At 49.5% G+C, this 283,022-nt stretch overlaps 5 protein-coding genes across 14 annotated transcripts; 3 read left to right on the forward strand and 2 right to left on the reverse strand.

The window, feature by feature from the left end:
- Positions 1-15,629: 15,629 nt before the first annotated feature.
- LOC307217468 (MAM and LDL-receptor class A domain-containing protein 1-like) lies at positions 15,630-47,736 on the forward strand (the record flags this gene model as incomplete). The annotated part of the gene is made up of 28 exons (XM_079978634.1): positions 15,630-15,745; positions 19,527-19,763; positions 21,712-21,767; positions 22,910-23,059; positions 24,866-25,128; positions 27,734-27,815; positions 31,171-31,215; positions 32,843-32,893; positions 33,553-33,702; positions 34,857-35,116; positions 35,216-35,300; positions 36,684-36,743; positions 37,131-37,202; positions 37,877-37,942; positions 38,555-38,704; positions 38,949-39,208; positions 39,295-39,379; positions 39,868-39,927; positions 40,315-40,386; positions 40,887-41,036; positions 41,277-41,536; positions 41,623-41,707; positions 42,196-42,255; positions 42,643-42,714; positions 43,207-43,356; positions 43,600-43,859; positions 43,946-44,030; positions 47,645-47,736. The coding sequence occupies exons 2-28, from the start codon at positions 19,696-19,698 to the stop codon at positions 47,734-47,736; spliced, it is 3,249 nt and encodes a 1,082-aa protein (XP_079834760.1). The 5' UTR covers positions 15,630-15,745; positions 19,527-19,695.
- Positions 47,737-49,158: 1,422 nt separating this feature from the next.
- Positions 49,159-55,689, forward strand: LOC307216222 (MAM and LDL-receptor class A domain-containing protein 1-like). The gene is made up of 10 exons (XM_079976204.1): positions 49,159-49,234; positions 49,321-49,405; positions 49,892-49,957; positions 51,211-51,360; positions 52,053-52,312; positions 52,395-52,479; positions 53,312-53,461; positions 54,114-54,373; positions 54,474-54,558; positions 55,238-55,689. The coding sequence occupies exons 1-10, from the start codon at positions 49,211-49,213 to the stop codon at positions 55,285-55,287; spliced, it is 1,215 nt and encodes a 404-aa protein (XP_079832330.1). The 5' UTR covers positions 49,159-49,210; the 3' UTR covers positions 55,288-55,689.
- A 2,129-nt stretch (positions 55,690-57,818) lies between these two features.
- Positions 57,819-112,297, reverse strand: LOC307216893 (putative cation-transporting ATPase 13A5). Of its 3 annotated transcripts, XM_079977637.1 has the most exons (31): positions 111,975-112,294; positions 103,268-103,441; positions 101,974-102,117; positions 100,829-100,899; positions 100,656-100,736; positions 97,158-97,227; positions 95,734-95,868; positions 94,758-94,830; positions 93,366-93,497; positions 91,447-91,617; positions 87,603-87,760; positions 87,098-87,286; positions 85,369-85,430; positions 83,001-83,151; positions 80,929-81,015; positions 77,543-77,635; positions 76,806-76,962; positions 76,127-76,244; positions 74,895-75,019; positions 68,192-68,352; positions 67,926-68,045; positions 66,685-66,764; positions 66,220-66,262; positions 65,904-66,013; positions 64,694-64,790; positions 63,544-63,616; positions 62,863-63,037; positions 61,259-61,446; positions 60,076-60,164; positions 59,766-59,846; positions 57,819-58,371 (listed from the first exon to the last, which is right to left on the reverse strand). In XM_079977637.1, the coding sequence occupies exons 1-31, from the start codon at positions 112,035-112,037 to the stop codon at positions 58,171-58,173; spliced, it is 3,672 nt and encodes a 1,223-aa protein (XP_079833763.1). In that variant the 5' UTR covers positions 112,038-112,294; the 3' UTR covers positions 57,819-58,170. The 3 variants fall into 3 exon arrangements, with proteins under 3 accessions (XP_079833763.1, XP_079833765.1, XP_079833764.1); XM_079977639.1 differs by lacking the exon at positions 60,076-60,164 and having other exon boundaries at positions 61,329-61,446; positions 111,975-112,297; XM_079977638.1 differs by lacking the exon at positions 77,543-77,635 and having other exon boundaries at positions 111,975-112,291.
- A 12,819-nt stretch (positions 112,298-125,116) lies between these two features.
- On the reverse strand, positions 125,117-173,388 carry LOC307216897 (putative cation-transporting ATPase 13A4). Of its 4 annotated transcripts, none has more exons than XM_079977664.1 (30): positions 173,317-173,388; positions 165,258-165,431; positions 163,970-164,107; positions 161,387-161,457; positions 161,223-161,303; positions 159,984-160,053; positions 158,023-158,157; positions 156,982-157,054; positions 152,131-152,262; positions 151,065-151,229; positions 148,965-149,122; positions 147,026-147,214; positions 145,824-145,885; positions 144,479-144,629; positions 142,976-143,053; positions 142,266-142,425; positions 140,766-140,877; positions 139,357-139,481; positions 137,515-137,687; positions 136,663-136,788; positions 136,189-136,268; positions 133,511-133,553; positions 132,215-132,324; positions 131,458-131,554; positions 130,999-131,071; positions 130,717-130,891; positions 130,408-130,601; positions 129,028-129,116; positions 127,675-127,755; positions 125,117-125,870 (listed from the first exon to the last, which is right to left on the reverse strand). In XM_079977664.1, exons 1-30 carry the CDS (start codon positions 173,377-173,379, stop codon positions 125,634-125,636), a joined length of 3,615 nt encoding a protein of 1,204 aa, XP_079833790.1. In that variant the 5' UTR covers positions 173,380-173,388; the 3' UTR covers positions 125,117-125,633. The 4 variants fall into 4 exon arrangements, with proteins under 4 accessions (XP_079833790.1, XP_079833791.1, XP_079833792.1 ...); XM_079977665.1 differs by lacking the exon at positions 173,317-173,388 and adding an exon at positions 172,660-172,685; XM_079977666.1 differs by lacking the exons at positions 144,479-144,629; positions 145,824-145,885.
- A 2,472-nt stretch (positions 173,389-175,860) lies between these two features.
- OPA1 (OPA1 mitochondrial dynamin like GTPase) lies at positions 175,861-237,609 on the forward strand. Of its 5 annotated transcripts, none has more exons than XM_079977702.1 (31): positions 175,861-175,949; positions 178,585-178,903; positions 180,991-181,087; positions 182,157-182,264; positions 182,998-183,051; positions 184,077-184,144; positions 188,872-188,985; positions 193,806-193,859; positions 200,370-200,474; positions 200,871-200,957; positions 201,765-201,878; positions 202,015-202,095; positions 202,711-202,785; positions 202,951-203,022; positions 204,351-204,450; positions 205,755-205,885; positions 207,061-207,133; positions 207,249-207,321; positions 209,104-209,219; positions 210,547-210,611; positions 211,106-211,182; positions 214,562-214,727; positions 215,782-215,934; positions 216,976-217,084; positions 217,326-217,405; positions 218,184-218,324; positions 219,619-219,735; positions 221,729-221,822; positions 223,074-223,184; positions 234,493-234,573; positions 235,671-237,609. In XM_079977702.1, exons 1-30 carry the CDS (start codon positions 175,921-175,923, stop codon positions 234,558-234,560), a joined length of 3,051 nt encoding a protein of 1,016 aa, XP_079833828.1. In that variant the 5' UTR covers positions 175,861-175,920; the 3' UTR covers positions 234,561-234,573; positions 235,671-237,609. The 5 variants fall into 5 exon arrangements, with proteins under 5 accessions (XP_079833828.1, XP_079833827.1, XP_079833830.1 ...); XM_079977701.1 differs by having other exon boundaries at positions 235,674-237,609; XM_079977704.1 differs by lacking the exon at positions 188,872-188,985 and having other exon boundaries at positions 235,674-237,609.
- The last annotated feature ends 45,413 nt before the right edge of the window (positions 237,610-283,022 follow it).

Here is a 283,022-nt window from a genome sequence, read left to right on the forward strand (position 1 = left end):
CTGAATTTCTTTCTTTTCTTTTTAAAAAAACTCTTCACTTCCACACTGTGTCTTGATGAAACTGGAACTGTTACAAGGCTGAAAGAAGGAGATGAGTCCCATTGCTTCAGATTTCTGAAGTGGGAATTGGAATCCCTTTTATGACCCTTCCCCATCTTGCTTCACGTTCCATGTGGCAACCTTTTAGGTATCTGAAGATGGAATACCAGACCCTCCAAGTATCCCTATTTTCCAGGGACAGTCCTGGATTTACAGGAGCCATCCCTGTTTCTGGTTGGATCCTAGAATGTCCCGTTTTTCCTTAGGAAGCTACCAGCATGAGTTTGACCAAACTGCGGGAGGCAGTGGAAGACAGGAGTGCCTGGCATGCTCTGGTCCAGGGGGTCACAAAGAGTCAGACATGACTATACAACTAAACAACAACAACAATATTTTCATTGGAGAAATGTTGGAGGGGAAGGAGTTATGCAATCCCTGAGCCAAGGAGAGAACTAGCTATACAACATTTAGAAGACATCTGAAGGCAGTCCTGTATAGGAAAGTCTTTTTAATGTTTAATATTATGTTAGAAGTCACTCAGAGTGGCTGGGGCAACCCAGACCGATGGGTGAGGTATAAATGTTGTTGTTGTTATTCAATGTTGTTGTTTAGTTGTGTCCGACTCTGCGTGACCCCCTAGACCAGAGCACTGCCTCCCGCAGTTTGGTCAAACTCATGCTGGTAGCTTCGAGAACACTGTCCCACCATCTCCTCCTCTGTCGTCCGCTTCTCCTTGTGCCCTCCATCTTTCCCAACATCAGGGCCTTTTCCAGGGAGTCTTCTCTTCTCCTGAGGTGGCCAAAGTCTTGGAGCCTCAGCTTCACAATCTGTCCTTCCAGTGAGCACTCAGGGCTGATTTCCTTCAGAATGGAGAGGTTGGATTTTCTTGCAGTCCATGGGACTCTCAAGAGTCTCCTTCAGCACCATACGTCAAAAGCATCAATTCTTCAGCAATCAGCCTTCTTTATGGTTATTCAATAGGACGTCCCTATTTTAATCAGAGAAATGTTGGAGGGTATGGAATCCTAGATCAGGCGGCCGGACTCTGCGTCTAATTCATCAAGGTAGTTCCTACCTTCTTGGATGAGCATGCAGCCCACAGGTCCGCCAGGGCTCTCTAATTTTTGTGTTTTTGAGAAACACCTCCTGTGACAGATTTCTGTTTCCTGAGCTTTGGGGGGATCAGTCATCACTTTCTGCGTTAATCGAGCCTCAGCCTATCTCTCAGGCACCAGGGACACCACCAGCTCTGCTGTCTGAAAATCCTCTGGAAAAAAGGAAGCATTTGTGCTGTTGGGCAATGTTTCATAATGAGATCACAATATTCCACACTCTGAGATTTGCTGTTGGTGGCAAAGACCGATATGACAGTCACACAGGCTGAGAAGGGGCATTCATAACCCACACGCCCACTTGGCTGCCTCGACAAGGACCCATCAACTCAGAGCAGGTTTTTTCAGCAGTGACTGGGGATGCAGATTTAAAGTACTATCAAGCCAGGCTAGGCACTTCGATTTGGTAACTACACTGTCGGTGGAGGTTTCAGGGGCATCCTGCTCTGCTGGGCCCTCTCCTACTCCAAGGAGTCCTGCCTGGTGGCAGAAGCCAAACTACACAGGCTGAAAATCACAGGGTTGTAAACCAGCCCTGGACCATAAAGCTGGACCATAAAGAAGGCTGATCGCTGAAGAATGGATGCTTTTGAATTCTGGTGCTGGAGGAGACTCTTGAGAGTCCCATGGACTGCAAGAAGATCAAACCTCTCCATTCGGAAGGAAATCAGCCCTGAGTGCTCACTGGAAGGACAGATCCTGAAGCTGGGGCTCCAAGACTTTGGCCACCTCATGAGAAGAGAAGACTCCCTGGAAAAGACCCAGATGTTGGGAAAGATGGAGGGCACAAGGAGAAGGGGGCGACAGAGGACGAGATGGTGGGACAGTGTTCTTGAAGCTACCAGCATGAGTTTGACCAAGCTGCGGGAGGCAGCGGAAGACAGGAGTGCCTGGGGTGCTCTGGTCCAGGGGGTCACAAAGAGAACAAGAACAACAACAACAACAAACCAGCCCTGGGCAGCTGTGCTTGAGCCATGCTTCATGTTTCCCACAAGTAAGCCAGCAGTGTGATCAGGGGCAGCCCATGACATTTCAGTGTCAGGGTGGCCGAGGGCCTGAGGCTCTGGAAAGGCTTCTTCTCAAGGAAAATCCCTTGCAAAGCCATGCCACCCCACCGGGCCTTTTAAGGAGACCCCAGTTAAGGAAGGCAATTCCGGGGTGAGAGACTACTCAAGAGCCCAGCTTGTTGGGGTGCAAGTCCCCCGCGGGTCCATGCGGTCAGTAAAAGACGGAAGCTCCAGCCAAGTAATCTGGAGCTAAACTGTGGTCAGTAGACCACGATATTTATTTTTGCACAACAGGTCCCCCCAGGAGTGAGAACCCCCAGCATGGGGTGGCGTCCTCTTTTAAAACTTCCCTCTTTCCCCCAGAATACACTTCGAGAGGCATCACTGATACATCATCACTACATCCCTGGCATGTCACAAGTGAGGAGGGGTCTACAAGGATAACACAAGTCCAACACGAGGTCACTTTATCAGACCCCTTTCCCAACACCTCTCAAGTCCCCATCACCAAAAGAACAATAAAACTCTTTCCTATCCTCGCCCTCAGGACTTGTCTGGAGATGGGCTTTCAGAACACCGGACTTGCTCAGCTGCCTCTGGGGATGTCTAGTGTTGCCCCCCTGGTCACTCCCTGGGTGGGGGGCTGTGTCTGTGCTCTCACGCTTGGGGAATTATGGCGGGATGCCCTGTTCCTGCTGCCTGCGTGACTTCCCGCTTCTTGGTTCGTGGAGGGAGGTGGAGCCCAAATTCACCTTTCTGCAAGGATTAAAATGGCACTGGAATGAGGAGAGTCGGCTAAAGTATGGATTTTCTATGAATTTATAAAGCTAGGTATCTTCCCTGAGCTGTCAAGTCGAAAGGATACACAGAGACATATTTGTAACAACTTTAAAGATGTGGACGACACCTCCCCCGTCATTTCCGTAACACACCTGTGCTGGGTTGCTCTGTGGCAGTGATGGGGCAGGGATGAGACCTCTCTCTTGCACTTCTGCCCTCGGAGGAGGCAGCTGCTTCCCGCTGCCTTATGGATGGGCCAGCCTTCGGGGTGATGCCACAGCAAACGTGTCAACAGCGTGACACACCAGCCAGAAAGCCCATGCAATTCCAGGCTGCATTGACGTAAGTCTAGCGTCTCAATCAAGGGAAGTATGAGAACTGCTCTCTTCTGCCTTGGTCAGAGCACACCTGGAATACCGTGTCCAGTTCTGGGCACCTCAGTTTAAGAAGGATGTTGGCAGGCTGGAAGGTGGGCAGAGGAAGGCGACTGTTGTAAACAAAATCTGCCCTTTTTCCCTTATGGGGTATCCAAGAGCCAGTATAGAGTCCTTAAGTGGGTTCCCTATTGGTAGGAGAAAAGACCAGAGGCCAAGCAGAGAATATTGAAAAGCAAAGCAGCTAGTAAGCCTGATCTTTATTAAACTGTTGCAACAGGATCCTCACTCCCCACACACAGGAGAGAGGAGGACTCAGAACCAAGGTGTGCCCGCCCTTATATAGACATTTTATTTTTATTTTTTTAATAATATTTATTACTTTTAAAAGAAGAAAGAACAGAAGCAAAGAAAAAAAAACACAAAAGAAGAAAGAACAGAAAAAAAATATACAATAGAATACAACTTAAAAACAGTACAAAACACAACCTAATCACTATAAACTAAACTAAAAAAACCCACTCCCTAACCCTAACCCTAAATAAAACAAATCAAAAACAATTACCGGTAAAAAAAAAAAAATTACATCCCTCCTTTTCGAAACTCTTTCTTTAATTCCCTTGTTTCCTTGACCTCCTCTCACCTCCCTTTTTGTTTTCCACTTCTACTAGTTGTTTCAGCAAACCCTTTCCATCTTTCTCTATTCTCTATCATATTATACATAACATATTTTTTTTAACCTTATTTTAACGTTAAAACTAAAATACTTAACTCCTTATAACATTTCTGCTAAATCCATAAAATATCAATCCACCAATTTTCTAATCCACCAATTTTTAAATTCCCTGCCCTGGAGCTCAAGACCACCCCTCCACACACCATACATACATCACAGAAGGAGTGTAACCCAAGACCACCCCCCACAAATATCATACCTACATCACGGAAAAGGTGGTCTACAACAGAAATTTGAATGTTGTTGTTTTTCCTGCCTGCCAGGTTTTTTTGATAATGCCTTATCTGATTGCCTTTCCTGGTAGTCTGTCACCCTTTGAAATGGTGATTACTAAATTCCTGTAACAAGGAAGGTTTTTTCACCTCCTCCCTCCTTGCAGAGAAAACATTTGGTCAGTTTGGGAGTCAAAATGGTTTCAGGTCGGTCTTCCTGTGCTGATCTATGTACGTGCTTGGTTGGTACATTTATGGACATTTATTATATATATAGGGACGCAGGTGGCGCTGTGGGTTAAAGCCTCAGCGCCTAGGGCTTGCCGATTGAAAGGTCGGCGGTTCGAATCCCTGCGGCGGGGTGCGCTCCCGCTGCTTGGTCCCAGCGCCTGCCAACCTAGCAGTTCGAAAGCACCTCCGGGTGCAAGTAGATAAATAGGGACCGCTTACCAGCGGGAAGGTAAACGGCGTTTCCGTGTGCGGCTCTGGCTCTGGCTCTGGCCAGAGCAGCGATGTCACGCTGGCCACGTGACCCAGAAATGTCTCCGGACAGCGCTGGCCCCTGACCTCTTAAGTGAGATGGGCGCACAACCCCAGAGTCTGTCAAGACTGGCCCGTACGGGCAGGGGTACCTTTACCTTTATTATATATATAAGACCTTAAATTTTATTATTACAGCCACCAAGGGCCTGGAAACAAGGCCTTGTGAGGAACGGGGAAGGGAGCTGGAGATGTTTAGCTTGCAGCCTTGTGGTGGACAGGATCCAAGCAGCCACTGGGAGAGCCAGGCACGTGTTCAGACGGCACCCTTGCCAAGCCGGCCACCTTATCGTCCATGGTGGCGGCGGGGGGGGGGGGCTGCTTTCTTCTCTGCACACTTGGGCCCATCTGCACGCTTGGCACTGGCAGCGGAGCCCAGGCTGCATCTCCCATTCCAACACATCTAACTCCAAGTCAGTTGCAAGCCGCCTCCTTCAGTCCATTGAAAGGAACTCAGCACAGAAGGCGGGTTTAGGCCTCCCTCGGCTGACCAGGCAGATCTGGCTGGTCAGCGGCTCCTTTGTCCTGTTCTCAATTGGCACAATGAGAACCTGGCTGGGCTCCATTCAGCCTCTTTTCATCCTCGCCCCCTTTCCCCCTGAGCCTCCCCCTCCCCACCCACTTCCCCTCCCTGGCTCATTGATGGAGCAGAGATTTGAATAAGAATGCTCTCTTTCCCAAGGTCATTAATACTGATTTACAGCCCACTACTACACTGCTATATGGAACAACTGACTGGTTCAAAATTGGGAAAGGAGTACGACAAGGCTGCATTTTGTCTCCCTGCTTATTTAACTTATATGCAGAATTCATCATGCGAAAGGCTGGGCTGGATGAATCCCTAGCCGGAATTAAGATTGCCGGAAGAAATATCAACAACCTCAGATATGCAGATGACACAACCTTGATGGCAGAAAGTGAGGAGGAATTAAAGAACCTTTTATTGAGGGTGAAAGAGGAGAGTGCAAAATATGGTCTGAAGCTCAACATCAAAAAAACAAAGATCATGGCTACTGGTCCCATCACCTCCTGGCAAATAGAAGGGGAAGAAATGGAGGCAGTGAGAGATTTTACTTTCTTGGGCTCCATGATCACTGCAGATGGTGACAGCAGCCACGAAATTAAAAGACGCCTGCTTCTTGGGAGAAGGGCAATGACAGGCCTAGACAGCATCTTGAGAAGTAGAGACATCACCTTGCCAACAAAGGTCCGTATAGTTAAAGCTATGGTTTTCCCAGTAGTGATGTATGGAAGTGAGAGCTGGACCATAAAGAAGGCTGATCGCCGAAGAATTGATGCTTTTGAATTCTGGTGCTGGAGGAGACTCTTGAGAGTCCCATGGACTGCAAGAAGATCAAACCTCTCCATTCTGAAGGAAATCAGCCCTGAGTGCTCACTGGAAGGACAGATTGTGAAGCTGAGGCTCCAGTACTTTGGCCACCTCATGAGAAGAGAAGACTCCCTGGAAAAGACCCTGATGTTGGGAAAGATGGAGGGCACAAGGAGAAGGGGGCGACAGAGGACGAGATGGTTGGATAGTGTTTTCGAGGTTACCAGCATGAGTCTGACCAAGCTGCGGGGGGCAGTGGAGGACAGGAGTGCCTGGCGTTCTCTGGTCCATGGGGTCACGAAGAGTCGGACACGACTAAACGACTAAACAACAACACTACACTGCTAACAACAGCAAAACAGTGCATTGCACCAAGATGGAAGAAGAAAGGTCCCCCTACCGTAACTGACTGGCTATGGGGAAACCTGGCCAACTATCTTAATGATAAAACTTATGAGAAATGCCTTACATAATAATAAAAAAAATACATTGAGGGGGGCTTGCTTTTACATTTCTGGAATGACAAAGCAAATGATGATATAGTTAAGAGTCCTTTTTGGAGGTGGGGGTTAGCTGAATGCCTGGGCCCCCTTCTAACTCTTGGAATAGCCAGGACAGCTTCCTGGTGAGGTGATGGGCCATTAAGGGGAACAAAGGAAGGGGCTCTGTGCAAGAAGAAAATGGAGAGGCCCTCCCTCGACTTGTGGGTAGTGTTACGGCTAAAATCTGGGTGCGGGGCTACTCTGCCACCCAGCTCGTCGGACTAAGTGTCCGCGGGTCCGCAGTAGTTAGAAGGGCAGAGGCATTGCTGAGAGCAGAGCATTGAGAGATGTGATCTAGAAGCCAGACAGAAAGACAGACATGTTTGATTTCTTTTTGATTCCAAGGCTGTGGTGACAGGACAAGCAAGACCCTCTGTTGCCATGAACCCCTCCATTGTACGCTCATTATAGTAAAGGTAAAGGGACCCCTGACCATTAGCTCCAGTTGTGACCGACTCTGGGGTTGCAGCGCTCATCTCGCTTTATTGCCGGCGTACAGCTTCCGGGTCATGTGGCCAGCATGACTGAGCCGCTTCTGGCGAACCAGAGTAGCGCACGGAAACGCTGTTTACCTTCCCGCCGGAGTGGTACCTATTTATCTACAGTGGTACCTCGGGTTACAGACGCTTTAGGTTACAGACTCTGCTAACCCAGAAATAGTGCCTTGGATTAAGAACTTTGCTTCAGGATAAGAATAGAAATCATGCAGCGGGAGGCCCCATTAGCTAAAGTGGTGCTTCAGGTTAAGAACAGTTTCAGGTTAAGAACGGACCTCCAGAAGGAATTAAGTTCTTAACCCGAGGTACCACTGTACTTGCGCTTTGACATGCTTTCGAACTGCTAGGTTGGCAGGAGCAGGGACCGAGCGACAGGAGCTCACCCCATCGCGGGGATTCGAACCACCGACCTTATGATCGGCAAGTCCTAGGCTCTGTGGTTTAGACCATGGCGCCACCCACATCCCTTCAGCCTACTTAGCCTATACATAAATTCGGCACTGCCAGGGACACTGTCTTTACCCTTTGCAGAGATGTTCACACCTTGGCTAGAGATGAGCTTTGAAGTCGCCTCTCGAAAGAGGAAGACAGAAACAGAAGAGGACATCTAGCAGAGTTCCCAAAAGCTGTGGGGTGGCGGATTGGGGGGGGGGGGAGAGAAAAGGAGTTTCTGTGCGCTGCTCTGGTTCGCCAGAAGCAGCTTACTCATGCTGGCCACATGACTCAGAAGCTATATGCTGGCTCCCTCAGCCAATAAAGCGAGAGGAGCGCCGCAACCCCAGAGTTGGCCACGACTGGACCTAATGGTCAGGGGTCCCTTTACCTTAAGTAGGATGAAGCCTACGGCCTCTAAATCTAGGGGGCCTCCCCGGTCTGGCTGCCCCCCAGCGGGCAGTCTCCCCTCTCCCCAAATTGCAAACCCAAGGCTTCATGCGAGGGCAGGGCAACTTGAGCCCAGCAACTATGAGACTCAGGGCCAGCCAGTGGGCCCCAATTTGAAACTCTGGGGCCCAACTTGGAAATTTTTTGTGGGGCCCTAGTTCACAGCCAAAATCTGCAGAATCTTAGAGATATAAATCCATGTGCTAGGTCATTTTCACAAGGTCGGCAAAGCTCTTCAGAAATCAGACCTGTTATTGAGTTCTTGTGCAAGTTTGTAAACAAATTTTGATGGGTCTGGGTCCCCAGAGGTTGCTGGACTACAACTCCCATCGTCCCTGAGTTCTGGCCTTGCTAGCTAGGGGTGATGGGAGTTGTAGTCCAACAACATCTGGGGACCCACAGGTTGAGAAAGGCTGGCTAGGGCCCTTCCTTGAATTCATATTCATTCTTTTTCATCCACGTCTCTCATTGTCCACCTGCTCCTCTCTCTCTCTCTCTCTCTCTCTCATTCTCTCCTTGTTTACATTCTCTTCCTACCTCTGGCATTAAAGGATGCAGAGTTTCCTGGCACAGCTTGAGCTCCAGCAACACGGAGAAATGAGTGCCTGATGTCATTCAGCCGTTCACTCCAGGCAGTTAATTCAGCCATGAGTCTACCTCATGCCAAAAGCAAGGAGGATCTGCCCAGAAACGTTGCTGGCAAAACCCACTTTGAAGGCCTCATTCTTCTCAGCCAAAGTGCAGAAACTGGTGCCTGGTGCCTCCCATATGGAGGGTCTTGGAAAAGCCCCAGGAGCAAAACTGCCACTTGCTGCTGGATGAATTATGCATGTCGCTCAGGGACTGAGCTGCTGCTGCCGCCTCCACAGGCCTTCAGCCTGGCTGGAGTCCAGAGGTGGCTTTCTTTCTTTCTTTCATGGGGAAGAGAGAAGGGCAGAGAAGCATGTCGGTCGCAGGATCCCAGCCTTTGAAAAGGCAAGAGCGACCACTATTCAGAGTGGTAAAAACAGAAAGCGACTGTAGAAGGGGCTCCGAAAGGATCCATCCAAACTGCAGAAATCCAGTAGCAAATGTGGCTCACTAGATCAAGGCAAACCATCCTTGCTTGACCATGCACTGCTGAGGTCTCAGCTGGTAGCAACTGAGCAAGGAAGGAATCTGTGGCTATGAGGCACATCAGCTCAAGGAAATCCAGGGTTAGCTGCATCGGTCCATAAGAAAACACACACACTCCTAAAATCCACAGGTGGGCAATACCTTTCTTAAAGGTAAAGGTAAAGGACCCCTGACAGTTAAGTCCAGTCACAGATGACTCTGGGGTTGCGGTGCTCATCTCACTTTACAGTAAGGTTACCAGACATCCCCGTTTCCTGGGGACAGTCCCCGGATTTACAAATCTGTCCCCATACAAAATCCATTGAAGTTGAGAAGTGTCCCCAGACTCATTGAAAAAAATCTGGTAACCTTACTTTACATGCTGAGGGAGCTGGCGTTTGTCCGCAGACAGTTTTTCCAGGTCATGTGGCCAGCAGGACTAAGCTGTTTCTGGCGAACCAGAGCAGTGCACGGAAACGCTGTTTATCTTCCCGCCGGAGCGGTACCTATTTATCTACTTGCACTTTGACGTGCTTTCGAACTGCTAGGTTGGCAGGAGCAGGGACCGAGCAACAGGAGCTCACCCCCTCACGGGGATTCGAACTGCTGACCTTCTGATCAGCAAGCAAAAGAGGCTCAGTGGTTTAGACCACAGCGCCACTTTCTTAGGACTACCTTAAAGGCCACAAAAGTGGGGCAAGCTTTCAAGTTCTGCAGAACTCTTCATCAGATAAGTTGTCACACAAAACCAGGCAGTGAGCAGCCAGGACGAAAATGAGGCTGTTGTAGCCAGGAGGTCAGTTTGTAGACTCAGCTCCAAGACGAATCGACCCCCAGGACCCTTCCTTGGCCACAACCATCTCCCTGTACCCATCACTTGCCCTGATGTGGACCTCCTTGAGTGCTTTTGTGTCCCTGGAGTGTGCCCCCAAATTGTGATAATGTCTCCTGCTTGCCTGGAAGGAGGTAGGTTGTGGGGGCAGAAACCTCTGGCTTTTGTGCAGCTGGAATGCAGTCCTGCTTTACAGAGACAAGAGCTGGCCCACTAAACATCTTCCAAGACAACAGTGCCCACTTACACCACAAAGAACTCATAACCCACCTACTCTCAGCAGCCAGAAACACCATAACCAGACACTGGAGAGACCTGTCAGGAATAAACATGGACCAATGGTACCAAATAGTATGGGAAACAGCCCTGCTAAAAAAATTAACCAATAAACTGAAACTGACACAGGGACAAATAGAAGAAGACTCCTTCACCCTGGTATGGCTCCCCTTTATCACATACTGAAATATATTCGGAGTCGAATGTGGATTTCAGGCTCTTTATTCAGCTCATAGTAGCAAGGAATGAAAGTTCCCCCAAAATATCTGCTTTATATACATTATTTACACAATGGGCCACATGTGATTGGCTAATTCCGGGATTCTCCTATAGGCCAATCAGGTTGCAGATTCACTTCCACCTGGAGCTGGATTGGGTGGCTCCTGTGGACCACATACTGCTGCATTGTTCTAGGACCAATCAGACTGCTGCATTTTGGATCCTATTCAACTCAGTACATAACACATACACAGCCCAACAAGACAACAACAGAAATCCACCAACAGCATACAAATCAGTATGGCTAACCTGATCCAAAACACCCACCCACCCCACTCACACACGAAATCTTCCCTGGTAGATGAAGGGAACGCAGTGGATGTAGCCTACCTTGATTTCAGCAAGGCATTTGACAAGGTGCCCCATGATATTCTTGTAAAGAAGCTGGTAAAATGCGGTCTTGACTATGCTACCACTCAGTGGATTTGTAACTGGCTGACTGACCGAACCCAAAGGGTGCTCATCAATGGTTCCTCTTCATCCTGGAGAAGAGTGACTAGTGGGGTGCCACAGGGTTCTGTCTTGGGCCCGGTCTTATTCAACATCTTTATCAACGACTTGGATGATGGACTCAAGGGCATCCTGATCAAATTTGCAGATGACACCAAACTGGGAGGGGTGGCTAACACCCCAGAGGACAGGATCACACTTCAAAACGACCTTGACAGATTAGAGAACTGGGCCAAAACAAACAAGATGAATTTTAACAGGGAGAAATGTCAAGTATTGCACTTGGGCAAAAAAAAAATGAGAGGCACAAATACAAGATGGGGGACACCTGGCTTGAGAGCAGTACATGTGAAAAGGATCTAGGAGTCTTGGTTGACCACAAACTTGACATGAGCCAACAGTGTGACGCGGCAGCTAAAAAAGCCAATGCAATTCTGGGCTGCATCAATAGGAGTATAGCATCTAGATCAAGGGAAGTAATAGTGCCACTGTATTCTGCTCTGGTCAGACCTCACCTGGAGTACTGTGTCCAGTTCTGGGCACCACAGTTCAAGAAGGACACTGACAAACTGGAACATGTCCAGAGGAGGGCAACCAAAATGGTCAAAGGCCTGGAAACGATGCCTTATGAGGAACGGCTAAGGGAGCTGGGCGTGTTTAGCCTGGAGAAGAGGAGGTTAAGGGGTGATATGATAGCCATGTTCAAATATATAAAAGGATGTCACATAGAGGAGGGAGAAAGGTTGTTTTCTGCTGCTCCAGAGAAGCGGACACGGAGCAATGGCTCCAAACTACAAGAAAAAAGATTCCACCTAAACATTAGGAAGAACTTCCTGACAGTAAGAGCTGTTTGACAGTGGAATTTGCTGCCAAGGAGTGTGGTGGAGTCTCCTTCTTTGGAGGTCTTTAAGCAGAGGCTTGACAACCATATGTCAGGAGTGCTCTGATGGTGTTTCCTGCTTGGCAGGGGGTTGGACTCGATGGCCCTTGTGGTCTCTTCCAACTCTATGATTCTATGAAAACAAAGACCACCACGGCAAACCACAAATGAACAGCCACACCCTAGGCCAACCCCAACCTCTCTCACCAACAAAGGAACACATGTGAACAGCAAAGAACCTGCACAAACAACGCTAATACCAAACCCCACATATATTAAGTAAAATAGAAACATCTCCACCCGACCCCAACCCCACTCATCTTTTCCCCCTCCACCTCTTTCCCCCCTTTTCTTCCTAATGTCTCAACAAATGAAACCGATTTGTAAAAAAAAAAAAATTGTTACGTGGGGGAAAAAATACGAGAGAGAGACATTGCACACACCTTTGTAAAGCAAGAAAATCTTTAATAAAAATACATTATATATAAAAAAAATGCAAGAGTTGCGTCCATTGCTCCGCCCACTCTTGTCTCTGGCCCCTCCCACCACAGGAATGTGGCCCTCAGAAGGTTGCTCACGAGGGAATGTGGCCCTTGAGTAGTTTGCCCATCTATAATCTTTAAAAACATATAAATCAAACTTTAAAAACAGAAGTTTACAATTTCTGTTCTCTCTCCGTGTATCCGAAGAACCATCGGAAAAGATAGGACCCTTAGACTGATTAATCTGTATTTCTGTTCTCTGCCAAAAAAAATCTCACATTTCAGCCCGTTACTGTATCATTGAACGGAGGTGTATTGCAGTTCCTGATCAGAAAACCACCATTTTCCCCCTTCGTTATCTTGTGAGCCTCTCCAGTGGTCTCACGTCTCATGGAAAAGTAGCTGAGGTTTTCAAACGTTGCAAGAGGCTTTTGTTTTCCTCCCCATCATTTAGAAACTCCAACTGTTTCCTATGTGCTCAGAGCCCATGTTTACTGCGCAATTGAGCATGGGCCATTTCTCATTCCAATCCACCTGCCGTTGCGGGACCATTAGAGTCCACACCAGAGACCCACGCCACTCCAGACAGAACAAAGTTTGTCTCTTATCTCAGAATCCTCCTTTTTTGTGCCAGCCCTAATGGGAACAGGGAGGCGGGCAGATGCATCATGGAACATGCTTTCTTGTCCATGGAAGGTTAACATAATGAGGAACAAGTCCTTTTCAAAGCTTTTAATCTCAAGGACACATCGATGAACATCAGAGATCACACACATTTCCGGAGGTGAGAGCCATGGTTCTTGCCTAGCAAAACCTGGCAGCTGGAGATGGAAGTTCACAAGAACCTCCTCCCTGGTCCTACACAATGCAATCTCACTCACAGCAAAGGAGCTCAAATCCTTAAGGCTGCACGCCTAACCATCCTTATTTATATAATATCAGTGGAAACAGATGGTCTTGGCGAGTATTAACCGCTTTCAATTTTAACCTGAAGATTGCCACTTGTCCAGTTTTAATTTTAATTGTTTGAATTAATTGTGGGATATGTATTAATTGATTGATGGTGTGTATTATGCATATTGTCTTATTTATATGATGTTAGCAGCTCTGAGCCCGGCTTTGGTTGGGGAGGGCGGGATACAAATAAAATTTATTCTTAAATTATTTATGTATTTGCTTTCAAAATGTTTTCGTTTTTTTCAAGACCACTTTTCATCAACAGTCCCAGTGCAGCTTTCAGAAGTAAGAAAATGCAAATGAAAAACAAAACACAATTTAAAAGCGTGTTCCAGACTCCCTGGGGACATGGTGGGCTCCCCTTCCTTGGAGATTTTAAAGCAGAGGCTGGATGGCCATCTGCCAGGGATGCTTTCGTTGAGATCCCTGCATTGCCGTGGGTTGGGCTAGAGGGCATTTGTCAAGGAATGGTTTGTATTGACAGTAATAGATGGATTTTGTGCTGGGCCCGGGGGTAACCCGTGAAACGTGGTCCAGGACCGGACCAGAATACAAAGGTTCTGCTAGGAGTCAGTCCGACAGGGCCAAGGCAGGACACGAGGCAGGAAACCAGGCAAGGACAGGTGCAGGATCTAGCATACAGCAATGTTGCTCCCGCAACCTGGGGCGGGGTCCGACAGCCTTTTATCTTTGTCGGGGTAATGGCCGGTCCTGATCCCCCAGCGACTCACCTCCCTGTTTTGCCTGAAGACGAGCACTCCTCCTGCGAGTACTCAGCTCTCTCCTTCTCTCAGACCTTCGTCTCTGCTGCTCGGGAGACGTCGGTGGGTGGCTAGACCCAGAGGCCGCCTCAGCCTCCCCTGACCCAACCGGTAGTGGAGCAGCTGTAAGTGATGGCTCAGCTGGAGGCAACGAGGTCATCCCCGCATCTGGAGCCAGGGCAGGATCAGGCCCCTGACGCGGCCCAGCTGGTGTTTGCTGCAGGGGAACCTGTGCAGACTGGGACTCTTCAGGATCAGGCCCCAGACTTGGTTCAGATGATGCCTGAGGCAAAGGATCTGGTGCAGACCGAGACTCCTCTGGTTCCGAGTCCGAGCCCGAGATTTGATGGTGATGCATCTCATCAGCAATTACAAAAACATAGTTGTTTCTGGCTTGTTTTGTTGTTGTTTTAAAAACCACTATTATGGTTCTAGACCTGGACCTTTGCTGCATGTCTGCTGCAAGGGAAGCAGATAAGAAAACTGTCTCCAGGTTGAAAATGTCCTGTTTATTTACCACTGGCCAGAGGGAGAAGTTCATGCCTGCTTCTACTCTTCTGTGTTACTCTTACCGTCCCGGTGTGTCCCCTGTGCTGCTCTCATTCTGCTGCTGGCTTCCTAAGGCGATGGACCCACATTGTGTTCCAGGGCTTGGCAAACCCTTTCCATTGATCTGTGAACCCTGGGAACCCTGGGGTGTCTTCAACGTGACATGATGTTGTGGCTGAAACCTAAGAGTAAGCAACTTCTCCAGCTCAACTTGCCGATGTGCAAGTGTCCTCAGAGCATTTCTTGGGTTGTCTCAATGTTTTATTGTTGTTGTTTAGTCATTTAGTGGTGTCCGACTCTTTGTGACCCCCTGGACCAGAGCACGCCAGGCCCTCCTGTCTTCCACTGCCTCCCACAGTTTGGTCAAACTCATGTTTGTGGCTTCGAGAACACTGTCCCACCATCTCGTCCTCTGTCGTCTCCTTCTCCTTGTGCCCTCCATCTTTCCCAACATCAGGGTCTATTCCAGGGAGTCTTCTCTTCTCCTGAGGTGGCCAAAGTCTTGGAGCCTCAGCTTCAGGATCTGTCCTTCCAGTGAGCACTCAGGGCTGATTTCCTTCAGAATGGAGAGGTTTGATCTTCTGGCAGTCCATGGGACTCTCAAGAGTCTCCTCCAGCACCAGAATTCAAAAGCATCCATTCTTCGGCGATCAGCTTTCTTTATGGTCCAGCTCTCACTTCCATACATCACTACTGGGAAAACCATAGCTTTAACTATATGGACCACTATATAGAAGGGTCTGGAAACTTCTGTTTCAGTGTATCTGAAGAAGTGTGCATGCACACGAAAGCTCATACCAAGAACTAACTTAGTTGGTCTTTAAGGTGCTACTGGAAGGAATTTTTTTTGTTTTGACTATGGCAGACCAACACGGCTACCTATCTGTAACTGGATATATGGACCTCTAGGAGTCTTTTTTGTTGTTGTTGTTCAAATGAGGAGGTTCTGCTGTTTTCGAGCCAGCAGGTGGCAGCACAGAACTGGCCTTTTGCTTTCCATTCCTTTTTGGACGCTACCTTGTCAGTCTCAAGCGCGCTTTGAGCAGCAGAGATTGTGGTGGAGCAATAGATGGGAAATTGCACGACATGAAAAACTTACCTGGTACACCCGGTTTTCGAAAGGAAAAGTAAAGGTAAAATCTTTTGTCCCAGTTTGGTGGGGTTTTATTGAATGCATAAAAAGAGAGGTCACATTTGTCTCTTTCACAAGTCTCTCAATTAATTTGGGATTGTTGGCATCTGTCTGTCTTGGGAGACAACAGAGGAGTGCACTTTTGGGGATGAGGTCAAACTGTTTGAAGGTTCTAGTTACAGGTAGGTAGCCGTGTTGGTCTGCCATAGTCGAAACAACAACAACAACAAAATTCCTTCCAGTAGCACCTTAAAAAGTAGAGACATCACCTTGCCAACAAAGGTCCGTATAGTAAAACCTGTGGTTTTCCCATTCGTGATGTATGGAAGTGAGAGCTGGGCCATAAAGAAGGCTGATTGCCGAAAAATGGATGCTTTTGAATTCTGGTGCTGGAGGAGACGCTTGAGAGTCCCATGGACTGCAAGAAGAACAAACCTCTCCATTCTGAAGGAAACCAGCCCTGAGTGCTCACTGGAAGGACAGATTGTGAACCTGAGGCTCCAAGACTTTGGCCACCTCATGAGAAGAGAAGACTCCCTGGAGAAGACCCTGATGTTGGGAAAGATGGTGGGCACAAGGAGAAGGGGACGACAGAGGACGAGATGGGGGGACAGTGTTCTCGAAGCTACCAGCATGAGTTTGACCAAACTGCGGGAGGCAGTGGAAGACAGGAGTGCCTGGCGTGCTCTGGTCCAGGGGGTCACGAAGAGGTGGACACAACTAAACGACTAAACAACAACAAAGCACCTTAGAGACCAACTAAGTTTGTTATTGTTATTGGTTATTGGCTTTTGTGTGCATGCACACTGACATGCACATGGTATCTGAAGAAGTGTGCAAGCACACGAAAGCTCATACCAATAACAAACTTAGTCGGTCTCTAAGGTGCTACTGGAAGGATTTTTTAAAATTTTTATTTTAAGGTTGCAGCATCTGCTGTGACTGCAGAGAACGATATGGGAGAGACATGTTTTGTTGCATCTGGGGCAGATGAAGGTGTCCGGTTGTGCTGCTGCAGATGCCTCATGATGTTTCTTCTCTCTATGCTCCTCCCAGCGGTCATTCCTCCTCCTGTCACTGCCATGGATGCACAACCTGACTGCCTCTTTCCAAGCACTGTGGTTGTCTGATTCCCACATGGTGGGAATTGCTGTTGCCAGCCTTCTGTCACATTTGCAGACATATTCAGATGTTATTCATCCTGGTATTTATAATGCAAAGTTGGCCACACCTGCTGTTCTCTCATTTCTCATGATGGTACTTTCCTCTTACCTGTCTGTATCCTATTGAAGAGATCTAGATAATTAGAGTCATCATTTTTTCTGAAGGCAGCCCTGTTCAGGGAAGCTTCTAATGTTTGATGCATTACTGTATTTTAATACTTTGTTGGAAGCTGCCCAGAGTGGCTGGGGAAGCCCAGCCAGATGGTTGGGGTATAAATATTATTATTATTATTATTATTATTATTATTATTATTATTATTAAATGTAATATGTAACTTCTCATGCCAGCCTTGGTTCGGTTCAGTTTGTATGTGTTTCTCTCATAAAGTTCTGTTTTGTTATTTGTGCTCTATGAATAGAATTTAATTTAAAAAACACTTTAAAGAGAGAGAGCAGAGATTGCAAACAAAATCAAAGTGAGCCATGCTGTAGGATGGTCCCAGTGGGTTCTGGCAAGGGCTGATGGGTGTTTTGGTGATACCTGGAGGGCAGCCGGTTGGCAGAGGCTTCCGTGTGCCGTAGTTCAAAAGAGAAAACTCTGGGAGGTGAGGAGGCAGAGCCCCAGCAGCGAGCGAGGCTGATCTGTCTCTTCCTCCACCACCTGATGAAACGAAAAGCACCTGAGCTGCAGGAAAGGGCTGTGCAGTCACTGAGCACAAAGCGTACTCCCCCAGCCCCATCTCCTGTTCCTTTATTTGACAGGTAGTCCCACTGGAAAAATTTGAAGATGTCTCCAACAGAATTGAGGAGAAGAAGATGCTTCTCTCCATCTTACATAACCAAGAGGAACAGCAGACACCCAGCTTACATTGTTGTTGTTTAGTCATGTCCGCCTCTTCGTGACCCCCTGGACCAGAGCACGCCAGGCACTCCTGTCTTCCACTGCCTCCTGCAGTTTGGTCAAACTCATGCTGGTCTCTTAGAGAACACTGTCCCACCATCTCGTCCTTCGTCGTCCCCTTCTCCTTGTGCCCTTCATCTTTCCCAACATCAGGGTCTTTTCCAGGGAATCTTCTCTTCTCATGAGGTGACCAAAGTCTTGGAGCCTCAGCTTCAGGATCTGTTCTTCCAGTGACCACTCAGGGCTGATTTCCTTCAGAATGGAGAGGTTTGATCTTCTTGCAGTCCATGGGGCTCTCAAGAGTCTCCTCCCGCACCACAATTCAGAAGCATCAATTCTTCGGCGATCAGCCTTCTTTATGGTCCAGCTCTCACTTCCATACATCACCACTGGGAAAACCAGAGCTTTTACTATAGGGACCTTTGTTGGCAAGGGGATGTCTCTACTTTTTAAGATGCTTATCCAGCTTACTAGTCGGGCATTATTTTTATTTCATGAGGTGAATAAACGACTGACGGGAAGACATGCAAATATACCTCTGGAAGCAATTCAGGATGGAGGGGCCCAGTGTCCCACATCCCTAGGGCTAGCAAAGCAGCTCTGGATCAAAGAGATTCCTGCTTATTTCTGCCTGAAGGCACCTTGCATGTTCTGGAAACTTGTGACCCAGCTAGCCGTTGGCCTGAGGCACCTCTCCCCAACCTGGTGCCCTCCAGATATTTTGGCTGCCCAGGGCTGACGGAAGTCATAGTCCAATACAACTGGAGGGCCCCCAGTTGGGCAACGTTGGCCTGAGAGAGACCATCTCCCCCTTTTGAGATCCTGTCTGGAGGGATGCTGCCGTTCAGGGGAAACAGTGAGCCTTTCAACGCCATTGATGGCAGGGTCAGACCACACGACCATTCTCTCTGTTGGAACCCGTGTAAATGAGCTCGTGTGTGTGTGTGATTTGGCTGTGTGTCAAAAAAATCTATTGAATTCTTTTTTTTATAGAATATTTATTAAAGTTTTCAAGAAATAATACAATGTAAAATAAGAAAAGAAAAGAAAGAAAGAAAGAAAGAAAGAAAGAAAGAAAGAAAGATAACAAAAATACAAAAATACAAAGATACAAAAGTAATTAAAAACACATAAAATTCCCATTACTTATTTTCTTTTAACTTATTTTCCAGACCTCCTCATACCTCCCTTTCTTGTATTCCAATTCAAATTGTTAGTTCAACAAATCCTCACCATTAGTTTTTACTTATTTCTAAGCCTTATTTTTCATATCTCTTAAGCATTACAGCTGGAAACCACTTAATTTCTGTCCAACATCATGCCAGACCTTAAAAATCTATTGAATTCAGCCCTCTTACACACACACACACACACACACACACACACACACACACACACAAACACACACACACTGTAATTGACCACGTTGTGCTTCTCCAACACCCACGACTTGAAGGATCTGTATGTACTTGAACTTTCATGAGACTCGGTTGAACAGGTGCAAATCCAGTGGGAACAGTAGCTTCCTGGGAGATTTGCACAGGTGGAGTGGGGTTTTGGGTTCTTAGTCATCCTTCTAGATTTGGCCACCAAGCCCAACTTAAAACTTCGCACTGCATTGGGACGCTGGTCCTGAGAGGGTAGGTAGAAAGAAGGGGTCTCCCTGAGCGAAAGCTGACAGCCACCTTTCCCTTTTCCGCTTGCTCACACCTGCCCAGACGGGTTTTTATGGCCACCTCCGCTCAGCCCAGCTCCTCTTACGGACAGGTGACTCTGAGACTGTGGCTGTGACAGGTGACGTTTTCACTCTGCTCCTGGCTTGCAAAGGCGATGGATTAAGATTATGTTGAGGGCACCAGAAAGAGTTTTTTGTTCATCCAATGCAGCATGGGAACCCTGCAGTCTCTCCAGATTATCGGGTTTCTCCTCTGCCTCTCGGTGATGGATATCAAAGGGTAAGTTATTCTGTCTCCCACATCCTGAGTTAACTATCCTCCTGCCAAACATAAAATGCATTTATCCACTGTCCATGTCAAGGAGCGGGAATCATCCTGTTCCAGCGAGGGCTGGTGTGCAAATCTTCTTCTTCTCCCCACTTCTCTGGGGGAAGAAGAGAAGCCAGTGCTGGCTTTTGGCCTGGCTGACAACTGAAGTCCAAGGCGGACCCTGGATGTGCTTTGGAAAGAGGACATTTCCATCCCTTCCACCGAGTCAACAGCCAAGTTGCCCATTATGTCAAATCCTGCTGCCTCTTCTTGCTTGAATAGGCAGCTTTAGACTCCTGGGCACAAAAGAGTTGTGTTTCTTTCTCTCTTTTTTATGGCATTGCATGTTCTGCTTGTGTTGTGCATTGTATCCTTCCTTGGAGTCAAGCAAGTTGGATGGCTATGTCAATATTGTTAATAAATAAATAACCACAGATGCTTTTATACAGATAGCTGGCAATGTACACTTTGCATTCCGCTAGTTAGCAGTCTGCATACAGTTTCAGAGAGCAAATATTCATGGCTAACGGTCCCCACCGTGAAAAAGATTCAGCTCTCCTCACATTTAGCATAGTGTCTTGTGGCATCTTGAAGACAAATGTATGATGTCATAAGGTGTGACAGAGTGGTATGAACAACCCCTTGTTAAATCCTTGGAGGCAAACTGCACAGTCACATAAGGTGGGGTATAAATATAAATAGTTGTTTGCACCTTTTTGTAAAACAGCAGTAAAAAAAAGCTCTTTTGCAGGGGAGGGGCTTTAAAGTAGAGGAAGGGGAGAGGTGCAGTGATTTACCCTTCCCATGCTTACAGTTTCTTTGCCATAAATTGCCCCCTCCCCAAACAATTTTTCTCTGCTAAGGCAGGAGGTTGTGGGGCAGAGCTGCTTCCCTCCACCCACCCACCTTCCCTCCCCTATTGTTTTAAGCACTGTCACCATTAACAGCTTCAGTCCAGGGCAGCTGCACATGGTTTTGCTCCAATGCCGCCAGTGGCAGTTGGCTAGACCTGATGATGGAGAAGAGAGAGATTTGCTGCAGCTGTTTTCAGATCGGAGAAATGTAGCGAAGACAGAGGGAGAGCCCAGACAGGCATTCCTTGGGGGGGGGGGTGCTGTCCATACATCCATTCAACGCCCCTAGTATCAAAGTGCCACGTTTACATTCCCCTGCTTTAATCCAAAATTCCTCCTGCCCTAAATTACCATATTTTTTGCTCTATAAGACGCACCTTTTCCCTCCTAAAATAAGGGGAAATGTGTGTGCGTGTTATGGAGCGAATGCAGGCTGTGCGGCTATCCCAGGCTGCGCAGCGCTTCCTCTTGCTGTTCTAGCTTCTAGCTTAGCCGCGTGAAGCCTCCGCAGGGCAGCGGGGAGCCTTCATCACTGACAGGCTGTCCTTCTCCCACTTTGTAGAAAAGCCCACAAGAGCCGTGCTCCCTTTAAAGAGAGCGCGGCTCTTGGCTGGTTTTTGTGGGAGGTGGGCGAAGGGACAGAGGGCAGCCTCTTCCGGGCAGGGGGAGCCTTCATCCTGCTGCCGTGCGGAGGCTTCGCACGGCTATCCCAGAAGCCAGATCCCTCTTGATGTTCTGGCTTCTGAGATTCAGAATATTTTTTTTCTTGTTTTCCTCCTCCAAAAACTAGGTGCGTCTTATAGTCTGGTGCGACTTATAGAGCGAAAAATACGGTATGCAGCTGAAATGAAGAACTGCTGGGGTTTTGAGTGGAGATGCTGTGAGTTGCTTTCTGTCCTGGTAGTCAAAACAAGCCCCCATTCCTAGCCTGAAGCTTTCTTCATTCTCTTCGTGTGTCTTTTATACCTGACTCGGTTGTCAGATCTCTGGGTTCTGATTAAAAAAGCAACGCGATTCCTGCAAGACTGCCTACGCCTGACCTAATCTGCTTACATCTCTCCTAGCAGGGCAGAAGAAAGAGTTCCAACCCTTACTAGGGATGCCTGGGCTTATGACACAGGTAGGCACCTCTCTTGGCAACTCTCCTTTGTGGAACGGCTCCTGTCGCTCCTGCCCAGCGGCCCATGGAGCCCCATGCCTCCATCTCGTGATGCTTCTGTGCACGGCTGTCTTTAGCAGATACACCACCAGCGTGCAAAGATCCGGCCAGCACCCCCAAATTTAATTTAGTACCCAAATTAACTTTTATTACGCTTATGTCAGACACCATGCTTATGCCTTGTTTATGAAAGAAGGGAGGGAAAAGAAACGAACTTTTTTGTTTGCTCATTTCTTTAGTAAAGGTAAAGGTACCCCTGCCCGTACGGGCCAGTCTTGACAGACTCTGGGGTTGTGCGCTCATCTCACTCTAGAGGCCAGGGGCCAGCGCTGTCCGGAGACACTTCCGGGTCACGTGGCCAGCGTGACATCGCTGCTCTGGCCAGAGCCAGAGCCAGAGCCAGAGCCGCACACGGAAACGCCGTTTACCTTCCCGCTGGTAAGCGGTCCCTATTTATCTACTTGCACCCGGAGGTGCTTTCGAACTGCTAGGTTGGCAGGCGCTGGGACCGAGCAGCGGGAGCGCACCCCGCCGCAGGGATTCGAACCGCCGACCTTTCGATCGGCAAGTCCTAGGCGCTGAGGCTTTAACCCACAGCGCCACCTGCGTCCCTTATTTCTTTACAATACACTTATACTTAAGTATGCAACACCACCACACTTAAACTTATAAGTATTGCTTAGGCACCTACTTAGGAGAAACATCAGTTGTGTCAAAGGTGCCCACGCTGACTCACCGTGCTGCCGCATAGCAGCTCAATACAATACGTAACATAATATTTTGATGTAAGAGTTAGTTTCCCATGCACGGCGCTGTTGAGAATGACAAGCGCCGCCGCTGGCGTGGCGCGCCTTTGGGAAATGTGCACACAAAGTCGAAAGTCCTTTAGTGAAACAGTAGGTATACATTTCGGTAATACCTAGGTATATACGTGTTTTGTTTTTCTAGCTTGATCAAAATTATTTATTATTTCATAACAGGTAGATGGTTAAGAGCTTAGGTGGCTTCAGCTGCGGGCACCTAGTGCCCCCCAGAATTCAGCAGCCGGGTGCCCTGCACCCCTTGCACCCCCGGGTAAAGATGGCCCTGCTTCTGTGTTCCAGGCATCCTAGCCAGCTGTGACTTCAATGACAACCTCAATCCCTTTTGCAACTGGAAACAGTCCTGTAGCAGTAGCTTTGGAAGCTGGATCCAGAGTAGAGGTGGAATGCCGACCCTCGGAACAGGCCCAGAGGGGGATTATCCTGATGGAAGTAGGTGTTGGTTTTGTGGCAACACAGCCAAAGATTCACCAAAGGCGGGTGGGGTGGGATGGGTGAGGGAGAATATATGGGCAGATGACCGGGAGGGAGGAAGGAAGGAAGGAAGGAAGGAAGGAAGGAAGGAAGGAAGGAAGGAAGGACGGGGGTGCTCATTCAATCTGCAGATGACGCCAAACTGGCAGGGGTAGCTAATGCCACAGAAGGCAGAACTGGGATTCAAGATGACCCAAACAGATTGGAGAACTGGGCGCAAGCTAACACAGTGAATTTCAGTAGAGGCACATGTGAGGTTCTGCACTTAGGCAGGAAGAAGCAGTTGCACAAATGTAAGATGGGGGGCACCTGCCAGTCGTACTGGTGAAAATAAGTTTGAACAATAAGTTGTGAGGCCTCTCCTTCCTATACAGCAGTACCTTGGTTTATGAACGTAATCCGTTCCGGAAGTCAGTTCTTAAACCAAAGCATTCTTAATCCAAGTTGTTCATAAACTAAGCTGTTCTTAAACCAAGGTACCAGTGTAATATACTAGGTTTAGTATATATTATATATATTATATAATATATTAGGATTAGGACTTTGTAAGAATGAGTCCTGATTTTGCTGTTATCTTACAGCATTTCTCAGCGTTCTCTCCTTCGCTGGAGGTTTTTAGGCAGAGGCTGGATAGCCACCTGTCAGGGATTCTTTACTTGTGATTCCTTCATCACAAGAGATCCCTTCCACCTCTGTGGTTCAGCATAACTTCCCATTTCTCCTACCATGCTATCATATTTGAGCTCGTTTGCTACAAAGAGCTGACTTTGCATCACTTCCTGCGCAGTCTGAAACCCAGTCCATCCATTCCAAACCCTGTTCAGCACAGTCATGTGACCTAGAGCCCAGTCCCCCAAAACTTCTGCTCATACGCACAGCTCAGCTGGCAGCAGCCCCTCCCAGAGTCTCCTGAATGGAGTTTGGAAAAGGGTAACTTTTGCTGGCAAGGCTTCTGTGTCCAAGGCAGCTGTCTCCCAGCTCCATCTGGTACGCAGGATGAGACCCTCCCTGCCTGCGGACTGTCTCGCCAGAGTGGTGCATGCTCTGGTTATCTCCCACTTGGACTACTGCCATGCACTCTACATGGGGCTTCCTTTGAAGGTGACCCGGAAACTACAACTAATCCAGAACGCGGCAGCTAGACTGGTGACTGGGGGCGGCCGCCGAGACCACATAACACCGGTCCTGAAAGACCTACATTGGCTCTCGGTATGTTTCTGAGCACATTTCAAAGTGTTGGTGCTGACCTTGAAAGCCCTAAACAGCCTCAAAGGCCCAGTAGACCTGAAGGAGTGTCTCCACCCCCATCATTCAGCCCGGACACTGAGGACCAGCTCCAAGGGCCTTCTGGCAGTTCCCTCACCGCAAGAAGCAAAGCAACAGGGAACCAGGCAGAGGGCCTTCTCGGTAGAGGCACCCGCCCGTCAAACGCCCTCCCACCTGATGTCAAAGAGATAAACAACTACCGGACTTTCAGAAGACACCTGAAGGCAGCCCCGTTTAGGGAAGCTTTTAATGTTTGATGCATTACTGCATTTTAATATTTTGTTGGAAGCCACCCAGAGTGGCTGGGGAAGCCCAGCCAGATGGGCGGGGTATTAATAATAAATTATTTATCATTATTATTATTATTTATTCCTGTTGTCAGGACCCCTCTGCCTGTAGCTCTTGCGTTGCGTCCCAAAGCGCTTGCTCTCTGCTTCCAAGCAGAGGCCCCCAAAGGAGAGTTTACAAATTTTCTGTGTGTTTCATTTCTCCTTCCAGAGGGCTATTTCATCTACCAAGAAGCCAGCAACCTCCTTCCATTTGACACCACCACCCTTGAGAGTCAGGAGCTTGTGGTCTCTGGGGAAATATGCATCGATTTCTGGTATCACATGTCCGGCTCAGAGGATTCAAACGAGCTGAAAGTTGTCATCTTGACCGATGAGGACGAATTCATGTTGTGGCATCAAAAGGGGGCTCAGAGCTTGGACTGGCTGCATGGGTCCATATCCGTGCATTTCTTGAGAGAGAGGGACATCAAGGTAAGACATATGAAAGCACTCTGTGCTGTATACATGACTGGGGAGCGTGAAGAGAAGAAAGCAAGCAAAATGACGCTTGCATGTTCATCAACTACATTAATTTAGCATTACCAGATGTCCCCGGTTTCCGAGGACAGTCCCCAGATTTGCAAATCCGTCCCCGGACAATTACCGTCCCCAGAATGTCCCCAGATTTGCAAATCTGTTCCCGGGAAATGTGGCAGCGGCAGCCTCAGCAGCCCGGAGCCAGCCTGGTAGTGCAGTTGGCTTCAGGAGCTGCTCACTGCTGTGGCGCCCGCCATTTTGCCTCACTGGAAGTCCCCGGGTACCACGGCAGCAAGCAGCTCCTGAAGCCAGCCAGAGCCAACTGTGCTACCAGACTGCCTCCAGGCTGCTGACTGCCTCTGCCATCGCCACTGCCAAAGGGGAACTGGGGACGTCCGGCGGTACAGATCTCCTGCCCCCTTCCCCCTTTGTTTTGACTGATCGGGGGAGGCTCGGAGTTGCGGGCGGGCGGGTATTGCCCAGTTTTTTAAAAACTCTGCGCATTTATGTTTCACAGGGTGGGAAAGAAGGGCTTTGCACCTTGCCTGGCAGAGAAACCGTGTGCCTTGCACCCCTCCTGGGCAATGGCTGCCCGCCCACAACTCTTGAGCCTCCCTAATGTGTCAAAACAAAGGGGGAAGGAGATAGGGGAAAGCTCGGGAGTCATGGGTGGGCGGTGCGCCGTTGCCCAGTTTTTAAAAAGCTCTGCATATTTATGTTTCACAAGGTGCAAAAGATGGGCTTTGCACCTTTATACAATATGCATGTGTGCTTGGGCCCAGGGTCTTTTAATAATAATAATAATAATAATAATAATAATAATAATAATAATAATTTTTATTTATATCCCGTCCTCCCCAGCCAAAGCCGGGAGCGGCTAACATCAAATGTATAACACATTAACATAAAATCAGATAATCAATTAAAATACATCCTCAAATCAGATCAGGATCAGAAAAAAATCCAATCAGATGGCAACCCACAGATTAGGCTTGGGGACCTTAAATACTCACCAGGCCCAACTGTTTGTGCTGAACTTATATGGCCTGAGAGAAAAATTGGGAGGCCACTTTTGCCTCAACATCCCCACTACTGACTCCCTGTTGCTACTCAGCTTCCAAAAAAAAAAAAAAAAGTGTCCCCGGATTCATTGAAAAAAATCTGGTAACCATACATTAATTGCCTTTTTCTGTAGTGATATAGAACAGGGTTGAGCAATGTGGGGTTCTCCTAGGCAGAAGAGAATGCTGCACTAGATGAGCACCTTCTGGGCCTGATCCAGGAAGACCCTTCTTGCGTTCCCAAGCTAGATCAGGAGCAACTCATAGATATTTGTGTGGGATTGAGGTAGATTGGCAAGATCCTCTGTCTCCGTATTGCCAGAACAACAGCAACAACAAAATAACCATCTTTCCTTAAATTACATGGCAGAAATTATTTATTTGGACAATTTATATATACCACTTATATTTAAACAAAGTGTAAGTTTTCAATGTATCCCAGATAAACAGCAAATAAAAAACCTCCCAGAGAGTTTCCACATTCTGCAAAGCATCAATTTACACACTGCTAGAAAAATCAGATACAAAGTTGCAAGAACAGTAATCCCCCAAACAAAATAAAAATCAGGAAATAAAATATTGCAATTGAAAATCAGCTAAAAAGAATTCCACATTTTTAAATAGTATGACTGACAATTAGACAAAGAAAATAATAGAATGGTTGAACCATAGTTGGACGGTTCCCTGAGGTCCTCTGGTCTAGTCCAGACCCCAGCAATGCAGAAATCGCAGCTCAAACATCCCTGCCAGGTGACCACCCAATCTCTGCTTAGAAACCTCCATCAAGGAGAGCCCACCACTTTCCGATGGAATTTCTTCCACTGCTGAGCAGCTCTTCCTGTCAGAAAGTTCTTCCTGATGTTTAGTCGAAATCTCCTCTCTCGTAACCTGAAGCCTTGGGTTCGAGTCCTGCCAAGCCACAGCTGACTCTCGGCAGGACCAATATAAAGTAAGTGGCACATAAGCAGCACATGGAACGCTATCAAACCATTCTACGTTCTAAATCTTATATTAATAATCCAAAAATTGAGAGAGCTATGTACAAGATCTACTACAGAAGCCACAAACAGAAAACTCATTCAAATTGTGTCCAAAAGGAAGATTCAGTCTTTAAAGTTCCTTTAACCAGGCTCCTGTAGATATCAGCAAAGGTGAGTTTGATCAAACAAAGTCTCAGCGATGTTGCGCTCAAGGGTTAGATATCAACGAGGGTAAGTTTGATCAAACGAAGTGTCAGTGATGTTACGCACAAGAGTTAGACAGGGTGCCGGCGTTCGTCACCTGTTATGCCCACGAACCTATCTCAGTTTTGGGGATATTAATATAAGATTTAGAACGTAGAATGGTTTGGTAGCGTTCTGTGTGCCGCTTATGTGCTGCTTAATTTATACTGGTCTACTACGAGAATTGGCAGCATAAGTTCATTTCTTCAGACTCTGGGCAAGGCCGCTTTGTCTGACTGGGGACTAGGCTGTGTTGCTTTAATTCTCCTTCACAAGGTGGCCTTTGTGGCGATCCGAGGGTTGACGGAAGACGGCGACACAGCGCTGGACAACGTGGCTGTCAGGAGTGGGCCTTGCGGTAAGCAAACTTTTCCTCCGGGTTTCAATCCTAACTGGAACAGGAATAACTGCATGACGGTGCTCAGCAGTGGGCTTGTGATACCCACAGAAAGGCCAGGGCCCTGTTTTTGCAAAACAGCAGCAGGAGATCAAAGTGCCCTGATTATATCAGGACATTCCTGCAAGTTATCCGCGTGAAAAATAAATCCCTTTCAGGAGAACACAGGGTTCCTGTGTCTACGCCTTTGTGGATCAAGTATAGCAGGATAAAGGGTGATTTGGAGGAAATGAGTAGCCAGTCCTGTGACACCACCAGCACTCAAATTTAGTGGAAGCAAAAGCTCCGTACAGTGATACCTTCATTCTCAAACTTAATCCGTTCCCGAAGTCTGTTCCAAAACCAAAGCGTTCCAAAACCAAGGCGTGCTTTCCCATAGAAAGTCATGCAAAACAGATGAAACTTTTAAAAATAGCCCCTAAAACAGCAATTTAACATGAATTTTACTATCTCATGAGAGCATTGATCCCTAAAATAAAATCAATGTACTGTACTATAAAATAAATAAGACAGTATTGTAGATAATAAAAATAAAAATAATTTTTTTTTCTTACCTGCACTGCATTGTTTGAATGGGGGGGTTGTTATCCATTTCAGCAGTCACACAATCAATCAGTAGCTGAACTGGGTTCCACACTGGGTTCCACACAGTCACGAAAACAAATTAACCGAAAAAGCCTCAAAAACAAAAACGCAACATAAGTAGCAAAAACAAGAGAGCCAAACTTAATCCATTCCGGAAGTCCATTTGACTTCCGAAATGTTTGAAAACCAAGGTGCAGCTTCTGATTAGTGCAGGCGCCCCAGAAACAATAGCCAACAGCCACATCAGACGTTTGGCTTCCGAAAGACGTTGGAAAACCGGAACACTTCCACTCACCTCACAGAGTGTTTGTTGTGGGGGAGGAAGGGAAAGGAGAATGTTAGCCGCTTTGAGACTCCTTAAAGGGAGTGAAAGGCGGGATATCAAATCCAAACTCTTCTTCTTCTTCTTCTTCTTCACTTGCTTCCGGGTTTTCGGCGTTTGAGAACCAAGCTACCACTGTATTCCAAATACATTTGTAAAGGTGTTTGAGGAAACTGAGTTCACTTATTGGTTACAGCAGAGCATGCAGCCAGTTCCTGGGACAGCTGCAGCCACACCTTAATGCAACAAGATATCCCTTGGCCTTTTACAAATTAGCCGCTAGTACAGGCTAATTTAGGGACGCGGGTGACACTGTAGGTTAAACCACAGAGCCTAGGGCTTGCCGATCAGAAGGTCAGCGGTTCGAATCCCCACGACGGGGTGAGCTCCTGTTGCTCGGTCCCTGCTCCTGCCAACCTAGCAGTTCGAAAGCATGTCAAAGTGCAAGTAGATAAATAGGTACTGCTCTGGCAGGAAGGTAAAGGGTGTTTCCATGCGCTGCTCTGGTTCACCAGAAGCGGCTTAGTCATGCTGGCCACATTACCCGGAAACTGTACTCCGGCTCCCTCGGCCAATAAAGCGAGATGAGCGCCGCAACCCCAGAGTCGGTCACGACTGGACCTAATGGTCAGGGGTCCCTTTACCTTTAAAGGGTATTTAGGACACGGGTGGCACTGTGGTCTAAACCACAGAGCCTAGGGCTTGCTGATCAGAAGGTTGGTGGTTCAAATCCTAGCAATGGGGTGAGCTCCCGTTGCTCTGTCCCTGCTCCTGCCAACCTAGTAGTTCGAAAGCATGTCAAAGTGCAAGTAGATAAATAGGTACCACTCCAGCGGGAAGGTAAACGGCGTTTCCGTGTGCTGCTTTGGTTCGCCAGAAGCGGCTTAGTCCTGCTGGCCACATGACCTGGAAGCTGGACGCCGGCTCCCTCGGCCAATAAAGCGAGATGAGCGCCGCAACCCCAGAGTCGGTTACGACTGGACCTAATGGTCAGGGGTCCCTTTACCTTTACTTTGCAGGCTAATTTAAAGCTAATCCACATACAGCTGCTCAAGTCTATCTCAACTAGGGATGTAAGAAGGCAGCAAATTCCATCCCATTCTGGGTTGTGATCGTCACTGTTTCTATCCCACCACAGTTTAGCTTGTTCCTCTCACTCTCCGCTATGGTTGAAACATACGTAATTATTTATATAATCAATTACTTGATTTATGTTATTGATTACATTATTTACATTTCAAGGGAACATCAGAAGCAACATAGAAAATAATGTGATTATTTGCATAATGTTTGCCAACTGAAAAAACAACCATAGCAAATACAGTATCCACTTGGGTGATTTCCGTTCCTGACCTTGGGTGATCATGCAAAGCCCAGAAATTTCTGCTGGCATTTCCATTTCCAAGAGAATTCTCCAAAATCTGCCACCTCAGCTCACCTGTGACTTTGCAACTCTAACAAAATACCCAAATACCCACATCTCTTTTGAACAATTTTCACATGGGCCTTAAGTCAGTTTGTAACTGCTTAAGTTACAAGATTAAGATTTTTTTTGGGGGGGGGGGAATATACGATGAATTAAAAAAGATGATAGGGATAACTTTTACTAAAAAACTGGAGGCATTTCTATTAAGTATTTTAGATAAAGAGATCCCAAAAAATCTAAGAGAGGTATTCTTGTATGCAACCGCAGCGGCTCGTATACTTGTGGCCAAGGGATGGAAATATCATGAGGCTCCAAAAATAACAGATTGGCAAATCAAATTGCAGGAATTGGTGGAGACGGCTCAATTGACTAGCATACTCAGAGAAAACTAAAAGCAAAAATTTGCGGAAAAATGGGATGGTTATAGAAGATACGTTCAAAAATACAATAATAGTTTTGACTCCATGCTAGCATTTGAGTGATAAAGGAACTAAAAGGAGGTGGACAACATTTAAGGATTTATTATGTTTTCAGAATGTATTAGAAAAATTATATAGAAAGGTTTATTGTTTTGTGTACATTCAAATGTAACATAAAATATATGCAAAGGGACTTGACAAGAAGTCAAAGTTGAAGAAAAGATTTTGGAAGATAAAAGGGGGAAAATATTTACTTTCATTATTATCATTTTGTGTGCGTGTGTGGGTGTCTGCACATATGTGTGTCGTTGTATGCAATGTTTGGGAGGAAATAAGATGGTAAATAACAAATAACAAACTAAATATCGATGTATGTATTTTTTATTTCTTAATTATATTTAGTGGTAGTATGGCTGTATTGTTTTTTGTAACATAAAATCATTCAATAAATCAGTTTGTAACTGCTGAGTCATAGCCTGGGACTCTATGAAATAAGATGACGGACGTTATAACTGGTCAGTTTCTTCAACTCTCAGTACATAATAATTTTCTTTATTCCTCCAGATGTCTCCAGTTCTACGACTCTTCCTACAACAATCCCAGAAACAAGTGAGCCAGAAATTTGGGGGGAAATGTACACAATTCAAAGATGGTCAGAGGGAACAGGCTATGATTAGATTAACTAGTTAATGGCCAAGCCTAGTGTCAGTGTGAGTCTGGAAAGACCTGGGTTGGAATATCTACTCAGCTATGAAGCCGATTCGATGGTCTTGTGACCACCACGCTCCACTTTGAACCTAACCAGCCTCAAAGACCTGCTTTGAGGATGGAATGAATGGAGGGTCGAAGAAACCAGGACAAAACAACGGAAATGAAACAAAGATCTGGAGTGCCAGAGACCGAGGAACTGGATGTTAGTACAACAGGGGATGAGTTAAGACAGGGGTCAGCAAACTTTTTCAGCAGGGGGCCGGTCCACTGTCCCTCAGACCCTGTGGGGGGCTGGACTATATTTTGAAGGGGGGGAAATGAACGAATTCCTATGCCCCACAAATAACCCAGAGATGCATTTTAAATCAAAGCACACATTCTACTCATGTAAAAGCACGCTGATTCCCAGACCATCCGCGGGTTGGATTTGGAAAGCGATTGGGCCGGATCCGGCCCCTGGGCCTTAGTTTGCCTACCCATCTCTTTACCCATAGGAACTATTAAAAGAAAACCTTTACAGAAAGTTAAAACTTAGATCAGGGGTCAGCAACCTTTTTCAGCAGGGGGCCGGTCCACTGTCCATCAGACCCTGTGGGGGGCTGGACTATATTTTGGGGGGGGGGATGAACAAATTCCTATGCCCCACAACCCAGAGATGCATTTTAAACCAAAGCACACATTCTACTCATGTAAAAACACGCTGATTCCCGGACCGTCCGCAGGTTGGATTGAGAAGGCGATTGGGCCGGATCTGGCCCCCGGGCCTTAGGTTGCCAACCCATGAGTTAAGAGAACAATGCAACAGCGAGGGGCCTTTTGCTTGCTTCCCAGTTTGTCAGTTCCTTCTGTTCAGTGTGATTCCTCCTGTTACGTTGCTGTGGCCTTTCCATTAACAATAAGTTAAGAGAACTACAGCAGGTAGCGAGCGGGGACTTATCACCTTCTGACCACATACCCATCATCTGTCCCACTTGGGGACATCCCATGTCTTCATGGCAGAGCACGGAAGCCATTTGGGGTGCTGTGCTCTCGTGTGATTTGGGGCTGCATTCTTGCCCCCCCCCAAAGGACTTTTCTGGAGCTGTGGTCTTGTGCAGCGGTTTTGGGGCACCATGCCTTTAAAAAAGCGCTTTCCAGGACTGTGATCTCATGTGGGTCATGTGACTTGGAAGATGGCGTCCCGGTTTTTCCCCTGTGTTGCTTTGGAGTGAACCCATCTTGGGAACAGAGTCCATCTACCCCAGTATTACTGAGTCCATCTACCCCAGTATTGTCTGCACTGACTGACAGCAGCTCTCCAGGATTTCAGGCAGGGGTCTCATCCAACCCTACTTGGAGATGCTGGGGATTGATGCTGAGATCTACTGCACTCAGCGCTCTGCCACTGAGCGACGGCCATTCAGTATCACATCAGTTGAGGTTTTGGAAATGCACCAATTGAAGCGATCAATTAATCAGTAGAAAGGTGGGTGACTGGTGAGCTCAAAGACACATCCCTAAGTTGACCCTGTCCTTCATTCTTCAGCACCTCTCTTCACCACCCCACTGTGGACAACCATGCCAACTCCTGCACCAGGTATGCGGACACGATGGGAACCTAGAGACTGAGCCCATGGCGGGGAGCATTGAGAGGGAAGCAGCTCTCTGCCCTGGTAGAAACCCCACATCTCCCCTACTTGTCTTGCTCAGGGATGGACCACCTGGTCCCTTAGAAGATAGCAAACCTCCCTGCCTGGCTGGCTCTAACAGGGAGCAGCTACTTCCTCCTAGCTGGGTCCATGCAGCCTGGGGTCACAGGGAGGGGGACAAGGGACCATCAGCTGGAGGGGAGAGAGAAGGGGGCAGATGCACAGAATGAAGTGGGCTTCCCTCCAGAGTTTCCATCAGGGAACCCACCAGCAATTCCACTGGGCCTTCCATGGATGCACACGAACCCTTCTCTTTCTTGCTTCACCAGCATGATATAGTGGTTAAGAGCCGTGGACTCGTAATCTGGGGAACCGGGTTCGCTTCCCTGCTCCTCCACATGCAGCTGCTGGGTGACCTTGGGCCAGTCGCACTTCTGTGAAGTCTCTCAGCCCCACTCACCTCACAGAGTGTTAGTTGTGGGGGAGGAAGGGAAAGGAGAATGTTAGCCGCTTTGAGACTCCTTCGGGAAGTGATAAAGCGGGATATCAAATCCAAGCTGCTGCTCTTCTTCTTCTTCTTCTTCTTCTTCTTCTTCTTCTTCTTCAGACCCCTGGGCTCACTGCGATTTCTCTTGCTCCTTTGACGTGGACTTCTGCTCCTGGAGACAGCTGCCCTCAGACGCATTTGACTGGAAGCGGCACAAAGGCCCCACATCCTCAGCAGACACTGGGCCGCCCTATGACCACACTTCAGGAGGTGAGGGGCAGACCGTCGCCACTGCAGGAAGCCTTCCAGAGGGCCACTGTCTCCTGACACTCTAAAAGAAATGTGAGAGGCCCTCAAAGACAGCTGGAGGCAGAATGTTTTCGATGCTTGAAGTTTGCTGTGTTATTATTATGTTGGAAGCCACCCAGAGAGGCTGGGACAACGGAGGCAGATGGGCAGAGTATCAATATTATTATTATTATTATTGTTGTTGCTTAGACTTCTTAGATTGCAGCAGCGGCAGCCCTGGAATCTGGGCACCTTATTCAACATACAGTGCTGGCAAACTGCCAGACGAGGGTGAAATTCCCTGCTGCACTAGAGCAGGAATGTCCAACAGGTTGATCACGATCTACTGGTAGATCCCTGGGAGGTTTTGGTCGATCACGGTCGATCCCTGGGTCCCTTTCCTTAGCGTTTGCAAAATAGAATCTGGCCCTGCCCCCTCGCCCTGCCCGCCATTGTTTCACGATCTGCAGAACAGAAGATGGAGTTCACTCATTGAGGCTGCTTGTTTCCCCAGCAACCTGTTGGTGAGTGGCTGTTCCTCTTCCTCCCCCAAAATCCCCCCCCCAATGGGGCTTTCCTCCTCCCAAAAAGAAGCTCAAAATCTGAAATATACTCGGAGTCCTGCAGTGATTTCATGCTCTCTATTGCAGCTTGTAAAACAGTAATTGAATTTCCCCCAAAACCTCAGGCTCCAGTATATCTGAAGGAGCGTCTCCACCCCCATCGTTCTACCCGGACACTGAGGTCCAGTGCTGAGGGCCTTCTGGCAGCTCAGCAACTTTGCCCTGAACCCATCACTGCCAGTTTTTAATTCCGTAAGTAGATCGTAGTCTCTTGGGAGTTGGCCACCCCTGGCAACCCCTGGACTAGAGCATCATTCCTGCCAGTGGCCCAAAGGTCTTTTAAAACCACGAGCCAGCAATTCTTGACCAAAATTTGCTTCCGTTCCACTCCATAGTTCTCTGAGGCAGTCGCCTTCACCATGCACAGGAATTTTCCCGTTTGAAATTGGAATGGCAAAATCTGGACCTCACCCAATGAGCCAGCAATTCTTGACCAAAATTTGCCCAAAGGTGGCATTGAGGTCGCCAGACAATTCGGGACCTGTCTATTTCACGCGGGGCTCTCTTTTTCAGGGGGCTATTTCATTTACCTGCAAGGAAATGCTGTCAGCCCAGGAGATGCAACCCACCTGGCCAGCCCCACCTGCACTTCCCGCAGCCCTCGCTGTCTCTCCTTCTGGTACCACATGTATGGCGCGGCAGAAGCAATGGCTCTGCGAGTTTATGTGGTGTTTAAAGGTGCGTCACCTCAGCTGATCTGGACCCGAACTGGGAACAAAGGCAACCATTGGCACAGAGCGGAAGTCAGCGTGTCTCCCAGGGAAGAAATACAGGTAACAGAAACCCTCGCAGGTGAGGCATCGGCAGGTGTGGCCAGCAGCACCTGAGCCTTGGCTGGCCATGAACTGACCAGAGATTCCCTTTTTCCCTAGATAGTCCTGGAAGGCAGGCGAGGGGAAGACTTCCGCAGTGATGTGGCTGTGGATGACATCTCCATGGAAGAGGGGTATTGTCCAAGTAAGATCCCACCCCACCCCACAACCAAAGCTTCTCAGTGGGGCTGCTTCTGGATGGGAGTGGGGAGAGCGTCAATGGAACATTCAGTTTTGCTGAAGTGGGTTTTTTTGTTTTTAATGACCCTGCAGTATTTGTGTGTGTGAGAGAGAGAGAAACAAACTTGGCTTTTAAATTTTGGGTGTTTAATGTTTATAAAGAAGTGAGAGCTGGGCCATAAAGAAGGCTGATTGCTGAAGAATTGGTGTTTTTGAATTCTGGTGCTGGAGGAGACTCTTGAGAGTCCCATGGACTGCAAGAAGATCAAACCTCTCCATTCTGAAGGAAATCAGCCCTGAGTGCTCACTGGAAGGACAGATCCTGAAGCTGAGGCTCCAATACTTTGGCCACCTCATGAGAAGAGAAGACTCCCTGGAAAAGACCCTGATGTTGGGGAAGATGGAGGGCACAAGGAGAAGGGGACGACAGAGGATGAGATGGTGGGACAGTGTTCTCGAAGCTACCAGCATGAGTTTGACTAAACTGCGGGAGGCAGTGGAAGACAGGAGGGCCTGGCGTGCTCTGGTCCAGGGGGTCACGAAGAGTCGGACACCACTAAACAACTCAACAACAACAATGTTTATAGAGGGGACATGGGTGGCGCTGTGGTCTAAACCACTGAGCCTCTTGAGCTTGCCAATCAGAAGGTCGGCAGTTCGAATCTCCGCAACAGAGTGAGCTCCCGTTGCTTGGTCCCTGCTCCTGCCAACCTAGCAGTTTGAAAGCACGTCAAAGCGCAGGTAGATAAATAGGTACTGCTCCGGCAGGAAGGTAAATGGCATTTCCGTGTGTTGCTCTGGTTTTACCAGAAGTGGCTTACGACCCGGCCACACAACCCGGATAAAACTGTCTGCGGACAAACTGGCTCCCTCGGCCTATAGAGCGAGATGAGCACCACAACCCCAGAGTCATCTGCGACTGGACTTAACTGTCAGGGGTCCTTTACCTTTACCTTTTTAATGTTTATAGAACAGATTTTTTATATTTGTCAACTGCTTGGGAGGCTATATTGGCAATAAAAAAATACCGATCATAATAAATGCGGCTGCTGATGTCATTTCACCAGAGCCTACCCTGGTCTATCTCCCAAAGTTGCTGCCCTCCCCATCTCCTCCTTGGTCCCTTTAAGGTCCCCAAATGATGAAAGACCCACCAGGCTTTGGTCACTGGCTGCTCCCAGAGGGTCCTACATCCTGAGCCCTTACACATTTGGAAACGAAGTGTTTTGTGTCTGCCTATGTGCAGTGTGTGTCTCTCTTTGGGCACTTTTAGTAAGGACCTTTCCCCCTGAACCCCAGACTAACCTGAGATTTATTCTTAAGGAACAAATGCAATTTCTCATCGTAGGACATACACCAGCAACATCCACCCCGGCCACCACCAGCAGACCAGCCACACTGATCCCAGGTGAGAATAAAGAGGGTTATGGAGATGGGTGATTGATAGGAGATGGGTGATTGATGGGTGATGGAGAGAAACTGCCACCATGATGAGCTTAGTGCCTCCAACCACAGGTGAGTTCTCCAGGGTCAAGAATGTTGCTGACATTTCAGTTTTCTGCTTCCTTTTCTGAGTTTCCATCTGGATATTAGATTGGGAAAACAATCACAGGGGACTGGTGAGCAACAAAAGTGGACCCAAAACACTGAATTCCAGTCTCAGTACCTTGAGCCACTTTGTGTGCACAAAAGCATTCTTTATGTCTGGCTGCTTTCATTCCACACACCTCCTGCCCCAGACAGCATGGGACGCAAGCTAAGATGAAACGATTAGTTCCTGCTCTCGTTATTGCAGAAACATCGGCAGCAACCTCACATCGCAGCTCCTCCGCCATCACCACAATCAGACCAGCTCCTCCTACCACACGTGAGTTTACATGAGTTGAGATGCCCATGGATTTGCTCCGCGAGTGTTGCTGGCATTTTGGTTCTCTGCTTCATTTTCTAACATGGTGGGCCACCTTAAGAACTCCTTCCGTCTCATCTGAGGTTTTGGTAAAGTGCAAACTGTACTGATTAATTGTTGGAAAGGCAGGCAATTAACCAACACAAAGATGTATCACTTAATTGGCTTTTTCTTTCACCCTCTTGGCTCAATGGCTTCCTCACCAAAGTGGGAACAATCTCTGTGGTTTGCAATCTACCACTGATGTTCACGTCAGGAGACCAGTCAGCAGAATCCATGAGGGAACACTTAAGTTTGTGCAATGGGAATGTCCCTCCTGTGCCCACCAGACACCCTGTGTGCCCCCTGATGTTGGCAGGGGTTGTGGTGGTCAGCAGAACCCCTAGAGGACAACATGGGAAAAGGAAAGGGGAGATTCTTTCATCCAGCAAATTGCAGCGCTTTCCCAGGTGGAACGTGCATCGCATCACAGCGCTGAATTCCACCCTAAACTAAGTATCTTAACATTGAGACTTTCTATGGAAACCATTCTGGAAGCCACTCTGTGGCTGCTTTTGGGGCTTCTCTTTTCTGCTCCAGATAGCATGGGAGATATGGTTGCATTAAAGAATCTATTCTGTTTCTCATCATTGCAGAAACATTGTCAACCACCTCATTTCGCACCTCTAACACCACGATCAGAACAGCCCCTCCTACCACAGGTGAGTTTTCGAGAGTCAAGATCACCACAATTTCAGTTCTCTGATACTTTTTCTGAGATTTCCTCTGGATACTAGATTGGATTCAAGTACGGCTTGCTAAGGGGAGCATTAGGAGTGGACTCGGAGCTAGACTTCGGCATTGAATTCTTCGCCTTCTGAACTCTGCATTTTGGCAGGTGTTAACATTAGGAAGAACTTCCTGACAGTGAGAGCTGTTCGACAGTGGAATTTGCTGCCAAGGAGTGTGGTGGAGTCTCCTTCTTTGGAGGTCTTGAAGCAGAGGCTTGACAACCATATGTCAGGAGTGCTCTGATGGTGTTTCCTGCTTGGCAGGGGGTTGGACTCGATGGCCCTTGTGGTCTCTTCCAACTCTTCTATGATTCTATGATTCTACTCTGGAAGCCCAGGACAGCATTAGCACTGGCATACAGTTGGATCGTGTTCCTCAGCTGTGGTCTGGGGGATGGGGACAGGGGGAGAAGGAAACCAATTGTGTATTTCTGGTAATGAACTGCAGCCCCACTGACCATGGAGTCCTCCTGTCCCAAATTGCCATAGTGGACGACGCGCCCCTCCAAACATCCACACCAGCCTTTCTCCTTCCTTTGCCAGAGCCTTCCCTTCACCCTGATTTGTCTTGTTCCTTTGACATGGACTTCTGCTCCTGGAGACAAATGGCCTCCAACGGTTTTAACTGGACGTGGCACAAAGGTCCGACACACACAGCAGATACTGGACCATCCTCCAACCACACCACAGGAGGTGAGGAAGATCAAACTATCGCCATGTCCAGAAGCCTTCCAGGAGACCACTTTGGCCTGGACTGGCACCTGGAGCTCTCAATGAAATGGGGCAGCCAGCCATTCCTCCAAAGGCCTTATATCAAGGGGTCCTGCACTTGGCACCTCCTTTCTACATGCCCTGGTGGAAAACTGCCAATAGAAGGTGCTGCTCCTGCTGCACAGGATCTCCCTTACATGTGTGGTTCTCCCCCCCCCCCCCACAGAGGGCTATTTCATCTACCTGCAAGGCCATCCTGCCAAAGAAGGGGATGCAACACGCCTGGCCAGTCCTTTCTACACCTTCACCAGGCCCCACTGCTTCTCTTTCTGGTACCTCATGCGCGGTGCGGCCCAAAGAAATGCCCTGCGAGTCTATTTGGCCTTTGAGGGCGGATCCCGTGAGCTGATTTGGTCACAGCCTGGGAACAAAGGGGACCAGTGGCACAGAGGCGAAGTCAACATGCCTCAAGGGAAGAGAGCACAGGTAACGGAGACCCTAGCAGGGGATGCCCCTTGCAGCTGTGGCCTTGTCTGGCCATGAAGCTGATGGGAGATGCCTTTTCTCCCTAGATAGTCGTGGAAGGCGAGCCGGGGGAAGACGTCCACAGTGGCGTGGCTGTGGATGACTTCTCCCTGGAAGAGGGAGATTGCCCAGGTAAGATCCATGCTGTGTCTAGATGGAAGAGCAGAGCATCAGCAGAGCTCTAAATATTCCCGGTATAGCTTGTTTTTTTGGCAGTGCTGTGCTCTGTGTGCATGAGAGAGAAACATCCAAGCTGTTACAATACATGTTTCATGTTTATATGCTAATATTTGTCTAATCGGTTTTCCACAGTAGGTTACTTTGACGTTCAACAATAGATACATTAACAAATCCTGCTGGTGATGTTAATTGTCAGTTCTTCAAAGCCCACCTTGGGTTGTGTCACAGGCTCAATCCGCCAAACATGCCTCCTCTTCAGTCCCAGCAAGGGGTCCCTGGTCTCGGAAGATCAGCCAGGCAGAAGGCTGCATGTCTGGAACCCAGAAGGAGGCTTCAGGCACCGGCTTCTCCTGGAGTCTCCTGCATAACTGGCATATCAATCCCTTTGGAAACTAACCATTTTGGTTTGACACATTTTCCATTCCCAATTCTCCACATAGGACTGACACCAGCAACATCCACCCCGGCCACCACCAGCAGACCAGCCACACTGATCCCAGGTGAGAATAAAGAGGGTTATGGAGATGGGTGATTGATAGGAGATGGGTGATTGATGGGTGATGGAGAGAAACTGCCACCATGATCAGCTCAGTGCCTCTAACCACAGGTGAGTTCTCCAGGGTCAAGACTGTTGCTGACATTTCAGTTTTCTGTTTCCTTTTCTGAGTTTCCATCTGGATATTAGATTGGGAAAACAATCACAGGGGACTGGTGAGCAACAAAAGTGGACCCAAAACACTGAATTCCAGTCTCAGTACCTTGAGCCACTTTGTGTGTACAAAAGCATTCTTTATGTCTGGCTGCTTTCGGTCCACACACCTCCTGCCCCAGACAGCATGGGACGCACGCTAAGATGAAACGATTAGTTCCTGCTCTCTTTATTGCAGAAACATCGGCAGTAACCTCACATCGCAGCTCCTCCGCCAGCACCACAATCAGACCAGCCCCTCCTACCACACGTGAGTTTTCATGAGTCGAGATGCCCGTGAATTTGCTCCGCGAGTGTTGCTGGCAGGCAGTGTTTCCTGCTTGGCAGGGGGTTGGACTCGATGGCCCTTGTGGTCTCTTCCAACTCTTCTATGATTCTATGATTCTATGATTCTATGATTCTATGATTCTATGATTCTATGATTCTATCATTCTATCATTCTATCATTCTATGATTCTATCATTCTATCATTCTATCATTCTATCATTCTATCATTCTATCATTCTATCATTCTATCATTCTATGATTCTACTCTGGAAGCCCAGGACAGCATTAGCACTGGCATACAGTTGGATCGTGTTCCTCAGCTGTGGTCTGGGGGATGGGGACAGGGGGAGAAGGAAACCAATTGTGTATTTCTGGTAATGAACTGCAGCCCCACTGACCATGGAGTCCTCCTGTCCCAAATGGCCATAGTGGACGACGCGCCCCTCCAAACATCCACACCAGCCTTTCTCCTTCCTTTGCCAGAGCCTTCCCTTCACCCTGATTTGTCTTGTTCCTTTGACATGGACTTCTGCTCCTGGAGACAAATGGCCTCCAATGGTTTTAACTGGACGTGGCACAAAGGTCCGACACACACAGCAGATACCGGACCGTCCTCCAACCACACCACAGGAGGTGAGGAAGAAACTATCGCCATGTCCAGAAGCCTTCCAGGAGACCACTTTGGCCTGGACTGGCACCTGGAGCTCTCAATGAAATGGGGCAGCCAGCCATTCCTCCAAAGGCCTTATATCAAGGGGTCCTGCACTTGGCACCTCCTTCTACATGCCCTGGTGGCAAACTGCCAATAGAAGGTGCTGCTCCTGCTGCACAGGATCTCCCTTACATGTGTGGTTCTCCCCCCCCCCCCCACAGAGGGCTATTTCATCTACCTGCAAGGCCATCCTGCCAAAGAAGGGGATGCAACACGCCTGGCCAGTCCTTTCTACACCTTCACCAGGCCCCACTGCTTCTCTTTCTGGTACCTCATGCGCGGTGCGGCCCAAAGAAATGCCCTGCGAGTCTATTTGGCCTTTGAGGGCGGATCCCGTGAGCTGATCTGGTCACCGTCTGGGAACAAAGGGGACCAGTGGCACAGAGGCGAAGTCAACATGCCTCAAGGGAAGAGAGCACAGGTAACGGAGACCCTAGCAGGGGATGCCCCTTGCAGCTGTGGCCTTGTCTGGCCATGAAGCTGATGGGAGATGCCTTTTCTCCCTAGATAGTCGTGGAAGGCGAGCCGGGGGAAGACGTCCACAGTGGTGTGGCTGTGGATGACTTCTCCCTGGAAGAGGGAGATTGCCCAGGTAAGATCCATGCTGTGTCTAGATGGAAGAGCAGAGCATCAGCAGAGCTCTAAATATTCCCGGTATAGCTTGTTTTTTTGGCAGTGCTGTGCTCTGTGTGCATGAGAGAGAAACATCCAAGCTGTTACAATACATGTTTCATGTTTATATGCTAATATTTGTCTAATCGGTTTTCCACAGTAGGTTACTTTGACGTTCAACAATAGATACATTAACAAATCCTGCTGGTGATGTTAATTGTCAGTTCTTCAAAGCCCACCTTGGGTTGTGTCACAGGCTCAATCCGCCAAACATGCCTCCTCTTCAGTCCCAGCAAGGGGTCCCTGGTCTCGGAAGATCAGCCAGGCAGAAGGCTGCATGTCTGGAACCCAGAAGGAGGCTTCAGGCACCGGCTTCTCCTGGAGTCTCCTGCATAACTGGCATATCAATCCCTTTGGAAACTAACCATTTTGGTTTGACACATTTTCCATTCCCAATTCTCCACATAGGACTGACACCAGCAACATCCACCCCGGCCACCACCAGCAGACCAGCCACACTGATCCCAGGTGAGAATAAAGAGGGTTATGGAGATGGGTGGTTGATAGGAGATGGGTGATTGATGGGTGATGGAGAGAAACTGCCACCATGATCAGCTCAGTGCCTCTAACCACAGGTGAGTTCTCCAGGGTCAAGACTGTTGCTGACATTTCAGTTTTCTGCTTCCTTTTCTGAGTTTCCATCTGGATATTAGATTGGGAAAACAATCACAGGGGACTGGTGAGCAACAAAAGTGGACCCAAAACACTGAATTCCAGTCTCAGTACCTTGAGCCACTTTGTGTGTACAAAAGCATTCTTTATGTCTGGCTGCTTTCGGTCCACACACCTCCTGCCCCAGACAGCATGGGACGCACGCTATGATGAAACGATTAGTTCCTGCTCTCTTTATTGCAGAAACATCGGCAGTAACCTCACATCGCAGCTCCTCCGCCAGCGCCACAATCAGACCAGCCCCTCCTACCACACGTGAGTTTTCATGAGTCGAGATGCCCGTGAATTTGCTCCGCGAGTGTTGCTGGCAGGCAGTGTTTCCTGCTTGGCAGGGGGTTGGACTCGATGGCCCTTGTGGTCTCTTCCAACTCTTCTATGATTCTATGATTCTATGATTCTATGATTCTATGATTCTATGATTCTATGATTCTATGATTCTATCATTCTATCATTCTATCATTCTATCATTCTATCATTCTATCATTCTATCATTCTATCATTCTATCATTCTATCATTCTATCATTCTACTCTGGAAGCCCAGGACAGCATTAGCACTGGCATACAGTTGGATCGTGTTCCTCAGCTGTGGTCTGGGGGATGGGGACAGGGGGAGAAGGAAACCAATTGTGTATTTCTGGTAATGAACTGCAGCCCCACTGACCATGGAGTCCTCCTGTCCCAAATGGCCATAGTGGACGACGCGCCCCTCCAAACATCCACACCAGCCTTTCTCCTTCCTTTGCCAGAGCCTTCCCTTCACCCTGATTTGTCTTGTTCCTTTGACATGGACTTCTGCTCCTGGAGACAAATGGCCTCCAACGGTTTTAACTGGACGTGGCACAAAGGTCCGACACACACAGCAGATACTGGACCATCCTCCAACCACACCACAGGAGGTGAGGAAGATCAAACTATCGCCATGTCCAGAAGCCTTCCAGGAGACCACTTTGGCCTGGACTGGCACCTGGAGCTCTCAATGAAATGGGGCAGCCAGCCATTCCTCCAAAGGCCTTATATCAAGGGGTCCTGCACTTGGCACCTCCTTCTACATGCCCTGGTGGCAAACTGCCAATAGAAGGTGCTGCTCCTGCTGCACAGGATCTCCCTTACATGTGTGGTTCTTCCCCCCCCCCCCCCAGAGGGCTATTTCATCTACCTGCAAGGCCATCCTGCCAAAGAAGGGGATGCAACACGCCTGGCCAGTCCTTTCTACACCTTCACCAGGCCCCACTGCTTCTCTTTCTGGTACCTCATGCGCGGTGCGGCCCAAAGAAATGCCCTGCGAGTCTATTTGGCCTTTGAGGGCGGATCCCGTGAGCTGATCTGGTCACCGTCTGGGAACAAAGGGGACCAGTGGCACAGAGGCGAAGTCAACATGCCTCAAGGGAAGAGAGCACAGGTAACGGAGACCCTAGCAGGGGATGCCCCTTGCAGCTGTGGCCTTGTCTGGCCATGAAGCTGATGGGAGATGCCTTTTCTCCCTAGATAGTCGTGGAAGGCGAGCCGGGGGAAGACGTCCACAGTGGTGTGGCTGTGGATGACTTCTCCCTGGAAGAGGGAGATTGCCCAGGTAAGATCCATGCTGTGTCTAGATGGAAGAGCAGAGCATCAGCAGAGCTCTGAATATTCCCGGTATAGCTTGTTTTTTTGGCAGTGCTGTGCTCTGTGTGCATGAGAGAGAAACATCCAAGCTGTTACAATACATGTTTCATGTTTATATGCTGATATTTGTCTAATCGGTTTTTCACAGTAGGTTACTTTGAGGTTCAACAATAGATACATTAACAAATCCTGCTGGTGATGTTAATTGTCAGTTCTTCAGAGCCCACCTTGGGTTGTGTCACAGGCTCAATCCGCCAAACATGCCTCCTCTTCATATTTTTTTTTTAATATATATTTATTAAAGTTTTTTGAATACAAATGCATAAATAATAAACAACATTACTTATATCATAACATAATTTCGTCACTTCTTTGGACTCCCTCACGTCTCCCGCTCCCACTTACATCGTTACAAAAAAATTTTCCAAGCAAATTACCCACTTGTTTGCAATCTTATCTCCGCTCATTTAAATAAAATCTAGCAGTTCTCCAAAAAATTTATATTTTCCTTAATCTCACTTATCGTCAAATTCAGATCTAATTCAGTGGTGGGCAATTATTTATGATCTAGCATCCTTCTTAACATTCAACCAAATTACAATATTTTTGTAAATAAATCTTCAATTTCTTCCAGTCTTCTTCAACCCTCTCTTCTCCCAGGTCTCGGATTCTACCAGTCATCTCGGCCAGTTGCATATAGTCCATCAGCTGCATCTGCCACTCTTCCAGTGTGGGTAGATCTTGAGTTTTCCAGCTCTTAGCGATGAGTATCCTTGCTGCCGTTGTTGCATACATAAAAAATGTTCGGTCCTTCTTTAGCACCTTCTGGCCGACAATACCCAGAAGGAAGGCCTCTGGTTTCTTAGTGAAGGTATACTTAAATACCTTTTTCAACTCATTATATATCATTTCCCAGAAGGCCTTCACTTTAGGGCAGGTCCACCAGAGGTGAAAGAATGTTCCTTCATATTCTTTACATTTCCAACATTTATTATCAGACAAATGGTATATTTTGGCAAGTTTAACTGGGGTCATGTACCATCTATATATCATTTTCATTACATTTTCCTTCAGAGCATTACATGCAGTGAAGTTCAGCCCAGTGGTCCACAACCTTTCCCAGTCCTCAAACATAATATTATGCCCAATGTCCTGAGCCCACTTTATCATAACCGATTTAACCATTTCGTCTTGTGTATTCCATTTTAACAGCAGGTTATACATTCTTGATAATACCTTAGTCTTTGGTTCTAACAATTCTGTTTCCAACTTCGATTTCTCCACCTGGAACCCTACCTTTTTATCATTTTTGAAGACTTCTTTAATCTGAGCGTAATGTAACCAGTCTCGCACTTTATCCTTCATTTTCTCCAAACTCTGCAATTTCCAATTGTCTCCATCTTTTTCTAATATTTCCCAATATTTTGGCCATTTGGCCTCCATATTGGGTCTTTTTCGGGCCTTAGCTTCCAGAGGTGAAAGCCACCTCGGAGTTTTGTTTTCCAATAAGTCTTTGTATTTTGTCCAGACATTAAATACTGCTTTCCTGACAATATGGTTCTTAAAGACCTTATTGATCTTAACCTTATCGTACCATAAGTATGCATGCCAACCAAAAGCATTGTTAAAACCTTCCAAGTCCAGTACATCAGTGTCTTCGAGAAGTAGCCAGTCTTTTAGCCAGCAGAAAGCTGCGGCTTCATAGTACAGCTTTAAGTCTGGCAGGGCAAAGCCCCCTCTTTCTTTCGCATCAGTTAGTATCTTAAACTTAATTCTGGGCTTTTTGCCCTGCCAGACAAATTTAGATATATCTCTCTGCCACTTCCGGAAGCACTCCGTCTTGTCCACAATCTGCAATGTTTGGAACAAAAACAACATCTTTGGCAATACATTCATCTTAACAGCAGCAATTCGGCCTAACAAAGAGAGCTTCAATTTTGTCCAACTATCCAAGTCTCTCTTAATTTCAGACCAACATTTTTCATAGTTATCCTTAAATAGACTCAGATTCTTTGCTGTTATATTTACCCCTAGGTACTTTACTTTTTTAACCACAGTTAGTTCTGTTTCTCTCTGAAACCGTTCCGACTCTGTATCTGTCAGATTTTTTCCCAGCACCTTAGTTTTCTGTTTATTTAGTTTGAATCCCGCCACCCGACCAAAATCTTGAATCAATTGTAATACTCTTTTTGTACTAGATTCTGGCTCCTGCAGGGTCAGAACTAGGTCATCTGCGAAAGCTTTAAGTTTATATTGTTTCGCTCCGACCTGAATCCCTTCCACCAACCGGTCCCCTCTAATCATATTCAAGAGCACCTCCAGAACCGATATAAATAGCAAAGGGGAAATCGGGCAGCCTTGTCGTGTTCCTTTTTAAATTTTAAACTTTTCTGTAACCACATTGTTTACTATCAATTTAGCCTTTTGTTCTGAATATATTGCCTCAATCCCATTCTCAAAACCCCGACCCACTCCCATTTCTTTTAAGTTTCCCTTCATAAATTTCCAAGAGATATTATCAAAGGCCTTCTCCGCATCTATGAAGATTGGCGCTGCTTTTGTATTTATGTCTGTTTGCAAAAGTTCCAAGATGTCAATAATGTTCCTTGTATTAGCAAACATGTGTCTACCTGGGAGAAAGCCTGCCTGGTCTTTGTGAATTACTTCATTTAAAACTTTTTTAAGTCTACTTGCCAGAACATCTGCAAATATTTTGTAATCCACATTTAAAAGGGAGATGGGACGGTAGTTCTTGAGTTGTGTCTTTTCAGAATCCGATTTAGGTATCAATGTGATAAATGCTTCCTTCCACGATTCCGGCGCCCTCCTCCCCTCCATAATTTCATTGCTAACCTCCATCAGTGGTTGTATCAAGTAGTCTTTTAATGTCTTATAATACTTGGAGGTTAGCCCATCTGGCCCTGGAGATTTGCCCAATTTCATGTTCTGAATGGCTTTTTCAATCTCTTGGCGTGTTATTTTACTGTTCAGGAGTGATCTATTTTCTTGTGACAGTTTTTTAAGTCCATTTTTCTCCAAAAAATGTTTAATCTCAACCTCGTCCTGCGGCCCTTGAGTATATAATTTTTTGAAGTATTTCTGGAAACACTTTCTGATCTCCGTGGGATTCTGAATGTTTCTTCCTTCAATTTCCAAATTTGTAACTGTATTTAATTTTTGTCTCTTCTTCAACTGCCAATCTAGCAGTTTCCCACATTTATTTGCCGATTCAAAAGTTTTTTGTTTCATTAATTTAATCTTCCACTCTATTTCCTGATTTATCAGTTTGGAATATTGTGCTTGATGGAGTTTGATTTCTCTCAAGATCGGCTGTGACTTCGGGTTTAATCTTAACTTCTTCTCTAGTTCTTTTATTTTCTCCAACAACATGCCTCCTCTTCAGTCCCAGCAAGGGGTCCCTTGTCTCGGAAGATCAGCCAGGCAGAAGGCTGCATGTCTGGAACCCAGAAGGAGGCTTCAGGCACCGGCTTCTCCTGGAGTCTCCTGCATAACTGGCATCAATCCCTTTGGAAACTAACCATTTTGGTTTGACACATTTTCCATTCCCAATTCTCCACGTAGGACTGACACCAGCAACATCCACCCCGGCCACCACCAGCAGACCAGCCACACTGATCCCAGGTGAGAATAAAGAGGGTTATGGAGATGGGTGATTGATAGGAGATGGGTGATTGATGGGTGATGGAGAGAAACTGCCACCATGATCAGCTCAGTGCCTCTAACCACAGGTGAGTTCTCCAGGGTCAAGAATGTTGCTGACATTTCAGTTTTCTGCTTCCTTTTCTGAGTTTCCATCTGGATATTAGATTGGGAAAACAACCACAGGGGACTGGTGAGCAACAAAAGTGGACCCAAAACACTGAATTCCAGTCTCAGTACCTTGAGCCACTTTGTGTGTACAAAAGCATTCTTTATGTCTGGCTGCTTTCGGTCCACACACCTCCTGCCCCAGACAGCATGGGACGCACGCTAAGATGAAATGATTAGTTCCTGCTCTCTTTATTACAGAAACATCGGCAGTAACCTCACATCGCAGCTCCTCCGCCAGCGCCACAATCAGACCAGCCCCTCCTACCACACGTGAGTTTTCATGAGTCGAGATGCCCGTGAATTTGCTCTGCGAGTGTTGCTGGCAGGCAGTGTTTCCTGCTTGGCAGGGGGTTGGACTCGATGGCCCTTGTCGTCTCTTCCAACTCTTCTATGATTCTATGATTCTATGATTCTATGATTCTATGATTCTATCATTCTATGATTCTATGATTCTATGATTCTATGATTCTATGATTCTACTCTGGAAGCCCAGGACAGCATTAGCACTGGCATACAGTTGGATCGTGTTCCTTAGCTGTGGTCTGGGGGATGGGGACAGGGGGAGAAGGAAACCAATTGTGTATTTCTGGTAATGAACTGCAGCCCCACTGACCATGGAGTCTTCCTGTCCCAAATTGCCATAGTGGACGACGCGCCCCTCCAAACATCCACACCAGCCTTTCTCCTTCCTTTGCCAGAGCCTTCCCTTCACCCTGATTTGTCTTGTTCCTTTGACATGGACTTCTGCTCCTGGAGACAAATGGCCTCCAACGGTTTTAACTGGACGTGGCAGAAAGGTCCGACACACACAGCAGATACCGGACCGTCCTCCAGCCACACCACACGAGGTGAGGCAGAAACTATCGCCATGTCCAGAAGCCTTCCAGGAGACCACTCTGGCCTGGACTGGCACCTGGAGCTCTCAATGAAATGGGGCAGCCAGCCATTCCTCCAAAGGCCTTATGTCAAGGGGTCCTGCACTTGGCACCTCCTTCTAAATGCCCTGGTGGCAAACTGCCAATAGAAGGTGCTGCTCCTGCTGCACAGGATCTCCCTTACATGTGTGGTTCTTCCCCCCCAGAGGGCTATTTCATCTACCTGCAAGGCCATCCTGCCAAAGAAGGGGATGCAACACGCCTGGCCAGTCCTTTCTACACCTTCACCAGGCCCCACTGCTTCTCTTTCTGGTACCTCATGCGCAGTGCGGCCCAAAGAAATGCCCTGCGAGTCTATTTGGCCTTTGAGGGCGGATCCCGTGAGCTGATCTGGTCACCGTCTGGGAACAAAGGGGACCAGTGGCACAGAGGCGAAGTCAACATGCCTCAAGGGAAGAGAGCACAGGTAACGGAGACCCTAGCAGGGGATGCCCCTTGCAGCTGTGGCCTTGTCTGGCCATGAAGCTGATGGGAGATGCCTTTTCTCCCTAGATAGTCGTGGAAGGCGAGCCGGGGGAAGACGTCCACAGTGGCGTGGCTGTGGATGACTTCTCCCTGGAAGAGGGAGATTGCCCAGGTAAGATCCATGCTGTGTCTAGATGGAAGAGCAGAGCATCAGCAGAGCTCTGAATATTCCCGGTATAGCTTGTTTTTTTGGCAGTGCTGTGCTCTGTGTGCATGAGAGAGAAACATCCAAGCTGTTACAATACATGTTTCATGTTTATATGCTGATATTTGTCTAATCGGTTTTCCACAGTAGGTTACTTTGAGGTTCAACAATAGATACATTAACAAATCCTGCTGGTGATGTTAATTGTCAGTTCTTCAGAGCCCACCTTGGGTTGTGTCACAGGCTCAATCCGCCAAACATGCCTCCTCTTCAGTCCCAGCAAGGGGTCCCTGGTCTCGGAAGATCAGCCAGGCAGAAGGCTGCATGTCTGGAACCCAGAAGGAGGCTTCAGGCACCGGCTTCTCCTGGAGTCTCCTGCATAACTGGCATCAATCCCTTTGGAAACTAACCATTTTGGTTTGACACATTTTCCATTCCCAATTCTCCACATAGGACTGACACCAGCAGCTCTCACACCTCTCCCCGCCACCACCACCAGCACAGCCCCTCCAGCCACAGGTGAGCTTCCCTGGCATAAAGATCCCCTTGATTTTCCTGTGTGGCTTTTGCTGGCCTTTCCGTTCTCTGCTTCATTTTCCAATGTTTCCTCTGGATACACACCTGGATTCTAGTGTTGCTTGTTAAGGGGAGTGTAGAGCACTGGGGAGCATCAGGAGTGGTTTTGGAGATGGTCTTCCACACTGAAATCTTCTCCTGCTGCATTCTGCATTTTTTGAAGACATTGCCCTGGAAGTCCACAGAAGGAGCGCAGGGTCAACAGTGGTAATCGGCTGCATTGGGGGAAGCGGGGGGCCTCTAGGACAATGGGAGAAGGTACCAAAGCCTACATTTCAGGTTATGAATCTTTCCTCCGCTGACCTTGGATTCGCCCAGTTCCCAAAGTATTAGATATGTTATTTCCTTAACTGTGGGTCTAGAGAACATTGCAATAATCAATGAGAGCTTTTGCTTATACAGTAGTACCTCCGGTTATGAACTTAATTTGTTCTGGACGTCCATTCTTAACCTGAAACTGTTCTTAACCTGAAGCACCACTTTAGCTAATGGGGCCTCCTGCTGCCACTGCGCCACCATCGTGCAATTTCTGTTCTCATCCTGAAGCAAAGTTCTTAAGCCAAGGTACTATTTCTGGGTTAGCGGAGTCTGTAACCTGAAGCATATGTAACCTGAAGTGTATGTAACCCGAGGTACCACTGGAACATGGTTGGTCCATCTTAACACATCCTTTTCAGTATTTCTCTTCACTGAAGATTGGTGAGATGGTGAAACATCTGTTAAGATAAGCCCATCACATGAAAAGCAAAAGCTCTTACTCATCCTTAGACGTTCTTCTCCAAACGCATTGTTGATGATGCAGGGACCAGACTGCCCTTCCCTCCTCGCGTTCTGGGCTTTCCGTGACCCTCTTGTGACAATGGATCTGCAGTGGCCACCCAGTTGCAGGAAGAGCAACACAGAGACTGCATGGGGCCCACTGCGTGCGGCTCTTGTCCCTTGTGGGCCTCTGGAATGGGCCTTCTGCATGTCTACCTTTCCCATTCTCACTCTGATTTCTCTTGCTCCTCTTATGTGTACTTTGGCTGCTGTGGCCCACAACAAACCAAGGGATTGGTAGTGCCCATTCAGTTCCAAGAAGGGTGACTTCTAGTATGGGCATCTGCATACAGAAGCTGGACGCACGCACACTCGGTCCTGCTGGACTGACATTTCCAGGGAGGCCCATCAACCTTTCTCCTCTTGTTTTTTTCCAGAGTTTCCTGTTCAGTGCAAGTTCTCCTGCTCCTTTGATGGGGGCCTCTGCTCCTGGACACAATCAATTTTTGACACCTTTGACTGGGTGCGGCACAAAGGCCCAACAGCCTCACCTGGCACAGGCCCATCTTCTGACCACACCTCTGGAGGTAAGGGAGAGATCAATATCTCCAGGGCAGGGAAGACGGGCAGATAGGAGACACTCACACTCCCCATGAAATCCAGGGGCCACCCAGCCTCAGGCACCCCAGCGCCTTCCACCAAGGATTGCAGATGCAGCAGTGGAAGCTCAAACTTTCTCCTCCAATCGCTGGTGGTAACCTGCCAGTTGAGACACAATTGCCTGGGACACGGGTGGCTCTGTGGTCCAAACCACAGGGCTTGCTGATCAGAAGGTTCGCAGTTCAAATCCACACAATGGAGTGAGCTCCTGTTGCTCTGTCCCAGCTCCTGCCAACCTAGCACTTCGAAAGCACACCAGTGCAAGTAGATAAATAGGTACTGCTGTGGCAGGAAGGTAAACAGCATTTCCATGGGCTCTGGTTTCCGTCACAGTGTCCCGTTATGCCAGAAGTGTTTTAGTCCTGCTGGCCACATGACCCAGAAAGCTGTCTGCGGACAAACACCATCTGCCTCTGCCTGAAAGCGAGATGAGCGCCAAAACCCCATAGTCTCCTTTGACTGGACAACCGTCCAGGGGTCCTTTACCTTTACTATTACCTGTTTTCTGTGGTGATCAAGTGCCACCACTTCAGAAGTCCTAAGGCACTGCAGCTCCCTGCTCACCAGGGATCAGGTAATGTAAGGATTCCTCACATTCCTATGTGCTTCTCTTTCTCAGAGGGCTACTACATCTACCTGGAAGGTAACCAAACCAACTCGCAAGAGGTGGCACACCTGGTCAGCTCAAAGTGCAGCCCCACCAAACCACAATGCCTCTTCTTCTGGTATCACATGTATGGCACATCCCCAAAAATGGCGCTGCGCATTTATGTGGTCTCTGATAGTGGAACACCTAAGTTGATCTGGTCTCAGACTGGGAACAAAGGCGACCAGTGGCACAGAGGTGAAGTCAGTGTACCTCAGGGAAGAGGTTTGCAGGTAATGCAACCACAGGTGTGACCAGCAGCAGCTGAGTCTTGGTCCACTCCTGAAACTGACTAGAGATGCTTCTTCTTCCTAGATACTCCTGGAAGGGGTGTGGGGGGAAAACTCCCAGAGTGTCGTGGCTGTGGATGACCTCTCGATAGAAGCGGAAGATTGCCCAGGTGAGACTCCCCAGTCTGTTCCAGTTTGGCTGTACCTTATTAAATAATGTAAATAAATTAAATAAATAAATTTTTATTTCTACCCCGCCCTTCCCGGTTCAGAAAAACAAATCTGAAACACTTAATTGATGCAACAAAAAACAGCTTAGAATACAGTATAAAACGTGAATAACAATAAATTCAGAATTCTAAAATCAATTTAGGGGGGAAATCCATCCAATAAACACTACATGATCACCAGGGCTAGTTGGCTAAATTAGTCCTATTTGGGCCAGTGCGGAGACCAGGGGAGAATTAGCTGTGGGGTCTCAGAGCGGGGAATCTTCATAAAAAGGAGAGGAGGAGGGAAGGGGAATAAAAGATCAGGCTAAGTTCAGATTGAAAGCCAGGCAGAATAGCTCTGTTTTACAGGCCCTGCGGAAGGAAGTGAAATCCTGCAGGGCCCTGGTCTCCTGGGACCGAGCATTCTACCAGGTCGGAGCCACCACTGAGAAGGCCCTGGCCCTGGCGGAGGATAGTCTGACTTCCTTAGGGCCCGGGACTTCTATGGTGTTGTTATTCATGGACCTTATTATTATTAGACTAGTGTGGGCTATTTTTGTGGCCATGGATGGCAGGAGGAAGGGGAGAGAAACATCCCTGGCTTTTTACGTCAGCACTTTATTAGTATTGTAAATCTCACCCTGGGTTGTGAAGCGTAAGCCTGAGATGATGCAAGACCAGCTGCACACCAGCCTGAGCATGAACGGGGAACGTAAAGAGGTTTAGGGGAGTGTCTTCTACATCAGGCTAAAGATGTACTCATCCACCTTTCTCCTTCTTGCTCTGTCAGCTTCCTCCATTCGATGCAACTTCTCTTGCTCTTTTGATGTGGACTTCTGCTCCTGGAAACAGCTGGCCTCCAACGCCTTTAACTGGACGCGGCACAAAGGCCCAACGCCCTCGTTAAACACTGGACCAACCCAAGACCACACTTCAGGAGGTGAGGAGGAATGAGGGCATCCCCACTGGGGGAGCAGGACAGATAAAAACCCCTTGTGCCCTCATGAGCCCACCAGTCTTAGACATTCCAGAGGCTTCCGCCAGGGATTGCAGATGCAAAAGGGGAAGCTGGAATCGTGCTCTCCTTGTAATAATAGCAACCTACCAGCTGCTGGTGGTGCTGTGGGTTAAACCACAGAGCCTAGGGCTTGCCGATCAGAAGGTCGATGGTTCGAATCCCCGTGATGGGGTGAGCTCCTGTTGCTCAGTCCCTGCTCCTGTCAACCTAGCAGTTCGAAGGCACAGCAAAGTGCAAGTAGATAAATAGGTACCGCTCCGGCGGGGAGGTAAACGGTGTTTCCGTGTGCTGCTCTGGTTCGCCAGAAGCGGCTTAGTCATGCTGGCCACATGACCCGGAAGCTGTACACCGGCTCCCTCGGCAATAAAGCGAGATGAGCGCCGCAACCCCAGAGTCGGCCACGACTGGACCTAATGGTCAGGGGTCCCTTTACCTTTACCTTTAGATGAGGTCACTGTGTGGCCTGTTTTCTGCTGCTCTGTGTAAGACCCACGGGTGGCATAGCAGCTGCCGACCCCCCAGCCATCAGACCATGTAGGTGTCTGTCTCTTTCACATGTGGATTTCTTTTTCAGAGGGCCATTTTATCTACCTGGACGGCAGTGCTACCAACACAGGGGACACCACACAACTGGTCAGCCCCATCTGTGACTCCTCCAGGCCCCACTGCCTCCGCTTCTGGTACCACATGTATGGGGCAGCTCAAACAATGGCACTGCGCATTTTAGTCATCTCTGGTGGCGCCGCGCCTGTGCTGCTCTGGAGTCAAACCGGGAACAAAGGGGACCAGTGGCACAGAGGTGAAGTCAGTGTGGCTCATGGAGAAAACGTGCAGGTAAGGGGGACACGGTCAGGTGATGCATCTGCAGGTGTAACCAGCAGCACGGGAGCCTCACCTGGCTAGGATCCTGACTGAAGATGCTGCTTCTCCCTAGATAATCCTCGAAGGTATGCGGGGCGAAGACGTCCACAGTGACATAGCTGTGGACGACCTTTCCTTAGAAGAGGGATTTTGCCCAGGTAAGCCACCCTCACCACACACCAAGTAAGGTTCCTCAGGGTGGGCCTGGGCTTAGCTATACTAGAATGGCATGGTTGACTGGCAACTGGGGTGGCTAAAGGAACGAAGAAGACCCCTGCCGTTTCATATCAGTGCTTCAGCACTCACCCTCGGTTGTAAAGCACGTCCTTGAGGTCATGCAAGATGACCAGTCCTGTGTGAGACTGAGCATATGCGGCGCCGGAGTACAAAGATCTGCCAGTCGCCCCCCTCTGCCCGGTTGCCCAGTCCCAGGCACGCAGAAGGACAGAGCCGGCCAGCTGCCTCAGCGTCTCGCTGGCTTGGTCGCCCCCGAACTCGTGGCGCAGAGCTGCCCTGTAGCGCTCCGACCGGCGGGCGAGCTCTTCCCCGGACTGCACCCCTAGCACCGCTAGCACCCCTGCACCCCTAGCACCCATGGGTAAGACAGCCCTGGATGAGCATGAAGGGTGCACAAAGAATTTTGGGAATTGGCTTCTCCTGGTGGTCTGCTGCACCTTTAGCCTGGCCGTGTTTGTGTGTTCAACTGGGGCTTGCATATTGAAAGGCTCTGCTTATGTCTCTGTTGCTCCTTTGAGTCGTTCTCCTTTCTTCCCTGAGCCTGCAGATAGCAGGGCATGTAGCCTTGAATTAACGAACCATTGCTATTTCTCACAACAGGAGGAATTGCAGCAGCATCTGCACACAAGAGCACCACCACCAACGATTAAACCACTGTGCTAGCGCTGGTTCCCCTCTCTTCCTATCTAATGAATCTTGTAGCCAGTGAACATCGGCTGATTTTCAAAATGACCAGAATTAATGTATTTCTGATGAATTCATGCTTTTCCACTGATGACTATTGGCAAGGAACCTTCAACGAAGTATGGAAACCACTAATTCAATAACTGATTTACTCTTCAAGATCCAAAAGAAGATTGTGGGGCCAAATTCACAGATAGAGAGCAAACTTTTCTAATTGTATTGTTAAACAACTAATTGTTATAGCTGAATTTGATTTTTTTTTTCTTTTTAAATTTATTTCCTTGGCTACTTCACTTATGAACACTTTAAATCTGGCATGATGAACTTTTCTTATTTTCCTTCTGACATATTTGAAAACTCTTTACATATTTAACAATGGGGACCTTTATATGTCTGGCTCTCCTTTGTCAACTACAAATTGTCGCTTTTTTTGTGTTGAATATATGCTATATGGTAATTGATGGACCTAATAGGTATCTCAAGCCATTTGCACATAACAAAATAGGCACCTACGCAACACAAAACACTGTTGCTGTAAGTAGGTTTTAATTTATTTGTTTTTTATCTTATATTTTGGAAATGTACATCCAGGTTTTTTTTTCCTTTAAATTTTTTGGGGGGCCCCAAGAAAGCGGGGCCCTAAGCTAGAGCTTGTTTAGCTTTACGTATGTACATAAATCCGGCACTGGCTTGGACAGTCTGGCGTTGCAAAATGGATCGGCTTTTGTGCAACAAAATGGATCGACATCTGCCGCTGGAGACGCAGCCAAGTGGAAGAAGCCAAGGAAGGCAATTCAGGTCAACTCTATCAAATCTTGCCACAGCATAATACAAATAATAAAGACAATTATACATTCCAAATTAAAATTTTTGAGGGGACTTCCCATGTTCTGGCTGGTCGGGAGAAATATTTTTTTTACTGGTTCCTACTTGTTCCTCTCTTGTTTTTCCCCAATTTCATATTTCTGACCTTAACCCATTGTCTTATCACCCCAGTCACTGGTATCAACTTTCAATTGTGTTTAACAGAGGCCAAAGAGAGAATATGGATTTGTTATTTTCTCTTACCGATACAGAACCTACATAAGGACTCTATATAGGGTCTTGGGTACCCCGTCAGGGGAAAAGGAGCAGTTTTTTTCTTATAACAGTTGGCTTTGGTATTTTGGCCTGGAGAGTCAGAAATCACATTACACACCAGGTTCCTGTGGCTCAGGCAGGCCAAGGGGTAATATTCCTGAGGATTAAGCAAGTTTCGCCTAGTTCCAGCCACAGTTTACACAAAACATTTGCAATGGGCAAACCACAACCATTAAGGCCAAGGCAGTCCCTCGATCTAGGAGAGGAATCCCTTCAGGAACTTCCCTGGATGGCTTTCTGCCTCCGTGGGGTCTTTCGGAGAGCCAAGATGGCTTTTGGATTGCTCTCCTGCACTGCTCTAGACATGTGGTTTATATACTTATGTATGTGTGTTTGCCTTGTGCAATTATTTATGCAGGTGGCGCTGTGGTGTAAACCACTGAGCCTAGGGCATGCCAATCAGAAGGTCGGCGGTTCGAATCCCGGCGACGGGGTGAGCTCCCGTTGCTCGGTCCCTGCTCCTACCAACCTAGCAGTTTGAAAGCACGTCAAAGTGCAAGTAGATAAATAGGTACCGCTCCAGCGGGAAGGTAAATGGCGTTTCCGTGCACTGCTCTGGTTTGCCAGAAGCGGCTTAGTTCTGCTGGCCACATGACCCGGAATCTGTACGCTGGCTCCCTTGGCCAGTAAAGCAAGATGAGCGCCGCAACCCCAGAGTTGTCCATGACTGGACCTAACGGTCAGGGGTCCCTTTACCTATTCTATATTTGAGACCTTTGGATTCCTATAACAACACAGAGAAGGAGCACGTTAAACACCAACTTTCTGACTGTGTGAGAGAGAATGACTGAATTTAGGACCGAAGCCTTATGAGGAATGGTCGAGGGAGTTGGGTCGGGATAAGCCTGGAGAAAAGGAGACTGAGAGGCTGCATGAGAGGCATCTTCAAACACTTCAAGGACTGCCCCATGGAAGGTTTTCTGCTGCCCCAGAAGACAGGACCCGAACCCAGGGCTTCAAGTTACCAAAAGGGTGATTCCGACTCAACATCAGGATTAGGCGTCTGACAGTGATTGCTGTTTGACAGCGGAGCGAATGACCTTGGGAGATGGAGGACTCTCCATCCTTGGAAGCTTTTAAGCAGAGGTTGGACGGCCACCTCTCAGGGTTTTTGTCTCTGAGATTCCTGCCTTGCAGGGGGTTGGGCTAGATGACCCTTGGGGTCCCTTCCAACCCGACAACTCAATGACGTTCATCTTAATGCCCGTGAAGTCTTCCCTCTCCTCCCCAAACCCCCCAAATCTTGTCCTGCCCTCCATATACACACAGATGCACCAACTCTGCGGCACATTTTTGCAAGCAGCAGAACTCCAAATAAATGGCTGGCAACGATCATAAAAGAAACGCCCCCCCCCCCACTTTATTCTCTTTTGGAAAGCAAAAATACAGAGTTGTCTTTGTTTTCCACACGGCGGATGGTGTTCCCTCGTGTGTCCCTTCCGCTGGAGCAGCCTGGATCCCCGTGGAAGAGGCTGAGATCTCTTGCGTGGGCACAGGGATCAGGCCCTAGATTTCCCCACTCAGGCAGAGCCAACAGCAAAATGCCCCCCTGGCAAACCTCCTTGAGCTGGATGAGCAAAGGCAGGCTCTGTGCGCACCGTCAGAGGGGCTTCCTAGGAGCACGATCTCCCGTGGGTTTCCATCAGTCTCTCTGCACACAAAAAGTCTCTTTTGGCAAGTCCTCCTGGGCCAGCCTGCGGCCTCCCCAGCTAGTTCTCTCCCGCCTCATCATAGACAGGGTTGACATAAGTGCCACTCTTGGGCTCTTCTGCAAAGTCCTTCTGGCTGGTGGGCGGCCACTTTGCGTCCTCCTCCAGCTGCCGCTGCAGCTTCCGGTACTGGCTGGAGGAGCGGAAGCGGAAGAGGGCCTTGATCAGAAGCCAGAGGCGGTGGTTCTGTAGGATGCCGTCCTGCAAAGAACATGGGAGCATGAGAAAGGGGCCCATCCATTCTTAAAAACGCCAGAAGCATTTTTACCTGGTATTATACAGGTGAAACTCGGAAATGAACTTTTATTTCAGTAATTCAGCTTAAAAGGTGAAACTCATATATGAGATAGACTCATGACATGCAAAGCGAGATATGTCAAGGCTTTATTTGTTCTAATTGTGATGATCATGGCTTACAGCTGATGAAAACCCCAAATTAACAATCTCAGAAAATTAGAATATTAATTCTAATGCTGAGTTCATTTTCAAAGCAGGACTTTGGCACCTGCCCACACTGCCAAAAGTACCAAAACCTTGTTCAATGCCCATGGGATTACTGTGCTTGATTGGCCACACCGCATTGAGGCAGTAATTGATGCAAAAGGGGCCCAAACCAAATTCTGAGTACATATGCGTGCTTTTACTTCTCAGAGGTCCAATATTGCTCTATTTGTGGTCCTTGTTTTATGAGGGGAAAGTTGCCTCATTGGGAATTCAGTGGCTAGTTTAATCACCGGGGGCAAGACGGTTTGAGCCTATTGCACCGATCCTGGCCCGGCTGCACCGGCTGCCACTTAGTTTCCGGGCCTCATTCAAAGTGCCGCTTTTGACCTCTAAAGCCTGAAATGGCTCAGGACCACAATATTCCCCACATGAAGCGACCCGGATCCTAAGATCATCTTCTGAGGCCCATTGTCGTGTGCCTGCTCCGCAAGATGGGTGGCCCCATGAGAACAGGGCCTTTTCTGTGGTGGCTCCCCGCTTGTGGAATGCTCTCCCCAGGGAAGTTCACCTGGCACCTCCATTACACATGTTTAGGCACCAGGCGAAAAGGGTCCTCTTCAACCAGGCGTTGGGATGAACAACATGCTATGCCCTTTAAAATGTGTTTGGGGTAGGGGGCTTATTGGGGTTATTATTAGGATTAGGATTTTGTGTCTTCATTTTGTATTTGTTATGTTGTAAACTGCCCTATGATTTTCAGATGAAGGGCAGTATATCAATTTAATTAATCATCACCATCTGTTGGTGAGCAGGAGGAGGATGCTGAGCCCGAGGGATCGCTTTCCCGACCCTCTTTAACCCCCCAAATCCCCTCCACATCCCCTGAACCACCACCAGCAGGTTCCCACAACCCCTGGGAGTAGGGAGCGCTCTGCTGGAAGGGAAAACTCTGAGCCAGTTCCTGGGGAAATGAAAAGCTGTAGCTCAGAGGCTGAGCGTTGGCCTTGCAAGCAGAAGCTCTCAGGTTCAATCCCCGCTGGGACCGAGAGACCCCTGCCTGAAACCGTGGACAGCTGCTGCCAGTCCGTGTAGACAGCGTTGGACTAGATGGGCCAGCAGCCAGACTCCTGAAATCATGCTCGCCTGCTCACCTCCACGAAGAACGAGACGGAGAAGGCCACCAGCAGCATCAGCAGCACATACACCCGCCAGATGGTTGGGGTGCAGAGAAACTGTGAGGAAAGAGGTTGCAAGCTGGTTAGGCTTCTGCAGCGCCTTCAGGTCAGCCTGCCTGGCACGTGCCCCCTCCTTCCGCACCCCACACCCCTGCAGCCCAGCCCAGGGCTCTGTGTTTTGCCCCAAGCGGAGAGCATGGCGCTCCAATCTGGTGCCGGCTGAGGGGAGCTCCAGGTTCACCATCCACTCTCCCTTGGAGTCTCCCACTAGGCACTTCCGACTCACCTCCATTCCTCTGTAGACGGGGTCCAGGTCAGCGAAGAAAAGGAAAAGGGAGACTCCGAGCTGGACGCACAGCAGGCCAGAGAAGATATCTGGGGAATCAAGAAGAGGAAGAGCCCCCAGTGAAGCCCAGGAATCGGGGGGCCTCTAGGGTCAGGAAGAGCAATGAGAGATGGGAGGCAACAACAGTATCTGAAGGAGCGTCTCCACCTCCATCTTTCAGCCCGGACACTGAGGTCCAGCGCTGAGGGCCTTCTGGCAGTTCCCTCCCTGCGAGAAGCATAGCTACAGGGAACCAGGCAGAGGGCCTTCTCGGTGGTGGTGCCCACCCTGTGGAATGCCCTCCCACTAGATGTCAAGGAAAGAAACAACTCTCTGACTTTTAGAAGACATCTGAAGGCAGCCCTGTATAGGGACGCTTTTAATGTTTGATGTATTACTGTATTTTAATATTTGGTTGGAAGCCGCCCAGAGTGGCTGGGGAAGCCCAGCCAAATGGGCGGGGTATAAATAATAAATTATTGTTATTGTTGTTGTTGTTGTTGTTGTTGTTGTTGTTGTTGTTGTTATAACCAAGCAGGTTCCCATGTGCCCCTGGACCTCAGGAAGGGCGACTGGTCACTGGGGCTGCTCCTGCTGCCACCACAATGGGTTCCTTCCTTCCTTCCTACCTTCCTTCCTTTCTTCCATGTTTGCCTGGCCCATATTTTGATCACATCTTGCACTGATTAATTCCCCTGAGTCCAAGAACTGAACCCGTTGAATCATTGGACCTAGTCAGGTGCACAGAAAATCGGAGCAGAAATCTTGCTCCCCTGAGCTTCAATTCAACAGGTAAGATCTGATTTTCACAAGGTCCAGCCATGGAAAAACAAGGAAATAATTGGTACAAAATGCAGTCAAAATATGGGTCAAGTGACAATGATGAGCCCTTCCTTCCTTCCTTCCTTCCTTCCTTCCTTCCTTCCTTCCTTCCTTCCACAGAGTGTGATAAGGAGCAAAGAGACAATGCATGCAAAGCTCTCTGAGCACTGCAGGAAAACGCTACCTGGGCTGTGCCCACAACCCAGACCCCTGGCAAGGCTGGTTCTGGGGTCTCTGCTGTGCTGGGTGGGGCAGAAGTCATCATGAACTGAAAAGGCAGAAAAGGGCGTGAGGGTCCGCTGCCCCCTCCCCGTTAACTCACAGTTGGTGTAGATGGGCTTCCTGAAGGGTTTCCCCTTGGAGAAGACAAAGGCTGCGATGATGCAGTTGACGGTGACCAGTGGCCAGAGGGTGGTGTCCTCATAGCTCAGGACGGAGTGCTCCGGGGCTGTGGCGTTGCTGGCCGTCCCATTGCCCAGGGACACAGGGTGGTCTGCAGTAGGGCACCCCCTGGAAGACACACACACACCCCCCACCCAGCATTACTTCCTCTGCCTCATTGTCCTGGTCAGATGCAGGTCAGAATGAAGAGGCAGAGGCAGATGCTGGCCAAGTTAACTCTTCATTCAAGGAAATGGCAGGCAACTCAGCCTAGTGGTCTCAGCAACCCTTCCCAGCAGGTCTTGGCCCCATGGAGCAGTTGCCAGGCTGAAGGTCCCTGCCTTCCACCTAAGGCTCCTCCTCTCCCAGATGTTTCCCAAGCCGCCTCAAACTGCGCCTGAGCACCTCTGGTCTCTGTTCTGCTTCCCTCCTTATTCTGGGAGAACAGGGGAAGGGGAGCTTGTGGGAATGTTCAGGGTGGCAAGAGAGGATATATTGTTAATTAATATCCTTCCTAACTTGCGCTAGCAAGATCCTTAGTAGAGTTTACATTCCCCTTCTTACACACACAGCAGATAGCTGGTTGCAGGCTCGTGGGAGCCTCTCACTATTATACAATTCAGTCTGTCTCAGATTGAATTGTACGTTCCTGGTAAGTTCCCTTGAATCCCTCTTAAAAGAATAAAGAGGCCACAATCTTATTCAAAGATGATGAAAGAAGTTTAGTCACATCAGTTCACAGTTGGATTCCTGAAGGCAGACCTAGTTACAAATATGTACATGTGGATCTACCCCATATGGGGGAATAATCCCAGGGCCTCTGCCAGCTGAGAGCTAGCAGAGCAGTCCTAGCTAGAAGCTGGTCAAACGAAGATGGGAGTCAAAGGGAGAGAGGTGTGCTTCGTGACTCGTCCTTTTGTTACCTGGACAGGTGAGGCCACGCCCATCTTCGATCCCATGCAAAAGGAAGGATGCTCCAGCCAGGAGGAACAGGAAGTTTCAACTGGCTGGACCAAACATTCCCTCGCATGTCTTCTCTAGCATTAGAAGGAATGTTGTACTTGACTGCCTCTCATGGATCACATATCGCAGCCTCTCTGGATTCTGCAGCAGCCTCTTGAACCCACTCCTCTGCTCCAGCCTCAGAGTCTGAACTGTCCCCTGTCACAGGTTCTTCCTGCTCACTAAACCCTGTTGCCCCTTCAGCACCCAGCACCACCTCCCAATACTTTCTTTTAAGGAGATACTTTGCAGCTCAAAAGGATGAGGCATCTAACCTCCCCACAAACAGATCAGAAGGAAGGCTCCACCGAGAGAGGATCTCGTATGACTTCGCCGTGAGCAAATTGGGGGTATTCTCCATGAGATGTGGCCTGGGTGGGCTCCAAGGGAGATTCCAGCCCCCCCCCCACTGCTGCCTCTGGGAATAAGGGGAGCCTCTACCCTTAGAAACCAGCAAGAGGGAAATGGCAGCCCCTGGCCTCCCAGCCCAGCCCACCTCTAAGCCTCTCCCTGGGAGGTGCGCTCTTTGGATGGGGGCCTCACCTGTGGCTGCGCAGGACAGAGTACCAGGGCTGCTGCTTCACATACAGGAAGGCGAAGACCTGGACGGTGAGGGTGAAGAGGACGTTGAGGATGATGGAGAGCAGGAGCGGCGGGGAGAGGAGCCGCCCGGGGGGTCGGTAGGGGGCCAGCTTGGGGTAGGCGTGGGTCAGGCTCACTGTGGGGAGGAAGAGATGGCATGGAGAAAGCGAAGAGTTTAAAAAAGTTGCCCTTCCCTTTATTGGCCGAGGGAGCCGGCGCACAGCTTCCGGGTCATGTGGCCAGCAGGACTAAGCCGCTTCTGGCAAACCAGAGCAGCGCACGGAAATGCCGTTTACCTTCCTGCCGGAGTGGTACCTATTTATCTACTTGCACTTTGACGTGCTTTCGAACTGCCAGGTGGGCAGGAGCAGGGACCGAGCAACGGGAGTTCACCCCGTCGCGGGGATTTGAACCACCAACCTTCTGATCGGCAAGTCCTAGGCTCAGTGGTTTAACCCACAGCGCCACCCGTGTCCCTTGCTCATTCAGGTTGGGGTAAGTCAAATTCAGGCTCCCTTCAGCTCAAGAGGGAATTGGCGTGTTTCACATCTGACTGTGCACCTTCCTTGTAGCAGCGGCCCCAAATCCCCAAGGGAACTCGCCTGCTAAATACACGACCCCATAACACAGTGATCTGCTTACTTGTTAAGCACACGACTAGGGTGATGCCGACATCTTGAAGGAGGTACTGGATATTCCCAAAGATCTGTATTTGCTAAAAGTGGGGCAGAGAGAGAGAGAGAGAGAGAGAGAGAGAGAGAGAGAATGAGTTCATGGAGGGCTCTCAGTCCTGCCGCTTGTGGACAGATTGTTACCCAGATTGTTACTTCAGATTGTCATGGAATTAACTCAGACCGAGTGGGAGAGTCTAGGGGGCTTTGCAACGGCACCCAAAGATGTTTTGCTGGAACTGGATTCACACACGGGTCCACGCTCCATTGCGGCAAAATCACTTCCCTGCCTTACAGGATCCCAGGCAACAAACCCATTGCTCCTTTAGGTGGAGACTTTTTATAAAGACGAGAACCACTGTGGATCAAGGATCTGGCTGTGACCTGGGCAGAGACCCGGGTGCAAATCCCTCACTCTGAAATGCAGCTCGCTGTGGGTGAGGAGGAGGAGATAGAAACCACCTTGAGCTCCTTGGAGGGAATGTAATTAATAGTATTAGTATATTAATTAATTACAGTAATAAAAATAAAGAAAGAAAGGACTCTCTTCAACTGAAGCCATTGTCTACCTCCAAGTTAGAACTACAGTTTAGGGGCACATGCTGTCAGTCACCCACCATTTGGCCTTTGGACGAAGCTACTGTTAGAATTCCTGCTCCGTGATTGCAGTCATGGGATTGTTGTCTATCACACGACGGTGTATGTTTTGACTCCACAGAGTGGGAAGTGACGGAGACAGGATGTTTGTGTTATTGTGTCCCGTGAAGGGGGACTATTGTCCTTTGTTCTTTCTCTCTTTGCTGTCTGATGCTAGAGAGAGAGGGAACCATGTTGCAGTGCTCCGTGTGTGTTTAGATGTAAATAAAGTCAATTAGCCAAAATGCTGAGTTGCTGAGAGTCTGTCACGCAAGCTGCAATGACTCTGCGGATCCCTAAGTGTGCTGGTGTCTGTTGGCATCAGTTGCTGTGATGTTCGGGCTGAAGAAAGCTTTTGAAGCTCCCGAACGATCGACCAGGAGGGAGGGAACATGCCAGTCAGGCATGTGTCTTTGCCGGGTCCTACTCAAGTGTAGGACGAGCTCCTGACATCTACACCCATCAATGTTTACATATGTACGTACCCAATACAGCAGAGCAGTGCCAATGAACTGGCCCATCCCGTACAGGGTCAGGTATTTAATCACCGAGAAGGAGGCCACGAGGGCCGCACGACCTTCCCTGGGGAAGAGAAAGAGGCAGCTCAAGTGCAGAAGGACAACTTGGGGCCTGAAAGACTCGACAAGCGACTAGGCTTGCCAGGGCAAGTGCCAGGAGTGTGCCAGTCCCAGTGGGTACCTGCTGCAACATGGAGGCCAGGGCAGTGGTGCCAGCGGCAGCAGGGCAGAAGGAAGCGTTATAAGAATTTTAAGGTCTCAAATACAAAATAAAAATTCATAAATGCACACATATCTAAATATATGAACCATGTGTCTGAAATAGTATGGGAGAGCAATCCTTAAGCCATTTGGATTCTTCCAATGACCTCAAATACCGTATTTTAGCTCTATAAGATACACCCGACCATAAGACGCACCTAGTTTTCAGAGGAGGAAAACAAGAAACAAGAAAGCAACGCAAAGCCCCTTGAGCAGAGAAGCAGGAGCGCTCCCACTGCGCTCAAGAGGCCTTGCGTTGCTTTCGCTGAAGCCAGAAAAGCAAGAGGGATTGGTGTGCACCGATCCCTCTTGCTGTTCTGGCTTCTGGGGTAGCTGCGCAGCCTGCATTCGCTCCATAAGAAGCACACACACTTCCCCTTACTTTTTAGGAGGGGAAAAGTGTGTCTTATAGAGCGAAAAATACGGTATTCCTCTGCAGTAAAGGAGGCAAGTGGGGAAAGCCATCCCATTGCCTTTTCGCTTACAAATCCTGTCTTAAGGGCGTATTTGTGTATGAATAGGGTGACCAGGATTCAGGAAACTAAAATATTGACCATCACAACAGAATGGCCAGGGTGCCCAGGTAAAGCAATCAGTGACCATTATCAGGAGTTCTGTGGTAGACCGTTTCCTTCTGTGATGTATGGATGATGTTTTTTTGGGGGGTCTTGGGCTACAGGGTGGGCAATTTCAAAAGTCTATATAAGGGCTTGCGCACAGTTGTTCTGGGTTCCTCCTGCGTGGGGTGAGTGGGGACCGTTTTTTTATTATTATTATTATTATTATTATTATTATTATTATTACAACAGGAGGAAGGAGGCAATGGAGGAAAGCCACACTGGGTCCCACAAGGCGCCTCCGGAGAGTTTTGGCATAGCGGGAACAAAGCCACGGAAACCAAGGAGGCAAAACCCACCTGATCAGTTCCGGCACACACTCGATGTTCGGGATTTGGGAGGTGAAGGGAGACGCGACGGAAGCCTCTTGCTCCGAGAGGGAGATCCCGGCGTGAGCCATCTTCAAGGCCTGAAAGAGCAGAAGCATCAGCCATCGCCCCCATTCAATCTCAGATGGAATCAAGAGAATTGTAGGAACAGGAATCGGCTTTTGGTTTCCACTTAGGACCCACCACATCCGTGGGGAAAGGGATCCGGGTGGGTCACAAGCTTTATTATTATTATTATTATTATTATTATTATTATTATTATTATTTAACAAATCTAATTACCTACCCCACAGTCGTTGGCTCCGTCACCACACATTCCCACGTAGTAGCTAGGAGACAGGAGGGAACATCATTTGAAAGTTCAGGTTTTTGTTTTGTTTTTTTTAAAAAAAGATGTTAAAAATCCCATTCACAAAACGACTAGAAGCCTTCTTATTAGGGATAATGTCAACTGAAATCAAAAAAGAAGTAAGATCTCTCTTTATGTATGCAACATCCGCAGCCAGAATTTTTATTGCAACGTATTGGAAAAATGATATACCTACAAAATCTGAATGGCAAGTTAAACTATGAGAATAACTGCGAATGGCAAAAATGACAGGGAGGGTATGAGGGTATTCGATGCAAAAGGTAAATCAAGAATGAATTATATTCAAGGAATAGCTTAAAAATTACTGTGAGGGCAAAAAGGTCCTTCTCCCTGTCCCCTGAGCTCCGCTCCCAGAATCACGATGGCAAGCAAGGAACCTACTCTAGCTTCTGAAATTCTTCCACAAGGCTGGACTTCTGAGCTGGAGACATCCTGGCAAACACTGTTGCGTTCAGAAGAATCTGTGGATAGAAAAAAAAACCCCCACCAAATAAACACAGAATTATAGAATTGTAGAGTTTGAAGGGACCCTAAGCCTCATCTAGTGGCGTCTCCTTCATTGAATGTTTTTAAACAGAGGTTGGATCTGTGGGATGTGAAACACAAGGGCAGTCAAGTACAACATTCCTAGAGTGAACATGTTTACACATGGGGAGGAATGTTTGTCCAGCCAGCAGGTCAACTTCCTGTTTCCTTCTGGGCTGGGACAGACTTCCTCCGCATGTGACTAGAGGTGGGCGTGGCCTCACCTGTGCAGGTAAGGACAAAAGCACAGGGCAGGGCAGCCATCTCTCTCTCTTTGACTACATGCATTGAAGAAGCAACATCTGCTTAGCCAAAGATGCTCTCTTGGCCTCCAGCCAAGAGAGGACAAAGGGACTGTCTCCTTATGAGATAGTTTCCAGGTGTATGTTACTTTTCTAAGACAAGTCTGCCTTCTGGGATCTGATTTTGAACAGAATGTGAGTGAGTAAACTCTTTTTATACTTTTATAGAAGACTGTGTCGTGTCTTGTCTTATCTTTTATGAGGGAATAAGAGGAAAATACCAGAGCAGTTATTATAGAGGCTTTAGCTGAGTAAACGCATTCGCTGTGAGTTTACAAAGGGGAATGTTACTCTGCTAAATCGTGAACTTGTTAACACAAGTTGGAAATGCTATAATCAAACAATATATCCTCTCCTGCATCTCTGAACATTCCCACAGGATGGCCATCTATCTGGGATTCTTTAGCACTGCAGAGGGCTGGACTAGATGGCGCTTAGGGGATCCCTCCTGTTTGGAATGCTACGATTCTATGAAACAGTGTCCTGGAGGAGTCCAGGGAGGCCGTGCAGAGGAGTCAATGACGCGGGAGAAATCTGGGAGCGCCAAAGAACATTTGGGCCGTGGACAGAAGATCAAGACGGTCTAGTACAAGCCCACCCTGAAAGCGCAGGACGTTTATTGCTTCACAAGACACATACCTGGAGGCCCCTTCCGCCCAAAGAAAGTCCCACATTGCAGGCTGGTTCCAAGAAAGTGCCCTTAAGGATGCGTCCTGGTCTCAATGGGGGGCCCATTCCTCATTCCCTCCCTGCCACCAGCCCTAGGGACCACCCACCGCCTTCCCCTCAGCGTACCTTTGGCAGTAGACTGCCGAAGTGTTTCATGAGGACGTGATAGGTGTCCCCGTTCAAGGCGAAGTGGAAGTCGCTCTCTTTCCCACCAGCGTCAGAGACGTCAATGGAGATGTCGGGAGTCTGGAAGTCAGGAATTACGCCCCGGTGACTTATTTCAGAATTTGCGCAATTGGAAGCATCTCCGCCAAATGGCGTCAGAAGCTTGGGGGCACACCCATTCCACCCAGATTGAAGCTATGCAAAGAGCTCTGGAGCTCCTGCCTTACCATGGTTTCATCTGAATTGAACACCTCCTCTATCAGCTGCCAGGTAACGGATGCCTGGTTGGAGCCCTCTGCCTCCCTGGCTTCTACCAGGATCACTCTGGTGCCAAAGGAGAACATCCCACAGTTCCTGGCGACTGTGATGGCTGTCTGAAGATTGTCGCCTGGAAGCGAGGGGAAGGGAGAAAGTCTGTGGGTGTGATGGCCTGGGATTTGGACTCGGAGGCTGAACCTGAGGGATCCCAGCCTGCACAGGATCCCCCGCCTCCAGAACCAGCTGACCCGGGGCTGGGGCATGAGCCTGAAGGGTCCTCATCTGTGCTGTGTCCTCAGGTGCAGGCATCAGCTGAGTCTGCTCTGGCTCCTGAGGTGATGGAGGACCCATTGCCTGCAGGTGCTCCACTCTCAGCCCCGTCAGGGGAAGCTGAGGTTGCCTCTGGGTCCGGTAACTCTCCTGCCTCTCCTGAGCTGCAGAGGCTCAGGGCAGAGAGGCAGAGGGAACTAAGTTCCTGCAAGAGGAGTGCTCGCCTCCAGGCCAGGAGAGGCAAGTCACCTGCGGACCGGGGCCGCCCTATGCCTCGGGGCAGATAAAAGCCGGCCAGCCCCAGTCCCAGGTTGCAGGAGCAACTTTGTTGGTAGCCTGTTCCTGCCGGCACCCTGTCCTGCTCTTCTGCCAGAGTTCCTGACCTCACCCGACTCCCTGCCTTGGACGCAGCTTCAGCTTTGACGGACAACCTCCATACTGCACCCTCGACCTTGGACTGGACTCGGACCTCGCCACACGGTTAACCCTCGGGACCAGCACACTCTCCCTCCTATTGCCAGTAACTAACTGAAGGTCTCCTATTGAAGGCCCAAAGGCCGCTGGGACTTCTCTCATCCTGATTCTCTGATAGGGTGTTGACACGTCTTGCCATTCATCATCCATTCACCCCACATTTTTCAATGGGTTTCGCGGTCACTTTCCAAACGGGAAGAAAAGTGTGTTTCTTTGTGGCTCTGGGCCAAGAGAGAACTTTCCTGGGCTTGAAATGTGCACACCAGCATCCCACAAAATACTGGCACTCTGCAGGGGGCCGAAAACACTTGAACCTGTTGGGATACTGCCAGGGAGACATCAGCCATCAAGGCCCCACGTCGATTCCGGACGATCCATCCATCTCCCGTAGACACGCAGTATCATTCAATTAGCGACACGAGCTCCAGAAATAGCTTGCCACATTCCAGAGCTGGTGCACGCTCTATCAGCAGAATTCGCACAGCGAAAGATGCACGCAGAAGAGCATTATTTACAACTTTATTCAGCATTGGTCAGAACAAAGAAAACATGACTGCCTGCTTCAATGTCTCAGGCACAGAGAGAAAACGAAAGCATAGACACAACAGAAACATCCTGTGAACAGGAAATATGCAGACTCTGTGACTCACAAAGCCTGCTCCCTTTTAAGGTGGAACGGAAATATCCTAACATCCTCCCCCTTTGCGTGTAACCTGTAGTACCTGTGGTTCAACCCAACTGCAACCTCTGTACATAAACCTTAAGTTGTTCTCTGTTAACAACCTTAGACAACAGATCAGCAGGAATTTCATTTCCTGGCATGTAGGACACCCGAATGAGTCCTTTCTGAATACACTCTCTTGCACGATGTAGCTTAATCTGCAAGTACTTGGTTCTTTGCTTGCAACTCTCTGAGTTCAGCAAAGCCAAACAGAATCTATTGTCTTGATACACTTGTATAGGACATTTCACAGAAACTCTGATGTCCTTAAACAGTTGCATCAACCATTCACAATCCATGAGTGAAAATGACAGAGCATTGAGTTCTGCTTCACAGGAACTTAGGCTTACTGTCGTCTGCTTTTTGCACAGCCAGTCAAACAGACAGTGGTTGTACATGGAGCATACTCCAGAAGTGCTTGTACCATCCGTGGTGTCACTTCCAAAACTAGCATCTGCAAAGATTTCAAGACCTCCAATCTTCTGACTGGTGAACCTCAGCCTGTAGTGCAAAGTCCCTTTCAAATAGCGGGCTATGCGCTTCAGAGCTTTCCAATCCTGAACAGTAGGATTGTTAGCATGTCTGCTAAGCAGGTTAGTGCTTACAGCTATGTCAGGTCTTGAACATCTAGCAATAAAATTCAGCTTGCCTAGAATGCATCTGTACAGCGTAGTGTCAGAAAACACTTCAGCAGTACTGTCCACCTGGTAACCTGTCACCATCGGTGTGTCTCCTGGGTTTGCATCAACCAAATTCAACCTGGTTAATACATCAGCAATTTTCTGTGTTTGGTGTACCAGAAAATTACCTGCTTGGTCCCTCTCCACCTGCAGAGAGAGGTAGTTGGATACCTCACCAAGATCCTTCATGTCAAAGGGCTCCTTCAGCTGAGCTAGGGTGCTTTGGTACAAAGCCTGATTCTTCCAAAACATCAAAAGATCATCAACAAAACATAAACAATACAGTTTGTTTTGCCCCTCCTCCTTGACAAACACACACGGATCAGCTTTGCCCTGGTGAAAACCTAGAGAAAGCAACGTCTCAGTGAGTTTTGTGTTCCAACACCTGGCACTCTGCTTGAGACCATATAAGGATTTCTGCAGTTTACAGACCATTCCCTTCTGTATCTGCATCCCGTCAGGTGGAAGCATAAACAGCTCCTCCCCCAAAATCCCGTACAAAAAAGCTGTATTAATGTCATGATGGGAAACGTGCAGTTTCTCCTCTGCAGCAATCTTGAGCATCAGCCGAATGCTCTCATACTTGACGGTGGGTGAGTAGGTCTCGTGGTAATCCTGTCCTGGTACCTGTGAAAAACCTCTGGCAACCAATCTGGCTTTGTGTCCGACAACCTTGCCATTCTGGTCTGTCTTGGCCTTGAAGACCCATTTGCTTCCAACCAGTCTCATTCCTGGGACTACCGGTACCAGTTCCCAAGTTTGGTTCCTGTTCAAGAAATCAACTTCAGCCTTCATGGCATTTAGCCAAGGCTCAGCATCTTTAGAGGTTAACTCCTGAACCTCTTTGAAGCTTGAAGGTTCCCACACCTTCTCTGAGCGACTAAGAACAGCAGTTGCCATCTTAGCAAACTCATCAGCAAATCTCTTTGGAGGTCTGCCTTTGGTCGCCCTTTCAGATCTGCGTACTAGACACAAGTCTTCTGGACTCATCTCCTCCTTCTTAGGAGAAAAGTGACCAATGGTGAACAGTGGTTCTTCCAGTTCATTGTCAGACGCATCAGATGGTCTGACTGAGGCCTTTGTGCTCTTGTAGACTGTTGTGTCATCACTGTCGCTGACACCAGCAGCAGCGCCGCCCACTGAGCTGGAATCCAAACTTATCATCATCATCATCCTCAGCTTCCTCTTGGTAACTCTGGAAAATTCCCACATTTCCCCCCCACTTAGGATTGTACTCAACACTCTTTGTGAACTTAATGGACTTAGAGTCAGTCATCCATACCCTGTATGAACCTCTTTCGTACCCCATGAACAAACCATGTGCCCCACGCTTCCCAAGCTTGTTGCTCTGTGGGGTGTATACCCACATGTCAGAACCAAAGATTCTCATGTGCTTGACGTAAGGTTTCTTACCAAACATTTTCTCATAGGGAATACAACCAATAGGTGATGACAATCTGCGATTATAAGTGTAAACAAACGTGGACAGAGCCTCCCCCAATACTTCTCAGGGAGATTGGCATCATGCAACAAGGTTTTTAGGCCTTGAAGCAAAGTCTGATTTGCTCGCTTCGCAAGTCCATTCATCCATGGCGATCTAGGCATTGACAAGTCATGCTGGATTCCCTTCTCAGTCAGGAAAGCTTCAAACTGCTGAGAAGTGAACTCCCCGCCCCGATCAGTAAAGAGACAGCCAATACGCTTACTGTGAACATTCTCCAACCAAGCACAGAATGCCTTGAACTTAGTAAACGCTTGCGATTTCTGCTCAAGCATAAACACATGAATGTACCTGGAAAAAGAATCAATTAGAACCATGAAGTACCTTGCTCCACCCAAAGAGGGCGCAAGTGGACCAACCAGGTCTGCATGGACTAGCTGGTAGGGTTTGGAAGCCTGCCTGCTAGACTCCTTGCCTTTTGGAGCAACCTTCACCTTGTTCTCTGCACAAGATACACATTTCATGTGAAACTTACAGGGTTTGATGTTCAAACCCTGAACCAAATCAGGCATCTTGGCCAGCGCCTGCCAAGACATGTGACAAAATCTTCGATGTGCCTCGTGAATGCATCCTGCATGAAGAACTTTGTTAGTTTGTGCAACACAACAAGAATCAACATTAGACACAACAGCACCATTGTCATCATAAGTTATACAGAACAAACCATCTATAAACTTTGCATGCAAAATGTCCTCTTTGCCTTTCCTGATGACACAGATGCTCCTCTTGAAGGAAATCTCAAAGCCACACCCAGTCAGCTGTGGGACACTGAGCAAATTGTCTGCAGCACCTGGAACATAAAGTACATCTTTGATGGTTGTGTGCAGACTTGCCAGTCTCACAGTCCCTTCTCCTGCAATTCGCAACGTCTTTCCATCTGCCTGGTGGATCTCTCCGTCTTGAGGTGTGAAGGAGATAAACAGATGCTTATCTTTTGCCAGATGGCGGGTACATCCAGAATCTACAATAAATCTGGCCTTGGCCTTTGGAGCAGCTTTTCCAGCAAGCAAAACCTTGTTTTCCACCGGAGTGGGCTTTTGCTGCTTGCCCCCCTGCTCCTGGCCATCAACCTTGCCTTCGGCTTTTGGAGAAGCAGTGCCAGCAAACAAAGCCTTGTTTTTCCCTGGCTTGGGCTTTACACCCCCCTTCTGCAGGCATCTGTCTCTGTTTACTTCTGGCCTTCCGGCCTCTGCAAAGATGACCTTGGCTCTCATGGGAAAGAGAGCTCTCAGGTGCCGGCTCCTTGGTCCCCCCTGGAGGCTGGAATGCTGCCTGGGATGACATCACAGTCAGCTCCCCCTGCAGCTTGCAACCGGTGCCCTTGGCATCCCTGCAAACACTCTCATTCTGGGAAACAGCCAGGACCTCCGATGCAGTCAAACTCTGTGCTGGGATGACTGGCAGATGAGCTACTTTCAAAGCATTCCACATCTGACGTGCAGTCGTGTTGCCAGCTAGCGTAGCAATTTCCTCCAGAGAGACGGACAAGACAATTACGTCTATGGCCCTTGAATCTTGGGCCCTCCATCTATCTGCCAGAGGAACTGGAGGGGCTTCACACACAGTATGCCACACTCCAAATTGACGAAGTAGACTCTCACAGCAACTTGCCCAAGTCTCATAATTGTGCCGATTTAACTTTGGGCACTCAGTGCCATCATCTGAGACTTGGAAAAACTCCATTCCAGCTCTTTACTTGAGCCTCGAGTCTTTTTCACTTCAGAGACTCCTTATCTCGGCAGCTCATAAATCTTGAGGCCTGCTTGGCTCGACTCCCAGGCCAATTAAGCCAGCCGGACATCAAAGGCACTCTGCTGCAGCATCAGAAAAACCTCGCTTCTGCCCACATACCTCTCTCACAGTCTTACTCTCCTGTAAGTGCCGTGAATCAGGGCCCATAACCTGTTGTTGGGATACTGCCAGGGAGACATCAGCCATCAAGGCCCCACGTCGATTGCAGACGATCCATCGATCTCCCGTAGACACGTAGTATCATTTAATTAGCGACACGAGCTCCAGTAATAGCTTGCCACATTCCAGAGCTGGTGCACACTCTATCAGCAGAATTCGCACAGCGAAAGATGCACGCAGGAGAGCATTATTTACAACTTTATTCAGCGTTGGTCAGAACAAAGAAAACACGACTGCCTGCTTCAATGTCTCAGGCACAGAGAGAGAAACGAAAGCATAGACACAACAGAAACATCCTGTGAACAGGAAATACGCAGACTCTGTGACTCACAAAGCCTGCTCCCTTTTAAGGTGGAACGGAAATATCCTAACAGAATCAACCTCCCCTTTTGGACCACCATCTTGTTTCTATTCGACACCATCCAGGCGGCTTAATCGGTTGGGAGAATCGGAGTCGAAAGCTCAAACGCTGCATGCATTTAGCCAAAGGTTTGCAAATGCCAGTAAAGGTAAAGGTACCCCTGCCCGTACGGGCCAGTCTTGACAGACTCTGGGGTTGTGCGCCCATCTCACTTAAGAGGCCAGGGGCCAGCGCTGTCCGGAGACACTTCTGGGTCACGTGGCCAGCGTGACATCGCTGCTCTGGCGAGCCAGAGCCGCACACGGAAACGCCGTTTACCTTCCCGCTGGTAAGCGGTCCCTATTTATCTACTTGCACCCGGAGGTGCTTTCGAACTGCTAGGTTGGCAGGCGCTGGGACCGAGCAGCGGGAGCGCACCCCGCCGCAGGGATTCGAACCGCCGACCTTTCGATCGGCAAGTCCTAGGCGCTGAGGCTTTAACCCACAGCGCCACCTGCGTCCCCGGCGCAAATGCCAGTATACGACCACAAAAGAAAAGCTTCGTTTCTTGGGAAATCTGTCAACTACAATGCAGTTCCAGCCTGCCTCCCCCCCCCCGCCTATGTTTTTTAGAGAGACTGAGCCCCACGTATGTTTGCATCAATGAAACCTGATCTCCCCCCCCCCCAGTTAAAGCCTTTGGGAAACCCCAGCGAGGGAGAACCCCTTGCAAGCCCTTCACAAACGCACAAACACACAACCACAACCTACCTACCTGTGACCATGACGCTGCGGATGCGGGCAGAGCTGAGTTCTTCCAGGACAGCCTGGGTCTCCATCTTCAGCCGATTCTCCATGACCAGGAGACCCAAGAAGGTCAGGCCAGACTCCAGCTTGTCTCTGGGAGGCAAGAGGGGAGAGTGAGGGGCGTCTGAAGGGGCCCAGAGGAGCTGCTGGACCCAGAGAGGCCTGGAGGGCTGCTCTGGAGCACGGCCTTGAAGTGGCCAGCCCCACAGAGAGTCCTTTATGATTCCGCCCCCCACTATGCCTCTGGCTGCCAGTGAGGCTCATCCACGTTATTAGAAAAATAGTGCCAACCGCCTCAGCGTCTCGCTGGCTCACTCACTCCCAAACTTGCAGCACAGAGTTGCCCGCAGCAGAAGAGCCCACCGCAGAGCTCCTACCGACGGACGGGCTCTTCCCCAGACCCAACTCTCGGGCCCCGGACTCTCAGCCTGGTGCCCCTGAGATCGCAGCACCTGGGTGCCCCACACCCCTAGCGCCGATGGGTAAGACGGCCCTGCTCAGTTCCTGACTCCAGGTCACAGGCTCACCCTATTCATACACAGATATGCCCTTAAGACAGGATTTGTGAGCAAAGAGGCAGTGGGGAGGTTTTCCCATTTCCTTCCTCCTTGCAGAGAAACATTTGAGGTCCATTTGGGAGAGTCAAAATGGCTTCAGGATTTCTCTCCTGTACTATTTCAGACACGTAGTTTACATACTTATGTATGTGTTTGCCTTGTAAATTTAGGAACATATGATTTATATGTATGAGACCTTAGAAATCCTATAACACTTACCTTTTGGCCCTGCTCTTTCCATGCTTAAAAGTTCTGTGTGTGAGTACTGATGGGGTCCCCCCCCCCCACACAAACACACCCTGGAGTTTTCCCTGCAAAAATTGGCTCTATAAAGCCCAGTCGGTGCAAATGTCAATTTGTGTTTTCTGCAGATTGCCGTTTGCACCAACTGACCTTCAAAATGCAGGTTTTTGTGAGGAAAGCTCCAGAGCAGGAAGCAAGGTGGGTGGGTGGGGGGCGTGAAGACCCTGAGCCTTAAATTGCAGACCCTGCCTGGAAATCACGGCAGAAAGGTAAGTGTGGATGACCCCTGACACGGAAGGGAGATGACTGCGCTCTTGATAATGAACGATATGAATTGAGCCCATGCCTGGTGGAGCCAGGCCAGCATCAGCCCCGGGGCCCCAACCTCAGCCAGCCTTACCTTTCCAAGTTGTCCAGGTTGACGCCCCTGTTCAGGCGGAGCTCCTTGTGAGCCAGCGCAATGACGCGGAAGCCTCGAGACGTGAAGCACTTCAGCTCCCTGTGGAAGTTCTTTGGGACTGCCGGGGAGGAGGGGGAGAGAAGAGAGGCGCCAGTCAAAGAGCAGCGGAGGCAGCTAACCAAGGATGTGCTTGTTTAAAATAATAATGATTTAATAATAATTTATTATTTATACTCCACCCATCTGGCTGGGTTTCCCCAGCCACTCTGGGCGGCTCCGACAAAATGTTAAAAGCACAATAAAACATCAAACCTTAAAAACTTCCCTGAACAGATGTCTTCTAAAAGTCAGCTAGTTGTTTATTTCCTTGGCATCTGATTAGAGGGCGTTCCACAGGGCGGTCGCCACCACCGAGAAGGCCCTTTGCCTGGTTCCCTGCAACCTTGCTTCTCACAGGGAGTGAACTGCCAGAAGGCCCTCGGAGATGGACATTTGAAACGGCTCCCCCTGAAGTCTGACCCAGCTGTTTGTTTGGATACTTATTGTGGACAAATGCCGGCTCTCTTGGCCTGAAAGCGAGATGAGCGCCGCAACCCCACAGTTGCCTTTGACTGGACTTAACCGTCCAGGGGTCCTTTACCTTGTTTACCTTACAGGGACACGGATCTTGGGGCCTTACCGGTGTTGGTTTTGCAAAAGCCGGCCACCGTCTCCGGGGCTCCCTTCATGTAGAGGTCGTAGCCGTCCTTCCCAATCTCTTGCGTGATGACAGACATCCTCAGCAGAGAGGAAGAGAAGGGAAACTGGTGCAGGATCGCGATCCCTTCCAAGGGGACCTGGGAGTGGCGGGAACAGGAGGCTCTTAGTGGGAGGTCTCTCCGCAAGCAGGTGGCTTCTATTCAGCACCACGACAGCCAAGGCGTCTACGTAGGGGCTGAACTAATAGGTGCGATGAGGGCTAGAAACTTGACAAGCTGGGTAGTGTGCAGAGGTGGGTGCCCAGGATGATCAAGCGTGTGGAAACCAAGACTCAGAAGGAACGCTTGAAGGAGCTGGGTATGTTTTGCCTCGAAAACAGGAGACTGCAAGGTGACATGAGAGTTATCTTCCAGTATCTTAAGGGCAGCCCCGTGGAAGAGGGAGGCAGCTTGTTTTCTGCTGGTCCAAACTGTAGGACCCGAACCAATGGATTCACATTGCAAGGAAGGAGAATCGGATTAAACACCAGAAGAACGTTCTGACCATAAACTCCGTTTGACAGTGGAACGGACTCCCTCGGAAGGTAGTGGGCTCTCCTTCACTGGAGCTTTTGAATCTGCTTGAGTTGAGATTCCTGCATTGCAGGGGGCTGGACTAGATGACCCCCCGAGGCCCCTTCCGACTCTACTATCCTACAGCTCTATGATTCTATACTACCTCCAGGATCAGAGGTAGCCTGGATGCCCTGCGCTTGAACGGTCCCGCCGTCACTGTGAAGAACGTGGGCTGCTGCCTTGGCTCTCTAATGACCTGCGTGCAACGAAAGAGGAGGGTCGATGGCTGCAACATGTGGGAGGCTGCATTGTCACACCCTGACATGCGGCAGCAGCAGTGGCAAAGAGCGGACTTCTCCGCCACCCCGAGAGGCCGTCCGGCAGAGCTTTTCCGACCGGTCAACGGGTTTGGGTCGTCTGGCCAAGAGAGCATTGCTCTGACCCCGCCAGAGTCCCTGGTGGTTGTAGAAACTCTGCCAGGCGCTTTAGGGACAAAACTGCTCAGATTTGCACCCAGATGCTTAGAAAGTTGGCATGAGTTTTAATCTGCTTTCCTGTGGCTTTAACTTCAAATTACCGTACTCCTGTACAGTTTTTTTGACAATAATTTCTTTATCTTTTTTATTAACTGCTTTGAGGTTTTTCTACACTGTAATTTTTACTAATGAAACAATAAATCAATAAATATTACTGCATCCCAAAGATGTGGAGAAGCTGCTTCAAGAAGGGTGCCCGAGTGCCAGCCCCCCTTGCCCCTTGCCCCTCATGGCTGGGTGGGTCCAAGGAGGAAGAAGAAGTCTTGCCCGCCTTGAAGGAGATGGTGATGTGCCCCTTCCTTCAGAAGCTCTCCCTGGACACGGAAGTATTAGATAATTCTCACCCATTGGCTACTATCTCCCTTTGGGGGCGAGTTTCAGATGCGCTTGGAGGAGACTGAAGATTTGAAACCAGTTCAGTCTAGAGGCTTTTGGCCCAGCCAGGACACTGAGGCTGCCTTGGTCGCCCTGGCTGAGGGCATTTGTCGGGAGAGAGATGGGTGGGTGCATTTTTATTGATCTTGCAGTGGCTTTCAGTGTTAGAATTCCTGCTCCGTGATTGCAGTCATGGGATTGTTGTCTATCACATGACGGTGTATGTTTTGACTCCACAGAGTTGGAAGTGACAGAGACAGGATGTTTGTGTTCCTGTGTTCCGTGAAGTGGGACTATTGTCCTTTGTTCTTTCTCTCTTTGCTGTCTGATGCTAGAGAGAGAGGGAGCCATGTTGCAGTGCTCCGTGTGTGTTTATATGTAAATAAAGTAGATTGGCCAAAATGCTGAGTTGCTGAGGTCTGTCACGCAAAATGCGCAAACTCTGCAGATCCCTAAGTGTGCCGGTGTCTGTTGGCATCAGTCGCTGTGATGTTTGGGCAGAAGAAAGCTTTTGATGCTCCCGAATGATCAACCAGGAGGAAGGGAACATGACAGTCGGGCATGTGTCTCTGCCAGGGACCTACTCAAGTGTAGGCCGAGCTCCTGACATTCAGCCCCATGGACCACCGCATCCTTCTAGAGCATCTCAGGAGGGTTGGGCAGACTGTACATCAGCAGTTTTGCTTCTGCCTCTAGAGCCCTGTCCATGGCTGGTCCCATGGGAGTTGTCCTGCGGTGCCCTGTAAGGATCCATCTTGCCCCCCGCCCCATTCTCGGTCCCCACTCTTGAACCTCTTTATGGAGCTGCTGGGAGGTTGGGAAGAAGGAGTTGTCGATACGCAGACAACACCCCGCCCTGTCTCTCTGACCTATCTGAATTGGGAGAAGGAGCTGAGATGCCAGCGAGGTGTTTGGAGGCAGCGATGGGCTGGGTTTGGGCCAACAAACTGAAAGTGAATCCTGAAAAGACAGAAGTCTTGTGTGTCCCGAGTTCTCCAGTCCAGGAAGAAGCAGATTAGATTAGGGCAATGTGCCCTAACTAGGGCTGCCTTTGAAGATGGCTTGGAAACATCAACCGACTCAAAATGCAGCGCTCATATTTGCCTTTAGAACTCACACAAGCCCCGTTTTAAAACAGCCGCATACAGTCATACCTTGTTTTGTGACCAGGATCTGTTCCAGAGCCCCGGACGATAGCCGAAACGGACGCAGGGCAAAGCACTTCTGCGCGTATGCGCATGTGCGAGTGGCAAACCCAGAAGTAACCAGTTTTGGTACTTCTGGGTTTGCCACGGACATTCGCCGGAATGGACGCTAGACAAGGCACACATTCACGGAGGTGCAGCGAGCGGTGCCTCTGGATGTGAACGGGATCCGTTCCGGAGCCCCATTCGCATCCAGAAGCGAACGCAACCTGCCTCCGCGCATCTGTGTGTGTGCGGGTCACAATTGGACGCTTCTGCGCATACGCATGACGTCATTTTGACCATCTGTGCATGCGTGAGTGGCGAAGCCCAGAAGTAACACGAGAGACCACCTCCTTCCCTGGAGACCCCCTTGGGTGTGAAGACTGGCAGAGGGGGCCCTCTTGGTTAGTCCTGCCACCCCCAAAGTTTGGGGTGCTGAAAACCTGGATGGGGGCCTTCTCTGCAGCAGCCCCCCAAATGTGGAACTCCCCCCCCCCCCGAGGTGTACCTGACACCTTCTCTGTTTTTTGCCAGGACCCACCCTCTTCCTCTGCCTGTAATTTGTTTTCATACTGAATTTTAAAAGGTTGCAGTCCACTCCTGGGACCCGCCCTCACCATCACCTGCCTCTGAACACCAATAGCTGGGAACACAGTCTTGGGAGAGAGAGATGGTCTCATGTCTGCCCTGCAGGCTTTGGGACAACTGGCTGAGCACTGCGGTGCCAGGATGCGAAGGTGTGTGGCTCTCAGTCTGCCCTAAAAGAGAACAACCGTCAGCAGCTGCTGCCGGTCCACTGTTCCCCCTGCAGTTGTGCTTTTGACTTTTCCTTGTTCAAAACTATCCACAGAAAGTTCTTTCTGGCTTGGTCCTGTCTCTAAACTGCCTCCTTCCATGCCTCCCAGGTCAGAATGGCAGCAGAAGATCCCTGCTGGCTTTTATGTATTTCTTAAGAGCATAGGAAGAGCCAATGGCCCATTGAGCACAGAATCCTGTTCTCACAGTGGTCGACCAGATGCCCCACTGGGAAGCCAGAAATCAGGATTCAAATACAAGAGCAAATCTCCCCTTCTGTGGTTCCCAGCAATGGGGATTCAGAAGCATCACTGATTCCAATTGTGGAGGCACAGCAGAATCGCTAGCCCTCTCCTTCTCCTCCTCCTCCATAAATCGGTCCTATCCTCTGGCAGCCATCACAGCCTCCTGTGGGAGGGAGAGCCATCGTTTAACTATGTGCTACCGACTTCCTTTCGTCTGCCCTGAATCTTCCAGCAAAAACCTTCCCTTTGCATCCCAGGGTAGCAGATGCGCAAATGAAGCTACAAGGCTCCTTTGCCCCAGAAGCTCTTTCACTGAGCGGATGCTGTGATGCCAGCCGCCCCCTGCCTTGCTTGTCCCCCCAGGATGCTCCGCCAGGGCGGGGGCCGCTCAGGGGCAGGTGCGGCACTTACCTGGGCGGCGTTGCTGTCTGGCTTGACAATGGTGCGGCTCACTTGCACGCTGCCTTTGCTCCCGTCCGAGCTGGACTCCTCCATTTTCTGTAAGAAGGAAGGAGGAGAACACACATTGCGACTGGGAGAGTCTCAAGGACCAGATTAGCGGGTGGCAAAGATGGTGAAGGGTCTGGAAGCCAAGTCTTAAGAGGAATCCTTGAGGGGGCTGGAGATGTTTAGCCTGGCCATCTGTCTTGACACACTTTGGCTGAGATTCCTGCCTTGCACGGGGTTAGACTAGAGGACCTTTGGGGGTCCCTTCCAACTCTACAATTCTCTGTGTCTTTGAGAAGAGGTCCGTGTTTGTGGAAGATAATCTTACTCGGCTACGAGTGATCGCCAAAGAAGAAGAAGAAGGGTGACGATTCCTGCTGGATGAGGCCAATGGGGGCCTATCAAGGGCAGTATCCAGTTCTCACCATGGCCAACCAGATGCCTGGAGGAAATCTGCAATCAGGATTCAAACACGAGATCCATGTTCTCCCCTCTTGTGGCTTCCAGAAGCATCGCTGCCTCTCCCCCCCTCCCCAAATCCTGCCGGCCCTTGTGGGGAACAGGGGAAGGCAACTGTCCTCTGCCCACAATCTTGGGCTGCAACTCTTTCCGTGTTGCCCCGCTGGGCGCTCCCTCCAGGGGCGTTTGCCAAGCAGCAGCGGAAGGACGGACACACCAATGGCACGAGATGCAACAGCAGGTTCAGCTGATACTGCAGCAGATTGACAGATTGTGTTGCAAGCAGACAGGAGAAACCACGTCCTGGAGCAATGCCAGAGGGCCAGGGTTTTGCTCTGCCTGTTAGCAGAGGGATGGAGCCGAGGGGAGGGGACCTCTGGGGCAACGTTCCCACGCTCCTCCCTGCTGGAGGTGGCATGAGGACAAGGCCTTCAGCCCCGTGAACGTGCCGAGGAGCGGGTCCCCGGTGCCAGCCGCGTGACCGCAAGGGTCAAGAGCCGGGAAGGGGAGCCTCCAAAATCAAGGCGGAGGGTGACGCAATGTTTACGCCAGATTTCCTCCGACAATGGAGCAGCCGCTGTGTCCCTGTGCATTCAGGCAATGGCAGAGAATCTTTGGCACGCCCCAGACTCCTTTCTGAGGAAGCCCCGGGCTTTGCACTGCAAACCACAAGCGCTCTGCTCAGTGGAGTGTCTTGCAAACCACTTGTGTCCCCAGGGCCTCCCTCCATCGCTCAGTCACACCGTCCCAGGGTCCTGGCAGGCCCCCGGTGAGGGTGGCCTTGAATTTCGCGAGGCATGGAAGCAGGAAGTGGGCCAGGAGGGGCAGCCAAACACAGGGCGACTTTCCCCACACTTTGCTAGGCTGGCAAACAGGAGACCCAGGATGAACAAGGGCTGCAGATTCTTGGATGTTTCCGGTTACTGCAGTCAACTCTTCCTCCTGGAAGCTGTCCCTCCCGGGTGACCATCGGAGGATAAGAGCCAAAGGCCCCCCTGAGCCATCATCCTGTATCACAGTGGCCATTCAGATGCCTCTGAAAGCTTCCTCTTCTTTGGCGATCCCTCGTAGCCAAGCAAGATTGTCTTCCATAAACACGGTCTTAACAGTGAGTCCGTAAGTGACTGTGGAGGCCAATTCTGGATCCGCACGTCCTTCCACAGTGGGGACATAGGTTTCCGGGCAGGAGTTGATCACAGTGTGGATTTGCCAAGCATGCCTTCCTCTTAGCACGTCTCTCCCTTGAGTGCTCACTGGAAGGACAGATCGTGAAGCTGAGGCTCCAAGACTCCACAAGAAGAGAAGACTCCCTGGAAAAGACCCTGATGTTGGGAAAGATGGAGGGCACAAGGAGAAGGGGGCGACGGAGGACGAGATGGCTGGACAGTGTTCTGGAAGCTACCAGCATGAGTTTGACCAAACTGCAGGAGGCAGTGGAAGACAGGAGTGCCTGGCGTGCTCTGGTCCATGGGGTCACGAAGAGTCCGACATGACTAAACAAAAATTATTATTATTATTATGCCCTGCCTTCCCAGCTCTTTCCTCCTCGGCAGCCCTGAGTGCGAAAGTCGACTCACCCAGTTGGTGCCCTCAAACATCTTGACATCCAGGGGGTCCCCTTGGATCTTCCCGTCCAAGACCAGCAGGGAGTGGCAGGTGGCCATGGCTCTGCAGATGGGCCCCCACGGCAGCGGGCAGCCGCTGGAGAAGCTGTGCACAGCCTGGAAGCTGGGAGGGAAAGCCGAGCATGAGCCCCAGGGTCCCTCTTGCCAGAGGGAGAAAGAGTCCGGGGTGCCGATTAGCCACACTAGCCAAAGGCGCCTTCAAAACTCTCTCCCAGGCAAATCAGGTACTCTCTATCACATGTGGTGGCTATGTAAGAAAACCCAGGTATTTGGGGAGAGCATCCATTCAGAATTACAAAAAAGGTTAAAGATCTCTTTTAACAGAAAACCAGAAGCTTATCTGCTGGGAATTATTTATTTGGATATCCCACAAAAAACCGAAGGGTATCTTTTTATATGCTACAGTTGCAGCAACAGTTCTTATTGCTGCAAAACGGAAGTGATAAAATCCGCTCTATTCATGAATGGATTCAAAAATTGACAGAATATGCAGAGTTAGATAGTTTATCAGAAAAATAAAGAATAAACCAAAACAGGAGGTCTTTAAAGTACATTCTGTCGCAGCATTCAAGCAATTTCAGTAGTAGCTTTAAGAAAGACATCAGATTTAAAATAAATTAAGGATTAGTCAAATTTGGATAAAAGTGTGTGTTGGCAACCAGCAATATATAATTGGTGTAAGGAACAGATGGGAGGTCGGGTCTATAGTTCAAAGACCAATTTTTGCTTCATTGTTTTGTAAATAATATTGTGTTCATTTTCATTTTCATTTCTGTTTTTCTTCTTTTCTTTCTTCTCGGTGTATCAATAATAATAATAATAATAATAATAAACTCTTTCCCAAAACACGGCAGGCATTGCTTGGGCTCCAGGATCTGCAGCCCAAGTGGACAAGAGGAGTCTCAAAGGGTTGTCTGGAGCAGCAGGGCTGCCAGGGATGAAAGAAGAAGCCTGTCTTTGGGTCTAAGGCGAAGGGCTGCCCCACAGCAGAGTTGACTGCGCAGCTGCAGATCTTTGAAAGCCTATTTCATTGGCCTTGTCTGCCCTTCCACTGGTCTCCCCCTTGAAAATGCAGGTTGCCCAATCTGGGGATAATCCAATTCATTTGTTAATTGATTTGTTTCATAAAATTTGTACATTGTTTTATTGCAAAAAAACCAAGAACAGCAAACCCTCAGAGTGGTCTATGAAAAGATAAGACTGGAGGTCAGGGGTGAGGAAAAGGGAGCAGTAAAAATCAAGTTTAGTCCACCCACAGGCCAAGGAAGGATGCAAAATGTCTGCTTTCCCCAGTGGAGAGATTTCCTTGAATCAGAGGCTCAGAAATGGTGGTGTGCTTGTTGCTTGTTCTTTCAGCATTTTAACGTTTTGTAATGTTTTGAAGTATTGTAATTTTTTCTTGATTTTCTTGTTTTCATGGGTCATCTAGTCCAACCCAAGAGTCCTTTCCCCTCCTGTGGTTTCCAGCAAGCGCTCCTGCCTCCAGCTGTGCTCCCCGACCAGAAACCTTTCCTTCTCTCTCTTTCTCGCTGGTCTCCCAGGAAGGAGGTTCAAGTTAGGGGGAGGTAAGTCAGGAGGAGGCTCTTGGAGCACCTAAATCCGCCTTCCAGTCACTGCTCACCCCCTCCACACCCGTCTTTACTCCACAAACAATCAGCCCTTGTTGGAAACTGTCAACATAACCTCCTTAATCCTTTCCTTCCAGAGGCCAAACACACAGTGGCTCCTTCAGAACAAGATTTAGGGCTTCCCTTGAACAGGGAGCTGAGCCAAAGGGGAGGAGGAGGAGGAGGAGGAGGAGGAGAGGAAGGAGGAAGAGGAGGAGGAAGGAGGAGGGGGAGGAAGGAAGGAAGGAAGGAAGGAAGGAAGGAAGGAAGGAAGATTATTGTGCTGCTGGACTAGATGGGCCGTTGGCACCTTAACCTTTTGTATTTAAGAAGTGAAAGACTTCTGAAATGAATCTGCGGCCGTCCCCAAAGCAGGCGCTGCCAAGAGGACTAAACCTTCCACTGTTCTCTGTTCCCTGCAAAGGAGCCGGGCTGGCTTGCCAGATTTCCCCGAAGCCTCTCCTTGGCAGCAGGAAGCTGGATAGCAGCAACCCCCCCCCCTCTCCTTCTGGGGCTGGAGCCAAGCCGAGGCCGCACCTTGTGCCTGAGGCTTTGCAGCCCCCTGGGCTGGACAGCGCTTCTTCATTCATTTCTCCGTATTCAGGTTTACTTAAAAGGAATTTTCTGGCCTCCCCGGGGAGTTGGACCAGATGATCGCTGGGATACAACAACCACAACTTCCCTTTGCAACGCTACCATTCTAGGGGGCTTACCTCCTCTTTTCGCAGGGAACGGCGCCCCACAGATCCAGGCCATCCTCTGTCAGCGTGCCAGTCTAGGTGGGGGGGAAACAGACACAGGGCGTCCCTGGTCAGAAGGCGGAGGCCCCGATGCTCAGCTCAAGTGCCGCAGGGCAGCTCAGGCACAGATCTCCTTGTGGGTGGGTGAAGGCGAGGGATGGACCCACAAAGCGGGGAGGGGGGCAGAGAGAGACGGGAAGGCCCCTGGGGGAACCGGGAAGCTCTCCGTGGGGCGCAAGCTTCCTTCTCCCTTGCCCAGTGGAAGCCCAGCCCCTGGGTGCTGCTGAGCCTTGAGGAAAGAACTCCTGAGGACTAGAAATCTCCCAGGGATGAAAGCGCTGGAGGCGTGAAGCATGCTTGGCACCCACAGGCTGCCTCTGGGGGTTTCCAAAGGCTTCAAGGCAGTTACCCCTGAATGGGGCAACTGGGCCCCGGAAGGACCAGGTGCACAGCCTGGGAGTCATTTTGGACTCACAGCTCTCCATGGAGGCGCAGGTCAATTCTGTGTCCAGGGCAGCTGTCTACCAGCTCCATCTGATACGCAGGATGAGACCCTCCCTGCCCGCAGACTGTCTCGCCAGAGTGGCGCATGCTCTGGTTATCTCCCGCTTGGACTACTGCAATGCACTCTACGTGGGGCTACCTTGGAAGGTGACCTGGAAACTGCAATTAATCCAGAATGTGGCAGCTAGACTGGTGACTGGGAGTGGCCACTAGGACCATATAACACCGGTTCTGAAAGACCTACATTGGCTTCCAGGACATTTCCGAGCACAATTCAAAGTGTTGGTGCTGACCTTTAAAGCCCCAAACAGCCTCGGCCCAGTATACCTGAAGGAGCATCTCCACCCCCATCGTTCAGCCCGGACACTGAGGTCCAGCTCCGAGGGCCTTCTAGCGGTTCCCTCATTGCAAGAAGCCAAGTTACAGGGAACCAGGCAGAGGGCCTTCTCGGTGGTGGCGCCTGCCCTGTGGAATGCCCTCCCATCAGATGTCAAAGAGATAAACAACTACCTGACATTCAGAAGACATCTTAAGGCAGCCCTGTTTAGGGTAGTTTTTAATGTGTGACATCTTAGTGTATTTTGGGTCTTTGTGGAAGCCGCCCAGAGTGGCTGGGGAAGAATTTGTTCAATTTCCCCCCCAATATATAGTCCGGCCCACTACAAGATCTGAGGGATGGTGGACCAGCCCACGGCTGAAAAAAGTTGCTGACCGCTGTACTAAGCCATGGTCCCTCCTGGGGCCTGAGGTAGAAATTCTGTAAAACCCATTACCAGCAAGGCCAGAGTCACGAACCCAAGAGTGCAGCCAGACCCCCAAACTGTTAATGCTTGAAGGTTAGGAATGAGAAACAACTCCTGATAAGGAACAAGGAGGGCTCTGCATGTACATTTTTTAAAAAAGGGGTTGAGAAAGTGTTTCCAAGAACTGGTTGGATGAGAGATGATGGGGTGGCAGACAGCGGTTGGGAAGAGGATGAAAGAGCCAAAATGATGTATATTTTTCCTATAAAGTTTGTGTCCTAGGGCAAAGTGTGGTCTCTGGGCTCTACCCTGCAATTCATTGGTGAAAGTTCAGTGCCTGAAACCCAAATTACCGCATTCCCAGAACCAAAGGATTCAAACTACAGGGAAAGAGATTCCAAGTCTCTGGCCGATTTGGACTTTGAAAGCCCAAGGGAATTCCCCAGAGACGGCACCTTGTCAAAGCAGACCAGGTTGATCTGCCCACAGATGTTGATCCTCTGAGGGCTGATGCAGAAGATCTTCTTCTTCTTCAGCCTCCTCTGGGCGTAGACGATGCCGGTGGTCAAGGCGGCCGGAATGGCCGGAGGGACCGCGACCGTCATGAGGAGGAGCGCCATGGTCACCGTGTCCGAGGCGGGTTGCTGGGAGGGCACAAACAGACACCGGACAGATGTGGTCAGCAGGACGGCCATGCACTTCTGCCTTAAGGGGCTTGATCCAAGCCCCCCGCCCAGCCCCATCTATTAATTTATTGCATTCAAACCCACCTTTTCCTCCAGGCTACTCAAGGAGCCCCTCCTGGTCCTCCTCCTCCTCCCCTTTCCATCCCCACAACAGCCCTGTGAGGTAGGAGGGGCAGAGAAAATGTCCCAACCAGTGGGTGTCACGGCCCAATGGGGACTTGGGTCCTAGCCCAGTACTCTAACCACTAGACCGTGCTGTCTCTCCAAGACTCACCTTGCGGCTCACGTACACCCCGATGGTGTAGACCAGCCCCAGGATGCCGATCAGAGCCAGGCCCACGATGAAGCGGAAGGCTTCTCGGTAGAGGCGGAAGTTCAGGGGCTTCGGGTAAAGGATGGACCTCACCAGGTCTCCCTTGGCGGTGTTGAAACCTGCAGCAAAACGTGGCATGGGCGACACTCGAATGCAGGACACAGACTCGGCCCGAGGGGTTTCCCCCATGCCTTGTCCTTTGGCTTCACAGAGAACTTGGCATTCAAGGTAAGAGCCCCACATTCCATCCTTCTTGCGCTCAGATTTAGGCTGCGATCCTCTGCGTGCTTACTCGGGAGGAAGCTCCATGGAGCCCAAATGCAGCTGGCCGTCTGTCGGGGGCTAGGACCAGGCGACCCTCTGCAGCTCAGCGATTCTAATAAACGTGCCTAGGACTGGATTTCTTATGGCTTTGTTGTGTGTAAGATGGCATGCGCCTGCGGTCCCAGAAACAGCCTCATATGAAACTAGCTCTAAGCACAATGACTTGGAAGGAACCCAGAGGGCAGGCACACTTTCCCAGCAATAGAACCATTGAGTGGGGAGGGACCCCGAGGGTCATCCAGTCCAGCCCCCTGCAATGCAGGAATCTTGGCTAAAGCATCCCTGAGAGATGGCCGTCCAAGCTCTGCTTCAAACCCTCCATGGAAGGAGAGGCCGCCACCTTCCGAGGGAGGGCCTTCCACTGTGGAACAGCTCTCACCCTCCAAAGGTTCTTTCTGTGGTTGAGCCGGGACCCCCTTTCTTGCAGCCTAAATCCTTTGGTTCAGCTTCTATTCTCTGGAGCAGCAGAAAGAAGGCTTGCTCCTCCTTCCAGATATTGGTAAGGTAAAGGTAAAGGGGCTCCCTGGAAGGACAGATCGTGAAGCTGAGGCTCCAGTACTTTGGCCACCTCATGAAAAGAGAAGACTCCCTGGAAAAGACCCTGATGTTGGGAAAGATGGAGGGCACAAGGAGAAGGGGATGACAGAGGACGAGATGGTGGGACAGTGTTCTCGAAGCTACCAGCATGAGTTTGACCAAACTGCGGGGGGCAGTGGAAGACAGGAGTGCCTGGCGTGCTCTGGTCCAGGGGGTCACGAAGAGGCGGACATGACTAAACGACTGAACAACAACAAAAGGTAAAGGGACCCCTGACCAATAGGTCCAGTCATGGCTGACTCTGGGGTTTCAGTGCTCATCTCGCTTTATTGGCCAAGGGAGCCGGCGTGCAGCTTCCAGGTCATGTGGCCAGCAGGACTAAGCCGCTTCTGGCAAACCAGAGCAGCGCACGGAAACGCCGTTTACCTTCCCGCCAAAGTGGTACCTATTTATCTACTTGCGTTGGTGTGCTTTTGAACTGCTAGGTGGGCAGGATCAGGGACCGAGCAACAGGAGCTCACCCCATTGCAGGGATTCGAACCGCCGACCTTCTGATCGGCAAGCCCTAGGCTCTGTGGTTTAGACCACAGCACCACCCGCGTCCCTAGAACATTGCTTAGGAAACCTCAAAGAGAAGCAGGACAAGGCAGAGCTAACCCCAGGCTGGGTCAAGAGAAGGAGGCCGGGAGAGAAGTCACTTTGAAAGGCATCTCTCTGCATTTGATAACTGACTTGGTGAGAAGGTGGGTCAGTTTCAGTCCTCCTGGTACACAACGTCTCTGGGCAGGATATGAATCTGAGAAGCACTTTGACGTGCTTTTGAACTGCTAGGTGGGCAGGAGCAGGGACCGAGCAACGGGAGCTCACCCCGTCGCCGGGATTCGAACCGCCGACCTTCTGATCGGCAAGTCCTAGGCTCTGTGGTTTAACCCACAGCTCCACCCGCATCCCTCTCCAGATATTGGAAGAGAGTGCTAATCCTCTTGCGTGATAACCAGCCGCAGGGAGGCAGGTGGGGAGAGCCCACAGAGTGGGCTGTGGGGGGCCAAGCATGCATCTCCTGCCATAATAATAATAATAATAATAATAATAATAATAATAATAAATTTATTTATACCCCGCCCACCTGGCTGGGTTTCCCCAACCACCCTGGGCAACAAACAGCATATCTAAAAACATAATAAAAACAACAAACATTAAAAACTTCCCTAAACAGGGCTGCCTTCAGATGTCTTCTAAAAGTTAGATAGTTGTTTATTTCCTTGACATCTGATGGGAGGGTTAAAACAGTGGGTGCCACCACTGAGAAGGCCCTCTGCCTGGTTCCCTGTAAGCTCACTTCTCGCACTGAAGGAACCGCCAGAAGGCCCTTGGATTCCTTTCTCATTCCCCATCTCTCATTCCCCCTTCCCGCTCCACAGAGCGGATTGAATACTCCTGATGATAAAGGTTTTGCTTATCACTGAGCTGCCCAAGACACAGTTACCCTTTTTGGGGCACCAAAATCAGGCCTGGAGAAGAGGCTCTTTGACACAACCTGCAGGTCTACATTCTCCTGCCTCCCTGGATGCTATTGTTAGTATTCAAAAGCAAAGCGCTTCCTCTTGGCAGCAGGTGAGTCAAGCTCAATTTAGGATTTTGCATGCATTCATCACATGTGCCATCAACTTTCAAGAAAGGAGAGTCACGCTTCACTTCAGGAAGAGTTCCATGGTTTAACTTTCCACCCCCCTCCCACCACACCCCTGTCACCTGCAAAACTGCCTCCCTCCAAATCCCTTCATCTGCATGAGAAAGAAACCGGGGGGGGGGGGGGGGGGAGAGAAGGAGGGCATGAAAGAAGGGAAAAGGGAGGCCATGACCTTCCCAGGGACCAACAGGCAAGAGTCCTAATTGCAAAAATAGCTTCGATTTTTCTCTCCTCTCCCCCCCTCCCCCCCATCTCCCTACCTTAAAGAGGTGTAAATCACAAAGCTGTGTTATAGGAATTCTAAAGTCATACACACATACACACACACACCGTATTTTTCGCTCTATAAGACTCACTTTTTCCCTCCTAAAAAGTAAGTGGAAATGCATGTGCGTCTTATGGAGCAAATGCAGGCTGTGCAGCTATCGCTAAAGCCAGAACAGCAAGAGCGATTGCTGCGCAGCAATCCCTCTTGCTGTTCTGGCTTCAGGGATAGCCGCACAAAGCCTCTTCAACAACATTTGGTTCAGAATATTTTCTTTCTTGTTTTCCTCCTCTAAAAACTAGGTGCGTCTTGTGGTCGGGTGCGTCTTATAGAGCAAAAAAATACAGTATATATAAAAATACATAAATGTACAAGGCAAACACACATGCATAAGTATAGGGCCTGAAACAGTACATATAGTGTTTGCAAGGAGGAAGGAAATGGGAAAAGCTTTCCAATTGTAGGGGCTGCTTACACCTCCCTGTAAATACAGTCTGGCAAGTATCTGTGAAGCTGAGCACACTCTCAATATGCGTAAGAGATTCAGAAACTAAGGATTTACCATCTCCAAGGAATGGCCAGGCTACCCAGAAACGGCAATCAGATAAGGCAGGATCAGGTATCCTGGCAGACAGGAGAGAAGCAACACACTCCAGTTTCTGCTGGGGACCACCTCTTTCTGTGAGGCATGTATGATGTTTTGGGGGGTGGTCTTGGGCTCCAGGGTGGGGAATTTCAAAAGTGTATATAAGGGCTTGCACACCAATGTTCTGGGTTCCTCCTCCCTCCTGTGTGGGGTGAGTGGGGAAACTGTTGCAACAGTTCAATAAAGATCAGGCTTACTAGCTGCTTTGCTTCTCAATATTCTCTGCCTGACCTCTGTTATTTTCTCCATCCAATGGAGAACCTACAAAGGACTCCATGGGGCTCCTGCATACCCCATAAGGGAAAGGGGGCAGTTTTTTTCACACAACAGCTGCTTGACTCACCTGTCTGCAGCACGACGGCCCTGACGGGGCCTTTTCCAGCTCGCTTGGTCTGGATGACCTCTGTGCCGCAGAAGAGAACGTGTCGGCGGTAGTCTTCCACGCTGTGAACTTTCCAGGGCTTGGTGTTGTCCGTCTGGGGCAAGGGGGTCTTCATCACGGGAATGCTTTCGCCTGCAGACGCAGCCCAAATCCCACCCGCTCAGTGGACATCACCACAGAATCATGGCATCGTGGAGGGACACCCAGAGTCATCCAGTCCAACCCCCGGCAAGGCTGAAATTTTGGCTAGAGCATCCCTGACAGATGGCCACTCAACCTCTGCTTAGAAACCTCCAAGGAAGGAGAGTCCACCACCTCCCGAAGGAGACCATTCCGCCATCAAACAGGATCTTGAAGAACCAGAATAGGTTCTTCCTAATGTCTACGCAAAACTGCCTTTCTTGCAGCTTGAATCAGTATGCATGGATTATTACTAATGATGGTGATTACTTTGCACAGAACCATCAACATGCACAGCGCTTCAAAGGAGGCCCTGCCCCAAGGAGCTTACAAACGGCAATGAGATACAAGGGGAAGAAAACCAAGGTGGGGCCAGGCAAGGGAAGAGCGTTGTCTTCATTGCAATGGCACACACTGAGGTGGCACTGCAGAGAGCGGAAGGAGCTGCCAAGGGGATGGTGCCCATGAATGTTGTGTTCCCCTCAGCCAAAAAGGCTGTACCGTATTTTTCGCTCTATAAGACGCACATTTTCCCCTCCAAAAATTAAGGGGGAATGTGTGTGCGTCTTATGGAGCAAATGCAGGCTCCTTGGCTTCAGCGATAGCAACGCAAAGCCTCCGGAGCGCAGAGGGAGCGCTCTCGCAGCGCTCCGGAGGCTTCACGTTGCTTTTGCTGAAGCCTGGAGAGCAAGAGGGGTCCAGGCTTCAAAGATAGTGAAAGGAACCCAAAGGAACTCCTGCTGCGCTCTGGAGGCTTCGGGTTGCCTTCGCTGAAGGAGAAGGCAATGTGGGAGAGGGAGAGCTGCGCAGCGCCCCTTCAGCGAAGCGGGAGGGGGCTCCGTTTCTCCTGCCGCTTCGCTGAAGGGGCGCTGTGCAGAGAGGGGGATAATTTTTTTTCTTGTTCTCCCCCTCTAAAACAAGGTGCGTCCTATGGTCGGGTGCATCCTACAGAGCGAAAAATATGGTACATAAGAAGGTAAGAAGTGTCAGTACGCCATTGAGGAGATGCCCATGACTTGGCTCCATATCTGGATCTGCCCCAACTGGACTAGGCGAACTGGAGGACTTCCAGAGACCTTCCACTCCTGGAAAGCAGGTCTAAGTGCACTGGACCCACAACTGTCTCATCTCTACATAGATAACACAGAGACTCCCACAGAGTCAGGCAGGAGTGGAAGAAGCGAAGAGCAGTTTCCGCCCCCTCCTTTCTGAAAACATCAGGAGATTCTTGCAATGGGAGGGGGTGAAAATATCCCCATCCAGTTCAGCATCCTGTTTCCACAGGGGCCAACCAAATGTTTATTTTTATTTTTTATTTCTACACTCCCTACACCCGAAGGTCTCAAATGCCCCAATGGGAAACGGGCAAGCAGGATCTGAGCACAATCACCCTCTTTCCTCTGGCAACTGAAATCCAGAAGCATCGCTGCCTCTGACTGTGGGGGCAGAGTAGAACCACTGACAGCCCTCCCCCCCGCCATGAGTTTGCGCCATCCTCTTCTAAAGCCATTCCATTTGGCGGCCATATCACTGTCTCCTGCTGGAGAGAGTGCCACAGGTTAATTTACCTGCCCCCCTTTTAAATTCACCTTTCAGGCTGCCTCCCTCCAAATCCCTTCATCTGCGTGACAAAGAAAGCAGAGTGGGCAGAAGGAGGGCGTGGGAGAAGGGTGAAGGGAGGCCAGGACAGTTCTGTGTACCTGTGAGCATCCCCTCGTTGACCACGCAGCTCCCTTCTATCAGGATGGCATCGCAGGGCAGAGAAAACTTCTGGCTTTCCAAGAGAAGGACATCTCCTGGGACCAGCTGGCAGGATTCCACCTTGCAGCTCCCTGCAGGAAAAGGGGCTCTGTCAAAGCGCAGCTTTCCCAGGAAAAGTGCCGGAACAAACAACAACAGCAACCGCTCAGGCGCAGAGCTTTCAAGTGCTGAGCTGGGCCTAAAAGTCTGGATAGAACCTTATGCTTGTCCCTATTGAAATTCATTTCAGGGGAAAAGACAGGGTGTCATTATTATTATTATTATTATTATTATTATTATTATTATTATTTCCTGGTTTGGACCCAGTTTTCCAATCTGTTTTTGGATTTAATAGAACCAAGGGGGGGGGGGTGGCCCCAGGGCTGGATTTAGGTTTGATGAGCTCCTGAGCTCCTGAAGGTAATGGGGCCATTTATATGTCCAGCTGTCCTTTGTCAACAACAAATTGCCACTGTTTTTTTATGTTGAATATGTGCTATATATTAATTTATGGACCTAATAGGTATCTAAAGCCATTTGCACATAATAAATAGGAGCCTACACAACACAAAACACTGTTGCTGTATGTAGGTTTTATTTTACTGTGGTACTTCGGTTTAAGAAAAGTCCTGTTTACGAACAATTCGGTTTACAAACTCAGCAAAACTGGAAGTAGTGTCCTGGTTTGCAAACTTTACCTTGGTTTAAGAACGGAATCTGAATGGTAGAAGGGCACTGGCGGCGGGAGGCCTCATTCGGGAAAGAGTGCCTCGGTTTAAGAACGGTTTCAATTTAAGAACAGACTTCCGGAACAGATGAAGTTCATATACCGAGGGACCACTGTACAGTCATATCTCAATGTTACATTTGCTTCATGTTATGTTCTTACAGGTTACATCCCATGGCAACCCGGAAGTACTGGAAAGGGTTACTTCCAGGTTTCGCCACTCGCGCATGCACACAAGCGCTAAATTGCACCGTGCACCTGCGCAGATACTGCACTTCAGGTTGCACTCTTTTCATGTTGCGAACAGGCCTATGGAACAATACAGGTACCCCTGTATTTGCTTTTTATCTTTTATTTTGGAACTGTACATCCAGTTTTTCCCCGCTTTAAATTTTTTGGGGGGCCCAAGAGAGTGGGGCCCTAAGCTACAGCTTGTTTAGTTTATACGTAAATCCGGCCCCGGGTGGCCCAGAAGAGTTTGGGAGCCCTTCCTTTAAAGGCCTTGAGGCTGCCCCGTGTGGGGAGATGGGGAAGCAGGATAGTGCTGGGAGAGGAAGGGGAGGCCGTGGGGCAGGAGAAGAAGGCAGCTGTCTCAGGACCCCAATACAAACACACACACACACACCTTCATTCTTGGTCCAGGCCAGGACTTCCACCTTGTTGTGCTCCTTCACCAGGTTGTGCAACTTGATTGATTGCTGCGGAAAGAAGAGACTTAGGCGCTGAGCATGTCTGAGCAGGGAAGGCTGGTCGGGGGGGGGGGCCTTCCAGTCGGCTCCTCTCTAGTGAGTAAAATTCAATCACATGCAAAAGGAGAGCCTGCTGGACCAGGCTAAAGGGGGCCCATCTAGTCCAGCATCTTGTTCTCACAGGGGCCAGCCAGGTGACTGTGGGAAACCTTGTGGCAGGGAGTTCCACAGTTTAACCATATGCTGTGTCAAGCAGGATTTTTTATTTTTTATTTTTAGAAACATGTGCTGAATCTTCCAACATTCCTATGTGTTCTAGCGTTAGGAGAGAGGGAGGAAAAGTTTTCTCTTTCCACTTTCTCTCATGCAACTTCCATCAGCCATGGCACAATATGGCTAAGGGGGTCAGCAGGATGGGAAAAGCCAGGCAGAGAAGCTGGTCAAATAAACCAAGGGCTGAGTGGAAGAGGTGCCTCTGAGAGGGTGGTGCCCTGAGGCGTGAGAGAGGGCGGGGTCTTCCGGGAGGCTTAAGGCACTCCCATCCTTTGCTTAGAATTAAAACTCTATACAAATCTGACGGATTAAAGGCAGCAGTGACCTCTTGTCCTGAGTTCCAGGCTTTCAAGTTCTGTGTCTGAGTGCCCCCCCCCTTTTTGCCCCAGAGCTTTCCCTGCGAAAACTCACTCTTTAAAACTGAAGCTCAACAAATGGCCATTGGGGTTTTCCGCAGACTGCTGTTTGCTCCAATTTGGCTTTAAAGAGCAGCTTTTTGCTGGGAAATCTCCAGAGCAAAAAAAAAAACCAAGCACAAAAAGAGCATTTGGACATGGAGCTTTAACAGTGCCAGGAAAGAGTGGAGGAAAGCTACGTTGGGAGAAGCCCTGACCAGGGCAAAAGGAGTTGCAGACTCACCTGTCGGAGGTCGTACACCGTGAGGGCGATAGAGATGACGGACAGGATGATGATGGCAATGGAGTACTCGATGTATCCCTGGACCAGCCAGAGGGTCAGCGTGAAGGTTTGGAAGATGTAAAAAGGGTTCAGGATCTGCAGAAAACATGGTGCAGAGAACATCAGTCTGCCTGTCTCTGACCGACGAGCATCCCAGGACTCCATGCTCAGCCTCTTGCCAACTAGAGAGGCAGTGTGGCGCAGGGGTTAGACTGCTGGACTAGGACCTAGGAGAGACCAGGGTTCGAATCCCTGCGAAACGGCTTCGGCCCAGTATACCTGAAGGAGCATCTCCACCCCCATTGTTCTGCCCGGACACTGAGGTCCAGCTCCGAGGGCCTTGTGGTGGTTCCCTCCCTGCGAAAAGCCAAGTTACAGGGAACCAGGCAGAGGGCCTTCTCGGTGGTGGCACCCGCCCTGTGGAATGCTCTTCCACCAGATGTCAAGGAAATAAACAACTCTCTGACTTTTAGAAGACATCTGAAGGCAGCCCTGTTTAGGGAGGTTTTTAATGCCTGGTGTTTTAATGTAATTTTAATCTTTTGTTGGAAGCCGCCCAGAGTGGCTGGGGAAACCCAGCCAAATGGGCAGGGTAGAAATAATAAATGATGATGCTCCTCACTGGGCGTGACCTTGGGGACCAGTCGCTGCCTTCTCTAAGCCTAGCCTACCTCACGGGGTTGTTGTGGGGGCCCAAGAGCCATGCGCACCAACATGAGCTCCTCAGAGGAAAAGGTGCAACAAATAAATAGGTCTTTCCAGGAGCCTTAGCACAACCTTCCCACCCATCCACCCTGCCATTGCCATGGCTGCTGCCTCTTTCCCTGCAATCTTCGGAGGAAGAGTGGTATGTATTTTTTGCTCTATGGGACACACTTTTCCCCCTCCAAAAATTGATGGGAAATGTGTGTGCCTCCTATGGAGCAAATGCAGGCTCCTTGGCTTCAGCGATAGCAACGCTAAGCCTCCGAAGCGCAGAGGGAGTGCTCCCTCCATGCTCCAAAGGCTTCGTGTTGCTTTTGCTGGAGCCTGGAGAGCGAGAGGCATCGGTGCGCACCAACCCCTCTCTCTCTCCAGGCTTCAGGGATAGCCGCGCACAGCCCCTCTGGCAGGGAGAGGCTGCATGTGGCTATGGCTTCCTCTTTAGCCCCGCACAGCCTCTTCCGGCAGGTAGAGGTTGCGCGGGCATAAAGAGGAAGCCAAAACAGCGAGCGGGATCCATCCCGCTGGCTTTCTTGGCTTGTGCCATAGCCGCGCGCAACCCCTCCGGAAGGGAGAGGTTGTGCACAGCCTGTATGCTGCTCTTTGGGGCTGGTGCGCCCTATGGAGCGAAAAATAAGGTAACTTTAACAAATAACCAAAATAATAAACAAATAACCCGTTACCTCTTTAAAGAGCAATTTCCAGATGGGGCGGACTTCGATTTCAATGGCGTTGGGGCCGCAAACCAACTTCCTGAGAAAGACAGGAGAGATGAGGAGACCCCCCTTAAGACCTGAGGAACAAGCAGCCCAGACCTCCAGGGCCAGGCAGGGATTTGGCAGGGCATGTGTGTCGCTCCTTCTGTCCAATCTCAAGAACATAAGAAGAACTCTGCTGGATCAAGCCAGGGGCCCATCTAGTCCAGCATCCTGTTCTCACAGGGGCTGACCAGATGCACCAAAGGGAAACCAACCAAAGCAGGATTCGAGCACGAGAGCAACTCTCTCCCCTCCTGAGGTTTCCAGCAACTGGGATTCAGGAACCTTGCTGCCTCTATCTGTGGAGGCAGAGCAGAGCCGTCCTGGCTGGGAGCCCATCCATAGTCCTCCCTTCATAAATTTGTCTAATCCTCTTTTACAGCCATCCAAGTTGTTGGTCCCCCACAGAAAATTATCTCCTAAGCTCCTTCCCCGCTGGATAGTGCCAGAGGCGTGGAGACATAACGTATTTTTCGCCCTATAGGACGCACCGTCCCATAAGGCGCACCTTGTTTTTTTTTGGGGGGGGAAATAAAGGGGGAAAAATTATTTTCCCCCCAGGCGCAGGGCTGGGGCAGGGGAAGCCCAAGCTTCCCCAGCCCCCAGCCCCCAGAGCAGGCAACTCTCCGCAAGGCGCGGGAGCCCGGCACAGGCTCCCACAGCTTGCGGAGAGCTACGCGAAGCCTGGAGAGCGAGAAGGGTCGGTGCGCACCGACCCCTCTCGCTCTCCAGGCTTCAGCAAAAGCCTGCATTGGCCCCATAGGATGCACACACATTTCCCCTTCATTTTTGGAGGGGAAAAATATGGTATTTAAGAAGCGATAGAAAGGAAAGGGAAAGGGGAAAGGGGAAAGGGTTGAGGGGAAAGGGAAAGGAAAGGAAAGGAAAGGAAAAGGGGGAAAGGGAAAGGGAATGGTGAAAAGGAAAGAAGAAAGGGAAAGGGAGAGGGGGAAAGGGAAGGGAAAGGAAAGGAAAAGGAAAAGGAACTTCCGGGTTAGCGCGATCCGAGTAATGGCGGATTCCCTCCGAGCTCCGGAGGGAATCGGCTCCATTGCAAACGGGTCTCACCGCGACGGCGACGCAGGGACCCTTAGAAACCGCAGGCGCGGAAGCCTGCGGACCTGGTGACTCGGCGGGCACCTAAAGCGCCCCCCCGACCCACGAAGAGCCTTTTTAAAGGCTGCGGAGAGGGTACGGGGAGTGGCGTGGTGCTGTGAGTAGACCGCTACTGCAGTGGAGCGAAGCCGCGAGCCATGGCCGGAGACCGCTGACTTTCTTCCCTGAAATTCGGACTCTAACTAATCCGTGAGTAGATTGGAATTTGGACTCTAAAAAGTTTATCCTTGAATTCGGCACGATCGGGGGATGTGCTAAAGGGAAGTCCGCACCCCCCCTGCCTACAGAAAATTTAAAGCAAAGATCGGAGAACTAAGGTGGAGAGTTCTTTCCTTGGTGTTCTGTAAAAGATAAGATTTGCATGAATTTGACAGAAGAAGATGTGTGCTGGAGAGTAAGAGTGGTTTTTTAGAAGTTTTTGTTTGAACCCCCCCAGACCCAGGGGTGCCCTTTTATGTGAGCTGGAGAATAAGGAACGAGGAGTTTGACAGCTGTCAAAGGAGCTGTCAAACGGGCAGCGAAAGTTAAAAACTCTATTATTTAACACTTTTTGGACTTAATTTGTTACATTTGAGCTAAAGTGGTTGGAAACAAAGTAGGGAAATAACAAAGTAAAGGACTATTGGAAAAGACTATTAAGTAACTAGAATCCCCCTAGGGGAAACATTGAAACATTGCAATGGCTGCAGATGGAAAACTACAGGCAGAGCTAGAAAGAATGTTTTTTCTTGTGGGAAAATTGGAGGAGCAGACTACGGTCATGAGTAAACAACTCATAACCTTGAACTCTAAAATAAATGACTCTGCTGAAGGTACAATGGATTTGACTGGGGAAAAATCTGCAGCTGAATCAGAAGAGATAGCTTCGGAACAGGGGGAGAGCGAGCAAGGGCTAGTACAGATGGAGACTACCAACCACAAGCCTACATTGTTAGAATACAAAGAAGAAGACCCTTGGATTACAAATCTGCGAAAGATGCGAAAGAGGAGGGAGGAAGCCCCTGGAATATCTGGAATACCTGATTTTAAAAGAAATAAGAAATACGACTGGGGCTTCCTATTTGAGTATGGATTGGTTGATCTTCTGCAGCAGCTGGTGTCAAGTACTTTGGATGGAAGAAATTCTGATGAGACTGAGCTGAAATTTCCCCGAAACCTGAGGACCAATGAGGAGGGTTACCAACAAGATCGGCAAAGAGAGACTGACAAGGACTTAAAGGCCTCAGATGTGAGGAACCCAGGCTAAAAACTGTTGTTATAGATGGGGGGACATTTGGAAGGGACAGAAACCGGGGCTGGGGGGGGGGAGGAGAACTTGTTTTTAAATCTTTATGACTTTTGTGTTTGATTATTATGACCTATTTTTAAGATTAAAGGGAAATTCGTGGAAGGAACTCGAGTCGACCTTAGAAAAGGCTTTAATGTTTTATAAGAAAATTGGATAAGTAAAAACTGGCCAAGTAAATGGTTTTTTTTAAAGAAAAAACATATATATATATATATAGTAATAACATGCAATGGATGAGAGATTTGAATTTGCTGAGTTAATGTAACTGAACTAGGATGTATGAAGGGGGGGTGGGGGGAGGTCAAGAACTGGGGTTAGGAAAGTAAGGTTATGAAATTTTATACGTGTTGTCTTTGTCTTTGTGTGTGTATGTTTGTCTTTATAAAATGTGAAAATTTAATAAAAATATTTAAAAAAAAAAAGGAAAGGAAAAGGAAAAAGGAGAAGGGGAAGGAAAAAAGAAAGGAAAAAGGAAAGGAAAGACAAGATAAGACAAGATACCAATGAAAGAAGAATGACAAGTTAAAATTATGGAATATGCAGAAATGGCGAAACTCACAGGAAGAGTCAGAGACAAAGACAACAGAGATTTTAAAAAAGACTGGGAATCGTTCATGCTGTATTTACAGAAATATTGTAAAGAAATGGACTCACTAGCAGGGTTTAAGAAAGCAAGAGTAAAGGTCAAGAAACAACTATACGGAAATTAATTAAATGTAAGAAGTAACTGGAAGAAAATTAGGTATGAAAATAATAAGAATGTAAGAGCATTCGGCTAAAAGAGGGAAAATAAGGAAAAATTTAAGCAGAAGTTAAAGAACCAGAAGGGGAAGTTGAGGGAAGTCGCAGAGTGGGGAGAGTTTTGTTTTGTTCTGTTTTCTTTCATATGATAAATGTGTTGAATATTAAATTGTAAAATGGAATAAAAATGCATTACAAAAAGAAAGAGGGATTAAATTGATTCCTGCTTTGCAGCAGGTTGGACTAGATGAGGAGCAGCTCTGCCCCGTGGACCACACCTGAGCGCCTTCTCCTTCCTCGTCAGCCCGTCTCCAAACTTGTGATGGATTTCGTAGCAAGTGTTGGAGTCCTCCAGCGACCTGGAAGGAGACGAGGCAGAAAGGTGAGAGGGTATTTTAGCCAGGGCCCCTCCGACCCCACAGAGTCTCCAGCCGTCAAGTTAAAAACTCACCCAATTCTCAGGAACTGCTTTTCTGTGAGGTCCCAGACATAACGGATTTTTTGTACATGGATGTATCTCACCTGTTAGAACAATGCATGGTTACGGTTACGGTTATTTATCTAGAAGCATCTATAAAATGAGTGTATGGGGGGATGGGAACAATGATTAAATTAACTTATTGTGAAATGATACCTATAAATACCTATAAATTAATATGTGCAAATACATATAAATCATATAAATCATCAGATTTCTTAGGAAATTTTGGGTATTTTTCATCATGTTTCGGAATGATAAGTTTCATGATAATGTTCCGCCCTTTGCTGTCTTTATGAATATTTCTTTGGTTTACTTTACTGAATCCAAAATTAAAAATTAAAAAGCTGTAGCTTCAATGCTTGAATTTTTGCCCTCTAATCTGGTCCTTGAGACTCTCCCAGTCTCAATGTGTGTTCTCCTCCTTCCTTCTTACAGAAAATGGAGGAGTCCAGCTCGGACGGGAGCAAAGGCAGCGTGCAAGTGAGCCGCACCATTGTCAAGCCAGACAGCAACGCCGCCCAGGTAAGTGCCGCACCTGCCCCTGAGCGGCCCCCGCCCTGGCGGAGCATCCTGGGGGGGGCAAGCAAGGCAGGGGGCGGCTGGCATCACAGCATCTGCTCAGTGAAAGAGCTTCTGGGGCAAAGGAGCCTTGTAGCTTCCTTTGCACATCTGCTACCCCGGGCTTCTTTGGGACGGAGGCAAAGGGAAGGTTTTTGCTGGAAGATTCAGGGCAGACGAAAGGAAGTCGGTAGCACAGCCTTGACCAAAGGTGTCATGGGCTTTGAAGACACTCGAACTCAGGACGCAAGGGAGAAACGTGCTTAGAGGAAGGCACACTTGGCAAATCCACACCGTGATCAACTCCCACCCGGAAACCAATGTCCCCACTGTAGAAGGACGTGCGGATCCAGAATTGGCGTCCACAGTCACTTACGGACTCACTGTTAAAACTGTGTTTATGGAAGACAATCTTATTGGGCTACGAGGGATCGAATAAGAAGAAGAAGACAATTTCCTCCGATCTAGAAAGGAAGGGGCAGGGAAGGTGGGGATAGAAAGAAGCCTCTTTTTGGTGCCCACCAAACATTTGCCAGCTTGTGCCAAGGAAAACTCACCGTCATTCCAGGCTTCATGATGGCCCTGCTGATGACGGAATCCTGGTCAGCGCCGAAAAGGAGGTGGTCCAGCTTTTCACTGTCTAAGACGCTCTGCAAATCCAGGTGGATCACCTTCTTCCTGGTATATTTCTGAAACTCATCCTAGGGGAGGGAAAACACAGCGTGAATCCCATTGGTAATTCACAATCCGGTTAAAGCATGACAAAAAATGCAGCTATTCATACAAGCCTGAGGGCTCTTCCACACTCAACATCTGCCCTGCTCTTTCCAGGCTGAGGGCCGCACTTTAGCAAAGCTTAAAAATGTAGTATAAACACCAACAATTGGGAAACACTGGCCTGCGATCTATCCAATTGGAGAACAGCCTTTACCAAAGGCGCCATGGGCTTTGAAGACACTCAAACTCAGGACACAAGGGAGAAACACCTTTGTTCTGGGTTCCTCCTCTCTCCTGCATGTGGGGGGAGCACCTTGTTGCAACAGTTTAATAAAGATCAGGCTTACGAACTGCTTTGCTTCTCAATATTCTCTGCTTGGCGTCTGTTATTTTCTCCTACCGATGGAGAACCTACAAAGGACTCTATAAGGGCTCTTGTGTCCCCCATAAGGGAAAAAGGAGCAGGTTTTTCTTATAACACTATTGATAACACATCTAGCACCTCTGTGATGTGGTGGTCTGAGCCCAAGCAAATTCTCGGATTACTCATTTTATACACATCACTTGGGAAGACAGGGGAACTAATATCAGCGTACTGGAAGAAGCAAAGATCACCAGTGTTGAAGAAATGATTCTTCAACATGCGCTCCAACTGGAGAACAGCCTTTACCAAAGGAGTCATGGGCTTTGAAGACACTCGAACTCAGGACGCAAAAGCAAAATGTGCTACGAGGAAGGCACACTTGGCAAATCCACACTGTGATCAACTCCGGCCCAGGAACCAATGTCCCCACTGTGGAAGGATGTGTGGATCCAGAATCGGCCTCCTCAGTCACTTATGGACTCACTGTTAACACCATGTTTATGGAAGACCATCTTACTCGGCTACGAGGGATCACCAAAGAAAGAAAAAAACCTCCCTAAGTTTATCCCATCCTCTTTTAAAGCCCTCTGAATTGGTGGCATCACTGCCTCCTGTGGGAGTGAGTTCCGCAGGTTAACCAATTCCTGGGTTACTGCCCAGTGAGATGTGGGAGACTCAGCCTACAGGAAGCTCTGTGATTCCCTGCCTGGCTGTAACCTCTGGGGATGAGAACTTGGGGAAGCTGCCTGGGAGATGGAAAGGGCACCCACCGTTGTCCGCAAGAGCACGACGTCGGCCTCTTCCAAGTCGCAGGGCAGGCAGTTGGCCCACACGTCCCACTCAGGCTTCCAGTAGAAGAGGAGGAGGAGGACTCCGCAGGACAGGACGTACCCAGCGAGGCACAGGGCCCTCCGGCACCCTTTAGTCTTGTAGCCAAATATATCCTGGGGGGAAGATCGGTGTATATCAGTATCAATGTCCCTGCATCATCAGAGCTGCAGGTGGAGGAAATGGACAGAGAGAAGTGTTCCTCCCTCTCGCGTAATCAGTGCCAGATTTACATATAAGCTAAACAAGGTATAGCTCAGGGCCCCACGCTCTTGGGGGCCCCCAAAAACTCGATGTACATTTCCAAAATAGAAGATAAAAAACAAATAAAATAAAACCTACACACAGCAACCATGTTTTGTGTTGTGTAGGCACCTATGATGTAAGTCAGGCATGTCCAACAGGGAGATTGTGATCTACTGGTAGATCACTGGACGTCTGTGGTAGATCACTGGTAGATCCTTGGCTCCCCCCAAAGAAGCTGAACAACTGTGGCTCCCCTAAAAAAAGCACAACATTTTACCTCCTCCCTGAAAAAACTCAACTACTTTGACCTGAACCCCCCAAAAGGGGGTAGATCACTGCCAGTTTTTAACTCTGTGAGTAGACTGCAGTCTCTTGGGAGTTGGCCACCCCTGATGTAAGTCATGGCCCCCACCTGCTCACCTGCTCCCTCAAATATCCCTGGTTTGCTCCTTTCTATATATAGGGCGCCTACATTCTGCATGGACTGGTTGCATGGAAACATGCGCAAATGGCTTGAGATACCTATGAGGTCCATCAATTACCATATAGCATATATTCAACACAAAAAACAGCGACCATTTGTTGTGGACAAAGGACAGCTGGACATAGAAAGGGCCCAATTAGCTTCAGGATCTGAGGTCCCCATCAAACCTCAATCCGGCCCTGCGCATAATACTAGTCGAGCCCCTTCCGATTTATTGCTAAAGAGTGAGCTTTCTGGGGCAAAGTGGTGGGCCAAAGTCAAAACCGCTCACCGGAAGAAATGATGATGAAATAATGGTATTAGACAGTTTTCGTAATAGGTAAGGGTTTGAATAAAAACTCTGCGGGAAGTCAGTCTGGGAAACAAAGTTGCTATCTAATTTGAAGTTAATCTGAGAAGTTTTGGAAACTTCATAAAAAAAATATGGGGGGGGGGAGGGAACCCGCTCAGACACATGTCTTGAAAGCACAGGACAAGCGGGAAAGTGCTCAGAGCCATGCGCTTTGGCACAAAGGAAGCAGGAGTGAGGAGAAGCCCCGACCACAGAGAAAGGAGAGTAGCACACCTGTTCTCTCTCTCCCAGGACCGCAGCCGGAAGGGCCCTGATCCACCCTTTGCATCTCACAAGCAGGCACACCAGTCCCCTGGCCTCTGCTTTTGTGGCAATGGCGAGACAAAGCCTCTCTCTATTCCGTTCCAATTGCAGAAACGATTTCTAAATGTGCATCTATCGGTGCATGCCAAGGAGCACGTGAAGCTGTTAGGCAAATTGGTTTTTATTCCGCATTTTGTGTTTTCATCCTGTATTTTTATGCTGTGAACTGCCCTGAGATCTACAGATGAAGGGTGACATACAAATTTAATAAATAATAATAATAATAATAAAGGTCCTCTTTCGGAGAATGGTTTTTTGTTTTTTTTTGGTGGGGAGGGAGTTGCTGTGTCACTCCTACTGAAACCAATTCCCTTACACACAATATATATTTATGTATAAATATATATTTATATATTTATACACACACACACCCTGTTTCTACAACAGTTTATGTGGAGAAAGACACTCCTTTACAATCCTTTACAAAGGTTCCCCCCCCCCCCCTCCTTCCTTCCTTCTCCCTTCTGAATTTCTGGGCCCTTTTGGCAACACAAAGGAAAGGCATTATTCACACACAAATTGTAACTGAATCCCAAACCGGGAAAATTTAAAATAAGGCGTCAGTTTTAAGAGGCTTCCTTGAAAATTACATCCATCAAAACAATACACTTGTTCCTATTGTTGTTGTTGTTGTTGTTGTTTCTATCCCGCCCATGTATTTCTACCCCACTCTGGGAAGCTTCCAACAAAAGATTAAAATAAATATTAAAACATCAGTCATTAAAAACCTCCCAATACAGATGTCTTGCAAATGGCCGCTTCTGAGTCTCCCCAACGCAGGATTTATTTATTTGCTAATACAGTATTTCTCTCCCGCTTACACTGACAGAAGTCTCAAAGGGGTGTAAAAATGGGGGGGGGGACTATTAAAACAGAGAAACCGTTGCAGAGACGCCTGCGTTTGTATTCCTGGTGCCCCCCAAACTCAAAACAGAGACAAATAAAACAAGTCAACAATCCACCAGGAGTGGAAATTTGAACTTAAGGACAATAACTGGCACAACAATTAGCTGCAGTCATAGGAAAACCAGTGTAGGATAATCTGTCCTATTCAGATCTGAAGAGGGTTCCACGCATAGGCAAGGAATTCCTTTGTGGTGTCTGACTAGCTGGCGTTTGGCTGATTTTGAATTTGTTTCCAGTTATGCTTTCTATATTTCATGCTGTCTTTGCATTTACAGTGGCACCACTGTAATAATAATAATAATAATAATAATAATAATAATAATAATAATAATACTGTAGTAATAATACTGTAATAATAATAATAATAATAGTAATAATAGTAATAATAGTAATAATATGTTTATAGCCCACCCATCAGGCTGGGTTTCCCCAGCCACTCTGGGCAGCTCCCAACAGAATATTAAACAGAAGAAAACTTCAAACATTAAAAACAGGGAAGGAAGAAAAAGAAATCAGAGAGAGCCCTTTAAAAATGTGTTGGTTTTTTGGGGGGAGGGGTTGTTACTGGAAGGTCATTTTCTATTTTGATGGTGTATTTTGTGGTTTTAGATTTTGATTTTATTCTGCGAACCGCCCTGGGACCTCTGGGTTTAGGGCTGTAGATGAATCCAATTTTAAAAACTGATTTAAAAATAACTGGAGGCGCAAGGCCATGTGCTTCCCGGCCGCGGCACCCCAGTCGGATGGGCAGCATATAAATGACATTAATATTATTATTATTATTATTATTATTGTTAATTCCTGCCTGCCCCATGCTGACACTGCCAAAGGCCCCCCAAGGCCCCCACCTGCTTCCCAGGCCTGTTGGCTCCCCAATCCCAGCCTCTGCCCCCCCCCCCCGTGTCTCCCTGTCCCCTGGGGGGTCCCCCTGCCCACCCCCCGCTGGCACGCACTTGGGGGCATCTGGGCAGCCTCTCGGGGGTGGAGGGGGCCGCTCCGCTGTTGATGAAGCTGATGCTGAGGAGGCGGCCCCGGGAGCAGGCGCTGGCCACCGATGACGACCGTTTGGCCCCCCAGGGCCAGGGCAGCAACCAGCGGAGCCCCCTCGGACTGGGCTCCACGGTGCCGGTGGCCGGGCCCCACGGCCAGCCGGGGAGGGAGCCCCTGACGCCGCCCCACAGCCAGGAGGAGCCGCCGGGGCAGAATCCGCGCCAGGCAGGGAGGCCAAGGGGCCCAGGGAAGGATGCTCAGAGCGAGGACCGGCCCATCCGTCTCCATCGCCCGCATCCCCATCGCCATGACGACTTGGGCTTCTTATATCGGTGCTCTGCCCCTCCCCATCCACAGCACGACAGCGCAGAAAGGGGGGCCGGAAACACACGTGACCCACACCTTGGGAAGGCCGCCGGGGGCTGGATCAGGCCCAGGCCTCCAGAGATGCAGGGAAGGAGCCCAGCGAGCCCCCCTGGGGTTATAAGAAAATAACTGCTCCTTTATCCCTTAAGGCCGGCCCCACAAATAAATAAATAAAAGGACACATTCTACTCATGCAAAAACATGCTGATTCCCAGACCGTCCGCAGGTTGGATTGAGAAGGCGATTGGGCCGGATCTGGCCCACGAGCCTAAGGTTGCCTACCCCTGCCTTATGGGGTATCCAAGAGCCATATAGAGTCCTGAAGTGGGTTCCCTATGGCAGGGGTCAGTAACCTTTTTCAGCTGGGGGCCGGTCCACCTTCCCTCAGACCTTGTGGGGGGCCGGACTATATTTTGGGAAAAAAATATATGAACGAATTCCTATGACCCAGAAATAACCCAGAGATGAAATTAAGGAATGTTAGAAGGATGTTGGAATGAAGTTATGTGGTTTTAGCAGAAATGATATAAAGGTTTAAGTAAAAATGGATTGGTAATTAGTGGAAGAAGAGATTGTAAAATTATAGTATATTAAGATAAATTATTAGGATAAAAACAAAGATGGAAAGGATTTGCTGAAATATATAACTGAACTAGAATACAAAAAAGGGAGGTGTGAGGAGGTCAAGGAAACAAGCGAATGAAAGTTAAGTTATGGGAAGGTTTGATTTGTTTTTTTTTTTAATTGTTTGTATTTTTATGTATTTTTTTTAATTGATTGTACTTTTCTTTTTTTTTCTTTTTTCTTTTTTAAATTTTTTTTCTCTTTTGTAACCTTTAAAACTTTAATAAATATTATTTTTTTTAAAAAAAGCAGAAATAACCCAGAGATGCATTTTAAATAAAAGGACACATTCTACTCATGTAAAAACACGCTGATTCCTGGACCATCTGTGGATTGAGATGGCGATTGGGCCAGATCCAGACCCCGGGCTGCCCACCCCTGCCTTATGGGGTATCCAAGAGCCCATATAGAGTCTTTAAGTGGGTTCCCTGTAGGTAGGAGAAAAGAACAGAGGCCAAGCAGAGAATATTGAGAAGCAAAGCGGCTAGCAAGCCTGATCTTTATTAAACTGTTGCAACAGGGTCCCCACTCACCCCACGCAGGAGGGAGGAGGAACCCAGAACCAAGGTTCCCTACCGATAGGGAACCCACTCCAGGACTCTGTGCGGGCTCTTGGATACCCCATAAGGGAAAAGGAGCAGGTTCTGTTTACATTCCTCTGCCTTCAGATATCAGCAGGTGATTAAATGCTTACCTCGAGCTGCTAAAATAAATTAATCCCTTCCTGGTTCCTGCATGCCAAGCTCCCGTTAAAGGCCAGAAGCAAGCTAGGCTGGTATGGTTGCATTTTGCTGACAGCTTTTGGCTGCCTCTGTGGCAGGATCTTTATCTCTTGCAATAGTCTGCCCTGGCGGTGGAGCACCTGCGGGTTCAGCCCTCTCCACTTCAAAAAACGAAATGGCTATTTTATTCCAGCAAAGACACGTGGTTCAGGGGATAAGGCCTCTCTGCAAAAGCTATGCTTAATGTGCACAAAACCTTGTGCGGAGGTTTGCATTTGCAGAGTGGCTTTGTTTGCAGACAAAATAAATTTAAAAATTTAAAAAAATTGTCCCGTAGCAACTTAGAGGCCAACTAAGAAGGTTCTGGGTCTAAGCTTTTGTGCACACTTCTTCAGATACACTGAAACAGAAGTCACCAGACCTATATACAGTGGACACTTGGGTTGTGAACGTCATCTGTGTGGGATGCACATTCACAACGTGCAGCGTCTGCAACCTGCAGCGGCGCGTCTGCGCACGTGCGAGTTGTGATCCGCCGCTTCTGCGCATACGCAAAGTGGAATTTAGCGCTTCTGCGCAAGCGCAACTGCCGAAACCTAGAAGTAGCTCGTTCTGGTACTTCCGGGTTTCAGCTAGTGCGTAACCCAAAAAAACGCAACCTGAAGCGTCTTTAACTGAAGTATGACTGTATATAGTGGGAGGGTGGGGGTTTTCTCAGGAGGGTAGTAGGAGATGGGTGATTAACTCAATGGGTATGGTAAACCTGTAGAGGACTGCAATTAGTACTACAGGAAAAATCAAGGGATAGTATGCAGATTGGGACGCGGGTGGTGCTGTGGGTTAAACCACAGAGCCTAGGTTTGCCAATCAGAAGGTCAGCGGTTCGAATCCCCAGAACAGGGTGAGCTCCCGTTGCTCGGTCCCTGCTCCTGCCAACCTAGCAGTTCGAAAGCACGTCAAAGTGCAAGTAGATAAATAGGTACCGCTCCGGCGGGAAGGTAAACGACGTTTCCGTGCGCTGCTCTGGTTCTCCAGAAGCGGCTCAGTCATGCTGGCCACATGACCCGGAAGCTGTACGCCAGCTCCCTCGGCCAGTAAACCCCTTAGTTGTTATCTCTGTCCCTCACAGGGAAGATGGAGCAAGCTTGTTTTCTGCTGGTTCAGAATCCACCTGACCCAGTGGATTCAAACTGCAAGAAACGAGATTCCGACTCAGCACTGGCGGTAAGAGCCATCCGACGGCGGATCCGACTCCCTCCGAAAGTGGTCCACTCTCCTCCCTCGGAGGTTTTGAGGCAGAGGTTGGGTGGGCATCTGCCAGGGTCTTTTTTAAGGTATGGTTCATGCATTGCAGGGGGTTGGTCTAGATGGCCCTTGGGACCCCTTCCAATTCTACAATTTCACTACTGTAGTTAAACTTACAGACCGTTTCCCATCTCAACAGGGTGTTACTGAGCTCAGTTTGGGGGACTGGGGGGAACTGCCAAAACGGTGAAGCTGATCACCCCAGAAGCTGTGGAACTGAAGAAAACGTTGGCCAGGAAACTCTGGCTCGTGACAGGAGCAGCTCTGAATCTCTGGAGGGCAGGCGTGTTTTTCCATCCAGACTGTAAGAAGCAGAAATGCGGGCAAGGCCTTTGGCTGCGGGGGTACAATTCTAAGTGAAGTTGCATAAAGTTACTCTAAGAGTTATGATGGATCATCGTCTGCTATTTGCATATCCTGTTCCTTGCTTTTCCCTTCCCCAAGACTCACTCCTGTATAATATGCTGATGTTTTGTCTTGGATGTTATGGTGTTTATATCTCATTCTGTAAGATGCACTGCATTCACTGGTCTTCTGCACCCCAAAAGGCCTCACTCTGGTGGCGAGAATCTCACCACAGAGGCTGGAGGTACCTGAGGAAGACCTTCTCTGGTGCCCTCAACTCACAGTGGTGGACCTGTTGGTGGTCACCTAGTGGACCTGGAGCTCCCTAGAGGATCCCAGGCTCAGGCAGTAATAGCTGGCTTTGATCAGCAGCCACGTCGGGAAGTTAGCCCAGAAAGTGCCAATCCGTGGAGTCCATGAAGAATGAGACCCGCCTGCTCCCAGCTCCTGGCACCAGACAAAAATAGTGCTGGCACCTTCTGGACCAGCTGAAGTTTCCAGAGTGTGTCCAAGGGCAGCCCCACATGATGTGCATTACAGTAGTCTAGTCAAGAAGCAGCCACAGCATGCGCAACCATGGCAAAAGCCTTGGGTGCAGATGGTGTCCTCAACATGCAATCTTGCACGGTTCTGCACCGAGGGAAGCCCCATCTTGTTCAGTGGCCCTTACTCCCAGGTAAGGTAACCATGTAGCCTGAAGCTGAATGCACATCCAACCACAGCTGCCCCCCAAACATCCAAAAATAACAATCACAGGTTCAGGAACTCTCCCCAAATGCAAGCCTGCTCTTTAATTGGGGGCCAGAAGGTGGGCTCTCCTTCACTGGGGAGTTTGAAGCAGACGTTAGATGCCCATCTCTCTGGGATTCTTTAGCTGGCATTTCTGAGTTGCAGGGAGCTGGACTAGGGGGCCACAGCTCTACAATTCTGTGATTCAGTGCAATCCCATCAAAGGCATTCACCCTAAACCCCCAGGAAACATTTGTCCAAAATTAGAGTCGGCCGAACAATCCGCCTAAGGCGTCTGCATCTTCCCTGGATCAAGATTAAATTCATTCTCCCTCATCCAGTCCAGCACTGAGGTTAAGAAGTTGCCCAAGATGGTCTCCTGTCTACCGAGGCAGGAAGAATCGCAGAACTGTAGCGTCGGAAGGGACCCCAGGGGTCATCTAGTCCAACCCCCTGCAGTGCAGGAATCTCAGCTAAAGCATCCCTGACAGGTGTCCGTCTAACCTGAGCTGGATGTCTCATACAGAGCGTGCCCTGTCACCCACACCCAGCACAGTCTCTGTGGTAGCTCTTCAAGAACGGAGTGAGGAAGCCAAGGCAAGACCCGCAGGGCAGAGGAGGCGTCGCCCAGAACCTCCTTCTACGCCCTCCCTGCAAGCTAGGAGTGGGACTGCTGCAATGCTGAGTCTCCCCAAACCCCAAACCCCACTCCATACCCAGAAGGACACTGTGCTGAATGGTACTGAAAGCTACTGAGAGGTCTAGGAAAACCAACACACGCCTCCTGGTACAGATCCCAAGAGGGTGGCCCAGGCAGGGCCCAGATCAAAATGGACCTTACAGTTCTGCATTTCATCCAGAACCCCCTGGAGCCGAGGACCCGCTTCCTGCTCAGCCCACCTGGATAGTCTCCTAAGCAGAAGCACTGCATGCTGCAACCTTTTGCTGCAGCCCCCCTTTTCATTCTCAGCAGGCACCAGCCGACTTGTCTGGCCTGAATCCATCCTTTTTAAAGAGGACACATCCACCTGTGGATTCCTGACAAAGCCTTGAAATGCACAGGGAGAAAAAAGCAAGCCGTCCAATGTCGTCCCGTCCCGTCCCCCCCCAGCCCCAGCCCCTCGGTTGTCGCTCAGGGGTGCTTTCCCAGCGAGCCAGCCTTGGGCCAGGAGGCACAAGCCATCTTCTGGAGCCAAGAGCAGGAAGGAATTCCTGAGATTCCTGGAAATGCAGCTGATTTGGGGAGCCAGAAAGCTCAGTTCTCCGCTGCCTCTTACCAGCTCATCCTCCTTTCCCTGGTTGAGGAGGTGGTGGTGGTCCTTCAGAAGGTCTTCCCCCATCAAACTTGGCGGCTGTCAAGCAGTCCAGGGCGTCCTCTCCCCCAAGGATGGCAGCAGCAACCGAAGCTCCAGCTGATCTGAACTCGGGGCAGAGCAGTCACTGTCTCCATGGTGTTGCCGCCTGCCTTTAAGAGCACACGCCTTCTTTTAGCCAAACCTGCAGCGGGGAAAAACCTGTTCCAGCCTCTGGAGCCTTTCAGCCTTTCTCTCTCTCCCTCTCTCCCTCCGGTGTTATGCAAGACCCTGCAGGAGACACCTGAGGAGGGATGCCCTGTCCAGGTGCCCTTTGACCCTCCACCGGCTCTGCCCCAGACAGAAATTCCAGCCTGGAGTTGCCTGGCATGCAGAAGAGCCCACCTGTTCGCTGGACTCCTGTTGCTCAGCTCTTTGCCAGCCCCTGCCTCACCCTCAGAGCCACATCTGGGAAGGAGAAGAGTGGAGAGATGTGTAGGTATTGTGCATTTGAAGCGCACACACACACACCCAAAGAAAATTCAGGGAACGGTGGTTTACCAGAACTACAACTCCCAATACCCTTAACAAACTACAGTTCACAGGATTCTTGGGGGTAAAGGGATCATTTGAGAGGGAGGGATATAATATTTTAAATATTGCTTTTGATTGACATTTGACAACCTTTTAAATGTGTTGTGGGGGGTTATTGGTTTGTTCTTTTCTTGTTTTTATTATGTATTTTGTGTTTTTAGCTGGTATTTTTATGTTGTGAACGTCCCTGAGATCTATGAGTAAAGAACAGTTTACAAATTTTAATAATAATAATAATATTGTAAATGTTTTTATTAATTTTTTCCAGTATAACAATAAGCACAACCCCTGGGAGAGATATAAATTGAATAAATAAATAAGGGAGAAAATGTGCTCTGAATGTATGGTGTGTGATCGACGGAAGCGTCATGTTTCCAGTTCCATGTTTCCGGGTTAAAGTGTTCTGCTGCTTGCATGAGTTTGCGAAAGAAGGGGAGGTTGTTAAGGACCCTGACAGACCATAATATGTTCCCCAAGAACTCTCCGTGGTTCACAAGTCGTTCCTGCCTGGAAAGCAGGATGTGGTGTGACAGACTGAACTACAGAGACAAGACATCGCAGAAAAGGGTTGGCTGATAACAGACACCCATTTTCTTTGATAAAAGAGCAGGAAAAGATGCTAAACTCTCTGGCCCTGCTCCTTCCTGCCACCTCCTGCCTTTGCAAAGCTCTCATCCAGCTTGGCTAATAGTCACAGAAGTGGTGAAAGGTTGGGAGAAATTCCAGGCTGAGATTCCCTGCCCTCAGCCTTTGGCTCAGGTGACTTGAGGCAGCCTGCCTCAAGGAACTCCCTTGGAGTGGGGGCTCTTCCGGGACTCCATAGGAGAGCCCTGCAGGATCAGGCCAGGGGACCACCTAGTCCAGCCTGCTGCTCTCACAGGGGTCAACCAGATGCTCCAAATAGGGAAGCGTGCAAGCAGGATTCGGGCCCCGGGACCAGCTCCCCACTCCCGTGGTCTCTAGCAACTGGGATTCAGAGCAGAGCCATCATGAATTTGTCTCATCTTCTTTCCAAGCCATCCAAGTCTGTGGCAGTCACTTCCTCCTGCAGCAGGGAGTTCCTTAGTTTAACTACCGTATTTTTCGCTCCATAAGACGCGCTTTTTCCTTCCTAAAAAGTAAGGGGAATTGTCTGTGTGTCTTATGGAGCGAATGCAGGTCCCTGGGGCAAAAAGCAGGTCATGCTTTTCTTTCTTTTTCTTTCTTTTTTTTTTTTTTTTTTTGAAAGAGGGGTGTTGAAACAAAGCCACTAATCGGCAAGCGATCGGGGAGGGAGATAAGGGACGCTAGCAATAAAGGAGGCTGCCTGGGAGGGGGGAGGTAAAGAGAAGCGAACTTGCAAGGAAAGGAGACAGGAAGACTAAAGCAATGAGGAGAGAAATTAGAAGAAAAGGAGGAGCAAAAAACTGCTCCAGCTAAGGAAAAGACACTAAGGCAAACAAGAGGGAAGGGGGTGTTGAAAGGAAGTAGCTGATCGGCAAGTGATTGTCAGCGAGATAAGGGACGCTAGCAGAGGCTGCCTGGGAGGGGGGAGGTAAAAGCCCATGGATCCTCAGGATTTTTGCACTGGGCCACCCCAAATTTACCATCAGATCACATAGCATGTCTATGGCTACAGCCTGCACCAAAAAAATCACGCACCCACTGTTTCCTGGGGCTGCAATGGTGCAAAAACGTGGTTACAAAGCACGGATCCACACGGATCCTCAGGATTTTTTCATTGGGGCTACCCCAAACTCACCATCAAATCACGTCTGTGGCCACAGCATGAACCACAAAAATCATACATCCACTGTTTCGTTCAGAATATTTTTTTTCTTGTTTTCCTCGTCTAAAAACTAGGTGTGTCTTATGGTCAGGTGCGTCTTGTGGAGCGAAAAATACGGTATGTGCTGCATAGAAAAGCCCTTCCTTTTAGCATTTCTGTTGCCCTTTTAGGAAGCTTCTTCCAACTCTGCAGTTTCCTTTTTGAGGCGAGGTGGCCAGGATTGGACACAAACACTTTTCCTGCTTTCTGCCAAATGAGCCAGCACCCAGTTCTGCACGACTCCCTTGCCCTTCCCTGCCAGGGTGCCCATCCCGCCCGCCCACCTCACTCTCTGTCTCCTTGTCTCCTTTTATGATCTGGGTGCTCAAGAAAACGGAGGCCGAGGTGGTGCCAGCCTGAAGGGAGGAGCTGCCCTCCCCGCTGCTAATCCCTTTGAGCCCCTGAGATTTGATCTCCCTGTGAGGATCTGATCTCTCCCGCGAGGATCGGTTTACTTTCAGCGAGGGCCAGCAAAGGTCGTGGGCCAGGAATCATTAAGGGTGCCAAGGCAGGACTGCCAAGCAGGGCCGGGCTGTGGGAGAGAGATGTCGACACCTGGGAATGTTGAGGGTGAGGAATTAGTAGCAAAGTGCAGATTGGGCAATTGGCACTCATCCCCTGTGACTCACCTGGGCCTCACCTGAGCAGGTAGAGAAAACAGGTCTGGTGCCAGCATGAATTGCCCACCATTCACCCTAAATCACTCAGGTCGTAACAATAAAACACAACAACAACAAGAAGGTTGAAACAACTTACAATCACAGAAATCCTCTAGTTGTGGACGGCCCTTCCTTGGGATTTTGCCATCCTGTAATGCTATGAAGTACGACAAGGCTGTATTTTGTCTCCCTGTTTATTTAACTTACATGCAGAATTCATCATGCGAAAGGCTGGGCTGGATGAATCCCAAGCCGGAATTGAGATTGCCGGAAGAAATATCACCAACCTCAGATATGCAGATGACACAACCTTGATGGCAGAAAGTGAGGAGGAATTAAAGAACCTTTTAATGAGGGTGAAAGAGGAGAGCGCAAAATATGGTCTGAAGCTCAACATCAAAAAAAAACGAAGATCATGGCCACTGGGCCCATCACCTCCTGGCAAATAGAAGGGGAAGAAATGGAGGCAGTGAGAGATTTTACTTTCTTGGGCTCCATGATCACTGCAGATGGTGACAGCAGCCACAAAATTAAAAGACACCTGCTTCTTGGGAGAAAGGCGATGACAAACCTAGACAGCATCTTAAAAAGCAGAGACATCACCTTGCCAACAAAGGTCCGTATAGTTAAAGCTATGGTTTTCCCAGTAGTGATGTATGGAAGTGAGAGCTGGACCATGAAGAAGGCTGATCGCCAAAGAATTGATGCTTCTGAATTCTGGTGCTGGAGGAGACTCTTGAGAGTCCCATGGACTGCAAGAAGATCCAACCTCTCCATTCTGAAGGAAATCAGCCCTGAGTGCTCACTGGAAGGACAGATCCTGAAGCTGAGGCTCCAAGACTTTGGCCACCTCATGAGAAGAGAAGACTCCCTGGAAAAGACCCTGATGTTGAGAAAGATTGAGGGCACAAGGAGAAGGGGACGACAGAGGACGAGATGGTTGGACAGTGTTCTTGAAGCTACCAGCATTAGTTTGACCAAACTGCGCGAGGCAGTGGAAGACAGGAGGGCCTGGCGTGCTCTGGTCCAGGGGGTCACAAAGAGGCGGACATGACTAAACGACTAAACAACAACAATGCTATAAAATAAGGTGGGCCCTAGAGACATGTGCCCTCTCCTGGACTTGAGCCTCTGAGGGGCCCCTCCTAGAATCATAGAATCATAGAATCATAGAGTTGGAAGAGACCACAAGGGCCATCGAGTCCAACCCCCTGCCAAGCAGGAAACACCATCAGAGCACTCCTGACATCTGGTTGTCAAGCCTCTGCTTAAAGACCTCCAAAGAAGGGCCCAAGACAGAACCCTGTGGCACCCCACTAGTCACTCTTCTCCAGGAGGAAGAGGAACCATTGATGAGCACCCTTTGGGTTCGGTCAGTCAGCCAGTTACAAATCCACTGAGTGGTAGCATAGTCAAGTCCGCATTTTACCAGCTTCTTTACAAGAATATCATGGGGCACCTTGTCAAATGCCTTGCTGAAATCAAGGTAGGCTACATCCACTGCGTTCCCTTCATCCTGCCCATCTCAGCACCTGAGGCCGCCTTTCCGGTGCTTGGGGGGTCTGAGTACAGTCATACCTCGGGTTGCGAATGCTGCGGGTTGTGTGTTTTCGGGTTGCGGACTGCAGACTTCGCCAAACCTGGAAGTACCAGAATGGGTTACTTCCGGGTTTCGGCGCTCACGCATGAGCAGAAGCACAAAATGACATCATGTGCATGCGCAGAAGCACCTAATTGCATCACACGCATGAGCAGATGTGGTGCTGCAGGTTGTGAACGCTGCCTCCCGCACAGATCACGTTCACAACCCAAGGTATGACTGTAGTTGAAGACCATTAATCAATCAATCAATTACTAAGGCTAGTAAGGGCGTTGCTTTATCAAGCCCAGAGTTGCCTCCTCCATTGCTGAGCTCTGGCAGGTTCAGGACAGGCGAAAGGAAGGCCCTCTTCACTCAGCGCAGAGTTCAGCAGTGGAACTCCCTCCCACCGGAGGCAGAGATGACCACTACCCTAGATGGCCCTCAAAGAAGACTAGACCAATTCCTGGAGGAGGAGGAGGTGGCTCTGGGTAGCTCCTAGCCAGGACGGCTGCGCTCTGCCTCCGTAGCCAAAGGAAGCCATGATCCAAAATGCCAGTGGCTGGAATCCACAGGAGAGCCCCAATCCTGCTTGCGGGGTTTCCCGGGGGCACCCTGTGAGCAAAGGCTCCTGGCCTGGATGGGGCCCCTGGGGCTGGGGCCATCAGCCTCTTCAAATGTTGTTGTGCATTTTGCAGGAGATTTTTTGGTCTGACTCAGCGCAGGGCAGTTGCTTCCCTTCCCAGGAACCGCGCAGTGCTGCTGACACAGACAGACTCCCAAAGCAGCAGCGCAGGCTCTTCCTGAGAAGGAGGCCTTGGGCTGGATCCTGCCCACGCTGTGCCAGAAGCTGTATCTCAAAGCAGCTGTGCAAGGCAGCAATCAGGACCAGGGCAGCCCGTCTTTGAGGCACGGCCAATCCGTCAGCTGCTGTAGCTGCTGTTTCCGCACAGCCGAGGTTTGGGCTAGAGGACCTTTGGGGCTCCCTTCCAGCTGGCTGGTTCTATGAGTCTATGTGGGCCATAGCCTTTTAAATTGTGCATTTCTCCCCCCACCCCATGAAAAAAAAACCATTTTGTTTACTTTGTGGAGTAGATGGGTTTGTGAAGTAGACGGGAACAATATTAAAGAATATAAAACTGTGAAAAAAACGACAGTATAAACACTACAATGAGAATGATTGGAAGACTCATTTTGTCAGAAGTCTTTTTTATTTAAGTGTTTATTTAAGTATTAATTAGGAAGATTAAGGTTTTTTAATGTACATAAATCTGCTTTTTGTCTTTCTTTTTTTCTGTATTTTCTTCTTTTCTCTTCATTCTTTTTTCTTTAATTTTCTTTTTGTAGTATGAGATTGCAAATTCTTTGTATATGTGTGTAATTTAAATTAAGACAGATTATTTAAAAAGGAAAAAAATTGTTTACACAAACATACACTACTAAACAATAATTACATCTCTCTTAAACTTGTGCCACCAAAGTCTGTCTGCCATGCTCCCCACAGGAACTGCTGTGTATAGTTTTGTTTCCGGACAGGTTAGGTGAGTATTCCTGTCGAAAAGGAAGTTCCCCTGAGCTTCGAGGAGCCAAGCGAGTCAAGGCACTTGGGAAATGTGTGACTGGCTGTGTCCTGGCGGCTGAGAGCCACTCCTGGATGTCCCAGTTAGGGATCCACTAGCCGGGAATCTTGCACGGCGGGAGGGAGTGGACTTCATGGCCCCTGGGGTCTCTCCCAACTCCAATTCCATGGTTCCATGTTTATTTATTTTTTATTTTAAAATATTTTTATTAGTTTCCACACACACACACACACACAATCCTTACATTAAAGGAAAAATAAAAACACAAAATAAAACATTTATAACAACTGTATACTCAATCAACATTAACATTGTGGAGTTACTTGAACCCCCCACCTTCCCTCTATTCCTTCCCTTGGTTCCATTGTATTATCTTCATTCATACATGTCTATGGAATCTTTATCTCTAATTCCCTCCAAATTTAAACATTGTCTATCACATTACATGTGGGTTTCCCCCCCCCCAAACCCTGCTAATGTATTAACTTGCATACATTGCTTTTGTAAAGCAAAAAGCATGATTCCGTGATTTAGAAGAAGTGTCAGCGAGCGACGCTAACGTGGGGAATCATTTTGGCCCCCTAAGTTCTCCCAGGTGGTATTCCTCAGGGGGCCATTGGACATTTGCCTGAAATGACAAAGCGAAAAATAGGGGGGGGGGGCAGGGAGAAATAATTCCAACAAAAAAAGGATGGCAAGCTAGATTATTTAGTTATGTTGAATTGGCAAGATCGACAGATGCGATCAGGTTACAGCAAACAAAAATTTCAAAAAGATTGGAAGAAATATAGTGATTACCAGGAAAAGCAAATTACTACTGCTCAGAGCCGTGCTTTCTAGGCACAGTGCAAGCAGAAGTGTGGATGACCCCAGACTTTTGTAGTGCACCTTAAAAGACAACCGATTTGCACCAGAGTCTCTGAGGATGAGCGCCTCCGTTGCCTTCTGATGCATGAAGTGTTACGTTTGTGCATGTTTTCAGCGCTGGAAGCAGGTGGCGGCAGGGCAGGTGGGGCGCAGAGCTTGGGAATCCCCGCTCACATGCTCCCGGGGACATGGGGGGGGGGCAGAAACAGATCTCCTGCGTAAATGGGGATTTCCCTGTGCCTGCTGAATGCTGAAGAAGACTTTCCCTGAGGTGTGGCCCAGTTGTTCATGGAACAATTGTATATCTGAGGAAGCTGGCTCTGGGGGCGGAGTGACTCCCCTGTGAGTGTTGGAAGGGACCCCAGGGTCATCTAGTCCACCCCCTGCTCTGCAAGAAACATACCGCATTTACACTAATTGAATGCACCATTGAATCGAATGTGCACCTCTATTCTCTAAACCTTGAAACCAAGGAAGAATCTGCTGAGGAATGAAAATACACCATCAAATCTAACCTGCACCCTAATGTTTGTGACATAATTTGGCCAAAAATGGTGTATATTACACTCAAGAAAATACTGTAGCTACAGAATCCCTGGCAGGAGACCCGCTTAAAATCTGCTTAAAATCTCAAAGGAAGGGGAGTCCACCACTTCTTGTGGGGGTCTGTTCCACTGTCAAACAGCTCTTAAGTGTCAGAAAGTTCTTCCTGATGTTCAGTTGGAATCTCCTGTCTTGTAACTTGAAGTCACGGGTTCGAGTCCTTCCCTCCAGCATAAGAAAGGGAGTGGCATTTGGGAAGAGTTTGCATGGCATTCCTTCTTCCTCCTGCTGTGAACTCATGGCTTGTGCTGCATCCCGCCATGGAAGGAAGCAGATTCTTATAAATTCAGATCCTCTGAGCCCTACAAGCTCCTGTGTGGCAAGATGGGACCCAAAGGAGAAGCTGGGGCAGCCCCTGTCCCGGTCTCCTCTTTCCTGATCCAGCCCTTTGTCATCGCGCAAGGTCACACCTGCCCCTCCACCAAAAGCCCAGGTGACTCCCAGGCTGGCATGCAACTGCCTGCTTTGCACAGGGGTGTGAATCAGGGACTGGCAACCCTGTTTGCCCTCTGGGTAGCCGTGCGCCTCTTTGCTGCCAGCCGGCAGAGGGAAGTTGGAGTCCAGGGACCACAAACTTTTCATCCCTGGTAGGAATATTCTGCTTGCTGCCCCTAATAGGATTAGGGCCTTGAGAGGATGACCTCCTAACTCCCTCCCTGCCCTGCGGCGCTTGAGTGTAGGAGGGACCATGCCAGACTGGTCAAACTGGTTGGTCTGGTGGAGATTACCTTGAAGGACCTGCCGCCTGGCAAGAGCCCTTTGCGTTCTCTGCCTGGGCTCTCCTGGAAGGAGAGGGGCTTTGGGGGAGAGAAGGGGACCGAGATGCTTCCTCCCTCCTCCAGCTGCAGAATATGCTCAGCCTCTGTCTGTGCAAAATGCAAAACCCGCAGGCCCAGCTGAGACGGGCGCAGGGTCAGGCTGAGAGATGGCGGGTGCAGGGGCTCTCTGCAAGCGTCTTACCGGGCTGGGAGTTCCCTTGGAAGCCCGAGGAGGAACAGGAATATGGAGTTAGCCCAGCAAAGGTGAAGAGGCAGCTTCAGAAAGTAAGAAGACCCCATGCTGGATCAGGTCCGCAGCTACAGGGGGGCTAGCCAAAAATTTTGACCTGGATGAAGCCTCCAGAGGGGTGTCATTGAGGCTCCCAGCATGTTTCTGCATGTGTGCAAATCCCTGCAGGGAGTGCCAAACTGGGTCTTTGGCCCAGGTGAAATAAAGCCTGGTTTCCCCAATAATAATAATAATAATAATAATAATAATAATAATAATAATAATAATTTATTATTTAAACCCCGCCCATCTGGCGGGGTTTCCCCAGCCACTTTGGGCAGTTCCCAACAGAATATTCAAAATAGAATCAAACATTAAAAACTTCCCTAAACAGGGCTGCCTTCAGGTATCTTCTAAAAGTCAGAGAGTTGTTTATTTCCTTGACATCTGATGGGAGGGCCCCACCACTGAGAAGGCCCTCTGCCTGGTTCCTTGTAACTTGGCTTCTTGCAGTGAGGCAAACACCAGAAGGCCCTCGGTGCTGGACCTCAGTGTCCGGGCTGAATGATGGAGGTGGAGACTCTCCTTCAGGTATACCGGGCTGAGGCCGTTTAGGGCTTTAAAGGTCAACACCAACACTTTGAATTGTGCTTGGAAATGTCCTGGGAGCCAATATAGGTCTTTCAGAACCGGTGTTATATGGTCCCAGCAGCCACTCCCAGTCACCAGTCTAGCTGCCACATTCTGGATTAATTGCAGTTTTCAGGTCACTTTCAAAGGTAGCCCCACGTAGAGCGCATTGCAGTAGTCCAGGCAAGAGATAACTAGAGACTGGAGAGACGGTCCGCAGGCAGGTAGGGTCTCAGCCTGCGTACCAGATGGAGCTGGCAGACAGCTGCTCTGGACACAGAACTGACCTGCGCCTCCACGGACAGCGGTGAGTCCAGAATGACTCCCAGGCTGCGCACCTGGTTCTTCAGGGGCAGTTACCCCATTCAGGACCAGGGAGTCCTCCACACCTGCCCTCCCCCTGTCCCCCAATAGGGCCATGCAAGCCAGATTTGAGCCAAAGACCAACATTCTCCAGCAACTAGGATTCAGAAGCATCACTGCCTGCAACTGCGGGACAGAGCAGAGCCCTCTCCTCCTCCTGAACTTGTCCAATTCTCTTGGGAAGTGCACCTGCCTCTCTCTGCACATAAACCACGTGTCCCAAGGCACCAGTAACCCTCCCATGACCTCATGCCAAAGGAAACGGAATCTGCCTTCCTGACGCTCCCCTGGATTCTCGTCAGAGGCAGAGAATTGGGAAATGCAGCACAAACAGCATCCCTGCAACTTTCCGAGTTTTTCCTGGGGACCAAATGCTGGTTTCTGTGTTGCCACACCTTGTGTGCTCATCAGGGAAAGAGTTCTGCTCTTATTTTGCACGTGGCACCAGTGGATTAATAGCAAAAGAACCTTCCTCTCTGCACACATTTATTCTAAACAGTTCTCTGGCAATGATCAGTGTTTCCCCGGCTCTTCAAGGGAAGAAAAGGGCGTCCCATGCCCAGTTGATTTCCTCTATGCAAATCCTGTCTCTTCCTCCACGCTGGCCTGCCAATCAGGATGTGAAATGCACAAGCCAATTAACTGGCCTAATTACCAGGGTTGTGTTTTCCAGCTGCACTTTCCCACAGCTTTGGATCTCAACCTCAAAGCCGGCAGAGAGGAGCTCCTCCTTCTTCCTCACCTTCTTGGGCAACTGAGCAGCAGTGAGACACCTGCACATTTCTCCTCTAGGTTCTCTCCCCCCGCCCACCCCCTCTGCCCCTACCTCTGCTGCAGCCCCTTGTGATTCTAAAAACAGGGAGTCTTCTTCTTCTTCTTCTTCTTCTTCTTCTTCTTCTTCTTCTTCTGCGATCCCTCGTAGCAGAGTAAGATTGTCTTCCATAAACATGGTTTTAACAATGAGTTCGTAAGTGACTGTGGAGGCCAATTCTGGATCCACACATCCTTCCACAGTGGGGACATAGGTTTCCGGGCGGGAGTTGATCCTGGTGAGGCTTTGCCAAGTGCACCTTCCTCTTAGCACGTTTCTCCCTTGCATCCTGAGTTCGAGCGTCTTCAAAGCTCATGACACCTTTGGTCAAGGCTGTTCTCCAACTGGAGCGCTCGCAGGCCAGTGTTTCCCAGTTGTCAGTGTTTATACTACATTTTTAAAGATTTGCCTTGAGATCTTTAAATCTCTTTTGTTGACCACCAACATTACACTTTCCATTTTTAAGTTTGGAATAGAGGAGTTGCTTTGGAAGACGATAGTCAGGAATCCACAAACATGACCAGTCCAACGAAGTTGATGCTGAAGAATCTTTGCTTCAACACTGGTGATCTTTGCTTCTTCCACTACACTGGTATTAGTTCGCCTGTCTTCCCAAGTGATGTGCAAAAATTTTCAGAGAAACCGTTGATAGAATCTTTCGAGGAGCTGGAGATAGTGTTTGTAAGTGGTCCATGTTTCACAAGCATATAGTAAGGTTGGAAGTACAATAGCTTTGTAAACAAGCATTTTGGTTTCTCAAACACTCTGTACTTCAATCGGGAGAAAGCTGCACTCACAGAGCTCAGGCGGTGCTGGATTTTGGCATCAATGTTGGCCCTCGTGGAAAGATAACTGCCCAGGTAGGAGAAGTTTGCTTCTAAAACATGGAGTCATAGAGTGGGAAGAGACCCCTGAGGATCATCGTCCAGCCCCCCTGCAATGAAGGGGTCACAGCTAAAGAAGACCTGGCAGGAACTGAGAGTGGACAGGCTGGCTGGGAGGCTGCAGGTGGGGAGGGCAGTATCTCGACCCTGGGGGGCTGGCAGAGGGGGTGGGACACAAGCAGCATGCAACCTGCTTGTGGCCCCAATTCTGTGCCAAAGACTGCTGGGTTTGCATCTGGGGTCCACATTCTACGCCGTCCAGATTGGGACTGGCATGTATTTCTGAGCCAAACATCAGGGCCACCTGCGTGCTGCTCGGGAAGAATTGGGACCTTTGTTGCACACAGACAGGAACATGCTGCTTTCCTAATTTGAGCTCTCATGTCTCTCAATGTTCTTCCCTAAAAGGAAGAAAGCCTTAGACTTCTGCGGCCGCAGCAGGACAGAGGGAAAGGCTCATAAGCTCAAGGTGGGTGCTGGGGAGGACGTCCTATAGAAGACCGTGAGGCCGGCAGAGGATCAGTTGCATGGCCCAAGCCTTGATCAGTGCTGGGGGGTTTCTGGGGTCCTCTGCATAGGGTTCAAATTGAGCCAGGCCCCCAGGACATGGGGGAACAGCGCCCTCTTCAGGCCTAGGCTATATAGCAGCAGCACAGAGCTAGGAAAATTCCACCTGTTTGGCCTCCAGCAGCCCTCCTGGTTGCTCTCGAGTAGACACAGCACAGAGCAGTCGGGTGTTCCTGGCTCAGGAAGGAAGTTCTTGGAAATGATATGCGGGGGGATTCAGAGAATCCCATTTCATGGATTGATACTGTTTTTATTTACAGTTTTCTTACAGTTGCTGTAGTTGTTACGTTTGTTGTTGCTTGTCTTTTCTTTCTATTATTTTTGTTATATTATATATAATATTATTTTTTGCTTATTATATATAATAAAAGGAAGGCGGTTCTTGCTCAGGCTGAGTGGCTTCCCTGCATTGCTGCAAGAGGCTTTCCTGCCCCCCCTTACTAGCCCCCCCTTCACCTCGTGAGGCCCAAAGGAGAGTGTTATGTACTGAGCTGAATAGGATCCAAAATGCAGCAGTCTGATTGGTCCTAGAACAATAGGGTCCAGAATGCAGCAGTCTGATTGGTCCACAGGAGCCACCCAATCCAGCTCCAGGTGGAAGGGAATCCGCAACCTGATTGGCCTACAGGAGAATCCCGGAATTAGCCAATCACATGGGGCCCATTGTGTAAATAACGTATATAAAGCAGACATTCTGGGGGAACTTCCATTCCTCCTCACCACTATGAGCTGAATAAAGAGCATGAAATCCACACCCGACTCTGAGTATATTTCAGAGAGCTTTGCTGCAGCTGGGCCTGGCCCAAGCAGGGATCCCATCCTGTCCTCGCAGCAACAGGGATTCAGGGATAGGCTGCTCCTGCCACAGAGGTTCTGCTGTCTCCGTCTGTCTCTGTACACAGAGTTCCACTGGATCAGGTCCATGGCTCCGGTGGTCCAGCAACCTCTTTTCCCAGTAGACAAGCAGGTGCCCCAAAGGGACATCACCAGCACATCTCCCCACCTGAGAGTCCCAGGAAGTAGCTTTATTCAGAGACTCGTTCATGAGTCCCTCCCCCCCCCCCCGCTCTCCTTGCCCCTCCCCCCCCCACTGCCACAAACTATGGTCTGATTCCAAGGCTGCTTCCAGACAGTCATGCTGAGAGTGAGATTGAGCTGCAAATGAAGAACTTCAGGCTGTGCCATTAAACTGCATCTGGTGTGCTTCTGCAACAAACTCGCTTTTTTTTATTTTTTAGAAAAATCAAGGTTTGTTAGGGGCGACAGGAGATTGCCCTGGAGCAGGGCAGGGTAACAGCGTGAAGCGACGTAGGGTAAACTCCTCGCATGCAGAACCTGCTTCTCTGCCTGCTTTGCCACCTCCACCATGGGCAGAGAAGCAGCGCTGGCATCAGTGCCCACTTGGGGCAAGATCGTGAGACAACCCACAGGCTCCACAGGATCTCGTGCCATTTCAGACCCGATTCTGGCACTGCTTCTGTGCTGGTGGTGGAGGTGGCAGACTGGCCATCCGGCCATGCACAGGGCTGCCATCTAATGGCATCTAGTGGCAGAGCCAGCTCTGGCCTCCCAAGCTTTGTCCAAACAGCAGCAGCCAAGGCCTGCGCCTCTCCGTCGGCCGAGGAATCCTGTCCTCAGGGCTGCCCCTTGCTGCTGCTAATGGCACCCGCTTTTGACCGGGGAGCAAGGAGCCACAGACGTGGCAACCTCGCTTCAGACACTCGGCCCGCAGATGGGCTCTTCGTGGCTCACAAACGCCGGGTTGCCGTAAGCCGCCCCAAAGCCAGCAACGCGAACCGCGCCAGGGCTTGCGGAGTCCGTTCGGTTGAGGGGCGGCCAAGAGGGGTCCCTATCCAGTGCCCTCCGCAGCTTCTGGTATCGGCTCCTGGACTGGTACCCAGAGGCTCTCTTCAGAAGCGCCCACAGGGCTCTGTTCTCAATGACGGCCTCCTGCAAGAGAGAAGGGGGGATCAGGCCCTTGCATGGGGAAAAGGCAGAGAAAGCAGAACTGAACCCTCAGCAGGATCCATATTAATATAATAATAATAATAATAATAATAATAATAATAATAATAATAATAATTTGTGTGGGGGAATAGAGTGATTGCTTTTGTTTTTGTTATTGAGTCATGTGTTTTGTGTTTTCATCTTGCATTTTTATGCTGTAAACCGCCCTGTGTCCTTCGGACGAATGGCTGTTGGCACAAAGCTGATAGATAGATAGATAGATAAAATTTATCCATAGCCTGCTTTTTCCCCAGCCCAGGAATCAAGGCAGGTTCTGCAGATAAAACAGAAAGTGCCAAAAACTGAGATGATCATGAAAATGTAACTGAACATGAGCAGAATTAAAATACAGTGGTGCCTTGGTACTCGAACGACTTGGCTCCCAAACAAACTGGCTCCTGAGCGCTGCAAACCCGGAAGTGTTCCGGTTTGCAAACGTTTTTCAGAAGCCAAATGTCCAACGCGGCTTCCGTGATTTCTGACTGAGTACAGGAAGCTCCTGCAGCCAATCAGAAGCCAGGCCTTGGTTTCTGAATGGTTTCGTGAGTCGAACAGACTCCCAGAACGGATTAAGTTCTAGAACCAAGGTACCACTGTATGGATTTCAGAGAGATCCGTTCAAAACACAGGCAGCCACGATAACTGCAGGTGGGAAGGAGCCTCCTTGTCATTCTTGGGATGCAGCCGGGACAAGCCCTGTATTGTGGGATGCGAAACACAGAGCAGTCAAGTACAACATTCCTAGCGTAGACGTGCAAGGGGATGCTTGGTTCAGCCAGTAGAAAAACTTCCTCCTGGGCTGGGACAGACTTCCTCTGCATGTGACCAGAGATGGGCATGACCTTACCTGTCCAGGTAACACAAAAGGGCAAGACACAAAGCCCTCTCTCTCTGTCTCCGATCCATTCGTAGAAGAAGCAATATCTCTTAAGCTTCCAGCCAACAGAGCACAAACTATCTCCTTATGGGATAGATTCCACGTAACCTAAGTCTGCCTTCAGGGATTCATCTGTGAACTGACTGAATGTGAGTAAACTTTTTTATACTTTTTACACAAGACTGTGTCGTGTCTATTCCTTTTAAAGAGGAGTAAAGGGGATTACAGGGACGCAGGTGGCGCTGTGGGTTAAACCACAGAGCCTAGGACTTGCCGATCAGAAGGTCGGAGGTTTGAATACCCATGATGGGGTGAGCTCCCGTTGCTCGGTCCCTGCTCCTGCCAACCTAGCAGTTCGAAAGCACGTCAAAATGCAAGTAGACAAATTGGTACCAATCCGGCAGGACGGTAAACGGCATTTCCGTGCGCTGCTCTGGTGTGCCAGAAGCGGCTTAGTCATGCTGGCCACATGACCCGGAAGCTGTACGCCGGCTCCCTCAGCCAGTAAAGCGAGATGAGCGCCCCAACCCCAGAGTCGGCCACGACTGGACCTAGCGGTCAAGGGTTCTTTTACCTTTACCTTAAAGGGGGTTATCAGGAATCTTATACTGAAAGGCTAAAACTAGCCTGCTGCAAGCTAACCGCTGCACATTTTAAAAGGGGAATGTTAGAACTCTGCTAAATTATAGAACCTGCTAGCGCAAGTTAGGAAGGATATTATTCAACAATATATCCTCTCCTGTCTCCCTGAACATTCCCACGCGTATCCCAAGAAGAAGAGGAGAAAAGGCCTGGGTTCTCACACCCCCTGCAGCCCTTCGGTGGGCCTTGAGCAGCCCAGGCGGGGGGAAGCCAATGGATCCAACTCACCTCAACGACCAGGGAGAGGGCAAAGGTGATCAGCAGCAGGCCCAGCAGGGAGAATCTCCAAAAGATGGGAGTGCAGACAAGCTGGGGGGGGGGGGAATGGAGGCAGAAGCAGGTCAGAGACATGAGGGGATGGAGGAGGAGAAGGCACTCCCAGGGCAGCGGGGGCACTGCCAGCCATGTCCCCTGCCAGGCATGCCCAGTCCAAAGACCCCCTTTCCATGCCCATTTTGCAGTCTCCCCCCCCCCACCTCTGGGATGCTCTATTTTACTCCAATGGCCAAGTCCTGGGTGTAGTTGCATCAGTTGCTGTTAACATTTATTTTGATTTAATTTCATGTATTGCACTGATATCCTGCCTTGCATCCCAAGGGCTCAAGGGGGTGGGCATGGTTCCCCCTCTCTAACCCCCCCCCCAACATCCCTGTGAGGGAGGGTCAGGCTGAGAGGCAGGGACTGGCCTACGGTCGCCACCCAGGGAGAGCTTGATGTGTGGACTAATGCACACCAGCTCTTCTGAGCATCAGTGTTACAAAGATGTGATTCTTCATTTTTATGCTTGTTATTAACTAATATTCCTGAATCGCCTTCTCCATGGGTCTTGAGGCAATTTACAAATGCACCGTAAAAACAGTTAAAAATGGGTGTTTTTAAAAACGGTGCAAAACACAACAGTGCATAATTTTGCTTGCTTTAAAATCTAAGGCAGAGAGATCTCTGCAAGGAGCAGAGGGGAAGCTTCTGTTATGAGGCCACCTAGTGGCTGCCTTTGCACACTGCAGGTTGTTGAAATGGCTTGACGGCCACCACCTGCCCTGAATCTGGCCCTCAATCCACTCAGGGGAGGAGCTAGTGATTAATTGTGCTGCTTGAAAACCCCAATTAAACATACATCTGGGATGACAGCAAGGGAAGGAGATGCACAGGGGATCAGATCCTTTTTTTAAAAAAAGTATTTCTTTCTTTCATAAGTTTTATATGCTGCTGGAGTGTAAAAGCGGGGGGGGCTCAAAGTGGTTTATTTAAAAAAGAAAAAATGATCCCGAAAAAATTCACAATGCTTTAAAACGTGTGAAAAGTTAAAATGCTAAACCAGGTTTAAAATTCTAAATAACTTCCTAAGCATTTGGGCAGGAGGAATATTTTAAGAGGGGGTGTTAGGCGGGGCCCCTCTCACAAAGGAACCTTATAAGCCACCTCAAAGAGGGCTCTGCCCCCAGTGGCCCTGCAGGGCTTGAGGGAGGGGTCTCACGCCAGGCCTACCAAGAGACCCCCCCCCAGAGGGGCAGCGGGAGGGGGGGGGGACTAGGGATGGGCTGCAGCACTTGGGGCGAGGGGGGGGGCATTTCTACTCACATCCATCGTGGCATAGAGACCCTCAATGTGGGCAAAGAGGAAGAAGAGGCAGACGCCCAGCTGCGCCCCCAGGACCAGGAGGAAGACATCTGGAAGGAGAAGGCGGTTGGGGGTGAACTGGGGGAGGAAGGCCGTTGGGGAGAGGGGGGCACAGAGCCATGGAACTGGAGAGTCGGGAGGTCCCCAAAGGTCACGGGGAGTTGAGAGCGGGCCTGGGGGCTTCAGCAGCCTGCAGAGCTGGCAGGGAGCAGGCTTGTTTTCTGGCTGGGATCTGAACTGAGGGATGTGAAGACAAGGAAGGAGATTCCAAACAAAGATGAGAACTTTCCAAAAGGAAGAGCCACTGCACAGGGGAAGGGTCTCCTCAGGAGGTGGTGGACGCTTCCTCCGTGGAGGTTTTTAAGCAGAGGCTGGGTGGCCCTCGGTCATGGATGCTTCAGCTGAGATTCCTACGTTGCAGAGGGTTGGACTGGATGACCCCCTGGGGTCCCTTTCAACACTGCAATTCTATGGTTCTGTTATTCACTGGGTCTTTTTAAGCAGAGGCTGGATGGCCATCTGTCCTGCATTGCATCCCTACGGAGTCCCTTTCAACTCTACAATTCCATGATTTATTGTTTTAATAATAATAATAATAATTTTATTTATACCCCACCCTCCCCAGCCAAGACCGGGCTTACCAGATATAAAACAATTAGTTAAGATACAACTTAAAAACAAGATTAAAATACAACATTAAAACGCAGCCTCATTTCAATAGAAACTCAAATCAGAAACTTTTTGGGGATGAAAACGTCAAATCTTCACCAAGGCCAACTATCCAGACTGGTCCTACGTGGGCCAGAAAAAGCCAGGGAAGTCCCCAAATAGGGGTTCCATCACAGAAGGAAAAAGGAAAGAGGGGGAGGGAATCAAATGGGCTCCAAGCGAAAGGCCAGACGGAACAACTCTGTTTTACAGGTCTTGCGGAAAGAAATCAGATCCCGCAGGGCCCTGGTCTCATGAGACAAGCGTTCCACCAGGCCGGAGCCATCACTGAAAAGGCCCTGGCTCTGGTTGAGGCTAATCTGACTTCCTTAGGGCCCGGGACCCCTAGGGTGTTGCTATTTATGGACCTTAAGGTCCTCCACGGGGCATATCGGGAGAGGCGGTCCCATAGGTACGAGGGTCCTAGAGTTCTAACCAAGCACGTCAAAATAAAAACAGACTAAGCATTGTCCAAAGGCCGACCCAAAGTGAGAGGACTTGCGATGCTTCTGGAAGGCGGGGGGGGGGGTCTGGATGCAGCCCACCTCCGATGGGGATCCTGGCTCTTGGGGTCTCTGAGGGGCCACGTCTCTCTCCACCCACAACCCCACCAGCCGTTCTCGTTGCTCTTACAATTTCTGTACACGGGTTGCCTGAAGGGCTTCCCCTTGGAGAAGACCAGAGCCACCAGGAGGCAGTTGAAGGTGGAGAGAAGCCACACGGTGGTGTTTTCGTAGCTCTTGTACCCGTTGTCCACGTCGGCCTCCGTCTGGTTGCTGGGCGAGGCTGGGAACGCGGCATCGCTTTTGTTCCCAGGAGAGCAAGCGCTGAAAAGGACCCCGGGGATGGAGTCAGGGATGCCAGGAGCCAGCCTTCTCTCCCCCACCTTCCCCCCAGGAGGGTCCCCCAGCCCATCACCAGGCAGCAGCCAGGCCTCCCTACCTGAGGAGGTCTCTGGTGGAGTACCAGGGCTGCTTCTGCACCAAGACGAAGCCACAGACCTGCATGGCCAGGCTGAGGAGAAGGTTCAGCACCAGGGAGAGCAGCAGAGGCGGAGAGGTGAGCTGGTCGGGGGGCCTGTGAGGAACCAGCTTGGGGTGGGCATGATTCAGGCTCACTGCAAAGAGAGAGGTGGGTGGTGGGGACGTCCCTGGGGCAGCCAGAAGGCCCCCCAGAGCCCAGAGGGGCCGGCACCCTAACCCGGAGCCGCTAGGAAGAGCTTACTTGTCATGCCAACGAGAGTGCTGATGGCCAGGTCTTGGAACAGAAACTGGTAATTCCCAAAGGAGTTCAGTTGCTGGAAGAGAAGAAGAGCAGGAGGGAGCCAGGTTGAGGGTCCAGGGCCCAGGCACCCCCAACGCCCCACCCACCGCTGCTTCTCACGACCACACACCAAACGGAGCCACGTGGCCCCTTCTGTGCTGGCTGGACAGGGGGCCCGGAGCCAGCCGGATTCCGGCAGCTCCAGAGGGCAGCACCCAAACCAACAGATTCAAGTTGCGAGGAAGGACATTTCGGCTCAACATCAGGAAGAACTTCTGGAGGGTAAAAGCTTCAGAAGGGGGAAGAATCCCTTGGTTTGGAGTGCAGCAGCTCCCTTGCCCTCCGGATCACGCATGGAGGACACCCAACCATCGGAGAGACACCCCCCCCCGTGCCCACCCCCTTCCCCTGGTCCTGTACCCAGTAGAGGAGCAGGACTCCCAGGTATTGGATGGTGCTGTAGAGAGCCATGTATTTGAACATGCAGAAGGAGGTGACGAGGGCACAACGGCCTTGCCTGTGGGGAGAAGGAGGAGAGGGAGAAGGGTTGGCAAGGAGGGCCTGGAGAGGCCTGTCTTGCGGCGGGGGTGGACTGCAGAACCCTTGGGATCCCCTCCAACTTAGAGAACTGGGAACCAGGCAAAGGAGGAAAGTGGGGCCTCTTGGGGGGTTTCTAGCCCTCTGCACGGCCTCCTGCCAACCTGTGCCAGCTCAGGCCCCCCACTCTGCGTGTCAACATGCAGGGGGCTGGGAGGCCAGATGGCAAGCCCCAGCTGTGCCGTCTCCTTCCATCGGCCCATGCTCCGACGTAAATCAGCGCCCCGGGCTTCAAAGTCAGGGCGCGCTATCAGCAGAGAGAACTGCGCACACAGAATAGGCCTGAGGCTTGTGGAAGCATGCTACAACTACGGATTTATTAATCATAAATCAGGACAAAGAAACATGTCGTCTCTCTCTCTTATGTCGTCTCAGAGGGAATGGGAAAAGCAAAAGCTATACACAACGGAAGTTCCCAGCAAGCTGTGCTGGAATGTAAACAGACATGTGACACGTAACAATCCCACACATCTGTTCCTTAAGGCGGAATGGAAATCTCAACACTGCGTCCCCACCCCGGCTTGACTGCTCACCAGGGGGATAGAGGGCCCCACCTTCCCCACCGGATTCTGGGGCTCACCTGATCAGCTCTGGGACGCACTCGATGTTGGGGGTCTTGGAGGTGAAGGGGGAAGCCACCGAGGCCTCCTGCTTGGAGAGAGAGATGCCGACATGGGCCACTTTCAGGGCCTGAAAGGCAACAGCAGCCCAGTCTCAGGACTTGGGGCAAGGAAGGGATGTGCTTGCGGTGCAGGAAGCCCTGGGCGACCGACACACCCTGAGATGCCACCGCCAGCACCCCAGACACACGCCACCTGGCGCTCTGCAGAACCGGCAGGCCAGCAACCCCTCGAAGCAGCTGGCAATACTCTGGGGTGGCCGAGGGGGAAGGAACTGTGCGGCAGGCCTGGGAGTTTATTTTAGTTAGCTCAGTTGGTAAAGCATCCGACTCTTAATCTCAGGGCTGTGGGTTCAAGACCCACGTGGGCTAAAAAGATTCCTGCCTTGCAGGGGGCTGGACTGGATGCCCTCAGGGTCCCTTCCAACTCCACGATTCTAGGATTGTAAAAATGAAAACAGCAACAAAGCAAAAAAAAAAAAAAGGACAAAGCAAGTAAAATGATCAAGAAGATAAATTGACAGCAGCACTCCTTTTTGAAAAACTGAGGGGAAGATCCGAAACCAGGAAGATCAAGTATTTTCTAAAGACTGGAGTAAATTTGTAATTTATTTTAAAGCCCACTGTAAGCAGTTAAAAATCTCTGGCATTACAAGTGTAAAGACACTTGTAATGTGATTTTTTAATGGTAATTATGGTTATATAATAAATAGGTAAGGGTAAAAGATGCAGTAAATTTAATCTTAAAGATGGAACCCGTGAAGGGAGGGAAAGCGGTCGAAGGGTATTTTAATGTTTGAAATGGTTTTGTTTTATATGTATAAAATTTTTCAGAAACTTAATAAAAAAATTATATATATATATATATATATATATATATATATATATATATATGACTTTTGAAAGGTTAAAATAGCAGCAGACTACAACAGATTGAAGCTTGCATTGATTTTCCAAGCACCTGAGCAGGCTTGTCTAAGCAAGAGGGCTTTAAATGGGCACCAAAAAGTGAATTGCAAAAGCGCCTGGCGGCTATCCATCGGCAGGGAGTTCCAAAGCGCAGGCTGCCCAAAAAGAGGAGGGCAGAGCAGCAGGTCCATGGGCATCGCTGGGCATCGCTGAGCTTTGCTCAGGACCAATTGCAGGTGACATTTGCCCGTGGATCTGCTCCGTCCTGCACCTGGCCTGGAAGAGGCCACCCCTCCCTGGAGATGATGGACCCCTTTGGAAGGTTTTGAAATATAGTTCAGTACTGACCCCGCAGTCGTTGGCACCATCTCCACACATGCCCACAAAGTAGCTGGGAAAGGAAATAATAATAATAATAAATTTTTATTTATATCCTGCCCTCCCCAGCTGAAGCCGGGCTCAGGGCGGCTAACAACAATAAAATAATACAACATTCTAAAATCATTTCATTAAAAAAATACTTCAAATCAAATTGATGGCAACCATTGGGCTAGAGTTCTGTGAGGATTGCCAAAGGAGGGGGTCAGTCTGTGCCCTGGCCAAAGGCCTGGTGGAACAGCTCCGTCTTGCAGGCCCTGTGGAAAGATGTCAAGTCCCGCAGGGCCCTAGTCTCTTGGGACAGAGCGTTCCACCAGATCGGGGCCACAGCCGAAAAAGCCCTGGCTCTGGTTGAGGCCAGCCTAACCTCCCTGTGGCCCAGGACCTCCAAGATGTTTTTATTTGCAGACCGTAAGTTCCTCTGTGGGACATACCAGGAGAGGCGGTCCCATAGGTACGAGGGTCCTAGGCCGTATAGGGCTTTAAAGGTTAAAACCAGCACCTTAAACCTGATCCTATACTCCACCGGGAGCCAGTGCAGCTGGTATAGAACCGGGTGAATGTGATCCCGCGGCAAGGACCCCGTAAGAAGCCTCGCAGCAGCATTCTGCACCCGCTGGAGTTTCTGGTGCAGGGGGGGAAAGTCACTCAAACACACCGAAAGGGCTCACCCAGACTCCCTTTTGCATCGTCTTTCTCGGCACAGCATTTGTGCTTTAAAGCTCCGTGTCCAAGCAGAGTATTCAGGGTTGTTTAATCTGTTCAGGCGCAGGTTAATTCTGTCCAGGGCAGCTGTCTACCAGCTCCAACTGGTATGCAGGATGAGACCCTCCCTGCCTGTGGACTGTCTCGCCAGAGTGGTGCATGCTCTGGTTATCTCCCACTTCGACTACTGCAATGCGCTCTACGTGGGGCTACCTTTGAAGGTGACCCAGAAACTGCAATTAATCCAGAATGCGGCAGCTAGACTGGTGACTGGGAGCGGCCAACGAGACCCCATAACACCGGTCCTGAGAGATCTGCATTGGCTCCCAGTACATTTCCAAGCACAATTCAAAGTGTTGGTGCTGACCTTTAAAGCCATGTAAACGGCCTCAGCCCAGTAGACCTGAAGGAGCGTCTCCACCCCCATCGTTCAGCCTGGACACTGAGGTGCAGCGCCGAGAGTCTTCTGGCGGTTCCCTTACTGCGAGAAGTGAGGTTACAGGGAACCAGGCAGAGGGCCTTCTCAGTGGTGGCGCCCGCCCTGTGGAACGCCCTCCCATCAGATGTCAAGGAAAGAAACAACTATATGACTCTCAGAAGACATCTGAAGGCAGCCCTGTTTAGGGAAGTTTTTAATGTCTGACACTGTATTGTTTTTGATATTTGGTTGGAAGCCGCCCAGAGTGGCTGGGGAGACCAGTCAGATGGGCGGGGTATAAATAATAAATCATTATTATTATTATTATTTGCCCTGGCACTTTCCGCAGGGAAACCCGCCACCAGAGCAAACGGCAACGGTGTTTTTGGCAGACTGACATTTGCTCTGCTTCAGTGGTAAAACGTGTGTTTATGCGGAGGGCAAAAACCAAACCAAACAAAACCCAGAGCTTTGAAGTCTGTTGCTGGAAAGCACAGCGCAAAAGGAAGTCTGGGTGAGCCCAAACTCATGCAGGTCAGGCAAGGCATTGGCAAATTGCAGCACAACTGCTGCCTTCTGAGCAGAGAGTGGGAAACCCTAGCGGGAATTTTGGCACAGAAGCCCTTTAACAGTCCTCTGCTGCCAATGTTCCTGGGAGCTTGTACAAAAATCAGGAAAGCCAACCAGATGGTATAAGGTAAAGGTAAAGGTACCCCTGCCCGTACGGGCCAGTCTTGACAGACTCTGGGGTTGTGCGCCCATCTCACTTAAGAGGCCAGGGGCCAGCGCTGTCCGGAGACACTTCCGGGTCACGTGGCCAGCGTGACATCGCTGCTCTGGCGAGCCAGAGCCGCACACGGAAACGCCGTTTACCTTCCCGCTGGTAAGCGGTCCCTATTTATCTACTTGCACCTGGAGGTGCTTTCGAACTGCTAGGTTGGCAGGCGCTGGGACTGAGCAACGGGAGCGCACCCCGCCGCAGGGATTCGAACCGCCGACCTTTCGATCGGCTTTAACCCACAGCGCCACCTGCGTCCCTAACCAGATGGTATAGAGATAGATTTAATTCTACCAATGTTTAATTGTCTTTTAATGATTCCCCCCACCCCACCCCATGTTTTTAGCTGCTCTTATTTTTATCTGTAAGCTGCCTGGAGAAAATATCTAATATCTAATATAATATAATATATAATGATCTAGAGCAGGCTCACTGCATTCCCTCTGCTGCAGCCAGGTGGCAATAATAGCTCAAGACACGTTTTAAGATTTCTAGAGATGGCAGATCGTGGCTTAAATTCTGGAGGTTTTGAAGGGCACCTTAAGGTGGTTCTACAACTTTTATTCTCCCAACATCCCTGTGAGGTAGACCAGGCCAAGAGCGGGCGACCAGGCCACCTCCCACCCGGTGGGCTTCAGGGCTGAATGGGGATTTGGACCCTGGAGTTTCCCAGCGCTCTAACCATTGCACCACACTGCCTCCCCACCCCACCCCCACTGTGTGTTTCCTGAGCTTGGGCTCACTCACTCCATCTTCTGGAGCTCCTGCACCAGGCTGGCCTTCTGAGGTGGAGACATCCGAGCAAACACCGTCCCGTCCAGGAGAAGCTGTGGGGAGAAAGAGGGCGCAGAGCCCAGGCCCAGCCTCAGGGGCAGGCTGGGGAAGGAGTCGGGCGCAGCGGCTTGGGCCAGCGCCCAGGTGGGCGGGCAGAAGGGCAGAGGCAGCCTGGGGGGGCTCCCAGGCCTGGCTGGATCCGACCAGCCTCCTTGGAAGCACAGCATGGAGCGCCGGGTGCTGCCTTGTTCCAGGTCAGAGCATTGGGCCGTATTGCCCGCTCAACTGGCAGCAGCAGCTCTCCCAGCCCTACCTGGAGATGCTGCCGGAGAGGGCAGTCTGCATGCCAAACAAATGCTCTATTGCCCTCCCCCAAACAAGGGGCTCTGTCTGAATGTGCCGTGCACCCCCCCCCCCCGAGAGACGCCCCCAGGGGTCCCAACTCACCTTTGGGAGCAAGTGCCTGAAGTGCTGACTGAGGACCTCGTAGGTTCTCCCATCCAGGCAGAAGTGGTACCTGCCCCTTCCAGGATCAGGTCCTCTTCCTCCTCCTCCCACTTCCAGGTATCTCTCCTGCAAAAGAGGAGGAAGGGATGAGGCACCTGCTTCTTCTGGCCTCAGACCAGGTCCCCCCCCCCCCCGGCAGAGGCAGGTCCCCCAGAATACATGGAATTAGCATATATGATGGGGGGAAATAGAGATTGATTGACTCAAAAGTTTAAAAAGGAATGGGAGATGTATAAACAATATCTAAAAGAACAGGGTCCCCATATGGAAACTTGAGAATGCTTTGAATAACTCTCGAATTGAAATAAGGTAAAAAGAATACAAACAAGATTTAGGTAAAATCAGAGGCAAGGAATCGAGGAAAAAAAGAACCCACATCAAGGAAGTCGGAAGTTGATGATGGAAATATTTTTGTGCATTTGTGAAGCAGTGTTACATATTCTTGTTTGTTTGTTTGTAAATGATGTATTCTATATTTTTTCCCTTTTGTATAATTTTGTCATGTCTTTGTTTTCTTTTTCTCTTTGCTCTTTTTTCTGAATTTTCTTTGTGTTGATTTTAAACCAATAAAGATTAATTAAAACAAAGACCAAAAAAACAGGTGCCCTGGGACGGATGCCCAGGCCAGACTCGGGGGCTCTGTGCTGCGTCAGAAGGTGCTGAGGGCGGCTAGGGCACCCCTGGGTCATGCCCTCTTTTGCCTGGTATGCCTTGCTCTGCTCTGCCAGCCCCACCCAAGATCCAAAAGTGGCGAGAAGGAACCCCCTCCAGGGAGCCCCCCGGGACCCTCACCTTGGACTCGCTGCTGTCAGCCTGGTCGTCTTTGCTCTCCTCCAGGAGCTCCCAGGCGATGGAGGGCGAGGGGAGCCCAGGCTGGCCGCTCACCTCCACAAGGATCACTCGGCTGCCCGGAGGAATCAGGCTGGCATTTCGGGCGACGGTAATTGCCGTCTGAATGTTGTCACCTGGAAAGTCAAGACAGGGGCGTCATGCCCTGCGCGTTGGGATCTTGACGTCCAGAGGGGGCACTCTGCACAAATTCTTTGGCTCTGCCAAGGGGAACAGGCTGCGCTCCTTCAGACTAAACGTCAGGAAGAACTTTCCGGCAGCAGGAAGAATTTTCTAATGTTTATTATGTTTTTATATACCGTATCTTTCGCTCTATAAGACACACTTTTTCTCTCCTAAAATGTAAGGGGAAATGTGTGTGCGTCTTGTGGAGCGAATGCAGGCTGCGCAGCTGTCCCAGAAGCCCAGAACAGCAAGAGGGGTCGCTGCGCAGCGATCCCTCTTGCTGTTCTGGCTTCTGGGATTCAGAATATTTTTTTCCTTGTTTTCCTCCTCCAAAAACTAGGTGTGCCTTATGGTCTGGTGCCTCGTATAGAGCGAAAAATACGGTATGTTGGAAGCTGCCCAGAGTAGCTGGGGCAACCCAGTCAGATGGGTGAGGTACAAATAATAATGATAAAATTATTATTATTATTATTATTATTATTATTATTATTATTATTAATTTATTATTATCAGAGCTGTTTGACAACGGAATGGTCACCCTCAGAAGGGGGCAGACTCTCCTTCATGGAGGCTTTTAGACAGAGGCTGGATGGCCACATGTCAGGGGGCTGGACAAGAGGACCCCTCCCAAATCTACCATTCTATGATGGTGGGCAGCCCGAGAGAGAGAAGACAATGACAAGGGGTGGGATGTGAAACACAAGAGCAGTCAAGTACAACATTCCTAGAGTGAACATGTTTACAAATGGGGAGGAATGTTTGACCAGCCAGCAGGTCAACTTCCTGTTTCCTTCTGGGCTGGGACAAACTTCCTCTGCATGTAGCTAGAGGTGGGCGTGGCCTCACCTGTGCAGGTAACAAAAGCACAGGGCAGGGCAGCCATCTCTCTCTCTTTGACTGCATGCATCAAAGAAGCAACATCTGCTTAGCCAAAGATGCTCTCTTGGCCTCCAGTCAAGAGAGGACAAAGGGACTGTTTCCTTATGAGATAGTTTCCAGGTGTATGTTACTTTTCTAAGCTAAGTCTGTCTTCTGGGATCCTATTGTGAACAGAATGATGTGTGAGTAAACTCTTTTTATACTTTTAAAGAAGGCTGTGTCATGTCTTATCTTTTATGAGGGAATAAGGGGAAAATACCAGAACAGTTATTACAGAGGCTTTAGCGAGCCTGAGCAAATGCATCTGCTGTGAATTTAAAAAGGGGAATGTTACTCTGCTAAATTGTGAACCTGTTTACAGAAGTTGGAAAGGCTATAATCAAACAATATATCCTCTCCTGCATCCCTGAACTTTCCCACAGATTGGAGAGAGGCAGGCTGCATGTTCTTCTGAGAGCCCATCCCAAGCTGAAGTGTTCCAGGTTTATTGGCCCATGTTACGGGTTCAAGGCCCTGCACAGCTGGGAAGCTTGAGGAACAGCCTTGGGGTGAATAAATGAAATGAGGGATGTAAAGCACTTTGCACTCTGATTGGTGCTGGGGGAAAGGACAGGCATTCCCGGCCACCTCTGAGAGCTCTGACAGCCCAGGGGCCTTTGAAACTGGGGCAGGGAGCTCAGCACCCAAGGGACCCCTCCATTTCTTTCTCTGGCTTCCAGCACCCGCAAACGGCTCTCCCACCTGTAACCATCACACTCCGGATGCGAGCGGCGCTGAGTTCCTCCAGGACGGACTTCGTCTCGCTTTTCAGCCGGTTCTCCAAGATCAGGAGCCCCAAGAAGCTCAGGCCAGATTCCAGCTGCTCCCTTGGATGGAAGAAGCAGGCGGGTCAGGGCTACGGAGATCCAGCTGGCCGCATCCTGAAGCGGCCAAGCTGGCAGGGAGCAGAATAAGTCAGGCCTTTGCCCTTGAACTAGGAGAGAAGATTGCAAAAGTCCAATGCTGGACCTGGGAAGCCCTTGGTCTGATCCTGCTGCAGAGCTCTTCTTGGGAGCCCTCCTGGATCAGGCCAGGGAGGGCTGCCCAGTCCGGCATTCTGCCTCCCACCGTGGGCAACCAGTTGCCTCCACGGACCTCACGGCAGCAGCCATCCAGCCTCGGCTTGTGTGCAGACGTGGGCCACCAAGATGACCAAGGAAGGAGATTCTGATGAAACATCAGGAATGACGGTTGGATGGTAACAGAGAGGGGAATGGACCTCCCTGAGATGGCGGAGGACTCTCCTTCCTGCGAGGGCTGCCTGCCAGGGTTTCTTGAGTTGAGATTCTAGCATTGCAGGCTTTGGAGGTAGGTGACCCATCCCCGCAGGCTTATGACTCCATGAGTTTTCAAGGCCGCATAATCCAAATGTCTCCAAATGTGGAAATGGCGAGGGAGTGGGAAGCAACCAACCACATGGATTTTGCTGTCTTAAAAAAACAGGAAGCACCTGCAGCCTCAGAGGCGAGTTCTAACTCCTCAGGCGCTGCTACGGAGTCTGGGCTTTGCTTTCTGGCTCTGCTGGACCCGTGACTTTCTCCCAACTTCCTCTGGGCTTAGCTAGTTTTTAGAACAGGGGTCTCCAAACTAAGGTCCGCGGGCCAGATAAGGCCCCAGGGACTCGTTTATCCAGCCCATGGTGAACCCCGCCGCCCGCTCTTACTGGCGCTGTGCTGCACGGCTGCCCACTTCCAGGTCAGAGGAGCACCTGAAATAGCTTGTGCGCATGTGCAAGCATCATTTGCGCATGCACAAGCATTATTTCCGGTGCACATCTGGGTCTGAGGAGGCCCGTGCACATGCCCGCAAGCTATTTCTGGTGCTCCTCCAACCCGGAAGTGCACCTGAAATAGCATGTGCGCACGCGTATGGGCACACGCTCCCCTGTCCTCCAGCCCGCCACGTGATCGGCGCTGGAGACACCAGCCCGAGGTGCAGTAAGTTTGCTGACCCCTGTTTTAGAATGACCTCAGGCAGAGAGCCTTGGTCGGCACCATCCACTTCAGGGGATCCTGGACACCCATCCATCTCTCTCTCTCTCTCTCTCTCTCTCTCTCTCTCTCTCTCACACACACACACACACATGCACACACACAGGCTTTTTCTTTTACCTTGTCAGGGAAGCCACTTCCATTCCCGCCGGCAGACTTTTTTGCGCCAGCCCAATGACTCTGAAGCCCCGAGAGGTGTAATGCTGGAGTTTGCTGGGGAAGGTGTCGGGCACTGGGAACGCAAGGACAGAAAGAGGGTCTGCTAGAAGTGGCCTCTCCAGCCCCTGGGCCCTGCTCTCTCAGGCAGAGACAGCTCTAGCTTACGGCTCCACTCTCTTGGAGGCCCCTCTCCCCAAATTAAAGGAAAAAATCTGGATGTACATTTCAAAAAAAATTAAGAATTAAGATAAAAAACAAATACAATAAAACCTACACCCAGCAACAGTGTTTTGTATTGTGTAGGCTCCTTGGATGTAAATAACGGGCCCCGCCTACTCACCTGCTCCCTAAAATATCACTGCTTTGCTCCTTTCTATATATAGGGTGCCTACATTCTGCATGGACTGGTTGTCTGGCAACATGTGCAAATGGCTTGAGATAACCTATTGCTGTTGTTTAGTCGTTTAGTCATGTCTGCCTCTTCGTGACCCCCTGGACCAGAGCACGCCAGGCCCTCCTGTCTTCCACTGCCTCCCGCAGTTTGGTCAAACTCATGCTGGTAGCTTCAAGAACACTGTCCCACCATCTCGTCCTCTGCCATCCCCTTCTCCTTGCGCCCTCCATCTTTCCCAACATCAGGGTCTTTTCCAGGGAGTCTTCTCTTCTCATGAGGTGACCCAAGTCTTGGAGCCTCAGCTTCAGGATCTGTCCTTCCAGTGAGCACTCAGGGCTGATTTCCTTCAGAATGGAGAGGTTGGATCTTCTTGCAGTCCATGGGACTCTCAAGAGTCTCCTCCAGCACCAGAATTCAAAGCATCCATTCTTCAGTGATCAGCCTTCTTGATGGTCCAGCTCTCACTTCCATACATCACCACTGGGAAAACCATGGCTTTAACTATATGGACCTTTGTTGGCAAGGTGATGTCTCTGCTTTTTAAGATGCTGACTAGGTTTGTCATCGCTTAGATACCTATGAGGTCCATCAATGACCATATAGCATATATTCAACAACAAAAAAACCAGTGACAATTTGTTGTGGACAAAGGACAGCTGGACATAGAAAGGGTTCCATTACCTTCAGTAGCTGAGGGTCTCATCAAATCTCAATCCGGCCCTGCTCACAGCAGCCCCGGAGGGTTTCCTGTGAGCAGGATCAGAGCACAAGAGCGCATCTCCCCTCCTGCCCTTCCTGAGAGACCCTTCTGCCCATGTGCAGAGTGCTTGAGGCCAGAGCCTCTCCATTCCTCTGTTTCCGCCTGCCGAGAAAGAAGAGCATCCCTCCATGGCAGGGCAGGATCCTGGCTCAGGGCTGGTCTCCAAACTCGGCTAACCAAGGAGGGGTGGGGGCAAGTCCCAGTCCTGAGAGGCCTTGAGCAAGTTCTCCGCAAAGATCACCCCCCAAAACTGGCATGGGGTGGGGGGGGGAGTGAAGGGGGCAATGCCTGCAAAGCTGTCGGTCACCTGTCGCTGGCCAGCAGAAGCTGACCACTCTCTCGGGTGCCCCCTTCATGTAGACGTGGCGCTCCCCTCCAAACTCCTGGGCGACGACAGACATCCTCTGCAGGGCTGAAGAGAACGGGAACTGGCGTAAGATGGCCATGCCGCCCACGGCAGCAGCACCCTGGGGAGACAGGCAAGAGGAACAGGGCACCGGGGGCAGCGAGGAGGGAGAGGGGCTCCTGGCCAGCGGTCCCAGGGGTCGGATGGCAGGGGCCCTGGAGCATAGCTGTCAACCTCGCAAGAAAAGGGAAAAGTTGACAGCTATGCCCTGGAGCAACCCCAGGGGGCACAACTTGGATCAGGGCCATGGCACCACGGGAGGAGGGAGTTATTCAACCCCCCACCCACATGGAGCGTTTTCCCGATTATAATTACACACTCCGAAGCCCCCCTGACAGTGACAGGGGGGGGCATTTAAATCTAGAACCTGGAGAGCAAGGGCAGTGGTGAAAGTGCTGGGCTTGGGTTCGAATCCATGCTCAGCCATGAAACTCACTGGGTGACCTTGGGCTAGTCGCTGCCTCTCCTTGGGCAGGAAGAGATTCATTAATCCCAGAGGAACGCAGAAGTGGAGGGAGCCAAACTTCTGGGTCAGCAAGTTGCCTGATCTGCCTGCTCCCCCCCCCCCCGACTCTACCTGTCCAAGGTGAGTGACAGACACCTGGGCTCACCTGTTGGGCCTTGACTCCTGGCCTGACTATCGTGGCACCTGCCCATTCTCCATCTTCTCTGCTGGAATCCTCAATTTCCTGTTTATTCAAGTTAAATACAACAGCAGATCCCAGTTAGGATTAAAGTAGCTTGCACTCATTTAAATGACAAGTTAACTAGCAGATTTAAAAGAATGAAATGATCAGTCTGGGAACTTTGGGGGGGGGAGGGGGTGCCTTCATCCCTCACATTTATCTATTCATATGAATTTCACCAAATTTGTACGCTGCGCAGTTGTAAAAAGATCAAAACACATCAAAGCACTTTACAAAGAGAATGAAACAATGAAAAATGATAAGTAAAAACAACATTCAAAAGATAAAATCTGCAATAGACAAAAAAACAGGTCAAAACATACATTCACATTCCCTTTGTCTGGTGGCCTGGCCTCAACAAAAACTTTTTTAGCAGGTGCCAAAAAAAGGTACCGGGGGGGGGGGGAGAGCAAGAATCCAGTGGAGTCGGAAGGGACCCCCGAGGGTCATCCAGTCTGACCCTCTGCAATGCAGCCCTCTTTTATCCAGAATTGGAGCAGGACCAAGGAATAACATCATCTCCTGATAAACAGAACACAGGAAGTCATCCAAAAATATTTAATTTGGAACTGAATAATTGGCTCTTTTGATTGTAGCATGATTTGGTATTGTATTAATGTGGCCTGCATTGGATTGTTATGAATGAAAAATTAATAAAAAATATTTATATATTAAAAAGGGAATCTTTTGTCCAACGTGGGATTCAAACCCCACAACCCTGAGATTAAGAGTCTCATAATCATATTGTTAGCCCAGAAATGGAAGCAAGAAAAAATTCCGACGAAAGAAGAATGGCAGACAATATTAACGGACTATGCAGAATTAGATAAAATGACAGGAAGGATTCGAAACCTGCGGGAACAGAGATTTACAGAGGATTGGAAGAAATATATGAACTATTTGAAGAGCAACTGTAATCAACAAATTACGCTAGTAGGACTACAAGAAGCTGTGTAAGGAGAAATGTATGAAGCATTGCAAATTAGAGAAAGAATAGTGATATCAGTTATGAGTTAAATGTAATTGAGGAAGTGGGAAATGCATATTTAGTGATCTGATTGGAAAATTTTCAGATGAGATTGATGGAAGTCAAAAAAGTTGTATAAGATGTTAAAATATGTTTAATTACTGTTGAAAATGATATGCTGAAAATTAATAAAAATTATATAAAAATAATAATAAGAGTCTCGTGCTCTTCCGACTGAGCTATTTGAAAAGCAGTCTCTACCAAAAGAGATCCCTGTGCCCTTGGAGGGGAGAGCAGGGCAGAGGGATGTTCTCCTGAAGGAGCCACCCGGTGCCAAGGGCTTTCCCACCAGCCTGGCCTGCCAAGCAGCGCTCCCCCCCCCCACTGTCCCCCCCCCCCCGAGCTGGCACCCTCCCCCCCCCCGAGCCCTGAGCTTCTGCACAGCAAAGAGAGAGCTTCACCCAGCCGGTCGCCTCGAACATCTTCAGGTCCAGCGGATCTCCCTGGATCTTCCCGTCCAGCAGCAGCAAGGAGTGGCAGGTGGCCATGGCTCCGCACGCCAGGCCCCAGGGCAGCGGGGGGCCGGAGGAGAGGCAGTGGGCAGCCTGGAAGCTGCGGGGAGAGAGGAGAGCAGGCGGCATGAGGCAAGCAGGGCGCCCAGAGGGACCGGCCCAACAGGTGTGTTTCGGAGCCTGCAAAAAGTCTCCCAGTCAAGAATCACAGAACCGTCCAGCTGGGAGGGGCCCCCAGGGATCATCCAGTCCACCCCCCCTGCAATGCACAGCGCAGCCTATTATTAGTCATTCTAAACCACCCTGGAAACTTTGGGCTGAAGAGCTGCGTGGAAATATGAGACGACAACAAGCAACACGTCGGCTAATAATATTGACATTTCAATCTCAGTCCAGTGGACGCTCCGGTTGCAAACGTGATCCGTGTGGGATGCACATTCGCAACCTGCAGCGGCATGTCTGCGCACACGCGGGTTGCAATTCAGCGCTTCTGCACATGCACGACTGCCGAAACCTGGAAGTAACCCATTCCGGTACTTCCGGGTTTCAGCGGTCCGCAACCCGAAAAAACACAAGCTGAAGCTTTTGTAACCCAAGGTATGACTGTATTGTATTTGAACATAATGGATTTCATTTTATATTATTGCTAGCGGATGGAGAATTATCATTGAAACAGTTCATTATCCTGGAAGAACTGTCCCGTCTGCTGCTGTGCTCGGAGCACCCTATTGCGATGTTCGGAGCACCCATCATCTCATGTTTGTGGAATATTGAATGTTGGAAGGCCTTCTGCCTCCATTGCAGTGATCTTTGACAATGATTTCCCACTCCTGCCATTCCAGTTCATGGAACATTGATTTGATCCTTATTAGTTTGTGACTCCATGCACATGTTATACATCTTCTGTTTATGAATTTTGAAACAATGGACCCTCTGGATACAAATTAAATTCGTTCCAGGGGTCCGTCCACAACCCGAAAAGTCCGTAGGCAGAGGCACCACTTCTGCACACGTTTGCGGCATGATTGAGCACTTCTGCGCACGCATGCAGTGTGCAGAGCACTTCTGCGCATGCACGTGCGGCAGAACCCGGAATTATACACTTCCGGATTTGCCTCATTCATAACCCGAAAGTTAAGTATGCAGAGTGGTATGTAACTAGAGGGTCCACTGTAGTGTTATAAAAAATACTGTCAATATATTATTAGCCGACTTGTTGCTTATTCTTGTTTAGAGTGTTCTGTTTTGCAAGAGAGAGGATTTTCTTTGGTGGAAATACAAGACAGGCAGGTACCTCTTTCCTTTGGCCAGGACCAGCCCCCAGAGATCCAGTCCGTCTTCGGTTAAGGTGCCAGTCTGGGGAGCGGCAGGGGAATTGGTCAGAGGTGCCAGGATGGCGGGCAAGGACAAAACAAGACATTGCAAGACCTGAAGTTGGAGGAGGAGGAAGAGGAGCCATGGGGGAAAGGGCAGCTGGCCTGGGGACCTTCCTTGGGGGGTCAGGGGCCTCATCCACAGAGCTCAGCATGGAGGTAACCTCACCCCACCCCCGGGCTCTTAGAGGGCTTCCCACTTGGCGCTCAAAGGCCCCTTCTCCCTTGGGTGCTGTGCTCCTTCGGACGCAGGGAGGAGGCTGAGAGCAAGCGTGGTTTAGCTTCATAGTCACACTGTTTGCAATGTGCATTTTATATTTGACTTCACTTAGAAATGTGGCGTGTGTTTTTTTTGAAATGTTTAAGTTTATTTTGGTTAACTTTGTGCTAAACATGTTGACCTCCCTTGTAATGTTTTATTTTGAAATCTTTAATATTTAATTTTCTCTGAATCATGTTGCTTTGACTGTATGCTCTATATTTGACTTTCTTCAGAATGTTTTATGGATGTTTTAATATGCTGTAAACCACTCTGAGATTTTTCTTTAAAATATAAAGCGGTATAGAAATGAAATTCGGCTACTGCAGTGGTACCTCTGATTGCGAACGGGATCCGTTCTGGAGGCCTGTTCGCAAAATGAAAAGAGTGCAACCCGCAGCGGCGCGTCTGCGCACACGTGGGTTGCGATTTGCCGCTTCTGCGCATGCGCATGCCGTCATTTTGCGCTTCTGCGCATGCGCGAGCGGTGAAACCCGGAAGTAACCCTTTCCGGTACTTCCGGGTCGCCACGGGACGTAACCTGAAAGAATGTAACATGAAGCGGATGTAACATGAGGTGTGACTGTACTACTACTAGTAGTAGTCTCAAACTGGGAAGAAATATTCTCCTCCAGCAGCAGGAGCACTGCAGCTCTGAAGACCAGTCAGAATTCAGATTTGCATCCCTAAAGGATCTGACTGGACGCTGGACGGAAGGAGGGTGTTGCACTAGGCTAGGGTGGCCATACTTGGACTGCTTGTGAACATTCTGCGGCTTCCCATCAGCCAAGCCAAGAGCCTTGAAGACCCCCCAGATCCTCCAGGCCAAGGGGGCTTCCTCTCCCTGCTGACTTCCCAGCGCACCTTGTCGAAGCAGATGAGGTTCAGCTGGCCGCACACATTGATCCTCTGAGGGCTGATACAGAAGATCCCTTTTTTCTTCAGCCGCCTCTGGGTGTAAATGATCCCCGTGGTCAGTGCAGCCGGCAGGGCGGGAGGGACCGCAATGGTGATCACATCCAGCGCCTTCTTCACCACCTCACCAGCCTCCTCCTGGCTCAGGGAAGGGAGCAGAATTAGCACCCAGATCAGCAGGGCAGGTTGGAAAGGCCACGTGAAACCCATGGCTCTTGCCGGCCACAATGGCTATGCTCTGCCTCCATAGCAATAATAATAATAATAATAATAATAATAATAATAATAATAATAATAACAACAACAAAAACTAACCAACAACACACAAAAAAACATTCCTAATGATACCAACCAAGAAGGCAGCCCCCAAGTAGAGGGTTCAAAATTCAGGGGCCCCCAGTAGACACTGGCAGTGACACTGCTATCTATATCTATATATCTATATAGATATCTATATATCTATATACTGTAGATATCTATATATCTATATAAATATCTATATATCTATATAGATACCTATATAGATATATAGAAATATAGATATAGATATATATTTCTGTTTTACAACTTAAAATACTCATTTTACATCCTTAAGATATCAATGACTTCCCTTCTCTTTCCGTGGTTCATTTTACATATCATAAATCCCAGCATATTTTACAGAAACTATACCATTCAGTATTCCATTATTGCATCCATAAAAAAAAAATTTACACTGTTGAATTTATCTTAATGCTGCCAACATTTTCAGCTATACACACTTATTTCCCATATATTCAATAAACGTTTTCCAATCTTCTCTAAACATATGTTCTTCTGGTTCCCTTGTTCTATATGTTAAGTCTGCGAGTTGTGCATATTCTTTCAGTTTAAATTGCCACACTTCTTTGGTTGGGACCTGGCTCAATTTCCATTTTGGGGGCTAACAAAACACAGGCCGCAGTGGTAGCACACATAAATAACCTTTTTTGACACCTGGGAATTTCAGTCTGAATTATCCCCAACAGAAAGGACTCCGGGGTTTTTGGGGAAAGTACTTTTAAACATTTTTTTTCAATTCATTATGGATCATTTCCCAATATTCTTTTACCCTTTTACAAGTCCACCACATATGGCGGCGAGACTGTTTAGGGGAACAAAGACCACGTGTTTTCCTGTCAACAAATACAAGGGACAGAGGAAAAAGGGAAATGGCCACATGGGCAAAAGTTGGAATGTGTTTGGAAAAATAAAAGTCTCCTGCCTTCATTTTAATATGAGATTCTGATGAACTTTCAGGCGTCTCAGAGAAACCAGCAATATCGTGCTGCCAGAAAAGTACTAAAACCAAAATGTCAAAACGGCCACGATGCAAAACGCTCAGCCATCACGTCTAGATGAAGATGATGGACTTTCCAGAACTGGTGAAGCTGATGGGAAAAATCCCAAACCAGCATGATCGAGTATTCCAAAAGGATTGCAGTAAATTTATATGATATCTGAAGGATTATTGTAAGCAATTAACATCACCAGCAGGGGTGTCTGAAGACTTGCAATGAGAAATTTTCTATCTCTCTACCTTTATTTAAATTTTGAGCCATTTTGTAATGAGAGTAATTAGAACTGGAAAACGTATAAAATGCAATGATATAAGGGTTAATTTTGAAAGCCCTGAGGCCGGAGGAAAGGAGGTTGATAGGCTCTAAAGAGCCAGGGAGGAAAAGTAGATAATAATGATGTGAATGTATAATATTAAATAGAAAATAGATAAAAATTGTGTGTGTGTGTGTGTCGCATCTGCGCAAAGAGTGTCTCCCTGGTTTCTGAAGGGAGGGGTTCCTGAGCAGGGTTCCCCCCTCCCCCTGGAGGATCCCATGGGAGATCCGCTCTTTGGGCGCCAACCGCTCACCCCGTTGAGGACAAAGACGCAGACGGCATAGACCATCCCGATGGCCGCGATCCCAATGAGGCAGAGGAGGAAGCGGATGCCGTCCCTGTAGAGACGGAAATTCAGGGGCTTCGGGTACAGAATGGACCTCACCAGGTCACCTTTCGCTGTGTTGAAACCTGGGAAGGCAGAGCAGGAGAAGCTGAGAAGAGCCTGGGCTGGATGAGGCCAGTGGCCCACCCCGTCCAGACCCTGCTCTCACCGTGACCAACCAGATGCCTCAGTGGGGAAAAGCTGAAGGCAGGATCTGAGCACAAGGGCAACTCTCCCCGCCATTGTTTTCCAGCAACTGGGATTTGGGGGGTGTGATCCATGAGAGGCAGTCAAGTACAACATTCCTTGTTTTCCTAGAGTGGACATGCAAGAGGATGTTTGGTCCAGCCAGTTGAAACTTCCTGTTCCTCCTGGCTGGAGCATCCTTCCTTTTGCATGTGATAGAAGGTGAGCGTGACCTTACCTGTCCAGGTAACAAAAGGACGAGTCACAGAGCACTCTCTCTCTCTTTTTGACTTCCTTCTAAATTTGACCAGCTTCTAGCTAGGACTGCTCTGCTAGCTCTCAACTAACAGAAGCACTGGGATTATTCCCCCATATGGGGTAGAGCCACATGTACATATTTGTAACTAAATCTTCCTTCAGTAATCCAACTGTGAACTGATGTGAGTAAACTTCTTTTGTTGATTTTGAATAAGATGGTCACATCCTTATTATTTTAAGAGGGATTCAAGGGAACATACCAGGACCGTGCAGGCTCATGTGAGCCTCTCACTATTATACAATTCAGTCTGTCTCAGATTGAATTGTACAATGGTACCTCGGGTTAAGTACTTAATTCGTTCCGGAGGTCCATTCTTAACCTGAAACTGTTCTTAACCTGAAGCACCACTTTAGCTAATGGGGCCTCCTGCTGCCACCGCGCCACCAGAGCCCGATTTCTTTTCTTATCCTGAAGCAAAGTTCTTAACCTGAAGCACTATTTCTGGGTTAGCGGAGTGTGTAACCTGAAGCGTATGTAACCTGAAGCATATGTAACCCGAGGTACCACTGTACTGTGAACCGCTTTGCTTTTTCTCCTCTGTGAACTAAGGTAAAAGGTAAAGGACCCCTGACAGTTAAGTCCAGTGGTGAACGACTCTGGGGTTTCGGTGCTTATCTCGCTTTACTGGCCAAGGGAGCCGACGTTTGTCCACAGACAGTTTTTCTGGGTCATGTGGCCAGCATGACTAAGCCGCTTCTGGCGAAACCAGAGCAGCGCATGGAAATGCAGTTTACCTTCCCACTGGAGCGGTACCTATTTATCTACTTGCACTTTGACGTGCTTTCGAACTGCTAGGTGGGCAGGAGCAGGGACAGAGCAACGGGAGTTCACCCCGTCGCGGGGATTCGAACCGCCGACCTTCTGATCGGCAAGCCCAGGAGGCTCAGTGGCTTAGACCACAGTGCCACCCACGTCCCGTCCCCACCGTGAACTAGCGTCATATAAATATTTTTGTAGATGAATGACGCAAATAAACCTTGGCCAGTTGTCTTCCTTTTGGCTCCTCCTGTATGGATTGGGCTTTGAAGCTGGATGGAGGGCGGAATCCCAGCCCCTTCCCTCTTTGTAGACCGCAACCCAGGACTCCACCATGTGCTCAGGTGAAGGGGAGGGGAACATGGGGTAAAAATGATGCACAGGTGAAGAGAGCATGTCCACGGGGGGTCAGATTCTGCAAAGCCCTGAAGCCACTCCAAAGCCCCCCTGGCTCATCTGGGAGAAGGGCCCCCGTGTCCTCCCAGTTCAGATCTGGTGCCTGGACTGGGCCAACCCAGAGGTCTCTCTGCACTGACCTTAGGGACGGAGGAGAGAGGGAACGAGATGGCTGGCTGGTCCCCCATCTGGGATTCCTGAGCTGCGATTCCTGCATTGCCGGGGGTTGGGATGGATGGCCTCTGGGGGCCCCTCTCAACTCTACAGTTCTACAATTCAGGAGGTGGCAGGGTGACGCTCAGCAAATCGGGCAGAAGCCCCCTCCCCCCGCCTCCCCCGCTGCCCTGCTCCCGGCCAATGCTGTCACCCACCGGTCCGCAGAACGACGGCTCTCACTGGACCCTTGGCCTGGATGACCTCCGTCCCACAGAAGAGAAGGTGTCTCCGGAAATCCTCCGCACAGCTCTCTCGCCAAGGCCGACCGCTGTGCTGATCGTCCCCAGGCAAGCAGGTCTTTGTGACTGGGATGCTCTCTCCTGGAGGAGAGCAGACTTGCATTAAAGGAGCAATGGGGTGGACTAGAGGACCTCTGGGAATCCCTTCCCAGTTCTAGGATTCTGTGCAGTGCCGGATTTATGTATAAACTAAAAAAGCTCTAGCTTAGGGCCCCACTCTCTTGGGGGGCCCCCAAAAAAAAATTTAAAGGAAAAAAACCTGGATGTACATTTCCAAAATATAAAATAAAAAACTAATGAAATAAAACCTACATGTAGCAACAGTGTTTTGTGTTGTGTAGGTTCCTATGATCTAAGTCATGGGCCCTGCCTGCTTGCCTGCTCCCTCAAATATCACTGCTTTGCTCCTTTCTATATATAGGGTGCCTACATTCTGCTATTTATAATTATTAGTAGTTTGCATCATATATTTACACCTATTATTATTTCATGTTATAGCAAGTGTCTAGAGATTAGTAAATTGTGTTCCTAAATGAACTTTTGTTATTGCCAAATGCCAATGTGTTTGCATTGTTAAGTTTGTTATGAATAAAAAATCATTTTAAGTTAGAGCTTAATAATTTTTTCACCATTAATCTTCTTAATTGCATTTCAGTTCAACAATTGCTTTGATAAACTACATATTTTGTGATGTGCAAATGGCTTGAGATACCTATGAGGGCCATCAATTACCATATAGCATATATTCAACACGGAAAAAACAGCGACAATTTGTTGTTGACAAAGGACAGCATCCAATCTCAATCCGGCCCCGATTCTGTGGCAGCTTCTGCCTCTTCCTGGCACTGCTGAGTCTGGCTCCTGGCGCTTGGCTCTGGGGCTGCCACTTTCCCTGGGCACCTTCACCCAGGCAGGGCACCCTTGCCCCCTGGGATCATCCCTCAGCCGCACAAGGCGACACCACCCTCCTCCTCCTCCTCACCTGTCAGCATGGCTTCGTTCACAATGCACTGGCCATGGATCAGGACGGCGTCGCAGGGCAACATGCTTCTGCCCCCTCCCAAAACCAGGGTGTCTCCGGGCACCAGATGGCGAGACTCCACCTCTTGGACACCTGGTCAGAGTGGAGAGAGGCAAAGGTTTCTCTGGAACATCAAGAGGAACTATACAACGAACTAAAGAAGGTCTTCAGATATACGTTTTTCAAAAAGCCAGAGGCATTCTTGTTAGGAATCGTAGGAGAAGATATAGTCAAGAACGACCAGAAATTGTTTTTATATGCAGCAACAGCGGCGAGGTTACTGCTAGCCCAGGTCTGGAAACAACAGCAAATACCAGCAGTAGAAGAATGGTGACAGAAGGTAATGGAATATGCAGAAATAGCCAAATTAACATGGAAAATTAGACAACAGGCGAGGAAACATCTCAAAAAGAATGGGAAAAAATTATGTCATATATAGGAAAGATAAGATGAAATAGTGAAACCAGTAGAATTGGAAATAAACCTCATGAAGGGAAAGGTTATGAAAAGTGAGGGATAAATGAAAATAATAAGAAGCAAAATGTATAAGGAGATTAATATAACTAACAGTAGTTGTAAATGAATACAGACAGACAATAAGAATTGTATAAACAGGATTTATTTATTTATGGATCTACTATGGACAAATATGGAAAATTAATAACAATATACAAAATGGATGAAAATAATGTGATATAAAAAACCAAAAGAAGGGAGGAGGGAAGTCAGCGCTTAGGAGCAAGTAGAAATGTAAAATGCAACACATTATGTGTATGTGGAGTATGCAACCGGAAAACTCATAAAGATTATTTGGAGGAAGAAGAAAAAAAGAGGAGCAGAGTAGAAGCTGTGGGGCAGGAGCCCCTCTCCCCCCCCCCCCCCGCATTCACCCCAATTCTCTTGTGGGACGACTGGACGACTTCTGTTGTTTGTGCATCACACACTTTTCCATGCATTTCCCCATCACTTTCCTAGCTGCTAAAGGAAGATTTCTTGCACTAGAGAGGGACAAGAGCTCTATTCCACTTGAAGTTAATTTAGATGTCGTATACCCCCCCCCCCTCAAAGCAGTTGCCAGTTCATTTTGGCACCCAATCCAAGGTGCTCCCGTTCGTGTTTAAAGCCTTAAATGGCTCAGGCTTGGGTAATGTGTGCTCATAAGTGCATATATTAGTCAAAGCAATATACAGAAATTGCTGTGCAGAAATGTGCGTTGGGCAAAATTGCATACTGATGTGCTATTCACTGATGAATTTTTATCAGGACTTTAACAAACAAAGTTTGCAGACTGGTGCAGAAATGTGGGAAATGGAGAAACTGATAGAAACCGAAAATGCCCCTCCCTGCTTCCACATGAGGACTTTGTCTGCAAACTGTTATTTACCGCAGCCTTGCTGTGCCAGTTTCACTCTCAACCCTCTTGGTGACTCAGGAAAGTCTGCCATGCCCCACACTTTCTGGATTCTGGCTGCACCCCCCCCCCCACACGTCTAAAGCATATTCCCCACCCCCACCACCCTGGGAATTCAGGGAACTGTAGTTTACCCCCCCCCCGAGCCATAATTCCCAGCACCCTTAGCCAACTAGCAGCTTCTGCTAACAGCCCTGAGGCAGCTGCAAGGGCTAGAACCTGGATCCCCTGCCAACATGAGCTCCTCAGAAGGACCAGCAAATTTAAACAAAGAACCACTGAAGTATTTAGCACATCAGTACATTTCCTCTGGCATTCGGAACCTCAGGTTTTTCTGCTTAAAATCAGGCAGCAGCAACTGGGCTTCTCCCTGGGCTTCAGATCAGGTCTCCGGTTCCATGGTTAATCATTTGGAGGAAATTGATCTTTTAGTGTAGCAGCACCTGCCCTAACTGAACAGTGGAGGCTCCATTGTGTTTTGTCCTTCTCTCTTTGGCGATCCCTCGTAGCCGAGTCAGATTGTCTTCCATAAACACGGTTTTAACAGTCAGTCCATAAGTGACTGTGGAGGCCAATTCTGGATCCCCACTTCCTTCCACAGTGGGGACATGGGTTTCCGGGTGGGAGTTGATTGCGGTGAGGGTTTGCCAAGTGCACCTTCCTCTTAGCACGTTTCTCCCTTGCGTCCTGAGTTCGAGTGTCTTCAAAGCCCATTACGCCTTTGGTCAAGGCTGTTCTCCAATTGGAGCACTCGCAGGCCAGTGTTTCCCAATTGTTGGTGTTTATACTACATTTTTTTAGATTTGCCTTCAGACTGTCTTTAAATCTCTTTTGTTGACCACCAGCATTACGTTTTCCATTTTAAAGTTTGGAATAGAGTAGTTGCTTTGGATGATGATAATCAGGCATCCACACAACATGACCAGTCCAACGAAGTTGATGTTGAAGAATCATTGCTTCAACACTGGTGATCTTTGCTTCTTCCAGTACACTGGCATTAGTTCGCCTGTCTTCCCAAGCGATGTGTAAAAATTTTTGGAGACCCCGTTGATGGAATCTTTCAAGGAGCTGGAGATGTTGTTTAGAAGTGGTCCATGTTTCACAAGCATATAGTAAGGTGGGAAGTACAATAGCTTTGTAAACAAGCATTTTGGTTTCCCTGCAAATGTCCCAGTCCTTTGCTGACTTTACTCCATTGTCCTACCTAATCAAAGACAAAGCGTTCCTTTCCTTGGAGCTGAGCAGATGGGCAAACAGAAACACCCATATCAAGGGCCCCTGCGTATTGCCAGGTGGGGAGGGAAGGTGCACTAAAATGTGGGAGGTAATCCATTGGAGCAGCCAAATACAACATTCCTTGTTTGCGCAGAGTGGACACAGACAGGGGGATGTTTGTCCAGCCAGTTGAACTTCCTTCCTTTGCATGTGACCAGGTAGATCATCATCAAACCTTCTATTGGCATAACATTCAAACATCCAAAACAGATCAATACAGAATTACCACTTCCCCAGTGGCACAAAACATTTGCTAAAAAAAAGGAGGCAGAGCAGTCTATTGTCACATCTCTAGGTCTCCAGGGAGATCAGACGTCGGCAGTGTATTTCGACAAAAAAAAACAAACAAACAGAGATATTCAGCCACTAACTTGGTGAGCTCCTAATCATTCCCCAGTGATGGAAAATGTATGACCTCTGACTCTGGTTTCCATTTGGGGATACAGAGTTGCTCTAAAAATTGCTGACCGAGATCAGCATATAGTTTACAACTGAGAACCATATGTGTGAGAATTTCCACCAGGTGGTCTTCACACGGGCAAGTTCTTTCTCCTTCCACCCTGCCTGAGAACCTTCCCCAAAGGAGGTCTGATGTATTTGAATTAAACCTGGCCAGCAAAAATACCCTTCTTTCTTGAGGGTTAAGCAGAAATTCAAGGTAATTGTGGTTAGTTTCATGTGCCCAAGAAAGCTGAAAGTAAAGAGGGGAACATGTTTTCTCTGCTGCTACTGTTAGTGACCAGGTAGATGGGCGTGACCCTTGCAGACCCCACAAAAGCTCCAGTCACCCTTCCTCTTTTTTTCTCTTGGACTGCACTGCTGGCTCTCTGCCAGCAGCACATGGGCCCATCCTTACAATTATGTCAGCCACACTGTATCTGTAACTGCAAGCTGAAGCCTGCCTTCAGGGATCCAACTGTGAACTGAATGTGAGTAAACTTCTTGTTACTTTAAAAAGAAGCTTCTTGTATCTTTCTTCTTTTTAGGAGGGATAAAAGGGCTCTTACCAGGAATATACTCCAGTCTGAACGGAGCCAGATTGGATTGCTAAAGTAAAGAGATTCAAATGAATCTACTAACTAGCTTCCTGCTATATATTCAGGGGCGGAGGAAGGGAGGGGGGGCGGTTTGCCCCGGGTGTCACCACTGAGGAGGGTGACAAAATGCCGGGTGGCACTCACCACGGAGCCTATAGCGCACTTGAGCCATGTGTCTCTCCTGCCCAAACGGTCCACCTGCTGCCTCCCCCCCCCCCAACTATAGGGCGGCTGAGTGGGAGGAGGCAGGCAGACTCCAGAGGCCCCGCAGTGCGCCCCGCCCCATGGGTGCACCGCCCCAGGCGCCCTTGCAGCTTCCTCCGCTGCTGTGTGTATTGGGGAACGCACTCTGCTGTTGACTCACAAGCGTGAGAGAGGAAGGATACTATTAAATCAATATACAGTGGTACCTCAGGTTAAGTACTTAATTCATTCCAGAGGTCCGTTCTTAACCTGAAACTGTTCTTAACCTGAAGCACCACTTTAGCTAATGGGGCCTCCCGCTGCCGCCTCGCCGCCGGAGCACGATTTCTGTTCTCACCCTGAAGCAAAGTTCTTAACCCAAGGTACAGTGGTACCTCTGGATGCGAACAGGATCCGTTCCGGAGCCCCGTTCGCATCCTGAAGTGAATGCAACCCATGTCTGCAATTCGCCGCTTCCGCGCATGAGCGTGACATCATTTTGAATGTCTGCGCATGCGCGAGCAGCGAAACCCAGAAGTGACGCGCTCCGTTACTTCCGGGTCACCGTGGAGCGTAGCCTGAAAACGCTCAACCTGAAGCACATTTAACCCAAGGTATGACTGTACTATTTCTGGGTTAGCAGAGTCTGTAACCTGAAGCGTCTGTAACCCGAGGTACCGCTGTATCCTCTGCTAGTATCTACAACATTCCCACATAAGACAGCTCCCTTCTGCACCTCAGCCTAAGCCACGATTCCTGCCTTGCCGAGGGCTGGACTAGAGGACCCTTGGGGATCCCTTCCAACTCCTGGGCTGCAGTGGAGGTGGAGGGGAGGCAGAGAAGGGAGGGGAGAGGAGATTGTGGTGCAGCAGCAGGGAGAGGGACCTGCCCTGGTCCGGGGCTCACCTGTTTCCTTCCTGAGGACCTTGACCAGGACGCCATTGTGGGATTCCACCAGCCGGTGCAGCTTCACGGATTGCTGTGGACATGGAAAGAAAAGAGGTGCATCTCTCTGGGAAGCAGCCGGGAGCCGCCCAACGGCCCTCGGCTCTCGTTTCCCTGCTGCGCTTCCAGTGCCAGGGAAGGGAACAGGCTGGGGATCCCAGCCAACCAGTTTACAGCCCAGGCAGCGGCAGTGGGGAGGTCAGCTCCCTGGTTTGAAGGGGGCCCTTCCAACCTCGCAGGATTCCAGCTGCAAAGTCTTCTTCACGCAGCACAGAGTTAAACTGCGGAACTCCCTCCCACTGGAGACAGAGACAGCCAGCAACTTGGATGGCTGTCAAAGAGGACTGGGCAAATTCATGAAGGGGGAGAGGGCTATGGATGGCTGCTGGCCACACGCCCTTCCCAGTTGGAGGCAGCCGTGCTTCTGAATCCCAGTTGCTGGATCAGATCCTGCAGGGACCATGCGAGCAGACAGAGCCCATGACTTACATCATCGGAGCCGACACAACACAAAACTGCTGTATGCAGGTTTTATTTTATTGGTTTTTTTATCTTGGAACTCGTATTTGGGGACTTCCCTGGCTTTTTTCTGGCCCATGTAGGACCAGTTTGGATAGTTGGCCTTGGTGAAGACTTGACGTTTTTATCCCCCAAAAAGTTTTTGATTGAGTTTCCACTGAAATGAGGCTGTATTTTAATATTTTAATGTTGTATTTTAATCTTGTTTTTTAAGCTGTATTTCAATCAATTGTTTTTATATTAGGTGTTAGCCACCCTGAGCCCGGGGAGGGCAGGGTATAAATAAAAATTATTATTATTATCTTACCTTTTGGAAATGTACATCCAGGTTTTTTTCCTTTAAATTTTTTTTTGGGGGGGGCCAAGAGAGTGGGGCCCTAAGCTATAGCTTGTTTAGCTTTATATGTAATTCTGGCACTGCCTGAGGTCGATGAGGTGCCCCCTCCCCCGCCTACCTGGGCGAGGCCCCTCCCTCCTGCTCACCTTCCTGAGGTCGTACACGGTGAGAGAGATGGAGAGCAGAGACATAAGAATGATGGCCACGGAGTACTCAATGTATTCCTCCGCAAACCACAGGCAGACGCTGAACAGCTGGAAGACGTAGAACGGGTTCAGCACCTGCCCAGCAACAGAAAAGAGAGGGGAGGCTGGGTGAGTGGCACTCGCAGGCGGCTTTCTGCCACGACCCACCCCTTGGCCACACCGCCAAGAGCAGGAGCCTCTCCCCATCTTGGAGGCATTGGCAGCGCTCTTAGTGAGACCAAACTAGCCCAAGCAAGACCTTCTCTCTGGCATGCAAGCATTTTCTCTGGATTTTGATTGCAAACTGCTTTAAGGGTTGTTGTTGTTGTTGTTGTTTTGCAATCAAGTGGTATATAAATTTTATGAACTAAATAAAATAAAGAAATAGACGTGGGGGAACCAGAAACTAGGGTGCTTTTCAGAGGGCTGGGCTGGTGGTTTGGAAGGGAAGGAAATGGGGAGTCTCTTAATCTTTCTGCCCTGCAGAAAAGTCAAGATCATTGGGTGGGTGGGGGGCTCCAACTCCCCTCCTTCTCCCCCTCCCTGACCCCTGGCCATGCTGGCATCTTCCTGGGGCTGATGGGAGATGGGCAATTTCTGGGGTGCCCCACTGAGGCTCAGCATCCCTGCCCCCTGGAAACTTCCTCCCCCCCCCCTTTGGTCCAACCATGACTCAGAAAAGCCCCGCCCCCTCCACCTCCCATTTGACCCAGCATGGGGGGCCTAATTCCTCCCCGGAGGCCTCTTTGCAAGCCAGGCTTTCATGAGACCAACTTGGCTCTCAGTCAGTTCCCAAAATCTCCAAATTCCGAATGGCAATGGTGGCAGGACCGTGGAGCGAGAGCAGGATGTTCTGGCGGGAGCAGGCTAAATCTCTTGTTGATTAAAGGGCTAATCTGCCTGCCAAGGGCTTCCCGGCAGGGCAGCGTCACCTTGGAGATGGGAGAAGCTAACGGGGCCCCAACCGCTGGGAGCCAAGGAGGACCTCAAGGAAAGAGGCAGGAGAGGACAATTCTTCAGCTGCCTATTATGGGATGCATTCATTGGCCTTGATACCGTAAATCGCCCTGTGATGGAGAGGTACAGTACATAAATTTAATAAAGAATAAATAAAGAACATGACATTTTGTAAAGATTTATACACCACTTGATTGTAAAAAAACAAAACAAAAACCCTCTCAAAGCGTTTTACAGTGGTACCTTGGTTCTCAAACACCAAAAACCCAGAAATAAGTGTTCCGGTTTTCAAACATTTTTCAGAAGCCAAACTACCAAAGCGGTTCTTGGCTCTTGTTTCTGGGGCACCTGCACCAATCAGAAGCCGCGCCTTGGTTTTCAAACATGTCAGAAGTCAAACGTACTTCCAGAACGGATTATGTTTGAGAACCAAGGTACCACTGTATTTGGCCCTTTTGGTTTTGCTATTTATTTTGTGTTTTTCTTTTTGAGGCTTTTTCAGTTTTTGTGACTGTGTGGAACCCAGTTCAGTAGATTGATTGATTGCGTGACTGCGAAAATGGATAAAAGCCCCCCATCCAAACAATGACTATCATCAGTGCAGGTAAGAAAAAAAAATAATTTTAATTTTTATCATCTGCAATACTGTCTTATTTATTTTATAGTACAGCACATTGATTATTGCTTTCATTTTATGGATCAATGGTCTTGCGAGAGAGTAAAACTCATGTTCAATTGCTGTTTTAGGTGTTGTTTTTAAAAGTCTGGAACGGATTAATCTGTTTTGCATTCCTTTCCATGGGAAAGCGCGCCTTGGTTTTGGAATGCTTCGGTTTGGGAACGGACTTCGGGAACGGATTAAGTTTGGGAACCAAGGTACCACTGTACGAAAAAAAGATAAGAGTATTTACAGCAAGATAGATATAGATAAACCGAGATAGCTGCCTCCTGGCAGGAAGAAGCACCTCTTTGAAGAGCAGCTTCCAGATTGGTGCGATCTCAACATCGATGGCGTTGGGCCCACAGATAACGCTCCTGTGGATGAGCAAGAGAGAGAGAAAAGGGAGTCCATGGGCTGGCTGGTCCACCAATAATAATAATAATAATTTATTTATATCCCACCCTCCCCAGCTGAAGCCGGGCTCAGAGCGGCCAAAACAGCAAAAGTAACACAGTTTACATAAAATCACAAGCAATTAATTGAAATACAAGGGGCTCCTGAGGCACCTGCTACCCCTTCCCACTCCAGAGGGGGCAAGGGGGAGGCAAACAGCAGGAGCTTTTAAGGGACAGAAAGGGGGCACACGTCAGGAGCATGTTCCACACCCCGTAAGGCGCTGGTTCATCAGGGACATGATCCAGCTGTGCCCTTTGAAGGATGCCTGCTTGCAATCTTGTTGCTGCCACCTTGGAGAAGGGACCTCCATGGGGGTTCTGTCCCCCCCCCAGACTCTCTGGGGCTTCCACCTCAGAGGGATGGCATGTGAGGGCCATAAGAGTTGGGAGGGGCCACGGGGGTCACCATCTAGCCCCACCCCCTGGAATGCAGGAACCTTCTTGTCCAGCACGGGACTCAAACCCACAACTCTGAGATTCGGAGTCTCGTTCTCTCCCGACTGAGCTAGCCCTGTGTGGGGCTCCTGCCTGCCCTTTCGGAGACCCCCGCCACTCCTGCCAAGATGAGGGGAGAGCCTCCACCAGGCAAGGCCTCCTTCCACCTGCCTTGCCCCACCCTCCAGTCCCTGCTTCTCAATTTGTATTGTATTATTTTATGCACTGCGGCTTGCCGTTGTTTCATTGATTGTAGTTTCGAAATTATTTATTGTAATTGTTAAGAGTGGGTTTCTGTTTAATTTTTATATGCCGATATCATTCTATGATTGTTGAATGTTACATTATTTGATGTAGATTGCTTATTTTAAAGCTGTTTTATTATCACATTTTTGTATTGCATTAGATTGCTGTAAGTTGTACATTCTTTGTTTCTTCAGCTTGTAAACCGCCTTGAGTATTGTAAGAGAGAAAGGCGGTATACAAACTAAAAGTGATGATGATGATGATGATGCTTTGAGCCGCTGATTTTAGGCCAACCACAACTTCTTCCATATTGGATGCATGCATGTTCTGATTCCTGCTTTGCAGGGGGCTGGACTAGATGAGCGCTGGGGGTCCCATCCAAATCTAGGATTCTGTGAAACAAGTACCTGATGCCCTGCTCTGCGCTGGTCAGCCCAGACCCAAACTTTGCATGGATCTCTGCGCAGGTGTGTGTCTCCTCGAGGACCCTGCAAGAGAAGGAGACCTGCCGTAGCACCACAAGAGAGCCTTTGTTCCTGCCCAGGGCTTTGCCGGGCGCAAGGTGACTCACCCGACCTTCACGAACCGCTTGGCAGAAACGTCCCAGGCATATCGGATCTTCTGCACTTGGAGGCACCTCGCCTGGAAAACCAAACAATGGGCGCGAGTCACGAGGGAGGAAAGCTGCCCTCGCTCTTAGCTGCTCTCCCGGACGAGAGAAGCTCCAGAGCTGCAGGTGGCTGAGGTAGAATTCGAACGAGGAGCTTCTGGGGCTGCAGGTGAGGCTCTGAGCCACCGCACGACCCTCGGCCCCAGCCAGCCTTCCTCGCAGGACCAAACTCCTCTGCTGAGACATTGTTCCCGGCAGAGTCCAGCACCTTTTCCCTCTCCGCTCAGAAGCCACGACTGAGGCATTTGTTTTGCTGAAAGGATCTATTATTTCGGGGTGTTGGGATTCCACCGACTCCCCGCACCCCTTCTGAAACACATCCCTTGAAGGATGCCATCTTCCAAATCTTGCCAGCCAGCACTGGAGGGTGATGCATAAGAGCAGGGCTCGGCAACCTAAGGCCCGGGGGCCGGATCCGGCCTAATCGCCTTCTCAATCTGGCCCGCGGACTGTCCGGGAATCAGCGTGTTTTTACATGAGTAGAACGTGTGCTTTTATTTAAAATGCATCTCTGGGTTATTTGTGGGGCATAGGAATTTGTTTTGGGACCCGCCCCCCCCCCCCCAAAAAATACAGTCATACCTCATGTTACGTTTGCTTCATGATACGTTTTTTCAGGTTACATCCCGCGGCGACCCGGAAGTCCCGGAAAGGGTTAATTCAGGGTTTCACCACTCTTTGCTGCTCGCGCATGCGCAGATGTGCAAAATGACATCCCGCGCATGCGCAGAAGCGGTGAATCGCAACCTGTGCGTGCGCACACGCGCCACTGTGTGTTGCATTCTGCTCATGTTGCGAACAGGCCTCCAGAACAGATCCCGTTCGCAACCACAGGTCTGGCCCCCCCACAAGGTCTAAGGGACAGTGGACTGGCCCCCTCCTGAGAAAGTTTGCTGACCCCTGCATAAGAGGGTGGGAGCTGGTGGAGCATTAATGCAGTAAAACAGAACAATAAATCACCCTGGAAAGGAGGAGTACCAGGAGGAATGGATGAAATTCAAAGACTATTTACTTAAATACGCTAAGATAATTTAATTGGAAAAACTTGCAAATATCAGATAGGCTTAGGATTTAATTATGTGATGTTAGAAAATAATGTGTTTAAAGTTAAAATTAAAAGAAAGAAAGATGTTAAGTGATTAAGTTAATTTTATGAGAAAAATTGGCTTTGGAAAACTGTTACAATGATATACACTGAAATTCAGCTAGGGAGATATGAGGAAGTCACTTAACAATGTCACTAAGATTAGATCAAGTACAGTTAAGATTTATGTTTGTTTGTCTGTCTAAAATTTTGGAAAATCAATAAAAAAAATTGAAAATAAATAAATAAATGACCCTGGCAGGGCTGCAGAAACACCAAGCACAGCTCTCATGCGGGAGTTGCGTTCTCAGCCGCAGCCAGACCCCTCTGGGAAGCGCATGGCATCTCCTGGGATAATCCAGAGGCTCACTTGGCTACCCAGGATGACGGGAGGAGGCTTCTATGGGTGGGGCTGGAGCAGAGAGAGTGGGAGGAGCCTCTGGTGGGCGGAGCTGAGGGGAGGGGAGGAGCCAAGCAGGTTGCAGGAGCGGGACTGTAGAGGGTTGCCATATGGCAGAGTCGGGATTCGGCCGTGGGAAACAGTGTCCGGGCAGAAATTGCTGGAATGTCCAGGGAAAAGCTCAACAACTTTTGTGTCCGGATTTTCACTTTTTGAAATATAGCAAACCTAGGGCTGTACCACTTGGTAGAGCACCCCCCAGAGGCAGCAGGATTCCCTAGGGGGCCCATTATTATTATTATTATTATTATTATTATTATTATTATTATTATTATTATTATTAATATACTGACCCATACCCGGAGGTCTCAGGACAGTTCACAGAAAAGATCACAATATATAAAATCAAAATAAGAGCACTAACCCAATAACACACATCCCCCAAAAGAGCCACATTTTAAAAGGGTCTAGGATGTCTATCAGGTCAGCCAAAGACCTGGTTAGAGGCAAGGGGGCTCCGGAGGTGTAAATGACCCTCAGACTTTGAGAAGCAGCTATCGCCAGATCAAGCTCATCAGCTTGTTGAATTTTTTGCTCTATAAGACTCACTTTTCCCCTCCTAAAAAGTAAGGGGAAATGTGTGTGCGTCTTATGGAGTGAATGCAGGCTGCGCAGCTGTCCCAGAAGCCAGAACAGCAAGAGGGATTGCAATCCCTCTTGCTGTTCTGGCTTCTGAGATTCAGAATATTTTTTTCTTGTTTTCCTCCTCCAAAAACTAGGTGCGTCTTGTGGTCTGCTGCGTCTTATAGAGCGAAAAATACGGGTAATTAAACTAAACCACTGGGGGTGGGGTGTTATTGTTGTATCTGCTCTTTTATTGTATTGTGAAATTGCTTTGAGATGCTTCCCAGGAGGAGATTCATAAATGAAATCAAGGAGTCATAATTGGGGCCCCATGTGACGCCACCATCCCGCCCCACAGTTCCGGGTTCCCCCTTACTTTCAACTCTGGCCTCGCGATGACTTTGTTCAGGAGAGAGCCTTCATCAGCAAGGAGGGGGTGCGTGGGGTCAAGGCGGCCGAGGGCGGACACAGAGAGCCAAACCACCTTCTTCCGGGTGTAGATGTGAAATTCGTCCTGGAGAAACGTGAGCAGAAGCCCAAATGATGATGAGTCCTGGAACCACAGCACAGGTAATGAGGAGGACCTGGGTGGATCAAAGAGGCAGGATCCTGCCCTGCCTTGCCACAGGCTCACATCTAACCACTTACTGGGGTGAGACTGGCGCTTCTTGTGGCAAATCCCCTTGAGGTTATTCCACTGGTCAGGCAAGTCAGATTTCCGCCTGACTTTACTCTCTACCCCTTTTGAGCAAACTCCATGGGCCTAGATGCTTACAGGGCCTCTTACGCACAAGACAGGTAAAAAATCCTGCATTTAAGGACCCTCTCCTCCCTTGGCCAGACCCCACCTGGAGTCCTGTGTCCGGTTCTGGACACCACAATTTAAGAAAGATATGGACGAGCTGGAAGGTCTGCAGAGAAGGGGGACCAGGACCATCAAGGGTCTGGAAGCTGAGCCTGATGAGGAATGGTTGAAGGAGCTGGAGAAGAGGAGACTGAGAGGAGGTACGAGGGCTGTCCCATGGAGGAGGGAACAAGTTTGTGTTCTCCTGCTGTGGAGGGTAGGACTCAAACCCATGGCTTCGAGTTACGAGATAGGAGATGCCAACTCAACATTCAGAAAAACCTTTCTGACAGTAAGAGCTGCTTGGCTGTGGAACAGTCTTCCTTGGACTCTCCTTCCTTGGAGGTTGGGTGGCCATCGGTCAGGGATGCTATAGCTGACATCCTTGCATTGCCAGGGGTTAGACTATCAGCGGTTCTCAACCTATGGGTCCCCAGATGTTGTTGGACTACAACTCCCATCATCCCTGAGCTCTGGCCTTGCTAGCTGGGGGTGATGGGAGTTGTAGTCCAACAACATCTGGGGACCCACAGGTTGAGAAAGACCGGACTAGGTGGTCCTTTTGGTGCCATCCAGCTCTACAATTCTATGATTCTAAGGGTGCTGGGAACTGTAGCTCCACCAGAGGGAAACTGCAGTTCCCAGGATTATTTGAGGGGACCCGTGTGCTTGGAATTTATGGTGCCTACGCAGCCTCTGTGGCCTGATTTAGCCATTAAAAATGGGGTTTGGATTCACATAGTTCAAGAACCCCTGGCCAAGACCCTTGGGTTTTCCAACTTCCCACTACCAACATTTCCAGAACAAAATCTCCTCCTACTGTGGTGCAGAGCAGGACAACGTCGGCCTCTTCCAAGTCGCAGGGCACGCAGTTGGTCCACACGTCCCACTCGGGCTTCCAGTAGAAGAGGAGGAGGAGGCCCCCGCAGGACAGGACGTAGCCAGCGAGGCACAGGGCCCTCCGGCAGACTTCGGTCTTGTAGCCAAACATCTCCTGTAGATGAAAGGGCATGAGAAGCATCGCAGGTCAAGAAACATCCTCTCCCCACCTTTCGTGAATCAGCCCCTTTCCTGAATCTCTGCCCACCCAAAACTCACCTGGCTGCATTGTGCTCTCTGCCTCCGAGATGCTAATCTAAGAACAGCCCACACCCACTGCTATGTACTGAGTTGAATAGGATCCAAAAGGCAGCAGTCTGATTAGTCCTAGAACAATAGGATTCAGAATGCAGCAGTCTGATTGGTCCAAGAACAATAGGATCCAGAATGCAGCAGTCTGATTGGTCCGAGAACAATAGGATCCAGAATGCAGCAGTCTGATTGGTCCGAGAACAATAGGATCCAGAATGCAGCAGTCTGATTGGTCCTAGAACTATAGGATCCAGAATGCAGCAGTCTGATTGGTCTACAGGAGCCACCCAATCCAGCTCCAGGTGGAAGGGAATGCGCAACCTGATTGGCCTACAGGAGAATCCCGGAATTAGCCAATCACATGGGGCCCATTGTGTAAATAATGTATATAAAACAGATATTGTGGGGGAACTTCCATTCCTCACTACTATGAGCTGAATAAAGAGCATGAAATCCACTCTCGACTCCAAGTCTATTTCACCAACTTTTGTGAATCAGCCCCTTTCCTGAATCTCTGCCCACCCAAAACTCACCTGGCTGCATTGCGCTCTCTGTCTCCGAGGTGCTAATCTAAGAACAGCCCACACCCTCCGAGGCTGGAGCTTGCATTCCCCAGGTCTGGAGAGGCCATCTTCAAGAATATTGAGATGTACGGGGCAAAGGGATTAAAGGCACAAGGTGTGCATAGATGCCAGAGGCTGGGACGTTCTGCGGAAAGATGAGGAGCTTTGGGGATGGAATTTCCAGTCCGATTTGGGATTCTGATAGCGGCTGCTATCTTTGTTTTGGGCGTTCAAAGCACCTCCGCCCCACACCTCCACCTCCAAGCTCCTTGAGTGAAAAGCCTATGGCATGCGCAGGCAAACTAAGGCCTGAGGGCTGGATCCAGCCCAATTGCCTTCTCAATCTGGCCCACAGACAGTTCGGGAATCAGCGTGTTTTTACATGAGTAGAATGTGCCCTTCTATTTAAAATGCATCTCTGGATTATTTGTGGGGCATAGGAATTCGTTCGTTGTTGTTTTCTTACAAAATATACTCCGGCCCCCCACAAGGTCCGAGGAACAGCGGACCGGCCCCCTGCAGAAAAAGTTTGCTGCCCTCTGGCCTAAGGAGAGATTGCAGGGAGCCTCAGTGTTTGTGATTCCTGGGGGCTGAATTAGATGTCCCCCTTGGGCCCCTTTCCAACTCTGCCATCCCATGATTCCATTTCACATTTGATCTACCAACCTCGACATTTTGGCCCTGGGTAGGTGCTTCCCCTCCCCTCCCAGGTTCATATGCAATTTGAAATTGTAACCAACCCCAAGCCATGGGGATTCTGTAGGCTACACCTCCAGAAAAATCACACAAGCTCCTCTCTGATTTCTGTTCATTGACCATGTGTGCATGTGCGTGATTTTATACACAACCCCACCATGTTTTCCTGGGTAGCCCTTATGTCAGGGGACTGCCATCGGAACAGGGGAGGGAGGCAGGGGGCCGTTGGGATACAGAGAGCCTCCGAAACTCCTGAGGAGCAGTTCTTCTTCCAGCGGTGGGGAAAGCCACACCTCCAGTGGAGAAGAGAGGGAAGGGGCAAGCCAAGCGAGGAAAGGTGTGCTGGTCCCCTGGGTTTCTGTGAGGCGTGGTCCGAGTCCAGTCCGAGATCGAGGGTGCAGTATTGAAGCTGTCCATCAAGGCTGAAGCTGGGTCCAAGGCGGGTGAAGTCAGGAGATCCAGCAAGACAGGGTTGTGATGGCCTGGGAATCCGATTCAGAGGCTGAACTGGAGGAATCCCAGCCTGCACAGGAGTCCCCGCCTCCAGGGCCGGCTGAACTGGGGCAGGGCCTGGATTCTGAAGCGCCTGCACCTGTGCCGGATCCTCAGGAGCAGGCACCAGGTGAATCCACTCTGGCTCCAGAGGTGGTTGAGGACTCAGTGCCTACAGGTGAGTCTCCCCCTGGGCCCAGTAACCCTTCAGCCTCTCCTGAACTGCAGAGGCTCAGGGCAGAGAGGCGAAGGGAACTGGTTTCTCCCAGGAGGAGTGCTCGCCTTAAGGCCAGGAGAGGTGGGTCTCCTGGGGGCCGGGACCGCCCCTGGCCTCAGAGAAGATAAAGGCCAGTCGCCCGGTCTCAGGTTGCGGGAGCAACGTAGTTGATGAGCTGTTTCGGCCAGCATTCAGTCCTGTTTCCCCCAGAGTTCCTGTCCTTGCCCGGCTTCCCGCTGTGGACCCTGCTTCACCCAAGGAGGACTGTCTGCCGACCCTCAACTCAGGTCCTGGACCTCGCCCCACGGTAACCTCCCCCCCCCCCCGGACCAGCACAAGGGTGCAGGCAGGAACTGGCTACCAACAACGTTGCTCCCGCAACTTGGGACTGGAGCTGGCCAGCTTTTATCTGCCCTGAGGCATAGGGCGGCCCCGATCCTCTGGTGACTCACCTCTCCTAGCCTGGAGGCGAGCACTCCTCCTGCGGGAACTCAGTTCCCTCTGCCTCTCTGCCCTGAGCCTCTGCAGCTCAGGAGAGGCTGGAGGGTGACCGGACCCAGAGGCAACCTCATCTTCCCCTGACGGGGCTGAGAGTGGAGCACCTGCAGGCAATGGGTCCTCCATCACCTCCGGAGCCAGAGCAGACTCAGCTGATGCCTGCACCTGAGGATCCAGCACAGCTGAGGACCCTTCAGGCTCAGGCCCCAGCCCCGGCTCAGCTGGTTCTGGAGGCGGGGAACCCTGTGCAGGCTGGGATCCCTCAGGTTCAGCCTCCGAGTCCGAATCCCAGGCCATCACAAAAGGGTTCAAGGATGCTGCCGAGAGCCCCAGTGCCTCACCTCGCTGGGCTGGCCAGGAGGGACGCATGCCCCTTCCGTCGCCCAGCTTGCGCAGAGGGGTGAAACGCAAGGAGGGGAGGAGGAGGCTTGGGGTGCTGAAGTTCTTATGTTGGGGGGGAGAAGTCAGAAGGGGCCACTCCCGGATTCTGCAAGTGACTGAGATGGACATGAGCTTTGTGGATCTGCACTGTAAATAGTTTGCACAATAAAACTTGTAAAAGACAGGTTGGAGTCCTGCCTGGTTACTCACGAGCAACCACTACCAGCACCTGACACCTGACAATACTAAGAAGGGAGTTTTAGAAATTAACGGGAAAGAGCAGGCAGATAAGAGGAAGAGTGTCTGTCTGGCATGCAGAAGGATCCAGGTTCAGTTCCTGATGGCTTCTCCACGTAGAGCTGCATCCCTATTTTCCTAACTGCGGTGTAACCATTTGCATATGTCAATCACAATCGGAGGAAGGCACCCTTCCTGCGTTCCCCGGGTCAAATGAAAAATGCATGGAATCTGCATGAATCTGCTTCTTTGAGCAGGTGTCTTTCAGACCTCTTGACGTGGAGGAGGTTGAGAGACCACCCTGCCCCAGAAGCAGCTTGGGACATGGAACAGAAGAGCATAAGAGAAGCCGGCAGGATCTGGCCAGCGGCCCATCCTGGCCAGCATCCTGTTCTCACAGTGGCTGACCTGGTGGCTCAATGGAAGAAGCAACCAAGCAGGATCCGGGCACAAGAGCAGACCTCTCTTTGGGCAGTTTCCAGCCACTGGCATTCAGAACCATCCCTAGCCCTCCTCCTCCACGATTTGGTCCGATCCTCTTTTAAAGTTATCCCAGTTGGTGGCCTCTCTCTGCGGAGGCACAGCAAAGCCCTCCTGACTAGTAGCCTTCAACAGCCACCAATTTGCCTAATCCTCTTCTCTCTTCTCTTTGGCGATCCCTCGTAGCTGAGTAAGATGGTCTTCCATAAACACAGTCTTGACAATGAGTCCGTAAGTGACTGTCAAGGCCAATTCTGGATCCACACGTCCTTCTACGATGGAACATAGGTTTCTGGACGGGAGTTGATCACGGTGTGGATTTGCCAAGCGTGCCTTCTTCTTAGCATGTTTCTTCCTTGCATCCTGAATTCGAGTGTCTTCAAAGCCCATGACACCTTTGGTCAAGGCTGTTCTCCAACTGGAGCGCTCGGAGGCAAGTGTTTCCCAGTTGCCCATGCTTATACTACATTTTTTTAGATTTGCCTTGAGACAGTCTGTAAACCTCTTTTGTTCATAAGATACCCAGGCTGATGTCCATCACTGCTTCTAGTGGGAGGCAGTTCCAGAGTTTCACTATGTGTAGCACAAAGGAGCACTGTATCTGTCTCCCCCACCACCACCACAAAAAGTTGAGACGGGAACCACAGAAAAACTGCAAATCCAGGCTCAGTATCTGCTTTTGACTTGGCAAGTGACGGAGCTTTTGAGAGGCAGAGGAAAATGCCAGCGTGAAGGCGATACTCCGCATGGCAGATACTCTTTCTGCCCCTCCTTCCCCACCTAGAATCACAGAATCATAGAGTTGGAAGAGACCGCAAGGGCCATCGAGTCCAACCCCCTGCCAAGCAGGAAACTGCCACAATTGCTGCCGCCCTCCAGCCGCAGCAGAGCAACACCCCGTCCTTAACTTGGCCTGCTCTCCGTCCGGCCGCAAAGATGATTAAAACGACCAAAAGGAAACAGTTGTGTAATCTGCATCATTCCTTTGGCTCACAGCTTGTGGGCTAAGCACATGCCACAGATTGCTGAGTAATACAGTACCAAACCCAGAAAGAAACAACTAACCAAAAACCATAAACATTTTAAATCCAGTTTTTGCATGAAACTGTGCGGTTGATGGGTTGACAGAACGGCTGCCTGCTGTAGTTGCAGGACTTGCGGGTTTGCCAGAGACCCCGATGGCATGTCTTCAAGGAAAACCAAGTGGGAGTTCAGCCCATGAAATGAGCCACGTCTGAAACTGCAGCAGACACCGGGGGGGGGGGGCAAGGTTTTAAAGGCCGAGGGCTGTATTGACATCTGGTCAATCCTCGGAGGGCCGGCATGGCAAGAGCTGCAGTTCTCACAAGAGACTTCCAAAAGGCTTTCCCGTCGGCTCTTCTGCACCACTTTCAAATCTCTCTTTCCATTATTAAATTCAGTTTATGCTACCAGCGTCATTAATTACAAAGCACCTGGAGTTTATCTAAGCTCTTGGCACACCCTAAAATATGTCAGTCCCTGCTCACAATCTAACAGACATCACACAAGAGGAAAAAGGAATCAGGAGGGAAGAGGAAAACAGGCGCTGGGAGTACTTCTCCACACAGCACATAGATAAACATAGATCCTAAACACATGGGAGATTTTATATCTGACCCACCCAGAATTCAGGACTCTGCGTGGCACAGTGAGGAGCTGTCGTGGCTTGAGGGTTTTCGTGACAGTCCTGGCATTTTCAGGGCATTTGCAAATGATGGTGTAACCTCTCACCCATGTTGGCCTGCCAGTCTCTTACCCAATGGGCCTGCGAGACTGTTTGGGGGCAAGCCATGCCCACCTGCCCCACATGGTGCCATGCAGGTAAGGGCAGGACTTGGCACTGCTTCTAGAGCACTGGCAGGGCTGTCTGAAGCATATGTCTGAAGAAGATCCGCCTGGTGCCCCCCCCCCCAGGTTGCCCTGTCCCAGGCGCGCAGGAGGGCATAGCCGGCCGGTCGCCTCAGCGTCTTGCTGGGTCGGTCACCCCCGAACTCGCCTCGCAGAGCCGCCCGCAGCAGAAGAGCCCACCATGGCGCTCCGACCGACAGACAGGCTCTTCCCTGGACTCAACTCTCAGGCCCTGGACTCTTGGCCTGGTGCCCCTGAGAGCCCAGCACCTGGGTGCCCCACACCCCTAGCACCTATGGGTAAGACGGCCCTGATCCCTGGGCAACTAGCTGGTCTTGGGGAGCTTCTGGGGCGCTGCACAAAGCAGGAACCCAGCACTAGGCAGGAAACGGGGTCCATGCCATTTTCTTCTGCCTGTGCCAAGTCAGCGGCTGAGCCCTGCTCCCTCTCCCTGCCCCAAAGGGACACTCACTGCAGGGCTGGCGTTTAAAGCAGCAGCGTTTGTCCATCAGCATTTTGCAAGCAAAGCCTAGCGGCTCCCACTCTCTTCCCTCTCTCTGTAGCCAAGAAGCCCCCGCAGGGACAGATGGAAAGCAGAGGCAGGTGGAAACCAGGGAGGGTCTCTTGAACAGAGCTCCCACCACCACCAATCGCCCACTTTTCCATTTTGGGGGGGCCAGGAGCAGACCTTCTTGCTCTCCCAAGCCTTTTCAACTTTTGCAGTCTAGCCTTTGATCCTTTGACTCCGACGTTCTCCGTTGCTGCTCATCTTCTTTCCGCTTCCTTTTACGGTCTGTTTTTCACTCTTGTTGGAAACGCAACTTTCCCCCCCAAATCGGTGGAACCAGCTCAACAGGAGCAGCAGCAGCAGCGGGCGTCCCTGCGGTTGCCAAAGATGAGGATGTACAACTCACAACATTACTTGGAGGAACAGCCGTCGGGGTGAGTCCTGCTGGTTTAGTCTCTTGCAGTGACTCACTCCGGAGTCAGTTGGGGACGAAAGGGCTGAGCCCTGAGGAGAATCGGGACCTCTGCTCCTGCTCCTTCCATTTTTCAAAACAGACTTTGTTTCTAAGGACGCTCTTAGCGTCAGGTCTAGCATAGTCCACGGAAACACAAGGCTCATGTGACCAGCCTCCTAGGAGAGGATGCAACCCAGAGGTTTGTACAGGAGAATTGTAGAGTTGGTAGGGACCCTCAGGGGCCATCGAGTCCAACCCCCAGTAATGCAGGAAACATCCAACTGGAGAATCCATGACAGACAGCCACCCGTCTGATTTCAGTCTGGATTCCTGCCCACAGGCAAATTTGTCCAGGACCAGAGCCATAATCCCTCTGGGCAATAATTATTGTGTTGAAAGAGATCTGAAGAAATTAACCCTTCAAAGGGACTGCTGCTGCTGCTGCTGTTCAAGACAGGATACAGCCAGGAATGGGCAGCAGGCGCTGTCTTGGGAGGTGCCCACGGGAAGCAGAGCAGAGCTAACGCAGGACTGCTGCTAAGTTAGAAACTTAATATTCCCAGAAGGGTTTCCATTTGGTTCAGGAGTCTCCATGGGGAAAGCTTTAAGCCGAATGTGTTCCACATATTTAACATAATGTTCTGCGCCACCCCAATTTCTGAGCCGTGAGAGAATCCGGGGTTCAAGGCACCTTACCTGGGTTTAGTTTCCTTGGAACAAAAGACCCTGCGGTGTCTGTAGGATATCTGGTTTTATCCGCACGCAGATACAACCTGAGCATAGGATGTAGTCCCAGCTTTGGGTCCAGCGCAGAGCAAGCGAGTCTCTGTCTCCTGCTCCCAGCTCTGCTCACTCACAACTCTCTGGATCTTATTCTCCTACCCAGCAGACAGGTGAGGGGGGTGGAGGCCCATCCCTTGGCCTGGAGGCCCCCTCCTTCAGTCCTATCTCTTGCAAGCTGGCTCATTCTTTGGATATGCTGATGGGTCATCCAGGAGGTCACCTAAGGCCTTACAAAGAAATTGGCCTGACTAATTCAGCAACTTCCTCTGAGAGTCCATCGCCTTTCTCCCCTGTCAAACGGCTCTTACTGTCAGAAATCTCCTTTCCTGTAACTTGAAGTCCTGGGTTCAAGTTCTACCCACCAGAGCAGAAGGAAACACTTATCAACAAAAACAGCTGGCAAAAGTCAGCTTTCCCCTTTCTGTTTCCAAGCTCCTGTTGGCTCCCTGCTCGCTTCTGTTACAGGGGGACTCATAGAATGGCAGAGTTGGGTGGGAACCCTGAGGGTCATCTAGCCCAACCCGCTGCAACACACCCAACCCGCCTGCACTTTGAGGGTCTGGAACTCACCATTTCAGCCTCTTCTCCCTCGTTGAGCAAAGCCTGGTGGTTCCCTCCATGTTTCCTCCCCATGGCAAGCTGCCTCCAAGTGTTCCCCAGACTCCCTCCAGGGTCACTGTCGCTGCTGCAAGCCTTGCCAGGACACCAGGGATGGGTCACCCCTTATATGCCAAGGAAGCTTGCTAGGGACACACCTTCCTCCAGACAGACAGCTCCGCCCCATGGCTCCAGGTAGGTTCCACCTGGCCCTCCTGGCCCGTCCTGCTCTGGCATCCACTGCCGGAAGATCCTTGGCCCATTCAGAGAGAGCGCTGGAGGTGGGGAGACAGAGCCCGGCTGCATTCTTCTGCTGGGGACTGGCCAAAAAAGGGGGAGTGCTTCGCCAGGAAAGATTATGGGATTTCTCTGAGCCGGGCAGCGTGTTTGTCAGAAGCAGAAAAGCAGGTCTTGACTGATCGCCGTCTCTCTCTCTGTACAAATGAACTTTGCCACATGCAGCCAAACTTTGGCAGGGCTCAGCGACCGAGAGAGAGACCCACCTCCTCAGCGGGACAAAAGGAGACGGAAAAGGGAGCAGGAGAGGAAGAGAAATTCATGCGATGGTGCCTGGCACGGAGAAAGGGGACAGAGAAATGTTTTTCTCCATCTCGCCTAACGGTCGAGCTCATGGGCATCCCATGAAGTCGAACAGTGGAAGATTCACTCCTTCGCACATGCAGAGTTAAACGGTGGAACTCCTTGCCACAGGAGGCAGGGCTGGTCACCAACTTGGATGGCTTTAAAAGAGGACGAGACAAATTCATGGGGGAGAGAGACGTCTGCGGCTCTGGACCCTGATGGCTCTGCTCTGCCTCCAGTCGGGACAGTGATGCTTCTGAATCCCATTACCTGGAATCCACAGGAGAGGAGAGTTGCTCTCGCACTCGGAGCCTGCTTGGGAACATAAGAAGAGCCTGCAGGATCAGGCCAAAGGAGCTGCGTTCCATCTAGCATCCAGTTCTCAGACTGGCCAACCAGATGCCAGTTGTGGGAAACTCACAAGCAGGATTTGAGCACAATAATACACTGGATTCCTACGACTGCAGCTCTTTGGTCAAGGTTTCTTTACAATCTTTATTACAGGAATCAGGTGGTGATTATAAAGGTAAAGGGATCCCTGACCATTAGGTCCAGTCGTGACCGGCTCTGGGGTTGTGGCGCTCATCTCGCCTTACTGGCCGAGGGAGCCGGAGTACAGCTTCTGGGTCATGTGGCCAGCAGGACTAAGCCGCTTCTGGCAAACCAGAGCAACGCACGGAAATGCCGTTTACCTTCCCGCCGGAGTGGTACCTATTTATCTACTTGCACTTTGAGGTGCTTTCGAACTGCTAGGTGGGCAGGAGCAGGGACTGAGCAATGGGAGCTCACCCCGTCGCGGGGATTTGAACCACCAACCTTCTGATCGGCAAGTCCTAGGCTCTGTGGTTTAACCCACAGCACCACCCACGTCCCCATAGTGATTATTTGTTGTTGTTGTTTAGTCATTTAGTTGTGTCCGACTCTTCGTGACCCCCTGGACCATAGCATGCCAGGCCCTCCTGTCTTCCACTGCCTCCCGCAGTTTGGTCAAACTCATGCTGGTAGCTTTGAGAACACTGTCCCACCATCTCGTCCTCTGTCGTCTCCTTCTCCTTGTGCCCTCCATCTTTCCCAACATCTGGGTCTTTTCCAGGGAGTCTTCTCTTCTCATGAGGTGACGAAAGTATTAGAGCCTCAGCTTCAGGATCTGTCCTTCCAGTGAGTGCTCAGGGCTGATTTCTTTCAGAATGGAGAGGTTTGATCTTCTTGCAGTCCATGGGACTCTCAAGAGTCTCCTCCAGCACCAGAATTCAAAAGCATCCATTCTTCGGCGATCAGCCTTCTTTATGGCCCAGCTCTCACTTCCATACATCACTACTGGGGAAACCATAGCTTTAACTATACGGACCTTTGTTGGCAAGGTGATGTCTCTGCTTTTTAAGATGCTGTCTAGGTTTGTCATTGCTTTTCTCCCAAGAAGCAGGCGTCTTTTAATTTCGGCGCTGCTGTCACCATCTGCAGTGATCATGGAGCCCAAGAAAGTAAAATCTCTCACTGCCTCCATTTCTTCCCCTTCTATTTGCCAGGAGGTGATGGGCCAGTGAATATATTAATAATATATATCATTATATTATATTGTTATTAAATAACTTACTATTATTATATTATTTTATTAGTACTACGCCTACTACTCTTATTATTTCCCCCTCTCTTCTGCCCGTTTCCTCCTCGCTCCGGAGGGCCGGACTCGAACTCGTGGCTTGCCAGGAGGAGGAGGCGGCGAGAGGCTCTGCCAGGGGAGGAGACCCAGCACCACGTGATCCTTCCAGCCCCTCCCCTTGCCCCGCCCTCTCCGCCTTGCCCCGCCCTTGCCCCTTCCCGTCCGCCGCGTCGCCTCTCTGTCCGTTCGGCGTGAGGGGGCGGAGTCTCCTTGGCGGCGCGGTGTCTCCCTCAAAGCGCTCCGCCCGCCCCTTCCGCTTCCGCTTCCGGCGCGGAAGTCGGCGGTCGGCGTGCTTTGGGCGGCGCACTGGGCGAGGGGGAGAGCGAGAGGCCGGGATGTGGAGGAGCAGCGCCCGCGCCGCCTGGTGAGCCGCGGGGAAGGAGGGGAGCGGGCGGGGCGAGGGAGCCCGAGGCCTCGGGGCGGCGACCTTGGGGGGTGGGGGCTGGGGGGGGGCGTGGCTCCTGAATGCGCCCCCCCCCGGGCCTCCCGCAGCCTCTGGGGGAGGGAAGCTTCCCATATTGGAGGAATATTCATATTAAAATACAGTATTTTTATGCAAGCCGCGCCCAGAGTGGCTGGGGAAACCCAGCCAGGTGGGCGGGGTAGAAATAAGAAATTACTCTTTAGGATGATTACAGATAGGTAGCCGTGTTGGTCTGCCATAGTCAAAACAAAAAAAATTCCTTCCAGTAGCACCTTAAAGACCAACTGAGTTAGTTCTTGGTATGAGCTTTCGTGTGCATGCACACTTGGTATCTGAAGAAGTGTGCATGCACACGAAAGCTCATACCAAGAACTGACTTAGTTGGTCTTTAAGGTGCTACTGGAAGGAATTTTTTTGGTTTTATTTAGGATGATGATGATGATGATGATGGAGAATCATGGACAAGAATAAGGACTTTCTCATTGATACCCCGCCCCTCGGGCCTCATGCACTTCCTATAACAGGCATAGGCAAACTCCGGCCCTCCAAATGGTTGGCATCATAGCTGTCAACTTATAGATTTGAAAATAAGGGATTTTGGCTTAGCTTATACAGAAATCCGGCCCTGATGGAGCCGTGCTGCTTTTGCTGCCACTGACTGTGTTTTGCAGGGGGTTGGACTAGATGATCCTAAGGGCCTACAAGTCCGACCCAAGAAGAGGGGCAGACAAAACTGATGAACGACGTCGAGATGGCAAAGCTTACAGGCAGAATTAGAAACCTGGAAGAGGACCTCTTTAATCAAGAATGGGGAAAGTTTATAATTTAGTTGAAAAGCTATTGTAAAGAGTTACATACATTGGTAGGATTGACAGAAAACTTGTAGTAAAAATTTGAACTATGGATGGACAAATGATTTATAAAAATAGAGTTAGGAAAGGGATGCAGAGGGAGAAATCACTACATTAAGATGCTGCACTGGTTGGAGGGGATGCTAAGCAGCACGTTGGGGCTGCCGTCATCATGGCGCCAGGAGTTCCATCGGCCCTTCCCCACCCAAGAGAGAGGGAGGGAGGGAGAGAGACTCTTGCCCACGCCGCCCGTGAGCCCGGCATGAGGCGGTTGCGGAGCCGTGGCGGCCGCTGAAGCAACACCCTTCTGCATCCCTCCCCATCCCCTCCTTTTCCTCCTCCCTCAGGCCACCTCCTTAGCTGCTGCTGCCACCTCCGGCTTCCCCTGGCAGCGCGGCAGAAGTCTCACAAGGGAGGGGCTGCCTGCCCGCCTGCTGCCGTGCGCACTCTCTCTCACGGCGGAGGACCCCGAGCCGGGCAAGCATGAAACCCGGGAAATTTAAAGGACATCATCAATAAGGGACAGCAGTGGGACACGGCACTGGGATAAGGGAGTTTCCTGCCAAATAAGGGACGGCTGACAGCTATGTTTGGGACTACAGTTTCCATCTTCCCTGACCACTGGACCTGTAAGCTAGGGGTGATGGGAATTGTAGTCCCAAACATCCGGGGGGCTGGAGTTTGCCTATGCCTCTCCTATATGAAGGCAGGGTGTTTTTTGCTGCTGTTCTTACGTTATGCATTTTGTGCTTTTACGGTGGAAACCTCCCTGTGGTCTTTGCACGAAGGGCAGCATATAAATTTAACAAATGACCATGACAGAGCCATAGAATTGAGGAGTTGGAAGGGGCCCATGGGGGTTCCTCCCAGCCACAACAGCGGATGCCTTCCGTCTATATAATAATAATAATAATAAGTAATAATAATAATAATTTATTATTCCCAGCATCGGCATGCCTGCATTCCTCACACCACTGCAGCAAGGAAGCAGCTGGTCCCAAGTTGCAGTGACATCTTCTTTATTTAGCCACTGCACGATTGAAAGGAACTTTCTGTGTTTCGGTGGCCATTGAATCGGGAGTTTTATAAAGACTTTAATCTTGCTGTGATGTTCCTGTAGCAGCAAAAGCACGTGGCTGTGTTTTCCTCATGTCCGGCCAGCTACACGAGGGCCACGTAGCAGCTTACCTCATTCCTTACTGCTTAGGACCTAACAATTGAACTGCTGTGTTATGATGTAGGTTTCAGTATTGGTTAGGTACTGTACCTTAACCACGATGTACGTAGACGATAACATAGGATGATCACTTGCGTGCTTCTCCATACGCATAAGTTGCTGATCCCAGGATTTCACAGAGACTTGGGTGAGGACTCTGAAACCTGTGATCTGTGCTCATGTGAAGGATGCTGAGGAGACCCTCAGCAGAGAGAGCAATTTCCACAATCCCACGTAGTTATGTGTTGGTGCAGCAAGCCTTGCCCTTTGCTCCGTTCCCAATATCCCCCCCCCCCCCCCCGCCTTGCAACCTGCTACTGAAAATCTTGTGCTACTTTTTGGGAGTCAGCAGCTGGTGGTTCAGGGACAGCTGGGGGGGGTGCTCAGAAGAATGGGATGCTGATGTGCAGGGTCTGTTTTGAATAGTTCTGTGGGTGGGAGATTAGAATCTTGATTAAGGCTGGAACAGCGTTGCACGTGCAAATAAGTTCTTTGTCTTCTCCTTCAGCGTTGTCTGTCAACACCTAGCAAATGGGACCTATGGAGTCAGAGGGAAGTCGCCGCTGCAGAAACTGCATCTCGTTTCCCGGAGTATTCATCATTCCCGCCACCCTCTTTCCAGATTTCAAAGGCTGCCATTACGGATCTCAGTGCAGCCGTTCTCTGCTCTTAATCACCTTCCCTTGCGCAGCAGCAAACTCCTCCTTGTAAAGCATGGCTCCCAACCCCACAGGACCTTTTGGCTAGCCAGAGTGGCTTCCAGGCTTCTAAAGCTTCGCTATCTCGTCTTAGGATCTGCTGTGGGCGGTGGCTACACAGCCAAAAAGGTACTTAGCTCTGGAGTAGTGACTGGTCTGTGCCATCCGTACGGTGTGTTGGCACAGTGACTCTAGACTCATTGTCTGAAGAACTAAAGGTTTGGGGATGGACAGTACACAGTTGTTGATCTAAGGCAAGGAGGTTGCTTCATGGAAAGTAAGATCAGCTACCTTAGTGACAGACTCTGGCAGGATTTTTTAGAGTGCCTTCAGGGAGTGCCTTTTTCACAGGTGCAGTTGAGCAGTTCGGCTCAGTTGCTGACAACCGTGCAAGAACCCTTGGACTGTCAAGGGAAGTTGCCTGTGGTTGAGTAACAGTGGAACCCTTGGCCAGGTTGGAACCCCAAGATTGGCCCTGATCTAGGAAGTGGGTTGTCATCTTGCAAACAAAGTCTTATGCAAATGGTGCAAAAGGACAATGAAAGAGTTACCAAATTCCTAGCTGATATTCCTTCAGATCCACGCGTGGAATAGGGTTGCTTTTCAGTGTGGGAAAGCCCCAGCCTTTGCTCCAACCCTCATTTATGCCAGCCCCTTTCTTTTCCTGGGGGCTCTCCTTGCTCCAGGCCTCTAGATCAGTGTTTCCCAAACTTGGGTTGCCAGCTGTTTTTTGGACTACAACTCCCATCATCTCTAGCTAGCAGGAGCAGTGGTCAGGATGTTGGGAATTGTAGTTCAGAAACAGCTGGAGACCTAAGTTTACCCTTTCTTCCCTTTCCTGCATGTGAAGCATCGGTAGAAGTGGAGAAATCCTCTGGAGTGTTGCTGCTCCTTTCTGGAAGGAGAAGCCCCCTTGCCTCCTGCTCCAAGCTGTAGTGGCATCTCCTAGTTTGAGATGAGCTGCAAGGAGCAACTTGGTTTTGATGGTGGTGGAATCATGAAAGATGTGCAAAGGTTGAAGTTGGGAAGGAGGAAGTTTTTTATTCTCTCTCCCAATTATACTCCCTGAAACAGACAAAGCTCAGGATTAAAGCAGCTGGATAAGCCGATTATGGTTCTTATCACCAGGCGGTTATTGTGGCTGATGAGATGATTTGCAAATTACAGGAGGGCAGAGATCTTTCGAGGGCTATGAGCTGTCCTATTCTACTTGTGCGTCTGCCTCACTGTGCCGTCAGGGCTCTTTCACCTATGAATTCTAGCTGCCTGTATTAAGTTTCTTCTGCAACACAGCTCATAGTTACTCACAGCAGTACCAAAGCACTGGAAATCTAGCATTTCTGTTAGCAAAACAATATGGTTGTATTATGCACATTAACTTATCAGTAAATAATCTACAATTATTAGGCAGTTCAAACACACAGTAATTTGCAAAGTAGATTATTGGGGAGAGCTGCTGAGCAGAGAGAACCCCTCTGGGAAGGAGATTCCTCACCAGGGGCAAAAAGGCACAGCTTGGTTTGACTGGTTTTCTTCTCACAAGGAGCAGATGGATGTCTCCCCAAAGGCTGGCAACCTCTAGGCAGCTGCTGCTGCTATAGTTTCAACCGCGAGAAAGGCAGGGCCAGCCAGACGGTCTTACTCAGCCTTGGGTGAGGAGGAGGAGAAGCACTGATCATATGGAGCTCAGTGATAAGCTAGTCAGCGAAACAGAGGTGGAGCCTGCGAGATCAGCGCCCACCTGGGGCTCTTCGTTGGCCCTTGTCCTGATCAAAGGCACCTCCCGTCCATTTTGCAGGTGAAGTTCCCAGACTCAAAAGGCAACTTGAAAAAGGACCTGGTGCTGACGAATTACTTTTTAAAAACATAAATGCAACCCATTGATTTGGATACATATGACAAGACAGGGCATTCTGACTAAACGTTAGGAAGAACATTCTGTTTGGGATGGACTCTCTTGGAAGGTGGTGGGTTCACCTTCCTTGGAGGTTTTCAAGCAGAGGTTGGGTGGCCATCTGTCAGGGATGCTTCAGTTGAGATTCCTGCCTTGCAGGGGGTTGGACTAGATGACCGCAAGGGTCCCATTCCAATTCTGTTATTCAGTCAGAAGGCTGGAGGAAGGAATAGTCTTGTACCCTGCAGACTTGCAGTTTTGTTCTAGTCATCGTAGTAGCTAATGCAAAAGTTTATTGATGTTTTTCTCGCTTCTCATTTAGACATATGACCAATGGAAGGAGATGGTGCCTGATCTCACCGAGTACAAGTGGATTATTCCTGACTTCATATGGGAACTTGATGAATACGTTGACTTCGGTTGGTGCCGGCTTTTCATTTTTCCTCTAATGCCAAGTTGTTGCGGAGCTTTGATAATCGTTTATACAGAGGGACAGGCATTATTCCTTTCTTCTGGGGATTTAAAAAAAATACATTTCAGAAATCAAAACGTTTTTATTGCATAATATTCCCTGATATTATTTATTTTACTCTCTCCAAATCTCTGTGTGGCTCATACTAAAGGATATAGTCCAGCAGTAAAAAAAATGAAATCCTATCCAATTAAAAAAAATATTGTTTTTGTGTACCACTTTGAGGGGTTTTTTAACAATCAAGTGGTGTATTGTTAAATAGTACAAAAGCATAGATGGCTTTTCAAGAGTGCAGCTGAGGGTGGAGGGAGGCCATAACAAAAGCAGATTGAGATGCCAGATGACCGTTTGGTTTGGAGCCTTGGCCTGGCATGGGAGGTGGGCTCCTTCTTGCTGGACTGGGAGTAGCACCATTGCCTCAAGGCAAATCTTTAAAAATGTAGTATAAACACCAACAATTGAGAAACACTGGCCTGCGAGTGCTCCAATTGGAGAACAGCCTTGACCAAAGGTGTCATGGGCTTTGAAGACGCTCGAACTCAGTACATAAGGAAGAAACATGCTAAGAGGAAGGTACACTTGGCAAATCCACACCGTGATCAACTTCTGCCCAGAAACCAATGTCCCCCCTTTGGAAGGATGTGTGGATCTAGAATTGGCCTCCACAGTCACTTACGGACTCACTGTTAAAGCCGTGTTTATGGGAGACAATCTTTCTCGGCTACGAGGGATTGCTGAAGAAGAAGAAGACGACAACAACATTGCTATAAACGCTTCCTAGGCTCTGGTATCAGAGTCATGGAGTCAGCCTTTGCAGCAGAGCTGGACCTCCCTTAACTGTAGCACAGAACTGGTTCCCTTAAAATGTTTGCAGTGCTGGCCCAGGATAATTTATATTTATACCCTGCCCATCTGGCTGGGTTTCCCCAGCCACTCCGCAGCTAGGGAGATGGCAGGCTGTTCTTTTTACCTAAAATAACCCCAAGCGAGGCTAACTTTCCCTTTGCTTTTCCTAGAAAAACTTACAAAAGCTCTTCCTGATTCAGAAGACCTCGCTAAGCTGCTGCCTGATTTTGACAAGATTGGAGAGAGCCTCAGATCACTGTCGGGTTTCCTCATACCTGGTAAGGGAATTTTTCATCTGGTTGAGTTATACAAGCCTGCCCTTTCTGGTGACTTAAACAGTGTTGGCCTGAATGCTTGCTTTGCAGTGCCCAGTTCCTCCCCCCTGGGCAGTTTGGGCATTTATGCAAACGTGAGCATCTGAACATATTGCCATGCATGGGCAAAGGGCTCCTCTGGTTTAGTGGTGGCTGCTGGACATTTTCAGGGCCCTGCAGTCCTCCCTCCTTCCTCCCAGATTATCACATCTGCAGCAGCCGTTTCCATCGTACTGAGCCTTTGCTAATGCTTAAGCCTTTGCCCTGCCTCTGTCACCAGCACCTTCTTGGTTTAGGGACTTGGAGGCTTCTGCCATTGTGGGGCTACAACTTGCCAGGAAGCGGGCAGCGGCCTCTCTCTGCCTCCTTTCAGCAGTATTTGCCCTCCCTGAGCAGATTGCTCTTTGCCCAGAGAGTGGGACGAATGTCAGGGACGTACTTGGAAACTAATGACAAGTAGATGAGATCCTCCTATGTGCTTTCAGATTTTTTTAGAAAAAAGTCTATTGTAATTTTCACTTCATTGTGAATCATTCTCAACCCACCTGCCTGTATCCGTTGGCCTGCCACGTTTGGTAAGTTTGCCATTCTGTCTGTCTGGCCCTCGCAGTGTCTGAGACGGAAACGTCTCACATTTGCTTTGCCATTTGTTTGTATTTATAATTTTTATTTCCCCTTTTTTGCTGGTTTTCCACAGGTTACAATTTGATTAGTGAAGTCATAGGAGCTTCTGATCTACTTCTGTTATTAGGTGTGTAAAAAGCACTTTTTTTACCTGCCCCTTAACATTCCTCCCCATCTAAAAAAAGCTAAATGCAATGCAAAGGGGGGGAAACCTGGCAAGTGTAGAAGGGCGTTTCGTCAGTTACAATGGGATACTTTTAAGTTTTATGATTTGAGAATGCCGTGAAGCTGGTCTGCTAGGTAATATGGCTGCTTTTCATAATAGTTCTGTTTTTCAACTTGTGCAAACAGTTCCTGAGGGAGAGCATAAGATCAGTGCTTCATGTGCACCCTTCATTTTAAAACTTTCAGTTGCTTGCATAAAGGAAAACCTTTCGCTGCACCCATTGACAGACTGGCAGTCCCTTCCCCTGCCACAGTGAGGAGCATGTCTGACACCCCACCCACCCGCCTGCCTTCCTGAATGTTGAGCACGTCACCGTCACACTAGCCTGGCAGTGAATTCCTGCTCCATCCGCAGAGATACTTCCTGTGAATATAGCTGAGGGTGACTGCAGTGACCTCTGTGTTCTCTCTCTTGTACTGCATTTTCACTACCCCCAGCAAACAAGCAAGCCTTGCTTTAGATCATGTGTAGGCAAACTTAAGGCCCAGGGGCCGGATCCGGCCCAGTCGCCTTCTAAATCTGGCCCACGGATGGTCCGGGAATCAGCATGTTTCTACATGAGTAGAATGTGTCCTTTAATTTAAAATGCATCTCTGGGTTATTTGTGGGGCCTGCCTGGTGTTTTTACATGAGTAGAATGTGTCCTTTAATTTAAAATGCATCTCTGGGTTATTTGTTTTTGGGGCATAGGAATTCGTTCATTCCCTCCCCCCAAAATATAGTCCAGCCCCCCACAAGGTCTGAGGGACAGTGGACCGACCCATGGCTGAAAAAGTTTGCTGCCCCCTGCTTTAGATCTCTCCATGTGTTTATGTGGGGGGCAGATTCTTGTGTACCAGGGAGAGAAAGAACAGACTTGCATTAAGAGCCTTTGTTCTTCTTGTGACATGTGCCACATGATGTGAGTCCTTCCTCTTTCTTCCCAGGTTCTCCCGGGGACACGGCTTTCCGAGCTACGGAACAGGGAAGTGAAGCTGAGAAACAATACAAGAAGGTAAGCTTGGAAGGAGAACTGCTCACCTATGTGGCAAACAAGCGTAAGGAAATTGCAGGCCAGGGGTAGGAAATATGTAGCTGGACTGCAGCTCCTATCTCCACCCCAACACCATTGGCCATGTGGCCGCTGACCCTGATGGAAGTCAAAGTCCAGCAGCTTCTGCAGGGAAACGCATTAGTCAAGTCAGAAATCAGTGGGACGCGTCTGCTTTGAAAACTCAGACCTGGGCAGACTTGGTGTATGGAGCAATTTCCAACCTTCAGTGTTTAAACCAAGACTTCCCACGTTGTCAAAATGAGCCTCCCGGAGTTAAGAAAACTACTGCTTTAAATTTCTAGCTGGTCATGTGCAGCCCAACCAGAAGTGCATTGACTTGTGTGTCTCATTTTCTAACATGCTCCATTCTCAGGTCAATAGCCATCTTTTAGAAACACAGCAATAAAACTGGCAAGGTGAAATGCCCAACTAAAATACTAAGCATTGTGGATGCACCAAAATTAATCCCCACCTGCTTTACCCGTGTTATTAAATGCTGGCCAATGCAGTGCAGATCTTTCAGCACTCCTAGAAAATGCTCAAGCTCAGGCCAGCTTCCAAAGGGAGGGATCTTTGCTGTTTGGCCTTGACGCCTAGGTGGAGTCGCAGGGATGGCCTTGCTTGCCAGTCTTCATTATCCCAGTGGCATGGAGTGAGAGAGGCAGACTCAGGGATATGGAAGACTCAAGCAGTTTCCGCATGAACAGGTTCCAGCAGCAGCCATGATACAAGCATACGATGAGGCCTGCTAGATCAGACCAAAGGCTCATCCAGTCCAGATTTCTTTTCTTGCAGCAGCCAAGCAGATGCTTATGGGAAGCCTGCAAGCAAAACATTAGTGCAGTAGCCCTCTCATCATTGAGTCTCCCAGGCAGTAACTGTGTGGTTTAGGATAGGCTGGGGGGCTGGGACTGGCCCAAGGTCACCCAGTGAACTTCACGGCTGAGGGGGGATTTGAACCACCCTGGTCTCCCGTGTCCTGGTCCAGCACTCTAACCACTGCACCCCGTGGCCTAGATCCTGGGAGGGTGAGCGTGGCTGTTTCCACTCTTCATCAAGGCCTGTTCATGTGGAGTAGCCTGTTTGTTTCCGCATCATCCTCTCTCGTCAAATTAGCAAATAGCCCAAATACCTTTTACTTAGTTCTGGGATTGGGGGTTGCCTTGGTTACCCTTTCCCCACAGTGTCTTAGCACTGAACTGTCGGGGCAAGAGGTACTCTGTAGGAAAAGCAGGAGCGACGTGACTCTAGTGTGTGTGCCGTTATGCAATACTTTTGGAAGGCAAAAGAAGCCGGCAGGCAGGCACACATGAAATCCGCACACGCCTTTTTGCAGGCTGCCTCTGCTGATGTTCTGTGTGCCTGTGAGGAAGAGCAGGCCTGCTTTTGCTGATGAGACTTGGTTGCTGTCATGTTGGACTTTTAGTTGCTCTCCATTCATTCATGGGCATATGTATATTGGTCTTTTTATCTGGATTTTGTTTAGTTTTCATAAGCTACTCTAAAGACCTTTTTAATGAAAATTTATCTATACATTTTCCTGGCATGAGATCTTAAAATGGCCAAGGGGATGGGTTACGCAAGCAACGTCAGTCAGTCGGAAAGGCTGCTTAGAAGAATTTGCTCTGGCACAGCAGTCCACCAGAGAGTCAAATTTTCCGTAAATTCAAGTGATGTCTCCAAGTGGCAGTTCCAGCCAGAGGAGAGAGCAAAAATCCCTCTTCAGTTTCTACAGTCTCTTATGAAACAAGGTTACCTGCACAGATCCATGCGCGGGAAGAGCCTTGCATCTGTGGGATTAGGCCAGAGGGGGCCCATCTAGTCCACCCTCCTGTTCTCATAGTGCCATCCGGGTGTCCAGGGCAGGATCCCCCAAGCAGGACCCGAGAGCAGCAGCAACGCCCTTGTGATTCCCAGCAAGTGCCATTTAGAGCTGGGCAGCCTCCAGTATTAGAGATAGTAAACAGTCATCGCAACTACTTGCCTTATCCAAGTAGTTGAGTAAAAGGTAAAAGTAAAGGGACCCCTGACCATTAGGTCCAGTCATGACCGACTCTGGGGTTGCGGCGCTCATCTCGCTTTATTGGCCGAGGGAGCCAGCGTACAGCTTCCGAGTCATGTGGCCAGCATGACGGAGCCGCTTCTGGCGAACCAGAGCAGCGCACAGAAACGCCGTTTACCTTCCCGCCGGAGCGGTACCTATTGATGTGCACTTTGATGTGCTTTCAAACTGCTAGGTTGGCAGGAGCAGGGACCGAGCAACGGAAGCTCACCTCGTCGCAGGGATTCAAACTACCTTCTGATCGGCAAGTCCTAGGCTCCGTGGTTTAACCCACAGCGCCACCCACGACCCTCAGTAGTTGAGTAGAGACCCTTAAATTTGCTGCTAGAGAGATTGTGGAGACGTTTTCTTCTTTCCAAGGCGAAGTGAAATGCCGAGTGCTTCCTAGGGAAACTAAACTGTGTTTCATCCGGGTGGGAATGGCTGGGTCATAGCATCACACCAAGGATCATCTCACCAAACCCCCTGGAATGCAGGAATCGCAGTCCCAAGGGCACACCTACCTCCTTCTGGATTGTACTCCTGATCCGTGTGGGAAACTGCATTTGGGTTTGTGTTCCAAAATGATCACTCTTTGCCTTCTCTCTGGCCCTGCAGCTAACATAAGGCCACCAGTACTTCAAAAGGCCTGAGAGATGGTGTCGCGTGGCCAAGAAGCTGTGCCGGTTTTCATTCTACCTTTTTGTAGCCCCCCCCACCTTGCTTTTTTTTCTTAGAAATTGTTTATTTGTTCCTGTGGCATCACCAGTTTTTCACAGGTGAAACTGCATCATTTCTGTCTACGCACTACAACTGTTTGCACGGGTCAACTGTTGTAGTTTCCCAGTTTTCAGGAGAGCCTGATACTTTCCACTACAGAAGCAGAGAAAGTCAGGGAGAAATTTAGAAGAGACCTTGAGCAAGCATCAATTCCTCCTGGAACCAGAGAAGTCTCTCACTAGTGTGATGCTTGCAGCAAACTTAAGCATTATGGGAATTTTCAGGAGTGGCCAATAGGCTGGCAAAGACCTTCTGCAAGCATGAAGATTAAAAGCGTTCTTTCCAAAACAAATTTGAGCTGGACTCTGAGATGCTATATATGGCTGTAGGCAGTTCATATATGGCTTAAAAAAGAATAGCATATTCACCTCAATGGAACGCTTGCCTGGGTCTGTCCTGCCGCATGATCCCCAGCACTTCCCTTGGCATCTTACGAAGGCTGCTTAACTGACCTGCGTCCTTTGAACAAACCCGCAGCCTTGACTCTGCCCACCCACCCAAGTCACTCTTGCTTGCTCCGCTTCCTTTGAGTTTGTCCCTCCCCTTCCGCCCAGTGAAATGGAGGCTGTTCCAGGATCTCCTCCCGATGCAGGTTGCCAGTGATGGAATTTGACGAAAGGGCTATGCACAAAACAGTGTGGTGCTGTGACATTTGGCTTATTTTTCGTCAACAAGGGTGTCCTAATAGAAGGCAGGTTCTCGTTCAGAGCAGCCGCCAAGATACAGAGCCACTTAGTTGTAGAAGATTGCTAACACGACTGACCTTTTTTGGGGAGTATAGCAAGGATCTGTGAACTTTGTTTCTTAAGGGTTCTCGTTTCAGGCCTGTTGTGTTTGTGTTTGCAAAATGCATCTCCCAGGAGAGTGCATTTTGATTTCATGTGTACCTTCTTGTGTCTGTGCATGTGTGTGCTGTGTCCCCACCCTAAAGTAGTTTTCTAGCCATGGGGCTGTTTAAGAGAGTTCAGAGAAATGACATTATTACTCCTTTTTTTGCAATATTGGGCCAGTTGTTCAGTTGCATCTGCACACATTTGTGGCATAGCTGAATTGGTATGCTGATGTGTGTATTTCAGTTTCATGCTGAAGGCATGATCTTCCCAAGTAAGAAAAGATTCGCTTTCCTTGTTATTCCACAGCTTCTTGGCTTCTGGGGTTTTAAAAAGCTCTTCAGACAACCCCCGTTTTCTTGTGGCTTGGATGTTGCCTATTTCCCTACGCAGCACTAGGGACAAGGGGACAGGCTGGAGCTCAGTGGCGGAGCATCTGCCAGGTTTAATCTCTGGCATCTCCAATTTTGACTGGGTATCTCCTCTGCCTGAAGCCCTGGAGAGCTGCTGCCAGTCTGTGTAGACAATACTAAACTAGATGGACCAATGCTCAGAGTTGGCACAAGGCAGCAGCTTCCTACATTCCAGTGACAGTTGTCCCTTCAAAGCACCTGTGTCTTGACAACACTGTTTAAAACATTTGTAACTTTAATTCTGAGGGCCTCCCCAGGCTGCTCTTTCATTGTGGGCGTTTGCAGCTGCACGTCGTGGGTGCAGTAATAGGACATTTTTCGCAGCAAACTGCAGGACCAGGCGCCGATTGCAGCTGAAGCAGTATAACCTCCCTGATAGCATCGTGAGCATGAATCGCCATGGATGCACAATAAAAAGGACGTCTGACGGGGGCCCTAAATGTCCCTAGGAAGCAGCAGCTGTGGCGCCTTGATTTCTGTTCCTCTCTTTTTGTGTCTGTGTGAGCCCCCCCCCCTTTTCCATGCCCCTGCCTGCCTTTGTGTTGCACCCTTTGGTTGACCATTATCGCTCCCCTCACCTCCATATTTTTCTCCCTTCTCCTCCTCGTTGTAAACTTGCGGCAGGGTCTTCTGGGCGAGCTCATTCTCTTGCAGCAGCAAATCCAGCAGCACGAAGAGGAGGAGGCGCGCAGAGCCACTGACCAATTGGGCCCAGGCTCCTCCCAGCAGAAGCGAAAGGTGATGACTGAAAGGCACTCCCCCTCCCCAAAATCGGTTCTAATCTAATCCAGTCCATCCCGATCGGACGCTGTGATTTGATACCAACCAATGAATCCTTGATTTGACTCTGGTTGTGGGCCCTGGCAGCGATCTTGCAGTAGTTCCTTGTCTGTGAAAGTTTTCTCATAGCACTGTCTTTCAGCATGGTGATTTCTGAGGTTTTAATGCTGTGATCAAAACTGATGTTCGCCGTGGGAAAGATCTGCACTTAATTTTGTTTCTGGAACCCCACTAACTTGTTGTACTAACTTTTACCTGAATATTCATAGCCTCATAGAGCTGAAAGGGCCACTGAGGGTCATCTAGCCCAGCCTCGGGCGCAGGGTGGCTAAAAATCAATGGTTTTTTTATAAAAAAAAAATTAATCAGATTTTTAAAATAAAACGCTTTTGGAGGAAAAGATAGTTTTCTACTTAAGTTACATTATAGTCCAAAAGCTATTCATCAGGAAATAAGGATTTTTTTTCAGTTTTAATTGTTTTAATTGTGTGCGAAAACTCAGTCTAAGTTGTGTGTTTTTTTAATTGTTTAACCACACCAGTTAACAAACATGGATACATATTCTATAACATTATTGTTTTAGTTAAATAAATTGTTTAAATTGTTATTGAAATGATTAATTTTCTCCTTCCTTTAACGTACAGCAGAAAAGTTGTCCAAATATAAACAGTTAACTTATTAAACCTCACAGTAATTTAATAATTATCTGTCTATGTATTTCTAATAGTATAACCAAATCAGTACTTTTTGATATACAGTGGTGCCCCACAAGACGAACGCCTCGCAAGACGGAAAACCCGCTAGACGAAAGGGTTTTCCGTTTTGGAGGTGCTTCGCTAAACGAATTTCTCTATGGGGTTGCTTCGCAAGACGAAAAAATCTTGCGAGTTCCCGCGGGTTTTTTTTCGCTTCCCCCCCCCCTTTCCTAAGCCGCTAAGCCGCTTATCAGCTGTTCCGCTGATAAGCCGCCTCTCAGCTGATCGCTAAAAGCCGCTAGACCGCTAATAGCGCTAATCCGCTAAGCCGTCAATGGGCTTGCTTCGCAAGACGAAAAAACCACTAGACGAAGAGAATTGCGGAACAGATTAATTTCGTCTTGCGAGGCACCACTGTAATTGTAAAAACTACTCTGAAAATTTATTATTCCAAAAACGAAACCTTCATCTGCTTGTAAATACAGTGGTGCCTCGCAAGACGAAATTAATCCGTTCCGCGAGTCTCTTCGTCTAGCGGTTTTTTCGTCTTGCGAAGCAAGCCCATTGACGGATTAGCGGATAAGCAGATAAGCGGCTTAGCGGCTTAGAAAAAGGGGGGGAAAGGAAAAAAAACCCCGCAGGAACTCGCAAGACATTTTCGTCTTGCGAAGCAAGCCCATGGGAAATTTGTTTTGCGAAGCACCTCCAGAACGGAAAACCCTTTCGTCTAGCGAGTTTTCCGTCTTGCGAGGCATTCGTCTTGCGGGGCAGCACTGTATTGAGATTATACCTGCTAGAATGAGTCTGTAAAAAAATGATATAAATCAAGTCTTAATGACTAGTGATTTAAATCATGATTTAAATCAGATCCACCCTGCTTATGCAGTGCAGGAATCACAGCTGCAGCACCCATGGCAGAGGGAGGGCCCATTGTCAAATGGCTCTATCAAGGGAGACGGTCCCTGCCTATCTCTCTCTCTCTGAATCCCCAGTGCTGGAAACAAAGGGGAGGCTGGATGCCTTTATGAGCTCCCTGGAAGCACCTGGTTGGCCCCTTTTTGGTCCGATCCAGCACAGCTCTCCTCCTCGCACTCTTCTTGATCATAATTTTGAGTAGGGAAATTGCTTCGGGCAGCTTTTAAGTAGGGGCTGCGATGGGCTTGCTGGTTTATATGACCGATGTGGGACATAACTCCTCTGCTTGCGAGCGAATTGACAGATATCCGTTCATGGTAGAGCAACTGCACTACTGGCAAGTGGGGACCAAATCCTGTGAAGTTGAGGAGCAGCTGTAGAAATGGGGAACTGCTAGAAGCAGAAATGTCTTCAGAAACCAGGAGCGTCTGGGCTTGCTTGTGTTTGGACCAGTGCCTCAGAATCCTGCTTGTTCCACTCTGCCCTATAGTGGCGTCTGCTCAGGCTTTTCCTTGGCTTTGGTGCAGGGAGAGTGTGCTGGCCTTTGCGCTCGGCTGTTGGGAACAGCTTTGCATGTCCCGCTGTGTGTACAAAGCTGGCTCTGGCTTCAGCACGAAGAAACGTTCTCCGTTGCATAGAGGTCTGCGTGTACCGGAGAGCCCTGCAGAGCCGTGGATTGTGGCCAGCCTGCCCCTGGTGTTGGCAGGAGCTACTGAAAATGTGATAGCAGCCACGAGGCACAAAGCAGTGATGGAACGAGCAGGACCTTGCAGTTGGCCCCTGTGCTGTGTGCCGTTCCTGCTCTCTGCTCCTGGTACCCCCAGACACCTCCGCTTCCCTCCCCAGCCCTCGCTATTTAGATAATAGATGACACGTCTGATGGGCGTGTCGATGGCTGCTTCTTTCCTTGCTTTCGTAAAGGACAGTCAACTGCCTCCATCCTGAGAATCTAAAAACGTGCATCACCAGCCTCTCTGGGGCGTGTGTGCCTGCTTCTTTTATCACCTGCAGTGTTTGGGAAATAAGTTAGAATGGGAGGATTCCGGCTCCTTCTCTCAGAAGTTGTCAAACAAAAGTCAGGTCCCTTCATGTAACACACACACACAAACAAAAGCTCCAGGGTCACAAGTAGGCAGCTCAATAAAAGGCAGTGTGAGCCCATCTCTGCTTTGTGTTCCGATTCCAAAGGGAAAAGGAGCGCCCCCCCAAAAAAAGAAATGCATGCTCAGAGGTGTGCCCATGCATGTGTGCGTCAGAGAGAGATTATATGAGAGCAAATTAAACGTGCAAGTTTTCACTAGAATCATAGAGTTGGAAGAGACCACAAGGGCCATCGAGTCCAACCCCCTGCCAAGCAGGAAACACCATCAGAGCACTCCTGACATATGGTTGTCAAGCCTCTGCTTAAAGACCTCCAAAGAAGGAGACTCCACCACACTCCTTGGCAGCAAATTCCACTGTCGAACAGCTCTTACTGTCAGGAAGTTCCTCCTAATGTTTAGGTGGAATCTTCTTTCTTGTAGTTTGGAACCATTGCTCCGTGTCCGCTTCTCTGGAGCAGCAGAAAACAACCTTTCTCCCTCCTCTATGTGACATCCTTTTATATATTTGAACATGGCTATCATATCAGCCCTCAACCTCCTCTTCTCCAGGCTAAACACGCCCAGCTCCCTTAGCCGTTCTTCATAAGGCATCGTTTCCAGGCCTTTGACCATTTTGGTTGCCCTCCTCTGGACACGTTCCAGTTTGTCAGTGTCCTTCTTGAACTGTGGTGCCCAGAACTGGACACAGTACTCCAGGTGAGGTCTGACCAGAGCAGAATACAGTGGCACTATGACTTCCCTTGATCTAGATGCTATACTCCTATTGATGCAGCCCAGAATTGCATTGGCTTTTTTAGCTGCCGCGTCACACTGTTGGCTCATGTCAAGTTTGTGGTCAACCAAGACTCCTAGATCCTTTTCACATGTACTGCTCTCAAGCCAGCTGTCCCCCATCTTGTATTTGTCCCTCTCATTTTTTTTGCCCAAGTGCAATACTTTACATTTCTCCCTGTTAAAATTCATCTTGTTTGTTTTGGCCCAGTTCTCTAATCTGTCAAGGTCGTTTTGAAGTGTGATCCTGTCCTCTGGGGTGTTAGCCACTGCAGTTAGTTTTCTCATGCACCTAACAAACACAGTTCTTGAAGCAGGAAATTCACCCTTTCCGGGTTTGTTTGAGTGTGCTCAGGCAAGCCTATTAGTTGCCAGTGGAAGCTGTTCATGTTTTTTGTTTCTTCTTGGTCATTAAGACCGGACCTTTTACATGCTCAAATCGTGGTTATAAGTTGCTTCCTGTTTCCAAGGAGGGCTTCTGGCTGCCCCTTGGGAGAACGGCCAGCCCTAAGGCCTGCTGGCAAGTGCTGGCCTTCTTTGAGATGAGTGGCTGGGCCTCCAGCCCATCTGCAGGGAAGCGTGTCGCTAGCCATGTCTAGCATCTCTTGGTGGGAGCCAGAGCCACTCACATCAGTGTCCTCTCTGTTCTCATGTGCTGGGTGGCAGTTGGGATGTTTCAAATCAGGCACTTTTCCATCTTGACAACAGCAAAGTTGTTTGTGGCCTTGACTGCCATTTTTTTTAATATAAAAACCAGCTCTAGAAATCTCTTTGCATATGTGGAGTAGAAGAGAAGGCTTTGCCACACTAGAACAGTTCACTGCAAGACCCAGTTGACCCTGGGGCATTAGTGGTCTGTGAAGTTCATGGAGCAAAGCCTGGCAGCCAAAAGCTGTTCCCAAACTCCTGGGTCTTTACTTATCCTGGCACATGCCTCCCACCACTGTGCATCAGCGCACATAGGAGGCCGGCCAAGTTCCAAGGGGCTTCAGCAAATAACCCTGCGCTTGGGGCATCTAGAATGATGATTTAACGAAGACTGCACCTGAGGCTGCCTTGCCAAGTAACGTTATGGGGTTGTAAGGTGATAGTAAGAAGTGTTGACTTTTCTTTTTAAAGGGGTGGGTGAGTGTACCAGCCATTATCTCAAGTTACTTGAATTAAAGAGATGCTTCTCTCTCCCCTACCTGAGTTTCTTTCTCTCGCTTTGAGAAAGAAAACTTGATTGGAGGTTCTTTTTTTGTCTCCTGAACATAAAATAATCCCAAGACATTTATGCTTGTGCCTCTTGCAGGTTTCTGACAAAGAAAAGGTAGATCAGCTGCAAGAAGAACTCCTGCGCACTCAGGTAGGGTGGCCTTGCTGGTGTTACAGTCATAATTCACACGGAGCAAAGGAATTGGGTCTGACTCACTGCAAATTCATTAACTTCCAGAGCTTTGATGTCAACCAGGCCCCATATTGAAGGACTTGGGGGGGGGGTATACTATTTAAAAGTGAAACAAACGAAAGGTGGATGGCGCAACTCTGTGTGTGTGCCACCCGTTTGCGTCATTCATGGGGATGCGACCTGAGAGAAGAGGCGTTTCAGACTCCAAATGATGTTGTGCGAGTGTGCAAATTCCATTATTCAAGTTGAAAAGACCTTCCCAAATCTTTTCTCCCCCCCCCCCCCCATTTTTCCATTTTTTTCATTCTATCAGCCATTCTATCAGCCCAGTTTTAATCCTGGTCTGTTTCTGCTGAATTCAGTCAGAATCCTTCCTTAAGTGACTGCGCTTATGATTTCAGCCAAGGATGCTGTAATGGTTGTAAGGGGGTTACTTGTGCGTAAATTGCCTTCGGTTTAGTTTGATTGCTTGCCCAACCATGCTTAGGCTCACAGCTCGCCCTCCGTGACCTGCTAGTCACTTGCAGAATCCGTCAGTGGGCGTTTCTTGAACCTCTTCCAGCATAAAAGCTGTTTGACACCAAGTCTCCGCCTATGTTCCCTGCGCGGAACTCGTCTGCGCAAGTAAGGGGAAGGCTGGGGCGTGCCAGCGCTCTCTCCACTAGTTTCTGATGAAGGGTCTCAGAGCCCTGTCTCCAATTCCTCCCTCTCCCTCTCTCCTCTACTGGTGTTACGCTGAATTCCTTCCCCCCTGCTGGTCCCCTCTCCAGCATCGCTCTGGAGCCCTGCCTCCGCCTCTCGTTCTGATGTCAGTTCCCTGACATCCACCTCCCTCCCAGGACCCCCTCCACCCCCGGCCTGACCCTGTGACGTGACCTTGTCCCCTTCAGCCGACGATGTAGGGAACCCCCGAAAGGAGCTGCTGTCGTCGTCCGAGGGCTCAAACCCCGCTTCCCACCCGCTCCGATTTCTTCGCACGGGACGGGCTTCCCAATCTGATTCCTCCTCTCCTGACGATTCTCCTCCTTCCTCTTCGGAAGCTGGAAAACCCACGAAATCCTCCTCCTCCTCATCGGTGGTGGCAAATTGCTCCTCCCAGAATCTCTCCAGGGGTTTGGGCTTCCTCGGATACCTGTTGTGGAACTCTTCCACCAGATATCCATCATCTATTTCCCCCGTGGGAACCCACGTGTTTTCTGCCTCGGGTTACCCCTCCCAAGCTACTAGGTACTCCACCTGCCGCCCCTGCCAATGCGAATCCAGGATATCCATTACCTGGTGGTGGAGTTCCCTCTCTTCCAGTTGTGGGTGTGTGAGCCCTTCCCCTCCTACCCCCTGGACCCTCCGCTCCCCTCTGTACGGTGAGCGCAGTGACCTATGAAATACCAGGTGGATTTTCATGCTGTCTGGCAACTTGCGCCGGAATGCCACCGGGTTTACTTGGTGTGTCACCTCAAATGGTCCCAGCCGTCTTGGCCTTAGTTTCTTACACCCTCCCTTGAAGGGTAAGCCTTGGGTGGATAACCACACCCGGTCCCCCACCCTTATGGTCTCCCCTTCCCGGCGACGTTTGTCTGCTTGTCTCTTGTACGCCTCCTTGGCCCTTTCCAGATTCATCTTAAGCTGCTGGTGCAGGGCTTCCATTTCTTCCACGAACTGCTCTGCAGCGGGCACGCTCCACCCTTCCTCCCCCCTCCCGAGAAAGGCCCTGGGGTGACACCCATAATTAGCCATGAACGGGCTCATCCCCGTGGACACATGCTCCGCATTATTATACGCAAACTCCGCCAGTGCTAGCTTTTCTACCCAATCGTTCTGTCTCTCGTTGACGTAACAGCGTAGATATTGCTGTAAAATGCTGTTCGCCCTCTCTGCTTGCCCGTTAGTCTCCGGGTGCCTCGCCGTCGAGAATCCCACCTCCACCTGCAATAAGTTCATAAGTCTCCTCCAGAACCTCGAGGTAAATTGTCTCCCTCGGTCAGAGATAACCCTCGAAGGAGTACCATGCAACCTGAAGATGTGATTCACGAACAACTGGGCGGTTTCCTCTGCTGTTACTGCATGTGAGCACGCTATAAAATGGCACATTTTGGTTAGCAGATCTACTACTACCATGACTGCGGTCTTCCCTCTGGATTTGGATAAATCTGTCATGAAATCAATAGACACCACCTCCCAGGGTTTTCCCCGCGTGGGTAAGGGTTCCAGTAGCCCTGCCGGGGCCACCCTCTCCCCCTTGGCCCTTTGGCAGCGGTCACACCCCCTTACATACTCTCGTACATCTTCCCTCACCCTTGGCCACCAGAGCTCTCTAGTAACCAGTAACATAGTTTTGTGTTGCCCAAAGTGCCCCGCTGTTGGGTTGTCGTGAAGCTGTTTGAGCACCCTTTCCCGCAAGGCCTCCCCGGGCACATACATTGCTCCCTTGTAATACAGCAGTCCTTCCCTTTCCTCAAAGCCTCCCCGGTCTCCCCCAGTTCCCCAGAGTTCCCTGATTCTGGTTTGGGCGAATTCATCCTGGCGAATCAGCTCGGCTAGTTCTCGTTTCCAGCCAACGCTCCCCCACACACCCATCGTTCCTCAGGGAACATGTGTCGAGGCTCCGGCTGTCCTTCTCCTTCCGTGTACTCCGGCTTCCAGGAAAGCGTGTCTGCCCTCACGTTCTCTTCTCCCGGCACGTACTTGATCTCAAAGAAGAACTTGGAGAACTCCTGTGCCCATCGAATCTGTCTCTGGTTGAGGAGTCGAGCTGTTCTCCAATATTCCAAGTTCTTGTGGTCGGTGCACACCTGAATCTTGTGCTGAGCCCCTATTAGGAGATGTCTCCACTGCCGAAAGGCTGCGTAAATAGCTAGCAGTTCGCGATCATACACCATGTAGTTCTGTTCCGATTTGTTCAGTTTCCGTGAAAAGAAGGCGCACGGCCTCCAGGTGTGTTGGCTCCCTCCCGGCTGCAGCAACACCGCCCCTACCGCTCGGTCTGATGCGTCGGTCTCCAGCCTTATCGGCTTCTGCAGATCCATGTGCAGGAGCTGTTCCTCCGAGGCGAATGCCTTCTTTAGCCTTTCGAAGGATCGTTGGGCACTTTCCATCCAGACGAACTTCTTTTTGCTACTGAGACAATCCGTGATGGGTGCGGTTAAGTGGGCGAAGTTCTTGATGAACTTCCGGTAGAAGTTGCTGAACCTGAGGAACCTCTGCACATCCTTCCGGGTTTTGGGGGCTTTCCATTCCAGCACCGCCTGCACCTTACCGGGGTCCATGGCTAGGCCTCTGTCTGACAACCGGTATCCCAGAAATTCCACTTCTCTGGCGTGAAATTGGCACTTCTCCAGCTTGGCCCACAACTGATGCTCTTGTAGCCTCTTCAGCACTTCCCTGACGTCCTGGACATGTTGTTTTTCATTGTCCGAATAGATCAGGACGTCGTCCAGAAATGCTACGCAGTTTTTGTATAGCAGGGGTCCCAGCACATGGTGCATGAAGCTTTGAAAACAGGCTGAGCCTGACTGTAATCCAAATGGCATGACTAGGTACTCAAAGGCCCCTAGGGGGGTGAACATGGTGATTTTCCATTCGTTCCCCTCCCTCATTCTAATCAAATTGTATGCTCCCCGGAGGTCCAGCTTGGTAAAGATCTTACCCTTCCTTACCCGAGTTAGAATATCATCAATTCTGGGCATAGGGAAGGTCACAGGTTCCGATACGAGGTTTAATTTTCTATAGTCTACGACCAGCCTAAGCTGTTCCGTGTTTTTTTTTATCCACAAAGAACACAGGACTGCCCCCCCCCACTGCCTTAGATTCCCTTATGAACCCCCTCTTTAGGTTCTTGTCAATAAAGTCTCTCAACTCCTGCATCTCCCGGTCCGACATGACATACAGCTTACCCACCGGCAGCTGCGCCCCAGGGAGTAGGTTGATTTGGCAGTCAAAGGGCCTATGTGGCGGCAGCCTGTCCGCCTCCCTCTCGCTGAAGACCTCCTGTAAGTCCGCGTACTGTGGCGGCACCTCTGCTCTCTGCTTCAGTGTCGTTGCTGCCACTCTGGCCAACTTCACCCTGGGCTTCTCCCCCCCAGACAGTGTTCCAAACAGTGCGCTGACCCGAAGGTGACTGTCCGTTGATGCCAAGCCACCACTGGATCATGTAGCACTAGCCAGCTCATGCCCAGTATTATCGGGGGTCCCGCCAGTGTGGCCACATGAAAGGCAATGGTTTCTGTGTGTCTGGACACACTCATCCTCATTGGCGGGGTTTGATGCGTCACCTCCCCTCCCAGCAGCTCCCTGCCATCTATCGTGGTCACTTGGAGTGGGAAATCCAATGGCAGCAGGTGGAGTTGGTGCTCTAGTGCAAACTCCTTGCTAAAAAAATTACAGGAGCTGCCTGAGTCCAGCATTGCCTTCACCTTGACTGGGTGTCCATTTGGGAGTTCTAGCACAACCTCTATCGCTATAGAAGCCTTGGGTGGGTCCGGTTGGGGCACTTCTGTTAGTTGTTCGCTTGGCTGCTGCGCCCCCTGTGGGCAGTCAAGCGCTGGCATTTCCCTGCACCTTTTCCTCCGCCCCCTCCTCCTCGCTTCCAGCGGCTCCCACCATCCCTTGCCAAGCCTTTCTTTGTGGACAGACCCTGGCAAAGTGTCCTGGCCGTTGGCAGAGGAAACACTTCTTGGTGCTTTTCCCAGCCTTTCCCTCCCTTTTGACTCCTTGGTTGCTGCTCGAAACCTCCCGCGCGCGCGCTCCATCGATTTCTATTGGCACCACGTCATCGGAAGGCCGCTTTGGCATCTCAGGAATGCGGTAGTCAGGGCAACGCTCTCCTCTCCCTTTCCGCCTTTCCAAAGCGTGCGCTTCCTGCCGAGCGCCTATCGCAAGCGCAGCTTTGGTCAGTTCATCCATAGACTGTGGGCGAGGCGTGCGGGAGAGAGCTTGTCTTTCACAGTTGGGGACAACCCCTCCTCAAACAGCATCCGTATGGGCGGGTCATCTAGATCCCATTTGAGCCGGCGTATTAGCATCGCAAAGCGGGACCAGTAGTCTAACAGATAGATCCCCCTGCTTGCATCTCATCAACTCCTTCTGGGTCACACTCTGCCCAAATTGGTTTGAATACATTGCGTCCATTGCCTGGAGAAACTTCCGGACGTCCCTCATGGCAGCATTCTGTGTGGCCATTAGGGGCCTGACCCATTCGCGCGGGCCATCCTGAAGGTGCCCCACGATATACGCCACCCTCTCTGCATCGTCAGCAAAGTCATCGTGCTGCAGCTCCAAAGCGTACTCTATTTCCGTTCGGAACCCATTATAGTCCTGTGGCTTCCCCCCGAACTTGTGTACCAGTCCAGGCACCTTCTTTGCCACTGGGGTGGATCTAACCTGCGCATCCTGGGTTCGCCTCTCATCCAGCCGCGCCGTCAGCAGCGCTACATGCTGTTCCAGCTCCCGGTTCCTCTTTACCAGGTCTTGCACACCAGCTGTTTGCTCCGTGGCACCGGCGCCTCCAGTCAGACTCATGGTTCCCCTGCCTGCGCACAAGTAACTTCAGTGACTGACAGATTGCTGTAATGGTTGTAAGGGGGTTACTTGTGCGTAAATTGCCTTCGGTTTAGTTTGATTGCTTGCCCAACCATGCTTAGGCTCACAGCTCGTCCTCCGTGACCTGCTAGTCACTTGCAGAATCTGTCAGTGGGCGTTTCTTGAACCTCTTCCAGCATAAAAGCTGTTTGACACCAAGTCTCCGCCCATGTTCCCTGCGCGGAACTCGTCTGCGCAAGTAAGGGGAAGGCTGGGGCGTGCCAGCGCTCTCTCCACTAGTTTCTGATGAAGGGTCTCGGAGCCCTGTCGCCAATTCCTCCATCTCCCTCTCTTCTCTACTGGTGTTACGCTGAATTCCTTCCCCCCTGCTGGTCCCCTCTCCGGCATCGCTCTGGAGCCCTGCCTCCGCCTCTCGTTCTGATGTCAGTTCCCTGACAGATGCCATGCTTTCTGTTGAATTTCATCAGTTGATTCAAATTGGTTCTATTACATTTCATTAGGTCAGAGAACCAGTGTGGTGTAGTGGTTCAGAGTGATAGACTCGTAATCTGGGGAACCGGGTTCGCATCTCCACTCCTCCACATGCAGCTGCTGGGTGACCTTGGGCCAGTCCCACTTCTCTGAAGTCTCTCAGCCCCACTCACCTCACAGAGTGTTTGTTGTGGGGGAGGAAGGGAAAGGAGAATGTTAGCTGCTTTGAGACTCCTTCGGGTAGTGATAAAGCGGGATATCAAATCCAAACTCTTCTTCTCTTCTTCATTAAGCAATTCGTTTATTTGAATATGGTGGTGATGTAACTATGCTGCTAGGGCAGATTTGGTTCAAGAGAGCAGAGCCCTGTTAGCACCGAGTCTCCTTTCCTTCGCCTTCATGCTCCCCTCTTACCCTGACCCCCTACCCCCCCGTTTTCAAAGTTTCATTATTGTTTTGCAGTTGAAATATCAACGGATGCTTGAGCGTTTAGAGAAGGAGAACAAAGAGCTCCGGAAGATTGTCTTGCAGAAAGATGACAAAGGCATCCACCAGAGGAAGCTGAAGGTATCCCGCCCCCCCGCCCCCCCCCCCCCCGCATGCAAAATTTGCACAAAACTTCCCCAGTTTCCCCAGTTATGGGCCTTCTATTTCATCTTTGCTCATCTGTGCTTACCCCTTTCAGCAGTAATTTTTGTGAATAAAAATAAATAAAGCCATTCCCTGGAGTGATTGGTGCTCCTTCTTAAGGGAAATGCCAGTTTGGATTCTGTGATCCTATCCTGATGTCCTATCCTGGTTCCAGTGTAAGACGCAGCCTGCCCTGCCATTATTGGTCTCGTAGATTAAGCTGCAGGGATAGGAGAGCAAACAGACACTTGGTTTTCGGTGCTACCAGAAGCCTTTCTGATGCTTTGGGCACCGTTCAAATTAGCTTTCTTTCTTTCATTCTTTGGTTCTTAGAAATCTTTGATTGACATGTATTCTGAAGTCCTGGATACTCTGTCGGATTACGATGCCAGCTATAATACCCATGATCATTTACCTCGGGTAAGTTAGCGATCAGTGTTCAACCATTTCACATTTGCAATAAAGGCTGGCATAGCTTAATGCCCTCCAGTTCAGCCACATGTGTTGTTGTTTTTTAACAGTAGATGGGCAACGTTTTGCTTGATTTGGGGACATCTTAAGTAAAAAGTAACTAGTTTCTACGTTTTCTATAAATAAATACAATGGGATCTTCTGAAAAGCTTCCCCCCAACAACAACAACAACAACAACAATAATAAAAATTATTTATACCCCGCCCTCCCCGGCCAGAGCCAGGCTCAGGGCGGCTAACACCAATAAAATCACAGTAAAAACATAATGGGGGAAAGAGAGGGGGGGGACCCTAATTTTAAATACAGGTTAAAATGCAATTTAAAATGCAGCCTCATTTTAAAGTAGCTGATAAAACAAGACCATAAGGGGAGGGAAACATAAGGGTCAGACCGAGTCCCAAACCAAAGGCCAGGCAAAACAGCTCTGTCTTGCAGGCCCTGTGGAAAGATGTCAAGTCCTGCGGGGCCCTAGTCTCTTGTGACAGAGCGTTCCACCAAGTCGGGGCCAGTACTGAAAAGGCCCTGGCCCTAGCTGAGACTGCTTGGGACCTCCAAAGTGTTGTTATTTGTGGACCTTAAGGTCCTCCACGGGGCATGCCAGGAGAGGCGGTCCCGTAGGTACAAACAACTAAGGAAGCCAATTCCTGATATTTAATCTGGAGTAGCCTGGTAAAAAGTGCACTTTGTCACGGATCGAGGGTGGGTGGCCCATGAGTTTTGGTTAAAAGCTGGTGATTCAAATGTTTCCCTTTAAGGTTGTAGTGGTTGGAGATCAGAGCGCTGGCAAAACCAGTGTGCTGGAGATGATCGCTCAAGCCCGGATCTTCCCTCGAGGCTCTGGGGAAATGATGACTCGTTCGCCCGTTAAGGTGAGAACACTGAATTTAGCAAGTGTTGGAGGCACAAAAGGCATCCGTCACCCTCCTTGTGTGGCTCTCGTGAAACTTGCTCCAAGGGTTTTTGCGTTAATTGCTACCTGCTGCTGTTTCTCCCTTGGTCCACTAGGTCACCCTCAGCGAAGGTCCCCACCACGTGGCCATGTTCAAGGACAGCTCTCGAGAGTTTGATCTGACCAAGGAGGAGGATGTAAGTTGGAAGAAATAACTTTTTGCAGCCGTGGAAATGGTTTGCATTGTAGACCTGATCACTTTCATTGGGGGCGAGATAGACATGTGTCTTGAACATTCCTTTCCCTGTTAAAATGAAGAAAATAGAACTGGACACCTGTTGAAATTGTGCTGTGCCTGGTTTCTTTCTTTCTTTTTATAGATTTTTATTAGATTTTCCACAATGATAACACAAACCACAAAGCAGAATGATACACAAAAACAGAAAGAAAGAAGGGGGGGAACAATAAACAGATAAACAATAACAAGAAACTTAATTCTTCACAAATCCAACCTTTTAAACATCTTGGTTGACTTCCTCAAGTCCCTCCCTTCTGAGTTTCCTTGTAGTTAAAAGTAACAGCTTTCCAATATCATTATTAAACTAAAACAGTTTCCAGTTATAGTCCATCTTATTCACTTTTCTTAACATTCTGAATCCCATTTATTTAATTATAACTTAGTTTAATCCTAGGCCTATTTGTTTCTTTCAAGTAATTTCTAATTTTTTATATTACAATATTTATTCAAATAGTCCTTAAATTTCCTCGCTGTGCCTGGTTTCTGGTTGTGACCTCTGATTGTGCTTAAACAGCTGGCAGCCTTGAGGAATGAGATTGAGATCAGGATGAGGAAGAGCGTGAGTGACGGCTGCACCGTCAGCACGGAGGTGAGGCCTGGCTGCTGACTTCTTCCCCCTGGTCCCAGAGCTCCCTTGGCTCCCCACCCAGAAATTGCTTGTGGGGCGCCCTGAGCATTGTTTTCTACGCAGTATTTTTCTTTACAAAGGAGGCTCCCTGACGTGGAAATCGCTCTTCCTTGTTTCCTTCTGCAGACCATCTCCCTCAGCGTTAAGGGTCCTGGCCTGCAAAGGATGGTACTGGTGGATTTGCCAGGCGTCATTAGCGTGAGTAGACGATGCTCCTCCTCCTCTGATCCTCCCCGCTCCTTTGAGATGGGCTGCGGTGGACTTTTCCCAGGCTCCTGGGTCCACCTGGGACTCCAGGCAGAGGCTTCTCAGTGGTGGCGCCTTCACTTTGGAATCGCCCACCTGACAACGTGCTTAACTGAATTTTGGTGCAGAGTGAACATGTCTTTACAGGAAGGTTGGTGGGAGGTGGAATTTTTTGCAATTTTTTTTTGCGTTTAGTTTTGATATGATTTGTTTTATCATCTGTACACTCCTTTCCCAGCCTTATTACTAATTGTGATTTAATAATAGTAGTAGTAGTAGTAATAATAATAATAATAATAAGTTTATTATTATTATTTTTATTATTATTACTATTATTATTATTATTATTTTATTTATAACCCGCCCATCTGGCTGAGCTTCCCCAGCCACTCTGGGCGGCTTCCAACAAAATAGTAAAATACTGTAATGCATCAAACATTAAAAACTTCCCTAAACAGGGCTGCCTTCAGATGTCTTTTAAAAGTCATATAGTTGTTTCTTTCCTTGACATCTGAGGGGAGGGCGTTCCACAGGATGGGCGCCACCACCGAGAAGGCCCTCTGCCTGGTTCCCTGTAACTTCGCTTCTCGCGGTGAAGGAACCGCAGAAGGCCCTCGGAGCTGGACCTCAGTATCCGGGCTGAACGATGGAGGTGGAGATGCTCCTTCAGGTATACAGGACCAAGGCTGTTTAGGGCTTTAAAAGTCAGCACCAACATTTTGAATTGTGCTCGGAAATGTACTGGGAGCCAGTGAATATTCTTGAAGACTGGTGTTATATGGTCCCGGCGGCCATTCCCAGTCACCAGTCTAGCTGCTGCATTCTGGATTAGTTGCAGTTTCTGGGTCACCTTATAGTTGCAGAAGTCCAAGCAGAAGATAACAAGAGCATGCACCACTCTGGCGAGGCAGTCCACAGGCACATAGGGTCTCAGCCTGCATGCCAGATGGAGCTGGGAGACAGCTGTCCTGGACACTGAAAAACTATAAACTATAGATGTCTTCTTCCACTATCATCAGCTGCCTGGTTGGCCCCAATTTCTCCTAATAACCATGGAGGTGGGGAAATGCTTGGCTCATATTTATAGATAATAGTATAATTTATAGATTATAGTGCTTGAAATCAGCTGCCAAGATATGCTGTGGAATCTCCTTCCAAGGATAGCTTTTTAAAAAAAGCTGGGCATGCACCTGTCAGGGATATCTGATCCATCTGCTTCCTCCCAGTTCTTTGACATCACCTGTTGCTCTTTTCCTGCCCTTCCTGACCTCTTTCCCCAGACGGTGACGTCAGGGATGGCCCCAGACACAAAGGAGACGATCTTCAGCATCAGCAAAGCCTACATGCAGAATCCCAACGCCATCATCCTTTGCATTCAAGGTAAAGGAGGAGGTTGGAGAGCAACTGGAATGTCCTTGTGTCTTGGTTAATGAATCCCTGCAATGTCACACCTCGTTCCCTCTGGTTCTTGGGAGACTTCTTTGTGAGCACAGACCACGCCTTCTTTGGGGTTGGGCTTGTGGAGGGCAGGGCAGAGGGATGGAATTAGCTGGCTGCCTCTTCTTTTTTCTGGCTTTGGGACTCTGTTAATCAGTTGTGCTTTCTGGGGCCCAAGTTGAGCCACCGGGCATGTTCTGGATTTAGCTCTTACCTTCAAATGAGTTTAGATTCAGGTGGTAGCCATGTTGGTCTGACGCAGTCGAAATAAATTTAAAAAATTAAAATTGTCCAGTAGCATCTTAGAGACCAACAAAGTTTGTAAACCTGTTGACAACTGTTAAAGACTGTTTACAGGTTTACCATACCCATTGAGCCAATCACCCATCTCCTACTACCGTTCTGAGAAAAACCCCACCCCACCCTCCCACTATATACAGTCGTGAAAGGTAAAGGTAAAGGGACCCCTGACCATGAGGTCCAGTTGCGGACGACTCTGGGGTTGCGGCGCTCATCTCACTTTATTGGCCGAAGGAGCCGGCGTACAGCTTCCGGGTCATGTGGCCAGCAGGACTAAGCCGCTTCTGGCGAACCAGAGCAGCGCACGGAAACGCCGTTTACCTTCCCGCCGGAGCAGTACCTATTTATCTACTTGCACTTTGACTGCCTTCGAACTGCTAGGTTGGCAGGAGCAGGGACCGAGCAACGGGAGCTCACCCTGTCGTGGGGATTCGAACCGCCGACCTTCTGATCGGCAAGTCCCAGACTCAGTGTTTTAACCCACAGCACCACCCGCATCCCTCATATACAGTCATACCTTGGGTTAAAGTTGCTTCAGGTTGAGCGTTTTTGGGTTGCGATCCGCGGCGACCCGGAAGTAATGGAATGCATTACTTCCAGGTTTCGCCGCTCGCGCATGCGCAGACGCTCAAAATGACGTCATGCACAGAAGCAGCGAAAACGCGGCACATGGAGACGCGGTTTGCGTTCACTTCTGGATGTAAACAGGGCTCCAGAACGGATCCCGTTTGCGTCCAGAGGGTCTGGTGACTTCTGTTTCCGTGTATCTGAAGAAGTGTGCATGCACACGAAAACTTATTCCCAGAACAAACTTAGTTGGTCTCTAAGGTGCTACTGGACCATTTTTTTATTTATTTCGACTTCAAATGAGTTGTTCCGCTCCTGCCTCATTGCTGGAAACACTTTGCATGTTCTGCGAGGTTATGGCCAATCTGCTTCGTTTCCAGATGGGTCTGTGGACGCCGAGCGCAGCATCGTCACTGACTTGGTCAGCCAAATGGACCCTCAGGGCAAGAGGACAATCTTTGTTCTGACAAAAGTGGACCTCGCCGAGAAAAACGTGGCCAGTCCAAGCAGGGTGAGGAAGAGGAGGGTGTGGAGGAATGATTTTGTCCAGCAGATGCTGACAGGGCCTCCAGGGAGGGCAAGAGGAGAGACTTCTGCTGGAAGATCCCAAAGGGACTTCTTATTTTGACAACTTGATTCCCAGAGCTGTTGGGAGTCATTAGATGGCTTCTGTTCTCAGAGGTGTCAGGTTTGCTCTTCAGACGCTGTGTGACTCTGATTTTTGCTTCCGGATTGATTTGATTGATCGAAAATATTTATAGAAAGCGACTCCAGGGGTCATCTAGTCAAAACTTATGCAAAGCAGGAATCACAACTAAACAACCCGTGAGAGATGGCCATCCAGCCTCTGTTGAAAAGAGTCCACAACCTTCTGAGGGAGTCCATTCCACTGTTGAGCAGCTCTTAATGTCAGAAAGTTCTTCTTAATGATTAGTTGGCGTCTCTTTCTAGTCATGTTATAATTCTTAATACTTAGAATCCCTACATGGTTTACATAAAATTATATGAAATTACAATTTAAAGTTACTTCTATATCAGACATAAAATACATCACCGCAGTGATGCACGAGCCAGAAAGGGCCCCTGTAGACAGGTGAGTCTCTGGGAGGTGCTTAAAATCCACTGCACTTGCTTCTGAATGGGCTGAGCATGGGGGGGGGCAGTCCCAGAGGGTTGAGGCCACAACTGAGAAGGCCGAGGGTTTTGTCCAGGCTTTTCTCTGACTGCGGCACCAGGAAAGCTTGCTTTCTGAAGTCAGCAAACTTTTATGGGCTCCCCCAGGAGTGTGTATGTGGAACGGTTTCTTCCTTTTTCTTTGATAAAAACAGTTATAGCTTACGAGAAAAGTTGCTACCTGGGAGATAGTCCAATATTTAAATGTTCTCAGGTTTTTGTGTGTGTAAGAGTGTTATAATTGCTCCTTTTACAAAAGAGCATGCTCCTTATTTTTAAACCACTCTGCAGATAGTTAAAGCACGCATCAGCGCTGGGCTGTTGCAGAGGGTTTTTAAAGCCCCAGAACTTGATTCAGGACTGGCTTTCATGGCTTTTGTCAGGCTAGGACGCCCCCCCCCCCAAAAAAAAAGCTGGCCGCTTTTTTCTATTTTGTATCTTCTTTCACTGCTTGGGTAAAGGAAAGCTGAGAACTCCTACGAGATCAGCTTTGCTGCTTTCCCATTTTCACAGATCCAGCAGATAATTGAAGGCAAGCTCTTCCCAATGAAGGCTCTTGGGTATTTTGCAGTCGTCACAGGAAAAGGTAATCCTAGCTTTGCATTGGGCCAGCGGGTGGAGGCACAGTGCTTATGCTGGACCGTGCTGAGTGTTTTCCTCTCTCTCCCTCTCCCCCTGCCCCCCAACCCGGCTGCCTCTAGGAAATAGCTGCGAAAGTATTGAATCTATTAAAGAGTACGAAGAGGAATTTTTCCAAAACTCCAAACTACTCAAGTATGCCAATATTTGTTCTTCTTTTTGAAGTGCCTCTTGCTGGTTTTAGTGCCAGTGGGCAGTGCAAGCTTTAGGGGGTGGGTTATGTGAAACAAAGGCTGAAATGGTTTGTCAAGAAGCAGAGTGTGATCGCCTGAGGGGTTGCTTTGAACGGGCCATCCTGAAAGACTTTCCGACTCCACGTGACTTCCCTGATGAGCTTGTGGAAGCTTTCGTCACCAAAATGGGGGCCTTTCAGCCCTCAGAAATGTCACGTGCGGGGTTAATCCTGTGCAAGAGCCCAATGGAAATGCCTCGGGAATAATCCAGAAACCCTCAGCCTCTGATCTGGAGGTATGCAGTGGTTGTGTGCAACATTCCCGGAGGGATTTGGACCTGAAGATAATTCATAGGAAAACCTAACACGGTTATATCCAAGCAATGGCTTTGTGTTAATGGAAAACACTTTGTTTCCCGGAAAGCTGCCCTCTGAGGTTTAGGGACTCTTGGTAGCAGTGTGGGATAAAGTGCAGAGAACTTCAGTAGGTAGGAAAGATCAGCAGAAATTGGGGCACGTGGCCTTTGCATGAGCACAAATGATTTCCATTAATGCAAAGCTACCACTGGATACAACCGCAGGTGAATGGACTTTGCCTTTAAGGTCCAGCCCTGTGCCAGGTCCTTCTGTGTCTGCTCCCTAGTCCTTAGTCCTTGTGCTTTAGGGCTGGAGCTTCATTCAGGCTGAGAAATTCCGTCCTGCCACAGGACAGGAGCACAGAATGTGCTTCTACGCTCTGCCCGTCTTTCCGTTAGTTCTGGGCAGGCTTCTCCAATTCACGCCCTGTGGTCAGCAGCCCTCCTTTCTCTGGACCGTAGGATGAGCCCCAGTTTGGAGCTAATGGAGGGACATGGGGTGGGCATCATCCCCAGCTTTGCACAGTGAAACTGGGGGACTATATGCCCCTTCTCCATCTTGGGGGAACAGCAGGGGCCCGGGAGCCACCAATGTGTGGATCCCTGTTTCTGATGTCTCACAAGGTCCTCCTTCCTAAATGAAATTATACAGTCTCTTGGCTCCAGAGGAAAACCATAGAATTGCAGACTTGGGCACCCAGCATCACCTAGTCCATGGGGAGGCAACCTGGGGAGGCAGCCTAAGGCCCGGGGGCCGGATCTGGCCCAATCGCCTTCTCAATCCGACCTGTGGACGGTCCCGGAATCAGCGTGTTTTTACATGAGTAGAATGTGTCCTTTTATTTAAAATGCACCTCTGGGTTATTTGTGGGGCATAGGAATTCGTTCAGTGTCCCCCCCGCAAAAAAAAAATATATATATATAGTCCGGCCCCCCACAAGGTCTGAGGGACAGTGGACCCGCCCCCTGGTGAAAAAGTTTGCTGACCCCTGACCTATTTGAACCCCCTTCAATGCAGGAATCACAACTACTACTACTACTACTAAGAGTAGTAGTAATAGTAATAATAATAATAATAATAATAATAATAATAATAATAATAATGTTTATTATTTATACCCCGTCCATCTGGTTGGGTTTCCCCAGCCACTCTGGGCGGCTCCCAACAGAATAATAATAAGCGATAAAAATTCAAACATTTGTGAAATGGGACTGTCTACTCTGGTGTATTTTGAGGTGTGGACTACAATGTGATTCCCCCCACCCCAGCACCACTACCAGTTTCCCCCCTTTCCCCCGCGTTTGCTTCTTTAATTTTTTTGCTGGGGAAGGTGTTCTCTGGCTCGCAAATCCGCCCCAGTGTTTGTGTCTCTGTCGTGTCCTTTCCAGAAACTGCATGCTGAAGGCCCACCAGGTGACCACGCGGAACCTCAGCCTTGCCGTGTCGGACTGTTTTTGGAAAATGGTGCGAGAGTCTGTGGAGCAGCAGGCGGACGCTTTCAAAGGTAACGGTTGCGCTGGCCTTGGACTGAGGAGTCCGTCTCTTGTCCTGGTGTCCGATTCCCCTGGATATGGGGAGTATGGCTGGGCCCCCCTCAGGATTCTTACGGGAAACAGCTTTCTGGACATCCCAAAAAGTTGGAATGTTAGTCTGTTGTCGTTTTAACTTTTTGAAAGTTTTGAATGGTGGTCATTTTTCCTTACTGACATTTTTATTGTTTTACCGATTTTGTAAACTGCTTTAAAGTTTGTGTATAAATTGTATGCAATCAATAGAAATCTGTGCTCTGCAAACATTTTAAGCTGTGCAGCCGTTTGTGAGTGACACACAGTTGACAGACAGGATCCACATGTCGGAATGCACTTGCCTCTCTGTACGAAGGCAAAGCGTGTGCTGGGGGGTTGGAATGGACGTGGTTCCCAACCTGGTTCTTTAATATGCCATGTGCATTGTTAGAGTTGGATGAAACGTCAGGCGTGGGCAGTGTTCTGCATCCAGGGAGGAAATGCATTGTCTAGAGCACGGGTAGGCAAACTAAGGCCCAAGGGCCGGATCAGGCCCAATTGCCTTCTGGATCCGGCCTGTGGACAGTCCGGGCCCCGTGGATCGCCAGCGCGCGTGTTCTTTCCCTCACACGGCAGCAGTGGCTGCGCATCCTCCCTCCCTCCTCCTGGCTTCTCACCGCCCTGCCTAGAGGAGGAAGGGGGCTGGGCTGAGCTGGATGAGACCATTTTAAGCAGCCCCTGTCCGGAGCCCTTTCGTGCGCCGCTCACCATCCCGCCGCTGCTGCCACCATCCCCTCCCACTCGCAAGACACAAGTAAGCAGCCCCCAGGGCTCGTGGTGCTCTTGCATCATTTCCCCCCCCCCCAAATATAGTCCAGCCCCCCACAAGGTCTGAGGCACAGTGAACCTGCCCGCTGCTGGAAAAGTTTGCTGACCCCTGTTCTAGAGCCCCACATAAGAAGAAAAGCTGGGTTGGATCTCACCTGCAGAAGAGGATGGGTGGAAACTGACATTCCAGCCCCCTTCTTTCCCTGGCAGCCCCCCCAGGCACCCTTGAGGGGGAGGCGTGAAAATGGCATGGGGGCACCTTCCGTATGCGTGGGCTCCAGGCATAGAAAGGCGCCTCCCCCCCCCCCCCCCAATTTCCACAATTGACGCAGCTCATTCAGTCGGGTCCCCATGGGAGCCTTTGTGGGGCAGGAGCTGTTGCCGAAAGGAGCAGGGGCAGGAGTCGGCTGCTCCCCCCTCACTTTTGAGGGTGAATCTCTGGCTCCAGATAAACTAGCCACGGATTTGACCTCCCTTCCCCTGAATTTCTCCCCATAGCAACCCGCTTTAATCTGGAGACTGAGTGGAAGAATAACTACCCCCGCTTGCGAGAACTTGACCGGGTAAGTCCGTTTCCTGGCTGAGAGCCAGAGGGGGCCTTGGTCTCCGTCCTCTTTTTGGGAGAGCTAGCTTTGATGGGAGAGGGCCGGCCTGTCTTTTACCTGGGCTGGGAGCCCCATCTTGCTGGCACTGCTGCTGCAGTTATGGAGTAGCTTCCTCAGGGAGACCTGTTGATCAGTACTCCTGCGTAGCTTTTTGTGATTTTGTCCTGGGACGCACATGGGCTGGTGGGGGCAGGACTGGACCTGGGAGGGGAATCAGGACATCTTGAGCAGCACAATGAACATCAGAACTGCTGCTTGAGCAGTCTCTGTGTTTGAAGGGGCCACTCAAGGGCCCCCAGTTAATTTCATTGAAGGAGCAGCCTGTCGTTTGCCCATCCTTGAGCTTGGTAGCCCCGGGGTCTCGATCCGCACAGTGTTTCCGTGTATGTTCATCCGTCTGACTTGTCTCAAGCGTCTCAATGGCTACAAATGCTTCTCGTCTTTCTGTCTAGAATGAACTGTTTGAAAAAGCAAAGAACGAGATCCTCGATGAAGTGATAAGCTTGAGCCAGGTGACACCAAAGCACTGGTACAGTAATTAGCGGGAGATTTTTATTTTGCTTCTTCGTTCTGTGCACTGGCTTTTTGGTTTATAGAGCAGGTTCTGCAAAGATTAAAATAGGCTGCCCTGCGTTCTCCGTGATCCTATGATGATGCCATACATCTTAGAAAAGCCCATCTGGGATCCATCCACTCCTTTCTCCCTATAAAACATTTATTGGTTCTGCGTGTCTGACTCTGGCAACCCCTGGCCATGCTGGGGGAGGACTGGCAAGTTTGCTGCTCTCTTAAGAGAAATCTGTTGTTGACTGTTCTTCATCCATGAGTTATAGAAGCCAGCAGAGAGGGGAGAGTCTTTTCTAAATATAGGCAAAAGCAACTCTTTGCAGAAGGCCGTAAATACTCTGCTCTTTACTGAAATGAAAACCAAAAGGAAAGAGGGAGAGTCTGCGCCCTGAAAAGTTGGACTTTATGAAAGGCCTCTATTCAGCATGGGAAGCTGTGTCTGTGTGCATCTTTTGCGAAGTTTGGCTCCCTTCGGCGGCCTTTAGGGCAAAGACCAATGGCTGCAGGGCTATGTGTGCATGTGCAGCCCCTCCGGCAATTTCGCAAGGAGGTGCTGCTGGAGCATTGGCCCAGTCCTCCTTTGCAGCCTTCAGGGCTTGGGACCGCCAGGAAGTTGACCCTCTTGGATCCTGTTTTAGCAACACAGTATTTTCTCGCTGGAGACTCTTTTCTCCCAGGCGGTCAGTTCCTTGTGGAGCGTTTTGCACAGTGCCTTTTAGATCCTCCTGCCAGATCAGGCCAGGAGGCTTTGATGGAGGAACTGAAACGTGTCGCGTTCCGGGAACAGCATTCGCTGAACGGATTAATTTGCTTTGGGCCAGAACTTGACGTAAACCATCATTTGGCCAAACACAATAGTAATCCATGCTTTTAGAGAGGGGTTTTTTTGGTTTTGCTTTTTCTTTAAATTCTTCAGTTCCTTTTAAGTTCTCATAAATAACTCTTACAAGGTTTGAAAACCTGGCTGCCTGCTCTACTTTTAAAGAGCAGAGCAAGTCTGAACCCATCTGGGCTCACTTGGCAATTTTGAGCTTAGCACAAAAGGGAGACTCTCTCCGTAGCAATCAAGCAAAGGTTGGGGTTTAGCTGGCCTTACTAAGACGCAACTGAAGGAGCAGAAAGGGTTTCCAGTGATCCTGCTGGATGATCCTCACAATCACAGCAGAGGAGTGCAGGGATCTGCTCCTGCTGCTGCTGCTGTTTGCCTTGGGAAGCAGGCTGCAGTCAAGCTGGTTTTCAGCAGGCTACGCGCTCATCCATTTGCTCCATGCAGTATAGTACGGTGGCATCTCATGTGAGGGTGCTGGGGGTTATGAGAAAGCTAGAGCAATAATCCGCCAACGAATTTGGGATGTGGAACTGCAATGTCACGTGCGTGAGATGAATAAACACCCAGCGATAAAAGATAATGGGAGAGGGTTTACCTCAGCAATATATTTGTAAAAATTACAAATACCTAAATACAGACCGTCATTCACCCTCGCTAGATTCAACGTGCTGCCATCTGCCCCTGCGGCTTGATGGAGGTAGAAACTGTCTCTCATGTCTTGTTATGCCGTCGTTTCTACAGGGATATATACATTCGGTACTTATCATCCCTGCTATACAAAAATCTCCAAATGGGTCCGAACTTCAGTCTCTAAAATCCCTGGTAGAGAACAAGGATCCAGAGATCAAGCTAAGGGTGGCCAAATTCTGTGCGACTGCCATAAAACTTAGGGAACAAGCTGTGCTACTATAATGACTAAGGCCTTAAATGACAATTTTAGGTTATATTTTAGTGATTAAGATTTAACATATATTTTTAACTGCTGCTATATCTGTATTGCTTCTGTTATACCCAATTGAAATTCAAATGTATCCTTATCATGTGTTATGACTTCCCTGATAATGTATGTGAACTGGAACTGGTCTGTGACCGAAATTATTCAATTCAATTCATGTGAGGGTTCAGTTCCAAGGGTTGTGTGCAGTGCTTTTTTCTGGTTGGTACGCAGTACCAACACCTCTTTTTCTAGATGTACCAGCACATTTTTGTCTACTGGTTGTGCGTATAGACAAAAATGCCCATACTCAGACCCCCTGGAACCGAATTCCCGCTTGCAGAGCAATTAAAAAAACGCTCAGCCACACATATACAGTCATGCCTCACGTTACATTTGCTTCATGTTACGTTCTTTCAGGTTGCATCCCACAGAGACCTGGAAGTACCGGAAAGGGTTACTTCCAGGTTTCGCCGCTCATGCATGCGCAGAAGCGCAAAATGACGTCATGTGCATGCACAGATTGCAACCCACGTGTGCGCAGACGCGCCACTGTGGGTTCATAGAATCATAGAATCATAGAGTTGGAAGAGACCACAAGGGCCATCGAGTCCAACCCCCTGCCAAGCAGGAAACACCATCAGAGCACTCCTGACATATGGTTGTCAAGCCTCTGCTTCAAGACCTCCAAAGAAGGAGACTCCACCACACTCCTTGGCAGCAAATTCCACTGTCAAACAGCTCTTACTGTCAGGAAGTTCTTCCTAATGTTTAGGTGGAATCTTCTTTCTTGTAGTTTGGAACCATTGCTCTGTGTCCGCTTCTCTGGAGCAGCAGAAAACAACCTTTCTCCCTCCTCTATGTGACATCCTTTTATATATTTGAACATGGCTATCATATCACCCCTTAACCTCCTCTTCTCCAGACTAAACATGCCCAGCTCCCTTAGCCGTTCCTCATAAGGCATCATTTCCAGGCCTTTGACCATTTTGGTTGCCCTCCTCTGGACGCGTTCCAGTTTGTCAGTGTCCTTCTTGAACTGTGGTGCCCAGAACTGGACACAGTACTCCAGGTGAGGTCTGACCAGAGCAGAATACAGTGGCACTATTACTTCCCTTGATCTAGATGCTATACTCTTATTGATGCAGCCCAGAATTGCATTGGCTTTTTTAGCTGCTGCGTCACACTGTTGGCTCATGTCAAGTTTGTGGTCAACCAAGACTCCTAGATCCTTTTCACATGTACTGCTCTCAAGCCAGGTGTCCCCCATCTTGTATTTGTGCCTCTCCTTTTGAGCTCTTTTCATGTTGCGAATGGGCCTCTGGAACAGATCCTGTTCGCAACCAGAGGAACCACTGTTCTAGGACCAAATGAAGACAGAGAAGCAAAAGCACGGTCCTCAGCACTGAGCGAGTCCAGAACTGCTTAAAACTGAAATGTCGCAGCCCATCCCGCTACTTGCTGCTCTCCTTTGTGGGGGCTTGGGGGAGGAGGGAGTCTCTTTCTGCCACTGGGTCTCTCTCTGTGCCACGTGGGGGGATGCAAAGCGACCTCTGGTTGTCCCTCCCCCCCCTTTAGGGAAGAGATCCTTCAGAAGACCTTGTGGGACAGGGTCTCGACGCACGTGATAGAAAACATCTACCTCCCGGCAGCACAAACCACAAACTCGGGCACCTTCAACACCACGGTGGACATCAAGCTGAAGCAGTGGACAGACAAACAGCTGCCCAACAAGGCCGTGGAGGTGAGACCGTTTGGGGTTGACGTGCATAAGAGGGGTGCCTCGGCTGCATCTCCTTCTCTCTCCCCCCCCTCCCCCGATTCTCATAGATCAGGCTTCCTCAACCTCAGCCCTCCAGCTGTTTTGAGACTACAACTCCCATCATCCCTGACCACTGGTCCTGCTAGCTAGGGATCATGGGAGTTGTAGCCCAAAAACATCTGGAGGACCGAGGTTGAGGAAGCCTGTCATAGGTTCATTTTAGGGTTACGGAAAGGATTGCCCACAGTGGCAAGTGTGTGAAGGCTAGCCATGTCCTTGGAGCAGATTCCGAGGTGCACGCCTCTTGGCAGAGCTCCGCAGCTGGTTAGCTCAAGTCCGTTGGGAAATCCATTCTCCCTTTTTGAGAGAAAGCGTGTGGGCACCCAGGCCGCTTTCCTGGAGCCCTGCAGTCTCAATGCGCCCCGTATGGCTGAAGGTTTCTTCTTGACACCCTCCATGCCCTGCTTGCGGGATTCCCACTGTGGGCATTGGGTTGGCCATTGCGGGGGCAGGGTGCTCGTCTTCTGGTGTCCTTGCCACCCACACCTCAGTTCTGTGCCATCACCAGTTGTGGTCCTTCAAAGTGCCTCTTCCACCCACTCTACTCCTCAGCCAGCCTCACAGGCTGCCCCCTCCCTTCTTTCCACCTGCCTCTGGCATCTCTTCCCACCTCACCTCTCTTCCTGCATAACAGCCCTTTCTGCACAGCCCTGGAAACAGCCCCTTCTCATATTCTGCCTGATGTCTCCTCTGCGCCCCACCCACCCTCTCCAGTTCAACCTTTCACTTCCCTCACGGAAGTGGCTCTGTCGGTTATCATTCCGTGTTGGGCATCTTCAGTGTCAGGGCACAGGCGGTCCCCGGTCCCCCCCCATTATTGCACAGGGCATGTGAGTTGATGTGTTTGATGTGAGTCGGTTTCCGCATCTCGTGTTAGATCTGCCTCCCTCTGCTGGCCTCAGCGCGTCTGAGCCCAGTCTGGTGCCTCCAGCGTTGAGCCGCTTCTCAAGGCCGGACTCTGCTTCCCAATCTGCAGGTTGCCTGGGAGACCCTCCAGGAGGAGTTTGCTCGCTTCATGACGGAAGAGAAGGGCAAAGAGCACGACGACATCTTTGACAAACTGAAGCAAGCCGTGAAGGATGAGAGCATCAAGCGCCACAAGTGGAACGAGAGAGCAGAAGACAGCCTGGTGGGGCCTTAATCCTTTCCCTTAATATATTTCCATGGCGTGGAAGAAACGAATCCCTCTCTCTTTCGACAAGGCTTTGTGTGCGCTTTTCTGGTTTTAAAATATTGTCTCTTTATGCACGGACGAAGGAGTTGCCAGAGCCTTTCTTTGGTTGGTGGGGCTTCCAGTGGTGGCGTTGGCATCACTGCTCAGAAATTTGTTCATTGACTAGATTAATTGAATCCATATCGTTACCAGGATAGACATGTGAAGGCCTGGGGGGAAAACAGAAATATTGGATGAAAACCCAGAAAAAGTGGAAAGAGGAGGAAATGTTTTTTCCTTTATTGTTGTTGTCATTTCCTGGCCTTCACATCTCTACCGTGGTACCTCTAATTTCAGACTTAATCCATTTTGGGGTGCCATTCGCACCCCGAAAAGTCCACAGCTAGAGCGCCTCTTCTGCCCATGTGCATGGCGCGATCAAGCACGTCTGTGTTCGTAAGCTGAAAGTCCGTAACGAGAGCGGAACGCAACACAAGGTATCACTGTATACTCAAAATGCTACAGTGACGCTCAGCCAAACGTTCGAATGTCTTTTGGGCGGTATTCAGTGTGACTAAGGCAACAAATGTGTAATGGGGGCTGGGGGCACGCAGGCCACCCCTCAACTCCTGATCTTCATGCGGAAGCTGTGAGTATAGAGGTGTTCTCCCTCTTACATGCATTTTGCCCTTATGGGGTCAAATGAAACACCTGAAGAAGGCTGAATCCATTTCGCAGTCCGTCATAACTCCAAGCATGTCCTTCCCAGAAAGAGAGGCATCTGAAATCAGATCCCAGGGAGTCCCTTTTCCCTGCTCTGCTGCCACCTGCAGTGAGCTCACTTGAGCTGGCCTGGAGCATGTCGGCTCTTCCAGCAGCTTTGCTTTGAGAATTCTTGAGGAACAAGCTTCTGAATTATCTGGCGCTTTTGCTGCACATGTGGAAGCTGGGTTTCTTTAAGGGGGAGAAAAAGCAGAGACCGTTTGGGGAACTAACGGTTGCCCTGTGCTTTGGCAGAGAGTGATCCAGCACAACGCCCTGGAGGACCGCTCCATCTCGGACAAGCAGCAGTGGGATGCAGCGATTCAGTTCATGGAGGAGACCCTGCACAGTCGCCTGAAAGACAGTGAGTGCCCCCCTCTCCTTGGCTGCCTTTCTCGGGAGCTGAGCTTTTGCCACTGGACGCTACCATTAAATCCTCCTGGTCGCCTCTTGGTCTGGTCGCTGTTGTCTCTTCCATCCTGACCTGTCCTCCTCCCCCTGTAGCTGCTCCTCCCTTTGCAGGCAGTCCAGAATGAGAGGGAGGGAGAGAAAGGCACAGTGTGGTGTTGTGTACTCAGTGTTGTGCTCTTTGTGTTCTTGTCCAGCTGAATCAGTCATTGAAGACATGGTGGGCCCAGACTGGAAGAAAAGGTGGCTCTACTGGGTGGGGCGTACCAAAGAACAGGTAAAAAGCTGCCCAGGTGTCGCCCTGGGATTCTCTGGCTCAGCCCAGCTGCAAAATATATATCTCTATATATGCTGAAATGAAGAAGCCTGATCAAAACATGGGAGGAGAGAGCCCTGGGTCTGCAGAGGTATGCCCAGATCAAAGTGCTTTTACAGAGAACCTGAGTGACCCCAAGGCCACACCTCTCAGGAGCAGTCTGCCTCCTTGTCTCTCGTTGCAGTTGCACAAGGGCAGCCCCCAAGATAGAAATACGTATTCCCTGCATGTGGAGTCCTGCTGCCATTGAAGCATCATAGTAACCAAAATGGGGGAGGGTGTTTAGACAAAGAGGCCCTGAGATCATACCCCCTCTTGATTATACAGTCTCAGCCTATTTAATTATTTTATTATGTACTTGCAGTATTTCTATACCCTCTCTAGGGAAGGGCTCCTGGTGGCAGCTCTGCTGTTGTGAAACGCCCCCCCCCCCCCCCCCCCGGAGACTGACTAAAGTTAAGGCTTCCATGTTTCCAGAAGCCTTTGGAGGCCCTCATCTTGGACCAGCTTATTGGGTTGGGGGGGTGAGTCAGGAGAGAAGCCGGAAACATTCTGTCCCTGCTTTTGTGCTTATAACTTTGCTCAGATTTTGTGCCTTGGGCTAGGTGTTATCTTTTGGGAGACTTAAACATGCAAGGTGTACCAGAATCTTGCTTTCATTTCCCCCCACTCCTCTTAGGGCAAGAGTGAGACTTTAAAAATAAAATTAAAAAAGCAATGGCATTTCTTTTGTTTTAAGACCATCCGCAATGAAACGAAAAACGAACTTGAGAAGATGATAAAATGCAACGAAGAGCATCCAGCTTACCTTGCAAATGACGAGGTCACAACTGTCCGGAAGAACCTGGAGGCCCGCGGGGTGGCCGTGGACCCCTGCCTGGTAAGTAGCTCTGCCAGCTCCTTTCAGTTCCAATAACAGGGAAAGGCTGGGCTCTGAATATGGAAACCATCATCGGCTGTGAACAGTCCCAGCAAGGCTCGTTGTGAATGTTTGCTGTTCTGCCAAAATGGCTGGTTGCTTTTCGGGAAGTTAAGCTGCCAGACATTTTTTTTTGGGGGGGTCAGAGTATGGGGGGGGTGTTTGGTGGTCGTAATAAGGGGAAAGGCTTAGCAGAAGTGCCATGTCTTCCTTCCCTTTCCCCCTCCCTCCCTCCCTCCCTCTCTCTAAGGCGTCAAAAGCTGGCCGTGCGTTTCCTTGGGCTACTCTTAGGGAGTGCAGTTCATAGCATGTTGGTTTTGGCCATGGGGGATTCAAATTCTCTACCCAAGATTTCCCACTTACTTCCACATTTCGGTAAGTAGCTTGAGCAAGGAACAGAGAAGTCAGGCCTATTGGTCCATCCAGTTCAGTGTTATCTCTGCTGACTGTCAGTGACCCTCCAGTATTTTGGACAGGAGTCTGTCCTAGCCCTGTCTGGAGAGGCTGCCAGGGACTGGACCTGAGGCCTTCTGCATGCCAAGCAACTGCTGGATCCCTGAGCTGTAACCCTTTCCTAAATTCCCAGACTTGTGGTGAGGATGCATTTAGCTGAAGACTGTGTTTGAGTGGAGGAAGCTGAATCCTGCTAGATCAGGGGGTGGCAAGGTTTACCTCACCTGGGCCAATTCACTCCTGCAGAGATCACTCTGTGGCCGGATGCGTCTGCGCAGGTGTGATTTTCGGCATCTGTGTAGATGCAATTTCTGGCACTGTGGAAGTGAGTCCGTGCTCCGCATTGTGCCGGTTTAGCACAGCACGCAGGGACTCGCCGAGCGGGTGGCACAGTTCGGGGGCCATTTAAACAGCCCCCGTGGGCTGTTCGTGGCCCACGGGCCACAGGTTGCCGACCCCTGTGCTAGATACTGCTTCAGCCGTGATTCAGAAGAGCACATTTCTTTCGCGTTCTCCGTTTGTGGGAGCACTTTCCCCATCAGGAATAGGCGGTTGCTGGACAGGTTTCAGTAAAAGCAACAACCCAAAACAGACCCTGGTGCTTTTCCTCCTCCCCTTCTTGGGAGATGGTGTCCATGTGAGCCAGCAAGGCCCCTTCTGCTGACAGCCCAGCCTCTCAGCTGCTTCCAAGGCTGAGCTTTCTTCTGAGCGCCGCGCAACATCTGCCAGCCGGCACGTGCTCCGGGGCCGTCCGGATTTGGGCCAACAATAACCAGATGTTCCTCTCTCCCTTTGGTCCCAGATTAAAGACACCTGGCACCAGGTTTACAGGCGGCATTTCTTGAAGAAGGCCCTGGGCCACTGCAACCTCTGCCGGAGAGGCTTTTATTACTACCAGAGGCATTTTGTGGACTCTGAGGTAAGTGGAAGAACTTGCGGGTTACGAGCACTTAGGGAATGGCAGCCGCCCTCCCCTGATGTCTGGCCAGGAAAGGCGAGGGTTCTCACTCAGCCCCCCCCCCCCCCCGGTCTCTCTCTCTCTCTGAATGATATTTTTGGGACACGCCACTAGGTGGTAGTCTCGGGATGAGCATCTGGTCCCTGTGCCTCTCGCTCTTCTGTGGGGCTGCCCCTCTTGAGTTCCTGGGACTCACAACAAAGAGGGCTGGCTCTCTAGCTGGGATTGAGTGCCCGCTTTGCCCCCCACATGTGTCCCGTGTGAGTCCTCTGCAGCAGTAGAAGGGCCGAGAAGCCCCCAAGGCCAAGCCTTGCTGTGTGGGCCACGCAGTTCTTCCAAGAAGAAGATGGAAGACTTCAAGGGTTGGACTCTAAAAGTATTTTGCATGCCAGAGAAGAAGTGGCTTTTGTCAGGGCCGGTGAACTGGAGTTCTTGCAGACACTGGGCATTTTCCTTTCTGCTGCTTCTTTGCCCTTCTTCACGGCATCTCTGGTTCTGATTCAGTTTGTGCCCTCCCACGGTTTCCACAACTCCCTTGTGAACTTGTAGAGTTGGAAGGTGCCCCCAAAGGTTGTCTCGTCCGACCCCCAATCCTCTGCAATGTAGGAATCGCAGGGAAAGGATCCCTGACAGATGGCCGCCCTTGATGGTCTAGCAGGGTGATGCTTCACAGCCTTAGTTTCCCCCTCAGTCATATGGACATAGAAAACGCTGCGCCACCAGCCAGCTGATGCAGGACATTCTGCGTTTGATGCCAGTTTGTGGTGTTAGATGGGATCCTGCATTCCGCTGGCTGTGAGCAAGGCACTCGCTGAGGCTGCTTCCAGACACCACAGCTCTTTCCTCTTTTCCTACTGAAAATCAAAGGGGCCTTGCTAAATGTTACCAGGCTTGAGGTCTCCACCAGCAGAAGCTTAGCTGCTTGGGTAGGTGAGGAGCCCCCTTGCAGGGCAGCCCCCAGGCCATGAGACACCCTCTGCCCAGGGAGATGCAGGGAGATGATGCCCCTCTGTGCCTTTTGGGTGCCCCTTTTAATGCTTCAAGGGACGCGGGTGGCGCTGTGGTTTAAACCACTTGAGCCTCTTGGGCTTGCCAATCGGAAGGTCGGCGGTTCGAATCCCCATGGGGTGAGCTCCCATTGCTCAGTCCCTGCTCCTGCCAACCTAGCAGTTGGAAAGCACGCCAAAAAAAGTGCAAGAAGATAAATAGGTACCACTCCGGCGGGAAGGTAAATGGCGTTTCCGTGCTCTGCTCTAATTTGCCAGAAGCGGCTTAGTCCTGCTGGCCACATGACCCAGAAAAACTGTCCGCGGACAAATGCCAGCTCCCTCGGCCTGTAAAGCGAGATGAGCGCTGCAACCCCAGAGTCGTCTGCGACTGGACTTAGCTGTCAGGGGTCCTTGACCTTTTTTAAATGCTTCACAGCTAAGCTGCTCTTCCTCGAATAACCAGTGCTTGTTTCCCTGTTACCTAGCTTTCAGTTTCCTTTATCTTCTATTGGATTTGCTTGTTCATATTTTATTTAAAAAAGCATTTATATGCCACTTTTCTTTTTAAAAAACTGTCTATACAGTTTCAAATTCTGAAAATGCATTTGAAAAGCCATTCCAGTGTATCACCGTAAAAGAGTGATACGTCTTACATTGACAGCATCACTGATCAGTTGCTGTGTTTTGTTTCTGGGATGACTGCCTAAGAATTGTTTTCGGATGCTTTAGGTGGTCTTGCAATAAGCACGGAAAGGTTTGAGCATGTAATAAGCACAGAAAGGTACCCAGCCAAGTACCTTGGCTGCTTCTGGGCCAAATTGCGGGTGCTGGTTTTTACCTATCAAACCATTTTTTGGCTTGGATTGAGAAGAAATGATGAATGAAGCCACAGAAGACGCCATGTGGCCTAGTGGGTGCTTTGCTGCTTCCCTGATGCTCCCTTGTTCCTCACTGTGTGGTTCCAGCTCGAGTGCAACGATGTGGTCCTGTTCTGGCGGATTCAGCGGATGCTGGGCATCACGGCCAACACCTTGAGGCAGCAGCTGACCAACACGGAAGGTGAGAGGCCTGCGGAGGCTGCCCTGCTGGGCCACTCGCCCCAGCCTGCTTGGGCCGGCCACATGCTGCAAGCTCTTCCTTCGTTTGGTGGAAGCCCGGCTGGATGCTGGCGGTGCTGTTGGCCTCCTGGACCCCGGCTGGGCAGGCAATTTTGGCCCTCTCCAAAGCCTCCTTTTCCTCCCCATCAAAGTTTCTTGTTTTGGGAAGTTTTTAAAGTTTGATGGTGTAGTTGTTGTTGTTCTTTTCCTGTGCCTTTTTGTTGGAAGCCGCCCAGAGTGGCTGGTGAACCTAGTCAGATGGGTGGGATTTAAGAAATGCCATCATCATTATTATTATTATTATCATCGTCATCATCATCATCATAATTAAAAACAATACCAAGCATAAGGTTTATCAATGCGGTCAAACTGGATGGGATCACGATGGAGACTGAAAGTAAGCAGTGGGGAAAATTATATCAGCTCCACCATACAGTGGAATCTTGGTTTACGAACTTAATCCGTTCCGGAAGTCCGTTCTTAAACCAAAGTGTTCTTAAACCAAAGCGTGCTTTCCCATAGCAGCGGGGGACTCAATTTACAAATGGAACACACTCAACAGAAAGCAGAACATGTTCTGCTTCCAAGGCAAAGTTCAAAACTGGAAAACCTACTTCCGGGTTTGCAGCGTTCTTAATCCAAGTTGTTCATAAACTAAGCTGTTCTTAAACCAAGGTACCAGTGTATATTACTTAAATGAATCACAATTTCTTGGAAGCTGTATTGAAAAACAAAAGCATAGTCAGTAAGGAGCTGACAAGGCATGTGACTCAAAAACTATATTTTTCCTAAATTCATTGGAAGAGATTGTTTCAGTTGTTCATTACTGACGTGTAAAATGAAGTCTCCAGTGCTCCTTTTTGAGTATCCACTGTCTGTGGCTCAGCTGGTTTGGTCGAGATCAAATCCAGGAAGATGGTAGGGATGGCCCATGGCAAGCCTTGAGGGAGCCGGGAGATCCTGAACCCTCGATCTCTCGGATTACTCCTGGACTCAGCAGCTTGGGTATCCTTCTGGAGAGGTTGGCACTGGGATGGGGGGGGGGGGGGTGATGCTGTTTTTGCACCGTTCAGGCATGGCCTGTCCCTTCCAGCAGGTATTTCACATGGATGTAAGATTTGTACAAGCACTCCCTCTGCTATTATCCTCGCCCCAACCCCAGATGTAGAAATAGAAATGAATATATTTAAAATTCCCGTTTCCCCCCTGACAGTGAGGCGCCTGGAGAAGAACGTGAAAGAGGTGCTGGAGGATTTTGCTGAGGACTGTGAGAAGAAGATGAAGCTGCTCACGGGGAAGAGAGTCCAGCTGGCCGAGGACCTCAGTGAGTATCTCTCTGGCTCAGGAGCTGCCGTGGCTGCAGCAGCGCGTGGAAAAGGCCCTCTCCTGCTGCAGAAGCTGGGTCCTTTGTTCTGGAAATTCTGCTTAGGGTTAGAGATTTGGTTGGTTCTTATTAGGTGCATGCTTAAAAATCCAGAAAGTGATTAGCTGTAATTTAAAGCCAGAACCATCACCCCCTGCTAAAGGAACCACCTGATCAAAGCAAGGTTGCCCTGGGGTGCCTGCTCAGGGGAACACTGCCCCACCCCTATATTTATTCATTTCTCTCTTCCTTTCTAAGTAAGCTGTCCTGTTACAGGCTCAGTGCCTTCTAGCTTCCTGGCCCATGACACCTCTGATCGGCCCCAACGGCTGTGGCAGTTTCGGCTAGCAAGCTTTAGAGTTGGTTGCCCAGCCAGAAAAAAAAAAAAAAACCACGTAAAGGCATTTCATGCAAAGAAAAGATGCCCTCTGGATCGGTCAGGGTTTCGCCTCCCTGGCTGTAGGAGCGAGTGCTGTGCCTCTTTCCATGACGGCAGGAGCAGATCACATCTGGAAGGCATTTTTTGACGTTTCCTTTGTACCGAGGGGGTGGAGGTGGGAGGCCGTAATACTTTTCCGCCGACCATGGCACCTCTGGCAGTAAAGGCGCAGGTGATAACGTTGCCTGTGTGACACGCGGCAGCAACTGGGGAGGTTCTCCCTCACCTGCCTCCTCCAGCGCTTGGGTTTTAATCTCTGGTTGGAAGTAATTGGAAACATTTGCTGGCCAGCAAGTGCCTCTCTTGTTTGGGCTTGCCACCAGATGATATTTGACTGACTGACTGACTGACTGATTGATTGATTGATTGATACCCCGCCCATCTGAATGGGTTTCCCCAGCCACTCTGGGTGGCTCCCAACAGAATATTATTATTAATAATAATAAAATGATAAAACATCAGACATTAAAAACTTCCCTAAACAGGGCTGCCTTCAGATGTCTTGTAAATGTCAGATAATTGTTTATTTCTTTGACATCTGGTGGGAGGGCGTTCCATAGGGTAGGTGCCACCACCGAGAAGGCCCTCTGCCTGGTTCCCTGTAACTTCACTTCTCGTAATGAGGGAACTGCCAGAAGGCCCTCGGCGCTGGACCTCAGTGTCCGGGCTGAACAATGGGGGTGGAGACTCTTCTTCAGGTCTACTGGGCTGAGGCTGTTTGGGGCTTTCCAGGTCAGCACCAACACTTTGAATTGTGCTCGGAAGCGTACTGGGAGCCAATGTAGGTCTTTCAGAACCGGTGTTATGTGTTCTTGGCAGCCACTCCCAGTCACCAGTCTGGCTGCCGCATTCTGGATTAGTTGTAGTTTCCGGGTCACCTTCAAAGGAAGCCCCATGTAGAGCGCATGGCAGTAGTCCAAGCGGGAGCATGCACCACTCTGGCCAGACAGCCCGCAGGCAGAGAGGGTCTCATCCTGCGTACCAGATGGAGCTAGTAAAAAGCCGCCCTGGACGCAGAACTGACCTGCGCCTCCATGGACAGCTGTGAGTCCAAAATAACTCCCAGGCTGCGCACCTGGTCCTTTCAGGGCACAGTTACCCCATTCAGGACCAGGGAGTCCTCCAAACCAGCCCGCCCCCTGTCCCCCGCAAACTGTACTTCTATCTTGTCAGGATTCAACCTCAACCCATTAGTCGCCATCCATCCTTCAACTGCCTCCAGGCACTCACACAGAAGTCTTGCTCTGTTGTGGGGAGATGTCAGCACTGAATGGCACTGCGTTGTCCGAGGGGCTTTGCCATTGTTTGCATGGGGCTGAGATGCTGTTGGACAGCATCTTCTGCTGTCGAGAGGCTGCCATGAGGCAGACAGGTACTCAGTGCCCAGTTTCATGTGAGCCTTTTGTTCTGCTCTTTTCTTCGGCCTGTGGAGCCTTCCGTGTTGAGCCCCCTCTTCTTAGGGCACTAATCCCCCCCCCTTACGAGCCCCCTCTTCGTAGGGCGCTAATCCCCCCCCCCCTTACGATTATGGCTGTTAAATCCTTGCTAGTGAAGAAATTCCTCAGAAAAGCAAAGGAGCGCAGACTAGTAAAAATAATTTCCATACCACAGAACTAATCCAGGTGTTTTATGGGAGGATGAAAACTTCAAATACGATTTTTAGTAACTTAATAAATATACCGTGGCCTTCTGGAATGTCAGTAGTTTCTGTGCTAATATTGTTGGGTCAGGATCAAGTACGAAGCTTTATGGCCACAGAACATCTGGGAAAGGTGGGGGCAAAGACGCTTGCATGCCATAATATTCCCCCAAACATCCTGGCTTGTCTGTACTCCTTACAGCCAATGAGTTACATAAACATCTGTCCAGGAATTAGCTTTTAATGGGTTGGGTCCTGCTCCGCACTCCTCTAGCCATGCCTTTGTCCCGCATAACACATTTGCAGGATGGAGACAGGGGCTGGCTGCCTCCGAGAGAAATTGGTTCCCTAGGACCAAACTAACCATGTGCTAAACACCTGGCGGCATTTGATTTTTAAAGAGTTAAGCCTCGCCCCCTACTCCATAGTGCTGGCTAAATTTGCCCTCCAAAGCTGCCGTTTGCCCTGGGAGGCTGAAGGAAGCATCCCTCCAGGGCCAGGCCAGGTGGGAATTTATTTCTTCCCTGTGTGTCTGTGCTGCCACATAAGTAAGATTTCCTGAGGAGGGTTAACCTGCCTGTTGCAGTCCCAGTCTTGATATTTCTTTCTTTCTCTCTCTCTCTCTCTCAGTGTGTATTCTTTTAAAAACCTTTTTTTTAAATTTCAGTCATGCATGCAATATGCCTAGTTGTGGGTTTTTGAGCAGCCTGCTCCTGCCTCTCTGTATTTGCTCACCCTCCAGAATTAGTCGCCTCTTGGAAATTATTCTGGGAAAGGATCAGATTTCCCAAGGCCTGGAAGTAGTGAGGCTGTTCTCTGGGGTTTCTAAGTCACTCTCATATTTCTCTCCCAGTGGCAGTGGGGAGGGAAGCAGCCTGATTTCTCCAAGGCCTTCCCGAGAGATGAGTCCGAGAGCCTGTTCACTCAGGACTTGAGCAGGATGTGGCTCAGAGCCCTGGTGGCAACCGGTTGAAAAGCCTCAATGTGCAGAATCTTGCGCAGCTTCAGTGGGGATTTCGCGATGCCAGGCAAACGTTTCAGCTCCTTTTTGTGTTTGCTTGAGCCCAGAACGTTGGGTCAGGTGCGACTCTGCAGTCAACTGGAGGCATTTTCACTCTTGTCGAGGCAGAGACCCTTCGTGAAATGCCTCAGAAGGAGCAGTGCCTTTTCCCCGCTTCAGGGGGCAGCAGGTGGCTGCCTTTCGGAGGATCCCCATGAAAGAGGGAGGCGTGTTTGCTGGCATGCTGACCTCCTGCCTCTGTTTACCCTCCTTTGTCACTCTCCCAGGCAGCCGCTGCCCCCAGAGACAGCTTGAGCATTTCCAAGTTCCTTTCTCTGGGGCCTGCCTGGGCTTGCCACCGCTGTCTCTGGAGGAAGCCCTTCCTCGCAGCTGCATCGCATGCCCAGGCTTTCCTCCCGGAGGGGGAGGACACAGCATGCGCCTTGCCTTCACAGCCGTTGCCAAGCTGCCAAATCTTCTGGCCTTTGGGGGAGACTATTGAGAAAGTTTGGGCTGCTTTCCCTTTGGACCAGTTTTTTCCTCAGCCCTTTCAAATGGTTGAGGTATGCTTCCCCCCCCCCCCCCCATTTTTTAGCTGTTGTAATTTGAGCAGCAGTTTTAAGCTTAAACAGTATTTCTTGATCATTTTCTGGAATAACATCTTTCAAATAATCAAGTGGGAATATTTTAGGTTCGAAGCAGATAGGATATCCGAACACAGTGTTGCCAAATTAGCTAAGTACTGCAGAACGCCTCTTTTTCAGAAGCCAAGCCCATGGCCCCCTACTTCTAAAGAAAATTGTGTCTCTGTGTTAGTTTTTGTTATGTGAAGGATGCCACAGACCGGGGGGGGGGGGCCCCCACAGACCACCAATTGGGAACCTTTATCCTAAAGGTATCAGAGCTATTGGCCTCTCGCTGAGCTATTTCAAGAGGGCATTGATAGCAGAGTCTCTCATTAGTCTAGCTCCTTTGGTTTCCTCTCATTCCGCTCTACTTTGCTTTCTCCCAATAGCCACAAATTTTGTATTGATTCTGATATTAGTTTGGAAGTGGTGATGGTTTGGGAGAGTGTTTATCTGCCGATGCTGTGAAGAGGAAGTGGTCTTCCTAAATATGCAGGATCTGTTTTTGGTCAAGGGACTGTTCTAGCTTCAGATTTTCTGAATCCTGGCTATGTAGAATGGCCTGTGCTTGATGGGAAGGGAGGGCAGGAGAGGGAAATCTTGTCAGGAAAGCTGAGACGTGCCAGCGAGAGGGTATCCAGCCCCCCCCCCCCCCCCGGCATTGTCAGTCCGTGAAATGCTGGCACCTGGGCAGGTGTCGCAGGCGAGTTGAGACTTTGTTCTGCACAAAGGCCCCTTCCCACGGAGAGATGCCTGGCCACACACAGGCAGGCAGGCAGGCAGGCAGGCGGGGGCTGCTAGCAGGAGCTCTTCCCTTGTGCTCGGACTCAGCCCTTGAGATGCTTCTGGGAGGCTGCTCTTAGCTGGTCACTCAGGAAGCCTCCTGCCATGCAGACATCACCCCAGAGGAAGCTGCCTCATACTGACTCAGACTCAGAATGATAATAATAATTTATTATTATTTATACCTCACCCATCTGGCTGGGTTTCCCCGGCCACTCTGGGCAGCTCCCAACACAATAAAACATCAAACATTAAAAACTTCCCTAAACAGGGCTGCCTTCAGATGTCTTCTAAAAGTCAGATAGTTGCTTATTTCCTTGACATCTGCTGGGAGGGCGTTCCATAGGGTGGGCGCCACCACCGAGAAGGCCCTCTGCCTGGTTCCCTGTAATCTCACTTCTCACAGGGAGGGAACCGCCAGAAGGCCCTCAGTTTCTGGGCAGAATGATGAGGGTAGACATGCTCCTTCAGGTATACTGGGCCTTTAAGGCCGTTTAGGACTTTAAAGGTCAGCACCAACACTTTGAATTGTGCTTGGAAACGTACTGGGAGCCAATGTAGGTCTTTCAGGACTGGTGTTATGTGGTCTCGGCGCCCGCTCCCAGTCACCAGTCTAGCTGCCGCATTCTGGATTAGTTGTGGTTTCTGGGTCACCTTCAAAGGTAGCCCCACGTAGAGCGCGTTGCAGTAGTCCAAGTGGGAGATAACTAGAGCATGCACCACTCTGGCAAGACAGTCTGCAGGCAGGCAGAGTCTCATCCTGCGTATCAGATGGAGCTGGTAGACAGCTGCCCTGGACACAGAATTGACCTGTGCCTCCATGGACAGCTGTGAGTCCAAAATGACTCCCAGGCTGCACACCTGGTCCTTTCAGGGCACAGTTACAGTACTGGGAGCCAATGAAGGTCTTTCAGGACCGGTGTTATGTGGTCTCAGCTGCCGCTCTCAGTTCCCAGCCACATTCTAACAGTATGACTAGCTCAGGATGGCAGCGGTGGCTCCCGAATGTGTCAAGAAGGGGTCTCTCCTAGGAAACCAGCAGGGGGGGGGCTGGCGGCTTTGGAGTATTGAGTGGCAGAGAGCCAAGCTCACTGATGAAGCTGACCCCCTTCACAGGATTATTGGGAAGAGAAAGGGGCCGGAAGGGAATCCCAGGTGCTCTGGACTATGTCTTGGGAGTCCTGCCTTTGTTCCTGCCCTGAAACGTGGCGGCAGCAAAGAGAGGTTCAGAGGTGCAGGTGTTTCTAAGGTTCCTTTCCCAACCTGCCAATTTATTTATGGTACAAAGTAGAGTTCCTTTTGCGCTTCCTTCATTGCAAGGGGTTGGCACAGCCCTTGGGCTCCCTCCCAACTGCAATTCTGTGATTCTCCTTTGTGACTCCCTTGCTTCCGTCTTTCCTCAAGGTCCCTAGGGAGGCTTCCAGGATGCCAAGGGGATATTGGGGGTGGTGTTGACATAAGTGCACGCAGGTTCCTAGGTTAAATCAGCCTTCTTCCACCGGGTGCTCTCCGAATTGCACCAGCCTGCGCAACTTTGGGATGGGAGTTGTAGTCTGAAGCACCCAGCTGGCGCCAAGTGGGGGAAGAGAGAGCTGCATTGAAACCGTGAGTGGGGGCTGATTTTTCAGCTGCAGGTTTGGAGAGCCCACCTGGGCCCGCCCTTGTGCTGCCTTGGCTGGTGGCTGCCCTGCTCTGTTCCCTGCTTCTGCAATTCAGGGGTTCCCGGGAAGGCAGCAACTGTCCTCCTTGCACGCTGCTGACAATGCGCCCTTTGAGCGTGCTCCTCGCCGGCCGCGCACGCTTCCTCGGACTTCCCTTGCCTCTCCTGCGAGCTTTCCCTTTTAATCCTGCGCAACAGCCTCCGCTGCCGTGATTCATGGGGCGACTCTCCCTGAACTGCTATAAATCCCGCTCCAGCGCCTTCCGCTCGGCAGCCCTTTGTCTGGCGCTTTCGTGGCGCTAATGAGCTAATTGTTTAACAATCTCCCGGGATTCATTTGCCTGCCTCTGCCTCTTTGGGAAGCCGGGGCTGCCGGGGACCTTTTGACAAGCCAATCTTTCTCCCCGCTTGACAGCGGGGCGAGGGGAACAGCGCCGGCCTTTGTAGGCGGGCGAAGAAAGGAGGCCCTTTCCACCCGCCGGCCGTGCTGCTTCCGTCTTGACCCCCTTTCTCTGCGGGGAACACAAATGCGGCAGACAAGCGGAACCTCCCCTGTGTTTTCTTGACCCGCTGGCTGTCCATTCACTTCCCATCTGGTTTTGCAGCCTTAAAGAAACAGAGGGGGGGGCCCTCTTATTATAAATCTGTCTCCGCAAGTGATCGATGGAGATCTGTCTCTTTAAGGGAAGCCTGGGTGGCTTTCTCTTTAAAGTTCTGCTTTTTCCTGCCGGCCGCGCGGTATGTGAGCAAGAGGAAACTGGTTCAAAAATGTGAGGCATTAATGTAAAGTGGTTTTTGAAAAAAGGAAGGGGGTGGGAAATGAAGTGGGGCACGACCCAAGCTCAGATCACCCAGTTCAGGCAGCCTTCAGTCTCTCTGTGCGGCTGCACAAAGGCATGCGAGGACCGTTCTGGGTGCCTCACCCCGAAAGGAATATTGTAGGGTTGGAAAGGTGCGGAAAAGGGCAACTGAAAGGATCCAGGGTGTGGAGAGACTCTCTTGCAAAGAAAGGTTGCAGCATTTGGGACTTTTCAGTTGAGAGAAAGACAGGTAGGAGGTGACATGATGGAAGTTTGCAAATTTGCACATGGCATAGAGAAAGTGAAGAGAGAAGTATTTTCCTCACACTAGAACTTGTGCACCTGTAACTAAGCTGTCAGACGGCAGTTGTTGTTTGCTCGTGAGTAATCAGTCGGGACTCAGACCCTCCTTTTACAGGTTTTATTCTGGTGCAAAACTATTTACAGTACAGAGCCACAAGATCATGTCTGCCTCAGTCGCTAGCAGAATCCGGGAGTGGTCGTTTCTGGGACCTCCCCCAACATAAGAGTTTAGCCACACACGCACACACACCCCGCCTTTTCCTTCCTTCTTTGCATTTTACACCTCTGTGCAGGGTGGACGACGGAAGGGGCCTGCTTCCCTCCTGGCCTGGCCAGGAGCGGTGCTGAGGCTCCCAGCAGCATCCTCTGGTCCTTTCCCCTCTTCCCCACTGGAAGTGGGCTTTTCCCACCACAGGAAGAGGAACTGCTTCGCAAGATTATCAGAGGTTCCCTGTCACCCAACTGCCCCTCTGCTTCCCTACCCTGTTCCGATGGCAAGCCCCCCTGACATAAGCTGAACATTGAAAGATTCCAGATGGATAAGGCAGTCCTCCTTCACTCAACGCAGAGTTAAACTAGGGAACTCATTCCCGGATGGCGTTTGTGGATGATGTCATGATCTTTGGCTAGTTCAGTGAAGTTTATGATGATGGTGATCTGCCCAGATGGCTTTCAGATTCGTGGAGGAGGAGAGGGCTGTTGATGGCTCCTCGCCACGATGGCTCTGCCTCCACGGTCAGAGGGAGCAATGCTTCTGAGTGCCAGTTTCTGGAATCCACAGCAGGGGAGATCCGCTCTTGGCCATGAATTCTGCTTGCTGGGCACCTGGTTGGCCAATATGAGAACAGGATGCTGGGCTTGGGGGGGGGCCCCTTTGGCCTCATCCTGCAGCCTCTTTGTAGGATACGTTCTTGCGTGATGCCATCATGGATGGCACTGTCAGTCCCTTGCCCACTTCCCCAGCTGGGGGGATCTGAAACAGGCACAACGAAGGGCAGCGCTGCAGAAGTTGGGGGTTGAAGTGGCTCTGTGAACGGGTGGTCTGGGAGGTGGGCTTTTCTTTATTTTTTCAGCCCTCGCTCTATCCTGTTCCATCCTGTGCCCACAGTTACCGGCAAGCCTTGCCGTCCCCGTCCCTCCCCCCCCCCCACTCTGTTTTCTGTGTTCACGGTGTGTATTCAGATCGTAATTACTGATCAATTAGTCTGTTTTTGAGCCCCTTTGGAGCCTGTATCAGAGGATTAATGCAAAGAAAATGAGAGGGGCTGTGGGTGTCGTTTCATGTGCAGATAAAGAGCCCCGCAAGGATGAATGGCTCTCTTGAGGCCTCTGAATAGAGGATTTCTTCATTCTGTGTCAGCCAGGGGTTTATGGGAGATTGGGAGAGGGGATTATGGGAATATTCATGACCCAGATCAGGGACCCCGGGATGAATTGGTGGAGGGAAACGGCTCATCTTTTGAGCAAACACGAAGTAAATGGGGAGGAGAATGGCCATTCACTGGGGCCTGCGTCATTGTTGCAAAGCTGCAGGCGGGGTGGCCGGCCCGGGGGGGGGCGCGCTGTTTAACAGGTGTCACGAGAACCAGGCTCTCCGTATCTCTCGCTCGGTGCCGAAAGCTCTCAAAGGGGACGTTGTTTGTGCAGGAGCCATCGGAGCAACTTTGGGGCACAGAGGTCGGGAGGAAGGAAGGCAGCGAGAGGGTGCTGAGCCCTGAGAGTTCGGGGAGGAAACAGGAGAAGGTTTGGGGTGGGAAAGTTCATGGAATCTGTAAAGTTGGAAGGGACCCCCAGGGTCATCCAGCCCAGCCCCTGCAGTTGAAGCCACGGGTTCAGGTCCTCCTCTCTGGAGCTGCAGAAACCAAACTTGCTTCACTACATGGAAGGACCCGAACCCGTGGCTTCAAGCTGCAAGAAAGGAGATTGTGCCTAACACCAGAACTTTCTGGCAATCAGAGCTCTTCAGCAGAGGAATGGTCTCCCTCTGGAGGTGGTGGGCTCTCCTTCCTTGGAGGTTTTCAAGCAGAGGTTGGGTGGCCGTCTGTCAGGGATGCTCAAGCTGAGATTCCTGCCTTGCAAGGGGTTGAGCTAGATGAGCCTTCAGAGTCCCTTCTAGCTCTACAGTTCTGTGGCTCTGTGATCTTCCATGAGACAGCTGTTCAGCAACAGAGGGCGGCATAATGTTCTAGAACGTAGGCAAAGCCTCAAAGGGAGAAGATTTTCTGGAGACCAGGTGGCAAGCTGGACTCTGCGGTTGCAGGACGCCAGCCAGGAACATCCTCTAGAGTCTGCTCTGTCTTCTTTCTGCCTTCTGGGCCTCATTTTTACATTTGCCCCATAAAGTGGCCACACAGACCTCTGAAAGAGTGAGCTCTTCTCTTCCCGGGACCCTCCGTGCGCCACACTCCCATGAAGAGGGCTGCTCTCTCACCTGCCACGTAACCCTGGGACGGCTTTTCTTTTCTGGAGACACCCCCAAGTCCAAGCCGGTGGTGCAGGCTGGGCACCCGGGGGCTGGTCTGCTTGGGCAGAGATTGGGCCGCCCTTTTGCCCCTTCTGCCCTTCCTCAAGCTTTGGGCAGCTCCTTGCTTTGAGTTTTCTGCCTCTTCAGCCTGGGCCAGTGGCAGGAAGGGTGTTTTCGGGTCAGCTTTGCCACCAATTGCGCCTGTTGCTGACAGGTAAATAGATAAACCTATAGACAGATAAGTGGCTGTAGCTGCGGCTCCTGCAACTGCTGGGCAGACTGCCAGATAAACTCTGACCTTTTAAAGAATGAAATGGTTGGGGGTGGGTGAGCGAAAGAGGCCGAAGTCTGGATTACAACTTTTGCAAAAGCATCTTTAAATTCAGGGCACTTCTCTTAGCCTGTCTTGCTTTGATTTGGTTTGGCTAGTTTGAACACTGCCCCCTCTTTTGAAAGGCTGGACCTCTGAATTGTAATTTTTATTTTGTCTTCTGGAATATTTTATGAGCTGGCCAGGGGGTAACTTTCTAAATGCTATTTAATCCTGCTTTGCTGAAGCAAAGTGAGCTGCGTGAGATCTAGGAAGCAGCCTTATTTGGAGGAGACACACGTGTGGCCTCCTAAACCAGCCCCTGAAATGAACAAACCATTCAGAAGCTTCTGCATCTGCAGTTTTTCAGTCTTTTACATTCATATGTCCCTCCACCCTGTCCTCTGAAGAGCTCGTGGTAATGTAAGTGGCTGCACTCAGAGCTTTCACAACTTCTAAACCTGAAATTATTTCTTGGCAAAAACACAGGCAATCTTTTAATTTTTAGGAAGTTTTGCCAAGGCTGGCCATCCAGTTAATTCTGAGGCACACCTTTATGCTAGCTTAAAAGGTAAAAAGGTAAAGGTACCCCTGCCCGTACGGGCCAGTCTTGACAGACTCTGGGGTTGTGCACCCATCTCACTTAAGAGGCCAGGGGCCAGCGCTGTCCGGAGACACTTCCGGGTCACGTGGCCAGCGTGACATCGCTGCTCTGGCGAGCCAGAGCCGCACACGGAAACGCCGTTTACCTTCCCGCTGGTAAGCGGTCCCTATTTATCTACTTGCACCTGGAGGTGCTTTCGAACTGCTAGGTTGGCAGGCGCTGGGACCGAGCAGCGGGAGCGCACCCCGCCGCAGGGATTCGAACCGCCGACCTTTCGATCGGCAAGTCCTAGGCGCTGAGGCTTTAACCCACAGCGCCACCTGCGTCCCTTATACTAGCTTAGTCTACAACAAAATGTGGAAATTTAATTAATGCAGTTTAACTGTGACATGTTAATACAGTTTTATTAATACAGCAATGCAGGCCTTAGTCTGAGTGCTGGCACCCTCTCCGCTTCGGAGGAGGCTCCCGGCTGCGGACGAGGCAGGTCTTGTTGAGGCCCCCGAGGCACCTGTGGGGCAGGGAAGGGACGGGGGCCCAGCCCCGCAGCCTTCCTCTGGGAGGCCAGGCCTGTTTCCACTTGGGAGATGAGGCATCTGTGCCTGGAGACATCCGTCCTGACAGCACCTTAACTTTTCCAGAAAAGGTTCGGGAGATCCAGGAGAAACTTGAAGTCTTCATTGAAGCCCTCCATCAAGAAGAGAAGTAGCTGGTCCGCACAGGTAAGGAGCTCTGGGTGGTCACTGAGCAACTGCAGCGCTCTGACGCTGCCCAAAATAGGCCCGTCTTGCTCTTGTTAACACAGCCAGAAAGCAGGAATCCCCCTTCGTCTTGCCAAGGGACTGTGGGCCTGGAAGGGCCCTAAAAGGTTGTTCAGTTGATCCTCCTGCTGCTTCATCCAAGTCTTCCAGAATTTTAAGATGCTCCCCAAGGGTCATCTCTGACAGACGGCCACCCAACTCTGCTTAAAAACCTTGCAAAGGAGCCTATTCCACTGCTGAACAGTCCTCACCGTCCAAATGTTCTTCCTATGTTAGTCGGAATCGCCTCTTGACCCCTCAGCCACTGTAACAACCTTCCTAGCTGATTGGAGATTTGAATCTGGGCCTCCCGGTTCCAGCATGGCATACTGGGGGGGGGGGGCATTGTGCCCTGTGATGCCCCGTGCTCTGGGCCAGTCTGAACGAATGAATATTTATTTGCATCAGCCATCAGCCATAGCAATAAAACAACAATACAATATCCAAAGAATAGAAATAAAAAGTCAATTATATAAAATACATTTTGGGGTTTTGAATCAATGGTCAAATAGTGGATCTTATTCTGATTGCCCCAGCTAAAAACCTTGCAGCTTTTGCTGTCGCCTGCTCGTCTTGATCTGCCAAGAGAAAGGACACGGTGGCAGTGGCTGGGCGAGCCGGAATGGACAATAAAAGAGGGGTGATAATCTCATTCCTTAAGTCTTTATAAAGAGTGGAAGCCAGAAGGGCGTGTGCCGCCAATTTGGTACTGCCATCTCCACAGGGCCATAAGCGTTTTCATGTGGAATCTGTTGGAATCGTCCCTCACGTCCAGCCGAGGGCAAGACATTCAATCTGGGCCGATCTTTTACCCTTCTGGGGTAAAATATCTTTTACCCTTTGCTTGAGGAATGGCGCCAGGGACCTGTCTCTTGATTGAGATACCTGGCGAGTGAATGGAGACCCAGGATGGGAGGCGGCTTTTCTCTTCCCAGCAAGCAAAAATGACTTGGGGGGGGGGAGGGGGGGAGGGGGGCCTCTGTCCAGTCTCTCTCTGCAAATTTGTGTTTGTGTTTCAGCAGAGCTGCTACAGGAAGACAAAGCCCCTCTTCTGGAACACACAAAGCACTAGAAATGGCCCCGCGGCGCCTCCTGGTCCTCATCTCCTCCCTGTTGCACTTTTTAGGGGTGTCCCCAAACGTCTCCCAGGGAAAGGAGACAATTGGCAGGAGGCAACGAGAGGCCCTGCCTGCCACCTGCCCTTTGGAGGATGGTGGCAGTAATAATGACGAGGGAAGCAAGCCTGGCAATGGAAACCTGTGCTTTCTTACCTGGAAATGATGCCTTGAGGGTGGTGTCCAGATTCTGCAAGTGCTCCCTCTCTCTCTTTTTCCAGGGAGGGGCCAGAAGTAGGGGGTTTTTCTTTCTGGGGGGGGCAAGACCCCTTCCACCGCCTCTAGTGATTTTAGCGGTCGGGGGCTCCTTTGCATGGCGAACCCGAGGGGCTTGAAATAAAATTTTAGCCTTTGTACATACGTCGACAACACCTCCTACGTAATGTTTGTTTGTTTGTGTGACGCAGCGCATTGAGGGGCCCTCCAAGCGAGAGCAGCTGCCTTTCAATGCTCTTCTGGGGAGCCAGATCTTGACTGAGGCACTGGAGAGAAGCTGGGCAGGGGGGAGTGAGCCTGGCGGGGGCTCCCAGGCCGTGCTCAAACAGGCACCCGGGGGCCCATTCAAGGGCATCTGGCTCCAAGAACAGCATCCTCCACTATCCATTTCACTGCTGTTTGGTCTTGGGGTGGGACTTTGGCCAGCTCCATTTCCCTTTTGTTTTTTATGCTTGCTGAGAGGGACTCCTTCCTGAATATCCCACCGGCAGTGGCAGGTTCCAGATAAATCGTTGCACATCAGCCACTTTTGAGACATGTGGAATAAGCGCCTTAGAGAGGGGGAAGAATCTCCAAAGAGATTTGCTCTTGGCCTGCGTAGCAGGAGCAGACTCTGGAGGGAAAGCTCCTTTCGGGGACTCGCCCAGTTTGTTTTTTTTACGCTGCAGGGCTCCGGTGGCTTTTGGGCGGGAGAGGGGACCCTGCCGTGTGCTGGTCACAGCTCTCCACACACAGCCCCTTTAAACCCAGCCGTCTCCTCTCTGCATCGTGGAAGAAACTGCCCCCTCTGTGCAGACACTCATCACCCCCGTTGAGCAGCTCCAAGCATCCATTGTGGGATGACTGTTGTTTTGCGCCAGCCCTAAATGCAGAAATGTACGTTACCAGGAACATTTCCTCTCCCGCTTTTTGAGGTATCTTTCCAGATCTCCTTATGCCCACTCTCTCCCTCCCCATCCCCACTTCTGCATTTCTCTGCCTTTCCACCTCTGCACAAGTGACTTGCTGGCAGGCGATGGGCTATGCAGGACTGCCTTTACATTCTCTCCCCTCGTCCTCCGGGAATCCTGCCTTGCTGCACTTCCCAGTTGGGAGGTGTGGTTTGGTTTTGTTTTTCGGCAAAGGGGATACTGCCTTTGTTGCCCCCCTCTTCCTCCGCATGGTGTTCTGTGAAATCCAGAAACAAGATGGGCGGGGAGAGGCAGCTGTTGCCAAGAACCAAAATGAGAGTGATGGGAGATGGGAGAGAGCAATCCTCATTCCTCTGCTATTAAAAATTAAAATGAGATGGCATTTTGTGTGTTTGTATGTGTAGCAAATGCTTTCGGCCGCACGCCAGAGATTCTGTGCCCTCAATGATGCAAAAGCCTCTTAGCTGCTCAGGCCTTCCTAGAGGCAACTTCAGGATCTCCTAAAAAAGGGTGCTGCACCGAGACCCATCTCTTACCGCCTCCCCCCCTGCCCCCCCCAATCCTCTTCTCGTACTTCCTTCTGTCTGGTCCACTTTTCAGTTATAAGCCTCTGTTGCCGACCTGACGTTTAGCATGATATATCCCGTGGAAGTTATTTATTGAATGCAGATGTCATTGAAGGAAAACAAAATAAAGAGAGGTTTTGAGCACTTAAATTTCTTACTCTCTTCTTTATTTGCATGCCGCCCATCTGCCCCAAGGGCTCAGGCGATGGGGCAGGACCCCCAGCTCAGCAGCAGAGCACCTGCTGTGCCCCAGGCAGTTCAGTTCCCCCGTGGCTCCTCCGGGCAGGGCTGGGAAAAGGCTTTCTGCCTGGAACCCCCAAGAGCCCTAACCAGGCAACACGGTGCGCTTCAGGTATTGGTGGACTACAGCAGCCATCTTCCCACGCTGTTGGCCATGCTGCCTGGACCCGACAGCGAAGCTGCATCTTGGAAGAGTCAGGCTAATTTGAGAGGGAGAAGCTCAGTGTTTGTGTGCTAGAAAAGTGAAGGCTCAGTGGTCACAGGACCCCTCTCAGCGGTGGGCAGGGGGGCCTCTCTCCCTCCCTCCCTCCCTCCCTCTCTCTCTCTCTCTCAGGTGAATCCCAGAAGCGCACAACAGCATTTGGCCTTTTCTTAAAACACTCATCTTTCAGCCCCTCAATTAGCCAAGATGGATTGCATTTGGTAAAACAGTGAAGTGCTGGATATTTTGTGCTGATTGCCGAGTGCAAAGAAAATGGATTCCACCCCCCTTTTAATTATCCCAAGCCAACATATCAAGAAAAGGGCAGCCAACTACATTTTACTTGAAACTGTATTAAAACAAAATTACCCTAATTATCTTAAGATTTGCTTGAACACAGAAATTATAGTGCATTACTCGGGAGTTTGTCCATCAATCCAGCCCATGAACTTGCAGAACCAGCTTGATGGGCACTTTTAACGGAAGGGGGTGGGGTGGGGGCTCTTCATTCCAGGCGGATCTGAATCCCGGTGGCTCCTGGGCTCAAATCCTGCTTGCCGGTTGGCCAGTCGGAGAACAGGATCCTGAACGAGGCAGGGCGCAGGCCTGATCCGGCAGGCTCTTCTTATTTTTCAAATAAGTTCCCGTGAAAACTCGCCAGCATTTTAGTGCAAAGTTTATCCTGGCGCATCTATTTTTCTATATGTTGCTTGCAAAACTCGGAGGAGGGCAGCTTCCAAAGGATGGCCATGTTACCACTTTGGAAAGTGCACATCATCCTAAGTCCAAAGGGAACCAACTTCCTTCCACCTCCTTGCCTGCAGCCCCTCCACCCATGAAAATGCCCCCCAAAATGTTCACACCTCCTTCCTGATTTCTCAGATGCAACATCGTTTCTCACAAACCAGTGGAGAATAGTAAAAGAAGAGGAAAACGCACACCAAGGAGACATTTTTGGCACAGCGCTAAGAGAGAAGCATCATTTGCCCAGAGAGAGAGGGGCTTGGGAGAGCCTTTGATGCACAGATATGACACGTTTCTTGCCAGCCTCTCCCCACAATGCCTCTTTTCTGTTTTCGTGTGAAAAACAACATCCTCCGTCCTGCTCCAAGCCCATTAGCATTTGCAAAGGCCCTGCTCCATCGCTGGGGGGACGACATGGTGCCCACCCACCCCTCCTGCAATGCACTCGCCTTGTCTATTATGTGGGGAACACAAAGGAGCCCAGAGGCGGGCAGAGGCCTGTCCGATCTTGTCATGTTGCAGCCGCCCCCCCCCTCCCCTGAATGGGCTCTGAGGTAGGTAAATTAATTCCAGGGCGGGCGGTGGGCGTTGGATTCCTTTGTGACCCTGCTCCTGTACCATTTGTTTTGGGGCTTGTCGGAGGCTGAGGGACATCTCGGGCCCTTTTGTTTCCCATAATTTCCTGGCAGGTTGGGGAGTTAATGCAAGCCATGTCTGCACCCAGCCAAGCAGAAAACAGCCTGGGTAGAAGGCGGGCGCGCTTGGCGCTGCTGGGGAGAGCGGCTGCATGGAAGTGTCAGGTTAAAGGGGTGGGGGACAGGCAGGAGCCCCCAGAGCCCCCTGCTCAGGTTTCGGCAGAGCACAAGGGCTTGCACACCTGTTCCGCAGCTGCCTGCCATTCTCCCTCTGCGATGAATGATGGCCTGTTTACAGGCCGGGGCTGCAGGCGTCTCCTGCTCCCCCCGCTGAACTCCAGCCCTCTGGAGGGAGACTCACATCTGGGGAACAACCTGTCCCCTTGCAGCAGATCCTTTGGAATGATGTGCGTGAGAAGAGAGCGCTAGATGGATTGGGGAGAAGGCGGAAAAGAAATTCAGAGGGATGTCCGAGGGCTGTCTGGTCCAAGCAACCGCAATGCAGGAATCTCGTCAAAACGGCCATCCACCCTCTGCTTAAAAACGGAGCTCAAATATCCAAATGGCTGCCAGACTGAAGGTGGAGCAAGCTTGTTTTGTGCTGCTCTGGAGAGGAGGACCCCAACCACAGGGTTCAAATGGCAAGAAAAAATATATATATATTCCAACTAAACCTCCGGAAGAACTTTCAGGTGGTAAGAGCTGTTCCAAATTGGTACTCTCCTTCCCTGGAGATGGCTAAGCAGAGGTTGAACGGCCTCCTGTGAGAGGGTTGGACTAGATGACTCCTGGGGTCCCTTCTATGAAACCTCCCAAGGAAGGAGAGTCCACTAGGGAGTCCATTCGGCTCTTGAACTTTTCTCACTGTTCTTCCAAATGCTGAGTTGGAATCTCATTTACGATCCTTTGAATCAAGCCTGCTCCATCTTCCGTGGGGCACAACTCTGCAGATATCTGAAGGTGGCTCTCTTATCACCTCTTGGTCTTCTCCACTCCAGGCTAAACATACCCAACTCCCTCAACCCTTCTTCGTAAGGCTTGGTTTCCAGATCGCAGCCGCTGTTCTCTGCACAGAGCAAGGTACAGCCCCCCCCCCATCAGTTGAGTTTGGGGGTAATTACAGAGTTGATCATGGTTGATTCAACTGCCAAATCATAACCCAACTCTCTGCCCTCCAGATCTTGCTGACCTGTCATTAAGAGCTCCCACTCCAGTACTTATAATCCAGCCTTTGCCAACCTGGTGCCCTCCAGCTGTTTTGGACTAGTCACTTGGGCCTGGTGGGAATTGCAGCCTGAAACATCTGGAGGGCGTCAGGTTGGCAAAGGCCACTGAGTTACAGGCTTGCAGTTTGCTGGTGGGAAAGGGAGCCATTGGGCATGAGAAGCCTAATTACCTGAGCCAGGGGTCACCAGTGTGGGGCCCCTCTAGATGCCGCTCCTGAACCCCATCATCATCCCTGACAACTGAGCCATGGTCACCAGAATCCACACAATGTCTGCAGGGCACCAGGTTGGCTATCCTAGGGCTGAATATCCCTGAGAGCTGGTGCAGAAATCCAGCCTGCCCTCATTCTGCTGTCCACACTGCTTCTTAGCAGCTGCGGCAATGGCGGTTTAGGTGAGTGCAGGCAACTACTTTGCTTATATTGTTCAGTCAAGTGGCCACTCTGCATCTGGGGGGCTGAACTTCTGTTCTTCTATCCTCCCCATTGCATTCCAGGGAAGTCGAGGCCCCACCCATGTCAGTGGGCCTCCCCGCCCCCTCCTCCTTATTTCTACTGGGTGGGCCCTCTGCAACTTCCACAGTGCCGGCAGAGTCCCATTTGCAGGAATCTGCAAAACCATCCCTGGCAGATGGCCATTGCACCTCTGCTTAGAAACCTCTAGCAGACGAGTGAGATGCACCCTGAGAGTTGGGCTTATCTCCTGCAACCTTTTCCTTCGTGGGAAGGCAGGAGAGATTCCCTTGTGGCTTTTGAGAGGTTGCCTGCCTTCTGCCAGGGAGCAGGAGCTGTGGGGGTGAGCCACAGGGGCTGTCCTGTGTCTGGGGGGGAAGAGCCCACTTAAGAATGCATGGAGAGCCCAGCTGGATCCGGCCTAAAGGGGCCCATCTCATTGAAATAAAGAAATTAAGGTCTTATGTATATAAGAAAGGTTCATAAATGTACCAAGCAAACATGTACATAAATATATAAACCACATGTCTCAAGCTGCACAGGAGACCAGCCATGAAGCCATTTTGACTCCCAAACTGACCAGGTATTTTCTCTGCAAAGTCAAATGGAAAAGTCTCCCCATTGTCAAAACCTGTCTTAAGGATATGTCTGTGTATGAATAGGATGAGCCTGTGACCTGGCTCAGGAACTAAGTATTTATCATTACAAAAGACTGGCCAGGCTTCCCAGGGTATCAATCCAGTAAACAATAACAGGTAACTTGCCAGACAGGAGGTAAACAATGCACTCAGATTTCTGTTGTAGACCAACCCTTTCTGTGATGTAGGTATGATGTGTCTGGGGGTGGTCTTGGACTCCAAGATGGACTCCAACCTGGGTTCTGGGTCCTCCTCCTCCTCCTGCGTGTGAAGGGGACACCCTGTTGCAACAGTTCAATAAAGATCGGGCTTCCTAGCTGCTTTTCTTCTCAGTATTCTCTGCTTGGCCTCTGTTCTTTTCTCCGACCGATGGAGAACCTGCAAAGGACTCTAAAAGGGCTCTTGTGTCCCAATAAGGGCAGATTTTTGTTTATTACATCAGCCAGCAGCCTGGTCTCACAGCAGCCGGCCAGATGCCCCAGCAAGGAATCTGCCAGCAGAATCCAAGCACCAGAGCAACAGCTCTCCCTCCTGTGGTTCCCAGCTCCTGCTATTTGGAAGCATCGGTGTCCCCCAGTTGGGGAGACAGAGCAGAACAGTTATACCATATAGTTATGGGGGGGGGCAGGGGCTAGCCAGATCTTCTGCCCTGGGTGAAGCCTCCAGAGGGGCCCCATTGAGGCTCCCCGCCTGTGTGTGTGTGTGTGTGTGTGTGGATGCAAATGTGCCAACCCGGGTCTTTGACCAGGGTGAAGAGAAGTCGTTTTTTTGCCCCTGTAGCCATTGGTGGCTCTCTTCTCCTCCCCACACTTGTGGGGACATGGGATGCTGCTGGTGCCCTACAAGAGGCTTTGCTCCATGAAAAGATCCTGAGGCCGTTGAGCCTCTGGAAGAGATTATGGAAATATTCATGGCTCTGGTCTAGAGGATCAGGAGGTCACAAACAGAGAAAGGGGAGGGGGTCCTCATCCTTTGGACAAACAGCCCAGAAAGGCAGGAAGCCACCCCCCCCCATCCCAGCCAGCTTCATGGACTCTCCCCGTGTCTCTTCATCCCCCAAGAGCTTTGCCTGCGCCAACTGGGGGTCTGGTGATCTGACTCGGCTTTCTCAAGTGGGGGCTTAGTGGCCGGATGAGGCCTTTTGTGTGCCTGAAGGAGAGCTCTGCTTTCGGCTGGGATGTGAAGAGGCTCTGAGCACATCTGTGCAGCCAGAGGGGTTTGCAGGATCAGCCCAGGGAGTCCAGCATCCTCTTCTCACCGTGGCCAACCAGAGATGCCGGGGGGGGGGGACAACAAAGAGGAGTCGAACACAGGAGCAATGCCATCCCCTCCCGGGCTTTCCAGAAACAGGGGTTCAGAACCATTATTCCCTCTGACTCTGCAGCAGAACATCGCTGGAAGCCCTGGAAGCCCTCACTTGCCCTCTCCTCCTCCATGAATTTGCCCAGTCCTCTTTTACTGAGATCAAACTTGGTGGCCATCACTGCCTCATGTGGGAGGGAGTTCCATAGTTCAACTCTGTGCTGCACATAGAAGGACTGTCCTCTGTCCTGCATCTTCCAACTTCCACAAGTTTTTTTGTGTTATGGGAGAGGGAGGAAAACTTTCCTCTGCCCCCTTTCTCCCTGCCATGCCTAATTTTATCAACTCCTTTTATTCACCTTGTCTCTAAACTAAAGAGTCTGAAACTGTGCACGCTTTCGCTCCATCCCTCTGAGTAGAGATGCCAAGAGGGGTTCCTGGGACTGGTGCCCCGTAGGTCGATTGGGCCCCTCCATCCTCTCCTCAACAATCACTGCTTATGAGCACATATTAACTTTGCCTATCCTACCTCACAGGGCTGTTGCAAAAATAAAAGTGGGAGGGGAGGAAGACTGACCCGGCCTTGAGCTCTAGCAACAGCTTTTATTAACCCATGCCTCCTTTCTCTGCCCCCGGAGCGGCCGCCGTGTGTCGCTCAGGCACCCCTTCTCTGCTCTCCTGAATATGTTCATCTTGAGCTGGCCAAGCATGATGTCAACACTCCTGGAAGCCCCAAACGCCTTCCGTCCAGCGGCAAATATTGAACTAACATCTTGAGCTTGATAACCCCGTCCTGCCGCCCCCCAAGAGCCCAGCTTACAGGGTTGTCTCCTTTTGTCCCCCTGAAGTGCAACTTGGCGATGGATCCTGGAATAATGCTCTCTGTGTCAACACCCCGCCAGGGCCAGGCAGAGCCCCCGCTGTTTGCTCTCCCACTAGAACATTTCCGCCTCCCCTGCGAAGCCAAACGCCAGCAGCCCCGCGGCCTGCCATGGTTACGTCCCAGCAACCCTGAAACAAGCCGCTCCTGGCAGCAAATGGGCGGGAAGATTCACTGCAGAGTCCTGCAGTCTGCCTTTTTTGTGCGTTTGAGAACCAACAAAAGGAGGAGGAGAAATATTGATTAGTAGCAACAGCGGTAGGATTTTCAGAGGTGCAAGTGGGCAGTGAGGCCAAACATGGGAATGTCAGTAGAAGTTCCCTGCGCTTTAGCAATGGCGGGGGGGGGGGTTCCCGTAAGCAGAGCAAGGTCCCTCCTGGAGTGGGCAGCTGGAGCTGGGCGCCTCTCTGCCTGCTGCCTTGGTCAGGGGACATTCCCTGTGTTGCAGGAATTTATGTATAGGTTGAGGGGTTTGCCCCTCCAGCAGATATCACGCACATGCAGCCCACTACCAATTCAGCACAATCACTTTTGTGACTTTTGTGATTTGTCCCCACAAAACACTTCATCACAGTTTCTTCCTATCTATTCAAAGGGCCTCTGCTGCACAATACCAAATGTAAGTATTCACTGATAAATGTACCTATGTACTGGCTCACTGGGAAAATTCAGAAATTAATATAGACATGTGAGCTCAGCTGCTCAGCAGCCCCTCTGCCTGAGGGATCATCCCTGGCCTCCTGATACCTGAGTGCCAGACAGGTAGCCATTCCAGAAATACCAAACCCAGATGAAGACAGAAGGGTGGGATTACCTGGTAACTTGGCTGGGAAACAGGGAAATGTAAATGTCTCTTTTGTTTCACTTGATGAGTGTTTGGTGGAGGGCAAGGGGAACCATGGGGCAGGGTCCAGGACGCCCAGATTACTGCCACCAGACCTCCCCTTTCATGATGTAACCGTGATGTATGAGTGATGTAGTTTGGGGAGGGGTGTAACATGGGGATTAGCAGCTAATAAAAGTTTGGGGGCTCTTTTGTTCGGGGCTTCCATCTTGTTTCACCTTGTGGCAGGTAAAGACCAAGCCGACTGGCTGCCCTCAGATTTCTCTGTTAACACCTGTCTGTGTTGCTGAAAGGGGATCAGGCAGGAAGGCAGACCACTTTGAGTTCCAAGCAACCAGGATGGGGACAGGGGGTATTTTTGCATGGGAAAGCATGGGGAAATGGCTGGGGCCATTCTGTGGCCTCTGCCCCCCCTCCCCCCACACCTCCTGGGGCATCTGCTTCCCTGCCCCCCCTTCTCTTTGGTCCCAATCCCCTTCCATGGCCCGTCTCCATCTCCTCCTGGGCATCAAACCTTCTCCGCCTTGCGGCAAGGAGGCCTTGGGAAACAGGAGCCTGGGTGAGGTGGAGGCACCCATCTTCCTCCCCTGGCAGCCCCCCCCCCCCCCCCGTTCACTCTTCCGGCCTGACTGCTCCCCCCCCCCCCAGCCCTCATTGATCATGTGGGCACCCCCTTTTGGCAGCTAGTGACAAGCAACCATATTTCCAATGAGTTGCCTCCATTGTCTCCCCGTTTCCTCCGACCACCAAAGCAGCTGCGGAGCCTTGGGGGGACCCCCCCCCCCAGGACAAAGCGCGTCTCTGGCTTTCAGGGGAGAACAAGGCTGGCTGTGTCCCTGTGAGGAGGGCACCGCCAGGGGAGGAGAAGGGTCCTCTTCTCCCCACAACAAAGCCACCCTCTTTTTTTCATAGAAAGGGGGCATTTGGGGGCAGCAGGAGAGGATGAGTGGGCGCTGGAGGCCAGGCACAGAAGAGCCTTTCTCTGCCCCAAAGCACCCTGCGGATGCTGTCACCCTTTCTCCGTCTTTGGGGTCCAAGATGATGGCCTGGAGAAAGCCAAAGGAGGTGGCTGGGAGGGGGGAGAGGCCCCTGCAAGACCAGCAGGGCTATTGGGGGGCACATTGTCCTGAGGGGCACAGAACAGGCAGGTGGGAAGGCGTTTGGGCAGCAGGGTGGGCTACCCAGAGAGAAACAAGCAGTGCCACCGTGGAGGATGGCTGTGGAGGCTACTCCACTGCAGCTCCTACCACAGAAAACGTCTAGCGGTTTTTGAAAGGATTTCCTCCTCAACATCTCAAAGACACACACACACTTTCCTGCCCCCCACATATTGTATGCGTCCTTAAGGCCTTTCTGTCAATCTCCTATTCTCTGGCCAAGCACTCAGCCAATCCTGGCCCCAGAGTCTAGCGATGGCAAGGAGGTCCCTCCCCGTGTCTCTTGCGCCGGGTGGGGCTCCGGGCAGAAAAGCTCGCCCTCCCCCTGTTGTTATGCGCCCCATTGTGGGAAGCAGCCCTGTGGGGTAGCACTGGCCCACTAGAATCCTGCTCTGGCTCTCAGCATCCTCAGAGCATCTTTTCCCAAGGCCAGGGAAGCAACACAGAAGGGGTCCTGCTTTGAGGAGCTTTTCAAAGAAGAGGCTCCGTATTTGTTTCCTGACCTTGCAAAGCCTCTTCCTTTGAGGGTTTTTGAAATAATAAAACAAAATCTAGTGGTGTGTAAATTTTATGAAGTCCCTGGCCATTGGCCCATGTTGGCTGGCTGGGCGGTGGGGATCCAAGCATGGGAGCAGCCAGGATTTACTGGCTGGGGGCAGGTTTCTTGTTGGGGGGGCAGTACCCAGTTATCAGCAACACAATTGGTCAGTTAGTTAATTATTTTTAATTATTTACTTAATGGGGGGGGGACTGCTGCCCCCTCTGGCTTTGCCCATGGGTCTAAGGAGGTCCAAAGGACCCTCCATCTTGCTGCAACACAGCAGCCAACCAGATGCACCCATCTCTCGGGGAACATGCAAGCAGGATTTGATCTACGTGGGGCTCCCTTGGAAGGTGACCTGGAAACTACAACTAATCCAGAATGCGGCAGCTAGACTGGTGACTGGGGGGAGCCGCCGAGACCACATAACACCGGTCTTGAAAGACCTACATTGGCTCCCAGTATGTTTCTGAGCAAAATTCAAAGTGTTGATGCTGACCTTGAAAGCCCTAAACGGCCTTGGTCCAGTATACCTGAAGGAGCGTCTCCACCCCCATCATTCTGCCCGGACGCTGAGGTCCAGCTCTGAGGGCCTTCTGGCAGTTCCCACCCTGAGAGAAGTGAATCTGCAGGGAACCAGGCAGAGAACCTTCTCGGTGGTGGCACCCGCCCTGTGGAACGCCCTCCCACCAGATGTCAAAGAAATAAAGAACTATCTGACATTTAGAAGACATCTGAAGGCAGCCCTGTTTAGGGAAGTTTCTAATGTCTGATGTTTTACTGTATTTTTAATATTTTACTGGCAGCTGCCCAGAGTGGCTGGGGAAACCCAGCCAGATGGGCGGAGTATAAATATTATTATTATTATTATTATTATTATTATTATTATTATTATTTAATCACAAGAGCACCCTGCCCTCCTGTGGATTCAAGAAGCATGGCTGTCTCTCAGCTGTGGAAGCAGAGCAGAGTCACCCTGCCTCACCGCTGTCCATTGTCTTCTTCTCTTCTTTGAATTTGTCTCAGCTTCTTTTAAAGCCCTCCAGGCTGGGGGCCACTGTTTCCTCCTGCAAGAGTGTGATCCATAGTTTTATCTATGCGCTGCATGAAGAACCCTCTCTGGTCTCTGTTTTGAACCTTCCAGCATTCCGGTCTCCTCCATCTCTGCCCAGGCAGTCCAAGGTTGCCCACAGCGGAAAGCCGGAACAGCGGGAAGGAGAGCAAAAGGGACCAGAAGCACTTTCCACTTTTCCAGAATCACAGAATCGTAGAGATGAAAGGGACCCCGAGAGGCATCTAGTCCAATCCCCTGAAATGCAGAAATGGCAGCTGAAGCATCCAAGAAGACAGATGAGTTAGGGAAACTTTCTTTAAGAAATAGATAAATGTTCCTGGAGCTTAAAAGAGGGTTCCAGAATTTTCTTCAGTGTGTAGGAGTGGCACTCTAGGCTTGATTGGTGTCAGCTGGACGTGAAAATAAAAGGAGGAAGTTGCAGGATGCTGCCAGGAGTGCGTGCAGGAGCCGGGCCCTGTGACGAGTAGGGCTTCGCAGGACTGGGGCCTTCCTAAGTTTGTTCTGAAGAGGCAAGGTGCGGCCACACAGGTGAGGCCGATTGGCAACTCACAGCACCTGGTGGCAAGAGCCAGGAAGGGATATAAGGTCAGCATTTTCCCTTCAGCTCTTTGCCACAGCAACACGTTCCCTGCCTCGCTGCATTTGACTCCTTGCTGCTTGATCCTCGGACCCCTGATTTCGTGACTCCTGGCACTCTGACCCTCGGACTCTTGGCTTTCTGACTCCTGGCTTCTGGACTCCCGTTCCTGCTCCTACCCTGCCATCTTGCCCCCGGTTCCGACGTCCCCACCTGGGACTTCGATCACCCATGGACCGGACCGTGACAGCTGCAATTTCTGCACAAGTAAAGTACACATGCACACTGACAACAAGCTTGGAAGTAAGACAGTTTCTGCTGCTGGTACTGTGAGTTTTGCTGTGTCAGGATTGTTAATTACTGGACTGAGATTATAGTGTGCCGGAGAGATAAAGAAGGAATGTCAATCGCTTGTATATAAAAGTAGCAGAAATGCTTGTGCAGTCAGCCTAGCAATGAAGAAGCTCTTGACTGTGAATTTGAGTATGACTCCTGTTCTTGTCCTCTGTCTCTGGGGAAAAACTCTGCTAAAAAGGTAAGGTAAAGGTACCCCTGCCCGTACGGGCCAGTCTTGACAGACTCTGGGGTTGTGCGCCCATCTCACTCAAGAGGCCAGGGGCCAGCGCTGTCTGGAGACACTTCCGGGTCACGTGGCCAGCGTGACATCGCTGCTCTGGCGAGCCAGAGCCGCACACGGAAACGCCATTTAATTCCCGCTGGTAAGCGGTCCCTATTTATCTACTTGCACCCGGAGGTGCTTTCGAACTGCTAGGTTGGCAGGCGCTGGGACCGAGCAGCGGGAGCGCACCCCGCCGCAGGGATTCGAACCGCCGACCTTTCGATCGGCAAGTCCTAGGCGCTGAGGCTTTAACCCACAGCGCCACCTGCGTCCCCCCCCAAAAAAAACTCTGCTACAAACCGTAAAAAGTGGTTTTACCGAGGTGCCACCACAGAAGCTGTTATGTACTGAGTTGGATAGGATCCAAAAGACAGCAGTCTGATTGGTCCTAGAACGATAGGATCCAGAATGCAGCAGTCTGATTGGTCCACAGGAGCCACCCAATCCAGCTCCAGGTGGAAGGGAATCCGCAACCTAATTGGCCTACAGGAGAATCCCGGAATTAGCCAATCACATGGGGGCCATTGTGTAAATAATGTATATAAAGCAGACATTCTGGGGGAGCTTCCATTCCTCCTCCAGTGTGGTGTAGTGGTTAAGAGTGATAGACTCGTAATCTGGTGAACCGGGTTCGCGTCTCCGCTCCTCCACATGCAGCTGCTGGGTGACCTTGGGCCAGTCCCACTTCTCTGAAGGCTCTCAGCCCCACTCACCCCACAGAGTGTTTGTTGTGGGGGAGGAAGGGAGAGGAGAATGTTAGCCGCTTTGAGACTCCTTCGGGTAGTGATAAAGCGGGATATCAAATCCAAACTCCTCTACTCCTCCTCTCCTCACCACTCTGAGCTGAATAAAGAGCATGAAATCCACTCTCGACTCCGAGTTTATTTCAGAAGCAGAAAAGCGCAGCGGAAGTGTGTGGGTGGTAATATCTAAAAAGATGGTCATTCGACCTCTGCTTAAATACCTTCCAAGGGAGCCCGTTCCATTCTCAAACAGCTCTCATGGCCAGAATGTTCTTCCTGGCGTTTAGTTGGAATCTCCTCTTATAATTTGTGTCCGTTGTCTTGGTCCTCCCCTCTGGAGCAGGAGAAAACAGCCTTGCTCCATCTTCCATGGGGCAATTGAAGGCATCTATCCCATCTCCTCTCAGTCTCCTCTTCTCCCAGCTAAACATCCCCAGCTCTCCTTCGAAGGCTTGGCTTCCAGACCCTGATTCCCAGCACGCCTCCTCCTGGAGCCTGCCTCAGGCAATTACCACCCTTCAAGAGTCCATCTGGGCCTGGGAGCCTCTCCCCACACCCCCGGGGGCCCATTTTCCAGCATTTGCCGAGGACGGTAATTGAAAAGGCACGGCTTGCTCTCCCCAGCGGAAAAGGGGGACCCTGCAGCTGCCTGTCATTATCCGAGGGGGGGGGGTGGCAGCACTGCACAACTGCAAGGGCTGGTGGATCATTTTCTGCCTCCCTCCCCCCAACCCAAACAGTTAATTGCTAAATAAACCAAGCCAGCTTTCAAGCTGATTAGGCCAGATTAATGGGCGGCTGGGTCTTTGGCTGCCCGCAACCATTCATCATGCTGAAGCTACAGGCCTTTAACGAAGCAGGTACCTGGGCCCACCGAGGGGGTCCCCCAGCCCAGCCCAGCCCAGCCCGTGGCCTCCAATTGCACTTAATTGCCCTTCGGAGTCTGTGACCTGGAAAAGCCCAGCGACAGCCCCCCATTAGCGCTGGCCAGCTTGCTGCTGTGGGATCGCCTGTCACCGGCTCCTGGCTGGGGAAGCCGCCTCTGCGGACTTCATTACCAAGATATATTGGGGTCAAGAGTTTCCCCCCTTGCCTTGCACCACTGGCCCAGGTTGTATCTCAGCCCAAACAGGTTGACGCAACCTGCCTGCAATTCACTGGGGTCCCTTCTGGCCTCTTCCTCTCCCCCCACCCCCCACCCCCCACCCACCCACTGCCTGCAAGCTCTTAATCACGTTTTTTTTTTGAGAAAGGTGCTTGCACGTGTCTGAAAGCCAAGCCGCCCTTTCCTGGAGGTGTTAATTATAGCCCATTTGCAGCAATCTCGGTGTGACAGCGGCTGCCATTCTCCGCTGCCATTACTTATGAAAAGCCTTTTCATGGCTCTCTCTTGAAAGTCGCTGGAATAAAACCCTTAAGTGGGGCCCCTAATTAATATTAAGCTGGGGGGGGCTCTCTTCAAGGTGAAGAGTCTCAGGAGCTGCTGTTGCTACTGCTGTAAATGGGGGGGGCGTTGAGGGGGCAGACGGGTGGCGCTGTGGGTTAAACCACAGAATCTAGGACTTGCTGATCAGAAGGTCGGCGGTTTGAATCCCCACGACGGGGTGAGCTCCAGTTGCTCGGTCCCTGCTCCTGCCAACCTAGCAGTTCGAAAGCACGTCAAAGTGCAAGTAGATAAATAGGTACTGCTCCGGCGGGAAGGTAAACGGCGTTTCCGTTCACTGCTCTGGTTCGCGAGAAGCTGGACACATGACCCGGAAGCTGTATGCCGGCTCCCTCAGCCTATAGAGCGAGATGAGCGCCGCAACCCCAGAGTCAGACACGACCGGATCTAATGGTCAGGGGTCCCTTTACCTTTACTTTACCGTGTGACACAGGTTGTCCACCGCATTTTGATCAGGCTTCTTTAGGAACCTAAGTCTTGCATATGGAAGATGGAGCAAGCTTGTTTTCGCCTGCTCCAGAGTGTAGGACTTGAACCCGTGGCTTCAAGTTGCAAGGAAGGAGATTCCGACTCAACATCAGGAAGAACTTTCTGACAGTAAGACTGTTTGACAGTGAAACAAACTCCTTCGGAAGGGAGTGAACTCTCCTTCCTTGGAGGTCTTTGAGCAGAGGTTGGATGCAGGTGTGCGTGTGATGTCGCACTCGCACATCTGTGTTGCGGTGGCCGGCACCCACAATCCCGAGGGCGAGGTGGCACCCCTGCTCCTAATTAATCCAAAGTTTCCTCCCTGTAGAGTTCAGCCCATTTTTCAAACTTCTGGATGAACAATAGCTTATTAATTGTCCTTAAACAGCCTCTATGAATTGCTCCAATCTGTTTCTGTTCCTGCCCTTTTTTGGGGGGGAGCAGGTTTGAGAGTGACATGACTGTCTGATTTCCTCTAATTTCTTTCAGTTCATTTTGCATAGCAAGATAGGGCTATCTGAAAAAGGGAAAGGGGGTGGAATGCAAGGAAATCAGAAACCAAAACATCGCCCCTTTCCTCCTGTGGGAACAGAAACTGACATGGGGCAATTCAGAGGTGCTCTTCAGGGTGTGGTGGGGAGGCTGCAAAGGGGATTTCAGATTTCTGGGGACGGCCTCCTGGACATCTTTCTCCAGGGGGTGGTCTGGGGTGTCCAGCTTTTGCAAAGAGCACCCTTGCCTGGGAGGCTTTTGGCATTTTGTTCTAATTGAGGAGAGTGGCTGCGATGAGGCCTCTCCCTGCCCTGAGCGCGCTGCCTTGCCAGGAACATAGATCTTCATTAGCTTCCCAGCCAGGGCTCTCTTCCCTGCTCCCAAGGGGGAGTCCCTGACCTAAATTGCTGGATGTGAGAAAAGGGTTGGTGTGTCTTCCCCCTCCCTCCCTCTCTTTGCAAGAACAATGTCGGCTTTAATGGCAAGTTGTAAGACTCACCGGCACACATTGGCACTGGGGGCTCTCAGGTGGGCCCTGGGAGTGGCTGTGAATGCCCAGGTGGCAGAGCAGGGAGCTGGCAACAACTCTTGCTGGGCACAAAGATGCAGCCCAGGGCAAGAGCCTTTCTTTTTTTCTTTTCTTTTCCAGTTTATGGAATTTTATTTGCAAGAAAACTTGATATAAGCAAATAGTGACACTCAGACATGGCAACTCATTGTTATCATCTTACTGGCAAATTGAAAGCAACATGGCAGCGTCCATCACAGCAACCGATGCCAACAGACACTGGCACACTTAGGGATCTGCAGAGTCTTCGCAGTTCGCGTAACAGACCACAGCAACTCAGCATTTTGGCTAATCTACTTTATTTACATCTAAACACACACGGAGCACTGCAACATGGCTCCCTCTCTCTCTAGCATCAGACAGCAAAGAGAAAAAGAACAAAAGACAATAGTCCCACTTCATGGAACACAGTAACACAAACATCCTGTCTCCGTCACTTCCCACTCTGTGGAGTCAAAACATACACCGTCATGTGATAGACAACAATCCCATGACTGCAATCAGGGAGCTAGAATTCTAACACTCTGGTGGACCCTTCGGGGGGGGGATTCTCCCACTGGGCTCCCCTCTTACCCCTTCCTCCTCCCGCCATCCCCTCCTACGTTACTGCCATGGCGATGTGGGCAGCCTGCTCTGCCCTCCATGTTGAGACCCCGCTGCCCAAAGGGCCCTGAATAGGCTCCCAGGGAGGTAAATGTAGGCAGTAATGTAAACAAAATCTGCTCCTTTTCCCTTATGGGGTACCCAAGAGTCCATATAGAGTCAATAATAATAATAATAATAATAATAATGATAATAATTTATTTATTAACCCCCCCCCCAATCTGGCTGGGTTTCCCCAGCCACCCTGGGCAGCTTCCAACAAAGTATTAAAATACAGTGGTCTGTTAAACATTAAAAGCTTCCCTAAACAGGGCTGCCTTCAGAGGTCTTCTAAAAGTCTGGTAGTTGTTCTCTTTGACATCTGGTGGGAGGGCGTTCCACAGGGTGAGCGCCACCGCCGAGAAGGCCTTTAAGTGGCTTCCCTATTGGTAGGAGAAAATAACAGAGGCCAAGCAGAGAATATTGAGAAGCAAAGCAGCTAGTAAGCCTGATCTTCATTGATCTGTTGCAACAGGGTCCCCACTCACCACACACAGGAGGGAGGAGGAACCCAGAACAACTGTGCGCAAGCCCTTATATAGACTTTTGAAACTGCCCACCCTGTAGCCCAAGATCACACCCCAAAACATCATTCATACATCACAAAAGGTCTATAGCAGAAATCCTGTTTGCCAGGATATCTGTTAATGGTCACTTATTGCTTTACCTAGGCAGCTTGGCCATTCTTTTGTGATGGCTAATACTTGAGTTCCTGAATCCAGGTCACAGGCTCACCCTGTTCATACACACATAAGCCCTTAAGACAGGTAAGCAAAAGGCAGTGAAGAGGCTTTCCCATTTCCTTCCTCCTTGCAGAGAAACATTTGAGGTCCATTTGGGAGAGTCAAAATGGTTTCAGGATTGCTCTCCTGTATTATTTCAGACACGTGGTTTACATACTTATGTATGTATTTGCCTTGTAAATTTATGAACATTTCATTTATATATTTGAGACCTTAAATTCTGTGGTGGGATTGCAGGGAAATAAATTTTTTGGGGGAAATGATATACAATGAATTGAAGAAAATGTTCCAATTAACATTTGTAAAAAAGCCTGAAGCATTCTTGTTGGGGATTGTAGGAAAAGACCTGAGAAGGAAACTGAATAACATCTTCATGTATGCCACAGTGGCAGCAAGAGTCTTAATAGCACAAGGATGGAAGAATGAGGAAATTCCGACCAAAGAACTGTGGCAAGAGAAACGGATGGACTATGTGGAATTGGCGAAACTGACACACAAACTACGTGATAAGGACAACTGTGACTTTAAAGAAGAATGGGAACATTTTACAAAATACTCCTTGGCAGGTTTTGAGTAAACGTACACAAATTTATTATTGGTAACATATAGATAGATAAATTAAGGATCATTGTTCTTGCTGTTGAGTCGCTTAGTGGTGTCCGCCTCTTCGTGACCCCCTGGACCAGAGCACGTCAGGCACTCCTGTCTTCCACTGCCTCCTGCAGTTTGGTCAAACTCATGCTGGTAGCTTCAAGAACACTGTCCCACCATCTAGTCCTCTGTCGTCCCCTTCTCCTTGTGCCCTCCATCTTGCCCAACATCAGGGTCTTTTCCAGGGAGTCTTCTCTTCTCATGAGGGGGCCAAAGTCTTGGAGCCTCAGCTTCAGGATCTGTCCTTCCAGTGAGCACTCAGGGCTGATTTCCTTCAGAATGGAGAGGTTGGATCTTCTTGCGGTGCATGGGACTCTCAAGAGGATCATTACAATTTTATAATATGCAGAGAATAACATGTGCTGGAAAATCTTCTAACAGCAGTGACACCCAGCCAATGAGTCTGGCCTGCGAGAGCCACCCTCGGCCGCTTGTCTCCATCTTGCAGGAGCTGCTAAAGGCCTCTGTCTTGCACGTGCGGCTGCAGCCAGGGCCAGAGTTAATGGAGACCTTGTTTGGAGCCGCCAGAGCAGAAAGCGGCTTTGTTTGGGGAGACAAAAGGCCGGTTGCAGCCACCTCCGAGGCCAGGCTGGGGAGGCTGGAGACCCTCGTGGGCTCTTGCAGGGGAAGGCGGAGGACGGGAAACCTCCAGGGACGTCTTGAGCCTCCCCCCTTCTTGCTCTTCTGTCCTATATATATATAACATTCCACTTTCAAAAGTAATTAAACATATTTTTACACCTTCTTCAATATTTTGACTTCCATCAGTCCAGTCTGAAAATTTTCCAATCTAATCTCTTAGTATGCATTTCTTATTTTCCCTCTTACATTTAAAACTCATAACCAATATCTCTATTCTTTATCTGCTTTGTAGCACTTCGTATATTTCTCCCTACAAAACCTCTTGTAGTCCTACTAGCGTAATTTGATTACAGTTGCTCTTCAAATAATTCATATACTTCTTCCAATCTTCTGTAAATCTCTGGTCCCGCAGGTTTCGAATCCTTCCTGTCATTTTGTCCAATTCTGCATAGTCCATTATTTTCGTCTGCCGTTCTTCTTTCGTCGGAGTTTCTCTTGCTCTTCTGTCCTAGCAGACTCCGGTCCGGCTCCCCCTGGATGCAGGTGGGGGGAAGAACAAGATGGGTGGTGTTCAGAAAAGGCGGCAGGGAGGTGGCCTGCTATATTCATCTGAAGAACAGACTCTCCAAACGTCCCTATTTCCCAAGGATTGTCCCTTCCCAGAGAGAGCCGGATCCTGCGCTTGTCCTCTGACGCTCTTTGTTGCATGCCCCGTGCATGAAGGGTCCGGCAGGTGGCAACAGGAGAAGGGGCCTTTTCTGTGGTGGCTCCCTATATGTGGAATGCTGTCCCCTTGGGCTCCTTCATTACAAATCTTTAGGCACCAGGCAAAAACTTCCTTCTTCTCCCAGGTCTTGGGCTGATTCAACACTCTATGGCCTTATAAACTGGGAGGAGGGTATGGTTTTTAACTGTTATTTTTTGTGTTTTTATGTTGTTTTTTTAAAATATTTTTTTAAAAAAATTTAAACTAATAACAAATTCAATTAAAAATCCATATAATGAGATTACTCTGAATCTCATGACTCCCTCCCATCCCCTCCATGTATGTCAATATTTACATCTGCCTATCAGTCTGTTATCCACCTTTTTATCCATCTAAATTGTCCATAGTCTTTGTTACCTTACAAGTGAGATTAAACTCCTGCTAATGTTTTCTTCTGCTTACAAAGGTCTCCTAAATAAATCATAAACTTTCCCCACTCTTTTTTAAAGTTCTTGTCTTCTTGGTTCCTGGGCTTTCCAGTTCATTTTGCCATTTCACCATAGTCCATCAACTTGGTTTGCCATTCTCCCCTGGTTGGGATTGGTTTTTCTTTCCATCTCTGGGCTAATCACATCTGTGCAGCTGTTGTCGCATACATGAAAAGTTTTTTCTGTTATTTTGGAATCTCGGTACCTATAATTCCTAATAAAAAGGCTTCTGATTTTTTTTAAAACAAACGTTAAAATAACGTGTTTTCATATTGTTAAACTACTCTGTGATCCAGGCATAGGCCAACTCGGCCCTCCAGATGTTTTTGGGACTACAATTCCCATCATCCCTGACCACTGGTCCTGCTAGCTGGGGATCATGGGAATTGTAGTCCCAAAACATCTGGAGGGCCGAGTTGGCCTATGCCTGCAGTGTGATCCTTAGATGAAAGGTGGCATATACATTTAATAAATAAATCAATAAAATTATATTTGTGGGGGCAGCTAAAGGCTTTTCTCTTGTGACAGTCGGCTTGTTTGCTAAGGAAACATCTGTCCTGGATGCTTCAGCTGAGATTCCTTCATTGCAAGGGGTTGGGCTAGATGACCCTTGGGATCCTTTCCAACACTACCATTCTATGATTCTACATTTCTATGAAATAATGAGCAAATATGGGCTGTACAAGGTCATGGAATATGCAGAAATAGCCAAATTAATGGGGAAAATTCGACAACAGGGCGATGAAACATTTCAAAAAGAATGGGAAAAATGTATGTTATACATAGGATAAGGTGAAATAGTGAAAGTAGAATGGAAATAAACCTCATAATGGGAAATTAAAAGAAACTTTATTGGATGTTAATGACAATATGAATTAAAATGTAAAATACAGTCAAGGTAACTAATTGTATCTGTAAATGAATATAGACAAACAACAAGACGTGTATGTACAGAAAGATTTATTTGTATATAGACACTGTACGGATAAAGTTGAAAGAAGAACAACAATATACAAAATCGATAAAGACAATGTGAAAAACTTAGAGATGACATTAAAAAGCCAGAAGAAGGAAGGAGGGAAGAAGGAAGGAGGGAAATGTAAATGTAAATGTAAAGTGTATATGTATAGTATGTAATCATAAAACCAATAAAGATTATCTTCAATAATAATAATAATAATAATAATAATAATAAGCAAATCTGCTAATGAGCCCGGGGGGGGGGGGTGGCGCCGGTTGCCACAATGCTCCTTCCCTTTATTGCATTTTGCTTGAAAATATTTTCTCTTCCGTTTCGCTGTTATGTTATTTCTATGCGGAGCCAAAGTTCCTGCGAGTCTCCACCCTGAGTCATTGGCTCCGTTGTCCCGGACAGGTAAATCTTGGACCCACAGGACTGTAAATTTGGCAGGGACCCCCAGGGGTTCTCTAGTCCAACCCCCTGAAATGCAGAATCGCAGTCAAACGAAATATGTCAAAATGAAATACTGAGCTGAGATTTTGAGTTCATTCTGTTCCTGTTCTCGGCAGTGGAATTTGTTTGCTGGCTTGAATGCAAGGCAAAGTCTTCACCTGCCTATTTTTGCAGCTTGGCAGCTTAACTCTGCCAGACATTTTTAGATGCCGAAATGATTGATTCTTTGCATGACTAAAACTGAGACAGGTTGCGTTATTAATTGATGCCGGTGCTGTTCAGCAATTTTTCTGAACTTCTAGCAATTGTTCCCAATTGATCATATTTGTTGTGCCTCCCTCTTGTCTTTCGCCCTGACCTATGGGTTTGACAACAACATTTTATTTCATTTAAACCCACAATTATTTCCTGTGCCTATTATAAATGGAGGAAGCAGTGGGTTCAAGCATAATCCATCGGGGATTCTGGCGGCTGCATCCCATTTATTCAGTTCATAAATGTATTGTGTGGTAGTTCATCCTTTTTAAAAGTTTAGGAAACAACCAGAGTCAGATGTACTACTTCATTTACAAATTCTTCATATACATACATGCATATGCATATAAACATACTGCAGATTAAGATGCTTATATTTACATGCATAGTCTAATCTGTTTTAGTTTTATGCCAGTTGATTACAATTCATTTGGCACGCATAAGTTTTTGAGCAGGGCAGTGACCTATTGCACTTCCAAAATGAACTTTGGACTTCCGAAAATCTTTTGACAAGGTGCATGCAGAGCTTCACCCCCAGCCCCACCCCCTGGTCCCAAGATCTTAATTCTGTGGGATGTGCTACATAGGTAGCAGTCAAGTACAAGATTCCTTGTTTTCCTAGAGTGGACATGCGGGGGAATGTTTGGTCCAGCCAGTCAAAAACTTCCTGTTTCCTCCTGGCTGGGACATACTTCCTTTGCATGTAGCTAGAGGTGGGCGTGACCTTACCTGCCCAGGTAACAAAAGGACAAGGCACACAGCACACCCTCTCTTTTTGACTTCCTCCATCGTTGGAGCAGCTTCTCTTGGCTGAGAGGCAACAGAGCAATTCTAGCTAACAGAGGACACTGGGACTATCTCCATATGGGATAGATCCACATGTATATACTTTGTAACTAAATCTGCCTTCAGGGATCCAACTGTGAACTGATGATGTGAGTAAACTTCTTTTATTGACTTTAAACAAGATTGTGGTGTGTTTATTCTTTTACGAGGGATATAAAGGGAACTTACCAGGAACATGCTGGGATGTTGGTGGCGCTGTGGGTTAAACCACTGAGCCTCTTGGGCTTGCCGATCAGAAGGTCGGCGGTTCAAATCCCCGCGACGGGGTGAGCTCCCGTTGCTTGGTCCCTGCTCCTGCCCATCTAGCAGTTCGAAAGCACGTCAAAGTGCAAGTAGATAAATAGGTACTGCTCCGGTGGGAAGGTAAACAGCGTTTCCGTGCGCTGCTCTGGTTCGCCAGAAGCGGCTTAGTCCTGCTGGCCACATGGCCCAGAAACTGTATGCCGGCTCCCTCGGCCAGTAAAGCGAGATGAGCGCCGCAACTCCAGAGTCGGCCACGACTGGACCTAATGGTCAGGGGTCCCTTTACCTTTACCAGGAACATAATAGTAACAGACTTACACAAGCCTGCAAGCAGCTACCCTCTGTGCATTTAAAAGGGGAATGTAAAACTCTGCTAATAAAGGAACTTGCTAGGGCAAGTTAGGAAGGATATATCCTCTGCTGCCTCCCTGAACCTTCCCACAAACTCCCTTGTTTCTTCCCTAGCGGCGATGCACACCTTGGATGCTCATCTATCTTTGGCTGGCCCTGAGTGAAGGAACCAGGCGAGCCTCCCTGGGGAGAGACCTCCACACATGGGGGTCCCCTGCAAAAAAGGCCCCTTCTTGGGATGCCACCCTCGGACCTCTCATGGAGGAAGCACACCAAGAAGGGTCTCAGAGGATGGTCTCAGGATCTGGGGCAGTTCATATAGAGACTTTAGAATCAGGGACCTTGGGATCATCGCGTCCAACCAGCTGCAATGCGGGAATACGCAGCTGTCCCGTAGAGAGACCCAACTCTTGCAACCTTGGCTTTATCAGCGCCAGCTGGGCTATCCAGAAGGTATAGGAAAGTGGTCCTTGGAAATGATTCACAGGTGGTATTCAACTCCAAGCAGGCTTGCTAAGATGTAGAAGACCGAATCAAGAAAGTGCGGGAGATGCAAAGAGGTGGAGGGAACGTTCTTTCATATGTGGTGGACTTGTAAAAGGGTAAAAGAGCATTGAGAAATGATCCATAATGAATTGAAAAAAATGTTTAAAATTACTTTCCCAAAAAGATCCCCAAAGTGTTGGGGATCATTCAGAATGACATTCCCAGCTGTCAAAAAAAGTTATTTATTTGTGCTACTACTGTGGCCCGTGTTTTGTTAGCCTAAAAATGGAAAACGAGCGAGGTCCCAACTAAAGACGAATGGCAACTTAAGTTGACAGAATATGCGCAGCTTGCAGACTTAACATATAGAATCGGAGAACAAGAAGAACACACGTTTAAAGAAGGTTGGAAAATGTATCTTCTTCTTCTTCTTCTTCTTCTTCTTCTTCTTCTTCTTCGGCAATCACTCATAGCCGAATATGGGACATAAGTGTGTACAGCTGAAAACGCTGGCAGCATTAGGATAAATTCAACAGTGTAAATAAGTTTTGATGGATGCAACAGTGGAATACTGAATGGTATAGTTTTTGTAAATTATGCAGGGATTTATGTTATATAAAATGAACCACAGAAAGAGAAGAAGGGAAGCCATAGGTCCTTGTGTCGTTGCGGTATTGCACTTTGAATTGGGCCCAGAAACTATTGGGGAGCCAGTGCAGTTGTGAGCGACCTGGCCACTGGATTCTGCACCAGCAGAATCTGTCTTCAGGGGCAGCCCTACGTTTAACGCGTTGCAGTAATCCAGCCTAGAGCTTACCAGAGCCAGATGGGGGTGCAGCTGGACCAGCAGCCAGTCAATGCTAGGAGGCAACAACACTGGCGGCCCCTAGAATGGATCCACCAGATCTCATCTGCACTTTCTAGGCACAGGTCTGGTCTTCCCAGGTCCAGGTCCCAGCCGCCTGGGTTTTTTTGTCCTGCCACTTTCCCCAGGAAAACCTGCTCCTTAGCACTGGTGGAGGAAAAGTCAGTCTGCAGAATAACCGGGACAAGAAAGGAACTTGCTGGGACCTGCGCTTGGAAAGGCCGGACCTGATAAACAAAAGACAGTGTGAGTGAGCCTTGAGTCTTGGGGGGGGGGGGTATCTCTGCTGGAGAAAATGCCCCGCTTGAGAAACATCTCCAGCTCCCAGCCCCGACCCGGCCCTCCCGATGGAAGTCTGCCATTTAAGCAAATTGGAACAGACAAGCAGCTGTCAAACTTTAATTTCCAGGCTAAGTAATGGCAGAGAATCCATCATTTAATTATTCCCGACCCTAGAAACAAAATTTATTAGTACTTTCAGGTTTGGCACAGTCGGACTTAATGGGGCGTGTAATGCACTAATTTAGTGCCTCGTTAGCATAATCACAACCTCTGTATGCATCTACATTTCCTTGGTGGCGGCTCTCACAAGACCCACAAAGAACTCGCCCAGCACATTCCCCCGTTATTCATCTCTCCAGTGCTGGGAATCGATAGGCAGGATACTTCCCCCTCTCGCTCTGGGTGGAAATGCATAAAAACACCCATTGATCTTAATGAGGGGAATTGAAATGCAGACGCCCCTCCAGCCCCTCACCAAAGCAGTTCACTTTACTGTATTTCTGAATGGCATGATTCCTTTTTAAAAAATTAAAGCCACACCAAGTTGGGAATTGTGAGAGGGAGGGAAGAGAAAACCCTGCTCAGCTTCCACAAGGAAGCCCCACAAGACCGGCACCATAGACCTGGCTGGAGAAGACAATTCCAAAAGGTTTCTTTTAAAATAGTCCCAAACTAATTCAAGAACCTCTTGAGGGCATCTAGGGCAGCATCCTCTTCTCACAGTTGTCACAGTCCAGCATCCTATTCCAACCAGATGTTGGAAGATTCAGGACAGAGAAAATGAAGTCCTTCTTCATGCACGGCACGTTTAAACTGTGGAACTCCCTGCCACAGGAGGCAGCGAGGGACACCAACTCAGAGGTCTTTAAAAGAGGACAAATTCATGGAGGAGGAGAGGGCTTTGTACTGTGGGTTTAACCACAGAGCCTAGGACTTGCCGATCAGAAGGTTGGCGGTTCGAATCCCCGCGACAGGGTGAGCTCCCGTTGCTCGGTCCCTGCTCCTGCCAACCTAGCAGTTCAAAAGCACATCAAAGTGCAAGTAGATAAATAGGTACCACTCCGGTGGGAAGGTAAACAGCATTTCCGTGCGCTGCTCTGGTTCGCCAGAAGTGGCTTAGTCAGGCTGGCCACATGATCCGGAAGCTGTACGCTGGCTTCCTCGGCCAATAAAGCGAGATGAGCACCGCAACCCCAGAGTCGGCCATGACTGGACCTAATGGTCAGGGGTCCCTTTACCTTTAGCTTTAGCCAGGATGGCTAGACCGTGTCTCCACTATGAGGGGCATCACTGCTTCTGAATATCAGTTGCTGGAAATCTCAGGAGGGGAGAGTGCTGCTCTTGTGCACAAATCCTGCTTTCGTATTTCCAGGAAGAGGCCACTGTGAGGACACGATCCTGGAGTGGATGGGCCACTGGCCTGATCCAGCCCAGACATGAAGCGCACTGGGCGTGGCCTTGGGGCCAAGTGTTGCCTCTCAGCCTGTCCTACCTTGCAAGGTTGCTGTGGAGAGCAAATGTGGGGGAAAGGGGGAAAGAGCCATAAGTGGGTGCCTCCAGACTGACATCGTTTTGTGGGAGGAATTCAGGCACATCCTGAAAATGTTGGTTTGCGCAGTTAAAGCCGATGAAAGGGCAACAAATCCGCTTTGAAAAGGAAACTGCATTTTTGTGGTCCACCACCTCCCAAGGGAGACCCCCCCACTGGCAAACAACTTTTACCACCAGCAAATTCTCCCTGATCTACTTTTTTCTTGCAGTTTTCTCACTCTCTGTTTGTGGTTAATATTTTTTCATGGTTTGATTTACAAAATCAACAAATTACGCGTGATGTTAGACCCCTTGAGCATTCATATGCAGTGAAAAGATAACAGAATTGTAGGATTGATAAATGAATTTCAAAAGGGACAAATGTCAGGTTCTGCACTTAGGCAGGAAGAACCAGGTGCACAAATATAGGATGGTGGACCCCTGGCTTACTTGCACTACATGCGAAAAGGATCTAGGGGTCTTGGTGGACCCCAAAGTTCACGTGAGTTAACAGTTTGATGCAGCAACAAAAAAGTGATGCTATTCTAAGCTGCATCTACAGAAGTGTCCAGATCAAGGGAATTCATAGTACTACTCTCTTCTGCCTTGGTCAGGCAAACACCTGGAATACTGTGTCCAATTCTGGGCAAAACAGTGTAGAAAGGATGTTGACAAGCTGGAAGGTGTGCAGAGGAGGGCAACCAAGATTATCAAGGCTCTGGAAAGCAAGCCATATGAGGAACGGTTGAAGGATCTGGGTATGTAAAGCCTGGAAAAGAGGAGACTGAGAGGAGATAGGAGAACCATCTTCAAATATCTCAAGGGCTGTCACATGGAGGAGGGAACATGCTTGTTTTCTTGAAATTACAAGAAAGGTTCCAGCTAGACATTCAGAAAAACCTTCTGACAGTAAGAGCCATTCGGCAGTGGAAGAGTCTCCCACGAGAGGTGGTGGCTTCTCCTTCCTTGGAGGCTTCTAAGCAGAGGTTGGGTGTCCATCTGTCTTGGATGCTTGAGCTGAGATTCCTGCATTGCAGGGGCTGGATGACCCTCGGGGTCCCTTCCAACTCTACAATTCTATGATTGCAGTCTTGAGACTCCAAGTGTCATCTGGTCCAACTAGCCAAGATGGCTCTGCTCTGCTTCCAGAAGCAGCGGTGCTTCTGAATCCCAGAAGCTGGAGACCCCAGGAGGGGAGATTTCGTCTTGTGTTGGAATCCTGCTTGCAGGTTCCCTGCAGGATAAGACTAGATCTGCCATCTTACTTTTTTAACCACGTTCAACTCTGTCTCTTTCTGAAACCATTCTGACTCTGTAACTGTCAAGTTTTTCCCCAATACCTTAGTTTTCTGCTTATTTAACTTAAATCCCGCTACCCGACCAAACTCTTGAATTAATTGTAATACTTTTTTCGTGCTAGATTCTGGCTCCTGAAGGGTCAAAACTAGATCATCTGCAAACGCTTTAAGTTTATATTGTTTCGCTCCGACCTGAATACCTTCCACCAGCCGGTCCCCTCTAATCATGTTCAAGAGCACCTCCAGAACAGAGATAAATAACAGTGGGGAAATCGGGCAGCCTTGTCGTGTTCCTTTTTCAATTTTGAACTCTTCAGTAATCACATTGTTAACTATCAGTTTAGCCTTTTGTTCTGAATAAATTGCGTCAATCCCGTTCCCAAAACTCCATTCCACCCCCATCCTTTCCAAATTTCCCTTCATAAATTTCCAAGAAATATTATCAAAGGCTTTCTCCGCATCTATAAAAATTAAAACTGCTTTTGTGTTGATATTTGTTTGCAAAAGTTCCAAAATGTCAATTATGTTCCTTGTGTTAGCAAACAAATGTCTTCCTGGGAGAAAGCCTGCCTGGTCTTTGTGAATTACCTGATTCAAGACTTTTTTAAATCTACTTGCTAATATGTCTGCAAATATTTTGTAATCCACGTTTAGGAGGGAGATGGGGCGGTAGTTCTTAAGTTGAGTCTTTTCAGTTTCCGATTTGGGTATCAATGTGATAAAAGCTTCTTTCCACGATTCCGGCGCCTTTTTCCCCTCCAAAATTTCGTTGCTAACCTCCAGCATTGGTTGTATCAAATAATCTTTCAATGTCTTATAATACTTGGAGGTTAGTCCATCTGGCCCTGGAGATTTGCCCAATTGCATATTCTGAATAGCTTGTTCAATCTCTTGTCGTGTTATTTTAGAGTTCAAGATTACTCTATTTTCTTGTGACAATTTTGGTAATCCATTCTTTTTCAAAAATTGTTTTATCTTGTCCTCATCTTGCGGCCCTTGAGTATATAATTTTTTGAAGTATCTCTGGAAACACTTTCTAATGTCCACAGGGTTCTGAATGTTTCTTCCTTCAATCTCTAAATTTGTAACTGTGTTTAGTTTCTGTCTCTTTTTCAACTGCCATGCTAGCAGTTTCCCACATTTATTCGCCGAATCAAATGATCTTTGTTTCATTAATTTGAGTTTCCACTCTATTTCCTGGTTTATCAATTTAGAATACTGTGCTTGATGGAGTTTAATTTCTCTAAGAATCGGCTGTGACTTCGGATTAGATCTTAGCTTCTTCTCAAGTTCTTTGATTTTCTCCAAAATCTTATCTTTTTTCTCATTTTGTGTCCTTTTCTTTACAGCATTCTGTTGTATCAGGAACCCCCTCATCACGGCCTTACTTGCATCCCAGATGATTCTTTTTTCCACCGTAGTGTTCAAATTTATCTCAAAATAGTCCTTCAAAACTTTTTGGGCCTTCTTGGCAATCTCCTGATCTCTAAACAAATTGTCATTCATCTTCCATCTAAAGGAGCCGGCTGGTAGTAGTGTTATGTTCATCTTTACAGCATTATGGTCGGAGCAGGTCTTTGGGCAGATTTCGACCTTTCCAGTCTTAGGTGCCAGACCTCTAGATATCCATATTTGGTCGATTCTCGTCCATGTCAGTTGGGCTTCAGAAAAGAATGTTCCTTCTCTTCCCAGGGGGTTCTTTGTCCTCCAAATGTCAATCAAGTCCATGTTGTCAGTTAGTTCAAAAAAGGTCTTTGGTAGTCTTCCATCTTTTGTAAGATTTTGATTTTGTGACTTATCCATGTTGGTTGATACCACGCCATTCATATCTCCCATCATAATGATGTTGTCATAGTCCAGATAGTCCAGGACATTCTCATGCAACTTCTTATAAAATTCCGATTTCCCTTCATTTGGTGCATAAATTCCTAGTATCAAAAACTTCTCTCCTTGATAATGTATCTCTATTGCCAAAATTCTTCCTTGCTCATCTTTAAATAAAAATTTAGGTGATAGGCTCTCCTTTGCATAGATCACCACTCCTCTTTTCTTCACTCGGTCCGAAGATATAAATTCTTGGCCTAATCTTTTATTTATTAGCACTTTTCTATGGAGCCTTGTCACATGTGTTTCTTGCAGACAGATAATGTCCAATTGTTCTTTTTTCAATATATGAAATAATTTCCTCCTTTTTTCCGGAGAGTTGCACCCATTAATATTCCAGCTCAACAGTTGCAGAGACATCCTGAGCAAATCTGTTATTTCTCAAGGGGTGGTATCTTTTTCTCTGGATCCTCAGGTTCCAAGGGAGTAGGTACAGCAGATGCTCCAGGCCCCAAGGGTGTTTCGATTCCTTTCTGAAGGTCCTCTCCGTAAGCAATCAAAAATTTATCTCTATCTTCAAGTGTTTTAATCTTGACTTTCTTCCCTCTGAAGGTGAAGGATAATCCCTGAGGAAATTCCCACCTGAAAATGATTGAATTACTCCTTAACAGTCTCACCAATTCAAGATAGGCGGATCTAAGGTCCAGCAGTTGTTTCGGGATATCTTTGTAAATTTCTGCTCTTTTATCCAAAATGTCCAGTGACTTTTCGTAGTGTAATCCCAAAATCTTGTCCCTTTCCTCCCTCGATCTCAAAGTTATCAAGCAATCTCTGGGCTTATCTTTCTTTGCAAATCTTCCAAGTCTGAAAGCCGATACAATTTTAAAATCCTTTTCTTCCTGTATAGACCAGAACTTGGAAAATTCTTTGGTCAGGAACTCAGCTAGGTTTTCTTCTTCAGCTTCTGGTATTGACCTTAATCTTAAATTATTTTCCCGGTTCCGCAGTTCTATCATAGACAAATACATCTGATGTTCTCCAACTTGTTTACATAATGGTTTTACCTCTTGTTCTAATTTTTCAACTTTTTGGCTGGTAGCCTCAGCCAATTTACGATTCTCTTCAGAGGCCTCAGTTAACTGCCCAATTGCTTGTACGTTCTGTGCCACCTGTCCAGTTATTCTGTTTAGACAAGCTGTATTTTGATCAATTTTAGCTGTTTGTTCATCCGCTTTCTTGTCCAGAGATTCTACTCTTTTATCCAAGGATTCCAATTTTTCATAAATTTTCTCTAGGATTGAAGCAGTTGCTCCTGAGGCCATATCTTCCAACTGTAACTGCTCAGTTTCTTCTTCTTCCCCTGCCAACGGCAGAGTAGATACAATTTCCTCCTCCCCTGCTACCAGCAGAGTAGGTACAGATGATCTACGTGTCTGTAATGCTGAGGTTAAAGTTGTTTGTCTAGTTCTTACTCCCTTTTTTCTTGTGCCACTCATTCCAACTTTATCTAACAGTCAAGGTCAAGCTGAGTTGTTCCCATTAGAATGCCACAGCCCAAGAGTAAACAATCGTATAGGAGGAAAGGAAAGAGAAAGTAGAATAATGTCACTGCTGTAAGTCCAGAATCCTCTAGAGGGAGCTTGCAATGTCTTGCAATGTCTTGAGAGAAGAAGTCAAATCAAATAGAGTCAATAAATAAAGTCAAATTTAATGTCCATAGACCTTCAGTAGCTAATGCTTAGCAGAGTTAGAATTGTCAGCAAAACATTGTTTCTGACAAGTGTCAACTGGTGTTTCAAAGTAGCAAGTCTTAAAATGCTCTAAATGTTGCAAGTCCAAATCCACAATAGCCAAGTCTGCAAACTGACAGTTTTACTGTTCAGGCAGCTCAAGTACCTGGGCTTCTCAGTCAAAATCTATAGTTCCCATAGCAGAAGATTATCACAGTCCAAGTAAAGGTTAAATCCAGTAATTAAGTTAAATCTTTACTTTGTCTCAAAGCAGCTTCGGTGGGTGCTCAAATCAGGTGGTTTAAAAAACCTCTACAGTGGCTCCACTCCTCCAACTCTTTTTGCTTTGAAATTTAAATAGCAGCGGAAGACGGACTTCCTTTTAACATCTCTCCGCTTTCAGCCAAATTTCCATTAATTTAGACTCCAATTTTAAAAAGTCCTTCCTTACTCACGGGTTGTTGCTTTTCAGTTCCGAACGTTCCAAGGAAAAAAGGTCAGCGCTCACCGGCAGCAGCTGCGCGGCTTCACTCTGCAGAGTAGCGATCGACTCACAGCGCCGCAACCCCCTCCATGATCCGAGGCTCCTTACGGGGTCTCTTCAACGTTTTGAGGGTCGCTCCTGGCGCCCGCCGAGTCCCAGGACCACAGGCTCTTGCTGCCTGTGGGTTTCAGACGCGGGTCTCCGCTTCGCCGTAGCGGAAGACCCGATCTCCGCAGAGCTCCCTTTCACTAAAGGAAAAGGACCGCCATTGCCGTTCGCGCCGCCTCCGGCTGCCGGGGGTGGGGGGGGGGAGACACCAGTGGCAGAAGCTTGGGGGCTGGAAAGGAGGGGGCTGCTGCTCCTGCCATGGAGGAGGTGCACCACCACAAAGGGGGCTTGCCCAGGGCACCCTTGGAAGTCTCCCATAGGGTGGGGTGTGTGGGTGATGATGGCTTTCTTCTTCTTCTTCTTCTTCTTCTTCTTCTTCTTCTTCTTCTTCTTCTTCTTCTTCCTGCCTTGCAGGGGGTTGGACTAGATGACCCTCAGTGTTCCTTCCAACCCTTCTTCTTCTTCTGCGATCCCTCGTAGCCGAGTCAGATTGTCTTCCATAAACACGGTTTTAACAATGAGTCCATAAGTGACTGTGGAGGCCAGTTCTGGATCCCCACTTCCTTCCACAGTGGGAACATGGGTTCCTGGGCGGGAGTTGATCGCGGTGTGGGTTTGCCAAGCATGCCTTCCTCTTAGCACGTTTCTCCCTTGGGTCCTGAGTTCGAGTGTCTTCAAAGCACATGACACCTTTGGTCAAGGCTGCTCTCCAACTGGAGCACTCGCAGGCCAGTGTTTCCCAATTGTTGGTGTTTGTACTACATTTTTTTAGATTTGCCTTGAGAAAGCCTTTAAACCTCTTTTGTTGACCACCAGCATTATGCTTTCCATTTCTAAGTTCAGAATAGAGTAGTTGCTTTGGAAGACAATCATCAGGCATCAACACTGACCAGTCCAACGAAGTTGATGTTGAAGAATAATTGCTTCGACACTGGTGATTTTTGCTTCTTCCAGTCCAGTGGTACCTCGGGTTAAGTACATAATTCGTTCTGGAGGTCCATTCTTAACCTGAAACTGTTCTTAACCTGAAGCACCACTTTAGCTAATGGGGCTTCCTGCTGCCGTTGCGCCACTGGAGCACGATTTCTGTTCTCATCCTGAAGCAAAGTTCTTAACCCGAAGTACTATTTCTGGGTTAGCGGAGTCTGTAACCTGAAGCATCTGTAACCTGAAGCATCTGTAACCCGAGGTACCACTGTACACTGATATTAATTTGCCTGTCTTCCCAAGTGATGCGTAAAATTTTTCAGAGACCCTGTTGATGGAATCTTTCGAGGAGTTGGAGATGGCGTTTGTAAGTGATCCATGTTTCACAAGCATACAGTAAGGTTGGTAGTACAATGGTTTTGTAAACAAGCATTTCAGCCCTGTGACTCTTAGAGCATTTCTGTCCCCAGAGCAGGCGGGATGGCAGCCCCTGTCTCTGCCTCAGCTGCTCCCGTCTGGTCCCCCAGTTCCCAGATGGGCCGCAGGAGGGAGGGGGGGCTGAGGAGCTCTCCTTTGCCCCCCTGTGTGCTGTTGCTGCTTCCTTCCACCCTGCTCTCCAGGAAGGTCAGCCTGCCTCTCTCTGCAACCCTTCCCAGGCAGGCAGCAGCAGGGGCAGAGAGACCCACTAGAGGGCAGCGGAGCCCACCCAAAGCTCATGGGCCGAGTCGCTTCCCGAAAGTGGATACTCAGTCTCCCACCTGCCCAGGGCAAAAGCCCCCCAGAGCCCCTGGGCTTCTGCAGCCTCCTCCTCTGGCAGAGGACTTGCTTTTACTGGGGGCAGCTGAGGAATCACCTGAATCTCCTCTGCTGAGCTGAGGGCTGCCAGGGTGAAGTGGATGATGCTCGGAGTTTTCCTCTCCTCCTCTGGATCTCTGGAGGAGGGAGGAGGGATCCTGTCAAGCTCTCACATAGACATGACCCTGTTCACTCTGTTTTCACTTCCCTCTATGTATTTACTTTGGAAAGAGGGGAAGTCCCCCCCCCTCCAAGTCTCCTGCCTGCGAAATTCCTCATTTCTCCATGTCTATTGGAACATTTCTCTCTTTTTTTTAATGATGAAAGGCTTCTGTGCAAATTCCATAGGAGGCAGGAGTGGGGCAGCACTCAGCACCATGTTCTTCACAGGGGGTGTGCTTAACTGGAGGACATAAGAAGGGCCTGCTGGATGAGGCCAAGGGGCCCGTCTGGTCCTGCATCCTGTTCTCACAGTAGGAAAACCTCAAGCAGGATGCGACCGCAAGATTCTTCTCCCATCCCAGCCACTGGGATTCAGAAGCATCGCTGCCTCGGACTGTGGAAGCAGACCAGAGCCAACTGGTCTGGGGGGGGGGTTGGGGGGGGGGAGCTGCAGACTATTTGTTCAAAAAGCATCCTATTTTTAAAAGTTAGTTGTGTTTTCAAAACGTCTTGTGGAGTGCTCTTGCACGGGTCCAAGCAGCTGGCAAGAGACCTCACCAAAAACCTGGCAAGACCGCAGAGCTGGCAAGGGCTTTGCCCAGTCAAAGGGTTTTCCCCACAGACCTGGGAAGCCATTGACCCAGCAGCTCAGGTTGAGCAAACCTGCAACAGTGACAACCAGCAAAGCGATTCAGAGCAGTACCTCAATGTACAGTGGAGCCTTCAATTCTGGCAACATGAGACAATGAGGCAATAGGAGGTTTTTGCTGCAGGCAATGGAGGTGCTTTCAAAATAAGAAACATCTCAATTGTTGCCCGTTCTGGACCTGCTGCAGCTGAAGATGAGTGGCAGCTGTCAGAGCTGGGGCAGAGGGGGGGGGCGGCTGCCCCCTCTCCTGATTTGCACCATAAAAGGAACCCCCCCCTGGACCCGCTGGTCATTTGGCAATCAGTCCTTCTCAAACGTAGGATGGTCTTGTGTGCCGCCCCCTCTGCCCACCCCTTAACATGGGGGCTGCCCATCTGCTCTGACCCCCACGCCTCACCATCCTCTGTCCACCTGGGCACGGACTGGCCATTGATTCCTGCCAACAGCCGCCTGGACTGGCCAAGAAGGGGCTTTCCGGGGGGGGGCAGCAGAGATGCCCTCGCAGCTGCTGAGGAGCCAAAGGGCACAAAAGACACACACCTGGGCAGGCCAGGAACCTGGGAGTAGCAGGTCCCTGACACACAAATCCAACCAGGGAGGGAGGCAGAATTTTTGCAGCTCCTCCTGCTGTGCCGTGGCTCCTTCCAGGTCTCCTCCTGATATCTTCTAAGACAATATTTCGGTTTCCTGTTGGCTAGGTTGCTTTGAACGTATGTGTCAGAGCTGCCTCCAGGTCCCAGCTCACAGAGGACCAACGCTAGGCTGTAGTTATGTACAAAAGTCTTTATTGAGGTTCAGTTTCCATTTTAAAGCCGCAGCGCGCAGCTCTACGTCTCGACCTTAGACCGGCGAAGTCCCGTCTGAGTCTCCTCCCCTTCCACACCAGTTTAAGACCCTCGCCTTGCTCCACCTCTTCCTAAGTTCCTTTCTCCTCTGGGCCCTCCTGCCTGCTAGGGTTTCATCCTTCCTGGACTCCTCTGACGCTGACCCTGATGATTCTTCCCCCTCCTTCCGGCGGGCTTTAGGACCTGGTTCCCTATCCGGGCTACCTTCTGTGCCGCTCGCCTGTACATTTGAACTTGGCGCGCGCGCCCAGCCTGCAACTTTCCTCTTGACCGTTAACTCGCTTTCCGATGGAGGCGTGGCCAACCCTGACTCATCTTCTCTCGCTGGTGGTGCATATGTGGGCTCTGATACCTGGGACTCCTCCCCCCCACTACGCTCTGGTGGGGAAGCTGGTCCTGATTTCCAACTGCTGCTCTGGGAGTCCCCGCTGGCCCCTTGCTTCTGGGGTGTCCCCCTTGGGTCCCACCTTGCCCTGCCCATCAGCGCCCCCTTCTGTGAATCTTCCGATTCGCTGGAGAGGCTCATGGAATCTCTCGGGCTGCTGTCATCCTCTCCTATGCTGCCCTCGGATTGCTCCCCCTCGCTCTCCATCTCCTCTCCTCCCTGCGCTCCCGCTGAGTCCCTGACAGTATGTTTTGTATTTGATCTTCTTCCGCTAAGTGTTATTTCGGAATGTTTCATTATAAACCGCTTTGAGGCTTGTTGTTTTCTTCAAAAAATTTTTTTTTATATATATAATTTTTTATTAGTTTTTTAACATATCATTTTCAACAGTAATTAAACATACTTTTACATCTTATTCGATTTTTTTGACTTCCATCAGTCTGAACATTTTCCAGTCTAATCTCTTAGTATGCATTTCTTATTTTCCCTATTACATTTTAAACTCATAACCAATATCTCTATTCTTTATCTGCTTTGTAGCACTTTGTATATTTCTCCTTACAAAACTTCTTGTAGTCCTACTAGCGTAATTTGTTGATTACAGTTGCTCTTCAAATAATTCATATACTTCTTCCAATCTTTTGTACATCTCTGGTCCCTGTTTTCTTCAAAATTTAAAGTGCTGTCGAAATAAAACTAAGAGGAATAATTCCAGCGGAAAGTTTCCTACCTTTGTCATTGCCCTGTGGTCCACAGAGGGACCTGTGAAGAGCGCCAGAAGTGCTTGCAGGATCAGGTCTGTGGCCCATCTAGTCCAGCATCCTGTTCTCAAAAGGACCGACCAGATGCTCCATGGGAAGAAGCCCACCAGCAGGACCTGAGTGCGAGAGCCACTCTCGCCTCCTGTGGAGCAACTGGGATTCAGAAGCCCGGCTGCCTTCAACTGCAGAGACAGAAGACGGCCATCGACAGCCCTCTCCTCCTCCATGAATTTTCCCTGTCTTCTTTTAAAGGCCTGCAAGTTGGTGACTATCCTGTAGCAAGGAGTTCCACAGTTTAACTCTGTGCTCCGTGAAGAAAGTCCTTTCTTCTAACTGTCCTGAATCTCTAACATTCAGCACTTCTTTGGTGCTGGCCAAGGAGGCAAGATGCAAAAGCCTCTCCCTTTTCAACACCCCCCCCCCCGAAGATGTCCATGAAGTGGCACAAATGTCCTCTGCACCTGCTGGTCTGTCGAGTGCTGGAGGAGGCCGGGGGGCGGGGGGGAGAAGAGAGGATTATTTTCCCGGGTGCCAGGAGAGGCTTCTGGTTTCTTCGCTCCCTCTCAGCTCGTGTCTCCATTACCGCTGGCTTTGCAGCAGGTTGTAGGCTGTCACTGGATCCGTCCAGGGTGGGGGTTGGTGGGGAAGGGAGGGGAAATGCAGCCACCCTGTAGGAGCAGGGGGAGGAGGAACCAGAATTGTAGAGGTGGAAGGGACCCTGAAGGACATCTAGCCCAACCCACTGGCAGGCAGGAATTGCTCCTAAAACGTCCCTGGTGTGAGATGTGATCCATGAGAGGCAGTCAAGTACAACATTCCTTGTTTTCCTAGAGTGGACATGCAAGAGGATGTTTGGTCCAGCCAGTTGAAACTTCCTGTTCCTCCTGGCTGGAGCACCCTTCCTTTTGCGTGTGATAGAAGGTGAGCGTGACCTTACCTGTCCAGGTAACAAAAGGACGGGTCACGAAGCACACCTCTCTCCTTTTGACTCCCATCTTCGTTTGACCAGCTTCTAGCTAGGACTGCTCTGCTAGCTCTCAGCTGGCAGAGGCCCTGGGATTATTCCCCCATATGGGGTAGATCCACATGTACATATTTGTAACTAAGTCTGCCTTCAGGAATCCAACTGTGAACTGATGTGAGTAAACTTCTTTCATCATCTTTGAATAAGACTGTGGCCTCTTTATTATTTTAAGAGGGATTCAAGGGAACTTACCAGGAACATACAATTCAATCTGAGACGGACTCAATTGAATAATAGTGAGAGGCTCCCACGAGCCTGCAACCAGCTATCTGCTGTGCATGTAAAAAGGGGAATGTAAACTCTGCTAAAGGTAAAGGTAAAGGTAAAGGTACCCCTGCCCGTACGGGCCAGTCTTGACAGACTCTGGGGTTGTGCGCCCATCTCACTTAAGAGGCCAGGGGCCAGCGCTGTCCGGAGACACTTCCGGGTCACGTGGCCAGCGTGACATCGCTGCTCTGGCGAGCCAGAGCCGCACACGGAAACGCCGTTTACCTTCCCGCCGGTAAGCGGTCCCTATTTATCTACTTGCACCCGGAGGTGCTTTCGAACTGCTAGGTTGGCAGGCGCTGGGACCGAGCAGCGGGAGCGCACCCCGCCACAGGGATTCGAACCGCCGACCTTTCGATCGGCAAGCCCTAGGCGCTGAGGCTTTTACCCACAGCGCCACCTGCGTCCCTGTAAACTCTGCTACATAAAGGAATTTGCTAGCGCAAGTTAGGGAGAATATTAATAAACAATATCTCCTCTCCTGCCACCCTGGACTTTGCCACACTGGGCAGCTGGCCATTCACCTGAGGAGGAGCAGGAGGGGGAAGGGGGCTGCAATATGGTTAGTGCTCTTCCAGTCCAGTGGAAGGGGTCTGCCATCCCTCCCTCCCCTCCCTCTGCTGGAATTATGGGATGGGGAGGGAAGAGGGAAGAGGGATCGGGGGAAGGAATTCTCCTCCCATAAATTGGACTCCTGCACTTCGCATTCCTTCTCTCAACTGTCACCACCCCCAGCCCCATCTAGGGATGCCGTGAGATTTCAAGAATGAAATCTGCCCATTCAGTCCCTCCCTGTATGGCCTCCAGAAGCATCAATGGGGTGGAGAAGGAGGAGAATTCAGCTCCCCAAATGCCTCCATTTCTCATGACGCTAGAATGTTAGACTATCAGGACAGATACAAGAAAGGACTTATTCGCGTGGCACATTGTTAATCTGTGGAACTCTCTCCCACAGGAGGCAGTGATGGCCACCAACCTGGATGGCTCTGAAAGAGACAAATTCATGGAGGAGAAAGAGAGGAATATCAGTGGCTCCTAGCCAGGACGGCTCTTTTCTGCCTCCACAGCTGGAGGCAGCGATGCTTGTGAATCCCAGCTGCTGGGAGCCACAGAAGGAGAGAGTCGGTCTTGTGTTCGAATCCTGCTTGTGGGTTTCCCTTGGGGCCACTTGTTTGGCCACAGTGAGAAGAGGAGGCTGGACTAGATCCACGTGGCTCCGCTAAGCCCCTGCAGTGCAGGATTCACAGCTAAATCCCTAAATACATGACATGAAATGGGAGGAGACTTGAAGGAAGCCCAAAGTCACACATTTCTTTTCGACATGACCGAGAGGAGGAGACAAATCTGGTCATGACAGATCTGGAAATGGACGTGGCTCCAGACCAGGGCTTTGTGGTGATGTGAGCAGCTGGGTCTTGCTGAAGAGGAGGCAGCCAAGTCTCCACTCAAGATAGATCAGTTGAGTAAGGAAGGAAGGAAGGAAGGAAGGAAGGAAGGAAGGAAAAACAAATCAAGACACTTACTTCTCTGACAGTGGGAAATGTTCCCTTATGGGAAAGGGCATGAAAGAGGCCGGGAAGTTAAAGTCCTAGAACAGCCACAGGCAAACTTGGCCTTCCAGATGTTTGGAGACTACAATTCCCATCATCCCTGACCACTGGTCCTGTTAGCTAGGGATGATGGGAGTTGTAGTCCCAAAACAGCTGGAGGGCCGAGTTTGCCTACGCCATAGCTGTCAACTTACAGATTTGAAAATAAGGGACCAGCAGCCTTGAAAATAAGGGACCTGCAGCCTCACCTGTTCCAGGCACTCCAGTCTTCCTGTCCTCCTGCAGTCTGGTCAAACTCATGCTGGTAGCTTCGAGAACACTGTCCAACCAACTTTGTAACCAGAGGTTCAACTGAATAGAATCTGAATCATATGCACCACAAGGCCTATGCAGCCTCAACTTAAGATGGCTCCCCGGCCTGGCTTTGCACTGCAAAGTTTGCAGCAGCACGTGCAACAAAATGGCGTCCAGCATTCAAAACCCCCCTCAGCTTGCATTAACTAGCCACACACAAGGCATGCAAGCTCCACGCCCTCAGTCGTTCTTAGACTTCTTAGTGGGTGAGCAACAGAGCCAAGCAACACCGTTGGAGCCTCCCTCCTCCCTGGCAGGCAGGGAGGGAGGGAGAGGAGCTGCTTCCTTTGAAATTTAAGGGACATCCATCAATATGGGACAGCAGCGGGACATGGTGCTGGAATAAGGGACTGTCCCTTCAAATAAGGGACACTTGACAGCTATGGCCTACGCCTGTCCTAGAATCACAGAACTTTAGAGTTAGCAGGCAGCTTTGGTGAGGAAAATACAGGCATTCTGGGTTGAAATTGGAAGCCAGGGTGGCTTTCGTAATTCCGGGACTCTTCCTGGAAAATCAGAATATGCCCCTGTGGGAACAGGAGGCTGGACTAGATGGGCCCCCTTGGGCCTGATCCTGCAGCCAGGCTCCTCTTCACTTCTTAAGGCAGAGAGAGCGGAGCCTCTGGAGTCTGTCCGTGTCCCTGCTCTGGGAGCGGAAGGGGCAGGAGCCGCCAGGATCCAAAAATAATATTTGGCTGGCGGTGAGCTCGCCCAGCAGAGCCCTGGAAGAGGGCTCTGCTTTTCATGCGGGGTGTTAATGCGCCGGCTTCTCTGCGGAGGCTCCAGCAGTTCAAAGCCAGGCCTGGAAGCAGCAACGCCCCCCCCCCTTTTCTGGTGCACAGTTAAAACAAAAATGGCTCTCCAGCCTCCCTTTTTCCAGAGCTCAACCCTCCGACTCCTGCACTCTTTTTAAAATTGTTTTTAATTATTATTTTTATTAGGAATTTCAAAATAACAATTTATCAAAAATGCATCATCCTCAAACCCCCCCCCCCATTTTCCCCCTCCCCCCAAAAGACACCCCCCCCCAGAATTTCCTCAGCTCCTCTCTCTGGTTTTTCAGCACTTGTTATTCTCTGCATGTTATAAAATTGTAAAGATCCTTAATTCATATATATATATATATATATGCTACCAATAAAAAGTTTGTGTATTCAAAACCTGCCAAGGAGTCCAGTTCATTTTGTTGTTTCTTTAAGTACTTTGTGAAAGGTTCCCATTCTTCTTTAAAACCACAGTTGCCCTTATCACGTAGTTTGTGTGTCAGTTTTGCCGGTTCTGCGTAGTCCATCCATTTCTCTTGCCACAGTTCTTTGGTCAGGATTTCCTCGTTCTCCCATCCGTGTGCTAGTAAGACTCTTGCCACCGTTGTCGCACACATGAATATATTCTTCAGTTTCCTTGGCAGGTCTTTTCCTGGAAAAATGGCTCCTGCACTCTTGCTCATGCTGACGGGGCCAGTTTATGCCCATGTTACCGTCTCCAACTGTGGAAGCAGAGCAGAGCTCCAGGTCCATCCCTGCCTCCTGCAGGAGGGAGTTCCAGAGCTGAACTACATGCTGCCTAGCACCATAGAAGTGTGGAGTTGGAAGGGGTTCCCAAGGGTCATCCAGTCTGACCCCGCACAATGCAGGAATCTCAGCTCAAGCCATCCAACCTCTGCTTGGAAACTTCCAAGGAAGCACAGTCCGCAACCTCTCATGGGATACAGCCGAATGGCTGTTACTGTCAGAAGGTTTTTCCGAATGTCAGAGTCCCCCCACCTCCCAAGGGAGCCCTTTCTTTTATCTGTCCTGCCGAATTTCCAACTTTCTTTATTTTTTAATATTTTTAATTAGTTTTCTAACATATCATTTTCAACAATTATTAAACATACTTTTATATCTTATACAATTTTTTTTACTTCCGTCAATCCCATCTGAAAAATTTCCAATCTTTTCTCTTGATATACATTTCTTATTTTCACTATTACATTTAAATCTCATAACTAATATCTCTCTTCTTTCTCTTCTTTGCAATGTTTCATATATTTCTCCTTACAAAACTTCTTGTAGTTCTGCTAGGGTAATTTGTTGATTACAGTTGTTCTTCAAATAGTTTATATATTTCTTCCAATCTTCTGTAAATCTCTGGTCCCACAGGTTTTGAATCCTTCCTGTCATTTTATCCAATTCTGCGCAGTCCATCAATTTTGTCTGCCATTCTTCTTTCGTCTGAAATTTCCAACTTTCAGCTTCCTCAGATGTCTACAAATTCTCGTGTTCGGAGAGGAGCTTTTCTCTAGCCACTATCTGCATGCTGTGCTTTTACTCTCCTAAAATAAAATGTGCCCAAACACCGAAGTTATGCAACGCACAGTTAAGCTACGAAACCCAGGAGGCAGCCAGAGCCACCAACCTGGATGGCTTTATTATTATTATTTTCCAAAAAAATTATTAGTTTTCTCTTATAACACATAGACAAAAACACAATAGAAAAACATTACATTTGACACAACATAAAAACTTAACAACAATAAAAATACACAAAATAAAAGAAGATTTTTTCCTTCTTATTCCCTGGTGTATTTACATTGCTAAAAGACTTCCTTGACACCCTCCAATCTGGATTTCATCATATTACATATTTAGCAGTTCCCAATTTCATATTTATAACATCAGTATCTTCTTTCATTACAAACTTCTTAACTTTACTTCCAATTGTCATCCATAATAATCTTTATTATTAATCTTTTTTCTATCCCTTAGCCTAATCTGTTACTTCTAGGGATTTCCTAATTATCTTATATTACAGTATCTCACTAAACATTCTTTAAATTTCTTCCAGTCTTCTTGTGTTTCCTCCTCTTCTGGTCGCGGATTCTTCCAGTCAGGTCAGCCAGCTCCGAAAAGTCCATCATCTTCATCTGCCATTCTTCTATTGTCGGTATTTCTTGCAATTCCAATTTTTGGCTGCCAACCTGGACGGCTTTAAAAGAGGACTGGACAAATTCATGGAGGAAGAAAAGCCTATGAACATCCACTAGTCAGGATGTCCCTGCTCTGACTCACTGCAAACCACAGGAGGGGAGAATTGCTCTTGTGGTTGAATCCTGATTGCAGGTTTCTCTCTGAGAGCAGGGGGGCCAGTGGCCTGATCCTGCCATTTCTCCCGATATTCTTATTTTCCTACCATCTCTCACCTCCCTATAGAATCACAGAATCATAGAGTTGGAAGAGACCACAAGGGCCATCGAGTCCAACCCCCTGCCAAGCAGGAAACACCATCAGAGCACTCCTGACATACGCTTGTCAAGCCTCTGCTTAAAGACCTCCAAAGAAGGAGACTCCACCACACTCCTTGGCAGCAAATTCCACTGTCAAACAGCTCTTACTGTCAGGAAGTTCCTCCTAATGTTTAGGTGGAATCTTCTTTCTTGTAGATTGGAACCATTGCTCCGTGTCCGCTTCTCTGGAGCAGCAGAAAACAACCTTTCTCCCTCCTCTATGTGACATCCTTTTATATATTGAAACATGGCTATCATATCACCCCTTAACCTCCTCTTCTCCAGGCTAAACATGCCCAGCTCCCTTAGCCTATGGCTGTCCTGAAGCCACCGTCTCTTGAGAGGAAACCTGGCTTAGTTTTTGAGAAGCATCAAGGAGGGAGGCCAGGAGGGGGTGTTTTGTGGGTTGCTAGTTGAAGTGTAACATGCCTGGAGACCCCTCCTGTTTGCTCTCTGCCCCCCACCCACCTGGAGCAGTTCCTGGAGAATCTCTTCCCATTCACTGGAGAGGCCCAGCGCAGCCCCCTGGATTTGGGCGTGGGGTGTGGGGGGAGGTCTTGTCAATATTGACTCTCCGGAAGGCCCCACTGAGGAGATTTTGCAGGGGGGGGGGAGGATTATCTTGTATCCTAGTTCGGGTTGGTCTGTTGGCACAAGGACCCTTTGAAGCCATTAAATATCCAGCCGGAATGGAGTCTGCGGAGGGAGGGAGATAATGAGATCCATTAATCACAGGCTCTTTTCTCTCTGTCTTTAAGGGGGGGGCAGTGTTTACCAGGCAACACCCTTTCCTGGCTGCCAGGCTTGCGTTAGCCACCCATTTCTTGAGGACCCCCCCCCCCCCCCAGAACAGTGTCCATGTGTATTTGCGCTGGTTTGGGTGTGGAGGGGGTTGCAGGAGTCTTAAAATATTTTTTTAAAGATTTCCACATAACAATTTATCAAAGATACATCATCCTCATCCCCCCCATTTTCCCCCTCCCCCCTCCCCAAAAAAGAAAAGCCCCCCCCCCCTCCCAACTTCCCTCAGCTCCTCTGTCTGGTTTTTCAGCACTTGTAATTTTCTGCATATTATAAAATGCAGGTCCTTAACTTATCTATATATATGTTACCAATAAAAAAATTGTGAGTGTTTATTCAAAACCTGCCAAGGAGTCCAGTTCATTTTGTTGTTTCTTTAAGTAATTTGTAAAAGGTTACCATTCTTCTTTAAAATCACAGTTGTCCTTATCATGTAGTTTGTGTGTCAGTTTCGCCAATTCCACATAATTCACCCGTTTCTCTTGCCACAGTTCTTTGGTCGGGATTTCCTCGTTCTTCCATCCTTGTGCTATCAAGACTCTTGCCCCCGTTGTCACATACATGAAGATGTTTTTCACTTTCCTTGGCAGGTCTTTCCCTACAATCCCTAACAAGAATGCTTCAGGCTTTTTTACAAATGTTAATTGGAACATTTTCTTCAACTCACTGTATATCATTTCCCAATTTTTTAAAAATTTTTACTACAATCCCACCACATATGATAAAAAGTCCCTTCTTTTTTCCTTACATTTCCAGCATGTATTTGAAGCAGTTTTATACATTCTTCCTATCTGCACTGGTGTTATATAACATCTATACATCATTTTCATGTAATTTTCTTTCAGCAAAGAATGATCTGTAAGGGGTTGCAGGAGTCTTGGGAGAGTCATTGACAGGACTCCAGGGCCTAAGATGAATTTTAACAAGATGAATTTTAACAGGGAGAAATGTAAAGTATTGCACTTGGGCAAAAAAAATGAGAGGCACAAATACAAGATGGGGGACACCTGGCTTGAGAGCAGTACATGTGAAAGGGATCTAGGAGTCTTGGTTGACCACAAACTTGACATGAGCCAACAGTGTGACGCGGCAGCCAAAAAAGCCAATGCAATTCTGGGCTGCATCAATAGGAGTATAGCATCTAGATCAAGGGAAGTAATAGTGCCACTGTATTCTGCTCTGGTCAGACCTCACCTGGAGTACTGTGTCCAGTTCTGGGCACCACAGTTCAAGAAGGACACTGAGAAACTGGAACGTGTCCAGAGGAAGGCAACCAAAATGGTCAAAGGCCTGGAAACGATGCCTTATGAGGAACGGCTAAGGGAGCTGGGCATGTTTAGCCTGGAGAAGAGGAGGTTAAGGGGTGATATGATAGCCATGTTCAAAGATATAAAAGGATGTCACATAGAGGAGGGAGAAAGGTTGTTTTCTGCTGCTCCAGAGAAGCGGACACGGAGCAATGGCTCCAAACTACAAGAAAGAAGATTCCACCTAAACATTAGGAAGAACTTCCTGACAGTAAGAGCTGTTCAACAGTGGAATTTGCTGCCAAGGAGTGTGGTGGAGTCTCCTTCTTTGGAGGTCTTTAAGCAGAGGCTTGACAACCATATGTCAGGAGTGCTCTGATGGTGTTTCCTGCTTGGCAGGCGGTTGGACTCGATGGCCCTTGTGGTCTCTTCCAACTCTATGATTCTATGATTCTATGAAATGCTGGCTGGATTTGTTGTAACGCAACTGGAAGAGCCGCCTGCACAGCCTTCCACCAAGAAGAGCAGAAGAGCATCTGCTGGGGGAGCCCAGTGTCCCACCAGATACAGCCTCCTCTTCTCACTGTGCCCAACCAGATGCCCCAATGGGAATCCTGCAAACGGGACCTGAGCCCAGGAGCATCTCTCCCCTCCTTTGGTTTCCAGCAACTGAATTTCAGAAGCACTTCTGCCTCCAGCTGTGGAGCCACGGACGGCCTCTCCTCCTCCACGAATCTATCAAATCCTCTTTTCAAGGCATCTAGGCTGGTGGCCGTCCCTGCCTCCTGTGGGAGGGAGTTCCAAAGTTTAACATCGTTTAACTTTCCTTTCTCCACCCTAACTCTGCCAACTTTTAACTCTCCATTGGATGCCCACCAGTTCTAGTGTTAGAGAAGGAGAAGAACTCCTCTTTTTCGCAAAAACACCAGGTGAGTCCTGCTGGATCAGACCCCTGGCTCATTTAGTCAAGCCTCCCGGTCTCTCAGAGGCCAACCAGCTGCCCCAAGGACCACAGCGCAAGAGCAACTCTCCCCTCTTCCAGCAACAGGGACTCAGAAACCAGGAGACTCAGAAACCAACTTAAAATACAACAATCACAGAGGCAACCTGGCTAGGAACCATCAATTTGTCTCATCATCATCCTCTTTTAAAACCATCTAGGTTGGCGGCCGGGACGCGGGTGGTGCTGTGGGTTAAACCACAGAGCCTAGGACTTGCCGATCAGAAGGTTGGCGGTTCGAATCCCCGTGACGGGGTCAGCTCCCGTTGCTCAGTCCCTGCTCCTGCCCACCTAGCAGTTCGAAAGCACATCAAAGTGCAAGTAGATAAATAGGTACCACTCCGGCGGGAAGGTAAACGGTGTTTCCGTGCGCTGCTCTGGTTCGCCAGAAGCGGCTTAGTCATGATGGCCACATGACCCAGAAGCTGTATGCCGGCTCCCTCGGCCAGTAAAGCAAGATGAGGGCCGCAACTCCAGAGTCGGCCACGACTGGACCTAACGGTCAGGGGTCCCTTTACCTTTACAGTCACAATGGTAGGGATGGTCCTCAAATATACCTCTCGGGTGTCCAAGGCCCAGGCAAGGAGGTGCATCTTCAGCATTCGCTGGTCACTGAATTGTGAATAAACAAATTCCTCCTTCGTGCAGCTTACAGTTGAACTATGGAACTCCCTCCCACAGGAGCCATTGACAGTCACCAACTTGGGTAGCTTTGAAAGAGGATTGGACAAATCCACAGAGGAGGAGAGGACTATTGATGGGCTCCCAGGCAGCCTGGCTCTGCTCTGCCTCCACAGTCAGAGGCAGCAATGCTTTTGAATCCCAGTTTTGCTGGAAACCCCAGGGGGAGAGAGGGCTCTTGGGCTTGGATCCTGCTTGCCGGTTTCCCATTGGGGCATCAGGTTGGCCACAGTGAGCGCAGGATGCTGGCCTCGTCCAGCAGCCTCTTCGTATGTTCATAAGGTGCCAGATGCAACTGGGTGGAGAGGGAGGACCACCACCCAGAGGCGACTGCAGCCACAGAAAAGGTCATCTTTGGGGCTGCGGCTGCCGCCCTGAACTTCTGGGCGTTAGGCTGGCTGGTCCCCGTACAGAATATGGCAAACTGGTATAGATGGAGAGTTGGCCTGACTTGGCAATGCCATTCTGACCATTT

Source organism: Podarcis cretensis, assembly GCF_951804945.1.
Source record: "Podarcis cretensis genome assembly, chromosome: 5".
NCBI lineage: Eukaryota > Metazoa > Chordata > Lepidosauria > Squamata > Lacertidae > Podarcis > Podarcis cretensis.

Excerpts from the sequence above, each read along its gene's own strand:
- OPA1 (XM_079977702.1), top strand. The coding sequence starts at position 175,921 with ATGTGGAGGAGCAGCGCCCGCGCCGCCTG. Across the intron at positions 182,265-182,997 it reads GTCGGGTTTCCTCATACCTG|GTTACAATTTGATTAGTGAA; the intron begins GTAAGGGAATTT and ends GGTTTTCCACAG. Across the intron at positions 188,986-193,805 it reads CCTCCCAGCAGAAGCGAAAG|GTTTCTGACAAAGAAAAGGT; the intron begins GTGATGACTGAA and ends TGCCTCTTGCAG.
- LOC307216222 (XM_079976204.1), top strand. The coding sequence starts at position 49,211 with ATGCCTCAAGGGAAGAGAGCACAG. Across the intron at positions 49,235-49,320 it reads CTCAAGGGAAGAGAGCACAG|ATAGTCGTGGAAGGCGAGCC; the intron begins GTAACGGAGACC and ends TTTTCTCCCTAG. Across the intron at positions 53,462-54,113 it reads CCAAGACCACACTTCAGGAG|AGGGCCATTTTATCTACCTG; the intron begins GTGAGGAGGAAT and ends TTTCTTTTTCAG.
- LOC307216893 (XM_079977637.1), bottom strand. The coding sequence starts at position 112,037 with ATGGGGGAAGACCTTCTGAAGGACCACCACCACCTCCTCAACCAGGGA. Across the intron at positions 60,165-61,258 it reads GAAGCCCATCTACACCAACT|ATATCTTCTCTGGCCTGCTG; the intron begins GTGAGTTAACGG and ends TTGATTCCCCAG. Across the intron at positions 58,372-59,765 it reads CCGTCTCGTTCTTCGTGGAG|GACGGCATCCTACAGAACCA; the intron begins GTGAGCAGGCGA and ends TGTTCTTTGCAG.
- LOC307216897 (XM_079977664.1), bottom strand. The coding sequence starts at position 173,379 with ATGGGGAGGAAACATGGAGGGAACCACCAGGCTTTGCTCAACGAGGGA. Across the intron at positions 137,688-139,356 it reads CCGGAGTGTGATGGTTACAG|GTGACAACATTCAGACGGCA; the intron begins GTGGGAGAGCCG and ends TTGACTTTCCAG. Across the intron at positions 130,602-130,716 it reads TCCACCAGAGACCTCCTCAG|CGCTTGCTCTCCTGGGAACA; the intron begins GTAGGGAGGCCT and ends GGTCCTTTTCAG.